Source organism: Enhydra lutris, unplaced genomic scaffold, assembly GCF_002288905.1.
Source record: "Enhydra lutris kenyoni isolate GAN:26980312 unplaced genomic scaffold, ASM228890v2 scaffoldscaffold60, whole genome shotgun sequence".
Taxonomy (NCBI): Eukaryota; Metazoa; Chordata; class Mammalia; order Carnivora; family Mustelidae; genus Enhydra; species Enhydra lutris.
In genome coordinates this window covers 3,265,289-3,468,718 of record NW_019154144.1, presented here as the reverse complement: position 1 = coordinate 3,468,718, position 203,430 = coordinate 3,265,289, and the positions used below count along the sequence as shown (strand labels likewise).

General features: G+C 41.1%; 3 protein-coding genes across 8 annotated transcripts in view; 1 reads left to right on the top strand and 2 right to left on the bottom strand.

The window, feature by feature from the left end:
* Positions 1 to 14,545: 14,545 nt before the first annotated feature.
* Positions 14,546 to 130,715, bottom strand: LOC111158531 (beta 3-glucosyltransferase). The gene is made up of 15 exons (XM_022520626.1): positions 130,316 to 130,715; positions 116,267 to 116,316; positions 106,306 to 106,345; positions 100,782 to 100,891; positions 86,001 to 86,077; positions 85,420 to 85,531; positions 77,928 to 78,064; positions 70,727 to 70,790; positions 63,991 to 64,110; positions 62,250 to 62,319; positions 55,336 to 55,449; positions 46,960 to 47,059; positions 35,773 to 35,892; positions 27,357 to 27,501; positions 14,546 to 15,037 (listed from the first exon to the last, which is right to left on the bottom strand). Exons 1-15 carry the CDS (start codon positions 130,713 to 130,715, stop codon positions 14,870 to 14,872), a joined length of 1,827 nt encoding a protein of 608 aa, XP_022376334.1. The 3' UTR covers positions 14,546 to 14,869.
* A 31,632-nt stretch (positions 130,716 to 162,347) lies between these two features.
* LOC111158540 (heat shock protein family H (Hsp110) member 1) lies at positions 162,348 to 187,437 on the top strand. Of its 6 annotated transcripts, none has more exons than XM_022520636.1 (18): positions 162,348 to 162,689; positions 165,712 to 165,769; positions 167,668 to 167,808; positions 168,524 to 168,646; positions 170,588 to 170,687; positions 171,890 to 172,023; positions 172,456 to 172,700; positions 173,451 to 173,679; positions 175,120 to 175,226; positions 175,477 to 175,610; positions 177,500 to 177,708; positions 179,408 to 179,539; positions 182,214 to 182,351; positions 183,212 to 183,337; positions 184,558 to 184,665; positions 184,763 to 184,882; positions 185,279 to 185,440; positions 186,535 to 187,437. In XM_022520636.1, exons 3-18 carry the CDS (start codon positions 167,782 to 167,784, stop codon positions 186,739 to 186,741), a joined length of 2,301 nt encoding a protein of 766 aa, XP_022376344.1. In that variant the 5' UTR covers positions 162,348 to 162,689; positions 165,712 to 165,769; positions 167,668 to 167,781; the 3' UTR covers positions 186,742 to 187,437. The 6 variants fall into 6 exon arrangements, with proteins under 6 accessions (XP_022376344.1, XP_022376338.1, XP_022376341.1 ...); XM_022520630.1 differs by lacking the exon at positions 162,348 to 162,689 and adding an exon at positions 162,739 to 163,191; XM_022520633.1 differs by lacking the exon at positions 162,348 to 162,689 and adding an exon at positions 163,047 to 163,191 and having other exon boundaries at positions 182,214 to 182,267; positions 183,275 to 183,337.
* Positions 187,438 to 202,174: 14,737 nt separating this feature from the next.
* LOC111158530 (WD repeat-containing protein on Y chromosome-like) overlaps positions 202,175 to 203,430 on the bottom strand; it is a 48,769-nt gene continuing 47,513 nt past the window's right edge. The window contains 1 exon segment of the mRNA XM_022520625.1: positions 202,175 to 202,382. Coding sequence (XP_022376333.1) covers positions 202,175 to 202,382 — 208 coding nt within the window.

Sequence of the window (203,430 nt, the reverse complement as noted above, 5' to 3'; positions counted from 1 at the left end):
TTCAAATCCTAATCCATTCCTGTTCAAATGCTAATCCTGTTCAAATCCTAATCCTAATCCAAATCCAGAACATTCCTGTTCAAATCCTAATCCATTCCTGTTCAAATGCTAATCCTGTTCAAATCCTAATCCTAATCCAAATCCAGAACATTCCTGTTCAAATCCTAATCCATCTAGGGGAAATGCAGTTGGATTCAACTCTTGGAATACAGTCCTCTCAAAAGCAGCAACGAACTCAGTTTTCCACAGGCTCCTAAAACTGTTTGTCAGAACGTCATTTAAATTTTGCTGTGACTTCATTAGGTTGGTTTTCCTTGCCTTTGGTTCTAAAGGAGCCACTGTGGAAATTCTCAAAATTTGGCAGATGCTGAGCATTTTAAGTGTCAACGCAGAGATCTTATCATTTGAAAGTGGTAAGAAGCACTGGCATGATGAGAGAGGCTGGCTTCCAGCTTTGTCATCAAACAGTTCCTACTTCAAATTGTTGCCCAACATTTCTTCGAGTTGCTCATTTTCCCAAGTTGCTCTGCTTTCCGTGACGGAGTGTGAGAACCCCCAGAAGTGATGATCATGTGTAAACAGCCCTGGTAGGGAGGTGTTGCAGATCGGTCAATGGGCCTCTAGTCTGTTGATTTCAAATCTTCTGTGTGATGACAGGGAGAAATGTATACAGCTGTCACTAAAAACATTTCAGAACAGTGCCAGTTACATTCTAGGTGTCCATAAATGCCTGTGGAATTGATTTGGCAGAGAAAGCACTGGTCACATGTTTAGTGAAATACGTGTGGCCCAAAGTAGTACTCAAGAGAAGCACACCCAGACGAATTTGGTAAAACAGAGCCTAGGGCGGTGTGGTAGGCACAGTAATGCCACCCCCACCCCCAGAGATGTCTATGTCCTAATCCTTAGTACCTGTGAATATGTTATCTTATATGGGAAAAGGGATGCAGATATGATCAAATTTAAGATTTTGAGATTGGGAATAGCTTCCCAATATCCTGGGTTGTTCAGGTTATTCCAATGAAATTACAAAAGTCCTTATAAGAGGGAGGCAGGAAGGTCAGAGTTAGAGTGAGATTTAAAGATCATGTGCTGCAGTCTTTAAAGATGGAAGAAGGGGGGCTCCTGGGTGGCTCAGTGGGTTAAAGCCTCTGCCTTCAGCTCAGGTCATGATCTCAGGGTCCTGGGATCAAGCCCCACATCGGACTCTCTCCTCGTCAGGGAGCCTGCTTCCCTTCCGCTCTCTCTGCCTGCCTCTCTGCCTACTTGTGATCTCTGTCTGTCAAATAAATAAATAAAATCTAAAGATGGAAGAAGGAGCCAGGACCCAAGGAATGCAGGTAGCCTCCAGAAGCTTACAAGGAAATAGATTCTCTCCTAGAAACTCCAGAAGAAAAGCAGCCTTATTGACACCTTGGCAATTAACCTGCTGAGGTCTAATGCAGATTTCTGACTTACAGGACTACAAGATAATAAATTTAGGTTGTGTAACCACTAGATTGTGGTAATTTGTAATAGCAACGAAAGGAAACTACTACAGAAGGCATATAGAAATCCCTGCCTAGATGGATGGTTTCCATGTTCTGTCTCATGTTCTTCCCTATAGGAAATTGAAACTTTGGGTATATACCTTAGAGATACCAAGTGCCCAAAAAAGTCTAAGCACGCATCTTTAAATGTTATGCTTTCAGAGAGTTTCATGATTCTGTTGCCTAATATGGAAAGAAATCTAAATTTTTAATTAATCCTTTGGGTTCTTAGAAAATCATCAGTTAAATAATGCCCAGTGTACCTCTCGATACTAACGGAGCATGCAACTGTGTAAGCAAATAATTTATACCTTTGCTAGATCCAGCAGCCCAAGCTGCTTTTTGCCCAGAATATCCCCCACTCTCTTTTTTCTTTTTTTTTTTTTTTCAGGACTTCTTATTTAGTAGCAATGTTACTAAATCCCCTTTGCCTAGGAATTTTAGAATGATCTACACCCTTTGTTTCTGCTTAATTTTTTTTCAATAATAAGAGCTATTTACTAATAGCAGACAAGGATTATCAGTTAGATACATGGCTCTATCAGTACTTTTTTGACTAGGAAATTTTGTCAGAATTAGGAAAATTGGGAGCAAAATGGCATGAATAATTTTAAAACATAAGACACAAATTTAATGTATGTATGTTTATATATACTGTGCTAGGTATTTGAATGCATTATATTATCGAACTCCTTTATTCCTCACAACAACCATAAAAGGTTGGAAATGTTAATACACCCATTTTACAGAAGAGAAAAATGAGACATAATGAAGTTAGCTTGTCCAGCATCACATTGTGAATTATAGAGCCAGCATTAAAATCCAGGTATCCTGTCTCCAGCACTCTCAGATTTTCACTTCAAAACCCTGTTCATTAAATTTGAAAAACATAAAGCCCTTTCCCAGGTAACATTGCTCTTGGACTCTGGCCATCAGTTTAAATTATTTTCACTGTAATGTTACTTAAGCATATACAAATATAAAACAGATTGCACATTTCTCTATTACTCTGGGTGGGTTACCACAATAAAATACCACAGACTTGATGGCTAAGACAACAATTTTTTTTCCTCACAGTTCTGGAGGCCAGATGTCCATGATCTAGGTGCCAACAAGTTTAATACTAGAAAAGTGGAACCTGAGGTCTGGCTCTATTTTGACTCTATCTGCATTTTGACTTCAATAAGCCTATTGCCTAAAATTCTTGCTCACATAAGTATATTGCACAAAATGTTATTAATGACCTCAAGACTTTGATCAAAAGAATTCAGGTAGACACCAAGGACTGCCCCATGGTGCTGGCTGGAAATCACAGGCAGATCCATACATCTCTCCCTGTTCTCCTCCCACATGGGACATTGGCTTGGATGGGACACAAGTGGATGCTTCAGCATCATGGGGCTGTGCTCCAAGAGAGGGAGACTGCCCTCCCCTGAAACCTCTCTTCCTGAGGGGTGGGAGCACCTGGTCCCAGATAACTCACTGCCAACTCTGCCAGGGGTGTCAGAGCTCTGACAGGCCTTGGATCCCACACTCAAACTGGGTCATTGAGAAGAGTTTAAAAAACAAAGGAGTGGGTAGGTTTTAGGGAAACCAAAAGAAATCTTGCTGGAGTACATCAATACTAGCAATTGTGAGGTGCTATTACCAGCCCTGTGCCTTAAAGGATAAGGTGAGGGAACTGTTCCTGGGACCACACACAGAGGAGCTGCATGGGAAAGGCTCTCCAGCAGAGGCATCCCCAGCCATGGTGGCCCAGCAGGAAGGCAGGCAGAAGTAAAAGAGTTCAGACTCCTCCACTTCTATCTCCTACAGGTGTCTCCCATTGGCTAACCCAGACTAGAAGCCAGTGAGCCTCCCATATCACAAAGAAGGGTGGAGAGTAGATCTGAGGGGTAAACAGAAAATATCCAGCGTACATGGCCAGAGCCTCTGAGGTCATTTTGCTGACAATCCCATTTGTATATCCACAAACACTTTGCTGGTTTACAATAATTAGGTGAATTAGGTAACTGAAACAATGTTAATAGTAGAATATGGTAATACTGTTACGTCTATGTGGTCTTTTGAAAACAAGGTTAGTATTAGGGCACTATTGAAATCTACTTTTTAAATGGATATCTAATCCAATTTTTGCTGGAATTAGAACCTGAAAATATCTGAAATTCATTTGCAGTCTTGCAGATAATGAAAAAAATTCAGACTCTGGAAGGAAAACAGTAAATAAATGGCTTATTCACTCCATTTCAAATAGTAAATCAAAGTTTGTTGTTATTGCTTCCACTTTGCCTTTAATTCAGGTTATATAAACACATGCAAAGTGTCTTTCCCTAGAGTGCCGTGACATCATTTGGCCTTGGCTATGCACAAAAGCACCATCTGTGAACCAGGTTTGTCTCCTCTCTTTTCTGACTTAATGATGAAGTAGCACATTATTTGCCCCAAATTGCTGTTTTCACATCAAATAAAACCCTTAATATAGTAAACAGATTCTTGTAAAAATGAATCTGTTACTTTTCTGAAAAGGTTACTTTTCTGAAAAGGGAAAGTTTTACTGATAGGGTTGTAAGAGACTATGATGATGGTTGTCATTTTGACATTGGTGACTGCTTGGTGCCAACACAATCAAAGACACAAAGATGAGAGTTGGTTATCAAAATTCTGAGATTACTTCCATCACATATCTAAAAGAAAACTCAGAATTATCATAGGGAACTCTCAGACTCCCAAAACTGTGTCTAGGGATCTGTACACCAGGACGTGGAAACTTGCAGAAGATTCCTGGCATCTACAGGCATTAAAGATACTCAAAAACATGAAAGTCCATGAAGAAAAATCAGCTTAGCAAGGAGCTCCCTATAGGCATGTTTTGGGTGTTGATGGATATGTTCTCTCGTGGGGCAAACCTGCAGCCCACAGGAGGCTTCTTTGCCCCTTCCACCTGGCTTGTGACTCTTGGTCTGTGGGGAGTCGAAAGCGGATTTGAATTTGACAGAACAGAACTCAGGGCTCTCTTTGTCTGTCTTTTTGCTGAGCTGAAATGTGAAGTAAGAGCCCCAGAGACTCAGTCCCTCATTTTATACCCTCTTTAAACGTATTTACTGAGCCCAGATTGTGGATCAGGCTGTGTTCTCTGAGCTGGAATATCACAATACATGGTAATAATGAAAGGTCCAGATTTTATCTAATCCAAGCAAATAATATGGCCAAGAGATTACAGGCAGAATTCCTTCTAGATTAAAACAGATACTTCATCCCCTGGTAATCCAACCATCCACAGTGGGTAAAGACCAAAGGGAAAAAGCTGTATGTAAATTCTCCAGCAACCCTGAAGAGTCACAAAAAGGGAAAGGACAGGGCCGACCGACAAAAGGAGACCAAAGCTGTCACAGTGGGCAGCAGCCTTGAAGGTGATTGGTGGACAACAAGCCATGTCCTCTGCCCTATTTGCTTATCTCACCACACCACAGGTTATTAAAAACCTGAAAGGAACTCAACAGTTGATGAAAGACAGGGAGCAGCTGGCCTGCCTGAAGTAGGTAGTGACAGCCAAGATGAAGAGAACAGGATCCTCACATGCCCACCTTCCAGCTGGGCCCTGGCCTGTGAATCATGCCTACTGGGTGCTGGGACAAGGTCCTTTGGTTACGAAGGACAATGAAAAAATTCTTCTTTACTTACTTTTAGAAAGTACTCTTATAAATTGCCTTTTTACATTCTCGTGGATTCAAAATGCCTTTGGGATCTGAGAATCAGGAAGTCTTTAGATCATATATTGCAGAAATCTGTAAAACAAAACAAAACACCTTACATCAATTAAATAGTTAAAGCACAGAGTGAGAAGAGCACCCTCTGAGCAGAAGAATCAAGATAGTCAATTCTCTGTTAATCAATCTTGACCACAGTTTTTTGTTGCTGTTTTTTTTTGTTAAGATTTATTTTGTTTATTTATTTGACAGAGAGAGATCACAGTAGACAGAGAGGCAGATAGAGAGAGAGAGAGGGAAGCAGGCTCCCCGCTGAGCAGGGAGCCCGATGCGGGACTCGATCCCAGGACCCTGAGATCATGACCTGAGCCGAAGGCAGAGGCTTAACCCACTGAGCCACCCAGGCACCCCTTGACCACAGTTTAATGCTATTCAACAAGTATTTATTGAACTCCATGCTGGGTTCTGTAAAGGACCAGGGATGAGTAAGCTGGAGTCCATTCATCAGAGAATCCTTCAGTGTAATAGACTAATAAGTATATTTGAATCAAGATGAAAAGGAAACATTCAAAAAAATACAAGGCTCCCATAAACAATAAAAATATTATATGAAAAGTTCTGGGGGACTGGTGGAAGTATGGCTTGGTACATTGTTAGAGTGTTCTTTGATAATACTTAGAAAATGCATTCAAATGTTTATCTCATTGTATCAAAGGTGTCACAAGTAGGAATTTAGCCTGAAGAAGTAGTCTTGAGCCCTTGAATGTGTACCAGAGTTTAGCTATTAGTTCATCCCAGTATTGTTTATAAAATGGGGGATACAGGGGCGCCTGGGTGGCTCAGTGGGTTAAAGCCTCTGCCTTCGACTCGGGTCATGATCTCAGGGTCCTGGGACCGAGTCCCGCATCGGGCTCTCCGCTCAGTGGGGAGCCTGCTTCCTCCTCTCTCTCTGCCTGCCTCTCTGCCTACTCTCTCTCTGTCAAATAAATAAAATCTTTAAAAAAAGGGGGGGGGTACACAGATGTATATACAACTAAAGAAACAGAAAGGAGAATGTAGGAACGAAGGAGGGAAGGATGAATGGAGAGGAAGAGTTAGGAATTGCTCTGGAGATGGTTATTATTTTTCTTTTGCTTTCTTCAAAATAACACTTTTCATTTAAAAAGTTAAAGTCTGGGGCGCCTGGGTGGCTCAGTAGGTTAAGCCTCTGCCTTCGGCTTAGGTCATGATCTCAGGGTCCTGGGATCGAGCCCCACATCAGGCTCTCTGCTCAGCAGGGATCCTGCCCTCCCCTCTCTCTCTGCCTGCCTCTCTGTCTACTTGTGATCTCTGTCAAATAAATAAATATAATCTTAAAAAAAAAGTTAAAGTCCCACACCCCACCTACCCACTTTGACCAACATATCTCAGAATTATTGCCTTAATGTCTAATCTTAGCCAAGTCATCTTACTTCTCTTACTTCATTTAATCTCTTCTAAAACTTAACCAAAAGTGTGAAAACAGCAGGGGCACCTGGGTGGCTCAGTCATTTGAGCATCCACTGTTGGTTTCAGCTCAGGTCACGATCTCAGGGTCGTGGGATGGAGCCCCCACCTCAGCAGGGAGCCTATTTGAGATTCTCTCTCACCCTCTACTCCTACCCCCTCACCCCCACCCCCGCCCACTCACATGCTCACGCTTTCTGTCTTTCAAATAAATAAATCTTTAAAAAAGTGTGAAAACAGCAGGTAACCAAAATAACCAATGGAGAGTTTTTAAGATAAATTATAGTGTAAATATGCAGTGAAATATTATGTGGGGATTTTGTTACAGAACATTTAACAGTATGTAAATGTCCATGATATATTACATGAAGAAAGCAAGTTACAAAGGGTTCTCCATTGTGATCCTAGAGCATTCCAGCTTTTTCCAGTTTTTTAAAGAAGCCATAATGCCTCTACCACAGGGTCCCTGCATATGCATATGCAGTTTCTTCTTCCTAAAATGTTCTCCTTTTGACCCCTTCACCTGGTAAACTGTTTTTTTTTTATTTTTATATCTCAAATCAAAGACCAACTCCCTCTCAGCATTTACTAAAGCTTATGAATATTGTTTTAGTAGTAGTCGTCGTAATCTGTGGCCTGATCATAAAGTCTACAAGGACAGAAAGTTTGTTTGCCTTGGCTTACCATTGCATGTCCAGTATCTGTAACATAATAGAAACATAATACATATTTTTTGAGTGAGCCAAAGTTAATTTTCATATCCAGAAAAAAGATGTTACCTTAAAAGGATCTTATTACAGTTATCCTGTAATTCCATATTCTGAATCCATGAATGAAAGCCAAGCATATTTCAAACTGATTAGATTCGATATGACACAATTTTCCAGATTGCTAGAGCAGATAATTCATTTTAATTAGAAAGCCTTGAGGTCTTAAAATTAAGTTCTTTTCATAATGGAATATAAAAATGTGGAAATAGCACCCACTGGGAATATGTAGTAATGGAATATTTAGTAATACAGGCCCTATATTTAGACAGTAGTATCATAACACTTTCAAATTCAAACCTCTTCGTTTCATTACAGAGCTGAAGCCCAGAGACACCCAGGGAAGCACCCAAGATTGCATCGTGAATAGAGGTAGGAACTTTCAATCCTCTGCTTATTCTACCTAAACATAAAGGAGCATAACCCAGCTCCAGATGTGGAATCAGAAGAAAGCCAAAGGAAGAATAAAACAGGAAGGTAAAAATGGTGAAAAGAAATTCTAGGTATAGGAGTGTCTGAAAAGGTCCAGTAGACTGGTATGAGTGTGTGTATGTTTCCTGATGTGGGATGATCTAAGGCCATTGAGAACCCTGTGCCTTCTGATAAGTAGCAAGAATGCCTGGCACAATATAGTTGCTCAGTGTATTTGTGGAATGAATGAATGAGTGGGCATGTCATCCTTAGACTCCCCCAGTTCACCCACTTGCTTGCTTATGTCTGAAAAGAGCTTATCAGTGAATGGCAGTACACTACTTCAGGCTCAATGCTGCTCTCCCTCAAAAAGATATCCATGTCCTAATTCCTAGAACCTGTGCGTGTTACCTGACATGGCAAGAAAGGGATTTTGCAGGTCTGATTAGAGATGGGAAGATTATCCTGGATTATCTAGTTGGGCCGTAAATGCAATCACATGTATCCTTATACAAGGGAGGTAGAGACATGGATATTTGACATACAGACAGACGAGAAGTCAGTGAGACCACAGAGGCAGAAACTGGAGCGACGTGCCACAAACTGAGAAATACAGTGGCCACCAAAAGCTGGAAGAGGCAGGGAATGGATTTCTCCCCTCTGAAGGAAGGGTTGCCCTGCCAGCACCCTGATTTTCACCCAGTGATATTGATTTCAGCTCTCTGGACTCCAGAACTGTAAGTGTCTAAATTTCAGTTGTTGTAAGCCTCTAAGTCCGTGGTAATTTATTATAGCAACCGCAAGTACAAATTTCGGCCCCGGGATGTGAGATGCTGGTCTAATACATAGCTAAGAAATGTGGAAGTGGCTTTGCCATGGGTACTTGCAAGAAACTCTAGGAATTTTGATGTGCAGAATGAAAAAGCCTACATTGTTCTAAATAGACTGTTGGTAGAAATGGATGTTAAAGGTGCTGCCAGAGAATAGTCACAGGAAGTAAGGAGCATGGGGAAGAAAACCTATGTTGTGTTAGAGAACATATATATTATTTATAAATAGAATGTTGGGAGAAATTTGAGCTTTAGAAGCCCTGTTGGTGAGGACTCAGAAGGAAATGAGGAAAATATTTTTGGGAAGTGGAAGAACATGAACCCTTGGTCTGGTAATAGCAGAAAGTCTAGCTGAATTATGTCCTACAGTTAGTTACACTGGAACGTAGAACTAACTACTTAACATTGCTAAGCAATGAACTTGGGTATTTTGCTGAGATTTCCAAGCAAAGTATTGAATGTGCCCTGGTTTCTTCTTGCAGCCTGTAATCACATTTGAAAGGAAAGAAGGAAATCGAGAAACTGCTAAGCAGAAAGGAAACTAAACTTGACGGTTTAGGAGATTTTTAGCCAATCCAGACTATAAAGGATGCCTAAATTAGGAGATTGAGGCTGAGGAAAGAATGCTATGAAGAGAAAATCAGGGGCATAGCAGGAACAGTCTTTGGCTAGTGCCATGGGGAGGGAGATGGGAAGGTCAGGTATTCCCTGGCACAAAGGGTCCCGTGAAGATGGTAAGTGTATGACTTGTGGATCCTCTCAGTCATCGGAGCAGAAACCAGGGGTAGAGATGAGATCGTCAGGAAGGATCTGTAGAGGATCACCATGTCCAACAGTATGAATCCCTTTGACATACATAGGAGACCCACGGGGTTTATGGGATTTTAACACATGCAGAAATGATGCCCATTTGATCCAAAGGGACAGAACCAGGACGAAATGAAAAAAGGCTGCTAGACTCCCAAAATTCCACAGGCAGGACAGAAGATAGTAATTTTTGCTTTTGTTAAGCCACCTAGTGTGTGATAAATTGTTGCAGCTGCCACAGGAAATTAATACTCACACATTAAGTGCTCAACAAGACACTCTTGGGTTTTTTAATTAAATCAAGTTAAATATTAATTACATCAAAATTAAATGTTGAACAGGGTATTTATAACATATGTATCAGGCATAAAGACTACTTATGAAATAAACACCTATGTACCCACAAACCTGTTTAAGAAATAGAAATTCAAGGGGTGCCTGGGTGGCCCAGTGGGTTAAAGCCTCTGTCTTCAGCTCAGGTCATGATCCCAGGGTCCTAGGATCGAGCCCTGAGCAGAGAGCCTGCTTCCTCTTCTCTCTCTCTCTCTCTCTCTCTGCCTGAACTCTCTGCCTACTTGTGATCTCTGTCAAATAAATAAATAAATAAATAAATCAATAAATCAATCAATCTTTGGAAAAAATATAGTTTAAAAAAAAAAAAAAAAGAAATAGAAATGCAAGTTACCTTTGAGTCCTCCAAATGTCTGAAAGCGTATCTTCCTTGCTTTCCCCCAGAGGTAATTACTCTCTTGAATTCTGTGTTTATCATTCTCTCATTCTTCGTCTTCTTTCTTTTTTTCTTTTTTTTTTTTTTTTGGTATATGTGTATCTCTGTATTTACTTTTTCATTTTGCATGGTTTTTAATGATTCACAGGAAATCCTAAGTTTTGTTTTGTTCTGTGTTTTGTTCTGTGACTTTTTTGTTTGCTTAACATGGATTTGTCTCATGTGGTAGGAGTACATTCATATTAACTGCTGCATAACATGATAGTAAAAAGACATACAACAACTTATCAATTCTTCCAGCAATGGACACGTAGATTAGTTCCAGCTTTTGGCTCTCCTGAGCTGTGTATGCTGCTATGAACATTGTTGTGCATGCTTCTTGGTGCATTGGTGTAAGACTTTTACTAGGGTCTGTGCCTCGGAGTAGAACTGCTGAGTCCCAGTGCCTGAGTACTTTCACCCTTACTATGTGTATTGTTGTTCCAAGTACTTGTACGGAAATTTAAAGTTCAATCTCAAGTAGCCAGTTTCTTCATTTTTTTAACCTCCCAACATATGTTGCTTCTATAATTTATCTGATATTTAATCATATTTGTCTTTAATCTCTCTGATGTAGGGTTATTTATGATTCACTCCTGGATTCTTGGTCATCTTTATCCATGCTGTGTTACTTGCTCCGCTTGGCAAAGGCAAACGAGCACAGGTATTCAGTGAATAGACTCTGAAGCCAAAAGGTCTAGGCTGGAAACCCAGTTGTGCCACTTACCAGCTGTGTGACTTTGAGCTGGTTACTTAATCTCTCTGTGCCTCAGTTGTCCCTAGCATAAGTTGGGGAAAACATAACAAAACATAACATTTAAAGAGTTATTGTGAAGATTAAATAAGCCATGCCTGGGTGGCTCAGCCAGTTAAGTGTCTCCCTCTGGCTCAGGTCATGATCCCAGAGTCCTGGGATCGAGCTCCTCCTCAGGCTCCCTGATTAGGGGGAGTCTGCTTCTCCCTCTGCCACTCCCCCTGTTTGTATTCCCCTTCTCACTGTCTCTCTCTGTCTGTCAAATAAATAAATAAATAAGAACTTTAAAAAGGAAAAAAAAGAACAAACGTATGTAAAATGTCAAATACTCTCAGCAGGTTACTATCTCACAATAGAAGTGATCAAACACTCCCATTTTCACGTCAGCAAATCTAAAACTCTCTGTGTCTACACTTTATTCCCATTTGACAGTGGAGCCTCCTATCAAAGTGGATCCCTCCACTGAGTTCTGGTTTCCATCCTGTTTCACCAGGATTGCCCATGTAGTCATTGTACCAACTTTGCTTTCTATGTGATTGTTCTCGTCACATGTGGACATTCCCTACAATCTTCCATCTTAAAATTTATGATAAGATTTATCATTATTAGAAATCATCTTGTTCCTTCATTTGTTCACTGCTTTACATTCCTTCTCCTTGCACCTACCCCTGCTCCCACAAGGAATGTAAGTGCCTCTTAAGGGAAAACATGCACTAGAAGACAACATGAGATAAAAAAGTTTCACTTCCTACAGATGGGAGGAAAACCCATTTTCAGGACATGTTTATAGAATCCTTGGGAACATAGAACAGTAGCACCTACTATGTGCCGGGCATTCAAAAATGCCAGGGGTAGAGTGATGACAAGGACAGATAAGGGACATCCTGGAACGTCTGGCACATAGTAGTCGTTTAATAAACAGCTGCTGAATGATCTATTAGTTGATTCATTTTAGTTCACAGAAATTACATCTCTGATTTTTTTAAAAGATTTCTCTGAGAGAGAGAAAGAGCATGAGCAAGGGCAATGGGAAAGGCAGAGGGAGGAGCAGGCTCCCCACTGAGCAGAGAGCCCGACCTGGGGCTTGATCCCAAGACCCTGGGATCATGATTTGAGCTGAAGGCAGACGTTTAACTGACTGAGTGACCCAGGCGCCCTGAAATTACATCTCTGGTTATGAACGAAAAACAAGAGAAACATTCTTAAAATTCTTCTAGCATTCTTCTATTATCAACTTTTGAAGAAAAACACAAACAATTTTTAATGAATATGGATGTGGAAGCACTAAAGGTATTCAATAATCTGGAAATTCAGAGAACACTGACACTTTCATACTTGAGCTCATCATCACTTTGTGCTATTGTTTTATGTTCCCGAACATTCCATAAGGCTGTGTTTGTGTCTGAAATTCTGATTTAGCTGTAAGATGTAAAAATCCTACACAGTCAGACAACTTGGCTTCAGTTATATCAGAAGTGACTTAAAAGCAAAAATAGCATTCCAGTTATTCCTTGGTGTTGACATCTCTAGGATAAAAATAAAACAAAAAAATAAGTAAACAAGTAAGTTCCTTATTAAAAAGGCAAAAGAAATGTGAATAGGACACTATCTGTCCTGGGAAGTTCAGATTCAAAACGTGTTTCTTAAGATAGGAACTGCATGGGAATCCATTCCAAAATAACATCTCCACTTGTTATATAATTAGATAATGGTTTCACAGACTTTGTATAAATATATCTTCAGTGTCTGATGGTTTTCTCTCGAAAGGATATATTACTAATTTTTCTCTCTGAAAACTGTGTTCACAGAGCCACCAACTTTCCCCCCTGACTTTATTCATTCTTTTTCTCCTTGCCCTTCCCACTCTAGGTTGGACTCAATGAACACATTGGAGAAATGAGTAACTTAGGCAAAGACCTTTTATTGGTGGTTAGGCTCACATAGTTCCAAAAAGTAAATGTAATTAACAAAACACCCACAAGTACCAGAGAAAGTGCTCCGGTCTCAGTAGAAGGCACTGATCCTAAGAAAGCTTGATGTGGGTCACCACGTAGAGATGCCGTTTCACTCCTGTTGAATGAATGTGCTGTATTCTGAGTGTGACAGTTGGGAGGCAGGAGTAGGAAGAGCCCAAGCCTCTTCTCCACTGGGTTAGGCAGCCAGGCCCTTCAGGGGTGCTCTCCCTGATGATGTGAAGGTGTCCGCAGTGGTAGCTATGACAACTATCCCAGCTACGGCAATGATGCTGATGTCATCACCAACAGTTTGACAGGATCTAGAAATCTTTAGGGTGCTTCTCATCCAGTTGATCTTCTCAGATCCATTCCTTGGACAGGTCACAGAATCCACTTTCACAAAAATGAATCCAGAGCATTCAGTGACCACTGAAAACACACCAGTCCTGGTATTTGCTAATCTGGCACCACAGTTAAAATACGATTGCATCATTTTGGAAATAAGTCCAACCTAAGGTACAAGAAAATGTACTGTTAAAAAACACACATGGGTACTTTTGGTGGTATGGCTTTAAAACCCAGCACTTGTCTATAAAAGCCTTACAAGCAAAGTTAGTGAACAGCAATTTTTATTTTAAAAAAAATGGAAAGTATTTTACTAGACCAAATTAGTTTAAGACATATGAAAATCAAATCTTATGCAAACACCCTTAGAAAAACTGAATTATATAATTAACATTCCTTTCCACAAATTAATAACAAATGTGTTAAATTACTGTGTATTAAAGATATGATTTCAAAGTTAGAGCTGTTTCAAAATACTATGTTCAAATCTCATTCTGTAAGAACCCAGGGAAGTTGCCAAACCACCCCGCTGTCCTTCCAGTAGGGTTTCATGGTACACCGGAGGGTCTATTATGAGCCAGGAGAGAGTCACTAAGTAATATTCAAAGAAAAATAAAAGTAAAACATCAGGTACAAATTAATTTAATTCACTCCTGAGACTTACACAGAGCTCACTGACTTAAATAAAGCATGACAACACTGTTTTTAAATATCAAGAACACTGTTTTCTGGCAGCATCCAGTATACTTTTGTGTTACAAGTAGGTCATAAAGATAGGGCTTCAGGGAGAAATAGAAACACAGATGAACCTCTAAAGAAAGAGAAACCTCGAGCAGAAGACTTCTTATTCTCTTTTTATGAGGCACAAACAGAAAAATAGATAAAACATAACAACCCTGATGATAGATTGCGGGGGACTTCATATCTCGACTTTTATGTTTTATGAATGATATTTAATACAGCATTATTCCTGCTGAATAACCAGAAAATTTGCATCATCAATAATACGGTTAAAAAGTTCACTCCATGGTAATATCCATGTCAACCAATGTTACCTCTTCTACATAAAACGTGTGTGTGTATATAGTACACAGAGAATATATATGTCTAGAGCATACATATAAACACAGTCATGTCTTCCAAGTCTCAAGCCCATCTGACACTTTACAATGAAGAGAGAAAACAGGAATGAGACTTCTGGTACCATTTATTTTTCTGTGACAGTAATAAAGCTGCTGTATCACAGCTTGGAAAATACACAGTAATCATTGTATATTACAGTAACTGTATAATGCAAAAGCAAATGATTTTTTTCCCAGAAAAAAAAAAAATCTGTCTTCCCTATGACTCTGCTTCCTCCCCCCTCAAAAATACCGTATACGTAATTTCCACCTAACGTCAGAAGGCTTCCCGTGCCCATGGCCCGTGGAAGCAGCATGGTCACAGCTCAGCAGGAGGACGCCTGTCTCCACGTCTGTCTCCGACGCAAACTGCGCTCCCAGGCCGGCTCGTCTTACAACTCTTCCTTCAAGCCTTTCTGTGTCTCTTGCCTGGCTTTGTCTTCCTCCCTGGGCGCCAACCATGTGAAATACACCTTTACTGGATCAATGTTCCAGTGTTTGTGAAAGGATATGGGAACTTGGTGAGAAAGGTAGTCCCTGGGGTAATCCACGGGCCGAGCCTGCGGGAAGAAGAAAAGAGAATCACGTTCCTCTATTTGCTGAAAACAATTTTGCTTCAGCACAGCATTATCTGAATTTATGAAGTGACTGCTTTTCGCCAATATTTGATATTGCTTATGAGAATGTAAAAGCAAAAAAGAAGATCTTTTCTACTACCCTCTCTCTGATGCAAGGCTCTTTGCTTTTGTATCTCCGATTACTTTAATATCCCAAATATACCACTTTTGGCTTCTGTGTTCCGTAGTCATGCCTCTGGGAGAGTTCTTAACCATGGTAATAGATATAAAAAGCCTTCCTTGGTCAGTCATTCAAGGGACTATTATAACTTCTGCAAAAGGCAGAAAAATTGCTATTTCTCAGGCCTCTCTAAAGAAAGTGGCCATACCTGGAATGTGTGTGTGTGTGTGTGTGTGTGTGTGTGTGTGTGTGTCTGGGAGGGGGGGCGGGGGTGAAGAGTTCCCAGGGGCTCCCCCTTGCCTGTCCACTGCCCTGACATGTAATTAGGTGTATCTCTCAGAGCAGGAAAATGCAGAGCTCATCAGGAATCCAGGAGAAGCATGAAGTAACTCAGCACTCACTTCCCACCCAGATACCTAGTCTGATTCCAGAAATGGCAAGGGAAACATTGAGTAACCAGATGCAGTTTGCAAGAGGGCCTAAAAAGTTTTTGCATCCTCATCACTTCAGGATTCTCTAGAACTTACAAAATGAAGTTTAAGCAGAATTAGACCTAGCCTAGGATGGCTGAGATTGAAGTAACCTTCAGAGTATAGAAGGAAAGAGAAACTAGACACTATTTTTTTTTCTCTAAACAAAGCATCCACCTTTCTCTCAATGCTTATCTTGTTTATAGATTTATATAGCCCATCTGTGTTCTCTAGTAACTCACTGACTTATCAATACTAAAACAGTCTTGGCTTTATTAAATCTAGATAGGAAACATTTTGAAAACAAGTCTTCTCTAGGCTAGTATTTTATTATATTCTACTTAAATGCTTGCAGTGAATACTTATGTAAATCCTCTTAAGTGGTTTATAAAATACCTTCATTAAATTTTATCTCATTCAGCCCTTGAAACAACCTTGCAAGGTGATCAGAGTATCCTGATTGATCTTCAGTTTATAGATGAGGAAACTGGAGCTCACAGAATTTATAAGTTTCTTAGGGCAACAGGTCTAACACCTATTGCACTGGGGACAAGAGCAGGTGACCAGCCCAGCTCCTAGTTCAAGCAGGATGCCTGCAACTGGTCCTCATTCCGTGGCCACAAGCCTGGTCCACCAATGGTGCCTCAGCTGCCCTGACCTCCTTGGGGGACTTTATCCTGAGATGGCACAAATATCCTGCTCCAATGAGTGTTAATACCTCTGCATGGAAGTTCAAAATGACGGCGTGGGTTGGGTGGAGAACTTCCATACTAACCATGCATTGTCCTTTAAAGATTCTAAGTGCTCGTGGAGTTAAAAATCTAAGAAGGCAATTTTAAAGGGAGAAAGTGAACCAAAGACCAACAATACACGCTAGAATAATGTCTAACAGACTTGAGCAACTTCTGAGTGTCAGCTAAGGAGATTCAAATGTGATATCCTGCTTGCAAGGCCCTCTGGGAGTTTACTGGCCTGGAAGAAACCCCAGGGAAAACAAACGCTCAATTTTGTTCTCAGACAATTCCACAAGGCTCCCAGAAGAAAGAAAGAAAAATCGTGGAAACAAATCTTGAATCGTTTTTCACATTTAAAAATGAACTCTCAGAGACACAAATGCATCTCACAGGAAAAAAAGAAATCCATGCTATCTTTCCCTCTATTAATGCGGATTCCAGAAGGGACTGCGGTTGCACGTTAGCACAGGAGTGAAGAGCTGGTTTACAAAGTATTAGAATGTGCTAATCACTTCTGGCAAATGCGGTTTTGGAAAAGAACAAGATGAGCCTAGCGAAGTGGAATGTGTCCACAGAGGCATCTGTAACACCAGGAAGTCTAGACGGACTCTGATAATCACATTTCTGTGCCCAAAATGCCAAAAGGAAGTGGCGAACAGGCAGGGTTGGGTGGAGGGGGAAGGCCTTAGGAACAGACATGAAGCATGATGGGAAGCTGTACGCAGGAGAGAGACGGCATAAGATGCATGGAAGGACGTACATTGGATGAAATCAAAACTTAATCTGTAAATATTACACACACTGAACAGTGCAAAAAACAGATTAAATTTGTATTTGCTTAGACAAATACAACTTTTATAGCTGTATTGACATAATTTACATACAATTCACATACAGGCATGGTAGTTTGAAAACTTTTAGATTTCCATATCGATCCAGTTTTAGAAGACTACCTACGGTCATTCCCCCAGAACTCCCTGCCATGCATTTTCAGCCAATCCCTACCCCAGTGGCAGCCCCCGGAGACCACTGATTTGCTTTTTCTCTATAGTGTTGCCTTTTCTAGAAATTTCTTATCAGTGGAATCATACATTATGAATGTTTTGAGCCTGGCTTCCTTCACTTAGCATTGCTGCATGTACCAGTAGCTCATTACTTTTATTGCTGAGCAATATATCACACTAAGTGGAAACACCATACAAACAACACACAGTTATCATCACACAGCTTCCATGGGCCAGGAGATTTGGCAACACATAGCTGGGACCTCTGCTTCATGGTCTCTCACCAGATCGTAATCAGGACGTCAGCCCAGGCTCTATAATCTCATCTGAAGGCTCAAGTAGGAAAAGATGCACTTCCAAGCCCAGTCAGTAGGTACTGGTAACACTCAGTTCCTTGCGGGCTACTGAGCTGAGGGGCTTCACTTTCATACCCTGTCCCCTTGCAGCTTGCTTCAGCAAAACCTGCAAGCCCGGAAGGAAGTAGGAGCGTCTACAAGGAAGATGGAAGTCACAATCCCTTGCAGCATAATGACAGAAGAGACATCCCATCACCTTTGCCATATGCTTTTGGCTCATACTCCAAAGAGGGGAAAACGCAGGGTATGAATTATCAACAGGAGGGGACCAATGAGATCTATGTCATAAATTGCCTGCCACATAGATGTTTAATTTTTTTTAAAACTGCCAAAACGTTTCCAAAGTAACTATATTTTATATTCCCACTAGAGGCCCAGGTCTGTTTGCTTATAGGCATTCTATACATGTGAATTTAGCTTGCCTCTCCCTAATGACTAATCATGTTGAGCATCTTTCCATGTGCTTAGTAGCTGTTTATGCATCTTCTTTAGAGAAATGTCTGTTCAGTCTTTTACCCAGCTTAAACTCAGCAGCTGATTTTCTTACTGAGTTGTAAAAGATTGTTATATATCCTGAATTCAAGTCCTTTACCACAGACATGATTTACAGATACTTCTCCCAATTTATGGGTTTTTTTTTTTTTCATTCTCTTAAGGATATCTTTTGAAGAGCAAAGTCTTAAGTTTCATGATTTCAATTTATAAATTTTTCCTTCTATGGATCTTGCTTTTGATGCCATAAAACTTTGCCTTCACTAAGGTCAAAAAGAACTATCCCTATGTGGTTTTTTTTGGCGGTTTATAATTTTATCTCCTATGTTTTGTACGATGATTCATTTTGAATTAATATTTGTGTGTGATGTGAGGTTAAGTTCCAAGTTCACTTTTTGTATGTGGAAATACATAATTGCTCTAGCACCAGCTGACCTGGGCCACTTCTCCCCTGGATTGCTTTGGCATCTTTGACAAAAAAGAGTTTATGACAGGGTTTATTTCTAGACTCTCTATCCTGTTGCATTTACATTGATGTGTGTGTGTGTGGATGTGTGTGTGTTTATCCTTCTACTACTTGCATCGTCTTGATTATCATAGCTTTAGAGTAAGTTTTGAAATCATAGAACTGTAAATCCTCCAATTTCAACCTCCTTTTTAAGAATTACTGTGTATTTCCATATAAATTTTAGAGTCAGCTTGTTGATTTTGACAGAGAAGCCTGCTATGACTTTGGATATGGATTGCACTGAATCTATTAATGAATTCATCTACTGATAAATTTGGGGAATGTGGGGAAATATAATTTCCTGTAAAAAAGCCCTATAGCCCACAAGAAACACTTCACATTCCATTTGTCTAGTTAACTGCTCAGATCCCAAAGGAGAGTAAAACTTCCCTTATCTCTTGGAGAGGCCAAGGGTTATATCCCTGAACTAGGTCCAGAGGGTAAGCCCCAAGGTGCCAGAAAAACCTGAACACTTTCCACCCTGGGATACATTTACATTTCAAGGAAGAATAAGGGGTGTATTTGCATACCAAAATGCTGAAGTAAGAAAGCATTTCCCTTTAGAAACAGAGGAAACAGTTTTTCTTTGTCCCTTGCTGATGGGGTATCACACCACTCGCAAGCCAGTTGAATTGGCCCTCATCCTACTGCCCTGGAGGTAAAAACTAGGTCAAAGGGGCAGTGGGAGTGGGAGTGGGGGCAAGATTTGCTTATTATTTATTGTGAGGTACTTAATGTAAAAATCTATCTCTGATCCAGAACACTTCCTTTAGGAATTCAGAATAAGTTAATTTTAAGTGAATAAGATGAAATAATAAAATTCTTGTTTTAAAAAAGATTTTATTTATTTATTTGAGTGAGAGAGAAAGAGAGCACAAGCAGTGGGAGCAGCGGGCAGAGGGAGAAGCAGGCTTCTGCCAAGCAGGGAGCCCAGTATGGGACTCTATCCCAGGACCTGAGATCATGACTTGAGCTGAAAGCAGAAGCTTAACCAACTGCGTGCACCCAGGCATCCCAGTATTTTAAATGGTATTACAAAATCAATGGAGAAAATTGCAATAGCAATAGTGAGTCTTCCAATCCATAAATATGGTACAGATCTCTTCATTTAATTAGATCTTAATTTCTCTCAGCAGAATTTTATTATACAGTATACAGTGTAACTCCATTTTAATTTATTCCTGATGTATTTTATTCATTTGCCTGCTATTTTGAATGACACTGTTTTCTTCATCTTCAGTTTTTGTTTTTTTATTTTTTTGTCAAAACAACACAATTGCTTTTGTGTATTGATCTTGTAGCCTATAACCTTGTTAAACTCATCTATTAGTTCTGGTAGTTTTTTTTTTTTTTTTAAGATTTTATTTATTTATTTGACAGAGAGAGATCACAAGTAGATGGAAAGGCACGCAGAGAGAGAGAGAGAGAGAGGGAAGCAGGCTCCCTGCTGAGCAGAGAGCCCGATGCGGGACTTGATCCCAGGACCCTGAGATCATGACCTGAGCTGAAGTCAGCGACTTAACCCACTGAGCCACCCAGGCGCCCCAGTTCTGGTAGGTTTTTTTTGTTTTTTGTTTTTTGTTTTGCTCCTTTGGTAGATCCGTAGGATTTTCTACATACAAGATAATGTGGTCTGTGGATAAAGACAGTTTTACTTCCTCTCTTCCAACTTGTATCCTTACTATATATATATGTATACATATATGTATGTGTATATGTGTGTGTGTGTGTGTGTGTGTGTGTGTGTGTGTGTAAATATATATATTTTTTCATCTTATTGCACTGGTTAGAACCAGTGAATAAAAGTGGTAAGACAGACATCTCTACCTTGTTCCCAATTTTGTTATTTTGTATATTCATTTCATCAGATTGAGGAACTATTTTGTTGAGAGGTATTTCTTCTTTTTTTTCTTTTTTTTTAAATCATGAAGTGATGTTAGACTTTGTCAAACATTTTTTTCTGTGTCTATTGAGAGACTCATGTGGCTTTTATTCATTATTCTACTCATATGGTATATAACAATAATTGATTTTGGATATTAAACCAAGTTTGCATTCCTGTGATAAATGCCAGCTTGTCATGGCATATAACCGCTTTTATATATCACTGAATTCAGTTTGCTAGTATTTTGTTAAGGTAAGGATTTTTCCATCTGTGTTCAAGAGTAATACTGGCTTGTAGTTTACTTTTGTCATATACAATTTTAATTCCTGTTACTTTTTTAGCAATATTTTTGGAGTGATTTTCTAAATTCTTGTTCTAGGGATAACAATATGCACCTTTTAAATCTTTATTTATTTATTCGAGAGAGAGAGCATGTCGGAGGAGGTGTGGGAGGAGCAAGGGGAGATAGAGAGAATCCAAGCAGACACCCTGCTGAGTGTGGAACCTGATGTGGGGCTCCATCTTAGGAGTCTGAGATCATGACCTGAGCCTAAACTAAGAGTCAGATGCTTAACTGACTGCACTACCCAGACACCTCAACAATATGCATCTTTGGCATATTAAGCTAATATTGGCCTCATAAAATGAATTGGGAAGTAGTCTCACTCCTTTAATTCCATTCCATCAGTGTATGTAGGTTCAAATACTTTTTCTATTTCTTTTTTTTTTTAAGATTTTATTTATTTATTTGATAGAGATCATAAGTAGGCAGAAAGACAGACAGAAAGGGAGAGAGGAGGAAGCAGGCTCGCCGCTGAGCAGAGAGCCCAATGCGGGGCTCGATCCCAGGACCCTGAGATCATGACCTGAGCTGAAGGCAAAGGCTTTAACCCACTGAGCCACCCAGGTGCCCCTCTATTTCTTTTTAAGACAGTTTTGCTAATGAGTGTGATTTAAGAAATTTCTCCCATTTCTTTAAAATTGTCTAACTGGTTAGCACAACTTTGGTAGGATTTGCAATGATGTCCCCTCTTTCATTCCTAACTTTGGTAATCTGTGTCTTTCTTCTTTTTCTCTTGGGCAGTCTAGCCAAATTTACCAAATTAGCTGCTCTTTCCAAAATAAATCATTTTTGGCTTAACTTGATTTTCTATGCTGTTTTTCTATTTTCTATATTGACTTGTGCTCTAAACTTTAATATTTCTTTTATTCCACTTAAAGGTTCAGATTTGAATATTATTTTGCTTTCAATGCAGATGTTTAGAGATTTAATATCCTTATCCATTTCTAGTATGTTTAAAACTATACATTTCCCTCCAATCCCTACATATCTATGCTAAAAATTTTGTTATATTTTGTTTTCATTTTTATTCAAGATATATTCTAATCTTCCTTATGTTTTCCTCTTTGACCCAGGGATATTTTAAAATGTGTTGTATAATTTCCAAATATTTGGAAATTCTCTCATTTTTCTTCCATTGATATCTAATTTCATTCCATTGCTGGGAGGACATATTTTGTATGTTTTCAAACCTTTAAAATTTATTTAGACTTGTTTTTCTGACCCAGCATGTGATCTATCCTTTAGAACACTGCATGCACACTTGAAAAGAATGTGCATTTTGCTGTGGTCAGATGAAACATTCCATGTCAGTTAAGTAGTTAGTATTCGTCCATTTCTCATTCCAATTCTGTCCATTTATGTTTCATGTATTTTGACAATCTGTTAGGTGTACATATACATTTATAATTATTGTATCTTCTTAATATATTGACTTTTGGTTATGAAATGTTCCTCTTTCTCTCCAGTAATATTCCTCTCCTTAAAGTGTATTGCGTTTAACATAGCCACTCAAACTCTCTATGATTAACTGTTTGCAGGGTACATCTTTTCCTATCCTTCTACATTCAACCTATTTGTGTCTATGAATCTAAAGTGTACTTGACTCTTACAGACAACGTAGTCAAATCTTGATTTTTATGCAATCTGACAATATCTGCCTTTTTTTAAAGATTTTATTTATTTATTTGAGAGAGAGAGAGTGAAAGAGAGCATGAGAGAGGAGAAGGTCAGAGGGAGAAGCAGACTCCCCATGGAGCTGAGAGCCTGACGCAGGACTCAATCCTGGTACTCTGGGATCATGACCTGAGCCGAAGGCAGTTGCTTAACCAACTGAGCCACCCTGGTGCCCGTAATATCTGTCTTTTGACTCAGGAGTTTAGTCTATTCATATTTAATGTAATAATTGATATACCTGTATTTTTATCATTTTGCCATTTATTTTCTGCATGTATGGTTTTTGTCCCTCTGTTTCTCCTTTATTGACTTCTTTGGTTAAACAATCTTTTTGTGTATATTTAATCCCTCTATTGATATTTTAAACTATATATTTTAAATCATTTTCTCAGAGATTTTTCCAAGGATCGCAGTATGAATCTTTAACTTAGGTTAATACTGACTTAATTCCAATAAAATCAATTGCTACAATATAGCTTCATTTCCTTCTCCTTGTCTTTGCACTATTATCATCATATATATTGCATTTACCTATGTTATAAATCCAATAATAGGATTATAAATATTGCTTTAAACAATCTTATATTTAGGGGCACCTGGGTGGCTCAGTCATTAAGCGTTAGCCTTTGGCTCATGTCATGATCCCATGGTCCTGGGATCAAGCCGTGCATCAGGCTCCCTGCTTGGGGGGAAGTCTTTTTCTCCTTCTCCCATTCCCCCTGCTTGTGTTCCCTCTCTCACTGTCTCACTCTGTCAAATAAATTTAAAAACTCTTTTTAAAAAATCTTATATTTGTTAAAGAAATTGAGAGAAAATATGTTTATATAAATGCTTTTCTTCTTTTAATTATATATATGCATATACATATATGTATACACAAACACATACACAGTCTTTTATATTTTCCTCCATATTAACCCTATCCAGTATTCTTCCATTCCTTCCTATATTTTCTAATTACCATATGCCATTTTCACTCATCCCAAAGGATTTCCTTTAGTTTTCCTGTAGGGGAGGTCTACTAGCAAAGATCTCTCTCACTTTTTGTTTACCTATGGATATCTTTATTCCACTTTTGTTTTGGAAGGATAGCTTTATTAGATATAGAATCATTAGTTGATTGGTTTTTTTTGTTGTTTTGTTTTGCTTTTTGCTTCTGCCTTCAGGCTTCTATTATTTTTAATGAGAAATCAGCTAGTAACTATATTTTTTGTTTCTCTTTTCATTAGGTTGCTTTTAAGACTTTCACTTTTTCATTGTCTTTCAGCAGTTTGACTATAACATGTCTCTGTGTGATTCTTTTCATGATTACCCTACTTGAGCTGTCGAACCTTTTAGAGCTATACATTAATGTTTTTCATCACATTTGGGAGGTTTCAACCCTATTTCTTTGAAAAAAATTTTCTATCCAGTTCTCTCTCCACTCACTTTTTAGGACTCCCATTAAATGTATATTGGTATACTTTATGGCTTAAAGTATTTTAAAGTTCTGTTCATTATTCTTTAGTCATTTTTCTCTCTCTTCTTTGGACTGGGTAATTTCTATTGATCTGCCTTCAAATTCACTGTTTCTTCTGCCATTTCAAATCTACTATTAAGCCCACCCAGATAATTGCTCATTTGAATTATTTGGTTTTACAACTATAGAATTTTCATTTGTTTTTTTATGGTAGTTTCTATTTTTTATTAAGATTTGCTATTTGTTGAATCATTGTAATCATATTTTCTTCTGGTTCTATGAACATGGTAGCCTTTAATTCTGTGGCTATGATTTTATTAGCTTCTTGAAGTCTTTGTCTATCAACTCCAATATGTGGTCCCACTCAGAGTTGGTTTCTGTTCCTACATTTTTCCCTCAGTACATCTCTTTGCCTTGTGTCATGATAATTTGTTGAAAGTTGATTATTTTGAAGATGTATTGTAACAACAAATCTGTTTAATTTTACTACTTTTTAAAATATTTTATTTATTTATTTGACAGAGAGCTAGAGACAGAGCACAAGTAAGCAGAGTGGCAGGGAGAGGCGGAGAGAGGGAAGCAGGCTCTCTACTGAGCAGGGAGCCCGATGTGGGGCTCGATCCCAGGACCCTGGAATCACAACCCAAGCCAAAGGCAGAGGCCTAATGACTGAGCCACCCAGGCGCCCCAATTTTACTACTTTTTTAAGAAGTAATTTGCCTGGATTTACATTGTGGAATCTTTCTCACTGCAGTGTATGGCTATTGGTATCTCCACTTAATTTTTAGTTCTAACTTTTATCTTATAGCTTGGATTGCTAGGGGTCATCCCTGTGCTTGAATAGCTTAGTGGTTAATTTATCATATGGGCAGAGGTTATGCTCAAACCTTAAGCCCCTAAGGCTTCTATCTATGTATAGGCTGGAAAGCACATTCAAAGACTCAGTAGGTTCTCAAATATGCCTTGGATTTTACTTTCTTCTAGGCTCATCCAGTGTCCCATGTGCATGGTTTCCCAGTAGGCCAGAGAATTGTGGAGAGCTTTTCTAGCCCTGTTATTTCTCTCTTATTTCCAGGGTACAAAGTATTAAATTTCTGGCTAAGATACCCTTTACCATATCTGAGACTGCCACCTCTGGCCCAAAAATGTGCAGGTTTTTCTTGTTTCTTACCAAGTTTGACTATTTTAGGATTTTTATCTCTCCATACTCAAAACAAGTGCCCCCCCTCTGACAGCAAAGCTGCCATTTTCCCCAGGCAGGCCCATACAGATTAAACTGTTGTTGCTCTTTCCAACCAAGCTGGGGTGGTTGGAGAGGTGGAGCTTGGGTGGGGTGGGTGGGGGGAGACTTCAGGCAGAAAGGCCTCAGAAGACCTCATACTCTTCTCAATTAGCAGTTTTTCAGGAATAAATGCTTCTCAGTGCTTTTGGTTTATTTCCAGAGTCCTGAAATGAGTATTTTAACAATTTTATGCAGAGGATTCATTAGCCATTGCATGCTGCCATACCCACTGGTAGCATATAATTTTGAAAGAACAGGAAACCATATGCTCCAGATCCTTTGTTTTTAATAAAAATATATACTAGACATTCCTTGAAGCCCCCTTCTAAGCCTATGATTTCACAATTACCTCCCCTGACTAAAAAGAAGAAAAATGGCCCAGGCAATTTTGTATCTGAGACCGTTTCCAAAAGCCTACTCTTTCTCTAACTCTTCAGGGATCTTGGATTTGTATCTTTGCCTTATATGTGTTTCTCAGTATGAACAAATACACTGTTTGGAGCACTGTTCAAGCATGATAAATGGGAAATAATTTGTAAATCATCATAAACTCTCTAAAAGAGGCTTAAGAATTAGAAGATATATAGTGATATCTATAAGGGAGGATATGCTTTAAGCATATTTTACAATTTTGGAAAGATTTAAAATTTATTATGTGAATTAGGGAAATCAAGAGCTTTAAAGTCTGTGAAATTACGGTAATTTTTTTCATTTTTAAATTCTCTTCAAAGGATTTTTGCTTAAAGTATATTTTCCCTCTTTCTTTTTTTATCATTTTCTTTACTAGCATATTCTTGCCTTAGTGAAAAAGGCTGCTATAAAAATCTAATGCTGCTTTATTAACAATAATAAATCATTCCTCTTATACACCAACAGTTTTAATTACCCCTCCTTTCCTAGAAGCGAAACTCTATGAGATAGAGCAAGAAAGAGCAAGAGAAAATAACTTGCTTCTCTAAGTCATCCTGTAACACAACACATAGGCTTAAGATGAATGAGACCTCCCAAGGTTTTAAAAGATGGTTAAGTACTCATGACTGGTACCAAGAAAGAGGTTTCTCATACATTTCTTATTATGAAAATCTGTTTTTATTCTCCCTTATGGTCCTCAAGATGCAGAAATGGATTCTGCCTTTCTTGATAATGCAAACACTTTCTTTGCCTTGTTCAAGTTATTTCCTACAGTGCTATTTCTGTCATGTTCAATTTTCTATATTGCTATGATAGCATTTGCTACTGGTTACTAAATTTGACAACATATTTATTCTTACAACATCAGAACATTAACTGACCTAATTCTTAAAAACTACCAAAAAGAGTGCGGAGGATTCCCTTCTCCAAACCACAGTATGATGGTTTGGAGCACCAACCATCCCTGGCAAACATCATCTGAGACAACAACCCCCAGATTATATGCTTATTGAGATACTAAACTGAAGCTTAATAGTGTTTAGCCACCTAAGTTTAATAGCAACCAAAGAGGAGTAAGCCCAATAAAAAGGTAACCAGTGGACAGTGTAAAAAACCTAGGACAGTACAGAATTACATACACTTAGCATATATACAGCAGGAAATATTAGGTCATTCCTATAACTTCTAGATAGCATTTAATAATTTTAAAATGCCATCTATCTTTTAACTCAAAAATAGGGAGGGGGGACGGAGAGCAGATTTTCCCTGGTCCTATATTCAAGGACAATGATCAAACACCATTTTGTTTTCCAGAGGTTTCTGCCTTCTGTCTTCCTGCTGGGTATGGTACAGATCAACCCTCTGGACAAAGAGGTCTATTAAGGATGCCCCTCTGGGGCCTGTCCACATAGTTCTTAATGTGGTTTCCAGAAGAATATGTGAAGGGAATGAAGTAGGATCTTTAAGTGAGAAGAAAATCCCCCTCTCTCCCTCTGAGGTAAGTATAGAAACATTGTTCTCACCTGATGGAAGAGAGGGCTGTGTGTCACAGGGATTCCCAACCCACTAAAGCACATCCCTAGGACCATATCGTCGGGGGCATCATGGCTGTAGCAGCGACATTTACTGGCGAGAAGTCTCCTGATTGCTTCTCTGCTGAAGACCATTCTAGTGGGAAGCCAGAGCAGACAGAGAAAAGGGTTAGAGCAGCAGGTCCTCCAGACCTTTAATCTCAATAAAGAAATAGAGTTCAGAGGCCACATTCTTGATAAAGATGTTGACATCAGCAGTGTTTTATGTTTAATAGTTATTCTGGGGAAGATGTTTTGTGCTTTTGATGAAAGGAAAATTTGCTTTGAAGACGCCTATACATATCTAACAGGCAATTTTATTTCCTTATATAGTTTTCACAAATGAATATTCTACAATGTTCTTTTCCTAATCTGTCAATGGAAAATTAGAATAGTTCTTCAGTTTTAGCACTCTTAATGAGGTCAATAGCAAAATCCACCAACATTCCCAGCAAGTAGATGGGCCCATTAATACAGGTGATGACTGACAGTGAGATCAAATCTAACTGAAACAACCAGGCATTGTCCAAGTGACTCCAGGCTATGAAAGTTCCCTTAAGGTGACTTTGAGAAAGAGAAACAAGAGAGAGACAGTGAGAGAGGGAGACTGAGTTGCCTCAAATAGAGCTATGATGCTACTTGACCTGGTATGCTGGGTACTTTCTGGTGGGACTAATGCCCAATCCTGCCATTCTGTGCCCTCCTTGGATCTTCAGGAGGCTGGAAACTGTAAAATAATATTTTCCAGACTCCCTTGCCAGCTAAGACCCAGCTTCATTCTGACAATGAGGGGCATAATACTGGGGGAGGCCGTCCACTTCTGGCTCCGGCAGTCTCCGTGGTGAGGCAGGCGATGGGGGACAACTCTGGGGCAACAGAATGTTGGTAACAGAACCACAGCGGCCGTGGGGAGCCAGTGCGAGGACTGGCTCAGACACAGTGTTGAGACCCAAAAGCAGAAGCGGCTAGAGCAATCCACACGAACAGGCTCCAGAACACAGCCTTTGCTCTGCTCTTCCAGCCTACAGGGCTGTAGCAGCTTTCTATAGTTACTGAGTTCTCAGTAGAACCCCTGGCACCGTTTTATTCCTCTGGCCCTTCCCAACACTTCGGCACCAAGTTCTTTTTGAAATACAGATTGGTCCTAAAATACAGGACTATTCCGGCCCTATGGTAGTAATGGCTTTTCTCATAGTATGAATAATCCAATAGCTGACAGGGCTGAAGGGACTAATATGGTTCACAAATTCATTCCCAGTAAGCGACAATTTCCTTTAAGGCAAAACTGTCTATAATTTATCCACGTATTTCCAGAGCCAAATGCAGGGAATTGCGCACAATAAGTACTCAGCAGAATTTGATGCATCAAAGAAGTAAGAATAAAGCTGCCTTTACCAAGATGTTCTTCCAGGGGGAGGGGAAGTAGTTCTATGAATCAGTCTAGTGGGAAGGAAAAAAGGACAAAGACCTTGAAGACAATCCCTCATGCGAAATGTTGATTGCATACTCAGCTGGGGGTTTAACTCGCTTTAACTCGGTTCAGTGACCACGCGCTGGTGATGCAACGCACACAAGGAGGGCCTCTCCCTGCCCTGGCCAACATGTCAGAGGACACGGTGAAACAAGACCAGACAAGAGGGAAAAGCAGCTGTTTAAGTTGATACAAGAAAATAGGACCGTACCTGAGGAAAAAACACAGTTCTTGTGAACTCTACGAAAAGGAAAACTCCATGTTTGAAAACACACCAGAAATTCTCTTTCTCTCTGAGTCTAGGGCCCATAAGGGACTGGGATAGCACCTTCGTATGGGTCAAACCCCCACTCATCTACCTGATCCCAGGAAGAGAGCCTACGTAAGGGAATATGCACCTGCCAGAGACAGACCCTTAAACATCTATCCAAGGCCACATTAAGGGGAATTTCCCAAGTAAGTATAATGCAGTTGACCTTGAACAATGCTGTGTTGAGGGGCCAGCCCCACGTGCAGTTTAAAATCTGATCCGACTTTTTTGACTCCCCTATAAGTTACCTACTGATAGTCTACTATTGGCCTTACTTAGGTAAGATAAATAGTCAATTAATACATTGTATGTTATATATATTATAAACTGTATTCTTACAATAAAGTAAGCTATGGAAAAGAAAATGTTATGAAGAAAATTATAAGGAAGAGCAAATACATTTACAGTACTATACTGTATTTATGAAAAAAAATCTGCATATAAGAGAAACTGCCCAGTTCAAACCCATATTGTTCAAGAGCCAACTGTACTTGTATTCCAATCAGAGCTCTCATCATCTTTATCTTAAGCCTGATTTAAATAAAAGACTTTATTTTTTTCTTTCGTCAGCATCTAACAGAATAAGAAAGAAAAGGAAGGCCCACTGTTTTATCGTGGCCCACTCTCTGAAAAGTTAACTTTACAGGAAGATAAAAGGTAAGCATAAAATCTTTATTAGTAATTTTTTTCCTATTTTTTCCCTACTCACACAGAACAGTCGTACATTAATTATTCACACAAACTAAGCACACACGAGCCTTTAATAAGACGTGCTTATTAGTATGCTGATGGGTCATTTAAAAATGAAGTTGTCCCCCAAAATGGAAAAGTACCAGACATATCACAGTATGTCTGCTCTGCCCAACTTTTAAATATTAAAAAGATGTTGAGAGGCTATAAGACCAATAATGTGATTTCTTTTAATATACACACTCTAATTTTAAGCAGAAGAAAAACTGAAATGGGAAGCAGGGGCTTGCCCAAGTCCGTGCGTGCAGAGGAAGAGCACATACAGAAGGTGAAGGGCATCAGAAACGTGCCTGCCTCTCCCAGTCTTCCAGCAGAGGAAGAGGTCAGGACTGTCTCCGGGTAACACTGTCCTCAGCCCCTTCGAGGAGGCTGCCAAAGAATATGAGGACATCCTGATCATAGCTTCCTACTCAGACATAGGTAAGTATTTCAAAAAGAAAGCAGTTATTGAATAAACTGCCTGCAAATACCTGAACATTCAAGGAGTAAGCAATGAAACGAACGCCAGGCACCTGCATTCAAATCCTGCAAAGGTCTCATTTTCCAAACAATACGGAATACCTACACATAAATCACTGTGGAGCCTACACTCCCGATTCAGCTCTGCTTCGTGGGGCAGAAGGGAGATGGTTGAAGGCAAGGCTTTACAAAAACTTAACTTGACTGTAAACCACAGCGAGAACACAAGAAACACATTTCATACTACAACCATTTTTATGTGTTGTGTGTATATAAAACTGAAACAATATTTCATGAAACAACATACACCCCTACTACATGTGATACACTATGATATTTCTATGTTATTCTATTCCATTTTATAGTTCATTATTTTTAAATGATGGTCATGATCCATTCATTGGTTTTATAAGCCATTGATTGATCCTGACTTGCTGTTTACAAAAAAATTCATGCTGGTTCTTAAGCTAGATCATCAGAAAAGTCTACTGAGAAATCATTTAACATGATGTCTGCAGCTTTCTTCAAAGGCTGATAGGAGACAATCTTGTGATAAATGTTTCTGCATCTTTGTAAAAGTGCTATTAAAAACAGAATATTACACCAGTCATTAGTTATACAAAGACCAATGCTCAGTGTTCATGCATTTGTTTATTCATTTACTCATTGTACCTGGTAAAAAAAAAAAAAAGAGTCCCTATGCTAGCAAGTGAGGATATAATGAGAAATGAGACACAGGTGTTGCCTTCAAATAATTCATAATTTAGGTAGAAAACAGAAAGGTAAATAGGCAATTAAATGATAATGGTTTGCATAATATGCTATGAAAGTACATTTGAAAGGCATCAAACCCAGATTTGAAAGGCCAGACTAGGCCAAAAGCTTCCAGGAATAAATAATAGCTTTATTGTGTCCAAAAAAATGAGAAGGATGAACTGGGTGACAAAGAAAATTGGGGAGGGGATACAGTGCTATACAGATACCGGCAGATGCCAATCTTGGGGAAGAGGAAAGAAGAAATGCCTCCGAGGAACTAAAATAAGATGAGGGTGCAGGTGAACGACGCTAGAAAAGTAAAAGAGCATCTGGCAAGGTCATCAGAGGCCCGGTAAGTCTTTTTTTTTTTTTTTTTTTAAACATATAATGTATTATTTGCCCCAGCCCCGTGAATCATCAGGCTTACACAATTCACAGCACTCACCATAGCACATACCCTCCCCAATGTCCACAACCCAGACACCTTTTCCCTCTCCCTCCACTCCCCAGCAACCCTCAGTTTGTTTCCTGAGATTAAGATTGTCTTATAGTTTGTCTCCCTCCCTGGTCCCATCTTGTTTCATTTTTTCCCTCCCTTCCCCCATGACCCTCTGACCTGCCTCTCAAATTCCTCATGTCAGAGAAATCATACAATAATTGTGTTTCTCTGATTGACTTATTTCGCTCAGGATGATACCTTCTAGTTCCATCCATGTTGTTGCAAATGGCAAGATTTCCTTTCTTTTGATGGCTGCATAGTATTCCATTGTATATATATATATACCACATCTTCTTTATCCATTCATCTGTTGATGGACATCTAGGTTCTTTCCATAGTTTGGCTATTGTGAACATTGCTGCTGTAAACGTTTGGGTACACATGCCCCTTTAGATCACTACTTTTGTATCTTTGGGGTAAATACCCAGTAGTGCAATTGCTGGGTTGTAGGGTAGCTCTATTTTCAACTTTTTGAGGAACCTCCATACTGTTTTCCAGAGTGGCTGCAGCAGCTTGCATTCCCACCAACAGTGTAAGGCCCGGTAAGTCTTGATGAGGAATTTGGACTTTATTCCAAAGGTAACAGGAGGTTATACAGGAATGCAAAAGATTTTTACTTCCCATGGCAATGCAAAAAAAAAAAAAAAAAAAAAAAAAGTTTAAGTCACATTAACCAACAGAATTGTTGAAGAGATCAATGATATGAAACCCAGACGAACTAATTTCTAGAGAGAGGAATCCTTCCCAGGTGGGTAGCAAGCTACGGCAGCTTTCAGGGACAAGCTGGGTCAGAGGGCAGGAGGGAGGAGAAAAGACCAACCAGCTAGAGGCATTAGCCCCAAGTCCGTGGACCCGGCAAACCAGCAGTGATTAAAATGAGGCCTAATCCCAGGCCAGCATGATTTCTATAGGAATCCAGAAGTCTATCTTAGATGCCAACAGTAAGCAAGAGTTCATAGTCTTGGGGAAGAACAAAAGCAATGGAAGTGAGGGAAGGTCTCTGTGCAGGAGGGCCACAGGATTAGACGTGATTGTGGAAAGACCTCTCTGGCTACAGTGTGGTCGACAGCAAGGAGCAGAGAAGATGAGCTGTGGCAGGAGCACACATGTAAGAGGTAGGGTGACCTCAACTAGCCCTGGGGAGGTGGAGACATAAGTGGTACTTAGGAGACAAAACTGACTGGGTTGACTGAAAGGTCCTGGGGAATGAGGGAGAAAGGATAAAACAGACTCACAAGTCTCTAGGGTAGAACTCGAGATTCCATGTGTTCCCTGAGGCAAGACTACTGGAAAAACACTAAAGCAGGGGCTAGAGTCAGAGGATGAGGTCAGGGTGTCAGTGATGGGTCTCAGGTCCTGTGAATCACCCCAGTGGACATGGCCTCTGGCAGGTAGAGGTAGGAATCCGAAGGTCAGAAGGGAGGTGTAGCAGGGGATAGAGGTTTGGGTGCCTTCAGCACAGTCATAGGGGTGGATAAGATCACCAAGGAGAATACAGAGTGAGAACAGAAGGAATACCAGAAAAGATGCCTGGAAAACATAGCCATTTAAAGGAGAGGAAAAAGGACCCAAGAAGGAATGATCAGAAAGGCAAGAACACACAAGGATAGGACACTGTTCTGGAAAGCAAGAGAAAGGAGCACTTTAAGGAGTAAGTAGTCACCTTTGTCAAAGGAACCAAGAGGTTAAACAAGAGAAAGGTTGGAATTAGCCACTGGACATGGCTATATAGACACAGCCACAGACCTCCTCAGCAAGGTGGTCTAGGTTGAAGGCCAAGCATGGGGGTCAGATGGAAGTGGGGGCTGGGGAAGAAGAGATCATGAATCATGGATTCTGAAGATGAATGGAAGGGGAGATGAGGGAGGGTGGCAGGAAGGAGTATTAATATGGGAAAACTGGAGGTGGTGGGAAGTCCACAGGAGCAAGGTAGAAGCTGAACACATAAGAGGTTAAAGGTGCTATCTCAGTGCTTACAGTGACCACCATGGGACTGGGAATGGGAGCAGTGACACTCATGCAATGCTTCTGCCAATCTGGCACTAGCCTGTGAGCTCCCATAAGGAAGGAACTGTGGCTTTTGTTTGCATCCCCCCCACTGCCCCGCCATGCCCACACCCACTAGGCTCATGGAGTGAATGAGCAACCCCCTGGAGTGATGAAAGGCAATGCTGGCTGGGTGAGGTCAAGTGCCATTTCAGGCTTCAGGGGCCAGTCTGTCTCAGAAACAACAGTGAAATCCAACAGGCAAGGAAGACAAGAAGATAGTTTTCTTGACAAGAAGTCACTTTTGTGTTAAAAGTATATTAACACCTATGTAGCTATAATAAAATATACAAACACATATTCAAATAACAGGACCCTTTCAAAGGTAGGAAGTTCTTACTCAACAGATACCATGCCCTGATCCTTGACTAGCCCCAGTACCTCACCCACTAAAAACTAAATGCATTACCATAAGGCTGCACATAGCTTGAGCTTTTTTTTTTTTCTTTTTTTTAAAGAAGAGATCAATACTCCTTGGCCTTCCCTTTAGTGTCTTCTCGAAGGCCTACCTGCACCCGCATCTCCTGATGCTAATGACCTCAGGTAGAGGCACGTCACTGCTCAACAAAGATCAGTACGCCTATCCAGGCTTGGGTATCTCTATGAAAGAGCCACGTCCATAGCCATGTTCTATTTTTTTATTATTATTTCACCATAGCACATATTCTCCCCAACATCCATCACCCAGCCACCCCATTCCTCCCACCCCTCCTCCTCTCCAGCAATCCTCAGTTTGTTTCCCAAGATTAAGAGTCTCTTACGGTTTGTCTCCCTCTCTGGTTTCATCTTGTTTCTTTTTTTCCCTCCCTTCCCCTATGATCCTCTGTCTTTTTCTCAAATTCCTCATATCAGTGAGATCATATGATAACTGTCTTTCTCTGATTGACTTATTTCACTTAGCATGATATCGTCTAGTTCCACCAATGTTGTTGCAAATGGCAAGATTTCTTTTGCCATTTTTTGATGGCTGCATAGTATTTTTTGATGGCTACACAGTATTCCATTGCATATATCTTCTTTATTCATTCATTTGTTGATGGACACATCTTCTTTATCCATTCATCTGTTGATGGACAGCTGGGCTCTGTCCATAGTTTGGCTATTGTGGACATTGCTGCTATAAACATTCGGGTGCATGTGCCCCTTCGGATCACTACATTTGTATCTTTAGGGTAAATACCCAGTAGTGTGATTGCTGGGTCGTAGGGTAGCTCTGTTTTCAACTTTTTTGAGGAAACTCCATATTGTTTTCCAGAGTCATAGCCATGTTCTATTAACCACTGAATCAGCTAGACCACACCAGAACCCCTGGAATGTGATTCTGGAGGTCCCACACTAGGAACCATTCTGATCTAAGGGATTGCAAAGTAAGAATATAAAGTCCTGACCCTTCAGAGGTTTAGAAACCAGTGCCAAGAATGTTGCTCAGCACATGGTGGATATTCAGCAAATACCTGTTGAATGACTTTAAATGACTTTAAATCACTATAGTTGATCCTCCCTACATACCCCAATAGCAAAGACTACAGAAATAATAGAAAGACTAATTGCTCAATTGATTTACCCATATAAATCAAATCAAAATCTTCCCCACAAGAGATTAGGCAAATGCTCATTTAAAAATATTGACTTTTCACTGGTATTTAAAACCTATCAATCCTACACAAATATCACTTAATAACTTAAGGTCAAACTCTTTTCTGAAATGTGATTTATTAGCACCAGGTAATTTAAAAATCTAAGGACTTATTTTTCTGACCATAAAATCTATATCCAAATTTCTTTTTTCATTTAAACAATCAAAACTAATTGGCTACCTAGGAATAATCATTCCTATAGGGACCAAGTACCTTGGTCTCTACCAAGAACCTTGACAACCATTTATATTTCTTCATGGAGTAAAATATTCTTTAGCATGGGTTCTTTTCATAGTTCACAAATTTAATGTTCACTGTCCTATGACAGAAACATATAGAGAGTATGCTGGTATCAAGACCACTGCCACAGACCGAGCCCTGTATCGTGGAAAGAGAAGTTCATGCTGAAAGTACGTGCAGAAAGCTATGCTCATAGTTACCCTCCTCCTCCCGTGATGTAGCTGTAGCCGCCAGTGCCCAGGCCATAACCATACCGCTCTCCCAGAAACACCGGTTCGCTTGAGTCGTAACAGCTAAGCAAGTGTCGGAGCCTGGAGATGCTGAAATTCCAAAGGGAACAATAATGACTTAACTCCGAAGTGTGTTCATGGTAAAGAGTTTATGATTCTTACACCCCACTGGTCATACTATAGAATTATATGTATATATCTACAATTATAATAACACTATGAAATCATTTAGAGATGAAATTCAGTGATTTACAGAAGAAACGCATTTTTTCAAAAAGAGAAAAAAAATCGATGGACTCTGTATATGCCTGGCAACAGGAGAGAACCTAAAAAACAAGGGGCTCCCCAGTTTTAATAAGCCACTGCCAGAACATGGCTGCCTAGTTTGGGTGAAGGGGGCAGCAGGTTAATGAAGTAAAGGTTGCCGATGGACCGCTTAGCTCACTTCTACCAGTCCTGTTTCTCAGTAAGTGTGAACCAACTGTAACATCTTTTCGGGTGTATTTGGTGTGGGAGTGCTGACAACACTGACTCCATCTCCCGCCCTCCATCTTGGTCTCACCTGTAGGGCGCAGGTGGCACCACTTTAGATAACTACCCTGTGATGGGACCACGCCTCTCACGCCATAAAAGCTGGGGATTACGGTCTGGATATTAGCAGAGAATTGCTGCATATTGCCATCCCGACCGAACCACCAACCAACCCACGGTAAGCTGTCCTGAGTAAAACCGTGTGAACAGGATGGAGTGGCTTCTTCCATTTTCAGTATTAAAGTGCCTTCTCAGTCTGGAGGATACATGACTGACCCTCCTCCACCTTCTAACACTTGGTGTTGTGGGAGGATACTGAAAATCAAACAAGCCATGGGTGAAGGGGCTATGCCGGGGGAAGCCCATTGTCCGTGAAGGAAACCCCAAGCGGTTTAGCTACCACCCTGTGGGCAGACTTGGCCTGGACTTCTGCGCGTTTCAGACCAGTGTGTGAGGACAGGGATGCCCTAAAAAAAACCCTATCTGAAACGGTGGGTGTTAGGACTGTGGGATACTGGAGAACATGGTATAGTGGTAAATAGATTTGAGACATCAGAAATGGCCTAAGCCGCTGCTCAGCCTGCCTTGTGACAAAGATTATACACTGCAGGCATAGTGAGAGCTGCAGGCACTTAACTAATCTGATTGGGTAAATGCTAGCATTAAGAAAACCTGGCCTAACAAGGAGGCCGTTCCCTCCGTTGCACCGGACCTCTATGGAAGAACTGGGGATGAAACATGCCATTTCCACCCAGCATTTTGGTGGCCCAAATGAAAAATTACTTTCCTCTTGTACGAATGTCCATATCTCACGGTCAGCCCCACAGGCTAGGTATGGGACTTCAGTATCCATTCTTGTCCCTGGGGTTAAACGTCCAACTGCTATAATAGCCCCTATAATGGCAGACTTACATGAAACCGAAAGAGAGATCAACTGAAAAACAGGGAAAAATAAAGGATCCTCCCAATGATAAAATGGTGGAAAGGGGGCCTATCAAGAGCTTGTAAACAACAGTAGCAAGATCTAGTATTTGGAAGGGGAGGTGAACAATGAGAGACTATGGACTCTGAAAAACAATCTGTAGGGTTTGAAGAGGTGGGGGGGCGGGGTGGGAGGTTGGGGGAACCAGGTGGTGGGTATTAGAGAGGGCACGGACTGCATGGAGCACTGGGTATGGTACAAAAACAATGAATACTGTTATGCTGAAAATAAATTTTAAAAAAGTGATTAGAGGTAAAATAAAAAAAAAATCTAGTATTATCTGGGACCCCGAGAGAAAATACAAACAACCCATTTCAGTCTTGCTAAGCCTCTAGAAGGCACTGCCTAAGAGAAAGCAGTTTACTTCCTTGAAGGAGGGCTCTAAAAAGCCAGGGGTGTTGCCAAGTGCCCCTCTGCTAATGGCAGAATTTCAGGGGTGGACACCACCCCTGAGACTAGGGAGGTAGGCCAGAGACTACCCCCAGAGACTAGGAGGTAGGCCAGTGTTGCCCTCTCATGCGTGCAATAGGGGGCAACCAGAGGCCCCAGATGGAGTTAACCATTTATTGGTCTTGTACCAACCAACAGACTGTGCAAGCTCTAATAGTCACTGGCTGAATGCACACTTACCTATGGAGACACTTCAAAATTTGGGGGAGAAATAAAGGCAAAAAGGGTAGTAAGATGAGTACAGGCTTTAGGGATATTAATGCCAAATGTGAGCTGTGAATTGAATGTAACTTCACATCCAGAAGGGTTTGGCTGGGGCTTGTGGCAACAACAAAATGGGAAATCAATTATAGTTATTTGTGTAAGTTCAATAAGAACGTGGTCTTGTAGCAGGACACCACTGGAAGAAAAAGTTCTTTTAACAGGACATTGGAAACAGTGGTTATATTACCAAGGCTGCGACTGGAAGGTGAGACCAAGGTTGATGTTGAGAAGGGCTAGCTTTTCCATGCCTGAAGAAGTTACCCCACTTACAGATACCTTATAAAGTCTTTCCACTGTGTTCTAAACTAGAGCTGACCAGGTCCCACTCCACCAAATCCCCAGTTCTCCCATGACATTAATCAGTGTTTCCTGAAAAGAGTTGTTCCGTGGTCAATTTTGGATTAATTTTTTTTAAATTGGCTAAATAAATTTCAGTGTTCCTCAAGCCTGGTGAGCATCATGCATGTCCAAGACGTGGATATATCCAGTATTTCTCTAACTTATTAATCACAAATTCTTACAGAGAAGTATTAACACCGAGAAGACTGGTGCTCTAGAATTTCATTTTTCCTCCTTTGGGGGATAGGTAGGATATTAAGAAGTCAAAGTGGAGATGCGGGAGGTGAAGAGAAGGACCCCTTTCCAGTCCACTGCTGCATCTTAAACAAATAGCCCAGCTAATAAGCCTAAAGCTGAAAATGAATAAATGGATGAAAAAATCACTTAAAAATATGGTGCGAAGAGTTTATAGGTTTGCTAATCATGTTTCTACCTGCCTGGAGGTCAAGGCCTCTGGCAAAGTTGACAGTTTCTCAGTGGCCAGAAAACGTTATCTTTGAAACTGTCCTGTTTGGGGCTCACAAGGTAAACATTCTAGGCACCTAGTTTGGAATCGTCTTCAGGTCAGCTGATAACTCTGCGGGGGCAGGTGAGGAGGTGTGCAGATACCAGTAAGACACCATTTGGTTATGGAGAATATACTCAAAGATCTCTAAGGCAACTGTGGCCTTCAGCCGGTAAAAGTCTGTGTGTGTTTAAGAAAAACAAAAACAAACAAACAAAAAAAACCTCGAAGACCTCTGGGGCCAATTTAAATCTACTCCTTGATCTGAGAAGAAATGAAAAGTATTTATCTTCCTCCTGCATATTATAAAAATGTCAATTCAACCCTCAACTTCTAAGTTCTGAGGTTAAAATAACTGGGATTTAACATCTCATCTGGCTTTCTTTTCCTTTTAAGATCAACCATTTCCCTACCCAGTATCATTTTAAAGCTGAAGAATCAAACTGAGTCTGACAACCATCATATGTTTCATTTTGCTAAAAACTAGAAATGTGGATAAAGCAGATGAATCTCCCAAGCGGATTGACCATTCATCCAGGAAAGGAACTTTTATTTAACAATATGCTACCATTTAGGGCAATTTTAAGGCACAGAAAAAAAAAAACAAAAAACAAAAACCGGTATAGCAACAAATAAAACTACATGCTATCAAAATCATAATAACACAGCTTAGTGTTGCATATAGATTTTCTAACAGCATAATACTGATTTGTATATGTGTAATGGACACATGTTACCTAAGTTTCAGCTGTACAGCATAGTGATTTGACAAGTTTATATGTAATGTTACGCTCACCACAAGTATTGCTACTATCTGTCCCATTACATTGCTATTACAGTATCATGGATGGTCTGCCTTCTGCTTTTTACTCCCATGGTTCACTCGCTCCATAACTGGAGCTCTGCATCTCCTCTACCCTTCACATATTTTGCCCAACTTCCCATTCCCCTTCTGTCTGGCAATCATTAGTTCTCTGTATTTATAGGTCTGATTCTTTTATTTATTTTACATTCTGTTTATTAGTGGAATCCTAAGTCAGACTAAGAAAGACAAATACCTTATTTCATTTAATACCTTCCAGGTCCATCCATGTTGTCACAAATGGCAAGATCTTTCTTTTATAGCCAAATAATATTCCACCGTGTGTGTGTGTGTGTGTGTGTATAAAGATGTGATAAATATCTATCACATCTTTATCCATTTATCAGTGCACACTTGGGCTCCTTCCATGTCTTGGCTATTGCAGACAATGCTGCAGTAAACACAGGGTGCATATATCTTTTCAAATTGGTGTTTTCCTTTTCCCTGTGTAATCACCCAACAACGGAATCATATTATTGGATCATATGGTATCTCTATTTTTGACTTTTTGAGGCACCTTCATACTGTTTTCCACAGTGGTTGCACCAGTTTGTGTTAGCACTAGCTAACAAAAGGGTTCCTTTTTCTCTATATCCTTGCCAACACTTGTTGTTTCTTGAATTTGACTTTTGCCATTCGGACAGGTATGAGGTGATACCTCCCATGGTTTTGATTTTTGCACTTCCCCCAAGATTACTGATAGTGAGCATTTTTAATGTGTCCGTTGGCCATCTGTTTGTCTTCTTTGGAGAAATGTCTATCCAGGTGCTCGATTTTTTAATCGGATTGTTTTTTGCTGTAGTAGGACTTCTTTACATATTTTGGATATTAACCCCTTATTGGATAGATCATTTGCAAATATCTTCTCCCATTCAGTGGGTTGTCTTTTTGCTTTGTTGATGGTTTCCTTTGCTGTGCATGTTTCCTTTCATTTTGATGCAGTCTCAATAGTTAATTTCTGCTTTTGCTTTCATCTTAGGAGACATACCTAGAAAAATATTGCTATGGCTAATGTCAGAGAAATTATTGCTCAAGCTCTCTGCTCAGATTTTTATGGTTTCAGGTTTCATATTTGGGTCTTTAATACATTTTGAATTTGTGTGTATGGTGTTAGAAAATAGTCCACTTTCCTTGTTTTACATGTTGCTATCTAGTTTTCCCAGCACCATTTATTGAAAACAGTGACTTTTGCCCACTGTATATTCTCTCCTCCTTTTTCATAGACTGACTGTATTAATGTGGGCTTATTTCTGGGGTCTCTACCCTGTTCCACTGATCTATGCATCCGTCTTTATTGCCAATACCATATGGTTTTGATTACTACAGTTTTTAGTGTATCTTGAAATCTGGGATTGTAATACCTCCAGGTTTATTCTTTTTTATCAGCAATGTCTTGGCTATTTGGGGTCTTCTGTTGTTCCCTACAACTGTTAGGATTATTCTAATTTTAAGAAAAACGCTGTTGATATTTTGATATGGACTGTACTGAATCTGTAGACTTCTTTGGGTAATAGGACATTTTGACAATATTCTTCCAACCCAAGAGGATGGAATATCTTTCCATTTGTTTGTGTCACCTTCAATTTCTTTCAACAGTGTTTTATAGTTTTCAGAGTACAAGTCTTCCACCTCTTTGGTAAAATTGTAAATGGGGTGTTTTTAATTTCTCTTTCTGTGACTTTTTTTGTGAGTGTACAGAAACACTACTGATTTGGGGGTATTAATTTTGAATCTTGCAACTTTAGTGAATTCATTTATTACTTCTACTAGTTTTTTGGTGGAATCTTTAAGGTTTTCTATCTCTATCATGTCATCTAAAAGATGACAGTTGAACTTCTTTACCAATGTGGATGTCTCTTATTTCTTGTCTGACTGCTATGGCTAGGACTTCTAGTACTATGTTGAATAAAAATAGTGAGAGTGGACATCTTTGTCTTATTTCTGATCTTAGGGGAAAAGCTCTCAATTTTTCCCATTGAGGATGATAGTAGTTGTGGGTTTTTAACATATGGCCTTTATTATGTTTGGGTTTAGAAGAAACATACCTCTTTTGTTGAGAGTTTTTATCATGAATGGAAGCTTGTCAAATGCTTTTTATACATCTATTGAGATGGTTATATGATTTTTTTACCCTTCATTTTGTCAGAATACTGATTTTTTAAAATCCAGATGAAATTCTACTCCAACCTATGGCTTTTATTTTTTTTAAATTTTATTTGGAAATAGTTAAGATTATAGAAAAATTCCAAGAGTAGTACAATGGGAGGTACTCTCCTATATCCTTTACCCATATTTACCAGTTGTTAACTTTATCCTATTTGCTTTAACATTCTCTCTCAATCTTTTTCTCTAGATATTCATATTCATATATTCATGTATCTGTATATATATGTGTGTGTGTAAATGTGCACATGTGTGTGTGAGTTATATACATATATTTTCTCTTTTCTAAAATATTTGGGAATAAGCCTCATACATTATGCCCATTTCTCCTAAATACATCAATGTGTATCTCCTAAGAACAGGAAAAGTAAAGAATTTCAAAAACTTTAACATTAATATAGTAATTTTCTTAAAAAGTCAAATTATACCTACATGTTTCAGCCATTCTACTCATTGGTATTTAGCCAAGACAAATACATATACAAAGATATATACACAAAAGTTTATAACAGCCTTAATTAGGATTCCAAAACTGAAAACAAATGCTTCTATCTAATCTACTACCCTTATTCCAATTTTATCAATTGACCCAATGTCTGTTATAGCACATCTCCCCTTCAGTATAGGATGCAGCTCAGGATCTCTTATTGCATTTATTTATCATATCACCTTATTCTCTCTTAATCTGCAAATTATTCAGCTTTTCTTTGTCTTTCGTGACACTGGTATTTTTAATAATAAAAGCACCTCCCCTATTTTTAATGGAATGATCCTCCTGTTGGGTTAGTCTGGTGCTTCCTCATGACAAAGTCCAGCATATGCATTCCCAGTCACAGTATTGGATATGTGATGCTGTATCCGACACACGATGTCCTTCTGATCTTCACAATGATACCTATTCTATTCACCCAGTCAAGTTGTCTGGTATCTCCACTGGACAGTTACTATTTTCCATTGCTATTTTTTAAATTCCAGTGTAATTAATGTACAATGTTATATTAGTTTCAGGTAACCTAGAAGAAACAGATAAACTCCTAGAAACCTACAGCCTCCCAGAACTGAATCAGGAAAAAACAGAAAATCTGAGCAGACTGATTACCAGCAAGGAAACTGAATCCCAACAAACAAAAGTCTAGAACCAGATGACTTCACAGGTGAATTCTATCAAATATTTAAAGAAGAGTTAATACCTCTTCTTTCAAACTATTTCATAAAAGTAGAAGAGGAAGAAAAGCTTTTCTTCCAACTTCATTCTAGGAGGTCAGCATTCCCCTGATACCAAAACCAAAGAAAGACACTACATAAAATGAGACCTACAGGTCACTATTCCTGATGAACATACCTATTTTCTACTTCTTATAAGCCTGAACTCCTTGATCCCTAATTTTAATGGTCATAATTCATTGTTGTCCTCAATTACATGATGTTTGTCCAAGATGTGACCAACAGGAAACCATTTTTCCTTCACTGTGATGTTTTCATTTGAAACACAGTTGAGTTCATCTTTTTTTCTTTATTAACCTTTCTCCTGTCATTATTGATTTTTCAAATATGTAAAATATGAGCTTGCTTCCACAACTCAACTGAATTAAAAGATAAATTCAGAAGTATCATACCCTCTCCTTCTCTATCCTCTTCCCCCACCCAACCCTTTTAGAAACCAACTTCATGATCTATTGGTTCAACTGTCCCTCACTTGATTTTATAAAGATAAGGAGATATAGGTATGCTTTATTTCCTTTTCATTCTTACACAGAGACTAGCATACTGAATACATTGTGAACTTTGATTTCCAGGAGATACCATTAAATGAGAAAAGCATTCAGTACCAATTTTTCAAGGAAACAAAATTCTGATTAATTTGAACTTTTTCTCTACCTCATCATTTCTGCATGTATCTTTATTATTTCCTTCCTTGTGTTTTTTGGGGGTTGGCTTTGTGATTTTTTTTTTTTTCCAGCTTTTAGAACTGGGAATTGAACTTTTTTATTCTCATTGATTTGCCAGGTCTTTATCCATCCCTTTATTTTTAGGCCTTTTGAAGAACTATGTTTATGTAGGTCTCTTATATGAAAGTACAGAGTTGGGGTTTGCTTTATGATCCAATTTGAAAAGTTCTTTGGTAAGTTAAACCCATTCAAATTTAGTGAAAAACTGGTAATATTTGGTTTCAACATGAAATTATTTTGGGTTTTAATTATACATATACTATTTACTGTGTTTCTTTTAAGAAAAAAATTTGTGTTGGAAAAGTTTTTCCCATGATCTTATATTTAACTTTTTATGCCTTATTATGCTTTTTTAATTTAACATTTTATTATTAGATCTGTCAGTTTTATGATACCCTCTGAATCTCATCTCCTAGCTATACAGTAAGCCATGATCTTATTCTACTTTCCCTTTTCTTTCCATTTTTTTAAAGTTTCAAGATTCTGCTTTGTCAAATGTATTACATTTATATACTATTCCCCTACCCACATCCCTAACCCTGTTTTACAGTTAAATATACGAAATGTCCACCATCAGTCCTCTTGCCCAAATTTCCTCTCTCATTTGCATGAAGTTCTCTAATATATTCCCCAGGAAGGATGCATGTGCATACTGCTCCCTTAGTTCATGGACATTACTTTCCTATAGACTTGATACTTAAGAGAATCTTAGCGGCACATAAAATTTGTGACTCACAATTTTTTTAGTTTAACATGTTCCTCTACCATTTGTTTCCATACTTAAGTCATTCTGAGAAGTCTGATGCTGGTCCTACTTTCTTGATCTACAGGTTATTTCATCATTTTGCCTCAAGACTCAGAGGAAGTTATCGAAGCTTAGTAGTTTTACCCAGCGATGTGAGGAAGCTGAAGATCAGAAGCGTAAGTCAATTTTCCAAGGCACCTACCAGGTAGGCCTTTTCAATATATACCTTAATGTCCTCTTTTATTTCTGGTAATTTAAATGTTATTTCTGTTCTTTTGATTTTTCCTTCAGTCAGGAATTCCAATTATACATTTATTGGACTTCATTGCCTCTTCAATTTGAACCACTTTTTTCTAACCTTTTTAAGTACTTGACCCCATTTTCTGTATTTCTTTCCTAATTTTCATTCATGTCCCTTATTAAATTTTCATTTGAGTTTATTTACTTTGGGGTATTTTAGTATAACTCCAGATATAAATTTGCCTTCTTTCTTTCTTGAATCTAAAATTCTACCTTCACTTTTTTCCCTTTTTTGACCACTTCCTTTTCTTAGTTTTTGAATTTTTTTTTTTTTTTCTTAACTAGACTATACGACTGCACGGAGCCCAAAATGGGGCTTAAACTCATGACCCTGAGATCAATACCTGAGCTGAGATCAAGAATTGGATGCTTAACCAACTGAACCTTGTAGGTGCCCCTCAGTTTTTGAATTTCTGACCTGACTCTAAATCTTGCAATTATTCAGGCTCTTGTCTTAGGAGAAGTCAAAGTTCATGCAATCAAGAATGATGTCAGAGTCTTGCAAGGTGAAAGTGCCAAGCTCAAAATAAAAAACACATTTAAGACCTCACTGGGCAATTAGACATTATTGCTGGCAAATAAGAAAATGTGGCAAAACTTTTAATGTAGATTATACTGAAGATTGATGACATAAGGGAAGTGGTTACAGATATAATAAATGCTATACAAAATGTCCTTGAAAAAAGACCCCATTCTTGGAGAGATTGTGCTCTGCTTGGATGCTCACAGTTTAGTCTAGGGTTCACTGATCTAGAATCAGTATCTTGATCAGCTGGTTTATAGTTTTCATCAAATTTGGAAAATATTTTTTTAAATATTTGTTATATGCCCTTTCTGGGGACTCCAAATTGCATATATACAAAGCCACCTGAGATTGTCCCACAACTCAGATATGTTCTGTTCACTGATTTTAAATTACTTATCTTTGTGTTTCCTTTGGATAGTTACTATTGCCGTGTCCCCAAGTTCACTTGTATTTTCTTCTGAAATATCTAATTTTCTGTTAATCTCATCCAGTGGATTTTTCACCTCAGAAAATATAGTTTTCATCTCTAGAAGCTCGGTTTTGTTATACCTTTCATGTTCCTTTTTGAATAAGTGGAAGAGTTATTAAGCTATAACAGAACTGGTAGTTACAACAACTGGTTAACACTGTCCTTTCTAGGGTACTTTCAATCAACTGATTTTTCTCATTATGTGTGTCTTTTCCTGCTGCTTTGCATGTCTGGTAACTTTTGACTGAATGCCAAACATTATGAATCTCTATTGGGTTATGGATATTCTGGTGTTTCTAGAAATCTTCTTGAGCTTTGTTCTTGGATCCAGATAGTGATTTGAAAATAGTTTGCTATTTGGGGGCCTTACAAGATCTCTTAGGCAGGACTGGATGGAGCAGTACTTAATCCAACCTTAACTGTTTGTTTCCTGCTATTAAAGCAAGACATTTCTATATACTTTACAATACCCTATGGATCCAGAATTTCCCAGTCTGGCTGGTGAGAATAGGTACTCTACTGAGCCCTGTGTGTCGGCCACCATCCCCTCTCATCATTTTGGTTGGTTCTCTCCCCAGCCTCCAGTAGTTTCCTCACACACATTTGTACTGAACTCTGGTTCAGTACAGATCTCTGGTGTTCTTCAGTGCATCTCTGCCTCTCCAGTGCTATGTCCTCCAAACTAATGGCCTCAGTCACCCCAGGCTCTCAGCATCATCTCTTCAACTCAAGAGTTGGCCAGATTCTACGTAGGTTCCCAACACCTCCTCATCCCGCAGAGGAATGCTCAGCAGCTATTTACACTTCCTTAAGGCATTTAGCTGGGGCTGCCATAGAACTCACCTCCTATGTTTCACATGTCTCAGGGGTCACTGCCCTTTGTTGCCTAATGTCCAGTGTCCTAAAAACCCCATTTCTTATATTTTGTCCTCTTGGGGGAGTTGTTTCAGATGTAAGGGTAAATCTAATCCCTGTTACTCCATCTTGGCCAGAAGAAAAGTACCCATCATAGCTTCTGCATATGAATATATGTAGGATTTAAAGCCATCCTAGGATGAGAAACACTCCTTACCTTATTAATGTATCATCATCCACAATGACCAACCATGCAATTTTGTCATGGCTGTGATTCAGAAATTTTTCCAAAATAGCAAATGTCTTTCCACAATGACCTAGGAAAGGCAAGAAGAAAACTTACAGTGTAATATTTTCTTTAAAATGCACATATAATTCATTTTAGGGGGAGCCTGGGTGGTGTAGTTGGTTAACCATCCAACTCTTGGTTTCAGCTCAGGTCATGATCTCAGGATCATGAGAGATGGAGCCCCACACTGGGCTCTGCACTCAGCAGGGAGTCTGAATTTTTCTCTTTCCCTCTGCCCCTCCCCCCCCCCCCCCCCACTCTCCTTTTCTCTAAATCTTTAAAAAAATTTTTTAAATAAAATACATATATAATTCATTTTACATTATTTAAAGTTTTAAAAGCTTAAATCCTGACACATATACAAATAGAAATTTTAAAAATTAGCTTTTTCTCATTTTCATAGACATAGTGAACCAGTGGGAACTTCAGAGATCATGAAGTCTGAGCCGTTTATTTCACACATGGGGAAATGGGAGACCCAGAGAGGAGGTCTCTTAGCTAATCTGAGGCAGAGCTAGGATAGTATCCTTGCTCCAAAGTTGTAAGCCTCATAGAAACTACAGAAGCTTGGCACCTTTCTTTAGGTATATTCTGAAGGAGCTGTTAGAACCCTAAGCATTAAAACTTGGGAAACGATGGTACAAAAGTAGGATATTAGATCTCCATTCATTTACTTTGTAAATATTTGCTATTAAGTTTCCAGTATGCCAGATACTGTGGCAGGTTCTTCTCTAAAAGCATAGTATGGACTAAGAGTTATAGCTCTTCAGATGCCAACAGATAAGTCAGTCCTTTAAGGGAAAATGCTGGGTCCCAAGATAGGAATAAAATGCTTGGAAAGAGAACTCAAATCAATAAATAACAATATAACCCTGATTTCAACAAAATATTTGGTGACACAATAGAGAACAAGCGAATATTAACAATATTAAACCACTCAATGTGACCTTTATTTTCATTTTCTTGATCTCTTTACGTATTTTTAACCATTATTTGGTTAGCCATCTCAAACTCCTATAGGAACAAGGTAGAGTATAAATAGCAATAATGTCAGACTAAACAAATTAAGAACTCAAGGAATATGTGAATAAATGATTATGAAAAAGCAACTTAAATTGAAATCTAAAAAGCCAGCTTAACCAAAAACACCTCAATCTAAAATTATTTTTCCAGAGCCCAGGGAAGATGGCAGAGGAGTGGGGGACCCTAGTTTCATCTGGTCCCAGGAATTCAGCTAGATAGCTATCAAATCATTCTGAACACCTGTGAACTCAACCAGAGAGCTAAGAAAAGAATCACTGCAATTCTACAAATAGAAAAGCGATCACTTTTTGAATGGTAGGAGGTGCGGAGAAGTGAACCCAGGGGATATATCAGAGGATAAACCCTGGGGGGGGAAGGAGCCGCCATAAGCCAGATATCGGAAAGTGCTATAGCAGTGGGGTGCAAAATCAGAACTTACAAAAATCTGTTCCCATGTGTCTAAAAGGTGCTCAGGTGGTGAAGCAGACAGAATACCAGGTGGGACAGCATGGTCTCAGGATCCCCAAAAGAATGGGGGTGCCTGAGTGCGGCAGAGTTCCCAAGCATTGGAGTAGGGAAGTCAGCTGCAATCAGGGAGCTCAGGAGTGGGCTCTCAATTCTGTGTTGCTATAAACCGTAGACCACAGCATGGTCGGTGGACTGCTGTCTGAGCAGCGGTGAGAGTCCCCTCCTTGCTCCCGGGCAGTGGCGCATATGTGCGCTGTAGGAGTCTAAAGTTTGGAGACTCCACAGGGTCCTGTGCCTAAGATTAAAATGCTCAGTTACAGGCTGGGTGAACAAAGAGTGCAGAGGGAAACCAGGGAGACGAGAGTGACTGACTGCTTTTCTGTGAGGGCTTACTGAAGAATGTGGGTTGCGAATTGTCAGCTCCGGGGCTGAAGACTGGGACACAACCGTTCTCATCCTCTAAAACAGCGTGTAAAGCCTTCAGGGAACAAAAGCCACATACAGCAATCTGAAGCAGCTTACGCTCAGTCTGGCCCCCTAGCAAGGGGTGGGGCAACTCCGCCCAGGCAAAGATCAGTGCAGCAGGCCCCTCCCCCAGAAGACCTGCTGGAACATCAGGCCAATACCAAGTTTACACAGCACACAGAACAACAAAACTCCAGCACTAGGGGAAAAGAGAATATAGAATTTGAGGTTTTTCTCTCATTCATTAGGCTTGCAGTTTAATATTTTTTCCTTTTCAACTAGTTTCTTATTTTATCAAACCTTTTAAGTCTTTAATTTTCATTTTTACATTTTATATATATATTCTTCATTTTTGGCCTCATTTCATCATATTCAATTTTATTTTTGTATATATGTTAAGTTTTTCTTTCTTTACAATTTTAGGATTTATTTTCTAACTAATAGACCAAAATACTCCCAGGACCTAGTGTATTACTCTGTTCAGTCCACCTTTTTTATTATATTCTTTTTTCCTTTTTTGGTTTCTGATCTCCTCTGATTTGTTTAGTACATATTTTCCTGGGATCACGGTTGATATTTTTGTATTTTGTTCCCTTGTTCATCTGTTCTTCTCTGGACAAAATGACAAGATGGAAAAATTCACTGCAGAAAAGAGAACAAGAGGCAGTACTAACTGCCAGGCACTTAATCAATATGGATACAAGAGAGATATCAGAGCCAGAATTCAGAATAACGATTATAAAAATACATCCAGATTGAAAGTAAGGGGGTTGAAAACCATTTATCATGCTAATGGACATCAAAAGAAAGCTGGGATCCAGAGGGAGACAAACCATAAGAGACTCTAAATCTCAGAAAACAAACTGAGGGTTGCCGGGGGAGTGGGATACAGAGAGGGTGGTGGGGTTATGGACATTGGGGAGGGTATGTGCTATGGTGAGTGCTGTGAAGTGTGTAAACCTGGCGATTCACAGACTTGTACCCCTGGGGCTAATAATACATTATATGTTTATAAAAAAATTTTTAAAATATTTTTTAAAAAACCATATAAATCATAAAAGAAAAATTGAGATATTTAACTACTTTGAATAAAATAATTTTGTTCATTAAAAGAAAAAACAAAACAAAAGAAAGCTGGGGTGGCAATCCTTTTAGCAGACAAAACATCTTTTAAACCAAAGACAATTAACAGATGAAGAAGTTCACTATATCACAAAGGGTCTATCCAACAAGAAGATCTAACAATTGTAAATATTTATGCCCCTAACTTGGGAGCAGCCAATTATATAAACCAATTAATAACAAAATTAAAGAAACACATTGATAATACAATAAGAGTAAGGGACTTTAACACCCCACACATGGCAATGGACAGATCATCGATGCAGAAGATCAACAAGGAAACAAGGCACGTTGGACCAGATGAACTTCACAGGTATATACTGAGCATCCCATCCTAAAGCAACGGAATACACATTCTTCTCAAGTGCATATGGAACATTCTCCAGAATCGATCACATACTGAGTGACAAATCAGATCTCAACCAGTACCAAACGAGTGGAATTATTCCCTATTTTCAGACCATAATGCTTTAAAACTTGAAGTCAATCACTAGAGGAAATTAAGAAGGAGAACAAGCACATAGAGGTTAAAGAGCATCCTATTAAAGAATGAATGGGTCAACCAGGAAATTAAAGAAGAATTTAAAAAATTCATGGAAACAAATGAAAATGAAAACAACTGTTCAAAATCTTTGGGATGCAGCAAAGGCGGTCCTAAGAGGGGATTATATAGCAATACAAGCCTTTCTCAAAAAACAAAAGTTTCAAATACAGAGCCTAACCTTACATCTAAAGGAGCTGGAGAAAGAAAAGCAAATAAAGCCTAAACCAAGCAAGAGAAGAAAATGAAAAAGATTAGAGCAGAAACCCATGAAACAGAAACCTAAAGAAGAGTGGAATATATCAACAAAACTATGAGCTGGTTCTTTGAAAGAATTAATAAAATTGATAAATCCCTGGCCAGACTTATCAAAAAGAAAAGAGAAAGGACCCAATTAATAATATCATGAATGAAAGAGGAAAGATTACAATCAAACACCAAATAAATACAATTATAAAAACATATTATGAGCAACTATATGCCAGCAAATTAAGCAATCTGGAAGAAATGGATGCATTCTGAGAGATGTATAAACTACCAAAACTCAAACAGGAAGAAATAGAAAACCTGAGCAGACCCATAACCAGCAAGGAAATTGAAGCAATAATCACAAATCTCCCAACAAAAGAGTCCAGGGGAATTCTACCAAACATTTAAAGAAGAATTAATACCTATTCTTCTGAAGCTGTTTCAAGAAAATAGAAAAGGAAGGAAAACTAATAAACTCATTCTATGAGGCCACCATTACCTTGATCCCAAAACCAGACAAAGACTCCAGTCAAAAGGAGAATTACAGACCATTATCCCTGATAAACATGGATGCCAAAATTCTCACAAAAATACTATCCAGTAGGTTCCAACAGTACATTAAAAAGATTATTCACCACCACCAAGTGGGATCTATTCCTGGGCTGCAAGTGTGGTTCAACATCCACAAATCAATGTGACACACTACATTAATAAAAGAAAGGACAAGAACCATATGATCCTCTCAATAGATGCAGAAAAAGCATTTGACAAAATACAGCATCCTTTCTTGATTAAAACTCTCCACATGTAGGGATAGAGGGAACATAGCTCAATATCATAAAAGCCATCTACAAAAAGCCCACAGCAAATATCATTCTTAATGGGCAAAAAGTGAGAGTTTTTCCCCAATGGCCAAGAACAGGACAGGGATGCCCATTCTCACCACTGTTGTTCAACAGAGTACTAGAAGTCCTAGCCTGAGCAATTGGACAACAACAACAAAAAAATAAAAGGCATCTGAATGGGCAAAGAAAAAGTCAAACTCTCACTCTTCACGGATGACATGATACTCTCTGTGTGGAAAACCCAAGACTCCACCCGAAAATTGCTAGAACTTATAGTGCACAGAATTCAGATGCATTTCTATACACTAACAATGAGACAGAATAAAGGGAAATTAAGGAATCGATCCCACTTACAATTGCATCAAGATACCTAGGAATAAACCTAACCAAAGATGCAAAGGATCCATACTCCATAAACTGTAGAACACTCATAGAAGAAACAAAGAAATGGAAATAGGAGACAAAGAAATGGAAAAATGTTCCATGGTCATGGATTGGAAGAACAAATATTGTTAAAATGTCTATGCTACCCAAAGCAATCTATACATTCAATGCAATTCCTATCAAAGTACCATCAACATTTTTCACAGAGCTGGAAGAAATAATCCTAAAATCTGTATGAAACCAGAAATATCCTGAAGCCAAAGGAAAGTTGAAAAAGAAAACCAAAGCTGGTAACATCACCATTCCAGACTTAAAGCTCTATTATTAAGCTGTAATCATTAAGGCAGTATGGTATTGGCATAAAAACAGACACATAGATCAATGGAACAGAATAGAGAGGCCAGAAATAGACTGTCAACTCTACGGTCAACTAATCTTCGACAAAGCAGGAAAGAATGTTCAGTGGAAAAAAGATAGTCTCTTCAACAAATGGTGTTGGGAAAATTGGACAGCCACATCCAGAAGAATGAAACTGGACCATTTTCCTACACCACACACAAAAATAAACTCAAAATGGATGAAAGACCTAAATTTGAGATAGAAATCCCTCAAAAGCCTAGAAGGGAACATGGGCATCAACCTCTTTGACCTCAGCCACAGCAACTTCTGGCTTGACAGATCTTCAAAGGCAAGAGAAACAAAGGCAAAATGAGCTATTGGGACTTCAACAAGACAAAAAGCTTTTGCACAGCAAAGGAAACAGCCAACAAAACCAAAGACAACAGAATAGGAGAGAATATTTGCAAATGACATATCTGATAAAGGGTAACATACATAATCGATAAAGAACTTATCAAACTCAAAACCCAAAGAACATATAATCCAGTTAAGGTATGGGCAGAAGACATGAACAGACATTTCTCCAAAGAAGACATACAAATGGCCAACAGACTCATGAAAAAATGCTCAACATCACTCAGCATCAGGGAAATGTAAATCAAAACCGTAATGTGATACCACTTCACACCAGACAGAATGGCTAAAATCAACAAGTCAGGAAACAACAAATATTGGTGAGAATGCAGAGAAAGGGGAACCCTCTTACACTGCTAGTGGGAATGCAAGGTGGTACAGCCACTCTGGAAAAAGTAGGGAGATTCCTCAAAAAGTTAAAAATTAGAGCTACTTTACAACCCAGCACTACAGGGTATTTACCCCAAAGATGCATATGTAGTGATCTGAAGGGGCACTTACACCCCAATGTTCATAGCAGCAATGTCCACAATAGCCAAACTATGGAAAAAGCCCAGATGTCCATCGACAGATGAATAGACAAAGAAGATGTGGTATGCAATAGAAACTATGGAAAGAACCTAGATGTCCATCAACAGATGAATGGATAAAGAAGATGTGGTATATATATATACAATGGAATACTATGCAGCCATCAAAAGAAAGGAAATCTTGCCATTTGTGATGACATGGATGGAACTAGAAGGTATTATGCTTAGCGAAATAAGTCAATCGGAGAAAGACAACTATCATATGATCTCCCTGATATGAAGAAGTGGAGATGCAACATGGGGGGATTTGGGGGGTAGGAGAAGAATAAATGAAACAAGATGGGATCGGGAGGGAGACAAACCATAAGAGACTCTTAATGTCACAAAACAAACGGAGGGGGGCTGGAGGGAGGGGGGTAGGGAGAGGGTGGTGGGGTTATGGACATTGGGGAGGGTATGTGCTATGGTAAGTGCTGTGAAGTGTGTAAACCTGGCGATTCACAGACCTGTACTGGGCTAATAATACATTATATGTTTATAAAAAAAAATTAAAAAAAAAAAAAAGATGTGGTATGTATACAATGGAATAGTACTCAGTCATCAAAAAGAATGAAATCATGCCATTTGCAATGACATGGATGGAACTAGAGGGTATTATGCTAAGGAAAATAAATCAATCAGAGAAAAATGATTATATAATTTTAGTCATAAGTGGGAAAGAAAACAGAGAGAACATAGAGAAAGGGAGGGAAAAATAAAACAAGACAGAGTCAGGGAGGGAGACAAACCATAAAAGACTCTTAACTATAGGAAACTAACAGTTGCTAGAGGGGAGGTAGGTGGGGGGATGGGGTAACTGGGTGATGGGCATTAAGGAGGGCACTGGATGTAATGGGCATTGGGTATTATGCAACTAATGAATCCCTGAATTCTATGTCTGAAACTAATACTATACGATTATTAATTGAATAAAATATAATTAAAAATAAAATCATGTCTCCAGAACAAAGCAATAGATAGACTCAGTAATATATTTAACCTTGTCAGAAGAATGGTATATCTGATTCTACATTGTACACTATCAATCAAGACATTATAAAAGAGATGACTATGAAATAATCCAGGTAAATTACTCAATAAAACAAGACAATGAACTTATTTCTTTTTCTATTCATAAAAGGGTATGGGAAAGTAGAAAACTAAAGAAAAACGTGTGGCAGGAACACTAGATAAAAATTAAGATAAACAAAGAGCATCTGAAGGTAAAGTAGCCAAATGCCTACCTCTATTTTTCTGAAATAAAAAAATTTTTAATTAGAAAGTCGGCAAGCTGAAGAGAAAAACAGGTGTACTATCAATAATTACTCACTAAAATATTAACAAAATACATGACTCTTGTGGAGCTTATGCCCCACATAACCAGGGTAGGATGTGGTTAAGCACTACTGGAGAGGGATATACAAAGTGTGAGACCCTAAGGTCCATGAGGAGAGAAACCATAGGCTTCGTTCCTGCTTTCTCTTCTTCTGGGGCTTTGGCAGCTGGCAAATAGTAGCCACAGAACAATCCTGGCCAGGTTAAACCACTGAGGAGAAACTTTGTGTGGCAAGATGATAAATTAACTTTGGACACTCCATTATGGCCACAGTGAATTATGAAGGTATAAAAAAAATCTGTTAAATAATCCTAATTGTCATGTGTTCAGTCATATCATTATGGTCTAACAACTTACGACCTTTCTTAGTATTTATAAAGCAGCTCTTAATCCAAGAGAATTGGTCCCTATCCATGGGTAAAGATGCTGGGAGGGGAGAAAGTGAAATTACATAAGGCAAATATAGTATTTATAAGATATTTCATTTTTATCCTAATTTAGGATAATGATGGACATTCTGAATAAGAGTAGTACAAATTAAGGACTCACCTCTATCTGTATTGGGAATTCCCAGATCTACTGTAGGAATGGAACTTTCTGTGTGATCACTGTAGTATTCAATGACACTTGCCTGGCCCGCCCACGTCTGCTTTACAATGGGGACTGAAAAAATGAGAGAAGTGACAGTCACCGGTACAGTTCTGAAGGAAAGCTTAGCACCATGAAGGGCAGCATAATCACTTATTAAGGAAGAGAACCATTATTTGTTCTTCTTCAGGTATCCCAACCTGCTTGCTTTTCCTACTCCAAGAAATATCCGGTTGTCGGTTGATGATAGCACCTGCATGGAACCCTCTTTTTGAGATGTTTTCAGTGTATGTTAGAGCCCAACACTTCCCATTTCTGATGATTCCTCATTCCTTGAGACCATGTAGTGATCCATTTCCTAGTCTGATTACACTGAAGGATTTTAATTTTCCTCTTTCCCCATAGGCTATTTCATTTAAAATTCAGAACTGGATTTTTCAAATGCTTCTTAGAGGGGTGGGAAATATTCTGTGTTTCTGGCTGAGATGCAAATATGTCTCCCTTAGAATGGGGATGGGGGCTTCTGAAATGACACACGTCCCCACCCAACGATTCCAAAAGAACCACGCAATCCTACCCAGGGCATGACCCTACCACTGAGAACCACTGCCTGGGAGAGCTGATATTCTTTATGCTACACTTCTGGAAAAACGTGGAAGAAGAAAGGTTGAGAACCACTGCAGATTTCTGACCTCAACCACTAACAGATAAATTGTTTTAATTAAAGAAACACAAACAACAGAAAACTTTCCTAGTTTTCTCTAATTTAGAGCTACTTTTAAGCTTCACCTATTTCCACACTTGACAGAATTCTTCCTGATCACTGATATTAATTCACCTGACCAAACAGCTGCATAATTATTTTCTTATATACTTTTTTTTAGCTACTGTCTGTGCATCTCTAAATTTTGAGAAGAGGTTTCTGTTGTTTCAATAGAAAAAAAAATCGTCATATCTCGATTATAAACCCTGGCAATTTAAGAACCTCCACTCCAGTGAACTAAATCTTCAGGTCAGAGATTTTATCAGGTCATTTATCTTTCCCTTTTTCCCAGCACAAATAAAAATATATGTAAACACTCCCAATGCAATGCCAACCTTAAATGTTTAGCTATGCAAGTCAACACACTCCAAGTCAGACAGCCCTTTGTATATAAAACACAAAAGGCACCATTTTATCCATTATTCACCAGCTTTTAAGAAAGACAGAACTATGAATTCTGGACATTTGTTACAATCTCTAAGTTACCTATTTTAACCCACTAAATAACTTTTAGGGCTTACAATACAATTTTTCTGCAATCCTGAAAAGGCAGAGATTTCTTCATGTCAAAATGGACAAAGATGCATAAATAACAGATAAGGCTGCCTGAGCGGGTAGGGAGGGGGAAGAAAAACAAATCCTCTTCTACTTTCACATCCCAACACAATGAAAGTCTTCACCTTGTCACCACAGTGGCAGTCTGCCATGGGTATCACACGCAGGAGGACTTACCCAGAAAGTGCCTGCTGCCGCTAATTCACTCCTGGGTAAAATGTCCTCCCTTGCGTGATGCTGGAAGAAGCTGTGAGGAAAGGTCAAGAATTTTCCTCAGTCCACAGCCCTCAGCTGTGCAAAGTCTGCTTTTGCTGTCCTCAGCCGTTAGCCTCCAGTTCCCTTTTGCTCTAATGACTTTATTAAACAGCAGAAATGTTTCTTCTCGGTTGATTTAAGTAACATTAAAATCAAGTGTGAGTGAGTTCTTTGCTGTACCTAACTACTTGCTTTCAGTTGTTTGAAACAGCTGAAACAGAAATTTCACTTAAGGTAAGAATTCCTATACGAATCGTTCCCCATAGCAGGCAAGTGCCCAGGATGTAGTAGATGCTCAATAAATAGTTGAATTTTGTAGAAGTTCCCACAAAAGGCTTAGGGCTATCTCTGGAACTAGTTTAAAGGAAGGTTTTATTCATAAAGGCAATTCATCATTTGGTACAAGACTATTGCCACTATTACCAATTGTATACAAATACACCAGCCATTTTAATATAGTAAGTTGCTATGATTCTATAATCCCAAAAGCATTCAACAATTTTTATCATCTGTCGCCTCATCACTGTAGCTCCTGAAGCGTTTGTCATATCTGCCAGCTATAAAGAATTCAAAGCTAAGGCTAAGTCTTCTATAACAGCAGGTAAAACCTTTACCTTTAACTAGGGTTGATTCTAAATTACCTAAAACTTTTAGAGTATTGGTCAATTTCATTAGCAATGTTTGAATTCTAAATTGAATTCATTCTAGTTATAAAATATTTTATACTGAGGCACTGGGTTCCCAAGTATATTAAACTGTGAGAAAATATTTCAATATAGTTACATGATCTATTATCTCATTTTCAATACAGAGAAGCATACTTTCTACCCCCTAATAAAACACTAGTGAACGCCTCTTTCAAGAAGGCTTACCACAGGATAACTTGCAATTGGAGCGAAGTAAAACTTGTGCTATTAAAGAAAAAACAATCCCCGCTGCACAGATGGCGTAAATCTTCCACATGGCTTTACAGACTCGAAGCAGGAAATGTGTCTCGCTAGGAGGCACAGAACACACATTTTTACCCCTGGTGAATTTACTTGCAAAACTGATTACAAATGAAAATGCACTAGACCCTTAGGCACTGTACAAAGACTACCACACAATCAAATGTGAATGACTTTCAATGTTAAGAAATCTGCTATTTTCACTGGACAAATAGACTTCCTGCCTCCATCTACACATCAGTGACAAAACCCTGCTTGCTCCTCTCTCCTCCAAAAAGGGTTGGAGACACACACCCTGATTTTAGAGATGAGGTATACCTAAGCCTGAAAGGCACCCCTCGGGGCTGGTCTAAAACAACATGTTCGGGCAACCTTGGAACCTCTCTATCTGTTCAACAGCCAGGGGGCGATCTGAGCGGGGCAGCCCCCCACTCCCTCCCTCTCTTCAATAACCTAATGACATCATTTGAGCTGCACTGTAATCCACACCTCATGTCTGAAATAAGCAGACTGCAGCCCAGGACCTGTCAGCCTCTCTAACCACACACGTCTTTCCATAAGTCTGCTCAGGTGGCCTCGTTCAGACAAGATGACTGCGGTAAAGGTAACAGGGTGTTTTTTGTTTTTTCAATCTGAAAGGAATAAAGTGCTTATTTTTAGGTGCTCAGGAAGCTGTGAAAAGGAACGAAAGGCTGAGCAAATAACAATTTTACCTCATTAATCAGGGGGACTGCAGCGGGAGAGCCTCTCACGACCCAGCACTTGAAGAACAAAGCGGTGACTGCCACCAGATACTTAAGACACGCACAGGAACGGCGTGGCAAACTGGTGCAGAGAGAATTCTTAACATTTTCTGACAGCTCACGTCACACGGTAGAAAAACACATAACCCAAGAGGAAGTGAACAAGCTGAATATTAAAACTTGAGACCTTCTCCTTGCTTAAATATAATTTTACATGCTATGCCTAATTTGCTTTTTATAAGACGTTTAAAGTTTCTTTAAAACCCTAGTAACTGCTTGCATCTCAAGAGCGTGTTGCTATTTCGATGGTATCAATATGTATTTCTTTCTTAAGCCAAAAGATAGAATATATTTTTGCTGTGTCCTAAGAATGCTTTATTACATTTGAATCAGAATCCGGACGCAAAGCAGTTATATAAATGCTTGTTTCACCATTAAGCAAAAAAGGTACAAGATGTTAAGTAATTTTTTTTTTAATTTCGGAACTTGGGGCGCCTGGGTGGCTCAGTGGGTTAAGCCTCTGCCTTTGGCTCAGGTCGTGATCCCAGACTCCTGGGATCGAGTCCCGAATCGGGCTATCTGCTCAGCAGGGAGCCTGCTTCCTCCTCCTCTCTCTCTCTCTCTCTCTCTGCCTACTTGTGATCTCTCTCTGTCAAATAAGTAAAATCTTAAAAAATAAATAAATAAATAAATAAATTTTGGAACTTGCCTTATTACCATTCTTCATTAAGAATATAAAAAATGAGTTCAGTGTGTATTTTATTTTCCCTTACCAAACTGACGGGAGCCTTTACCAGAACGTGCCATCCCTCACCCTTACCCTGGACATGGCCAGCATTGTAAGGAGCCAGGAATGGGGGACATCGCAAGGGGTCTTCTGCTGTCCCCAGGGGCAGTGCACCCACAAGTGAGAACCTGCTACCAGATACATCACCAACAGTATAGCCAACTCTCAGTTTTTCAAGATAAATATACAGTCTTATCTATGGGTGTTTTTTTTTTTTTCCTTGTCATTTGGCCTTTGTAACTTCAAGGGTTTCTATCACAAAGTTCATGGGGAAAGAATGAAGAAAAAACCCACCCCACTCCATGTACTGGGCTTGACTAGAGCAGTCAAATGCTTGGACAGGAGTGGCAGCCTGAATGCCCAGCTTGCTTTATATTTTAGATCCTCTGTGGATTTCAACTTCTGGCTCTCCCCCCTTGCTACTGAAAATAAAAAGCCTACTTTCCCACCTTCTGGCCAAGTCAAAAAGGACCTTGAGCCTAGCAGAACGTCAACATGAATATCCAATATCATTTATCAAGTGTTAAGATTGTAATACATCCAAGGAGATGACAGTACAGCTGTGCTGTGGCAGAGAGAATTGGGGATTTAGAGCCAGAAACCCCGAATCCCAGCTCTCCTACTCAACAGTCTATAAGAACAGGGGCCAGCTGTGTCTTGTCCCACACTCAGCTTTCTCTACATGATCAAAGGAATAACATTAATTATCACATCATCAGGAATTGTCACCATGAAGGCAGATGATACAATGTATGTAAAAAAAAAAAAAACAAAAAAAACCCCAGAAAATGTAAAGAAGATGAGCAGATGCAGTTAATACAGTGTTGTCCTTGTAACTAATAGGATTACTGGGTAATTCTCTGGGCCAATTGGTGGTTAGACTAGCCTTCCAAAAGAAGGAGAGGAGCCCAGTGGCCTCACAGGCTCGCTTCCATCCAGCGATATGGACATCAAAGTCGCTAAAATCCTGCTGCCTCAACATCTTTTCAAACATTCAAGTTTAAGGATGGCTTGCCACAGAAACCCAACCGTGAAAGCCTCATAATATCTTTTAATTAAGTCTCAGGCTTCAATGACTCCAGATTCAGATTCATAGCAACGAATCAATGCATCCAGCTTTGGAAGGTTTGGTTTTAATGCTCCTAACAGGCTTTTTAGATTTGTAATTTTTAAAGACTTTTGACTTGAAATTCAAATATAAAAGCATTTGATAGATACCTGAAAAGATTATCTGACCCTGAGGCAAATAAGAAAGCAATAAACTAGATTATTCAAAATTACTAAACTAAAATCAGCAAACTTCTTTTTCATTTCTGTAAAATATGAAAAATACAACCAGGAATGGTCCCTATTTTACTGCTTTACAGTCACTTGAAAAATATTTCAAAAGAGAAAATATCACTACCACCACTGTTCTTAACATCAATATTATGAAAACAGTCACTACTCCCAAGTGCAGCTTCAGGATCAAATAAATCAATTTGAACACTTCTGTTGGCTGTTTTTAAAAAAAAAAAAAAAAAAGGCAGTCCCTTCATTCATTTCCTTTGATACTTTATAAGACATATCAAAAATTATCCCCAAATGCCCTTCCAGATTTAAAAAAAAAAAAGAGCAAAAGGATATTAACTCTATGTTAATTTTTGTGAATGATGAAAATTTTAACTTCTATATTGATTTTTAATAGTCTTTAGGACTCCCTTATATACTCAGTGCCTATATTAGACTGACTGAATAGGACTTGGCACCTTATGTGACTATTTTAGGTAAATATGAAGGTTTATAGTTACATACTTATATGATTCTGTACATCATCACCAGATTCTAATTGATGTTAGTATCTTAATATTTCAATCCCAAATTATACTATTTTTTATTTGGAAAACGTTCCCCTTTAAAGTATACTTTATAAGTACCATATTATCAAATAAATTATATAAATGAAATTCCCCCATAGCTCCAATCCCCTGAAAACGACAGCTGGCTTAGAAATCTCTTCTACATAAATATCACACTCTTGATGAAATCGACAGTCTTTTCATGGAAAAAAAAATTAAAATATATGCTAAAATTAGAAAATGCAAAAGACTGTCTAATTTTCAATTTCAGGAAAGTGCAGCTTGAAATAAGGCAAAAAAAAAGAAAGAAATTATGTCTACTTATATTTAGGACATGCTTTTTCTTTTACATTATCACCATAACTTAGTAGAATTCTGTAATAACACCAAAAAGTTGAATAAAAACAACATTCATTTGCATGCCAAGATCTTCTTAAGAAGGGACCGCTATGTATAAGCCACCTATTGCCTTTTCTGCAATATAATCCGCTCATAAGCAAATACGTATCTTTAAAAGTTCCAGTGTGTGCATCCACCATAATGTAAAAAGAAGGATTAGTCTTGGAGAAAACATCCTTTTTTTGGCATTCTCCCACCTTGAAATCCCCTCTAACATTCCTCATACAGTTCAGAGCCGGTGCATGGACATAAATAGGACATTGTTCTGCAAAATGCTTTGTTATTCATGCATCGTGTCCAAGATTGCCACAGCTGTGCTTTCCCATTTCCAATTTAAAACACTGTTCTGAACGGTATTCAGAAGGGCTAGGGCCACTCATATTTTGATACAAAACGGTCCCTTCTAATTGATCTTAGTTATTGAAGTGGTACGATGAGGAATACAAGCTAAATAACTGTTTTCATTCCAACAATGTATGTGTCGTTATCTCTTTCTTGAGTTTCTAGCTGGCTTGTACTTTTTTTTTTTTTTTTTAAAGGCAGTTGGGATTTTATAAGTTCAGGAAAAATGAGTAACACAAAACATACTTCTATCGCTGTGAAATTTCTTGCATGTTTTTACTGCGAAAAATATATCCTCTTTCTTCACTGGATTTCCCTAGAAAACAAGAAAACATATGTGTATATATGAGTCCGTGTCATATCAACACCCACATTCACACCCCTATTAGATCTCGCATGCCACAGAGGTGACCTTCACCAACGTCAAGGACATTAATCCTGTTTCCAGGATTAAGTTTCTGGGGAAACAGGAACTATAATTCAGCTGACAAGACCTCTGACGTCAGCCAGACCTGGGCCTGAATCCCAGCCCTGCCCTGTACTCACTGTGTCACCCAGACAATATTCTTCAGCTCTCAACTTCAGTCTGCTCATTTAGAAGATGGTCAGAATAGCCACCAGTGAAGCCACTTTCATTGCTACATTTATTCAGCACATTCTAACTGCCCAGTAAATGTTAGTCACCTTCCCTTTCTTTTTTCCAGCTGGTGAAGATTTTGACGGAGGGAGAGAACCAGTGGGCTATGTTCCTGTACAATAGGAGCTGACTCCCTCTTGGGGGGCTGGTCTCACTTTGATGTTGAAAGTATTTTTATGGCCCCTTTATTGTCTACCCAAGTCTAAGCTACAGCAACATTCTGTCTTCTGCCAAAGGGACAATTACTTCAAACACTTGGGTGCAAGGAAGGAGGGGCAATTATGGAGCCCTGAGCCAGCCCAGCCCCAGCTGGCCACTCAGATGAAAGGGACACATGGGGAGACTGTGGACAGCCTATATTCAAGGCCACGGATGGCTTCATGGGGTGTTCTGACCCCTTTATCAAATGTCTTAGGCCTTTAATAATATTTAATCATGACTCAAACATCATCTGGGGCCAGTTTATAGTGACATTTAAACACAGCTTTGTCATATTACTCAAGACACTAGGAGGCTGACCCCACCAGACCGCCGAAAAGAGCATTAAAGAACAAGCAAGCATCATGTCTAGAAAGACAGGATTTTCCCCTCAGGAACTGAGCAAACATTACAGATTCTCTTCCATTACTGCAATGTGTGGGTGTGTGTGTGCACACGCACACGTGTGTGTGTATACATATATTCATTTTTGAATATGCCACACATAGACTTCTGTGTGACTGCCTTCAGAAGAACAGACAACATTTGAGGGTGATGAATATGTTTTCTCTTCTGAGGAAGAACTGTTAACCTAGTGAGTTTCAGGGGTCTTCAGGCTCATCCTGGGAACTAGACCTAGGGTACACTGAAACCAGATCATTCTGAAAGTTCTGCTGGACAGTGGCAGATGAGATCAAATTAAGGTCTCCAGCTGAGAGGAGATGGGCTTGGGGAGAAGGCTTAAGTGTAGCAGAAAATGTCTGAAATCACCCTTCTAGGAAATGGAATAGATATTCCAGGAGACACATGCTGAATCATCAACAAGGGAAATGACTCCAGGCACACTGACTCGGAAGAGCTGTGGCAGGCAGTTCTGCACGGAGCCTCGGGAGTGAGTCGGTGCCCTCAGGGTCCTCACTGCCCCCCCCCCACTCACTGTGTGACCCTGAACAAGTACTTCTCAGTCCTTTCTCTTCTCATGTGTCAACTAGGATAACAACAGTACTCACCTGATAGGGCAGTTACTAGTAAGAAGTATGGTATCTACTTCTTACCTGACACATAAGTAGAAACTTAAAGTCCTAGGACAATATTATGCACAGCATGCAGATTTTCCTTTGATATGTAAGGAAGCCTTTCTTCTATACTTACGCAAAGAGGTAGAAAAGAATGGAAGGTGGTAGCACAGTAGGAGTCCACAGCCTCTGTACAAAACTCAGGCACTGGAGTAAGGGGAGGCCCATTGCCTTTGTCCCAGATATAGAGGGCAATCTGTCAGGACAGGAGCCGGCAACAAATGAAAGAACTTGGCCAACACCGCAAGTGTTAGAAGGTACAAAATATGTCAAGGAAAAGCAGACCATGTCTTCTACAGAGCACTAAGACTGAACCGAATCAATCTGACAATATTCAACAGATTTTTTTTTTTACATATAAAAATAGTAATTTCATGTGGATCAATATAATCTTTTATTAACAAGAATCCATATTCTTGTTCATATTCTGAACACCAAATAATTCCAAAGCTGTCATAAGCAATTTCAGGGAAGTGATTTTAGGGTTTCTAAAACATCGCAGTAGAAGATGAAAGAAATTATTACCATGAGGCTGGTTTTCTGCAGGATGGTAATTACACACCTTGACTAACAGCCTTGCTGGAAACATCTAAAACTGTTGGATAAAATATCTTTAAAATAATTTTAAATGGATTGCTAAATTTCCATAATAGTGTGGAACTTGTGAGGACAAAACTGCAAAAAGAAGAGCCTGGGGAAAATGGCATCAAGGGTAGTATCCCTCAGTAGGTAGATGGTAAACTGTGGTGATGCTGAGTTTCTGACAGGAGTTAAGAAAATAAAGCCCAAGACTCACCCAAGGCGGAGAGTGTTTAAGAGCAAACCCCACATAAATCTGGGACGTTGGAACTAGATGGAGGGGGAAAATATCATCTCCAAATCTCCTCTGAGATTTTGTAATCAAAACCCAGGCCTCCCTAATGTGTGCCACTAATGTGGTCCAAAACACTTCAAACAGTTATTTAAAATGGTCCCAAGTTAGTATAATCCTGTAGCAGTAGGAAAAACAAATGCAAATCCTTCCACCTTAATGTAGGACTCAGAAGATTAGCACAGATACAGTTTGAAGCAAGACTACTCAGAGAAAAATCACAAAAAGCACAGGGACGTGAGCTGATCACCAAGAACCAGCAGACACTACATCATCAGACCCAAAAGTCTGCAGGTCTTGGAATTATCAAACACAGGTTATAAAATTACTATGTTTAATACATTTTCATAAAGAGAAAACATTCAAACATAAGCAAATTTTTAAAAATTATATAAAATAAACAAATTTGAAAAGAAGGAGTTAAACTTCTAAAAATAAAAAACATTAAAGAAAAATTTAATGATTAGGATAAGCAGAGTATTAGACACCGGTGAATAAAAAATCAGGGAATTAAAAGATGAAAGTCCCCCAATTATCTGAAATGTAGCACAGCAGAAACAGAGATGGGAAAAGTAAAAGAAAAATTCAGAGTGCTGGCACACATCTACACATCCAGGAGGAGATAACAGAAAGAATGAGGGTGAGAACATGCTTGAAAAAAAAATGGCTGAGAATTTCCAAAAATTACATAACAATCCTATTATAGAAAGGGTCAATGAATCCCATGTAGGATGTAAAAAAAAAAAAAAAAAATGTCAGCACCTAGACATCTCATAGTGAAACTGCAGAATATCAAAGACAAATAGTCTTTTTCTTTTTTTTTTAAAGATTTTATTTATTTATTTGACAGAGAGAGATCACAAGCAGGCAGAGAGGCAGGTAGAGAGAGAGGAGGAAGCAGGCTCCCTGCTGAGCAGAGAGCCCAATGCGGGGCTCAATCCCAGGACCCTGAGATCATGACCTGAGCCCAAGGCAGCAGCTTAACCCACTGAGCCACCCAGGCGCCCCCAAAGACAAATAGTCTTAAAGGCAAGCAGAAAGAAAGATTACCTACAAAGAAGCCACATGAGACTGATGCTGATTTCCCAACACCACAGCAGTAACAGAAACCAGAACAGTGTAGTAAAGCCAGAGTGATGACAGAAAATGATGGACAACCCAGAATTTTAAACACAAGGTAACTATGTTTAAAGAACAAAGTCAACACAAATTTTTTTTTTTTAAAGATTTTATTTATTTATTTGACAGAGAGATCACAAGCAGGCAGAGAGGCAGGCAGAGAGAGGGGAGGAAGCAGGCTCCCCTAGAGAGCAGAGAGCCCGATGCGGGGCTCGATCCCAGGACTCTGAGATCATGACCTGAGCCGAAGGCAGCGGCTTAACCCACTGAGCCACCCAGGCGCCCCCAATACAAATTTTTTAAAGGGAAAAAATTGAGAATGTACCACCCCACTGAAGGAAACACTAAAGGGATGTGCCTCAGAAGAATAAAAATGATCCCACCAGGGTGCAGCTGCCCTGGAAAACAGTATGGAGGCCCCTCAAAAAGTTAAAAACAGAGCTACCCTACAACCCAGCAATAGCAATACTCGGTATTTATCCAAAAGATACAAATATAGTGATTTAAAGGGGCACCTGCACCCCAAGGTTTATAGCAGCAATGTCCACAATAGCCAAACTCTGGAAAGAGCCCAGATGTCCATCGAAAGATGAATGGATAAAGATGATGGTATATCGGGGCGCCTGGGTGGCTCAGTGGGTTAAAGCCTCTGCCTTCGGCTCAGGTCATGATCCCAGAGTCCTGGGATCGAGCCCCACATCAGGCTCTCTGCTCAGCAGGGAGCCTGCTTCCCTCTCTCTCTCTGCCTGCTTCTCTGCCTACTTGTGATCTCTCTCTCTGTCAAATAAATAAATAAAATCTTTAAAACAAAAAAAAAAGATGATGGTATATATACACAATGGAATACTACTCAGCCATCAAAAGGAATGAACTCTTACAATTTGCAGTGACATCGATTGAACTAGAGAGCATTATGCTAAGGAAATAGGTCAATCAGAGAAAGACAATTATCATATGATTTCACTCAAATGTGGAATTTAAGAAATAAAACATGAACACAGGGGAAGGGAAGAAAAAATAAAATAAGACTAAATCAGAGAGGGAGACAAACCATAAGACACTCTGAACTCTAGGAAACAAACTGAGGGTTGCTGGAGGGGAGGTGGGTAGGAGATGGGTAACTGGGTGACAGATATTAAGGAGGGCACTTGATGGAATGAGCACTGGGTATGATATGCAATTGATGAATCACTGAACATTACCCCTGAAACTAATAATACACTATATGTTAATTAATTGAATTTAAATTTTTAAAATGTAAAAAAAAAAAAAAAAAAAAAAAAGATCCCGCCTGGCAGGTCTTTGAAGTAAGATGGGATACTGAGCAAAGGCACTGGCAAATACATGGTGAAGCTATTACAAATACGAATTGCATAAAATAAAGATAATATTTAAGTTGCAGGGTTTAGGAAAAGAACAAAAGTACTAAATAACAAGGAGCATTTAAATTGGTAAGGGGAGGGGCGCCTGGGTGGCTCAGCAATTGAGCATCTATCTTCAGCTCAGGTCATGATCCCAGAGTCCCTGACTGGAGTCCCAGGATCAAGTCCCACATGGGGAATCCCCACTCAGTGGGGAGTTCTTCTCCCTCTGACCCTCCCACTTCTTGTGGTTTCTCTCTCTCACTCGCTCTTTCAAATAAATAAATAAAATCTTTTAAAAAAAATTGGGGAGGGAATAATCAGAGTTCAATTATTCTAAGTCCCTTGAATTTAGGCCATGAACTACTTAGCCTTTGTTAGGTTAAGAATGCATGTTAAAATATTTAAAAATAGGGACGCCTGGGTGGCTCAGTTGGTTGGACGACTGCCTTCGGCTCAGGTCATGATCCTGGAGTTCCGGGATCGAGTCCCTCATCAGGCTCCCAGCTCCAAGGGAAGTCTGCTTCTCCTTCTGACCTTCTCCTTGCTCATGCTCTCTCTCACTGTCTCTCTCTCAAATAAATAAATAAAATCTTAAAAAATATATTTAAAAATAACCAGTAAGGTACAGAAATGAAGACCGAATTTCCAAAACAGCAGAGGAGGAAAAAATGGAAAAAGAAAGAACAAAAAACAATCTATATAGAAAGTAAGGAAGTGTTTAAAGGAGCCAGAGAGAAAATAAGGAGAAGGATAAAATGAAGTATTAGAAATCAATTCAAATATAAAGGTAATCATGTTCAATGTAAGTGTAAATTTGCTACCTGGTTTAAAGACAAAGACTGGCAGACTGGGAGGAAAAGAGCAGCACATCTAAAAGAGGACACAAAGGGGCTATAAGAAAAAGATGAGAGACAATTAAAAAGCAAACCTGAAAAGAAAGCCGGTATAAAAACAGTCACAGCAACAAAATACATGTTAGGGCAAAGAGCATGACAAGAAATAAAGATGAATTCATAAGAAGACTTAAGGATTCTAAACTTGTATGCAATTAATTAACATAGTCTCAGAGGGAAAAAAGCAAGAGTTGGCAGTTACAAGAGGAGATATTATCAAATGCACCATTATTATGGAAGATTTTCCCATTCCTCTCTTAATAAATGATAGATCAAGCAGACAAAAGAAGAAGGATGGGAGGGAGGAGGGAAGGAAAGAAAGAAGGGAGGAAGATAGATTAATTTATTATATTCAATCTATTTCTTCCTTAATCTCATAAAGAGAATACTATACCCCCCAAATTATAGCATATACATCTTTTCCTCCATTTATGAAGAGTAAACATGAACCAGGCCACAAAATAAGCCTAAAAACATTTCTAACAATTGTTATATAGACCATACTAATGCTAAACTAGAAATCAGTAATACAATAACACACACAAATATACTGGCTCGCAATGAAAAATGTATTTTTTAAAGTGGGTCACAGTAAAAAAAAAAAAAAAAAAATAGTTTAAAAGCCTCTGCCCTAGAGAAATCCCTGCCCAGGATCATCATGACACACGTCCACAAAACGCAGAGAAGTAATGAGTGTAATAGCAGAAAACGCAGAGCGGTGCAGAAGCAGCCCACCACCAGAGAACAGGTAAGCTAACTGCTCTGGTCTCTGGAGAGACTCCTGCTCGGAGTGGAAAAAAGTTCATCAGAACTGCCGCACATATCCACATGGATGAGTTTCAAGTCAGAACAATACCCATGATACACTTTTGTTTATCCGAAGTCCCAAAAGGGTGAAAAACTGCATACTGTCTTATTCGGAGGCACAGTCATATGCTGTGGAAGAGGAAGAAAGGAAGAGAGAATTCAAGAAAGTGTTTACTAGAAAGAATGAAAGGAATACAGAAGTGTCACAGTCAGGGAGCTTCAAAGTGACTGGTGATGTTCTAGCTTTTTAAACCAGGTGGTGATTACATAGATATTTTGACCTATCCTCATACTTTCCACATACATTAGAAACAGTTTTTGTAGGTATTTAGTGTTTAATAGATTCCTGAGCCCAAGTATCTATACCAAAGTTAACTCTTCATTAAAACTATCTAAGTAGACCTGAGCTTTCAATTAGTCGTTCTTTCCTTTCTATGGAACAGAAGAACAGTTTTTTACATGTGTATTTCTCCCCCAATAAGCTTTTTCATCACATGCCATCAGCCAAGAAGGTAAAGCCTTGTGCGTGCCCTTTTCGCTACTGGTATGCTGCCAGCACTCCTGGCCTGAGTGACATGTCAAGACTGACCCCACTGCCCTAAGATTCAGGTTCCCGAAGAGTGAAAGGTGACAATGTTCCAGTCCGATGTGCCTGTGAATGAAACCCACGAAGAAACCTTCTTAACAATGATCCACCTAAAGATACAAATGTAGTGATCCAAAGGGGCACATGCACCCGAATGTTTATAGCAGCAATGTCCACAATAGCCACACTATGGAATGAACCTAGATGTCCATCAACAGATGAATGGATAAAGAAGATGTGGTATACATATACAATGGAATATTATGTAGCCATCAAAAGAAATGAGAGCTTGCCATTTGCAACAACGTGGATGGAACTAGAGAGTATTAGGCTGAGGGACATAAGTCAATCAGAGAAAGACAATTATCATAAGATCTCCCTGATATGAGGAATTTGTGAGGCAAAGTGGGGGGTTTAGGGGGTAGGGAAGGAAAAAATGAAACAAGATGGGATCTGGAAGGAGACAAACGTAAGAGTCTCTTAAGCTCACAAAACAAACTGAGGGTTGCCGGGGGTCGGGGGGCAGTATGGAGAGGGTGGTTGGGTTATGGACATTGGAGAGGGTATGTGCTATGGTGAGTGCTGTGAAGTGTGTAAGCCTGAAGATTCACAGACCTGTACACCTGGGGCAAATAATACATTATATGTTAATTTAAAAAAAATAACAATGATCCAGGAATGATTAAAGCCTCCAGGATGATTGGTCACTAAATGCCCAGGGATGCTGGGGTTCCAACTAGCATGCCACGCACAGCTGCCTGCTTGGGACCAACTGGCTCAGTTCTGCCCCAGAGGGCCAAGGACAGAGACATGACCACGGCATTGTACAGCCAAAGTACCAAATAAGAGCAAAGGTGCTTTGATGGCAGTTTTGCATGTGTTTAGAAATCCACCTTTGCACCCATCCACCTAGCTTTAAAAAAAAAAAAAAATCAAGAATCACAGAGGAGAATCGAGAATCTTTTTCACTGCTCCTTCTCCACCTACATGATAAAAATGAGCTTTACAGAGAAAGACCTAATTTACTGGAGAAGAATTACCTTGGTGGGGAGAAAAGACACAGAAGCATTGGGTGGGGAGGGGTATGCTGTCAGGGAATAAAAAACACCTTTTACATTAAAACACATGAAGTCTTGATTACTGAGACTTTTAGCAAAGAAACAATGACGTACCTCATGTTTTAAATCTATCGTAAAGTCGGACTTCAGGGATTCACTCTTTAACCTCTTGGTAAGCCTAGAAAATAGATAAAATTTGAGGGTTTCTTTTTTATTAATCAGAGGAAGCATCGAACAAGAATAACACATTGAGACTTTCTAATGTTTGAAAACCGATTACGAGCACACATTTTAAGATAAAATTAAGAGTTTCACATTTCCTTGAGGCAAAGCACTGTGAAAATGGAATTATTTGTTGAGTAGGAAATGAATGCAAGCCTTTTTGCAAATGCAGCATTCATTGTTTAAACATCTGGCAAATACGATAAAATACAATAGAAAAAATTAAATGTCTTGTGTAAAACAAAGCCACAAAGCTTGTTGACTCCCAGTAAGTGTATTGACTCCTGATACAGAAAGAAGACAGAAAAGAAAAAAAAAGCTTGCATGATAGAGAAACAAAAGTTGCTACTTTTCAGTCTCCTGCTTTTAATAATCCAAATGAACTCCAGCTTGTGGAGTTTTTAGGGGAAGAGAGCATATGGTTTCCGGAAAGAAAAAAAAAAAATTTCAAGTCCTTCTCTTAAGGAAATCTTCAGCGGCTCCTTTCAGTGCAGAGGAGAGCCCCATCGTTCCCTTCTATTGCCCCCTAGCTTCTCCACACTTGCCCATGACACCCACAGCATACACCTGCCAGCTGTTTTCTCTAGCTCTACCTCTGCCTAGCACACCCACACCCAACCTTCACCTGGCAAACCTTTCTTCAAGGTCCAACTCAAGGGCACCTTTTCTGTGGAACTTTCCCAGACTTGCCCACCAGCACAGATGGAAATCCTTTGCTCCCGGAATAGGAAGCAAGCTCTCTTAACCTTATCACACATGTCCCATCCTATTGTACATCCGTCCCTCTCTGTGCTACAGCTTTTTTGTATCACCAGCATGGCCCACTGTGCCTGGCCACAAGGAGCACTCAGGGAGCTGCCTGAATGAATGAGAGCAAGATATTCTTTGGTTCCAAGATTACATATGTAATATATAGAATTACATATTTACCCAGACTGCTGAAATACCACATGGTTCTCTGTCACAGGGCTAGAGAGTAGAACATCGGTTTCAATTACAAACCCCCAATGTGTATTTTAACTACAAAGATACAATAGTGATTACAAAAGGAAAAGTAAAAAGTTTCAAAACTCTGAGTTTTTGGCCCAGTTGAACCACAAAGTTTTTTTTTTTTTTTTTAAAGATTTTATTTATTTACTTGACAGACAGAGATTACAAGTAGGCAGAGAGGTAAGCAGAGAGAGAGGAAGAAGCAGGCTCCCCGCGGAGCAGAGAGCCCAATGTGGGGCTCGATCCCAGGACCCTGGGACCATGACCTGAGCCGAAGGCAGAGGCTTTAACCCACTGAGCCACCCAGGCGCCCCAGGTTTCTTTTTTTAAATTATATTTATTTATTTTAGGGAAAGACGGCACGAGCAGGAGGGGCAGAAAGAGAGAGAGAGAATCTCAGGCAGACTCCACTCTGAGCACGGAGCCCAAAGTGGGGCTCGATCCCAAGACCCTGAGATCATGACCTGAGCCGAAACCAAGATTCAGATGCTTAACTAACTACACCACCCAGGTGCCCCAAGATTTCCTTAAAAATTTACCTTTAATTATAGGAAAGAAAAAAGGACACAGGTTATAATTTATGTTTAGTATTAAAGCATTTGTCTTGGGGTAGATATTAGTATGGCTTGGTGGCAGGTAACTCCAAACAGGCCACATAATCTAATGTAATCTCGGTCACATTCCTGCTCAATACCTGCCCTCAGCTTTGTCGGGAGGAGTGGGTGAGGATGCACAGAGATACATACATGTTCCCGGACACTCTGCCAATATGTACTAACAGAAAAAAGCCTGCCCTGGCATGAATTCTCGTCCAGGTTGCAGTCTGCTCAGTTAGAGCTGGTTTTTGTAAATAAACAATTATCAAGGTAACTTTGGAATCTGGACTCAAGCCAAGGGCCTTCAAAATCCAGTCAGACCACATTCAGATTCTGAAGACAGAAAAAGTCAGACCTGGGTTTCCTGCCATAGGCAAGGGACACACAGTTGGGCTGGTAACCTAATAGCAAGTGACGCCCATTGTTAGATGGCTATGTATCACAGGTCCCTTCTTCCTAGACAATAAAATATCTCTGACCTGTTGCCCTAAACATGCTCTCTGCTTTTTTGACTTTTTAAGTTTCTTTCTCATTCAACTCTTGAAAATTTATATTTGGGGGAAACCTCAGATGGACAAAACAGAAGAACACTGAATTTCTTTAAGGTGGACAATGACTAATTTGAGGACATACAGATACACACTGGAATTTTTAAGTGGCTATTTCTAGCAGCGCATGCTGTCTACCATAACCTTAAGTGATGGTTACCTAGGCATCACGGAGATCATAAATCAACCTCACTGACACCCAGAGCCTAACCCAGTCACCTTGCAAATGTGTATCTAGTTCTAAAAGTGTGCAAGGCATTCACCTAATTCAAAAGGTAAGTCCTAAAAGTGGAAACTAGGTTTCACTTTTCTATACAACAAGACAGCACAAGAGTTTTCCAAATGTGAATTTCAGTAACCAACAATGCAAAAAACAAACAAACCACAAAAAGCAATTAAGTTCAGAAATTCCAATTACTTAGATAAAATATTTCCTCATTAAATATTCAGTTCCTGGCAAATATGACGTTTGATATTCAGCTTACCTATTTTTAGAATGCCAAGTCATGTCCCAATAACACAACTCTAAAGACACAACCAGTGAGACTGGAAACTTGCAACAGAAGGGGGCCCCATCACCTCTATATTAGGAGAAGTTCCTAGCTGACTTTAACAGTCCCATTTGTGAGCTAGTCAGAGGAGCAAAATATTGGAGGAAATCTAGGTAAGTTTTACTGGTGGAAAAACAAAAGAATAAACTGGTAACATCAACCTATTTGAAGAGATCATGTTATTGGAAATTTCTCCAAAAATGCAAGTATGTTCTTTTATTGACACTATTGTTAGATCACAAAGATGGATCACCAGGAAATGTTAGGTGATGTTAATTCAAAACTCACTTATGTGGGATTGCTAGGGTAAATAATGTTTTTGGTAGGACATGGTCTTAAAAAGTGTGTGTTGTGAAATGTTTTTAAGTAACCAGTTTTTCTGATGACCTGAGCAGGAGAAATACTTAAGTAACTGTAAACAGTTGCCCTACCGAGTGGGCCATAAAATCAAGGAAGGGAGGCAAAGGGAATCATCACTTCTGTAGTGGGCGCTGTAGACCTCCTACTCAATACAGAGCTTCCCCTTCCTTCTTCCTCAGAGACTTCTAATTACTGAGCCCAATAAATGGGCTGCAGGGTCAGAATTAGTTTAATCCCAACCAAAGCACTGAAATTCCCTGCATCGTTAATGGTCTGAAGTTGACCCAATCTACTTCAATCAGATGATATCCATCCAACTGCAGACTGAAGATAACCACTTATATTCCAATGGTTGGAGAGGTTCTCCACTGCTGAACATAAACAAACATAAACAAGTAGCGCTTTTGGCCTTGAATCACAAGAGGAACCAGATTTAAGATGAGCTGCTGCTGTATGTGGTTTCAGGAGGCTGTGTACTGCGCATGAGAGAGAAGGAGAATCAGCATCCTCAGTAACAGGGCTGAACTCCTACATTAACCAACACAGGCCTCACCTTCCAATTACAGTTATAATATTTCCTTAATCTGATATGCGAACTCATATAGTCTCTAATAGCAGGAGGAAATAGCACATTAGCTTTGGAACTGGGAAAAACCAACTGGGAAGATCAAATTTTGCAGCCAGTAGGGCTAATTGATACTTTATGCTGGTGATAATACCAGTTTCTTGAAGAATATATAGAATCTCCTATGAGAAAACCATTTTTAAGTAGCTCTTGGCCATAACAGAATTGCTATGCTAAATGGGTTACATTATTTTGATTACTTGTGTTCATCACAAGGAAAAGGATCCGCACTGGAATTTTTAAGTGGCTTACGGTATCAGGTCACCAGAATTTTGATTTTGGTACTCTGGTAGAGCCTCCATTTTCATTGTTTTGTTTTTGCTGGCAGGGGAAAGGTAGGAGAGGCACAGAGAAGACCACAGATATTAATCAACTACAAACATCATGCAGCTTGTAGGCAATCATTCAGTGTTATGGAAGCAAAGGACACTGAATGCAGAAGGTCACCTGGTGCCTTATCCCTCTATTTATGGGGCAACTGTTGGAAATTTTTGGAACGTGTACAAAAGATTAGTCTTTTGGCCCCAATTCCCTTATGTAGTTCCTTACATACCCTACTGCAGGGACATGAGGCCCTCGGTCATCTCCCACGTCTGGGCAGAAAACATTGCTCGACCAGAGAGGAAGTAAACGGCACTTGTCAATAGGTGTTTCCAATGACTTCGTAAAGACAACAGAAGAGAAGCAGGCACCAGTATGATGGCCATTACAGAAGGCCAAGTTATCCCTCACACAGCACCCCCTTAAGATGAGTATCTTGGCTAGTGCAGAGCCTGCAGCCCCAGTTCACAAAGCCCCCAGCAGTTACTTGCACGGTGAGCATGCGATAGTTAGAAGACGAGCACAAACCAGAGCCATCAGAACCTGCCAGGGGGGTAGGAAAAGAATAAATGAAACAAGATGGGATTGGGAGGGAGACAAACCATAAGTGACTCTTAATCTCACAAAACAAACTGAGGGATTGGAAAACAAACTGGGGGGAGGAGGGTTGGGAGAGGGTGGTTGGGTTATGGACATTGGGGACATTGGGGACGGTATGTGCTATGGTGAGTGCTGTGAAATGTGAAATGTGTAAATCTGGCGATTCACAGACCTATACCCCTGGGGATATAAATACATTATATGTTTATAAAAAATTTTAAAAAATTAATTAAAAAAAAGTAAGTCGAAAGGAAAACAATAATTAAGTTCTTATTACACCAAACTCAGTAAAAAGTGAATTGCCTCCAGCATCCAGGGGCCTCCAAGGTCCTTGCTAGATGGGGGATGGAAAGAAGTGAAACTCTCTAAACTACAGGACTCGTCTCCTGGATGAGTGGCCTCCTGGATTGGGAGGGAAGGATGGAAAAGGGAGTTCTACTGGCTTCAGAGAGATGGTTATATTCCAGGCTTGCTGTACAGGGTCTTTGCAGGGTAGTGGGTTTCTCTTTAGCCTTGGGGGAAGAAGGTGGCGTCTGTGCTCAAGAGTACTGCCCAGGACAAGTTACAGCTGTGCTTGTCCCTCTGTCCAGGGACCTGGGTCTCCAGGAAACAGAAGACAAACAGACTTAGGAAAAGCTTCTAACTCCCAAGTCAGAGAAGCCATAGCCACCGGAACTTGTGTAGAGGAGTCAGTCCACATAATTCCAGGCTATCAAGCTAAGTACAGAGAGTGAGGACAGAGGAGAGGAAGGCTACCGCCAGGTGAAGAATCTGAAAGACGCAGGGAAGAGCTCTGGGGCTGGGATGTGCCGTCCACAGCTCTGGAGAGTCCAGACTGAACACAGGTAGCCAAACAGGACCCAAACACCAGGCTGCTGGACACAGCGGGAAAAGAGTGTCCTGGGGGCTCACAGTCACCAAGCTACAGCAAACCCAAACGTAATTCGTTTGAGAGTAAAGATGACCCAGGACAGCTGAAACAGAATTCTCTTCCCCGTATCCTGCTGAGAGCAGAGCCAGACAGTGCAGGGTAAGAAGGGAATGACAACTTTCTCTTCTTGTTCCCCTTTCTCTCCTGCCCATCCCTTTCTGAGAACAGAGCAGGGAACATGTGTGGGACCTGCTAGGCATGTCTGGCACAGGCTGGGGGCAGAGTATCTTTGCCCGGTATTCTCAGGACGGGTCCATCGGTCACACATTTTAGTTGGAGATAACAGAATCCACTCTGGCCAGTTTAAGCACAAAGGACACTTATTAGTGAATACAGATGGCTCACAGAATTACTGGAAAGTCTGAATAAAGAGACTGCAGGCTGAGATTCCAAGAACCTCCAACTGACACTACAGAGATGGGTAGCTGAGGAGCTATGGCCTCCATCACCATCAGGAAGCTGCCATGTCAGGATGCTACTGTCTCAGCTGCCAGCCTTCAAATGACCCCTCCTCTATCATGACCTCCCAAGCCAAATGGACCATGGTCTCACTGTCTCCTCTCCACAGAACTCCATTCCCAAAAGATTTTACACAGCACATCAACCTAATGGAGCCCACCTCACGGAGCTGCTGTCTAGTAGGAAGGAAGGCAATACAACATGGAGGTGGTGTTGTTGAGCCTTTCTGGATTCTCCATCGGAAAGGAGGGTCTTACGCTGTAAAAATTTTCAAATGTCAAAAAGTGTTGGCCAGCCACAAAAAAACAAGGTACTACTATCTGTCTAAAAAGCTTTCCAAGACTCAAAACCCCAAGACTCAAAACCCTAGAAACAGCACACCTAATGTGAGAAAAAACAGACACCCTTCCATCTTTGAAGATACAAAGGCCACAATTGCTTTATCAACTTTCCATTCCCTAAAGAACAAAAACTCATCATAATTAATCTGAGAAACTTGAATCAAGAGCCTGTCAACAATCCTATTTCTCCTGAGTTACAACTTAATTACCTTTACTTTTCACGTTGAAAAAAGCACTACTGCAATTGCACACATAAATAGCTAGGCACAGACGTGTACAGCTCTAGTAACTGTCCCTGCTGCCTGGCCCGTGTGAACGTGTGGACCCATGTACATAATTTGTCATCAACTCCCACCCCACTCCCACTCCCTGGGCACGTCACAGACCTGATTTCTTACTGACGATCAAAGTCATACCTATAGTTAACCAGATCCATGAAAACAGTAATAACTCTTGTGGATGCAGAATTCTCAGAGCACTTATGTGCCCTCCCTTAGGCTCACAATTTGTTATTCACCTTATTTTGCAGGTGAGGAAGAGGAAATAGAGAACAGATGAGTAATCAGTCTGAGGGGACAAGTACGTGACAGAGCAGAAGCAAGCCTCTCAGGTACTGGCTCTGTTCCAGATCTTCCCATCCCATCACACACTGCCTCCAGTGCAAAACTCACCTGAGATCAGTTACTACCGTTCACTCAGTGAACTAAACGGTGATCCGAGCACACACACACACACACATGCATACACACACAAAGTCTAATAAATTCTTACTTGTTTACAAGTGGAATACTAAGGGCCCAGCCAGCAGCAAAGTCTGGATATTTAAAAATCGTAGGATTTTCAGAAAAGGCATAATGGTGAATTATTGTAGATTCTTCGTCATGTAATGCTTTTCCTAAAAACCATTCCTGTTAAATAAAGATATAAAACATCATTCTGTTATAAAGAAGATGTAGTGTATATATACATATATGTGTATATATATATACATACATACATACATACAATGAAGTATTACACAGCCATCAAAAAAGAATGAAATCTTACCATTTTCTACAACATAGATGGAACTAGAGGATATTATACTAAACAAAATAAGTCAAAGAAAGACAATTATCATATGATCTCACTCATATGTGGAATTTGGATCAAAGGGGAAGGAAGAGAAAAATAAAATACAACAAAATCAGAGAGGGAGACAAACCATAAGTGACTCCTAATTATAGGAAACAAACTGAGGGTTGCTGGAGGGGAGGAGTTGGGGGAAAGAGTAACTGAGTGATGGGCATTAAGGAGGGAACGTGATGTGATGAGCACTGGGTGTTATAGAATACTAATGAATCACTGAACACTACCTCTGAAATTAATAATACACTATATTAATTAATTGATTTAAATAAAGTAAAATGTATTTCAAATGTACATCCAAAAAATTAAAAATTAAAAATAAATAAAATGTCCTTTTCTTAAAAAGCCATTTCATATAAGGCCAAAAACAAAGCCATAATCACTAATTCTAGTTAATTAAGTATTCTGGGTGATACAGAATTAGCATAGATTATTACTTTCTAAAGAATTTTAACAAAAACATAATTAATGCTCTGTGATAATGAACATGGCATAATCCTCACAAAGACAGTAATTTAGTATATCAGCAGGATAAACAAAATGTTAGTCATTATGCCATAAACATATAAAAGTGGTATTTTACAGAAAATTCTTTATCAAAATACTATTAAGGTAAAGAAAACAGTGTTCCGGGGCACCTGGGTGGCTCAGTGGGTTAAGCCTCTGCCTTCAGCTCAGGTCATGGTTATCAGGGTCCTAGGATGGAGCCCCACATTGGGCTCTCTGCTCAGCCAGGAGCCTACTTCCCCTCTGCTTGCCTCTCTGCCTACTTGTCAAATAAATAAATAAATAAATAAATAAATAAATAAAAATAAAGACGAGAAAACAGTGTTCCTTTATGCCCTACTGAGGTTTTCAAAGAAGAATCTGAAAAATTCCTTCCAGAATTAGTGCCTATTTTATTCATTTATTCATTCACTCAAATTAACATTTATTATTATCAATTAACATTTGTCATTTATTCCATAGCAGGCGGGAACACAGCTTACATAATAGTGGGGAAACAGAAAATAAGTAAAGTAGGGTCAGATGGTGACTGCATTGTAGTAGGATGAAAATAAAACAGAGCGCCTGGGGACTTCCCTGGAAAGAGAGAAAAACCTCTCATGAGCTAACAACTGAATTAAGAATAAGTAATACCAAGGGGCCAGCTATGCACAAATCTGGGGAAGAACAATCAAGGCAGTTACTACCACGTCCCATGGTGAGAACAAGCTTGATGCATTTGATGAAAAAGGAAGTCCAGTGTGCTAGAATATACTGGATAGGGGGAGACAACAAAAGAGACAGGCAGGAGATAGCCCAGGGTGGATTTCAGATGACAGCGGGAAGCAATGCAGACTTACTCCAAGTGTAGTCTAAGGCTTCCACTTCCAGCCACAACATATCTCCCACTGAGAACAAATGTGAATGCTGGAGAAAATACTTAAACCAAATAATTGAGGACCTCAGAAAACAAAGACAGATAGTAGATGAGGGTGAACATCCAAGAGAGAAGGGAAGCATATTCACAGGAACCCTGTAGTCACCTCCTTTTATCCCTCAAGCCTTTTGCCCATAACAGAGAATGGCACACAACAGAAAGCAGCAGCTGGGACCCTGCAGCCTTGCTGGACTAAGAAAGGGGTTGGAGCTGGAGGCTGCCAAGAAGGTAGAGATTTAAGCAGATACAGAAAAGTGAACCCCAAATTCCGCATGTGATTTCCCTTCAACTCCTATGTTGAAAAAAAAAAAAAAAAAAAAGAAAAAAGAAAGAAAGAAAAAGAAAACAAGAAAAGAACCAAGAGCCAAGTGTGTAAAGCAGCAGTAAAGAGGCTAATTGCCGACCAAAGGCTCCAGCAGTGGTGCTGGAGAGTCCAAGGCCCAGATGCAGGGTCTGCTGGAAGACAGGGGTCTAGAAGGGCGGGCAGTCTGTAAATAGACCTACCCCAACCAGGTGTACAACCCAGAAGAATATTAAATCCTCCTGTACATAGGGATATCATCCACATCTTTGGTTTTTCACACAAAATATCTGGAATTTAGTGAAAAATTACCAGGCACGCCAAGAAACAGCACCAGAACAAAAACAAAGAGAAAAATGCGAAATAAAGATGCACAGATAAGTCAAATACCAGTTATCAAAAAAAATAAGTATTGTTCATATATTTAAGGAAATGGATGAAAAGATGAAGAATTTTACCAAAAAGCTAGAATAATAAACAGAAGTCAGATGGAAATTCTAAAACTGACCAAGGCAATAACTGAAGTCAGGAATCCAAGAGGATATTAGACACAAGAGAAGGAAGGATCAGTAACGTGGAAGGTAGTAAGTCAATAAAAAATAGTTAGTTTGATGCACAAAAAAGAAAACAAAGGGAAGAAAATACAGAAAAGAGAATAAAAGCAATATGAGAAACAGTGAGAAAGTCTAAAACACATGAAATTGGAAGGCCAGAATAGGAGGAGAAAGAGAATGGAACTGAACCAATATTTGAAGAAACAGTCTTAGAATCTTCTGAAACTAACAAAAGTCATCAAGCCATAGATTCAAGAAGCCCTATAAACACCGGTAAAGTACTAAGGAAACCACATAGAGGCATATGTTGATTGAAAAGACCAAAGTTAGAGAAAACCTTAAGAGTAGCTTGAGAGGAGATGGGTTAGGATTAGGAACTAAAACATACAGTTGAATTTTCAATGGAAACAACAGGATGTAAAAGACAATGGAACAACATCTTTACCGTGATAGAAGAAAATTACTGCCCACCTAAAATGCTGAATCTAGTGAAACTATCTGAGCTGCAGTCGGAAATCAGTGGGAATTTCTGAACAGGTAAGTGATAGGATCTGAATTACCAAGAGGATAGATTATTAGGATGGCAAGAGTAGAAAACAGGAGACCAGCAAGGAGACTCTAATAATTGTCAAGGCAAGATATGATGGTAGTCTGGACCAGAGTAGCAGTTTTAAACATGGAGACAGGATGGAAGATGATGTATTTTGGAAGTAGTCTCAGTGGGATATGCCAACACATGGTTGAGGGAAAAGGAGGAATCCGTCATGAGTCCTAGGTTTTCTTATATGAGTCATTGGATAGGCCATAATGCCATTTCTGGATGAGGAAGATTGAAGATGGGAGAGGTTTAAAAGGGGCATTAAGAGGGGCACCTGGGTGGCTCAGTGGATGAAGTCCTCTGCCTTCAGCTCAGGTCATGATCCCAGGGTCCTGGGATTGAGCCCTGCATCGGGCTCTCTGCTCAGTGGGGAGGCTTCTTTGCCCCCTCTCTCTCTGCCTGCCTCTCTGTCTACTTGTGATCTCTGTCAAATAAATAAATAAAATCTTTTTTTTTAAAAAGGGCATTAAGAGTTCAGTTTTGCATATGTTGAATTTGAGGTTCCAATTAGACAAGAAGAGGTATGCAGTAGGGAGTTACAGGAGCAGGGAGCACATGGCTCATTCCCTTGGTTCCTTCATACTCTGCTCAAAAGTGACCTGATACCCTATATACAAGAGTAAACCCACCCCCAATCTATCCCTTATCCCTCTCATTCTGCTTTCTTGTTCTCCATAGCTCTTACTACCACCAGCCACATTGTTTGCATTTTTGCTCCTTGCCTGTCTCTCCTGCCACAAGAACACCCCGCCCCTCGGCAGGGAAACGGTCCATTTCGCTCACTGCTCTATCCCCACCAGAAGACTTAACACGGAGTAAGTGCTTACTACTTTTGTTAAATGAATGGAGCAAGCCCAAGAGAGCTTCAAATGGAAACCACTCCTGTTAGAGAAACTAAATCAAGCACCCTAAATTCTAAATGTTTTGCATATTTTCTTGTTATCCAGCCATCCCCACCTCACTCCCTGCTCCAGAAAACAAAACCGGGAGGGACACCATATTATCTCTTCTGCTTGTGGCTGTGTCCCAAATACCTCCCAAACCCTTCATTTTGGTCAATTCAGCAACAGATCTTAACTGAACACGTGTGGAACCTATTAACATAACTGTGTGCTTGGCCTTTGAAGCTGCGTCACGATTTTCTTGACATTTTATGGATATTTTAAATCATCACTGGGCAAGAGGGATAACTGTAAGGTATATGGTTTTGGCTTAAGACAGAAATTCAAGATCTTATTAAAAAAATCAATGACATAGGACTTTCTCAAACTATTACACATTACTCGATATGAAAATCATCACATGTAACATACCACATCAATACAGCTTGTTTAAAGAAAATAAAATACTTCAGGAGATTTTCAGTACCTTTCTCACTAATCTTTCACTGTTAGAATTTCCTGCTGCAAACACAATTTTATGCAAAACATGTTTCTGTGTTTTAACTTGTAATGGCAGTGTCTGGCTATGATCAAGTGTATAAGATTATTACCATATAAACTAAGGGAGAAATTTACACAGAATCTGTGGAAAGAGGCACTCCCCCCCTTAACAATTTTCTTAATAGGTTCACAGTAAAGACAATTATAATCAAGATAAGCTGTAAAATAACAATTCAGACAATGTTCCATTAGTATTTTAGAATTACTCTTTACCAGGACCAGTGCTTCACATCTATTAAAAAAAAAATCAAGACATTTCAGCAAATGCACACTCATATTAAAAGCATACAGTAGGGAAAAAAGACTCCAGTAAGATATGGAAACTTCTAGAACTCACCTAGAAAGGCAATTTTAAAAAGATTAATTATTTTAATAAAATTTAAGTTTTCCATTTAAAATATTGTATAACAGTGTAAATTTACATAAGAATGACAGAAAGATACTGAAGGATAAAACATCAGAATAAAAAAAACTACTGATGGGGCGCCTGGGTGGCTCAGTGGGTTAAGCCTGTGCCTTCAGCTCAGGTCATGATCCCAGGGTCCTGGGATCGAGTCCCACATCGGGTTCTCTGCTAAGCAGAGAGCCTGCTTCCCCTCTCTCTCTGTCCGCCTCTCTGCCTACTTGTGATCTCTGTCTGTCAAATAAATAAATAAAATCTTAAAAAAAAAAAAAACTACTGATGCTCTAACATACTACATAATTATTATTTTAATATAGTTTATTTGTAACACTATCAAAGCCAGTTTTGCTTTTTTCTAAAATTTCAAATGGTAGGGATAAAAAGCACACTGGTTTGAGCTAACTTGAACATTACATAATCTTTATTTCCTAATGCTAGTTTCAAAAGAAATAAAGCATCCTAGATTTTTTTAAAAGGCTGAGTTCAGGAAAGAGGGGGAAAACCTCTCATTTTACCTCTATTCTGTACTTGCTTTTCATGAACTTGCTTTGAACTTTTAAATTTATCATTCCAATTTTCATTAAAAAGCACAGTGAGTCACCATCTTCTGCAAAGAATTAGAGCCACGGATAATGGAAAAATAATCTCCAGGTGAAATGAACACTAGGAGGAGATTAAAACTCCTACATTCTAAAAAGGATTTGGGAGTTTTTCTCAACTCAAAAGGAAACTTAACAGCCTAACAGATGTTTTACACAAAACATGGCCAAAGTACATAGATGCTGGTTAGCATCATCTGAAAAGACGGGATAAGACACATTTATAATTCTTCTCTCCTTTAAAGGACTTTTCTTTTTAACCTAACAACCTTCTCATTCAATTATATCTGTATCTTTCCAGAAAGTAAAGGCATAAAGAGAAATCATAATGGACCCTTGCAGTTTTTAAAGAACATTGAAACCCGTGGCTTTGTTAAGGTAACAGACCTTCCACTAAGTGTTTGAGAATGATCACTGTTGCCCAACATTATTCCTACATCAGTAAGTGAAGCAGGCACCCAGGAGCCACTTTTCCTTCTCCACGTTCTCATTAAATATGATTTAGTTCTGGAATGGGACCAGAATAGGGGTGGGACAGGTGTGTAGTGGTACCTGAAAGGCCCCAATTTTCCTTATTCTAAGTTTAAAGGATTCCATATGGTGATCTGGGTATAACCTGGGCTTCTGCAAGAGACATGAATAGGCTGATTACTCTCGACTTATCTCCAAGGCATTCTCCTGAGACAGAACAGTAGTAGCCCAGCAGGAAAGCTGACATTGCAGAGTTAACCCGTCCATCACAGATACTCACTGACCACGTATTAAGTGTTCAACACTCTGCTCAGTGCTAGGGACTTAGAAATAAACAAGATCCAATTGCTACATCATATCTGCCCAAAATAAAATCTAAAAATATGAAAGATAAGGATACAGAAAGTAGCAGTGGATTTTTTTGTTGTTGTTTTTTTTTTTAGCATTAGACTTCTAACACGAGAAGCACCCCTTCTTATCTCCAGACCTCAGATTTTGTTCCTTCTGCTTAAAATACTCTCTCCTATTAACTCTTACTCATCCTACAGGACTCAGATTAAAGGTCACCTCCTGTTCTGACTCTTGGAGATTAGGTTTGATGCCCTGCTCTAGGCTTCTGACAGTACCCTATATTTCCCTTCCTGTAAGACCTCTCACTTTTCATTGCTTCCCAAATGGTCTGTTTTCTCCTGCCATTCTTTATCATCCATGTCTTCAAGATCCTCATCTGTCTGTCCTAGCCCCTGCTATCACAGTCCTTGATGCACAGATGGCAACCAAGAAATACTACTCATCTAAAATAATATGTGGTCATTGTTGACAAAGAGAAATAAGCAATTTAAACTTATTTCTTAACTCTGGGTTATAGCTTTTTAACTCTCTGAAACTGCTAACACATATAAATAGATTTTGTCATTTAAAAATGGTTCACTGTTGGGGCGCCTGGGTGGCTCAGTGGGTTAAAGCCTCTGCCTTCGGCTCAGGTCGTGATCCCAGGGTCCTGGGATCGAGCCCCGCATCGGGCTCTCTGCTCAGCGGGGAGCCTGCTTCCTCCTCTCTCTCTCAGCCTGCTTCTCTGCTTACTTGTGATCTCTGTCTGTCAAATAAATAAATAAAATCTTTAAAAAAAAAAATGGTTCACTGTAAGTTCTATCCCTCCAAAAGCTATAAAAACTTCAAAAAGAATTATTTGAACGTTACTTCTAACTATTTAACTATTATTTCATTCTTTTTAACTTTAAATTAAGTGTTCTTACTAGTTTGGAAAACCTCTCAATTAAAATTAAATCTTCTTTTAAGCATTTCCCCCAGTTAGATAAATTCTGGTATTAAAATTGTATTCACCTTTGATGGGTCGTATCTTCTGAGTGTTTCTAAGAGTTCTGGAATTTGTATTCTTGTCTCCTCTTCACAGAAGAAAATCCATGATGAATTTCTGCTATATGTTACAGAAAAGCTGACAAAGAGAAATAGGTTATAGTAAACACTTCTATAAAATGAGTTTATAATAAGGTTTAAAACTAATAAGCAAGAAATGGATGAAAGACATATAAAATGGCTAGAAATCTAGATTTTCCCCTACATTCTTCAATGTATAATTTTAGCTTATGGGAAAGCCACATACTAATGGTTTATAAGACAGCTAGAGTTCTTAAAGTTACTTCTCCATAACTCCACCAGTCCAGAAGGTAGATAATTTCCAAAGAAAAGTATCAAATATATTGACATTTTAGCTTTTAAGAAAGCAACATATTTAAAAACAGAAGCCATTCATGATTAAAAGAATCAAGAAATTTGGGTAATATAGTAGTCATAAGAAATAGAGTTAAATTTACTTTTCTTATTGACTCTTAGTAAGAAAAGTAGGGAGCATAGGAGTGGTTGGGTAGAAATGTCAAAATTTACACATTTCAAATTAAACATACTGTGGTAACAGTGGAAGTATGGTCCATGCACCTTCATGCTTAGACAGCTGATGAAGAAGAAGGACTCTGGGGAGATCCTACAGAAACATTATCAAAGAGGAGAAATAAATAAAAACACAATATGATCCGATTAAAAAAAAAAGACTCAATTTTTAAATGCAGGTATTTTCAGAAACCTGACATTTTAATCTCCTACGTACTCTCCTTTTTCTTCTCCTTTTCTTCACCTCAGGAGTTACTAGAAATGAGATATATTGGCTGAATCTCTTTATCACCTATGCATAGAAGAGTGCTGAGGACTCCAAGAAGGGTCCTCAGTGATCCAAGGAGCTGACCTGAAATTTGCAGATTTGCAAAAGTGACCAGAAGGGAAGAGCACAGAAGCAGTCAGGGATAACACAAAGGCATAGAAATAGCTTTCACTATACATCCACGGGTAGCAGATGGAAAATAAAACATGTCAGCTAAACAAGAGGATGTATATAATATCCAATTTATCTCATGTAAAAAAAAAAAATTCGAGTGCCCTTAAAAAACTAAAACACCATAATAATGAAGAGTTTGGGTTCTAAATACTAGAACTGTTACCCTTAGGTACTCAGACAAGGAGTGTAATAACAGACTCTGAAAATTTACAAGCATAGGAGGAACTAAGATTCAGAAACAAGACACACCTATGGTTAAATAAATATCCACACATATACACAGAGAAAGAGAGAGATTAATACATTTAAGGCTATGAATGTTAGCTTTGAAATAAAGCACTATTCCATATATTTCACGTTATTACAAGCCCTAAGTCAGATATATAATAATATGCTTGAATACCACCCTCTCAACAAACTTTAGTATATTCTGTTTTTTATTTGCTTCCTTGGTAACTGTTGCAGACAAAACACATTAAGAATAAGTGTGTCGGGGCGCCTGGGTGGCTCAGTGGGTTAAGCCGCTGCCTTCGGCTCAGGTCATGATCTCAGGGTCCTGGGATCGAGCCCCGCATCAGGCTCTCTGCTCAGCAGGGAGCCTGCTTCCTCCTCTCTCTCTACCTGCCTCTCTGCCTGCTTGTGATCTCTCTCTGTCAAATAAATAAATAAAATCTTTAAAAAAAAAAAAAAAAGAATAAGTGTGTCAATATTCAAACTATTACTAAACTAATGTAGATTCCACACCTGCCTTTAAGTTCATATAAGTTCACTATTTCAGGAGAATGGTTTTCAATGTAAATCTTTGGAACTCACTATCAAATAATGTCTCATTTCTTTATTTTATGTAGTATTTATTTTAACTTTCATGTACAAATATGAAAGGCAAGGACAGTAATCAAAGATTAAATCAGATGAGCAATATGACATGTCAGAGAAAAAAACAGATGGAAGGCTGAATTAACAGTTAGTTACTCAGTATACTTAATATAATTCTGGGCTTTCCCACTGTTGATTATGAATTATGCAGTAATGTCCATTGACTTTTAAGAAATGGCTATATAGATATGCTATATGTATACATAGATACATGTATATTCATGAGGAATTACATAAGAATAAAAATCATGTGTGAAGAAAACTAGTAATATTAATAGTTGAATAAAACTTTCAGATAATTATGGTATGCTAATATGGCTAGCTAGAAAAGAAAGAGCAAATACTTTAAAAGGTTTTATAAGAAAATAGGTAGGGGCTTCTGGGTGGCTCAGTCTGTTGAGCGTCTGACTCTTGGATCTCACCTCAGGTCTTGATCTCAGGGTTGTGAGTTCAAGCCCTATAATGGGGGCCATGCTGGGTGCTAGGCATGGAGACTACTCAAAAAAAAAAAAGAAAGAAAAAAAGACCTATTGTGTAGCAATCGAATCAAAAGTATAATAATGAAGACTCTGAAACCATGGAACTGTCTTTATGTTAAATGGAAAAACAGACAGCATTCCAAATATGTAAAACAAATTCATATATGAATAGAGACTGGAAAGGAACCAGGAAAATGAAAATATTTGTGTCAAGATGACCAAAGTATTACAACGATGTTTTTAAAATCCTTTAATGTAGTTAAAACATAGTTTAGTCTTAAAAGTTTCTTGAGTAAAAATGAATACACTTCAGAATTCTTCTTACGTACTAGTCCTATCCTTCCTGGTTGCGGGAAGTATATAAGGGATATCAACAGTTATCACAGAGAGGCTGTGAGGGCACCTTCCAGGCAAGGATACAGAGACAGGCCTACAAATAATCTGTCACAACAATAAAAGAAAAAAGGCAAAGTCTTAGCACAAAGGAGTGAAATTCTAGTCTAAAATAAACTCTATGGATTACTAGTAAATTATAATCATCCCTATCCCCATTCCTTTTTGTTTACTAAATCATATGCCTGGGTTTCATATCTGCTTCAGTCAGTGAACATAAAACTGGCAATTAAGTTTTCTGTACCTACTTATCTCCCAATAAAAACATTTCAAAAACTAGTGGTCTGTGTTGATAACTGCCTCCAGAGGTGTGTGAATACCTTGGTCTCAAAAATATGCCCACCTTGACTTTCAGAAACCTGATCTTAACTCTTGATTAACCCAAGGTCCTTTCAATTATAAATAAATTTTCATCCATTAATCCTCAAAAAGGCCCAAGAGCTTTTATTCTTGTTTTTATGTATATGCTATATACGTGTGTACTGATACACATGTGTACACATGTATACTGTGTGAACACACATGCACACATGCTCCTATGTATCAGCACCTCTAAGATACGATAACTTAAAAGGTCACAATAAAATTGTCTATCAAATGATCTTATCTCAGTTTTTACTACTCAGAATTGTAATAATTAATGCTCTTTCTACTTGTATGTTATAAATAACACCACCACGAGATGTATTCCTCCTTTCAGCTGCCATAACCAGCTTACAGCACTTTTACATGCAATGCAATTTTTTTAATATGTAATTGGATGAATGACTGAGAGAGTTTTCAAATGAAATAGGAAAGGGAAAGAAAATAAGAAAATGTTACATCAACAGTGCCATTTGGAATAAAAGCTATAGTAAAGGCACCCATGCGTATGGAATTGTCTATTGTCAATCTAAATGACGCCTATTCGTGCAACAATACCACCATCTCAAACCTAAAAAGTCAGGCTTTCTCAATAATGAGATAATGCCGTAACAGAGGCAAGCATAAACGGGCTAAAAATTTTAAAAGGGCCTACTGTAGGCAAATGACAGAAAAAGGAAAGAAAATGAACAATTTGAACAGTAACAGTTGACTTTTATGTCAACTATTTATTTCATTGAACCAGTCCATCTTCACTTCCATCATCAGCATCTACTGGTCCCCTAACAAGCACTTTGAGGTCAAAAAGCCTACTGGACATGCAGTCAGTACTTCCTTTGAACATATATCAAGCATACGTTCACACTTAAAGCCACTAACAATTCTGAACAATCACCTTCAAAATTAACACTCTAATTGGTTCCCTGGTTCTGACACAAATCCATCACCCGTATTTGGCCAAGGGGTTTGATTCCACAGCTGAGCATTCTAACGATGCTCTCTGTATGCGAATGGAGAGAGCCTATCATTAAAAATATCATTTAAAAATATTAAATTTTATTTATTTATTTGACAGACAGAGATCACAAGTAGGCAGAGAAGGAGGCAGAGAGGGAGGGGGAAACAGGCTCCCTGCTGAGCAGAGAGCCTGCTGCAGGGCTGGATCCCAGGGCGCTGAGGTCATGACCTGAGCTGAAGGCAGAGGCTTAACCCACTGAGCCACCCAGGAGCCCCAAGAGCCCATCATTATTGATATGGAAGTAAAATCACGAAAGTTTTATATCTAGAAATATTAATAGTACAAATGAAAGAGTCAACAGTTGAACATGGATGGAAACAGATTAATATTTTAATACCAAAAATAACTTTAATTATTAGGCAAATTTGGTTTTGGATCACTTGACTCTTTGTACCTCTGTCTGGAAAGAATTCAACTAATTTAACTTCATGCTGCTGGCCTTTTCCCTTCTTGACAGACTGTTTCCCAATATTTGTAACTTGCCCATAACCTTACTTCAAAGCATAGTGGTACAGGAGTTAATGGTCTAATTCAGTCTCATCATTCAGACCAAGTACTAAATTTGAAAGCAAAAGCCAAGACATTTGTTCAGGATGAGGCAGTGGCTCTGAAAGACTGAATCCTGTTTTAAGAAAGTTTCCAGTTCAACTGCATTTCCAAATTCCAACTGTTATATATGTCTTAGCCACTGAACTGAGCTTTTAGACCAACACATGAATTATGATGAAAATTATCATCTGTTTATTGTTATAACTTCTCCCATAAGAAGGAGGTATATCTTATAAGGATGATGATAAAGATGTCTGATATGCTGTTTGGAACACATATCAGACAGATTTACTGGTCTTTAAAAATTCAGTATTCATTTATGAACCAGATTTCATGTGATGCTGTAATAACATATATTCCAGGAACCTGAGCCTCTATTTAAAATATATATAGATATATTTGTATTTTCCAAATACCTGTCTTACCCCTATCTTCTCCTAATAAGAGAAAGCTATTACCTCATTATTTATAAAATTTATTTTTGTTAACTATTTACTTTGAAATGCATTACTAAGTACATTTTTATAGCTCATATAAATCTGTTATAACTAATTATTCATTTATTCATGAAAGGCAGCACAGCTCATTGTTTAAGAATCTGACTTCTGGAGCCAAAGTTTGTGCATCAGAATCCTCACTCTGGGGGCACCTGGGCGGCTCAGTCAGTTAAGTATCCAGCTCTTGGTTTCGCCTCAGGTCATGATCTCAGGTCCTGAGATCAAGCCCTATGTCAGGCTTGGTACTCAGCATGGAGTCTGCTTGTCCCTCTCCCTCTGCGCCTCCCCCTGATCCTCCCCCAACCTACAATAAATAAAATCCTAAAAAAAAAAAAAAAAAAAAAAAGGGCAGCTGTGATTACTGCCCTAGTTTCCAGCTCTCTGTCTCTGCTCCAGACCCTGGCCCCATAGATCAGATGTCTCACTAGTTTCTGCAACCACACCTTTCTCAACATAAGCTCACCAGCTGGCTTGCAAAGCGGCTCACTTTCCTTGTATTCACCCCTTTCCCTAATAACCAGCAAGACTCACGATAACTGCCTCCATCAAGCGTCCCCACAGTTGCCTCAGGCAGGAGTCTGGCAAAGTCTACTATTTTTTTTTTAAATATTTATCTATTTGAGAGAGAGAGAGAGAGAGATCACAAGTAGGCAGGAGGCAGGCAGAGAGAGAGGGGGAAGCAGGCTCCCTGCTGAGCAGAGAGCCCGATGCGGGGCTCAATCCCGGGACCCTGAGATCATGACCTGAGCCAAAGGCAGAGGCTTAACCCACTGAGCCACCCAGGCACCCTAGCAAAGTCTACTATTTATTCAAGGCTCAGTTCAAATACCATCACAAAGCCTTCACTGACCTTTCCAGGCAGGGCTGGGTGCTTCCTTGCCTGTGTCCTTAGAGAGTGATGTTGCTGTGGCTTCACGCAGCAACGTGCAGCGTGCTGCCTACCAGAATGAGCTTGCTGGAGGGCGGGCACCACCACTCAGCTGGAAGGGGCCAGCCTGCTGGGCATCCCCCACGACTGGCACCTCGTCCCCAAGGAGCACTTTATGTCCTCTGCACACCTGCATGTGCCGGTCCCCAAGGTCATCTCTAGCCACTGTGTACAGGTGTAACCACCAAACGAAGGAGCTCTAAAGTGATGGCTTCCGCGGGCCTCCAGCTCCAGGCACAGTCCTGTGTGGCAACGTCTTGAGTGTCCACACTGCAACACAAGCTGCACCCCCGAACCTGGAGAGATCCAATGTCTGACCTCTGATGTTCTTACTGGGCCAAGCCCCAGCTTCTTCCAGACTCACCCGGGATAGAGTTCTCCAGGATAGGGAAGGGGTTCAAATGCTAGGCAGCTAAAAAGGACAAATGCTCACAGCATGGCCTTCTCCACAGTAGGATGAACTCGTCATCACGGAGCTACCACCTCTGAAACAACGTGGGTCTCAATGTCCTATTCTCTCCTGGGGCATCTTGCCCAGGTTCTTGCTTAACGTAAATACTCAATAAAGACTTGTTAAATGAATGGATGGATGAATAAATTCTTACTCAACAGCAATAAATGTAATATAATGTAAATATGTAGTATGTATACATACACATACATATGTAATATGTAAAATGTAAAGGTAATGTAGTAAGTCCCCAGTTTAATAAACAACTAATGTGATAATGTGATAATGTGATGGTTAATGTAGTAACCATCAGTTACTACAAAAAAATGAATCGAATCTTCAGTAAGCATCCAACTGCTCTCACCTAAAAAGAGAACTGTAGTGATATCCAGACACACACAGTCAAAGCTAACCTTTCAGTGAAGTGCCTCATGCTGTCTCCTTGACAATAAAAAAAATTTTCTAAAAACAGGAAACAAAAAACCATCCTTTTTTTTTCTTTCTCCAGCTTCTTCATACTGAAAGGTTTTGTTCTGGCTTATCTTATGGAAATAAAGTCTTTTTTTTTTAAACTAATAAATCAAAGTCTGTAGACTAACTCTCCTCAAGCAAATAGTGATTTACAAAACTTTCTGTGAACAGGGAAAAAATTATCATTTATTTGTTAAGGTTGAGATTCTTCCAGGTTTTAAATAAAGTTCATATCACAAAAGAAGACAATAAAATTCTAAGTGTCTGTTCTTTTCAAAAGCTATTTAGTTCGGGGGGGGGGGGGGGTTCTGAGCAGGTAGTTTGGCTCCATTTGGCCCAAAGCAGAAAATGCAATCCAACAACTGCCAACTGCAATGCACACAGCTACAACGTTCCCCTACCTGTCCCCACAAACTCTTCTAAGAATACCCCACCTCTGAACTTGCTTTTCTGTATTTGCAGATTGCCTTAAAAACAGAACCATAGGGTATAGTGCAGAAACAATGAATTTTGGAACACTGAAAATAAATAAATAAAAAATAAAAAAAAAAAAAAAACAGAACCATAATTTCTCTGTGCTTCTGCCCACATTTGTCTCGGGTCCTGCCTCCACTGCGAACTCGGGCCTCCCCTCCCTGCTACACTCACTACTACAGGGGCTGATTTCCTCACTCAAAGTGGTTCCCAAATCAAGGGTGACCCTTGCCCTGTACTCTCATTGAAGCTCACACCTTAGAGTCTTCAACAATTTTTGTTTTACTAGAACCAACTAAAAAAACCACCAGGATGCTTTTATATTCTTTCCTTTATTGTTTCCAACTTAATCTTATCTGAAATTCAGATTAATCTTATCTGAAATTCCTTTGGAGAACAATACTGGTTTCCATAACTTTAGGCAAGTATTAAGACCTAAGACTTCTGAAGCTATAGTACAGATGATCACAGTCTCAGTTCCCCTTGGTTACTGGATCCCAGGTCCCATGAGGGAGAAGACGACATTCAGAGGATCACCTCTCCATCAACAATACAAGGACAAGATACTCCGACAGTGTCTTTACCAGAATCCAAGCTCTTTGCTCCCACTCCAGGTAACAAAAAATACATATATATGCAAGTATTTTCACACAAATGTCCATTCAAGAAGGAATTTTCTTAGGTTCGAGAAACAGAAGTCAAATCATAACTGATGCACATATAGTATGCACATAGTAGGTGTCTCAAAGAACACACACTCAAGTGCCTGATTAATTAAGAGATTGTGGCACAAACTCGCCTTGTGGGTTTCTGCCAGCCTCACCTGCACGTGGCCTTTTGTTTGTGCACCTCTTTAAATAGCTAATCTTTGTAACTTCACACTACCCCTCCATCTGTAATGTGGGGAGAAAAAAACCTGAGGGGGAAAAAATAGCACTTCCTCAAAATCTGAATTCTCGTATCCACAGATACGCATTTAGGAACTCTGTGCTCACCAACCACATCCCCCATCTCACTGACTTTACTTTCCATCCATTCCAGTCTAAAAAGACCAGTACATAGTGCACTGTGAACACATCCTTACCCATCATCCAAACCGTTGCCCAAATCCCAGTTTCCACCTGGCATCCTAACAGTAAGCCTTCTTGACAATTTGCCTTTGTCTTCCAGTTCCAGTTTCTAAGTTCTCGGCTGACGGCCCTCCAGCTCATTTTTCTTGTCTTTCTTACCTGATTTGACGTGTCTTGTTTCCTTACCCTCTCAGGCTTCACATGCACAATGGACACGACATTAATAAATGTATGCTTCTTACATACTGTCCTACTTCCTCACTGGTTTCAAATAGGCACCACTGTTCTAACGGGCCCTCTGTATTGCCTGGAGATGTCCTTTCACATTCGTAAGTACCTAATACAACCACAGATGACCAATTAATATTTGTTGGATAAATTTTTGAAGATGCTTATCTCGACGTCTAGCATCGACCTAATGATATAGTCATTTCTATTATGAAGCAGTTACCGCCTACGTCATAAGGAAGTCAAAGAGCTTGAGGATCTTTCTAACCTGTCACTCCCCAGCAATCAAGAATGGTACTCTGCACATAGAAGAGCACTTGGTAAAGTCTGCTAGCTGACTGATTGGAAGAAACATCCAACTGTAAACCACAGAGCCATTATAAGCTGCCTTATAAGCTTCAAAACTGGAGATGAACAGAACAACTCAAAATGACCCAAAGTATTTTAGAAATAAGGGAAAGAGTTTTACCATTCTAGCAACAACTCCCAGTACAGTACTAAGTTTCAGACGGAAAGTTAGTTTAGGCTCCTGTTTTTATATTCGCATTTAGAACGATGAAAAATGTTTGTGTTCTTAATAAGACCACATTTTAGCACTTTGAGGCAAAACAGGCCTAGGTAACAACTTGCCAAAGCAAAGAGAACAGCTAGAAGCAGATGCATAATCACAGAAGCCATTAAATTTCTGCACCTTAATTTTTGGCAGATTTTGTAGTCAAGTGCAACCTGACAAGGGTAATGAATAAACAAACAGCAGTTCTAGACATCTGGTAGTGTGGGAGGAATAGATATTTTGGGCTATCAGATAAATATTCAAAGATAAAACTTACTGTTGATTCCACCCTTAGCAAGAAAATTTTGTGAATGCTCATGGTGGGCAAATCTATGGGGAAAATCCAGATTGCAACCTGAACACTTCCTGATTCAGGTCCCTAGTGACATGAGAGCCCCAGGCATCCTGCTCAATTAGAGGTACAGCACGCATCTGCCAAACCATGGGGTTGACCCATCCTCGAAGGGGCGAGCATGCTCCCCAACACAGAGCTGGGATGCCCTGACAACTTCTGCCTTAGATTCTCCTTTCTCCACTTCTGTGGCTGATGAATGAGCTGTCAATTCTTTCCCAAAAATATGTCAATTTCTTAAAACGAGTCCCAGTTAAATTTTAAGTAGGGAGTCATACCTGCCTCTTAAAGGGACTTTGGCCCACCTGCATGTTTTGTGGATCTCAGCATTTAATTCTCTGAAGTTAACCTTATTGCTCTATCTTCATGTAGTTTTAGGTCAGGGTATCCCAATACTGCCACCAGGATTGTCCACAAACCCTGTATTAGCTGTCAACTATCTTTGGATCTTTAAAATTCGACTTTAAATTCTTTAAAATTCAATCTTTAAAATTCAATAAATCACATGTATACCATTAAAAAACAAAACAAAACAAAAAAAAAACACCCCTATAAAGAGAAAAAAATGAACCAGTATCCAGTATAGTTGCAGACTCTAAAATGTTCCTGGCCATTTCAACTACCAAAAGGCAGGATCTTGTGAGCAAATTAAATCCAAGCATTAAAGTTTTGTCATAACTACCTCGGTATTCACAGTTGGCTTCCATCCTAGGAAAGAATTTCAGAATAAGAAAAGTAGACTATCTTATAATTAAAGGGAAGTTTCCTTATTGCTTTAGTCTAGACTCCATTTATTATCACAGAAATTAAATGCTGGAAAAGAAGGGTTTGCTTAATGATGTAGCTTAATTACGTGTCTTTAAACGTAAAACCAATATTGCCACCTAGTGGCAATCTGAGACAGCTACTCAACACGTGGAACGTGCAAAGTGTACACGGAAAGGACAATAAAAATTAGGGATAAGCAAACTGAAAACAGAAGCATAAAATAAAGTGCTAGAAAAGGTAAATACAGACGTGAAATGGAACTGCTTTCTAAGCTTTAAAAGCTGAGAAAAATCTATCAGTGAAAAATGCAGTTTCTAATATTGTCCACGTGCAGCATTACATGAGGAGCTGTGGGGGATACAAAGAGAAGTACAGAGCAGGGCTCACCTCCCTTTGGAGTCTGAGGGCAGGACAGATGCCCTGGAGGAGAAAGGGCACTGCAGGGGAGCCTGTGGGAGACACCAGAGGAGCATCCCAGAAAGTGGTGTTCATCCTGCTGTCCGTTGTGGCGGACCAAGGCTATCAAAGTAACAATAACAAACATTCAGCCCTTTAAAGGAAGGGAACCCCATCACAGGCTACAACACGGATGAACCTTGAGGACAGTACATTAAGTAAAATAAGCCTGTTCGGAAAAAGACAAATACTCTATGATCCCACTTACGAGGGGTACATAGAGCCGTCGGATTCATAGAGACAACGTCCAAGGGTTACCAAGTGCGGAGGGAAGGGAAATGTAGAGTTGTCGTGTCATGGGTATGCATCCAGTTTCTGTGGGGAAGACAAAAAGCTCCGGAAACTGGTTACGCATTGTGAATGTGCTTTATAGTATTTATACCTAAAAATGGTTGAGGGCAGATTTTACATGCTTTGCTTTTTTCTTTTTTTCTTCTTTTTTAACCATCATTAAGAAAAGTCACAATAACAAGAGCACCAGTAACAGCAAAGTGCTCTGAGTGGGGACACCTCCCGAAGTAAGTGCAAGGGCAGGAGTCCCCACAGCAAGATGGCCCAGTGGCATGGCCATTTTTGAGACCCTGTCTTACGAGTTCGGTTGTGGGAACAGGACAGCAGCGACCACTGTTCAAGAGGCTATTCCTTCAGCGTCCCTGACATCAGACCGTGCCCCTTCTCTGTGTCTCACGCACTCCTCCTACATCCCCAGAGGGCTGCTCATGCTCTGCCCAGTCCCCAAACCCTGGTTTTCCCCCACAGTCCCACTGCCCCCCAGAAGAAGCACCTTCAAGCTTTCCGCCACTGCCTACATATGTTCCTAATTCCAAATCCACCACCTTCTGGCCAAACTGTGCTCCTGAGTTTCAAGCAAACAAACATCCAGCCTCCAGTATGCGACACCTCCACCTCAGATGTCATGGGCAGAAACCTGCAGTCCTCTTGCACCCTGCAAACCCACGAATCCCAGCCTCTCCCTCAGATGGCGGCCCCGCTCCACCCCACCTCAGCCTGACCTGGGCACTGGTCCTGACTTCTCCACCCCTCACCCCAACTGCCCCCATTCTGGCCTCACATCCCCTACCACCACCACCCCGCCAGCTCCACCCCTCGCTCCTGGCCCCGTGCCTCTCACACTGCCTGTGGTGAAGCACCAGCAGAGGTCTGCACCCCCACTTTGAGCAGCATTACCCTGGACAGTTCCAGTGACTTGAGATGAGGCTCCTTACCCCAGGCTCATGTCTGTTCAGCTGCCCTCCTCACAGCCACCGGAGTGATGGTTTTAAAATACAGAGCTGACACAAGGAGGCCCTAATGACTCTCCCCTAGCCAGTCATTTTCAACAGGCAGTGCTTGTAGTAACAGGGACTGTGGGTTCCTCCTGCATGTACTGCCAGGGGCCAGAGATGCTAAATGTCTTGGATCTCAAAGAAATAGTTCTCAAATGCCCAGAGCATCCCCTGAGAGGCCCTGAGAAAGGCCTGGACCCTTAAGAAGACCTACAGCTCATCTGCAGTCAGTCCCTACCTACCCTTCTGGGCTGTGGCACCCACACCGCTCCACATCCTGGGCAACACGCTTGTGCTGCTCCCCTGGCTGCCTTCCTCCGGTTGTCTACAGAGAAGCCCTCCCTGCTCCCACCCCCCTCTTTAACCTCACTAGTGCCTGATTTTTTATTTATTTTTATTGTACTGTGGCAAGAACAACTTAACATGAGCTCTGTCCTTGCAACAAGGCAAAAACTTTTTAGTGTACAACAGAGTACAATGCTGGAGTGCCAACCCCAGAGCTCAGTCATCTTACTTAATTGAAACTTTCGGCCTGTTGCTAACTCCTCACTTCCCCCTCTCCTGGTTACTACCGCCCTGGCCTTTGATTCTATGAATCTGACTATTTTTAGATATCTCATGCACATGAAATCATGTAGTATTTGTCTTTCTACACTTCAGCCTTGCTTTAAAATTGCCCATGTATGGGCCTATCTCCTCTCCTGGACTGTGGGCTCTTCAAGCACAAGGACTACATTTTGCTGATGTCTGCATGGCCAGTGCTTTGCTCTGTAAATACTGAATGAATGAGTGAATGAATGGGAGGTTCATAGATAAATTCTTCTATTGACTAGGGGAGTCCTTGGTGTGTAAACAATGTCCTGACTTTAGCAGTGATGTCAATTTGTCTCTTCTTCCTTTTAGTGATTATAATCACCTTCCTCCTTTCAGCGATTAGAACTCTTTGCATTTTGACTGGATCCAAAGGCCACCCAGCTAGAGATTACATTTCCCAGCCTACATGTGCCCACATGACGGTGGGATGTAAGGAGAAATGACAGAAAAGACATATACCACTTCAGGGACATAACCTTAAAAGGAAACTGGTTGTCCTGCATACACCAGAATGTCAATGTTGTGATAGTTAACCGGTTCCAACCACGCCAATGAGGACAAGACACTTTAGCCGATGGTAAAGTAACAAAACAGAAGGATTCTGGCACAGAGCTGCCAATCCCCAGCCCACACACCCATGGGACTATTTGTGAGTGGAAGGAAACCCCCACCTTCCTTAACTCATTGCTATGTTGTCTGCGTTAATGTAGTCAAGTGAATTTTCTTCTTCTTCTCCATATTCTCTCGAAGATTCACTTACTCAAGAGATCCTATTTTCCTCGCACCAACTCATACTCAATCTTTTTATACAACTCTTTTCTCCACATTCTGTTGTTTCACTGGGAGAAGTAAAATAGCTATTCTAGTTAATATGAGAGGGATCCACCATTATCAATTTAAGAATTAACCAAAAAATTTCAAATAGGGAAAATAATTTACTTAAACCAAGTTTTCATTTTAATTTGTTCAATTTCCTCTTGATTCAATTCCACTGCCATAGGTTGAATACCCATTCTGTTTAAGGTGCTCAGGAGGAAGAAAAAGCAGAACAAGCTGGATTAAATGGGGAAGATACATAATTTAAAAGACACGATTCCCTCTGTGAGAAGGAAGGTATTTTTGAGAACAAGGACACATGCTTACATAAAGATACACAAGCTCTTAACTCATAAGAGTAAGTGATACGTAAGTCTGTCCTGGTGTCATTACTGATTATGCAATCCGAGGTAACTGCCAAGGCCTAATTGAACTAAATTCCATTAATGCCTGCCTGAACCCAACCGAGGGATTATTCAGGCTACAGATTCCCCATCCTCTCTGCCTTGGCCTTTATTTGGCCACTCCACTAGTGCTTTACCAGAGCATATGGAACAAAGCCATCCAGTCAAGGTTGCTGCATGTCTGTCTCTCTGACGAAATCAGACAAGGTTTAGTAGAAGGAAATCTCCAAAGTTGGGTTCCCAAACAAAGAAGTATTTTAAACTCATCACCAGCATCTATCTCCAATTACCAAAAAACAATCTGTCTCTAGCATGCTAGTCTTTGCTTTCCCTTGAGAAGGTGTGACGCTCTAAGGAGGGGAGGCAAGGACCTGTCCTTATAAGGATGCTGGGAGGTCGGATGAATTTTATAGGTAAAGCCTTTAAAGGTTAAGCACAACTAAACCTTATGCTCAGCACTATCTCAGCCTTGAATACCATTAAGGCTAACTTGTCCATGGCTATTTACAATCCTTTATTTCCCAGCACCCACCAACAGAAAGAAAGCAATCCATCAGAGACACACATCTCCTGTCAAAGAGTTCTTGCCAACAGAGCTGAGGGATGGCCTTCATCTATAGACAAGCACGTGTCTTGAAGGCCACAGCAAGGCAGTGTAGTGAGCAGGGTTGGCGGAATGTTTTTTGCTCCGCTAAAGAAAGCATCTCTACGGCAAGACAAGAAGGTAGATCTTCCTTTACCCAAACCTCCAGCATTATTCATAGCAGCTTTAGATTCAGTTCATGCCTATTTTAAACATTATTAAAATATGTACCTGCCATGTGTCGATCTTTCTCTCTATAATCCTTCCTGGATATTGCATTATAAATCAACCCAAAAGTTCAATTAATGATATCCAATTAAAAAACAGATTAAGAGACTCATGGAGGAAACACTAAGGTTAATGAAAATGTTATTTCAATATGAAAATTGCCAAAGAACCTGGTACTAAAATTCTGAATATTAATTATCCCTGCTATTTTAAGCCCTGCTTTTATAATGTTATCCCTTCCACTTCTTTTTATCATACTTTATGACAAAACCACAATAGTCCTACACAATTATGCAAGTCTCTTAAATTTAAAAAAATAAGAAGAATTTAGAAAATGAGGCTTTGAGCATCTGGAATTAACAAGAACATTTTAAACAAGACGATATTAAATAAACAAAACAAGTCGGAAAAGTTACTCTTATCTAAATAAAATGGATTCTCTACAGATGGAGTACTTTGGAAAAAATGAAAACAACAACAAACAAGTAACAGGCAGACATCCCAGCCATCACTACATACCTGTGTAAGATGTGCCGCTTGTTTTAAGATGCTTTTTTTTAACTGTTCTGCTCTCTTTGCATGAAAAGAATTACTTTGACTCTGGATGACAAATACAATTCCTTTTAAATCTAGAACCAAAAAAAAAAAAAAAAAAGATTTCAGGTATTTATTTTTCAACAAATGAAATATACTTAAAAGCAAGTTTAAAAAAGAAAAGCTGCAAGGCAAGCCTTCAGGCCATAAACTCTTAGGGAAAAAAAAATCCATTTAAATGTAATCATAGCGACAAAAATCTCTTTTTGAACTGATCTCTGAAACATCCTTCCTAGAAGTTAGCAAATAAGCTCACTGTATTCCATCAAATCTGCAGTAACAAATGTGCACCTGCTCCTGCGTCTGTCGAAAGCACGACTGGTAAATGTGAGAAAGTAGGAAAACATCTACAACACTAGCCTCCCTAGTAGCTGAAAATCTTGTTTGCCACTAGCCTTCTAATGAGTCACACATAACCCTACCTTGCACCGTGACTTGTTATGGGTTGAAGGGCATCCCTCAAACACCACAGGTTCAAGTCCAACCCCCCAGGACCTCCGAATGTGACCTTACTTGGAACCGAGTCTTTACAAAGAGGCACTCAAGTTAAAGTGAGGTTGTTGGTGGGGGACCTAAGCCAGTATATTTGGTGTCCTTACACAAAGAGGAAATCTGGATGCAGATACACAGAGGGAAGATGATGTGAAGCCCCTGGGAGAAGACAGCCTTCTACAAGTCACAGAGAAAGGCCTCAGAAGAAACCCTCCCTGCCCACACCTTGGGCTCAGACTTTCACCCTTCAGAACTGTGAGATGCATTTCCATTGTTTAAGCCACACAATTTGTGGCATTTTGTTTCAGCAAACCTAGCAAACTAATAACACCACCTCAAGAATGTTTTGGATGGCTCTTTAAGGTGACACTCAACAGTGACGACTTCCGTCCCATCAGGTCACGAGAGCTTGCAAATAAATAACTCCATAATCTCTACTCTGCTTCACAGGGCACCTGGCCAGAATTACGTGTTATCTCCAGGAAAACAGCCACGATTCCACAAGAGCAGGGCTTCACAAGAAGTGTGGCATACAAGCCCATCTACAACAACACTGGAAGTGTTTGCCAGCCCCCTAGACTCTCGCTTCAGGGTGGCCAGCTTTCTTGCAATGACGAGCACAGAGCAAACCCTTGAATGTTAGGCCCACCTGACCGGGGAAGACAATCGGAGGTCTTGCCAGCAAAGATGGTTGCTTAGTCCCCACAATGGAGAAGCACATTAGGTTCTGAGTTTGCAATAAAGCAATGGACAGAAACAGCCCTAGGGTCACCAACCTGCCCCCAGACAGGGGTACTGGCAAAAGGCAGACCTCACATAAACTGTAGCCTCCAGTCCACCTTACAACAATAAATGTAGGGACCAACCCCCCCACCATGTGCCTCTCCTTTTAACACCTCGACTCAGAGACATAATCTGATTTTAATTTTATCCCATATATTTTATTGTTTTCATGTTCAGTTCTATAGTTCCATTCATTTATTCAATCACTCAAATATTCATACAGCAAATAGCTCCACAGTGAGCCATCTAGATCCTAAAAATAACCCAAAATGCTCTTTGGTTAAAACTCAATAAAAAATTTAAAGGGAAAAGTTCAACAAGCTATTGAATATGACCTAATTCTTTTCCTTTGGGGGTTTATATAAATATGAACATCCCACATACCTACCCTTCTTTCAAATCAGCTTCTTGGCTTTATAAATAGGACATACAGATAAGACTTAAACAAGTATCTCATGTTTCAACTGAAATGTAGTATTTGTTCTACTGTATCTGAAACATTAATGTAAGTGACATATCAAAAGAGGAGTTATAAAGACTTACTTTTGTTAAAAATGAAATAAACTTCAGAGAAAAATTTTTGCAAAATTTAATAAAGCTGAAGATGCACATTCCCAACAACCCAGGAACTCCACTCCTACTAATCATCCTTGAGAAATTTGCATATGTATAAACAAGGATATATAACAAGAGTGCTCACAGCAGGATTGTGTAAAAGGAAAAAATCTGAAGCAACTCCAATACCTACTAAGAAAATAAACCAATTGGAATACTATGCAGCAATGAAAATTAACAAGTACTTGAGGCATCACCCCAGATGGACATTATAGGTGAATCCTACAGACTGAAAAACAAAAGCAAGCTACAAAGGAATAACCATATAAATCAAAGGTTTGTGAAAAGATATGCACAAATATATATAAGGTGGATATTATCACATGTGATCAGAAAATATAAAAGATTACATGAGAACACCAAATCAAGACCACAGTTATAAGGCTCCTGCTATGTCAGGAATGTTTTATTTCTTAAACTACTTGGTAGATACATGGATGTTCATTGTATCACTCTTTGTGGCTTCCCCTATGTTCAAAATAATTCATAAGAGGATTTTTAGAAGGGCAAATCCATCTGTAAAAAGGTTAATACTGCAGTAATCAACTCCTGCCTTTTCTTCTACCAGATCAGCAAAATTCCCACTGCTCCCACAAAGACAACAGTCCTTCCACATGGGAAAGAGGGTTTGCAGGAAGAAAAAAGTGAATCCTTCTCCTTTGCTTGCACCTGAGTCACATGCTCTGGGTTTTATTTGTTTTTTCTGCTACTAGGAAACCACCACCTTCCTTCTCCTCCTTGATCACACGTGCTCTGGGCACTCATCCAGCAAATGTGCCTAAGTCTGTACTGAGGGCAAGATTCTGGCGTGCTGAGAGAGGGAAGCACAGTCCCAGCAATAGCGAGCCTGAGCCAAGGTCAGAAGGCAGCCATTACAGTACAGAGCTAAGTGGGGAACTACGGGAGCAGGGGCGGGTGGTGGAGGGAGAGCAAGTGCAAGCAGACCTTCTGGAAAGGGGCATTTCCTGCTTTTCCTTTAAAATGCAGCAATTTTCTTCAGACCCAGGCAGAGAGGGTGGCAGATCAGAGGTGGAGAAGGAAGCAGGGTTATCACAGAGCCCACAGCCTGCCTTCTCTCTGCAGCATCAGGAGTCAGTGACCGGGGAGTCTGTCAGGTACTTGAGAGAAAAAGATGAAGGGAACAGTCAGCGATAAAGTTAGAGGGGGAGGCTGGCTCAGCCAGATCAGACCATGAAGGATTTAAGTGCACACTAAGAGTGCATCTTTAGATTAATAGCTTTCAAACAGGGGAAGGGCCACGGAGCCATCTGGGACCCCACAGAGTGGGGCCTTCCCAGAAAAGCGATGAGGACCTTGTGTCCTGGGGATGCCCACAGAAGAGGTGGGAGAAGCTTCTCAACAGAGAGGACAGTGAAGGTCTGGGAGAGCATGTGGAATTAGGGCCCTGAAAATAGTAACAGCTGGGAATGGCTGAGAAATAGGGTGCAAATCGGGCAGTTACGGGTGATGAGTTGAAAGAGGAATAAAGGGGTCGTACACTGAGTGCCTGAAGACAATGAAGGGCGTGATGGGCCAGAAGAGGAAGATAAAGAAATCAGTCAAGACTGGGAAAGAACCCGTGTGGGTCTGAGGCCAATGGTAAGCTACAGAGCATTAAGGAAAGGTGATGGAACCAAGAAGGTCCTTAGAAAAGACCCCTGAAGGAGAAATAGTAATTCTTTGAAGGAAAAAGAAATCAAAGGTTCTCTATTTCTCAGAGAAATAGACTAATTTCTCTGATAAGAAATTAGTCTACTAAGTACTAATCCCTCGGGGACAGAGGTAATGCAGAAACACAGACTCCATCCTGCTGCTGTCTCTCTGATGAGCAATCAGCGTGCAGCTCTTCTGATAAAAGCCGAACAGCAAGCGGACTCAGGAGTTTAGGCTGAGGGATAAATACCCGCGCACACACGTGCATGAAGAGCCACTCCAGTTGTATTCTACTTGGTGAGAGTAACTGTCACCCATGCATCTCCTGACCAGGCAGTAAGCCAAAACAGGAAAAAGGCCACCTCGCCCTGAGTGTGGAGAGACTCTGATTCTCCTGGGAGGCTGCTTTTGCAGTCCACCTCCCAACGCCCCCAAGCCTGCAGACACAGGTTGATACTATGGCAAATAAGGCCCCGAGGTCTTTTTGGATATGCCGATACCAAAGCACGTATCACTAGATTTGCCATTTGTAATTGCAGGAGTGCTGATTTACTTATCCAGGTAACTTCCCCTTGGTACTTTCAAGCCCATGTCCTAGACTACTGACATTAGTTCATTTAACAACCATCTTCAGATTTTCAGGGCACCTGGGTGGCTCAGTCAGTTAAGCGTCCCACTCTTGATTTTCACTCAGGTCATGATCTCTGAGGGTCATGAGATCGAGCCCCACATCAGACTCCGTGCTGACATGGAGCCCGCTTAAGATTCTCTCTCTCCCTTCCCCCTGCCCCCCCAGCCCTAAAAATAAAAAATAATAATTTTCTATAAGGAGCCCCAGGAGCCTCATCAAATCTCATAAAATAAACACAAAAACAAATGCCCAAACCCACAAGTGTTGGCAGCAGGGAGAACATCTCCACAAAGGGAGAAGTGGCTAGTCATCCAGGGTATCATAACATAAAGAAGAGAAAGCACTGAGCTAACGAGGCTCCTTCAATATGCCAGTCTCAGAGCTGAAGGCATGCATGCCCGGGACCCCAGCACAGGCCACCCAGGGGTTCTCTCCTGCCTTCCAGACTCTGCAGAACCCAGGCCTGTGAAAGAAAGGCCTAGAAAGGAAAGTGTGCCCTTTCTCTCCTGTCCAGGATCTACCTCAGTCCCCATGGCCTACCCTGGGACCACCAACATCAACAAAGTTCACATAGATGTCGGTTTTTGTCTGTCCTCTTGTCACCATACTGGAACCTATTTCTCACAATGCCAGAAAGCAGCAACGACAACTGTGACGTCATGGTCACATTTTTGAAGAGGCTCACAATACACTGAAGGGGAGGACAAGGATACATAGGGGCCGTGACGGGGGTAGGGGTGTCTATAACAATGCGAGTAGCTGCTTCTGCACCAGCTTTCTCAGGACGGGTTTGGCAGGTGTGGCGGGTAAGCTGACCCATGGGGGAAGGCAGTGTCTGCAAGTCAGCAAGTAGGAAATCAGGCCCCAGGCAGAGGTGAGTCCTTTTCTTCCACTAAGTGTGGGCCTCTGATGACAGAGACTGTGTCTTACTGTCCCCATTGCCCCCTCAGTGTTCACCTGGCCCAGTCCTCCACCCTTATTGGAAACTCAGTAAACAAGGGTCAAGGGAATTCAATCTAACATAATGGCTGTTGTTCCCAATACAAATCACATGTCACTCTATTGATGCAAAAAGTGTTCTCCTCGGGTCTACATGAGGGGAGATGTGGGCCCAGGCCCAAGACAGAACATTTGCACGGCAGTACTGACCTTATAAAGAAAATCAGGAAGAGAATTCATTTCACTGAAATATATATATATATATATAATACATAACCCAGAAATATACCTGGGTACATACTCATAAGTTAAAAAAAAAAAAAAATCATTACTTACCTATGTCACTTTTCCTTGAGACACCACTTTTCTCCAAATTCTGTAATTTGAATAAAAGAGAAAAAGATAAATCTCCCCACATCACAAGGCTAGCAAAACACCAAAAAAATAAGCACAGTACACAGTAACATTTGGGGGAAGACGGTGAAGAGGAGAGCTAAGGCTTAACTGGTTCATAATGTTCATTTAAAAACCAGCACGGCCCACAAAACAGAGGCAGGCTCAATGCTGCCAGCGCGTGGCTCATGACGGTGAGCCCCACTAACGACGGGATTTATCACCTTGTGGGCTCAGACATACCAGCATCCAGAACATCACCACCACATTCTCTTCCACCTGAGGAGCGGCACGGGGGGCCTCAGCGGGGCTCGAGGAGGCAATCAGCCTGCAGTTCGTGAGCACGGAAGGGGCCTTTCAGAACTTTAGAGCTCTGGACGCAGAAATCCGGACGTGCGCACAGAAACACCTGGTCCTAATCCTGATCCTGATCCTGGGTGGATCGGGGAAGGGGCTCGTAAACAATTTCTCTGACAAAGTGCAAAGTGTCAGCAGCTACCTCTGCCATGTTCACAGTCTTCTCCGGCAGACAAGGAAGGAATTTTCTCTCTAATTGCCCTTTTCTGCTTTCAACTGCCATTCACTATAATTATAACAATTGGATAGTGGAAAATATCCTTCAATTTTCTTCACAGACTGCAAGGAGAAAGGCACTTGTGAGCCTTTACCAACAAAACCGGGAACAGCTTAAAAGCCAAGATACAGCCACAAAGAGACGTAGCCTCGGAATGCCAAAGGGACCGTGACAAAAGAGAGGGAGGGCGGAGAGGGAAACACAGGACAGTGTCTATCTTCAGCAGCATTTCCTGCAATTATCTTTGTCTCAAGAATAGAAATACCACTGAGTGGAGGAGAACCCCATGGTTGGGTACCAATTTGTTATGTCTCGGGACCAAGTGACAGTTGACTTAGTCCTGATAAAACACGGACTTTTCGGAAAAACCCACTAAAAAATACTGGAACACTTGAGCTGCTTCTCTAACTGTGTTGAACCAAAGCCGGGTCATCATTGTAAGTTAGCACATACGGAATCACTGCAATCTCCCATGCTCTAAACGCCACCACCGGTCGGAAGCACAGCCTGCCCTCAGGGAAGCAGCGCTGGCCTCAGAACCAGAAATGCCGATCAGCATTCACCCCTAACCTGCTGCCCATCCCTTGATCAAGCTGCCCGCTCCTTTCAAGGCCACAGCTTTGGCCAGTAGATGAGGATGGTGGAAAATTTGCAAGTTTAGATTTACAAATAGCATTGGCGTGGGTAAAGAAAATACTGTGTATACACACAGTGGAATACTATTCAGCTTTAAAAAGGAAGGACATTCTGGCACATGCTACACCAAGGTACCTTGAGGACATGATGCTAAATGAAATCAGCCAGACACGAAAAGACAAATACCGTACAATTCCACTGACAGTGTTGTCTGATTCATAGAAATGGAAAGTAGAAGGGTGGTTGCCAGGGGCCAGGGACGGGGAACAGAGAGCTGTTTAATGGGGACATTTTTAGTTTTGTGAGATGGAAAGAGTCCTGGAGATTGTCTGCATGAGAGTAGGAATATCCTTACTACTGCTGATCTGTACACTTGGAAATGTTTACGATGGTAAATTTTATGTTATGTGTATTTTATTATAATTTTTAAAAAGAGAGAGAGATGACCCAACCCTCCACTTTACAAATGAGAAAATGGAGGTTCAGAACAGGTAAAAGATTTGCCGGAAGTCCAACAGTCATTCTAGCCACAGAACCAGGATGAAAATCCAGGTCTTCTGAGTTCTTCCCCATGTTCCTTTTTTCCACCCGTGGGATAATGCATGCCCTGTCTTCCAGAGGGATATTCTCCAGAAAACATGTACCAGAAGAAAGCATACTTGAGAGTGAGCTCCAAGTGACACCCACAACAAAAATCACCTGTAGCCATAAGCTGAAATATTTAAAACAAAACAAACAAAACAAAAACAAAAACAAAAAACCCTGAACTCAGTGTTTCCTGACTAACTTCAGCTGGAAATCAACTGGATATCCTACCACATCTCTTTGTGAAACCAAAGAAAATCAACCAAAATTACACATCTTTCCATTTGTTATTAAGCTTTGCAACTCCAACTGGCTGAAAACAATAGCTCGGAAATGATTAGCCATTTCGAATGGCTCAATTTGTAAACTGTAAAAAATAAAACATCCAAGAACAACTGCATTAAGTGAACTGAATGGAACCAAAACGGTCTTGAGCAATTTCCCCTTTGAGAAAGAAAATTAGACTAAATGAACGAATTGACAGGACATTTAAAATTCTGTCTCCAGCTTTCCTCGTGAAAAGGCTTAGCTCTTCCTAAGAAGAAACACGTGGTTTTATTATCTCTGCTGCCACATGTTTCTTACACTATCAGTTTCAGTCAAAATGTGCTCACTGTTAAAGTTTTATAAGTCAACTGAATTGCTATTCAGATAGGAAAGCAGTTTCTTACTAATGTATCTACCCCACAGGCAGCTCCTACCCTGGCTGGGAAGAGACAAATCCAAGTCACCCTTTGGTGTAGGTTTTATTTGTGAAGACACGATAGATATGAACATTTGCAATCCACATATGACTGCCTCATTTACAAAGCCTTCATGAAAAGATAAAACATCCTCCAAAGAATCTGATAGGAAATCTTTTAAGAAGAGAAGTAAAATGGCATCTTGTACCCAGTTGCAAACAACTGCCATCCCCTAGATGTTGAATGAAGTGAATTGGTCAGAATGTGTTCATCAGTGGACTCAGCTAAAAGCTGGTCCTTTGTTTTAATTTTGCCCCTACCACTTACTAGTTCAGGCCTCAGTTTCTCATCTGTAAACAGGAAGAATAATTACAAGACCTACTTTACAGGGTCATTGTGGGAACTTCATTAGGTAATTCAACGTTGAGCATATCATTTGCCCAAAGAAAATGCTCAATAGTTGTTAACTACTAGTCTTTATCATCGTGAACATCTACTTCATATGAAGTCAACTAACACCATAAAAGAAGTTTAACTGACAAAAGTGGTAAGGTTGATGGTTCCTGTTTTTATTTTGACTTAAGGTTCCATCTGAAAGGCTGTATAAGGTATTTCTTGCTGTCATATCAGGTACACATTTAAATAGGGTCTGGACAGCAAAGGAAACAGTCAACAAAATAGAAAGGCAACCCACGGAATGGGAGAAGATACTTGCAAATGACACTACAGAAAAAGGGCTGATGCCCAAGATCCATAAAGAACTTCTCAAACTCAACACCCAAAAAACAAAGAATCAAGTCAAAAAATGGGCAGAGGACATGAACAGACACTTCTCCAAAGAAGACATACAAATGGCTAACAGACACATGAAAAAATGTTTATCGTCATTAGCCATCAGGGAAATTCAAATCAAAACCACATTGAAATACCACCTTACACCAGTTAGAATGGCCAAAATTAACAAGACAAGAGACAACATGTGTTGGAGAGGATGTGGAGAAAGGGGAACACTCCTACACTGTTGGTGGGAATGCAAGTTGGTGCAGCTACTTTGGAAAACAGCATGGAGGTTCCTCAAAAAATTAAAAATAGAGCTACCATATGACCCTGCAACTGCACTATGGGGTACTTACCCCAAAGATACAGATGTAGTGAAAAGAAGGGCCATATGCACCCCAATGTTCATAGCAGTAATGTCCACAATAGCCAAACTGTAGAAAGAGCCGAGATGCCCTTCAACAGATGAATGGATAAAGAAGATGTGGTCCAGGGCGCCTGGGTGGTTCAGTGGGTTAAAGCCTCGGTCTTCGGGATGCCTGGGTGGCTCAGTCAGTTGGATGACTGCCTTTGGCTCAGGTCATGATCCCGGAGTCCCGGGATCGAGTCCCACATTGGGTTCCCAGCTCCACGGGGAGTCTGCTTCTCTCTCTGACCTCCTCACTCATGCTCTCTCTCACTGTCTCTCTCTCAAATAAATAAATAAAATCTTTAAAAAAAAAAAAAAAAGCCTCTGTCTTCGGCTCAGGTCATGATCCCAGGGTCCTGGGATCGATCCCAGGGTCCTGGGATCGAGCCCAGAATCGGGCTCTCTGCTCAGCAGGGAGCCTGCTTCCCTTCCTCTCTCTCTGCCTGCCTCTCTGCCTACTTGTGATTTCTGTCAAATAAATAAAATCTTATAAAAAAAAAAAAAAAGATGTGGTCTGTATATACAATGGAATATTACTGAGCCAGTGGAAAAGATAAACACCCAACTTTGGCATCAACATCGATGGGACTGGAGGAGATTATGCTGAGTGAAATAAGTCAAGCAGATAAAGTCAATTATCACATGGTTTCACTTATTTGTGGAACATAAGGAATAGCATGGAAGACATTAGAAGAAGGAAAGGAAAAATGAAGGGGGGAAACCAGAGGGGGAGACTATTTGTGAGAGACAATGGACCCTGAGAAACACGGTTTTAGAGGGGAGGGGGTTGGGGGAAATGGTTGAGCCCAATGATGGGTATTAAGGAGGGCATGTATTACAAAAGCACTGGGTGTTATATGCAAACAATGAATCATGGAATACTACACCAAAAACTAATGATGTACCGTACGGTGACTAACATAATAAATATATAAATAGGGTCTGGCACTCTTTTAAGTGGTGGACACACACACACACAATCTTCAAAACAGCTTTTTGATATAGGTCCTATTACCCCATCTCCTACATGAGGAAGCTGAAGCAGAAAGGGTAAATCCCATAGCCTATCAGTGCTGGAGGAGGGACATGAACCACAGTGTCCCACTCTACCCCTACATCACACAGGATACAATATCATAAGTTACCAGAGAGTGTAAATCTGGGCAAGACTACAGGTTGAGGCAGGTATGTGGCCACGGCTGAGGGGGGTACCAGGGCTGAGGGGGTGCTGTGGCCTGGAGCACGAGGCTGGGTGGGCAGGCTCCCCTGAAAGCTACGCTAGGTCAGAAACCTGGTTCCAGTCCAGGAACCTAGAAGAGGAGCCTGGGCCCAGAGGTCAGGCCCCAGGAGATACAATAGGGCCCAGGCAGCACCCAGAATTGAGACGTGAAGCCACCAGATGCCCTGATGTGTGGGGCGGGCCCCCAGCCCGAAGCAGCACTGCCTGCATTCCAGAAAGCGTGCTGCATGGACCCTCCAGCACCCCTGAATAAAGCAAGCAGTGAGCGGAGGGGGTGGGAGGGCAGCTGCTTCTGAGCAAGCTGGTGGGGCAGGTCCTGATCAGTTCTGCCGAGGGTGATCAACAAATGATAATCCCACGTTAACGTGGTTGTTGGTAAGAGCCTTAACTCCCACATCCAGATTCATCTACAGACTTTGGGTGACCTTGCAAATGAATTCTTCTCCAGCTCCCAGTCTCGGGTATGGTCCACAGTAGACACTTTATTACTGCCTCTCCTCAAGGGATTAACTGCTTTTTTGGCTCCATGGCCTAAGCACAGATGGGGTAAATGACATTTCTCCCATCCAAGTACTAACCAGGCCCGACCCTGCTTAGGGTAAATGACATTTCTCAAGGACTTCAATACCTTTGCATGAAAAATGACATGAAGATGTAAGACTCACCTTGTTTCTATTTATATTTATATATATACACTTCAGAAGACAGATACATATATATTACCCTATTCGAGAATGTGAGTTAGAACCTATGCTTGAAAGTATAGGCTGTAATTTTCAATTCATTATACAAAATTTTAATTCCCTATTACTATCCCTTAGGTAGCACTTCAAATTCATTACAAATGAGCTTTATTATTGTCAAACACACATACACATACACACACATATTACAATGCACACAGCTATATAAAATTACAGTATGAAAAATTCAAGGATTCAGGAAATTGAGATTCTGACTTCACCTTTTGTTTTGTTTTTTTTTTAAGATGTTATTTATTTATTTGAGAGAGAGAGAGCACAGAATGAGAGAGAGCACAGGAGCAGGGGAAATGGGCGAGGGAGAGGGAGAAGCAGATTCCCTGCCGAGCAGGCAGGCCCCCAACCCCATACCTGACTCCATTCCAGGACTCCCAGATCATGACCCGAGCCAAAGGCAGTTGCTTAACCAAGTGAGCCACCCAGGTGCCTTTTAATTGCCAGTAACCTGTCAAATCACATAACTTCTTAGAGGCTAAGTTTTCTCTGCTGTACAGGCATGCCTCGTTTTATTGTGCTTTGCTTTATCATGCTTTGCAGATACTGTGTTTTTTACTAATCGAAGGTCTGTGACAACCCTGCATTCAGCAAGTCTATCAGTGCCTTTTTCTCCAACAGCATTTGCTCACTTTGTGTCTCTGTGTCACATTTTGGTGATTCTCACAATATTTCATATTTTTTCATTATGATTATATTTGTTATGATGATCTGTAATCAGTGATCTTTGATGTCACTATTATAATTGCTCTGGGGTGCCACGAGCTGCACCCATAAAAGATGGTAAACTTCAATGACAAAGGTGTCTGTGTTCTGACTGTTCCACTAACTGGCTGTTCCCCCATCTCTCTCCCTCTTCTCTGGGCTCCCTCTTCCAAGACACAACAATACTGAAATTAGGCCAATTAGTAACCCTACAGTGGCCTCTAAGTGTTCAAGTAAAAGGAAGAGTTGCACATCTCTCACTTTAAATCAAAAACTAAAAACGGTTAAGCTTAGTGAGGAAGGCATGTTGAAAGCTTAGATAGGCTGAAAGTTAGGTCTCTTGCACCAAACATTAGCCAAGTTGTGAATGTGAAGAAAAAGTTTTTAGAGGAAATTAAAAGTGCTGCTTCAGTGAACACACAAATAAGAAAGCGAAACAGCCTTTTGCTGATATGGAGAAAGTTCGAGTGGTCTGGGGAGATCAAACCAGCCCCAGTATTCCCTTAAGCCAAAGCCTGACCCAGAGCAAGGCCCTAAGTCTCTGTGATTCTGGGAGGGCTGAGAGAGGTGAAGAAGCTGCAGAGGAAAGTCTGAAGCTGCAGAGGCTGGTCCATGAGGTTGAAGGAAAGAACCAGCTCCGTAACAGAAAGTACAACATGAAGCAGCAAGGGCTGGGGGAGAAGCTGAGGCCAGTTCTTCAGAAGGTCCAGCTACGATAGTGATGAAAGTGGCTACACACCACAGCAGGTTTCCAGTGTAGACAAGACAGCCTTCTACTGGAAGAAGATGCCATCGAGGACTTTCAGAGCTAGAGAGGAGAAGTCAATGCCTGGCTCCACAGCTTCAAAGGACAGGCTGACTCTCATGTTGGGGGGATAACACAGCTGGTGACTTAAAACTGATACCAATGCTTACTGACCATTCCAAAAATCCTAGGGCCCTTAAGAATTATGCTAAACTGGGTGCCTGGGTGGCTCAGTCAGTTAAGTGTCAGCCTTCAGCTCAGGTCATAACCCCGGGGACCTGGGATCGAGTCCTGCATCAGGCTCCCTGCTCAGTAGGGAGTCTGCTTCTTCCTCTGCTCCTCCCTGGCTCGTGCTCTCTCTCCTTCTCAAATAAAATACTTTAAAAAAAAGAAAAAAGTACACTGAGCACTGAGTAATATACGGAACTGCTGAATTGCTACATTGTATACCTGAAACAATGTAACACTATATATTAACTATACTGGAATTAAAATTCTTGAAAACTCAAGATAAATAAAGAAAAAGAAACATGTTTCATGAGACGAATGATCTCGTGGTGATTCTCTGATGGAACCAGGCAAAGAAAGTTGAAAACCTTCTGGAAAGGATTCACTATTCTACATGCCAGGAAGAACAGTCATGACTCATGGGAAGAGGTCAAAATATCCACGTTCACAGGAGTTTGAAAGAAGTTGATTCCAACCCTCAGGACGACTTTGAGAGATTTAAGACTTCAGCAGTGGCAGTGACTAACTGCATTTGTGGTGGAAACAGCAAGAGGACTAGAAATAGAACTGGGGGTAGGTTGATGGTGGTATGGGCAAAACAGATGAAGGGGGGAGAGAGGTATAGGCTTCCAGCTGTGGAATGAATAAGTCATGGGGATGAAAGGTCCCACACAGGGAGTACAGTCAATGGTGTTGTAACAGTGCTGTATGGTGACAGATGGGAGCTACATTTGTGGGGAGCACAGCAGAATTATAGTCTTGCCTAATCACAATGTTGTACGCTTAAAACTAATGTATCATTGTATGTCAACTCTACTTCAATTATGGACATTGGGGAGGGTATGTGCTATGGTGAGTGCTGTGAAGTGTGTAAACCTGGCGATTCACAGACCTGTACCCCTGGGGATAAAAAGATATTATATGTTTATGAAAAATAAAATTTAAAAAAAAAGAAGAAGAAGAAATGGAGCCTGAAGATGGGTCCACCTCATGCTCAAACTTGAACAGATAAGGAGCTGCTCCTCATAGATGAGTAAAGAAAGTAGTTTCTTGAGATGGAAACTATTCCTGGTGGAGATACTGTGAAGATTGTTGAAATGACAACAATGGACTTAGAATATTACATCAACTTAGATAAAGCAACAGCAGGGTTTGAGAGGACTGACTCCAGTTTTGAAAGAAGTTCTACTCTGGGTAAAATGCTATCAAACAGCATCAGCCACTACAGAGAAATCATTCATGAAAGGAAGAATCAATGGGGCAAACTTTATTGTTGTCTTATTTTAAGAAATTGCCACAGCCACCCCAGCATTCAGCAACCACCACCCTGATCAGTCAGTGAGGCAAGACCCTCTACCAGCAAAAAGACTACAACTTGCTAAAAGCACAAGTGATGGGCAGCATTTTTTTTTTAGCAGTAAAGTACTTTTAAATTCAGGTATATGTTTTAAACATAATGCTATTACACACTTAACAGACAACAATACAGTTTAAAAGCAACTTTGGTTATGCACTAAAAACCAAAAAAAATTTCATTTGACTCTCTTTAATGCAGTATTCACCTTCTTATGGTTTTCACTTAATTGCAGCAGTCTGGAACCAAAACCACACTATCCCCAAGGTATGCTTGTACATGGGAATATCTGCTTTGCTTAGCAATAACAGGATCATTGAGAAGATCAAGTTAATTAAATGTCTGAAAATATTTTATTAACCATAGCCATAAAGGATCTTAAAACCAAAGGAAATCATTATTATTGCTCCTGTATAGGAAACGCACAGCACAGTTAGAACAGATAATACTCTGTTGACAAAAGAAACATCCTTTTTAAAAATGCTTTTATACTAATTGTGGGATTAAAAAATCAAGTCAATTGAGCCTTAACTAATATGATAAAGACAATTTATATTTTTAAAATATGGTTTCTCTTTAAAAAAAAAAAATACTGTTTCTTTCTCATCTGCTAAATTCATCTAGTGCAAAGCCTATATGGTAAACTTTAAGCAAAGTTCCTGAAAGCAATTGATGATGAAAAAAAAAAGCAGCAGCTCTGAGATTTGGATAAGAGTTGTCCTGTCTTCATTGGTCCCCCAGGTACTCGGTTCCTGGGTCCGACCATGCAAGGAGCCTGGCAGTCACCCTTGGGGATTCTCACGCAGTGCCACCTTCAGGGAGAGGGACAGTCAGGCTCTTGTGACCCCAGGGACATAGCATAAGACTCCTTTCTCAGGCTGGGAAAATGAAGCCCAAGTTCAGATGTGGTCAGACTAGACAAAACTACGGCCTCCAAGCAAGACTTCTAAAATGTCTAACTCCATTTCAAAATACTTTTTCTTAAAATGAAATTTGAAACCTACTTGGTCTGCTTAAACCATTATTAAAGGACTTTAAGCTTATGTGTAGCTTGCCACTAGGGATTAAAAATCTATGTTGACCAACATTTCATTAATCCATTTAAAAAAAAAAACTGATTAACTGTTGAAAGACAAAATCATTACAGCTCCCATTAAAGAAAATACAAATGAATCTCAGACAGGAAGAATAGATTTGATCACGAGAATAGTACCTTAGACTGCTTGACCTTGTTCTTTAGATCTTCAGAAACCAAAGCAAAAGCTGGAAAAAAGAAAACATTTTTCCATTAAATTATCAATTAAGATTTATTCTCACATTCAACAGTTGTGCTTAAAATGAGAAAAATAGGGTTCTTTAATAAGGCATATTTTGCTCATTTTTAAAAGCAGCTGCACTGCTACAAGCCCGCCCGGCGGGCCACCTTCATCTCCGGACCTGAAATTATTCATCGGTGGGAAGCTAATGTGCTTAGCCTACCAAGCGAAAGAAATATTACATCAAAGAAATTAGAATCTGTATACCATTTGTGTCTCTGGATATAAACTACAAAAAAGAGATGCGTACAAAATACACCTTCTCAGCAAGCTTGATTCTGGTGCCTTCTAAATTGCGAAGGGGAATTTCTGAGAATCTAGAGGGAAGCGGTACAAATTCCTACTCACACAATCACTGCAGAGCCTGGCAGGCACCCGAGCTGAATCTGGGGCAAGCTTTCATTCTCAGGGGCTGCCAGGTTAGAAGTGTGGTGCGGACAATGGGTGACTGCACAGAGCCCACTCACGCAATGGGGCCAGGAGGGGGAAGGGAATTCAAATCACTCCCTATTTAGAAGGATTTCAGGTTTTGAGTTGGAGCCCGGAAATGGATAAAGATATCCCTCCAGACACACCTAGTCTTTACATTTAAAATAATAATAATAACACTAACAAGAACATGACAGGAAGACTTTGAAAATACAAAGCAAAATAATAAACACCACAGTCAGGAAGGTTAACCAGACAAAAAAATAATGTACTTTAACTTGGTGCACTTCTCCTGAGGAGCGAAAAGAAAAGCACCTCATAGAGTTAGCTTTCTCCAGTTAGAAAATGGGCAACAGCATAGAGCAGTCATGTATGAAGTGTTGGGACAGCTGATTCGGCGGAGTAATAATGTAGTACAAGGGGTTTCGGTGGTAGGTCTCCCGGGAAAACGGAGGAGACCCTCCTGAGAAGCAGCAGACAGCTTCCTTCATTCGGACCCCTCCACCCTCACCCCCACCCCAGACCCAACCCCACCCCCAGACATCCACTGCCTCCAGTTCTCTCTCCATTAACATGTGCTCAAAGGAAATAATGGAAAACATTCACACGAAGATGCAAATGACTGACATCCTTTAATCATTTCCATTTCCAGGATGACATTTCAAAAGACAGGGGGAAATCGAAAATGTAACCTAAATGAACCTCTACATGTGGAATGTAGACAACAGCAGATGTTACAGGAGGCCTCCCTGAGACCACCTCCTAGAAATAATAATCCCCAACTCCACGCCTCCTTACCTTCTTCACTCTTTTTCTCCAGAGCACTCACCACCATAATACATATTTATATTTATTTATTTATTTCTTGTCTTATACAAGCTCCCAGAAGGCAGGAATGGGTTTTTTTTTTTTTTAAGATTTTGTTTATTTGACAGAGACAGAGATCACAAGTAGGCAGAGAGACAGGCAGAGAGAGAGGGGAAAACAGGCTCCCTGCTGAACAGAGAGCCTCATGTGGGGCTCGATCCCAGGACCCTGAGATCATGACTTGAGCCGAAGGCAGAGGCTTTAACCCACTGAGCCACCCAGGTGCCCAGGAATATGGTTTTGACTGCCTGCCACACAGCCAGCACACAGAGGAAGGTCAATAAATACTCATAAATCAATCAATTATTCAATCAATACAAGTCTTTACAATGGCACTGGGATCCCATCATTTACAGGCTGTCTACTCCTTCCACAAGGTACAATCCACCAAGCAAATTGAAGAAATTTAGTTTGTCCTCCCAACAACAATTTATTCTAAGTAGGATCTGCTCTACTTTCTCATTTTACACACACACACACACACACACACACACAAGAAGGCAACCACAAAGCCCAAATCATTCATTAAATTCTAAGAAGAGAGGAAAGATTTAACCCCAAACAGCATTTTAAATTCTGCTTCTGGGTATTTGATTCTTTGGTTTTGTCATACTTGATTTACCTCCAAACTAACAGGCACATTTTTTAAAACCCTCAAGAAGATACCAAAAATAGAATTACTAATGAGCATTAGTAGGGAAGTCACAACATGTTAATATCACTCAGCACCACAGAATTCCAAGAAACAGAACATCCAAACAACTTGCAGGATATAACAACTGTGGTCAATCTAAGACACGACTCTGAGTCCAAAATCCATCTCTGCTAACTCCATCAATTCTTAATTCCAAACACAGACAGTTAAAGCTTTCTGGGCTAAAATTCCCTCTTTTGTCAAGATTTAAAAAACAAAAAACAAAAAACAAACAAAAAAAAAAACCCTTCTCAGTTTAACATGTTCAGTGACTCATCATCTAATAACCAGGATTTAGTCTTCCCTCACTTTTTTTGCAGGCCAGATGGCTATGTAAAAGGAAGAGTATGTCAAATACAAAAGCCCTTTAGAAGGCAGACTCAATACTAAAGAAAACAGGTCTTTATTTGGCATGGGTTCTGCAAGTTACTAACACGTCACCTTTCATAAGTAAGCAGCTAATGTCATTTCATAATGTTTCATGTAGGAATCACATGGAGGGAAGACATTCCTAATAAATCAAGTGAATTCCACAAATCCTCCTTGTCATAATCAAGACAGCATACCTCTATTCAGGCAAAGCTTAACTGAAGCAAGAGTAAACTAGATTTTAGTTCCCTCCAAAACCACAAAGGCCTAGATTTAAAATACCCTTTACTCTTTACCCTACACACACACACACACACACACACACACACACAGAGAAAACTGTTATTTGTCCCTATCACACTCTGCTGTGAAATTAAGAACTCCTTTCCCCCATGATAGAAATAAAGTGTATGATGTTTAAAGCAGTAACAAAGAGGTGCCTGGTTGGCTCAGTCAGTAGAGCGTGTGACTCTTGATCTTGGGAGTCATGAGTTCAAGTCCCACGTTAGGCATAAACCTTACTAAATAAATAAATAAAGCAATAAGGTAAGAAATGCATCAGTTACTTTCAGGTATAAGAGCAAATCACATGGCAAGATAATCCTCATTAAACATAAAAAAATACTAGTTGGTTTTTCCTTTGTGTTTCTGTAATCTAAATAAAACAAATCACCAAGGAACCAAATGCATTTTGAAAGCACAGAATATGCTATACCACTAATAAACCCAATCTTAAAATAATGAATCCTTAACAAAATTCCTACCCCTAAGATCCTGGCTTTCACAGTTGGTGCAAATGAAGGAGAAACGGTAAAATTAGAGGAGAAAGTAGGAAAAATTAGCAAATGAGGTTAAGAAATTACCTGTTACACAGTGGGACTTTACGACTGCGTGGCCCAGGGTTGGGGGAAGAAGGAAGGAGGAAAGGGTCCCCCAACTCTGCCAAAGGGAGTGGCGACCTGGGGCTGGATATTTATTGTTTGGCTTCATATTAATTTCCAAATTCAGTGGGGAAAAAAATATTCTTGAAAGCTTGGCCTTAATGTGCAGTTGGAGAACTATTCCAAGGTAAATCATGCTCTTATATGCCAAACTGCTATTTAAAAGTAATTTTCCCTTTTCTATTTTCAACATGAATTCCTGTGAATTGCTACAGGGAACTATATTTAAAGTGCAAATCAGGACGGGCAATAGAAATAAGACCTTTCCGAGATAACTTTAAATAATTCAAGCCAACTAATGTGTTAGCACACCTATTCTAAGAGATAAATCAAGATTTTACAACTAACCTGGGACTAAGATTTATAGGCCAGCCTAAGCCCTAGAGTGCCAGAAAACTGGAGAGGAATTAATTGCAACGCATTTAAGAAACCATAATCAACCATCTTTTCTTGTTCCTGGGAGTGAGCAAGGGACCCCGGGGGCCCCCATAGGAAAGATGATTGTCCCTCCTAGTTCCTTGTGCTGTTTTGCTCCTCTTTCCTGGTTTGTCCTCCCAGACTCTCCCAGGAACATCTATCATAGAAACCAGATAAAACACACACACACACACACACACACACACACACACACACACACACAAACAGAAACCACTGAGACACTCAATAACTCCACTCAGAGGGGTGCTGCCATGATTAAGTGAGATAAGACACAGCATTTAGCGTGGAGCTCAGCGTGTTCATAGCTCAACTGATGCTGCCATAAGCCACTGGTGGGGCAATGGTTTGCTGTGGGTCTAGGCGGTGTCTAGGTGGTCGTGGGCCCTACCCTGGAGCTTAGAGGAAGGCAAGGAATGGAACCGTGTGTCCCTAGCTCTGGATCCAGGACAAAGCTTGCAGCTGGGCCCCCGGCACCTCTCAGGGTCTCACACAGGCTCTGCCCCACTTTCTCTTCTGACACACTGTGGGAGGAAGCCTGTGGGGCTTCCCTTTCTTTCCTGTGACCTACTTACAAGAAACGTTTCACCCAGCACAGCTCTCCCCAAGTGGCTCCAGCTCCCTGGAGCTTTCCAGGTTGAATTCCAAGTCCTCCAGTGGAGGCCTTCAACTCCAGGATGTGCAGCCCACAGCTGACTGACTTAGTTCCAATTACCTGCTTTGAAGATCATCCACGCAGGCAGAGCGACCAGAAATGCATGCACCGCGACGCAGCGACAAAGGGCAGAGCCTGCCTTTCCTTCCGCCTCCTCAAATCTACTGTCCCTGGGGCTGTGCACACACAGGGGTAGCTGCTCCAGCCACCCACCCTGAGGCATCCCCGTCCAAAGTGGGGATGGAGGGCCCCCAGCACTCCACATGGGCAGAGGACAGAACAGCCCTGGCATGTGGCCAAAGATCAAATGGTTTCTCAGGTGTTATGTTTCTGGAACAGGGCCTGACACATGCTATGCGCTTTAGGCCTTATCAGTTACTGTCATTAGTATTAGTTTACATTTTCATTTGTGCAGGAGAAAACCAGAGTGGCTGTGCGCACCAGCGTCACCCGTTCTGCTAGGGGCTGGGAACATGAGTAAGCAGCTGCCCGAGGAGCTGTGAGACACAAGTCCCTCAGTCAACAACCAAGTGCACAAGCACCCGCTCCGCTGGCTGTCACTCTAATGGGAGTCCCTGAGAGAGCACCTGGGGTGGAGACAGAGGCCGTCTCACCCAAGGCAGGGCAGCAGAGGGAAGGGAGGCTCCCAGAGAGCAAAGCACTGCTTGGGCCAAACTCAACATGGTGCTTAAGCAACCCAATTCCAAGCAGCAGAGACTTCAAGTTACAAGAGCAAGGACGCCTGGAAACAGGTTTCTGCGTCAAAGTTTGAATAGTTTAGTGTACCCAGAGCGCGGACACCCAAGGGGAGGAACTAGAGCTGCATGCCTGTGGGGAGGGAAGAGAATGTGACGTGGACACCTGTGGGGACAGAATGTCTGGGACATGGACACCTGTCGGGGAGGAGAGAGACTGAGGCTAGAGATGGAACTGGAGACAGCAGGGCCATGTCATGAAAGGGCTCAGTGTTAGGGGGTCTGCTTTTATTGTAAGGGCCATGAAAAGCTTCTATCAAAGCAAGTACCATGATGAAATGTGTCTTTGACAGGTTTCCAGAGTAGTGTTGGGTGGGGCTGTGGGGGGACAAAACAAAAGGCACAAACATGCCAGCTAGGAAGCTAATGGAGCCAGGTAATGGGAGAGAAGGGACAGAATTCGGATGAGGCAGTGCCTGGGCGTGGTGAGTGGTGAGCAAAAGCGGGGTGTTGGAGATATTTAAGCAGCAGAATCTACAGTCCAGGAGTCCAATGCTACCAGGAGACGGGGCAGGGAAGGGAGAGTCCATAGGGGTTGGTTAGAGGAAAGGAGCGTAGGTGAGTCCAGGTTGCAGAGGAAGCAGCTGAGCACACTGAGGTGCCATTCACAAGCCCGAGAATAAAGCCATGGGGAGCAAATGCATGGAAAAACTCGGTCTGCTTCCCAACATCCTGAGGTGCTGAGGCCATTCCAGGGGATATATCCAGCAGCAGGGAAGGGCACTCCAGGCAGAGAGAAGCTAGAGAGAAGGCAATTGTTTAAGGAGTTTATAAGGTGTTCTTCCAAGGCATTCTCTCTGCAAAGCTTCAAAGTGCGACGGAAAGAGGCGTGGCCCAGGAGAGCTGACCTCCAGGGCCTGGCCCACAAGGAGGACCAGCACAGCACGCTGGTCAGATGCACAGAATCTAGACTCCCGCCTCGTGGCTTCAAATCCAGGCTCTGCCACTTAGTAGCTCAGCAACACCGGGCCAGTGACTTTGGCTCTCAGAGCCTCTGCCTCCATCCCTGTAAAAGGGGGGAAACTAAACAAGAATGAGCTACATTGGTGCATGTACAGGAGCAGGACAGTACCTGGCCTGTGAGAAGAATGATTGGAGCCTTTTGCTCAGGGGCCAAAGAGAGATGCTGCCCTGGGGAGGAAGCCAGCGCAATTCCACAAGGAGACAGCTGGACAACATTAAGGTCAGGGAACCGCTGTGCCCCACTCCGTGGGTTCCACACCACTTACAAGGTGACCAGCCGGTTGAGAAAAGGAATGGAGATTGGGGAGGGGGGAGCTGGCCTCCCCTCAAGTGTGGCAGTGAGCACACCGACATGACGGTCCTCTTTTGAGCCGCTCACTACCTACCCATTTGGTTTTACTCCATCTCAAACACTTTTTTGGTTTTATCAAAGAAGTCAATGGGCAAGGGAGTTTGGAATATAGATTTTTCTTCCCTTGGCAACAGAGTTGGCCAGGACCAATACAGTCTCTGTGCCAGAGGGTAAACCTACTTATAGAAAGGACAGTAAATAGAAAGAAAATAGAAGGAAATAGGAAATAACTGTATATTTTAGAAAGACAAAGATCATTTGTTTCTTTGATTCCTATATCATTTAAACAAATAATAGGAAAGCCCATATGCCAAGGGAAACAGAGTTTCGGGGGAGAGATTCAAAATACCACCCTCACGAGCAGGTTTCCTAAGTTGAGTCATAGGTAAGGGGCAGAAGAAACCCCCGTCGCACAGCCCACTCCAGAATGAACTCACCACCAAAAAAATCAGCCCTTCTTTTAATCCCTTTGCATTATACGAGCAGCACTGAACAGTTAACTGTCAAGCTAACTTATACAGTCTCTGCTTAAATTGGGGGTATCTTATTTCTACAATATAAAAAGTGGTTTTAGAAGCCCCTCCCCACCCTAACAGCACCACTGAATCCACAGTAGCCACAGACTGAGATGTTCTAATGCTGTTAGGAACTTGTCAACTGTCCAAACACCTTTGCTCAAACAACCCACTCTTCAGTTTCTGAGACTCATGGTCCTCCTCCTACAGCCCCTCCAGCAGCATTTGAAAACCTGCCTGTTTCCAAAGGATGCTGGAACCAGAGAAAGACTGCTTTGTTTGAATTCTGGGGTTTCTGGTTCCTTTCCCGAGGTGATGAAATATCTGAGCAAGACATATCAAGCCTCAAGTCCACGCTTTGCTGTCTCAGAAACAGCTCCTTATTTCATTTTAAAAACAAAGCAGCCAGCAATCATCTTTACATTCTACAGATATGCAAGAAAATTGGCTGGCAAGAGTCCCCGTTTCTACCTGGGCCCAGGCAGGGTTCCTGCACCTGCTAGCACATAGGACCCACCTGGGGCCTTCTAAAAATGCAAATCTAGAGGTCTCATCTCAGATTTTTTTTGTCAGAAAAATCTGGAGGTGGGAACCCATAATCTGCCTTTTAACAAGGGGCCCCATAACAAAGGAAACTCTTCAAGACACTGAGGGGATTCTCCTGTGTGCTGAAGTCTGACACACTGGGGTGCACAGCTAAACAGACTCTCAAGGGAAAGGAATGGCATGATTTTTCCAACAGGGCTTGGCCATTTACCTTCCTTTACTTCATTCACCTCATAAACGAAGAACAAGCTCTAGTATATCCACCCTCAAGGATCTGGAAAAGATAAATTCAGCACGATGTGGAAAGAGCCTTCGGCTTCTTACAGCTTCTTACAGCAAGCAATGATGTAAACTAAAGCATATCACCTTTTCAGACCATAAAATATTCTTTCAGTAGTGAAAATAAGTCATATCCCTAGGTGAAGATGGCATTGTTACAACTGAGATACATTCTAATCTTATTTGAGGATACCTTTTCTCATTTTTTGGTATAAGCCTACAGCTTTACATCACACAGATAAAGATGATTTTCTGTCCCAGCTTCTACCAAATCTTGGGCACCCATACATTTGGAATCAAAGTTTAAATGGATTTATTTTGCCAATTAAGATTCTCTCCTCTTTAAAAAAAAAAAAAAAAAAAAAAAAAAACTACTAAAATTGCCCCTCCAAATCTCTCTGCAGTCAATCTCTCCTCTGAGCTCCAGACCCACAAATCCAACTGCCTACATGACACCCACCTGAACATCTCACCTTCCCCAAACTCACTTTGTCCAAAGTGAACTCCTCATCTTCACCTCCCTCTAAAATTAAAGTAAATTATAGAAAAATGTCTGGGTACTTAATGCCACAGAATGGTTAAAAGAAACTTTATATTATTTAACTACAATTTAAAAAAAAGTTAAAATCTGGTCCTTTTCCATTAGTGTATCAGTAAACAGCTCTGGTACCCACCCACAGCTCATGACAGAAACCTGACTCATCTTTGACCCCCTCCTTCCTCTCAGCCCACTGCTCCCATCAGCTGCCTTCATCATCTCTCACGTAGTTGATTCCGGCAGCCTCCTCGCTGGTCCCACAAGTCCTCACCAGTCACCTCTAATCTCTGTTCCACGGAACAACCACAGCGAGTTCCTTACAACAAGAGGTTAAACCATGTCACTCTCCTATTGCAGCCCCTCAGCTACTTCCCACTGCTCTAAGAACAAAGCCCAAAATCCTTACCTTCCTCCGTAAGACCTGCATTGCCTGACCCCCACTGAACTTTTCCCAGCCCCTCTCTGAGTCTCTCCAGTCCGGTCCTTTCTCGGTTATGTTCCTCCAGCACCAAGCTCTTTCCCCTCCTGGGCATGTCCCCTTCTTCCACTTAACTGCTCTCAGCTTCCCCTTCAGGTCTGAGTTCTGATGTCTCCTCCTCCAAGAAGTCTTCCTTGACTCCCTACTCCAAGGTTTCTTAACCTGGCACCCAGCACTATCAACAATAGACCAGATCACAGATTCTTTGGAGGGTGAGATTGTCCTGCACATGGTAGGATATCCCTCAGAGCCCCAGCTCTGGATGCCAGTAGCACTCCCTGCCACAACCAAAAAGTCTCTAGCCATTGACAAATTCTCCATGAGGGGCAAGAACGCCCCCTATTGAGAACCACTACTCCAGATTCCAGGCTAAAGCCCTCCACTTCCCTGCCTGGCATTCTCCCAGCACCAGGAGTCCCCTGCCAGGGCACTGAGCACAGTGTGATTTGTTTTGTGTAGTGTTTAATGTCACCTACCCCTTGGAGACTGCCTGCTCCACCAGGGGAAAGCCAGATTCGATCTGTCTTCTTCCTGCAATATCCCCAGTTTCTGATACATGTAGATACTCAACAGTTGGAATAAATGAAAAAAATTCCAAATACAGTTCTTTCTTTTAATACTATTTTTGAACTGTTAACATTTTCTAGGAGTGCAAATCAGCGCCTACACTGAATTGGGTTCCTCTAGGGAGTGGCTTAGTGAATAGAGCTTTGAAACATGGAATTAAGGGAGACTCTCAATCAATAATAGATCTGATGAACCCCCAACACTCGCTAAACTTTCCTTTGTGTTGGGAAAGATGGAATTAACACTCCTATATACTATTCTTTACCAAGAATCTGGCAACGCCAAAGATGGATTGTCCCTAATGCTACAGAGAGGCAAAACATAATAACATTTGCGAATCCCCCATAATCCCTTTGTGCCTAGAAACACCCTGATTTATGTTTCTAATGAAAAGCAAAAAACAAAACAAAACAAAAAAACCTGCCTCTTAGTGGTCCAAATGAAGTCAGTATTAGGACTTACTCAAGTACTAGGCCCACAATGCTTGCCTCAGAACAAGTTAACAAAAGGGTCAGGATAGTTCCTCCCTCCCCCACCCCCACCACCTCACCATCCCACCTGAAACAGATGTTCTTTTCCCCCTCTCCTTATCTGCCCCCCTGATAAACAGCTTGACTGTTGGCTAGAGACAAACTCCTTTGAGTCAAATCCATAACCAAGAGAACCACGTCTACTTGGAAACCCCAGACTAGCTGGACAAGAACTCATCCAGACGGGTAAACTCTCTATCAGTCATAGCTGCTTAAGAAATAAAAGGAGGGTTTAAAAATCAAAAATTAAAACACACACACACACACACACACACACACACACAATAACCTGGGATCAGGTCTGACTCTTGGTGTCCTAAAATGTCTAACTCACTGCAGTAAAAAGAATCTGAGCGAGAACTGGACCAGAATGAAAAAAAAAAAAACCTAATTTTGGTGGATGCTAACAAATTCAATCCTGACACATACAGAGTAGAAACAGGGATAAGAAAGATAAAAGTTAGCATCTTATTATTTTACCATTGGTTCAAATGAGCTTCTTCACAGATGTATCAGTTAGGATTAGGTTGGCTGCTGCACGTAACAGAAAACTCAACAGAGGCTTAAACAAGACTGGGGTTTATTTTTAATCTCCTGCAATACAAGTCTGGAAAAAGGGACCCAGGGCTGGTGTGGTGCTCCACATCCTTCAGGCACCCAGGCAGGCACTGCTGTCCTTTCTGCCCCACAATCCTTACAACTGGCTTCTGTCTTCAAGGTCACCTCATGGTCACAAGATGACCACCATGGCTCCAACCATCAGATTTACAGACAATGGTAAGGAAGATGAAACAAAGACAAGCAAACAACCAAAGAACAACAAAAAGCATGCATCCCAACTGGGTCAGCTACCTTTAACAAGCTTCACAAAGAGACCCACCCAAAAATCACTACAGGTAATTCAGTGGCTGCCCCTGCTTGCAAGGGCCACTGAGAAACTTCTTTTCCCTGGACACACCACTGCCGCCACCACCACCATGAGATTCCTCCATCCTTCCCCTCGCTCCTTGTATTATTAGTCAGCTAGGGCCACCTTAACAACAACCATAGACAAACGGAAATTTATTCCTCACAGCTCTGAAAACTAGAAGTCCAAGATTAAGGTGCCAACAGGGTTGGTTTCTGCTAAGACCTCTCTCCTTAGCTTGTGGGTAGAAAAGTCTTCTCACTGTGTCCTCCAATGGCCTTTTCTCTGTTTGAGTACATCCCTGGTGTCTCTTCCCCTTCAGAGAAGAATAAGGACACAGTCCCGTTGGACTAGGGCCCCACCCTTATGACCTCACTTACCCTGCAATATCTCCTTGGAGGTCCTATCTCCAAATATAGTCACCCAACATTTCTGATTATCTTTTTTTTTTTTTTTAAGATTTTATTTATTTATTTGACAGAGAGAGACACAGTGAGAGAGGGAACATAAGCAAGGGGAGTGAGAGAAGGAGAAGCAGGCTTCCCACCAAGCAGGGGCCCAATGCGGGGCCTGATCCCAGGACCCCGGGATCATGACCTGAGCAGAAGGCAGATGCTTAAGGACTGAGCCACCCAGGTGCCCTCATTCCTGATTATCTAAGAGGTTTTTTAGTCAGGAAAGGAAGGAACTACGGGTAACTGAGTAGCAGATAGCAGTCTCTGCCACAAGAGACTCAGTACATTAAAACTATAAGAAATGGCAAAGTTCTGGTATTTTATCTAGTCTAGGTCTCCTGTTTCTCTCCTGAGAAAACTGAGCTCAGACCCACTAGGAGCTGACGTAGAGGTGTGAATAAATCTGATTCTAGAACTGGCACTGGACTCTAGAACTGAAGTTGCAGTGAATTTGGTCTGTATAATCATATGAGTTTAAAATAAATTTTCTATATTGACTTTTCTCTAACAACTCAAGAGAATATGCTATAGTTTGTGGGAAAACTAAACTATATATATACCCAGGCCAAACTAACGAGGGAATATTTAGAGTATTTTTAAGCAATCAGGATTGTTCACATGCCTCAAAATTCCTAACATAATCTCTGTTTTAGCAAGATCCAAGAGCTCTGGTTTAGAGATCTATAGATTGGGTACCACATCTTTTTGCATCTGGGAGCTCCCCCAACACCCCCAAAGCAGAGCTCAATAAACCAAGCTCATAATTTACTTCAGACCTCGAAGAATACAGCTTCTTGTCTGTACCAACGCATGAAAGCCAGTTCACAAAGCCAAATGTCTCACAGGGACCTTTTAATAGGTTTTATGTCTTATTTATTGTGCTTATCTGACAACTTCACAATGTTAATAGACATCTCTAAAAATGTGTTGACATTTTGCTTCATTCTGACTGTCCTTTAATGTGTTATCAAGTTTGGACAGTACAGATATTCCCTTAAGTGCAGTAAAAAATAGACACAGCAATACAAATGTATTTCAGCCCCTACATTGAATATATTATGTACAAATATTATATCCCCAGTACACCATTATAAAGTGCAGTGCTATAAATAGAATGCCAATTTCAGCTACCACCCACCCTATTTGGTTAGGTGCAAAACTTCCAGGCAGCAAGCCAACTGATGTAGCCAAGAGTCACCTAGTCAATTTCCCACCCCTCCAACCTCCCCTTCTCCCTGGGCTGCCCCCCTCCCAGCCATGCATTCTTTCTTCCACTAAAGCAGATCTCCTCCACGTTCAGTTGCTCCCCACCGTCAATTACAGTTCTCTGTGCCCAAGGTGTCCCAACATTTTTAATTACATTGTTGCTTACTTAATCATGCATGTGAACAATTAATTAACAATTAATCTCCCTCGATTTTCCCACACTTACTGAGCACCTATAGAAAAGCAAAGGGTACGCAAATAACGTCCTCATTCGGAGAGTTTAAATCCAAATAAAAACGAGCTGTACAGGTTCCAGTGGGCTACCAAAAAGCAATGTGCAATAACGCTACGTCTCTTCCTAAATTGCACTATTCTGCCATTTCTAAAAATCTGAAATTACTGCCTTTTAACAGACTGCAAACACAAAATACGGGTTAGAGGACAATAACCCCGAGAACACTGAAAAGGGAGTCATTTTCCCCCAACCTTTCAAATTTGAACAAATCTCACCATATAGGTCAATCAGGACGATTTTTTTTTTTTAACTTTGCCACATCATTTTACGATAAAGGGGAGAAAATGCTCCTGTGAGGAGAACGGAAGAAAAAAGGAAAGGGGCATTACGGCAGCAGCAAACCCGACAAGCACTGTTGCCAGAAGTGTTCTCTAATTTTCCCCCTTAAAGACCCAAGACTGGGGAATGTCCCCACCGCCTCTGCCACGCCACCACCGCACCCACTGAAGGCCCAGCCGGGCACCCCGACCCTCCCTTCCTAACCTAGGAATGATTAGAAGGGCTGGTGCCAAGTTGGCATGTCAGCCCTGGAGACCCGGGCACGGCAGGAAGACCCCCGCAGAGAGCCCCTGCAGGGCGCGCGGATCTGGGTCGGCGGGTGCGGTCCCTAGCCCCCGGTTGCCCCACGCGGAGGTGCAGGGCGAGAGGGCCGCCCCGGCTCGGCGAGAGGGCCGCCAGGCCCGCCCGCCTCCAGTCGGTGGCGCCCGCGCGGGGCGTGTGAGGCTTGCGGGGCAGGCGGGACTCGGGCGGAAGGCAGGGGGGCGGGACCGCGACCGCCGCTTCCCCGCTCTCAAAGTTTCTTGCAGTTGCACATTTACTCAGCGCTTCCTGTGGGGGTGAGCGCCTCGCCCTCCCGGCTCGGCCGGCCGCCAGCTCCTGGCGGAAGGAGGCGGGCAGACGCGAGCGGGGCCGGGGCGGCGGCGGGACCCGGCGAGCCGAAAGGGGCCGGGCGCGCCGCGCCCCGGGGTCCGGGAGAGCCGGGTCCCCACCCGGACGCCGCGAGAGGGCGCTGCCGCCGGCGCGGCAGGGACGGGACGGCGGGACACGGGCGCCCGCGGGGCAGGGCTGGGCCGCCCGGCACTCCCTTCGGCGCGCGGACGCGGGACGCGGGCGGTAGCGCCCGAGAAGCCCACGCCTCTCCCGTGCGCGCCCGGGCCGCCCGCTACTTACCCAGTGAGCAGGTGAGGAGCGAGAGCAGCGCTGGGAGCGCGAGGCGGCGGCCACGGCGAGCGGGCGGCAGCATCCCGGCGGCGGGAGCTGCGCGCCCTGGTGGGGCGTGGGGACGGGAGACGCGCGGGGAGCCGAGCTGCGCGGCTGCCGCTGTCGCCCGTGCCGCCGCGGCTGACCCTTCTCCGCCGGCTCCCCTCCTCCCTCCTCGGGCTCCGCCGCGCCGACTCCGGCCGCGCCCTCTGGCGGCCGACTTCGGGAGCGTCCTCGTGCCAGTTCCAGCGCCCGCCTGGCTCGCAGCCGTGCCTGGGGTCCTGCCGCCGGGCGAGGGTAGAGATGACTGCACCTTCACTAGGACAGCGACCCTCTTCCAGGCTTGTGGCCCCCCGCTCCCTGCGGTCATTATTCTCCACTCCTTTTTTTCCTTCTCCCTTACCTAGGCCCCATCTTCTACCTTCCTGTCCTCCCACCTTACTTCTTCACCTCCCTTTCCCGGCTCTCCTGGAGTCGATCAGTGGGTCCCCTCCTTACTCCCAAAGAAAGGGACTGGGGGGGGGGGGGGGGCGAGGAAGGGAGGAGACAGGAAGCCGAGTTGCTTTTCCTCCCTCCTAATGTACCATCTGCTATTTAAAAAGAAATCAATAATTCAACTCTTAATATTGTTGGCACCCCTGTCCTACGTTGATGAAGGTGTTTTTAATCAGCTCAACTAATTTACTTAATATCCTCTTTTTTTAATGGGATTTGGCCAATAGCTTAAGCCTGGAATTTGGCTTTCAATAGAAGTTAGCGTAAATGTAATTTCGTATAAATGTAATTTTAAGTGTTCACCATAATGGAAGAGGGGGGTTGTGTTTTATTCAAAACGTCCCATAAAAATTAATTAAATTGGAATACAGAGAAGTCTAGTGACCTCATGTGGAGAGTCCCTTTTGTCCCCGTGGGACTGTCCAGGGGCTCCCTCCCCAGCCAGGAGATGTGGTAGCCCTGGCAGAGGGCTGGCTCCACTGTGTTATGTGGTGGGCAGAAGGGAAAAGCAGTACCCTCTAATGGTTCTTCAGTGCTTCCTGCCTCCACCAAAGCCTTGACTCATGTCTCTCTTAGAAGGTAAATGGGACCAAGTGCCCATCACTTACCTGAGATTAGACCATGACCTCATGAAGGCTGTGTTCTTGTTCTCATTCATACTTAATGTTTTCTGGGTGCCTACTCTATGCCTGGGATTGTGCTAAGCACGTACCAACACCAGTGTCTTCCACATGGATGTGCAACGTTCACTGACTTGCTAAATGTGAAATGAAGACCAGTGTCAGGTGGTAGGAATACAAGTAAGATGTTGGGCTAATAGCAAAGCAGGTGCGGAATAAATGTTTATTGTCTTGAGCCTTATAAATGAGAAGACCAGGGACACCTGGGTGGCTCAGTCATTAAGCATCTGCCTTTGGCTCAGGTAATGATCTCCACGTCCTGGGACTGAGCAAGGAGCCTGCTTCTCCCTCTCCCTTCGCCCCTCCCCCTGTTTGTGCTCTCTCTCTCTCTCTCTCTCTCTCTCTCTCTGCGAAATAAAAAATCTTAAAAATAAGTAAATGTGAAGACCATTCAGGGGTTTAACCTTGAATATGTTAGGATATTGTCACTTCTCAGTTCAGCATCTGCGCAAGGGTTTTAAAAGGAAGCTCGGAGGCTATGGGTTTTCTCTCTCTGGTTTACACAGACTTCTTAAAACTGGGAACTAAATAACTTGTGTGTTACCCATTTTGTGTGAATGCAAATAGTGCCATCTTGTTCCATTCAGCCAGGGTTTGTGGCTACATGTCACACTATTTTTATACAAAGGGAAGAGAAATCTAAGAATTCTTTCATTTTTTTTTAGTGACGCTCTTCCAATTTATGGTTGACCACATTGATCCCTTTCATCTTCTAATATGTACTTGCCTGGTCAAGAGTTCTAGAAGTTTTCCAGTTTCCAAAGCTGTTTAGCTTTCTTCCCAAAAAATATTCCTCAAATATATTTGATATCGAATATTAAACAAAAGCGTGTTTACGTAGACGCGGAAGCCTAATAATTAAGCAGCTTGCTTACCATGCATGTGTTCAAAGACATACTTAATGTTTGGTAACAAGGAACTCCAGGTGCATCAGTGTTTTCCGCAGAATTCACCACAGGAGAGTATTTTGTGCGCTGGAACAGGGTGTGGGATACGGAGCCCTAAAGACAATGGAGAGCACACTCTGTTTAAGGAATAAACCTGCCCTGATGTTCCCCCGTTCCACAGCAGACATAGATAAATGGTACATTTCGAAGCTCCATAACTCACATTTTAAAAAGGATTACCTTTCACTTACTCTAGTCATATGATAAATGGACTTCCTGGGAGTTCCTCTCCCAAAAACAAGTTGAGAGCTTCCTGGAACAAAATGTGCCCGTGAGGACACTAACAGATTCGTGGTGAGGCACCGCGTGCCATCTGAAACACCAACTGTAAGGGGACAGCTTTCAACGGGGAAAAATAAATCTCTTAAACTCTAAGATTAGGATCTGAAAAAAAGACCAGGCCTTCGCTCTCTCTTCCTGGGGTTCTCTCATCTTGATTTAAGATGCCGCCCCTGTACTGGCCCCTGGAGGCAGGTCCCTCCCCTGTGCAGGGGTGGAAGGAGGAGTCCCCTTTTTTGAGGAAGGAGGGCCTGTTATGTCTTGGTTTCAGCTCAGGTCATGGTCTCATGGGTTGTGGGATCAAGCCCCGTGTTAGGCTCTTTTGGGCTGGGCTGGGTTCCACGCTCAGCAGGGAGTCGGCTTGAAGATTCTCTCCCTCTGCCCCTCCCCCTGCAAGCATGTGCACTCCCTCTCTCTAAAATAAATAAATAAATCTTAAAAAAAAAAAAATGTTCCTGGGGCTCCTGGGTGGCTCAGTCAGTTAAGCATCTGCCTTGAGTTCTGGTCATGATCTCAGGGTCCTGGGATGGAGCCCTGCTTCGGGCTCCCTGCTCAGCATGGAGCCTGCTTCTCCCTCTCCCTCTGTGTGCAAACATTCTCCCTCTATGCATGCATGCATGCACTCTCTCTCTCTCTCAAATAAATATTTTTTTTAAAATGTTCATAAGTAATTTTACTGCTCTGTGATAAATGCTACAGGACAAGTGGAAGGAAACACTTTGGAACATACAGAGGGAAAAACAAAATGGTGGCCATAGAATCCATCAGTAAGACAGAAGTGAATTGTGCAGGGTCTTAAAGGAGAAATAGGTTCCTGGGCTGAGAAAAAGAGGAAAGGCATCCCAGATAGAGGCGCAATACACACAAAGCAGATCAGCCCGAAGAAGTGTGGTATTCTGGGAAGTGGCCATTGGGTGGCACAGGCTTCTTACCCAGCCCCCTCCCAGCCTGCTCTCTCTCTCTCCCATGACCTGGAAGTTCCTGTACCAGCAAAGACCAAGGGACAGATTCCAACTCTCCACTCTAGACGGGCCCCTCACAAGGCTCAGGAGAGCAGTTCTCTTTGCACACACAGAAGTGACCTTCGGGATTATTTTCAAAAACCTGAAATCAGGCCTAGGGTCTGACAGCGAACTGGAATGTCTAAAACTGGGTCTCCAGGACATAAGATCATTATAATCATCAGACCTATGATTAACCGTCTGCCAGCCATGTTCCACGTCCCCAGAATCAGTGCTCATCTGGTAACAGGAGAGCCCCCGATCACTTCACCTGAAGCTTTAAACTTTAGAGAAGCATGAGAATCTTCATTCCCTATGGGAGAAGAGTGAGACAGGAAGAAAAGACATATAGCGAGGCACCTGGGCGGCTTGGTTGGTTGAGTGACTGCCTTTGGCTTGGGTCATGATCTCGGGGTCCTGGGAAGGAGCCCCGTGTCAGGCTCCCTGCTCAGCGGAGCATCTGCTTCTCCTTCCTCTGCCCTTCCCCCCTGCTCATGCATGCTTTCTCTCTCTCAAATAAATAAAATCTTGAGAAAGAAAGAAAGAGAAATGAAGGAAGGAAGGAAGGAAGAAAGGGAGGGAGGGAAAGAAAGGACAAGACACACAGCAGGAACCTTCATGGCTCAAGGTAAATCCAGGGGTCACAGCTTGGCTCTGCAGCCGGTGCTAAGGAGGTCCCAGGAGGAAGGCTCTGCTAACACAAATAAGGTGGTCTCTCCAACATCCTAGAGGAGCTGCTCTCACTTTTCTTCCAAAGCTATTCAAAAGCCATAGGTAAAACCCATTAAGCCAGACTTTCCAACAAGACATTTACCCAAAGAGGCTTAACCACAGGATTCTCACAAACTAACAGCTCTGAACCAAGATCCAGGAAATAAAACGTACCATCTTGGCAGGCCCCAGGACAAGCCCAGAAATCCAAAGCTAAGGGTTTTTTTGGTTTTCTGTTCTTTTGAAGATACTGTATGGTATAAAAACTTCTCTGGAAGGAAAAAAAAAAAAAAAGCTATCTCCTAGATACTTCTGATCAGAAATAGATCATCCACTTGACTGTTTTGTTCTCCTTTCCAGAATCACATATCCTCCTGTTCTCAGTAAAATTCAGGAATTGCTCCTAATAGGTGAATCAAGAGGAGCAATAGGAAGTATCTGTATTTCACTTTTTTTAATGCAGTTTAAGTATATTTGATCTCCCCTCCATAAGCCATTCCCTTTTATTATTACTCAATATATTTAAATCAAAAGCAAACACATAATTCCCCCATTTCTCCTATCCTCTATCTCCCTGCCTCTGGGAACCAATCTATTTTCTGCGTCTGAGTTTGCTTATATATATATATATATTTTAGTTTCTGCATATAAGAAAGATCATTTAGTATTTGTCTTTCTCTGACTTATTTACTTAGCATAATGCCTTCAAGGTTCATACATGTTGTTGCCAATGGTAAGATTATTCTTTTTCATGGCTGAATAATATTCTTTATTATTTTTTTTCCTTTATCTATTCATTCATCGACGGACCCTTGGGTTTTTTCTGTATCTTGGCTATTGTAAATGATGCTGCAGTGAACATTAGGGTGCAGATATCTTTTCAAACTGGTTTTCATTTCCTTCAAATAAATATCCAGAAGTAGAGTTGCTGGATCATATTGTAGTTCTATTTTTACTTTTTTTTTTTAATTTTAGTTCAAGTTAGTTAACATATAGTGTACTATTAGTTTCTGGGGTAGAATTTAGTGATTCATCAGGTGCCTATAACACCCTGTACTCATTACATCAAGTGCCCTTCTTAATGCCCATCACCCAGTTACCCCATCCCCACACACACTTCCCTTCCACCAATCTTCAGTTTGTTCCCTATAAAGAGACTTATGGTTTGCTTCCCTCTCTGGTTTTATCTTATTCTTCCTTCCCTTCCCGTATGTTCATCTGTTTTGTTTCTTAAATTCCCCATATGAGTGAAACCATATGGTGATTGTCTTTCTCTGACTGACTTATTTCACTTAGGATAATACTCTCCAGTTCATCCATGTCATTGCAAATGGCAAGATTTCATTCTTTTTGATGGCTGAGTAATATTCCATTGTATGTATATACCACATTTTCTTTATCCATTGATCTGTTGATGGATATCTGGGCTCTTTCCATAGTTTGGCTATTGTGGACATTGCTGCTATGAACACTGGGGTGCAGGTGCCCCTTTGAATCACTACTTTTGTGTCCTTTGGATAAATACCTAGTATTGCTATTGGTGGGTTGTAGGGTAGTTGTATTTTTTTTTTTAAGATTTTATTTATTTATTTGACAGAGAGAGATCACAAGTAGATGGAGAGGCAGGCAGAGAGAGAGAGAGGGAAGCAGGATCTCTGCCGAGCAGAGAACCCAATGCGGGACTCGATCCCAGGACCCTGAGATCATGACCTGAGCTGATGGCAGCGGCTTAACCCACTGAGCCACCCAGGCGCCCGGTAGTTGTATTTTTTTTACTTTTTGAGGAAACCCCATCCTGTTTTAGACAGTCACTACACCAGTTTGCATTCCCACCAACAGAGCAAGAGGGTTCCCCTTTCTCTAAATCCTCACCAATATCTGTTGTTTTCTGAATGGTTAATTCTAGCCATTCTGACCAGTGTGAGGTGGTATCCCATTGTGGTTTTGATTTGTATTTCCCTGATGGTGAGCGATGTTGGGCATTTTTTCATGTGTCTGTTGGCCATTTGTGTGTCTTCTTTGGAGAAATGTCTGTTCATGTCTTTGGCCCATATCTTGATTGGAGTTTTTGTTTTGGGGTTATTAAGTTTAATGAGTTCTTTATAGATTTTGGATACTAGCCCTTTATCTGATATGTAATTTGCCAATATCTTCTCCCATTCTGTAGGTTGCCTTTTAGTTTTATTGTTTCCTTTGCTGTGCAAAAGCTTTTTATTCTGATGAAGCCCCAATAGTTCATTTTTACTTTTGTTTCCCTTGACTCTGGAGATGTGCCTAGCAAGACGTTGCTGCGGCCAAGGTCAAAGAGACTGCTGCCTGTGTCCGCTAAGATTTTGGTGGATTCCTGTCTCACATTTGGGTCTTTCACCCATTTTCAATTTTTTTGAGAAATCTCCATACTGTTTCCCATAGTGGCTGCATCAGTTTACATTCCCACCAACAGTGGGATCTGCACTATTTCCATATGACATGATATTAAAAGTAGAAAACCCTAAAAACTCCATCAGACAACTTAGAACTAATAAAACAAATTCAGTAAAGTTGCAGGATACAAATTAAGTACACAAAAATCTGTTGTTTCTGTACACTAATAATCAACTATCAGAAAGATAAAGGAACAATCCCATCTACAATTGCATTAAAAACAATAAAATACCTAGGGATAAATTTAACCAAGGAGATGAAAGACCTGTATGTTGGAAACTACCAGAAAGTAATGAAAGAAAATGAAGAAGACATACATATATACATGCATACATACATGAATAGAAAGTTATACTGTGCTTTTACAAAGACTATTCTTAAAGAGCAGACGATCTGGGCCATGACTGCCTAGCAGCTTACACGAAATGTATTGGCGTTTTTGGTGCTGTTGGTAGTAAGCAGTTCTTTATTTTACCATAGCTGCTTTCAGGTGTAGGATCCTGGTTAATAAACTTGACAAAATGAATAAAAATTGGTTTTCATTTCTCCATCAATAAACATGTCCAGAGTAACTGCAAGTATGAGGCCCTCACATGACTTACTGAAGTTGGGAAGAGAAATACATTTCCTGGGGAGATCACAGTCCCACTGAGAGGACCAAGATATGCATTAATGCCATGAGCTCACGTAGAATACGACAAATACTCTAACTAAGAAGCATTTGAACAAAGTACGACAGAAGTGCGGGGAGAAGGACAGCTCATCACCCTGGGGGACCAGAAAAGGTCTCACACACGGTGGGGAGTGACCTGGGGGTTAGGGAACAGATGGGCTATCCACAGCTAGAAAAGGTGAGAAGGGCATTCCAACAGAGTTAACAGGGGGCACGGTCACGTGGAACCTGGGAGCTTCAAAGACTGTTGAGTTCAGTTTGACGAGCACATAAGAAATATGAAGGAGAACCCGGTTTGGGCTGCCTTGAGAAGGACTTTAAATGCCACGTGAGTCTCTCAGGGAGGGCAGTGGAGAGATGAGAAAGATGCTTCAGCAGTGATGACAAAACCCTCCACTGTGAGACTGAAGCTCTCAAGGCGTATCTTTTGTCCTAAGTCTGCAACCACTATCAGAAAACCCAGAACATAATATATCCCCAGTTCATGTGTGCTGGGTACTGATTTCCCGAAAGAGCTCTGCTGGGAAAAAAGTAATTCGATGGTAGCATTTTGGATTAATTGGAGAGGGGAAGGAAAAGAGGCAAGAATTGTTACAAAACAGTACGCCTGAAACTAATATTAATGCTGTATGTTAATTAACTGGAAGTAAAATAAAAACTTAAAAAGAAAAAAACAGAAAACAAAACAAAGTCATTAGAGTGTGATGAAGAAAGGGAAACTAAGATGTGTGGACCACACACCATAGCTGAGCACTCGGCCAGTTTCAAATATGTTAAGTTTCAAATATGTTACTTCATTTAACCCTCCAAAAAAATATAAAAGGACTATTCTCATTCCCACTTTACAGAGTAGTAAACTGAGTCTTAAGCAGGTCAAAGACAGAATTGCCTTTAGTGGCAGTTTCTTTCCATGAAGTCATGCTCTTTAACCAAGATGGTAGCAGCGGGAAGAGAAGGGATCACTGTGAATGCACAACAGAGGTCAGATCAATAGTACAGTTCTTGTGGGTGAACAGGTATCAGCTGGAACAAAGAGACCACAGAAGGAGCAATGAACTAAAATGGAGATCTGCCAAGGAGGGAGTTGGCAAGGAAAAACAGATTATCAGTACTACCATTATTAATGACAGCTATACCCTTATAAAATCAATAGATGAATAATAATTGCTAATGTGTAATAAACGTGTGTATATGAGGCACTCTACTAAGGGCTTTACATGCATTACTTCTTGTTAAAATTTTATTCAATTCTCAAGGCAATATTTCATTCAATTCTCAAAACGTTTGGAACGATACTGAAATATTATTTGCTTTTTTCTCTTTGTTTCCACCACTGGTGCAGAAAGCAGGGTGGGTAAAATGGTTATCGCCTAAGCACTCATCAAGGCAGCGGCAACAACAACATAAAAGCCAAGTTACTGCTTAATGAAGCAAATTACTCATTTTCTGAAATTATACCGAGTACCTATCTTTTTGATATTTTGTGTGGCGAAACTGAGGTGTGGCCTGAAAGTACTTCTCCTGTATATCAAACTATAACATCCTCTCAAGAAAAAGCATGTGTGTGATTGCTTGAGTTGCAAGCTGAACTAGCTGCTCTTCTTACAGAACACCATTTTTCGTTGATAGACTGACAAACTATAGCTATTCAACCTTAGGGACTGGGCCAATGTTTCTCAAAAATAAACCAAGTGAGCCTGGCACTTCAAGAAGAACAATTGATGGTATTTTTTTTTAAATAAATTTTATTTATTTATTTGACAGAGATCACAAGTAGGCAGAGAGGCAGGCAGAGAGGGGGGCTGGGAAGCAGGCTCCCTGCTGAGCAGAGAGCCAGCTGCGGGGGCTGGATCCTAGGACCCTGAGGTCATGACCTGAGCCCAAGGCAGAGGCTTTAACCCACTGAGCCACCCAGGCCCCCAATTGATGGTATTTGTTGCCATCAGTAAAACTCAAGCTTTGACATGAAACTTGAGTTTTGGAAAACTTGTATCTGCAGCCATGAGCTTAATAGCTTCCCAATCCTTAAAAACTTTTCCATGAAATCAAAAGTGGTGATAAGAAATATAATTTTTTTTTATATCACACACTGACATGTGTCAACATTTGGAAGATCTGCATATTTCCATGAAACAATATTCTCCAAATGACCTGTGTGTGATGTTACAAAATCATGAATGGGTTTTAGAAAGTTCTATTCAAAGTGAAAGATAAGCCATCTATCAATGGGGTTTAATGTAACACAATATAAAAGTTCACTGATAATGGCTTCAGATTCCATGTTACAATGAATGTCTTTTTTTTTTTTAAGATTTTTTTTTTCTTTGACAGAGATCACAAGTAGGCAGAGAGGCAGGCAGAGAGGAGGAAGCAGGCTCCCTGCTGAGCAGAGAGCCCAATGTGGGGCTCAATCCCAGGACCCTGAGATCATGACCTGAGCTGAAGGCAGAGGCTTTAACCCACTGAGCCACCCAGGCACCCCTTACAATGAATGTTTAAGAAACTCCCAAACATCTCAAGTTTTGGTGTAGTACCAAAGAGCGTCTGCAAGTAAATGAAAAGATTATTTAAGATCCCTCCATTTTTCAACTGTGTCTCTGTGAAGCTGGATTTTCTTTGCTTAACTCATCCAAAACAATATATCCCACCAGACAAAATTAAAAAACAAGTATGAAAAAAATCCACTCATTTTCTATTAAAATAAACATTAAAGAATCTACAAAAATGTGAAATAACAACACTCTTCTCCCTCGTTTTTTCTTTTGGAAAATATAGTTATTTATCTAAGGATATATCAACAGATGATGGGTTAATTATTGTTGCTTTTTGTCTATTAATATGTTTACATTTCTTGGGTCTCATATCTATTACAGCAAATATTCATAGATATGACCCACATAAACAAAAGTTCTTCAGGGTCCTCAATAATTTTTAAGAGTATACAGGGGTCTGCGACCAAAAGGTTTGAAAACCACCCATTCAGGACATGTAACTTCTAAAGCATGGGTGCCAGGACTCAAACCCTGGTCTGATTCCAAAACCCTTTCTCTTGCCCTGTTTAGTTTTAGATTTGTTGCATTGGAAGCCCCAGATTTCCAAGGATTCCACTTCGGTTTCCAGTTACCTAATTAAACCCTTAATCATCAGGAATTTAAAGTAAGTATGTTAGATGGGCCAAGTTATATTGTGGTAACAGACAACTCAAAAATTTCAGTGGCTTACAATTACCAAGGCCTTCTTGCTCCTACCAAGTCTGCTGCTGGCCCAGGCGACCCTCCAGGTCAGCTGTGCTTCATTGTCCATGATCTCAGGCTGCCTGCTTCAAGTTCTCCTTCACAGTCATTGTTGTAGTAGAGGTGTCTGCTGGAGAGCCATGCACCAGCAGTCAAAGGCCTCCAGCAACAGGGAACAGTCATCTCCGCTCGGGTTTCCCAGGAGGGTACGGGGTGCAGTCCTCAGTTAGAGGAGAGCTGCATACTGCTGGGCACTGTCCAGCATCCACTCCCTCTGAGCCCCCATCTTCCACCACCCCAGTGTCTGCTCTGAAGAGATGCTATGCTAGATGCTAGGGGGTATGGGCAAGGTTCAGTTTTCAGAACTCAGCCTCTGCCCTTCAGAAACTTACCATTTATCTAGAAAGAAAAGATAGCAAAGTCTCTGTAGCTGACCTTTGTACAGCTCTTTACTATTTATCAAGTAACCATGAAAATAATTGCTGAACAAGGCGGCTAGAGGAGAAGTCCAGATGAATCGAACAGTTTTGAGTGTCCTTGGGAAAAACGTCTGGGTTGGATAATCAAGGATGTTTTCAGGAAGAAGGTAGGATTTGAATAGAGATTTTGGTTTTCCCTCTGAAATGAGGGAAGGATCCAAACTGGAAGAAATGGAAAAGGGGTGGGGGAGAAAAAGACATAAAGTCAGTGAAGTGAGAGAAATATTTGCAAGAGGCCTAATAGACTAATGTGGCTACAGGTGATCATGTCAGAAACTATACTGGTAGCACACAAAGATGGCATCAGGGGAACAGATAGGAAGCTGTCTGGAGAGGAGAGTAGCAAGCCCTGGAGAAGAGCCCTGCCCTGGTGAGGCCTCAAGTCTCTGGGAAGAGAGGGTACAGCTGACCAGACCCCCACAAAAGGAGGCCACAGGGCCCTGAGGACTTCTCATTAGTCAGCAAGAGAAATATTTGGTTTAGAGATACAGACATCATTTGTTTTAATAGAAAAAGATAGAGCCAAAATAGAAGCAAATTTTTGTCTCTTTATTTCTAAAAACATACTTCCTTTGTAATTCCCCAATTTTGATAACAATAAAATAGCTTCGCACGATAATGTCTTACACAAATGAAAATACGATTTTCAGAAATAGCATTTCTGTAACTTTAAGTCAAGTGGATGTTCGAATATTTGGCTTAAATTGTCAATGGCTTCCAAGAGTAGGCAAGTCCTCTGTTTTTTGTGTTTTCCTGCCTTGTGACATCTACTTTTGGAGGGATATAAAATGAAAGAGAAGAAAGAAGGAAACTTCAAATCTTGAGTTGTGGGCTATGTCTCTGCTCAGGGAGGCCGCGGGACTCACTAAAGCACTCGGGTTGGCTGAGAGTGGGGGCAAATTCAAATGGGAGCAGTAGTCATGGAAGAGAAGAGATTGCAAGGAGACACATTGCAGGCATTGAATTTAAATGACCTCTGAAAGACTGAAATTAACATCTTCTTTCTGTGAAATCAACATCTTCTATTGTGCAGAAATGCATGATAACATTTCTTAGTTTGTTTAAATGTTTGAGGTTGAATTGAGACTATATGATGCTAGAACAGAGTAAAGGAGTTGAAACAAGATGGTGAGGCCTTGAATAGCAGGCTTGCAAAGGTGTTCTTTCTCTGACAGTCAGGAGGAAACCATTGCATCGTTGAGAGGCTGACACTCAGGGAGGCAGCCCATTAAGAAGACTCTGGTGGCAGAGTCCAGGATGCACTGGAGAGAGTACAGACAGATGGCAGTGAGGCGGGTTGAAGACTGTTGCAACAGTCCAGACATAACCCAAAAAGGAGCTGAACTCGAGCCTGGGCTGCAGAATTAGAAAGGAACGCGAATGCAAGAGTTGTCGTGAAGGATAAATCAGAAAGATTTAGGATTAGCTGGAAGGAATTAACCATGATTCTGAAGTTTGGAATCCTAGTCACTAAGTACCACAGTGACGTAAGCAAGGAAAAGAACACAAGGATTTAAAAGATTTTGGTTTTCTGACAAAGTGTATTTGAGGTGAGAGTGGGCCATCTAAATAGAAACTTTCCATAAGCAGATAGATGGGAGGACTGGAACTTAGAGAAGGGTCGGTGGCTGAAATACAGATTTGGAAGGAACCACAGAATACTTGGAAAAAAATTCACAGGAGTCAATAAAGAGAGTGGCAAATAGCAGGACACCAAGTCAGGGACATCATGCTGGCAGCTGTTAGGTTTTTTCCATCTTGGTACCAAATATTTGGTGTCTTTTGCAACACGATATCTCAAGCCTCTGACAATAGTTGAGTGGCATCCTCCTCCTGCAGTAGGTGTCAGATCCTGTAGGGGAAAAGGTTCCCACAGACTGCCCCCACTTCAGATACCAATTGCAAGTTCAGGGTCACCTATATTTCCGACTGATAGGTTATAAATCTGGGGTTCCAAAATCTCCTCTTCAGTTTCAATAATTTGCTACAACAACTCACACAACCCAGAAAGACACTTCGCTTAGGTTGACCAGTTTATTAGAAAGGATACAAATGAAAAACCAGATGAAGAGGTACATAGGTGAGTCCAGAAGGATCCCAAACACAGGAGCGTCTGTCCTCATGGAGCTGGGGAGAACCACCCTCCCAGCACACAGATGTATTCACTGCCTGGGAAGCTCTCCAAATACCATCATTTAGGGGTTTTTATGGAGGTCTCATTCCATAACCATGATGGATTATATAACTGGCCTTTGGTGATATACTCAATCTCTAGCCTCTAGTCTCAATCTCTTTTCTCCCAGGAGGTGGGTGTGGGGGTGCAGCAGTGTTGTTTGAGACTGAAAGTTCCAACTTCTAATCAAGGCTTGATCTTTCTGGCAACCAGTCTGCATCCTGAAGCTATCTAGGGGATCCCTAAGAAACACTTCGACAAAAGAAACTCCTGTCACCCTTATCATTTAGGAAATTCCAAGGGTTTAGGAGCTCTGTGCCAGGAAGCAAGGAAAACCATAAGGGCTGATTTATATAATACCACAGGGGCTGTCCTCATTGAAGGGTCAAGGGCAGGAAGAGAAGCTAGTGACAAAGCAATCTGACATGCAAGACAGGAGCCAGACTTGGCAGTGCCATGAACATAAGCTGGGACACTTCCAAAAGAGTTGGAAAGTGGACATTTAGCTTTCCTTTTGACTTTCCAGCATCTGAGTCCCTTTGCTACATTCGCGAAATTCCGCATCTTACTATAGGCAGAGCCTGATCACCTTCCCACCCTGCATTGCAGCTAGGAAGCAGGGGCAAAAACTAGACTCTGCCAACCAGACACTTGTGCCCCAAGCTCAGAATGAGAAGCTAGGAGTGCTTCCAGGTGTACTCTGCAGCGCACGGTGGCAGCAGCAACAGGCTCCTCCAGCGTGGGGAGGAGCAGCAACATCTGGGGCCAGCAGCAGAATCAATGGATCAATTTCCAGCACGACTCGGGAGACTCATTCTTGGCTTCCTGGCCTCCGAGCCTGGCTCCAAGCATTCACCCCATGTCCATCCCCAACCCCCCAGATTATTTGAGCTAGCCAATACCTTTGTGTCCCTTTTCTTCTTAAATCAGTCAGAGTGACTTCTGTTGCTTGCAACTAGGACCTGTGGTGAACACAAGAAGTTGCCAACAACGTCAAGTACTGTGCATTATTGCTTTCAATTTCATGATTTGGTTATTTATGATTTTTAGACAGATATCTAGCAATAGGAATAAAATACTATTAACAGTGGAAAAAGGAATGAGTCCAAAGATAATCCTTGTCCAGCCACATGTCTAAGATTGAAATTGTGCTAACCGACAATATCAATTTGGTTATAGAGTTCTGGAGGACTCATCACAGTCCAATAGTTAAAAGTCTGAGACCTTCTTTTGGTTAGAGCTACATTCTGTGTGTTAGGTGAGGCTAGAGAGTGTCTGAGTCTCATTGCTTCTTCCTCCAACAGAGAGAGACCCACTCCTAGCTTCATAGCATCCTAGGATCATAGCCAAGAGAATCCCACAGATTGGTCCAATGGGGCAGTAGAAAGGTCTGATTATCCTTTTCTTTCCTCCCCTCCTTTCCCTCCAAGTTCATGAACTTGGCATCCTCAGTTCTTCACACTCTAATCTCAGCCTTTCCACCATGGGCTCTACCTCTCCCTTCCCTCGCATGTCCCACCATGGATGCAGGACTCTCTCAGAGCACATCCCATTCACAAAAGTGACATGTTCTTTCACACATAGGAGAAAACACTGCTATATTTTCCTTCTGACTAAGATGGTTCCCCCACTTTTCTGCCTGGCAAACTCACAGGCTTCCTGTATGACTCAGATCGAATATTGCTTGTATGGAGAAGTCGTCCCGAGTTCCACACTTCAGATCAAGTGATTCCTGTTTCTGTTCTCCTTTAGCACTGCTCTCTGAACAATTGGTTATGCAACATATCTACCTATATCTACTTATGAATTACATGGGTGTCACTATACCAATTATATATATCTAAAAACACACAAAACCGGAAAAATTTAAAATAGGAGATAAAAAATACAAAATGAATTCTAGTATTTTTCCTTGTCCTTAACCCCCCACCCCAGCCCAGTCACATCCTTTGTACATAATTCTTTTATTCCTTTGTACATAATTATATCACATTCATAGCATCTATTGAATCCTATTATAATTCTGTTTCAATACCCTATTGAATTTGCCTTTGTATCTGCACATAAACTAGATGCTTATATATATATCTGTTCAATTACCCTAGTAACATCATAAGAAATCATTTTTTATAAATTTCAAGTTCCCATAATTTCTCAGTGATGACAGATTGAAGAAATTGGTATATTGACTGAGTTATTGGAACCACTGCAGTTTAAATTCAAGTGAATCGCTTTCCTTCATTCAAACTACCCCGATCTTGTACTCAGTTAGGTTTTCTTTCTGTCAGTCCTGGATTTATGCTTTATTTTTTTAAAGATTTTATTTATTCACTTGACACAGAGAGACACAATGAGCACAAATAAATGACAATCCAATCCTGGATCGGAGCTATTAAAAAATTCCAGAATCTGGGTTTGTTTTCAAAATCAAGTATTTGGACATTACCATCCCAGCTAGGACTGGGTCATTAATTTGCAAATGTGAAAGTCATCCCAAACAAGCCAAAACCCCAGTTATTCATGCAAGACTTGAATCAAAGAAAAAAAACCAATAGGAATATACTTTAAATAGTCACAATTCCCACTTCTGAACATTCTTTTCATTTTGGGCATTCAGAGCTCAGTGCTTTTTCTTATGAGAATTATCTGACTGTGAAATACTTGTTTAAAAATAGAATCTTTAAAAAATACTATTATGCTGTGGTCCTCTCCAATGTTCATCCTACTTGTTTAAATTATGTGTCAGTGGCCGAGCTATGTAGGCAACATATTAATGGGTTAATACTAAAGTGAGTTTTATAAGGAAAACCAGCGTGCACCTGCCTGGTGGGAAGGTAGCTCAGTAAGAACGCATTGACTCCACCTAAAGTTCTATAGCTTCATTTTCCAAAATCCTTCCAATAACCCCTCCCCCTCTAAATACTTCCATTAAAAAAAAAATAAAAGCTCATTGGAAATAGGCCCATACAGAGTCTCGACTGAGCACTTATTCTTTATTTTGTTTCTGTATACTTCTCCCTCAAGACCACGTTAAATTTCTGCTGAAGGCTATCTGGAAACAATAATATAGGGTGAGCTACTGGCGATACTGCTTTTATTTGGGAAATCCTACAGATAAATGGATAGTAAGTTTAAAGGAGTTGTTTAGCATTTGAAATGGTGTTTGGGGTAATAGATCACTCATTCCTCCTTTCCTGTGGGGGTTTATTCCTGACTGTCCCACACCTGAGGAACAGTAGCCAAAGTACTGCTTGAACAATAATCCCATTGCTGGGCTATCATTAAATTGGATGCGTATGGCTGAGGTTGTATCCATGGTGAATATGGCTGAATATGGCTAAATAAACAAACATGGCTGAATAAAGTTGAGGCCAGGAGGCTTCCCTTCCAAATATTACATGGCTGGGTCTGTAGAGCAGAGCAAGTCAACCTGCCCAAGCAATTAAATAGGCAGAACTGATACACTCTCCCAGGAGCATAGTTCTGTGGAAGCAGAATGTAAAAAAGGAAGTGCCTCTTGTCCATCTTGACCTTCAAGACCAGTTCAGTAGCAAAGCACAAGCCAGGAAATGCCTTGAACTCTACCAGATCAGCAAGTCCTCTTTCTGGAGAAGAACTAATAGAGTTGAGTATAAGGATAAATAAGGGTTATTTCCCCATCCACTCTGGGGAAGGAGGCCTAATAGGATGAGAAGATCTGAAAATTCCTCTTCTCCCAAAATGGTAATATTCAGTTCCCAAATTTGCTGGTGTTTTCTAAATGTCATGGGTTTGAGGTTAAGCCATGTTGTGCTGCAGTTAAGAAATGACCCCCAAGGGCGCCTGGGTGGCTCAGTGGGTTAAGCCGCTGCCTTCGGCTCAGGTCATGATCCCAGGTCCTGGGTTCAAGCCCCACATCGGGCTTTCTGCTCGGCGGGGAGCCTGCTTCCTCCTCTCTCTCTCTGCCTGCTTCTCTGCCTACTTGTGATTTCTCTCTGTCAAAAAAAAAAAAAAAATCTTTAAAAAAAAAAAAAAAAAAAAAAAAAGAAATGACCCCCAAACTCTCTGAGGCTTACATGATACAGATTTATTTCTCTCTCACATTATTCTATCAAGGGTCAAATGTACTTCTACTCTATTTCATTTTGACTGTAGGACCCAAGGTGACAGGCAGTTTCTTCTTGGCACATTAGCGGTTGCTGTAGCAAGAGGGGGAAAATGCAGCAAACTATATATCACTTTTGCTCACATTTCACTGGGCAAAGGAAGTTGCACAGACACATGTGAGGGACAGGATGTGTTACCCTTTCTAGGAGAGATCACCATAAACTGGTCACTGAATATGATCAAACTATATTACAATCTAACGCATGCTGTTACATTCTTATGTTTTATGTTGACCCCAGAGAACTTTAGAAAAGACTCAAAGGAGGTCTGGAAATGGAGAAATACAACTATGGATGTATTCTAGCCCCAGGGATGCTTCATTGTCAAATACTCTTTTAAAAAAAGAAAAAAGGCTTATTTTTACTCACAATACATGTCCTTCTCAAGAAGCTCTGATCTATGATGTCCTCACTCAGAGACAGGGGCCTCCACCCCTTCAACTGCAATGTGGTGGACCCATGCCAGGGAAAGAGAGGACAAGAATTTGCACATTCTGTCTTAAAGACTTTCACCAAGAGACAACACCTGACACTTGTACTCCCATTCTATTGACCAAAGTAGATCACATGGCCATGCCCAAATTTAAAGGGAAAACACTATCCCACAATGTGCTTGGAAGGAGGAGAACAAAACCACAGTTGAACCACCCAATGACTATCAAGGAAGGTGCTGAAGGTGGCCGAGGCTGAGCAATGGAAGAAGAATCCGGAATCTACTGACCACCTGTGACTGCATAGGGGACAATGAAACAAAAAGTACATCTCTTGTATGTCTCCTCAACTTTAACTTTTCTTTGGGAAAAAAATAAAAGGGTTAAAATTTCATATGTTGATGCCAATTTTGAGTTATTTTATATACCAGCCCTGTATGATCTGGGCTGGGTTCCTATCTGAACTCATCGTATAAACCGGCCAGACAAACTTAGTTAGCCAAACTGTGGATGACTTCTCAGGATGACCCTGGATATAACAACAGCTCATCTTGATCCAGTTTAGAGATGGCTGCAGCCACCTCATAAAGGCCTGAGGGGGCTTAAATACTCACTTTACAGACTTTGGGGGATGTGCAGGGAAGATAGGATAATTCTGAGAAGGGGCCAGGGTACAGTTCTCCATCAGGCAGAGCAGGCATAGTGTCTGGGGCCCCCACTTCTTTCAGAAAGTTCTCTGAAAATCAGAAGAAAAAGACCTTTAATGCTGAAGAATGCTTTAATGCTGAAGAAAATGTCTTTACATATAATATTAATATCCTTCTTTTTACCAATGCTTTAGTAAAATGATTTTTATTTTATCATGAGGGAAGAGATTCATGAAGACAAAGGTGGCTAAGACCCATGAAAGTCATAATGTGATGCTGGAAAGAGCACCCAGAATGTTCCCCCTAACCTCTCCGGAGAACAATAGAAATATGGTTAACTGAACTCAACCATTGAATACATTGGGATTAATAAGCCAAGAACACAAATGAGGAAATTCTGGCCTCGAGGGGAAAATAGGGCCTTCCCTTGATCCCCACCCCAGGCCATACCATATAGAAGAGTGCTAAAGAGGATGTTCAAAGTCTACATAATAATTTGGGAATCAAGAGATGATGGAGCTTTGAAGGGTGATAGGAGTGTGATGAGGAAGGGATTACAAAACTAAGCCAGAGTAGACAGCTGGATTCTTCTCTTCCATCACATCATGGAGTTGTTCCCAGTATGGTTCTTCCTTTTCCTACAAGGGGTAGGGGTGCAAGATTCTGCAAGTTCTAGCCTATGCCTTAAGAAGAAGCAACTGTTTCTCAGGATTACTCATCCTTGGTGCATTTTCGTCCTTACTGTCATCTTTCCTCACCATTATCGCCCACCTGCACTGTTGTAAGAATGTCCCAACTGATGACCTTGTTTTTGCCCTTGTCAACTACAGTTTAGACCCATGTTATACATTATGGTAACCCCAAGCCACCTAGGGCTATTAAGCCTTTGAAATGTGACTCTGCTGAATTCAGAGTGAAATATATACCAGATTTCAAAGATTTAATATTTTTAAAAAGATGTATATATATATTATCTTAATAATAATTTTATATTGATATGTCATATTATTAATAATTTGGACATTAGATTGTTAAATATACTAAAATTATTTTCATCTCTTTTTGCTTTTTAAAGCAAAAAAGCTGTTTCTATTTGCTGCTTGAAAATTTTTTAAAATTATGTATGACTCATTTTTGTGGCCCACATTATACTTCTATCAAACAACGCTGCTCTACACTTCATGTAACACCTAGAGTCATCCTTTGGGAATCATGAATTTCATGTTTCCCCGCTATTCAAAACTCTCTAAAAGCTTTTCATTTCACTCAGAGGCAAGTAACAGATCTTATTGTTGTGTGTAAGGTCTTAGGTGATCATAGATGATCCCAGCTACCTCCCTGATCCCCTCTCTTATTACTTTTGCCTTTGTCACTCCATTCAGGGCACAATGGCTTCCTTGGTAAACATGCCAACCATGCTTTTACCCCAGGGCATTTGCAAGTGTTTTTCCCTCTGCTCAGAATCCCTTTCCCCAGATGTTGGGTTGCGACTCCCTCACTTCCTTCAGTTCTCTACTCTTTTGTTACCACCCTATTTAAAGTAAAAGTGTCTGTATTTTACGCACACGCATGCACAATCCCTAGTCACCTGTTCCCTCCTTATTCCGTTTTACTTTTCCTTAGTATTTACCCTAGCCATCTGTTTCTTTTTTTTCTTTTTTTTTTTTTTTTCTGTTAAAAAGTAAGCTCCCTGAGGGCAAGGCTGTTTGTATGTTGTTTACTGCTGAAGACCAAATGCCTAGAACAGTGCCTGGCATGTCGTAGACACTTACTGAATGTTTGTTGAATGAATGAATGAGTATCACAGCAGTAAATGTATGTGGATCCAGAGGGGAAAAGCCTGGGATGACCCCCAGGTTTGCCACTAGCCTAAGTAAAAGGATCTCCTTCACTTCCAAGAGATTTTTACACTGGGGTTTGCAGTAAAAGCCTCTCAGTATTGGGGTCCCCTTTGCCTGACTTTGTTCTCTGTAGAAACTCAAGGACAGGACAGGACCTGGGAATGCCAGATGCCATCCAAATATTATCAACCCTAACATAGCTCACAAAAATCTCTTTTGCCTGTGTGTCCTTTTTCTTTTTTTTCTTTCCTTTTCCTTTAAACACAACTAAAACAGAATACAGTGCTTTAAAATTCTTAGGTAAAATGAAAGGAAAGCTAAGAAATCCAATAGTATAAAACCAATTACTTAGGGCTTGGGCTATGATCCTACAATAACTAGAGTCAAGTCACAGATTGATTAAATTTTCAAGGGCAAGGCCTGGCTTCCTCCAGCTTCAGCTTTCATCTGTCTCCAGCTCATATGTGCTCTGGGCGTTACCTCATCTCCAATTACCTAGTATGCTCCTGAACATTGCCCTTAGTTCAAGGAGAAACTGGAATGCCAGTTTTTCTAGCCACAAACCGTTGCTTGCTGGAGACCTCAGTTCATAGTTTATGGTTTCTCCAAACGCCGTTAATTCCCACCCAGTTCTTTCAGTCAGCCTCCTCCCCTGACCCGCTGACCCGCTGACCCGCTCGGAGATTCACTTCTCTGGGCCCTTCTCACACCTACCGGACTCAAGGGAGCCTTTCTGACAAGATTTAGCAGCTTGGTCTCAATTAACAAGGAAATGGAGTACCTGGAGGTCAAAGGCCCCAGATGGTGGAAGAGCCCCTTGGAACTCAGCCTCACCATCTGAGAGCTGCTCCAGACGCTCTGTGCCCCTTTCCCAGGGGAGGGTTAAGATATGGGAGTATAATCCCCGCCTACGCTCCAGAAGCCTCACCCCATTCCACCCCCACACATTGCCCAGCACCAGATATAGTAAACCTGTGCCTTTAATGGGATGCATATTGTTCTATTCTCTGAAGCTCACCTGGGAGGGATTTTGTGGTTTAGGCTGTGCTTGAAGCAAAGGGAAGGGATTACTTAGAAGCACTTTGCTCTGTTTCCTCTCCTTGCCTGCACCCACACCCACTGCTTCTATCATCCAACCCTGCCAGCCAGTGCCCTCCCCCACCTTCCCCTGCACTTTCCTGCCCCTTTCCATCAAGCAAGGACTTCTGTAAGTAACACCTGGTTCCACCACTTAACAGCCGTCCTATGGGAAATCACTTGATCCAGCAGGGCTGTACTCTTCATTTGTAAAATGAGGATGAAATAGAAGGTACCCATCTCTGAGGGGCCGTGGGAGCTTTCTGGAAATCACATGTGACACTGCATGCTCTCCTCTTCTGAGCCATTTAGTACCCTGTCCACCTGGAGCTGCAGGGCCTGACTTCATCCTCATGACAGAAGGGAAAGGAGCTCAGAGCAGAGCTTAGCTGAGAGTGATAAAGACAGAACAGGTCATGATAAGCAGTGGAGCCCCTGGATATGGGGATGTACCCCAAAACTTTCAAGTTGGGTGAATCAACAATTTCCCATTTCTAGTTTTATTTTGTTGTTTGGCTGATTGGTTGTTTTGTGGCCTGTAACTGCAAAAGCTCCAATTAAAATACTGTTCTTCTACGGCTTTTCGAGGCCCTGGCTCTTAACTTCGGCAGCTTCGCATAAGATTTTCATGAGTCTCTGGCTCCCCTGGGTGGCAAAGAGAATAAATTCACTTTTCTAGGATTCCTACTCTCTACATAAGCATTTTCATTTCTGCAATTTATTCACACTTTGGTGCCTCTCGGCTCAGACGTATTTGGGTTTACTATTAGCCCACAGGTGCTTTGACAGAGATCTCTTTTTCATGAGCCACCCCCCCCACCCCTCCACCCCCCACTGTGGTGGTGCTGTGTCTGCAGTGAGCCAGTCTAATCCTCTCACTGGTCCTATTTGGGTTGGCTACTGGGTTTGGGGCAGTTGCATAGTGAATGGCCCAAGTCAGGGGAGCAGAAGGTCACCTACCTCCAGAAGCAGTCAGGACACAAAGTGCCGTTTTGGTATTATTACAGGTTTCCCCAACCAACTATGTGAACCAGCCAAGATTCTAGCATGCTTTTTTAAAAGCCCTACCCAGGGGTGCCTGGGTGGCTCAGTGGGTTAAGACCCGCATCGGGCTCTCTGCTCAAAGGGGAACCTGCTTCCCCTTCTCTCTCTGCCTGCCTCTCTGCCTACTTGTGATCTCTTTCTCTCTGTCAAATTAATAAATAAAATCTTTAAAAATAAATAAATAAATAAAAACCCTACCCATGTGAGTTGACCTCGTGCAAATTTCTCTGAACGAGGAGAGTGCAGAATTGAAGAAAAACGTGCAAGCTGACAGTCATTTTCATCATGCAATTTGTAAAGACATGTTTAAAAACACAAAGTTTTGGTCATATTGGTTTTATTTTGCCATGATCAGTTTTCTGGAGGGCCATTGCTATTGCAATGTCAACAAGGTTCTTGGAACCCTTACAAACCTTTTAGTACTCTGAGACCATCTGGAAACAGGTCTTTAAGTATGTGCCACTCTGTTGTGCTTAAGTTTTTTACATAATTGTTGCTCATTCCTTACTTGACACTAATGTTTCTGAAGTCAGAAACATTAACCTGCTTGTCCTTACAGGCCATCATTCACCTCCTGTGTATCTGCATACTCCCCCAGAGAAATGTAGTACCCTTCCCCTGCCCTCCTCACCTCAGCTCAGCTGTATCTACCTTAACCCCCCATTCTGCACCCTTGACCCAAGTTGGACTAGGTGTCCCACTTCTATTTCCAGTAATGTTCTATGCACAGTACTGTCATTACAGCGATTACACTGGATAATTAACTGCTAATGAATTGTGTCCTCAACTAGATTGTGAAGCTTGAGATGTGGTCTTTTATCTCTTTTTTTCATTAAAAGGTGCTTCCTGGCACAGGGCTTGGCCCAAAGTTTATTAAATGAATATATGAATTAGGAGGACAGGAGAAGATAAATTAACATTTGTTGAGGACTATAGCACTGTGGTAAGAATTTCACAAGACAGCATAAGTAAATGACCTGGAGGCATACCTAGCACTGCTTGGTCCTGCATGTTGAGTGAATGATGGTAGATCCACATTCTGAAGAGGAAAGTTGAGGCTCAGAGCGCTTAAGCTACTTCCCAAAGTCACCCAGTTATAGTGAGAAAGCTAAGATTTGAACATAGCTCTCTCTGGCCCCTAGGCCCGGACCTCACCTACACCTCCCTGTAGCCTTCTACCTCCTCCTCACCATATCCCTCACCCCAGTAGGTAGGCAAATTTTTTTCTGTTGATCATAATCTTTGAATCAACTGTAACACTTTTACATAATGACTTCCCATGGGAAGAATTCCACAAATATTTGTTGGATGAATAGGTGAATGCCTAGACTGGGGGAAACTTCCAGAGCCGAACAAACACAGGTGGCTGTCTAGTCCATTAAGTGCATGGTATTAGATTAGTCCTTTAGAAAATGTACAATATCTCTGTAGCAATCCATTAAACAGAAGCATAATGCATGATAAAATAACAGTGAGTAAAGGGCTTTAAGAACAATATAACAGAAGTAAAGGTAAAGAAAATAAAGTTAGGGGTGCCTGGGTGGCTCAGTGGGTTAAAGCCTCTGCCTTCGGCTCAGGTCCTGATCCCAGGGTCCTGGGATGGAGCCCTGCATCAGGCTCTCTGCTCAGCAGGGAGCCTGCTTCCCTCTCTCTCTCTGCCTGCCTCTCTGACCACTTGTGATCTCTCTCTCTGTAAAATAAATAAATAAAATCTTTAAAAAAAAAAAAAGTTAATCTTTCCAGGACAAGGACAAAGTTAAGATCTGTGGTATTCAGAATATTTTTAAGAATCTCTCACAACAGAGAGGATGCACTTTAACCTCCCTGCTACAGTCTGATTCTCTGATTTTGAATTATCTGCAGGGATATTATCACAGATTAATCTAATGTTTTGAAATCTGGATGGTTGATTGCCTAAGCAGTATGAGTAGTGCACTGTGAAAGGTGAGGATAAGGAAAGAGTTTCAGGTTCTCTTACTGGGAGAGGATTAGGCAGGGAACGAAGCTAATTGGAGGCGTGGTGGGTGATTAAGTGATCAAAGCAGTAATAGTCATAACCTCTGTCCATCATGCTCCCTTTCTGTGGCAGGCCCTTTGCTTATGCATGATTGAATTACCTGGTCCCCACAATACCAGGATGCAGGAGGATTTCTTATCCACATTTCACAGCTGATTTCAGAGAGCTCAGGTGTGTAGTTTGCCCAAGGGATGTTACATATGCAAAGATTTACACCTAGATCCATCTGATTCCAGACATGGAGGCTGGTGGATTGACTCTCACTGTAAAGGTAAATTCACAACCTTGCTGTCCACGCCGTGAACCTTACCACGCTGGGTTCTAAGAGCTGCATCCCCTTCAGTTTGCTCAAGACGTGGGGGTGATCGCCAGCATGTCTTCAGTACAAAGCGAAGGTCTTGCCTGCTGAAGGTGCTCATCCCCTGTAGGTGATGACAAGTGCCACTCTGTACTAAGCAAGGTGCAAAGTTGACTCATTAGAAAAAAAGCATACCAGGCTGAAGGCTAATAGGCATTTTAATTATGTAAACTGTAGGACATATTTAAAGCACCAAGTTTGGGCCATATTGGTTTTATTTTATTGCAGTTAATTTCCTAGACATCCACTGCTATTGAAAAAAGTCAACAAGGTCCTTGGACTCCTTCTTGGAAAGGATTCCAGTGCTCCTCAATATTACAATCTTCCTCCTACCATCCCTGCCCAAGCATCCCTACATTCTCTTATGTATAAATTCTGTCCCAGGTGGGCGCCTGGGTGGCTCAGTGGGTTAAGCCGCTGCCTTCGGCTCAGGTCATGATCTCAGGGTCCTGGGATCGAGTCCCGCATCGGGCTCTCTGCTCAGCAGGGAGCCTGCTTCCCTTCCTCTCTCTCTGCCTGCCTCTCTGCCTACTTGTGATCTCTGTCTGTCAAATAAATAAATAAAATCTTTAAAAAAAAAAAAAAATTCTGTCCCAGGGAAGAGTTCTGTTCTAGGACAAATGTGATCCTCAAGGACAGGTCATAGGTCACAGTCAAAGGGTGGGGCTTCCTGTACTCCCAAGGAGCAAAAATGCCCTCTTCTTTCATCTCTGTCCCCCAAGGGTAACAAGCATAGTTGGTACTTCCTCTTCCATAGGAGGAGATCCAATGATCTTACCACTGGAGATCAAGCAAGGCCAGTGCAGGACGAGAGGAAAAAAAGTTCTGTAGTGGTTTGGTCTAGGAGAAAGAGGCCCGTTTTTCACTGCTTTGCACTCGATGATGTAAAACAGGACCTGGGTTGTTTTTTGCAGATAGGCTTCTCAGGCCTTGGAAGGTCAAAGAGAAAACAGATAAGAACAAAATACACATATGTATAGAACCTTAGCAGAGGCAGGTCAGGGATTTGCATTTTGGGCCACAGAAGACACACAACCAGTAGAAAATGGGGAGGCAGGTATAAAAAGGCAGGGGTTAGGAACTATAGACATTCCTGACTTTTTGTTTTGGGGTGACCCTGTTCCTTCCAGTGGAGACAAAGGAGAAGAAATTTACATTGTCAAAAAGTTAAAAACAGTTGACAAATGGCGAACTTCTCAGAAGGGAGACTTTGCAAATATAGAATAAAGTACAATAACATATTTGTGGAGTGTACTTTTTAAAATGAAAAATAACAACACACAAACTTCCTCAGGAAACAAGGTTAGTCTACCACAATTCAAATACCTGGTTTCAGGGTTGTTAGTCAGCAATATCAGGTTCCTAACAGTAATTTTGTTTTTTTTCCCTCTTGGGGAGGTGGAGGGATACAGCCTTTTCAATGCTTTACTCATAACATACCTTAAGCCTTTGTTGGTACAGAAAGCAGTTGGAAGGTATGTGCTATTATTGTGGAGCACCTCATTACTCAGAATTGGCAAGAATTTTTGCTTCCTTTTTGCTATTTCTCCTTTTTTATTGGGGCATTAAAGCAACTTTAATTTACAAGACTGTTAGTTCTCATGTCCCTCTCTTATCCAATTATTCTAGCTATCCACCGTTAGACAACTGACCTTTTGTGATTATATCCATTTTTTCTGAGATCAGAGCCAACTCTCCTGAAGGATCTAGAAAGAGGGATTTCATTTCACGCTGCACAGATGAAATAACAGTTCCACTTGCCCCATGAAAACAAATCCTGAATATGTTATTTATCCCAGCACTCCCACCCTCCTGACTGGGTTATTAATTCACTTGGGAAATTGAATATACATACATTGGTTCCATGAACCTAAGGTGTCATCTAGCAATAGCGTCCATTAAAAACACTGACATCCCTGGAATTCAGACACATGCTGGTCTCAGAATCTACCTGATTCTTTAAAAAAAAACAAAAAACATTAACACTTTGGTGGTTGTTTCCCACTGAAATGGAGGTGCTTCCTTTCAACAGGGCAAATCCAAATACTGTGTAGTGAAATGACTCATCTTTGTGTACGAGGACTTTGGATTTACCCCATTATAGCTCAGAAAAGAGAAGACACAGGATACTAATTCTTCTTCCTTTCCTTTTTTCTCAAACATGCTGAAGAAACAAAGAAAAGAGAAAAAAAAGAAGAACCTATTCCTGGCCTACAAATTTAGTTTTCAGGATGAAAATCAGAATATTATGTAGGGCAACAATGACCACTATAATCCAAATATGAAATCTCTTATTTCTACTATCACAGAATGGTTAAGGTAACCATAGATATAAGAATTGCCTAATAATTTTCAGTAACAGAGAGGGAATTCTATTAGTTTGTAGGTGGGAAAAATAAGGCAAAGAAGAGTGTGGTGAGTTACATATATTCATCTGAATTAATTTATAGTCACAAAAGTACTTCTCAGTCACAGTCAAAATCAACTCCTTGGAATGGGCAGGGCAAGTGTTCACAACAGCAAGCATGTCTGTAGCTAACTGGGAGACACACCATCCCTCCTCACCTACTACATGAACACAGGATGGAGCTGGCTGTCTTATTCCTAGTGGTTATTGTTCTCCTATCTCTTAGCCTCTGGTTTCACAATCAAACATCACTCTATTTTCTCTCAAAAACGTCTATGCTCTATTTGTGCCAGTTAAGCTTAAATAAAATCTTACAGATAGCATAGCAGTGGTTCTCGGTTTTTCTGCTACTGGTAAAGGCTTGGGGTGCTGCTAAACACTCTAGGACAGCCCATACACAACAAAGAATGATCTGGCCTAATATATCAATGGTGCCAAGCCTGAGAAACCCTGTATTAGAGGAAAGCTGACAAATGTCCCTTTTCCCCAGTAAGTTTGTGATATATTTCTATCATCCAACTCATTCACCAAAAATTTATTGAGCATCTATTATGGCACAGTGAAGAAGAAAAACAAGATCACTGCCTTCCTGAGCCATACAATTTAAAGAGAGGAAATAGGTGAATAAACAAATAACTAAATAGACAACATAATTTCAGAGTTTGGTACATGTGGCCAAAGGAAATAAATGGATAACAATAGGGAATAACTAGAAGATGCTTTTGATAATATAGTCAAGAACTACCTTGCTGAAGAAATGAGGATGTTTTTAGTTTCAAATAATAGAAACTCCCAATTCAAGCTGACTTGGGAATAACATGGTTTCACTTAAATCCAGAGGTAGAATGAGTCCCAGAATTGGGTTAATGCCTAGGCTCCAATTTCTATCCAAGTCTCTATATCCAGCTTCCTTTTTTGGATGGCAGTAAGGTTGGCTCTAATCATGAGGTCTCATAACCTCACACAGTGGAACTTCAAGGAAGGCAAGGGAGATGGAATGGGGCACACAGGTAAAAAGACAGTCACATCCCAGTGCTCTAAGCAATAGCACTGAGAATCACCTGATTGGACTGTGTAGGTCATGTGCCCACCCCTGAACCAATGACTGTGGCCAAGGGGAATGGAATGTGCCGACTGGCTTAAGCCAACCAGTGCCCACCCTTGGCACAGGGTCTGGCATCAGCTTCTCCTTAACAACTAAACAAACAGTGGGAAGATTGAGGTACTTACTGGGTGACTTTCGGAAACTCTCTGTAGAAGATGAGATTCAAATTGTGCCTTGGAGGATGAAAAGGAGCTGGCCTAGTGAGGGGCCCAAGGAAGAGTATGGCAATTGGGGGTGGGGGAAGGAAGGGGCACAAAAGCTTTGAGATGGGGAAAGGAGGCCATGGTGCTCAAGGGGAAAGTGGTCCACAGTAAGCTTGGAGGGGCAGATAGGAACATTATCTTCTAATTCGAGCTTTTGCTAACCACATTTGTTATAAAATAAGGTGATCCTATTTAGGTTGGAGAAAAAAAACAGTATTTCCTTAAGGATTTTTCCATGCATTCCTACTTTCAGGTAATCATTCTTTCTAATGTCACTTAAAATTACGACAAAATAGGTTTTATCAAAACTAATTAGCTTTTTTTTTTTTTTACTAATTAGCTTTCAAAGAATAATTTTCAAGTTAATATATGGAAAAAATCCTTTAGAAAGCAAATATTGAAAAAAACTCAAATGGATGAGATTTCAGATATTTGAGCATTTGGATGCATGGGTACGCTGGAGAAGCTATATAAAACTCATCTTGATTTAGAATAAGTTTTATCTACTTCTGTAACCCCCAGCACCTGACACCATGCTGAAAACAGAGGCTGCCACAATAATACTGATTCACACAAAAGCTGAAGATCCTGAGCACTTCCAAGTTCATTACTCTACCTACATATCCACTGTTTTTTTTTTTTTTTAAAGATTTTATTTATTTCTTTGACAGAGAGAGATCACAAGTAGACAGAGAGGCAGGCAGAGAGAGAGAGGAAAGCAGGCTCACTTGCTGAGCAGAAAGCCCGATGCGGGACTCGATCCCAGGACTCTAGGATCATGACCTGAGCAGAAGGCAGCGGCTTAACCCACTGAGCCACCCAGGTGCCGTACATAGCCACTGTTTTTGACCATCTCTTCCTTCCTCATAAGGAAGCCCATCACAACTTTTTTTATATTGACTGCACATTATCTCTTTTAATGGCATTTTGGTTTGGGCTTTTCTTTGTGTTTTTGTTTTATTCTACTTTGGGAGCTGTTTCTGCTTCTGATTTTGATGACTCTCTCGTTCTCTAAGACAAATATGGGGGGAAAACCCCCAGTAACTGCAATGATAGCAGCTAGCACATTCAAGATAAAGTTACCTTAATTTTTTGTTTACCTTCGGCTCCGTAATTACATACCAATGATGTGATGGGATTATGTTTGTCTATTCTTAGTTTCATCCTAAAATTTCTGACACTATGACAAATAGTGTGAGAAATTATGTGTATTAAAAACATAACGGGGCGCCTGGGTGGCTCAGTGGGTTAAGCCTCTGCCTTCAGCTCAGGTCATGATCTCAGGGTCCTGGGATCGAGCCCCACATCAGGCTCTCTGCTCAGCGGGGAGCCTGCTTCCTCCCCTCTCTGCCTGCTGCTCTGCCTGCTTGTAGCCTCTCTCTCTCTCTCTCTCTCTCTGTGTTAAATAAATAAATTAAGTCTTTAAAAAAAAAAAAATGTAACAAGGGGCGCCTGGGTAGGTCAGTGGGCTAAGGCCTCTGCCTTTGGCTTGGGTCATGATCCCAGGGTTCTGGGATCGAGTCCCGCGTCAGGCTCTCTGCTCGGCGGGGAGCCAGCTTCCTCCTCTCTGCCTACTTGTGATCTGCCTACTGTCTATCTAATAAATAAATTAATTAATTTAAAAAAAAAGTAACAAAATATGATAAAATAATAAAAATAAGGATTCTAGGGGCACCTGGGTGGCTCAGTGGGTTAAAGCCTCTGCCTTCAGCTCAGGTCATGATCCCAGGGGCCTGGGATAGAGCTGGCAGGGAGCCTGCTTCCTCCTCTCTCTCTGCCTGCCTCTCTGCCTACTTGTGATCTCTGTCTGTCCAATAAATAAATAAAATCTTTAAAAAAAAAATAAGGATTCTAATTAGATAACAAATTCAGCATTATCTAATTAGGTAATAAATGTGGTAGTTCATATGGCCCCTACTCACCTGTCCCAATAATTAGTTAAGGTTATATAAAATGTTAGATAAGGTTAAATAAAAGGGGGCTACAAAAATGTAGAACTCAGCATTCATAGCAGTGTGAGCTGAGATATAAATTCTGATACTGACTTTTCTTGAATATTATTGTCGCTACAATTTATTGAGTGCCTGCTACCATATTAGATGTTTTATTTATATGTGATCCTTCCAAACTTCCAACGTGATAGTATGATCTCCATTTTTGCATATGAGGAAACCAAGGCCCAAGTAAGAATTGGAAGATTACACAGCTATCACATTAATTATGAAGTACATTTGGTGGCTTATATACAGTTTCAGTCATTATATACAACCTACAAGGAGGAACTCAAGAAAGCTTAGTAATTATCTCAAGGCCTCACAGCTGGCAAAATAGTAAGTCTAAAGCCAGAATTAAAGCCCATGAAGTCTTAGAAGCCCTGCTATAAATTATCTTTGTATTTGCCCAGGATTTGAAACTGACTCAAATCTGTCTAGTTTTAAAAACCAAGAACTGTTCCTTTCTCCTTTCTGCAGAAGTTTCCTCATATACAAAAATGTGAGAAGACCAAAAAAATCTCAAAGTTCTATTTCTGTTAAAAAATGCTACGATTCCATGGATGGTAATATATAAAATTTTGTTATGCCAACAACGTGGAGGCAAGAGAAGTTGTAAGGCAAAACAAAAATCCTCATGGCTACCAATATTTTCCAAAGATAAGGATACAATCACCTTTAGTTAGCTAATGAAGCATTTAAAGGTTTATTAGCTTGTCTAAGCGCCAGGCCAGCCATCATAAAACACATATAATTTACTTCACGTGTAACAAAAGCTGGCCTCCTAGACTTGTCTCTCATACAACCTTCTAAGAGTTGTCATACTCTTTAGAAGACAGATTTTTGTACCTTTGGGTCACACTCCTCTAACTTATCCAGTTACACACCTTTGAACTGTGCTCCTATTTCTCTGTGCCTTAGGGTGAGTGAGCAGAGAGCTATCACGAAAACTTGAAAGATACATAAGTGTATAAAAGACTAGATAATAGCAGCAGCGTGCGAATTTTTTTCATAGTTGTCTCTTTACCGAAAATAAGTTGATAGCAACATCCCTGTTCCAGAAAAGAAACAAAAGTTTTTTTTTCTGATCAAACCGAGAAGCAAAACTTAATTTATGGCTAGGAGTGACAGAGTAGAACAAGGTCCGCTGAAGACAGACATCAAAAATAAGCACCAAGTGTTATTACAGACAGCTTTCCATATTACGCCACATCTAAAAATGCTTCCCTTAAAAAAACAAATCAGTAACACCACCAAAAAACCTTTTACGTTTTGTTCCACCGAAGACTACCCTGCGGACTGACGAATATAAGAACATTTAACACACACACTGCGCCTATTAGCGCCTTAAGCGGAAGTTCCCTCTTGTAATTCATAATTCTCCAGTTGTGGCGTAACCTATACAACAATAGAAGCGAACGGAAAACAAACAGCAAACAAAACGCCGCTGCTAAAAAACGCGCGCAAAAGCACTAGAAGGTACCCAGCCTCTCCCACGAGTCTCCCAAGACAAAGCCGGTCCCGACACGCACTGCGGCCGGGACTACACATCCCAGCACGCAAGGCGCACTCCATCTCCCAAGCTGGACTACGATTCCCGACATGCTCTGTGGACCGCGGGTTGGCCTCCTCAGGGTCTAGGGGGTCTAGGGTCTCCGCAGAATGGGGTTTGTCTCCGTCCGATCAGCCTCCCAGGGTCGGACGCCATCATCCACTAGTAAATTGTGGATTACGATTTTCCATTTTTCCGTTCTTCATTTTTCTGTTTTATTAGGACAGCAAAGAGTCCGTGGCTAGGGCGGGCGGGGACGTAGGTGGGTCAGCCTGGCAGGCTTGAGCCAATAGCGCCGGAGCGGCTTTTCTGCCACTATGGCAACCGTGGCCGTCCCCAGAGGGACCAGCCACCCATTGGGTAGAATCTTTCGAGAAGGCTCGAGAAGAAGGAAGCGGAAGTGGCACGTGGAGGGGCCGGTGGAGGCGCCGGTGAGTAAATGCCGCAGATTCTGGAAAGTTCTGATCAGTACGATACATAAGGCTGAGGAACTGAGACCTCCCCTTCTGGGCCGGTAATTCAGCGCCGCGCCGGTGAGCTGTGGGTGCAGAACGAGGCCGCCATCCCGAGCTTGCGGAGCGACCTGCGGAGACCGTTGGCCGCCTTCCCCCGTGCTTAGTCCTCTGAGAGCTGCCACTGTCCCCGGGAAGGCGGAGGCGCCAGCCAGGCCGACTGTCCGTGTGTCCGTCCGAGTGACAGAGGAGCGGTCTGACTCCGCGGGAGCCGGGCGCGGCCAGGGCAGGAAGCGGCTGTGGAAGGAGCGGGCGGGCGGGCGGCCGGAGGACGCAGACCCAGAGCCCGGGCGGAGGCGGACCGCGAGCCGGCCATGTCGGTGGTGGGGCTGGATGTGGGCTCGCAGAGCTGCTACATTGCCGTGGCCCGGGCGGGTGGCATCGAGACCATCGCCAACGAGTTCAGCGACCGGTGCACCCCGTAAGTGGGAGCCTGCGGGGGCGCTAGGAGGGGTTCTAGAGTGGGGAGGGAAAGCCGGCGGGGGCTGGGGAGCGTGGGGACCCGGGGCTTGCGGGCTGGCTGCGGAGCGCGGGGCCGATCGGAGGCGACGTGCGGAGTGCTGCGCTCCTCCGTAGGGTCTGGGTACCCGCGGCCGCGTCGGGCAGGGCGCTTGCCCAGGAGTAGGGGTGGGGGCTTGCCAGGATCGGGGAGGGTGGGGGTGTTGGCGATTCACCGGGCCAAGTCAAGTCCTAGAGTGGAGTGGCCCAGGGTCGTCGCTTCAGGGGCGGGCTTCCTACTGCCAGGCCCGCGACTTTATTCGTTTTCTTGGCAAGCCTCTGTTCTCCCTTTCCGCAGCCGCCCCCGTTTCCCCATGCGGCTTCTCTGAGCTGCCTCTGCCGCCCCCAGCTTGTCCCCCTCCCTCCGAGCATATCTTTGCGCACCGCAGATGCGGGGCTTCTGAGCTTTTTTCTTCCTTATCGTGAATCTCGAAATGAACTGGAAGCTTCCAGAGCCTGTACGCTGCTGCTTGTCCAGTGAGCGGGCGGACTGTTGTTAGCGACCAGAGAATCACTCCTTTCATAGATACCTCTTCTTGCGCACTTTTGGTTGCTAACGCTGTCAGCCTTAGTGCCTGGGATCATTTGTGAAGATGTAAATGTCCTTTTGCTCGTTTTATGAGAGCCATTCAAGGGGAATCCTAAATCGTGTTTTAGTTTATTAATTTTGCCCCGTTTAAATAAAGGAGATAAAAGGAGAATTGCACAGTTTTGTGCTAGAACTCGGGGATAAATGTTGTCGCTGAATTAAATATTATATTCTATAGCGGCACGAGGTGGACAAAGGTAACGTTTTATTAAAGCAACTTTTTCGAGGGGCTTATTTTCTGAAGATAATACATGCAAACATGCCTGCATGTATGTTAATGAAAACAATTGCTTACTTCTCAGGGAAATTAATGTAGATATTTTTTAAGTGCCTTAAATCCAAGGTAAAAAGCATAGAATGAGACATGAAGACCCAATGACTGACTGTAGAATGTACAACGAATGACTGTAGAATGACTGTATATGTCACAATTTGAGTACAGATGGCTATTTTTGAAAGGGAATGGAAAATCAGAAAATAGGCAAATATTTGACAGTGAATAGCCTTGGGAATACTTACTCCGTGATTTCACATATTTGCAAATTTACAGTATGTTCTTCAGCTGTGTAAAAGGCTCTGTAATTGGAGTATAGTAGGAAAGTGTATCAGGCTTTCATGCTTAGGTACAGTTTACATCTTTGTTCTCTTTGATCCAATAAAAGGAAGAAAAGCTGTTCAAATGAGAGTAGGAACAAAATGTGTATTTGGCTGTAGTGACCATTGTGAAACTAGAGACAACAGATACGTCTTTAAAAAGGGTAAGCAGAGGGCAGCATTGGAATGCCCTTTAATCTTTTGATGGAATAGATGTTTGACTCATTTGGGTTGGCAGTATTAATTTCAGTGTGGAGAATGAGTTCAGTCGTTCTGCAAGTGAATAGTTACTCTGAGCCTGGAATGATACACTGTTTTTTGGAAGATTCTAGCCTTTGCTTGAACACTTCTCTGGCTTTTAAAATGCTGTTTAGTACTTACTCAGATAATTTAGGTTTAGGCTGTCTCCTTAATAGCCGATTTAAAGTTGATTTAGCCTGGTGTTTAATGCTCTCAGCATATTCCCATTTTGTTCATCTATTACTCCTACCTGCTCTCTGATTGAAAACCTAATTTGCTTACCTCCTCCTGACAAGACTTTGAGTTTCTCTCTCTCTGTGCTACCATTCCATTTCTATTGCCGAGAAGGCTGTCTCACAGAAGTCGTTTTTCATCTCTTCAAGGCTGACTTAATGTAACTAATTATTACCTCCTTTTGTGGTAGTTGCTGTATGTGATTCTTACTTGGTTTCATCAAGTAGAGTCTTCCCTATAAGACCCTCTCTTGAGCTTTTAAACTCCAGAAACCTAACTTAGGCCCTCTTGTTTGGGTTTATATAAACCTTTGGATCCTAAAGAGGCCGATGGTGTATCAGAACAGCAGTGGGTATGACAGTGATAACTTAGGTTTGTACAGAGTTGCTAACCGAGAAGTGGAATTAACACCATATATTTTGTTAATCATGCATCTAAGGCCAAGTTAATGTTACCTTTTATTCAAAGTATTTTCAGAGTTCATGTTCACTTCCTAATAATTGGGGACCTGGACAGTTATATTGGTATTTGAGCTATTGGAAAATGCCCCCTGAACCGTGAGCAGACTTTTTGGGTAAGATGGCTACCTAGATTGGATTCTCAGAGTAGCAATTAAGCAGACTTCCACTGAGTATCTGACCAAAACTTGTGCTATAGTTATGCTATCCTCAAACCACCCCCCCACCCCCCACTGTGGGTAAGAAATTTATATTTTCTTGTCAGTTAAAGATGTCTGCCCCTATGCCTTTTAACAGTTTTGAGACATGTGGTTTGTATATCTTCTAGATCAGTCATATCATTTGGATCAAAAAACAGAACAATTGGAGTTGCAGCTAAAAATCAGGTATGTTCTTTAGAGAATTCTGGTCATTTTTTTAAAGGGAGAGACTTTCAAGGTAAAATCTCAAGGGCATACAAGAATATGAAATATCTAAGCCTACATATTTTTGAGTTAGAAATGTAATGCAGGTATTCTTTATGAGCCTTTAGGTGGAGATTTTTCCTTCTGTTGCCTTCCTCTTCTCCTAAGAACCACTTTAACTGTCTAATCTGCCAACCTTAATTTTTAGTAATTTTGCCACCTTGTAATTTATCTAATTTTTAAAAATAACAAATAAGACACTTGAAGTTCTTTCATGTGAGATTTCTTATCTTGCATATTTAAGAGTTAAAGATTCTTTCCAGAAGTTCTGTATTTAGAAGCACTTTCAGGTTATTTAATAATTAAGATAAGACTGGGAGCATGTTCTGTATAGACCTGTGCTGTCTTATAGGGTAGCCATTAGATACACTTGAAATGTATAATGTGGAGTAAGTATGAAATACACATGAGATTTTGAAGTCTTAAAAGGAAATAAAGTATCTCCTCAATATTTTATATTGAGTACATGTTGAAATGATAGTATTTTGGATCTATTAGGCTTTAAAATAAGTTACTGAAATTAATTTTGCCTGTTACTTAATGTGATAGAAAATTTATGTATGCCCCTCCCATGTAGGTCTCACGTTAAAACTGGTGAGCCCGTAGGGTTGGGGAGGAAAAATTAAAGCAAAAGAACATGAAATATGAAATCTCTTCTGAGAGGCTTTTAAAGAGAAACTGAAAAAGTTCTTTTAAATACAGAAAATAGCATTGCTGAAAGAGAAACAAAATTCTAATCCCTGAAATGCTACAGTAAAGCAAGTTGGAAGAGATACAAGATAAAAAAGAAAACAAGGGAGAGAAAAATAGCTGTGTATGTTTAAAATAATATACTCGAAAGAAACACGTTAGTGAAGTAACTATCTTCCTGAATATGGCCATTTAGAATATTAATAATTTCAGACCTAAAACTATTGCAGTCTTTTGTAGTTATGTGAGGAGAATCAGTTGAGGCTCAGATCTAGTCTATAAGTTACTGGATATACTTTAAGTCAGATATTTTAGTATATAAAAGTATTTTAGTATGTAAACATGCTTCAGTTCTGTATTGTTTGAAAAACTAGTGCTGTCAACTTGTATTCCTCCCTGTAAAAGAAGCGGACCAGAGGAAACAGTAAACTGTTTTGGGATTTTTGTTACTTCAGAAGCCTCAGTTTTTAGTCTTTGAATTATTTCTGTATTTTAAATAAAGTTCCCACTGCTGACTTCTGTGAGTGAAATACATTGAAGTGTGGGACTTTTCAATCCAGAGCCTAATCATCAAAAATACGCAGTTGAAAGCATTAAGTCACTTAGAAACTTCTTGAATTATCCTTGTCTCTTGCTTTTTGGTATAGATAATTAACGTTCCATTATTGTCCCAATCCATGTATTTTGTAACACAAAATGTTTGTCCTGACCACTTAGCAATTTATTAGACTGTAACAACTTTTAACTTTTTTCTTTTTTTTTAAGTAATTTGACTTGCAGTGCTTCTAGATCTCATTTATTCATTGTGTATAAAACTTGCAAGTTTAGTGGAGAAAAAGAAATGAAATAAAGGGGTGCAGTTCTTGGTTTGTTCAGGGCTTTAGTGATAGTTTCACCATCTTTTATTTTATCGTGCAGATTTTTTAAATCTTTTTAAAATTAAAGTCTGTGGTGACAGTATTGCCTCCTCTTCCCTCTCACTGCCTACCTTCTGTCATTTTCCTGGGGTTGCTGAGAAGGTTATTTATGTTCTTAATGGTTTGGGTTGTACACTTGACTTTCTATAAAATTGTAATAGCTGATAGGTGTTCAAATTAGAAAAAAAATTAAATTTATAATTTCTTTTGCAGCAAATCACTCATGCAAACAATACAGTGTCTAACTTCAAAAGGTTTCATGGCCGAGCATTCAGTGACCCCTTCATTCAGAGGGAGAAGGAAAACTTAAGTTATGATTTGGTGCCAATGAAAAATGGTGGAGTTGGAATAAAGGTAATATAACTGATCAACCTTAGAGTCCTTAGTTGGGAATAGAAAAAAAAAAAAAAAAAAAAACGTAATTCTTAGTAAATATTTAAAGTTCTTAATTAGATGAGATTTTTTTTTTGTCAAGTTCTTGTAAACTGTAGTTATGTCTTAATGCCTGAAAATTATTCAAATTATATTGCTATAACTTAATTTGTGTCTCATAAGTTCTTTATAATTGTTAAAATTTAGGTTTCCTTAGTGTTAAAAAAAATTCAGTTGTGTTTTATCATAGAAAAGTCTATTCCATGACAGCCCAGTTGTAGTTGTTTGGAGAGCAGTAGTATAACAAAACCAGAAATCTGTTTTTAAATTAGCAGAAGCATTTTTATCTTAGGGTCTGCATAAAATAATAATTGCTATACTGATTGATCTCTTCAGTTAAAGTGGAAATTTACTACTTTCTGTAATGTTTTGACTAGTACTTTGGGTAGAGGGAAAAAAAAAAATCTGTCCTAGCTTTTTTCCTTCCCTTCACTTCTAGAGAAAAGTTCTTCTTTTCTTTTTTTAATTCTTTTTCTTTTTCTTTCTTTTTTTTTTTTTCTTGTCTGTTTTCTTCTTTTCTAACAGCTGTAACAATAAAGGTTTTCTGGAAGAGAATGTGTAATAACATTTGAAAGTTAGTATGAGCATGTAGTTTTAAGTACTACAATGTTTAAAATATTTTCCTTCCTCAATGTAGGTAATGTACATGGATGAAGAACATCTCTTTAGCGTGGAGCAAATAACAGCTATGCTGTTGACTAAGTTAAAGGAAACTGCTGAAAACAACCTCAAGAAACCAGTAACAGATTGTGTTATTTCAGTAAGTAGAATTCTGCAAGGCAGTGTGTTTTAATTTGCCTTTTTTGCTACTCTTAAGTATTAAATGTGTGAAAACTGTTCTATTACTAGAGATCAAAATCCTACTGGACTGTATTAGCATAGTGCTCAGGAGCATTTCAGAGTATGTTTGAGTGATATTTCTGGCCCGAAGTTGCAGAGGTTCTTGATTGGAGGTGCAAATCAGAGTCTCCTGTGGGGCTCCTTGGAAGAGACTGGTTGGCTGAATGGGGAATGTTCTAATACAGTCAGTGAACGAATTTTCTATTTGTATACTTAATGGGACATTTTCAGAATTCTGCCATCAGTTGACAACCAGTTCATTAGAAGTTTTACAATGTCACCTCCTAGTAGTGATAAAACCTAAGATTTTTTAAGATTTTGTTTATTTACCTGAGGGACAGAGATAGCACAAGTGGGGAGAGAGGCAGAGGGAGAAGCAAACTCACTGCTGAGCAGGGAACCCAACGTGGGGCTTCATTCCAGGATCCTGGGATCATGAGCTGAGCCGAAGGCAGACGCTTAACTGACTGAGACACCTAGGTATCCCAAAACTTAAAAGGTTTTTTAACACTGACAAGCCCACTACCTTCAGTGGGCAGTTGGTAGGTTATCAAGGTGTATTTGAAATGGACAAAAGTCATCTTTTATTTGGACACCAAAAAGGCAGCTGGAAATCTCTCCCAAATGTCTAGGGTCACTTTTTGATCTTCTGTGGTTATGCCCTGGACCAAGACAGTCTGTGACGGAGTTACCTGCATCTTGCATGGTCTTTGCATTATAACAGGGGCAGCATGGCCTGCCCAGACCGTTCAGAAGCTCTTATGGCAGTATATCCTGGGAAATGGAAGAGTCAGAGGCTTAAAATTTCTCCTACTGCCCTTGCAAGACAGAAAAGACAAGGTGTTCTATAAGACTGTCTGGCTGTCGCTTGGAAAAATAGTATCTAATCTCTGGGAAAATTAAAGAATTAAGTTATAAGTCAGTGGTTCTTCCTTTTTTTTTTTTTTTAAAATAAGCAATATGGAAAACTGATGAAAGCAGTGTTCCGATTTGAAAGGTGAGCAGAGACCCACTTTTGCTCTTCCCTCTCTTTCTGAAGCAGCTACAAATACTTTGGGGGAAAAATGAAAGCCACTGTACTAAGTTTTCTCTTTGGTACTTTCTGTTAGTTAAGTGATTCTATGGCTGTATTGTTAGACACACCTCCTGAAGAGTGTCCTAGTTAGAGTGCTGTCCTAGAAAGCGATCAGAAGAATTAACCTAGCTGGAAGCACAAGTCAGCACCGTAAGAAACTTCATCCCATCCCTTGAGCTGTTTTTTGCTCTTCCTTCTTTGAAGAATATCAACAGGTTTTGCCTAAAAATGTTTTTGTAATCTTAACGGTTCTATAGAACTAGAAGGTACCCCATCATCTACTAATGCTTAAATGCAATGAATAGCAAAACTAGAGAGCAGTCGCATATGCTAGAATTAGTTCCGTATTATCTTTAAGTTCCTTCAGTATTTACCTGTAGTTCAATTATATTTAACATTAAATGTTGACTTAGTGCTGTGATTTCCAACTGTCAGAAATTAAAGACTGGTTCAGAAATGGTATTTCCTATACCTGAAGTTTTTTATTACATAGAAGTAATTGTCGGTATGTCTTAGTGAATACTCCTGATTTTTATTTTGGGTTAAAATTTCGTTATAATAAAAATTACTTTGATAATACAATTTTGGGACACTTTTTTAAAAAGTAATTATTCTTCTGAAAGTTAAGGAACTTGCTGGAAATGAAGTCTGGGAGTTCTGTTTATGTTCTGTAACTTTGCTAGGCACTTATTTAGCTATACTGTTTTATTTCATTATAAGTGGTTGTGAGGAATTCGGATGTGTGTGTTCTAGACAAGTTAAAATTCTTTCCTTTCTTGTTGGTAGGTTCCCTCTTTCTTCACAGATGCTGAAAGGCGATCTGTATTAGATGCTGCACAAATAGTTGGCCTGAACTGCCTGAGACTTATGAATGACATGACAGCTGGTAAGGGAAAAGAACTATTGCTGTGTAGTAGTGAATATACTATCAAAACTAGAGTTAAGACATATCAGGTATATAATTCATGTACTTGTAGAAACGTAGCCTAGTAAAAAAATAAGGGTTAGATTTGAAATTAAAGAATTCCAACTTTTCAGATGCTTCTATCTAATGAGAAATTGACACTTTGTCAGATTTATGGTTCTGTTTTCATTAAATTCTATGTATATATTTTAATCTTTTGAATTATGGGTGTTGAATTTAGTTTTTTATTTCCTTATGTGGTTTTTATAATTAAGTTTTCCCAAAACCTTAAGATTTGGGGCTTTACAACTGCCTTGACTATAAGTATTGATTGAGTTAAAAAAAAAAAAAAAGTTTTCCCTTCTATATTTCCTGAATATATGCAGTTAGTCATTGATCATTCATCTTATATCAAATATTGATTTAAACTGTATCATTTGCCAGGCATTGTATTTACAGATATAGTGGTAAGCAAAGCAATGACTGTTCTTCCTAGAGCCTTTACTAGTTTTTTAAGATTACAGGTGAACAAAAGGTCAATTACAATGTAGTGTATTCAGACAAAGCAAGTAAGACTTTTTCCAGTGTATATCTAATATACACGTGTTTTATATCTAATACATACATGTCTTTTACATCTAATATGTGTTTTAAAACTCCTAAAAGTATCAATAAAGATGTGTTCTTAGGTTATATGTATTTAGAAATACAGTGGTTTAGAAGTTCAGAAAAAGCTGACAGTCTCTTTAAGGTAGATCAGCTTTTTGCATTGAATCTAAAAAGAAATTGGTAGGAACTGCAGTTGCTGTAGTTGTATATTAAATTCTTAATTTTTTTGGATAAGCAGTCTCAAAGGTTGTGGTTCAAATGTAAGTATTATGTGACGGGACTGCTATTGTTTGTAGTTACATTTCATTGTGTTTGCACCTGTACATTTTCTCTGTGGTATCTCTTTATACATTGCAAAGTGAATAAAGCATTGTTCTAAAATCAGAAAGGGAACAAGTTATTGATGCCATGAAAATGAGTTCAAAGTCAGGTATAAAAGGAATGTGTTCACTTTAAGCGTTTGAGGTATAGTCAGGTTTCCTGCATGTGTAATTATTTTGGAAATGATGAAATTCCTAAGAAAATGTGAACCAAAGAATTGTGTTTTTTTGTTTTGTTTTGTTTTGTTTTTGTAGTTGCTTTGAATTATGGGATCTATAAGCAGGATCTTCCAGGCCTGGATGAGAAACCTCGGATAGTAGTTTTTGTTGATATGGGACACTCAGCTTTTCAAGTGTCTGCCTGTGCCTTTAACAAGGGAAAATTGAAGGTAAAGTCATAAATTAGAACTCAGTGACCAAAACATATTTAAAATGTGTTGTATTTGTCATTACTTCAAACAACTGAGCTTCTTGACTTTGCTTCTTGGTAATGAAGAGTTTGGGGTAACAATATTAACAAAGAATTATTCCTAAAGCTCTCTATAAAGATGATGTAATTATCTTAGCATACTTCTAAGTATTCTGGCTTAAGAAAGAGCAGCTTTTTTAAGATTATCCTATGTAATCATTAAAAGTAAATCGGAGATTTAGCATTTCATTTGGCTTTGGTAGTAACATTTCTCTTGACTTGGATTTCATGTTGTAATTAAAGTAGCAGTCTTGATCCTGTAGTCTTCAGTTGTTTGAGTAGCAGTATTTAAGATTCTAGTTAAAAATACGATTGAAAATAACCAGATTATATGTTGTTTTAACTAAATTAGGTACTGGGAACAGCCTTCGATCCTTTCTTAGGCGGAAAAAACTTCGATGAAAAGTTAGTGGAACATTTTTGTGCAGAATTTAAAACTAAGTACAAGTTGGATGCAAAATCCAAAATACGAGCACTCCTTCGTCTGTATCAAGAGTGCGAAAAATTGAAAAAGTTAATGAGTTCTAACAGCACAGACCTACCACTGAATATCGAGTGCTTTATGAATGACAGAGATGTTTCGGGAAAGATGAACAGGTGCGTCTTGAGTTCTCTTGATTAAATAGAAGAAACTTCCTGCTGAAACTATTGCTCAGGTGTCTGTCTAGCTATGGTGTTGAGAGTCTTGGCCTACATTTCAAGACGATGTGCTACTCGCTAGGACTATTCACATCATTAGAAACTAGAGTCACTTCGGCAGAGAGGTGATTTTTTATTTATCTTAAAGTGGGGGTAGCAGCAGAGGGAGAGAGAGAATCTTAGGCGGGTTCCACACCCTGCAGGGATCCCGATGTAGGGCTCAGTCCACGATCCTGGGATCATGACCTGAGCCAAAATCAAGATTTGGATGCTTAACCAACGGAGCCACCCAGGCACCCCATGCAAAGATTTTTTTTTAAAAAGAGGCACTTTGCCAGGTGCCCTTATGGTGGAGTCTTTTTGGTATTTATCATCTCTTAGTATTTCTAGGCCAGTAATTGAATAATGGTTACACACAAAAAAAATTTCAAGGAATAAAATGGCAGTCTTAATATAAAAGTGATTTTTTTCCAAGAATACCAGTAGAACTAATTTTCTCCCCCATCTCTTTTCTGTACCTGTATTGTATATTTTTATATATATTTAAAAAATTACAAATTACAGTACAGTTCAACTTGACCCATGTGGAATTGAGGTTGTCAAAGGAAAAAGAAATTCATTGGGTTAATATTGTTTAAAATATTGGTCAGGATATTGGCTTTAAGATAATGTTTCCAAAGATTAGTAGCATTCCTCTTCTTTACTAAGGGCACAATTTGAAGAACTCTGTGCCGACCTCCTGCAAAAGATAGAAGTTCCCCTTTACTCACTGATGGAACAGACTCAGCTCCGAGTTGAAGATGTGAGTGCTGTGGAGATAGTTGGAGGCACTACCCGAATTCCAGCTGTGAAAGAAAAAATTGCCCGATTCTTTGGAAAGGACATTAGCACAACACTCAATGCAGATGAAGCTGTGGCTAGAGGGTGTGCACTACAGGTACTGCTGTCTCGGCCCTTTTTTCTCTAGGTGTTCATGCCTCTAACCATTTCTGCTTTGTTTCACTGTGATGAGGCTGTATAATAGGCAGAGCCCTGTGTCTAATTAGCTATCCCGAGGGAGTGCACTTCCAAACAATGGCCATAAGGCTGTGGGGAAACCGGGATCTTCAGATCTGGAACATCTAGGAAATTTTTGATGGAAGGAAATTTGCAGCTGATGTTTCTTAAGCTGTGGGTCAGGAACAGGCATGACTCTGAGGGGACCCAGGAAACACAAGAATCACGCATGAATTAGCTGTGTGGTGGTAGCAGTCCTTCCCAGGCACAGAGAGGGCAGTTGGAACAGCAGTGTGGTGTAAGGAGGAAGTGATGGGGTGGGGGGGGATTTGCTGAGAGTGTTAGTTAGCAAGTGGTCTTAGGAAATAGCTCTTCCTCCTCCATCAAGCTGATTGTAACTTACATATCAAGTAAGAAGGCCACTCAGAGGCTTAAGTTCATTTGGCAAAGCGAAAACACCAAAACTAGAAGTTGCTGATAAGGAAATTAGTATTTATATTTAGGATAATATTATAGTCACCAAGTAGTTTTAACTAAAGTTTCAAGATAACCATGCTTAAATTTTAATCTAGCTAGCACAGTTATTTTTACAAAACAGCAAGCGGTTCTGTACACAAAGGTTTTTAGAAGGACTATACCTAATACTTTAAAAGGGAAGAATATGTACTCATTACTGCTGGTAGTCCATTGTATCCACATGATGCATCTGGGGTTTTTGTTTTTTCCTTGATAATGGAGTGTACTTCCTTAACTAAGGCTCTAATTCCCCGAAAAATTGGAAGTTTATCGGTTCTTTAGAAGTAGAGCTTATTTTGACCTTTCTTTTGAAGGATCCTGTGCTAATCAGAGATTGACTTTCAGTTTCCTTGTGTATTTGGTCAGTTTTATGTGACGTCTCTAAATCCACCTGTCAGTTGGGTGTTTTCTACCTCAACTTTGAATTTACCATTGCTTCCTTCATAAAATTACCTGAAAATATGAACATTTTGGGTTTTATCCTTTTTCAAAAGTTTTTAGACATTTGAAAGGTGATAGGGACTGAGTTGTTTGTGGAAACACACACAGACTCGAGTGGTACAGCTTGTAATTGAGATTGCTATCAGGACATTCCTGGCAAGGCCAGTGGTTTTTTCCCTAAGCTCCTATGAAACTTGTTATTGGTCAACAGTTGTCATCCTGAGATCCATTGTATTACTGGTCTATATTTAGTGACTGCCATAGTATTTAGATGTTCTATTCTTTGTACTTAAGATGACATATATACTGTAAGCAATTTTGAATTTGAATTTAAACTTACCATCCAATTTGAATTGAGCTTTATATTAAAAGATGAGTGCAGTTATTCATGATCTTAAGATAATCCTTTCTTTTTCTTTTCAAGTGTGCAATTCTTTCCCCAGCGTTTAAAGTTAGAGAATTTTCCATCACAGATGCTGTTCCTTTTGCAATATCTCTGGTGTGGAACCATGATTCAGAAGATACTGAAGGGTATGTAGCAAGTTTATTCAGATAACTATTTTAACATAAAGGAGAAAAAATTAACAAATGACTTTTACAGTTGAGGGTCTGATAAGTCCAGTTGGAGTCTTTGAACAACCAAACCTATCAAAATATTTCTCTCATTTTGGTGTTAATAAATGGTGAGATAGAATTGGTAATTTCAGAGCATTTATTCCATTTTGTGTAGCATTGTAATCTTAAGCGCTTGGAATACTGAATGCCTTTTCCTTTCCTCTAGGGTCCACGAAGTATTTAGTCGAAACCATGCTGCTCCTTTCTCCAAAGTTCTCACTTTCTTGAGAAGGGGACCTTTTGAGCTAGAAGCTTTCTATTCTGATCCTCAAGGAGTTCCATATCCAGAAGCAAAAATAGGTAAGCAATTAATTTGAAAGACATAGTGTACCAATGTAAAAAATTTTCTTCTCGGTGAAGTTGGGTGAAACATAATTCCATGTAAAGATATCATCAATTTAGAATAATGGTGATGAAGAAATCTCTTCCTTTTATTGATGAATGAATTGGCCTGTAGAGATGAAATGACTTGCTTAGTGCTGCTGTCACATCCATGTGTTTGTATCTAGAAACATGACAGTCTTTTTTCTCCTGATACAGTCTCTGCTTAAAGGATCACCACCTGTTTTTAATATTAACCTTTCTTCTAGATGGAATGTTACTTCCAGTTTAAAACTGGCTCAGAAACCATTGCAGCATCTTCTCAAATGGACCTTTCTATTGTAGTCTCTTTTAAAAGTACATCTTTTTTGGTACATTTTTCCTTGAGAGGTTTGGCGCTGTCCATCTGTTTTGACTCTTAGTAACTGGAAATTTATGGGAGAGCTACGGATCCCTTCCTGAGTGGCCACGTGTCTTTCCCGGGCTGAGGGTAAAAATTTGCCAGTATTGCAAGATCTGTTCAGGACTCACTGTTACCCACACCTTTTCATAACAAAATTGTTTATAGAGGTTTAACCTGACCAGTGTGTTTTATTTCTTGGCACTTAACACCAAAAATATTCAACACAGATTTGTTGTTGTTGTTGTGTGTGTGGTTTTTTGTTTTGTTTTGTTTTGTTTTTTGTTGTTTTTTTTTGGTTTGTTCTTAAACTGTTTTTACAAATTTATTACTAGGAAATAAGCTTGAGAAATTGTTGAATAGAGACTAAAAATTTAATAGGTTGGATTTTATGCATTAGTACCCCATCGTGCAAAGGATAAAATCCAAGCCTTTTTAGTACGACATCAAATCAATGTTATTGCAAAAATTTAAAAGCTTGCACATGCTTAGAGAACAGTCTTACATCTCTTTCTCCTCTGACTCATCTCGGATACCCCATAGTGAATGCTGTTTCTTTAAATGAGTCTTACAGTAATTATTTCCTGAGCCACAGTGATTTGGTAATTACTGAATGTCTATTCTAATATCTTTCACTGACATGGTAATTTGTAACTTCTTGTGTTTGTATAAACAGCACCTTAAATATAAAGGTGTCAAATCCCATATAGTGCTTTGCACATACTAGGTTCAAAATACTTAATTTTGGTTTAGTGGCCTCTGGAATAACAAGGCTATTAATGGATATGATAGCTAACGTATACCACTTGGTTCTGTGGTTTTATGTGCTCACTGTAAACACTTCTCACCTCAATCCATAGAAGCACAGGTAGGTTAAATAACTTGCAGTGGGTTACACGGCCAGGGTTCAAGCCCAGAGACTGGGTCAGAGTCCATACTCTTATCTCCTACTCAGAAATGCACTACAACTACTGTATTTTGCATTATAATTTCAGGCTTTGACATCAGGTTTTATTAAACTCTCTCCTTACTTAACACATAGAAAAACGTTTTGATTATTCCCTCAGGAAAACAGTTTTTCCTGAAGACTCTGTAGGATTTAAATGCTTAGTATCGCTTGAGATCTCTGCCTTACACTTGCTAATAGATTTTCATGTCTAGTTTGCGCTTATGTTTATTGAAATAGGATCGGAGGAGGCAGGGACTTCCTGTCATCTATCTTACAGAATCTGTATTAAATAAAAATCACAGGAGTGCCATGCCTTTGAAGGTTTTATAGGATATTAAAACTAATTCCAAGTATTAGAGTAGTACCATACACCTAAGTTTATTTTATGTTAGTCGGATAGGTCTTATTTTAGTTGGTAGAGAAAATGGGAAGATTTGGGAATAGCAGTACTTTGAAGCTTTGTCGTCTTTACAGACATTTAGATTGACTTCAACAGTTGTCCATTTCTTTTTGTTCTAGGCCGTTTCATAGTTCAGAATGTTTCTGCCCAGAAAGACGGAGAAAAATCGAGAGTGAAAGTCAAAGTGCGAGTCAATACACATGGCATTTTCACCATCTCTACAGCGTCCATGGTGGAGAAGATCCCAACTGAGGAGAATGAAGGGTCTTCTGTTGAAGCAGACATGGAGTGTCCCAATCAGAAACCAGCAGAAAACTCAGACACTGATGTAAGTTTGTGGATGAGCCTTTGAGTTGGGATATATAGTTAACTCTATAGAAAAAGAGTAGGGAAGGGTTCAGATACATTTTTCTTAATTTTATTTAGAATTTTGGAGAATGACGTGCTCGTTTCGGCAGCACATATACTAGAATTTGGGGGAATGATGATGATAGCATTGCTAGGTGATGATATATATGGCCAGAATTTGGTGAATTATGGTTAAATTCTATATAGCTAATTTGAACTGGCACATTATAAAATAAGAGTGTAATTATTACAAAATAATAATTTTGTTAATTTTAATTAACAAAATTTAACAAATTTAATTAAAATGTTAATTTTGTTTGTTAAAGGCATTGACCACATATTGAGAAGGCAGTTTTGACTGATTAAGAAAAAAAGAAAAAGACTTAAAAAAATTTTGGAATATATACCAAATATATACCAAATATTAAAACTGATTTTTAAAAGATTATTGCAAAATTGCCTTTGGTATTTCAGGACTTGTTTACTTTTATTTATGTGATTTGTTATACTGTGGGAGGGAAGGAAGAGAAATATCTGCATGGAATATAGAAAGAAAGTTGTTACTGTTCACGTTCTTCCAGTTAGCATGAGTGCAGAAAAAATTTAAGAAACTTCAAAATGGATTAGCTGTTAGAGTTTACTTCTGGATAATGATCAGAAATAGCTTAAATGGGAGGCAAGTGAACAGTGTTTTAGTTAAGATGTGAGAAAGTGTGGTATCCTGTGGTCAGACAGCTCTTACAGCTATTATTCCTAGAACATTTAAGGAACATTAGTATCTGAGCCTTAGTTTTGTTCTCAGTTTTAAAAATTGCAAAATGATGTGTTAAATGATCAGTGCTGTATACTTTTCCATTTGGCTATGGACACCATTGTTCTAATGCCTGTTGCATCAATCTCTTTGTACTTTTTGGATATTTACATCACGAGTGCCTTGTTTCTGAATATTTCAGTGTCTGCCTTAGACTCTTGAAGCTCTGAAAGAAAAATGTGAGAGCCTTCAGGGTGGACAGAAAGTAGTTAAATGAGAATGTTTCAGGCTTCTCCCAAAGATGGTAAAGGACTAGAGCAAGCACTGATTTATTGGGGATTGAGGTCTACTAACACGTAGTATATATCTTTATCCTGAGATCTTCTGAAGTGGAAATAGCTAAATCACAAAAAGAAGGTGGGGACAGGAGGAGCCTTGGGTATCTGTAAGCTGAAATGAGGAATCCCTGAATGACTGATCGTTGGCTTTTTTATGCAACTGTTCAGTTCATTGAAATGGCGATATGTTGCTGATGGCTGCTGGTGAATTTAAGTTTTGGAATCTTGTTTCTGGGAGAGAGGCCTGGAGTAAACCTATTTCTTGTGCTTTTGCGAGTTAATAGCTCTACAAAGCTAGATCAGAGTTTCCTAAAGGAGAGTTCTTGGTTGTCATCACATCAATCAAAATGCCTACTGCTTGGTTATTTAACAATATTAACTGCTCTCATTCAAAGAATTTCTTACAGGTTTAAGAGTTGTAAGGAGTTTTCAAGTATTTTGTATTTATTTTGCTTTTATCCAGTATCTTTTCTCCCCCACCTATTAAGATTTCAGAAATTGAGTGTACTGTCTTTGGTGGCCTGTAACCTTTTAAATTTATATAAGTACACCTGCTTTCTACATCCTTTGTGCCTGGGCTTTCATTTCAGAAAAATATCCAGCAAGACAACAGTGAAGCTGGAACACAGCCCCAGGTACAAACTGATGGTCAACAAACCTCACAGTCTCCCCCTTCACCTGAACTTACCTCTGAAGAAAACAAAATCCCAGATGCTGACAAAGTGAGTGACTCTTCTAGTTCATTCCTTTAGACAATGTTGCAACATGTGATCATTAATGATATTAAATCTGCAGTTTCAAGAGCAAGCACCAACTTAACATTATTCTGTATAGGGTTTTGGTTTTTTAGTTTTTTGTGTTTTTCAATTAAAACGAGTTAGAGGTACTCAAGCCCAACTAAGGAAATTGAATATTCTGTTTTAGACACGGTAGCTTCTCTTGATTAACTGCCACTCCAAGCAACAAGAGATGAATGCATGACATGTCTTATCTTCTCTAATGTCAGAGGTATCTGCTAATGTGAGGAGTTTTCACTTGAATTAGTCTGAATGATAAATACACGGGCTATAGGAGTCTAGTAAACTTTTTTCTCCTCTCAAATCACCTGTCAAAACTAAATTAATTATGATAGTGTGCTAATAACCAGATTGTACTTCAAAGTCATTTTTCTTTGCCATGCTTCCACAGTATGTATTAGAAGCTAAATTAAATATTTGTGCTTGTCCCTTGAAAAATGACAGCTTCTAATCAAACCTTTTAAAATTCATGATTGTGTAGATACTGGGAAGTTGACATTGTTTCTCCAGATCATTCTGTGCTTTGCAGAACTTCACTCTTTGTACACGTTGCATGTAAATTATTAACCTTTCATTAGTGGTTTGGTTTTCTCTTACCTTTAGATGAATCACAGAATTGTTTTATACTTGGTAAACATTTCGTGGTTTTTTTTTTTAAGATTTTATTTATTTATTTGACAGAGATCACAAGTAGGCAGAGAGGCAGGCAGAGAGAGAGGGAGGAGGAAGCAGGCTCCCTGCCGAGCAGAGAGCCTGATGCGGGGCTCCATCCCAGGACCCTGGGATCATGACCTGAGCCGAAGGCAGACACTTTAAACCGCTGAGCCACCCAGGCGCCCCAAACATTTCGTTTTTAATCTCATGCCCTGATTGGTCCTGTGGGAATCCTAATATGAACTTCAGTTCCTGACTCTGAAAGCTGCTTTTTTTCTCCTTGTAAATAGTTCTGTGATGATGATGGTGGAGCAGCATTGCTTTCTTTGCCACAACAGCTCCTGAATGTCCCGTCCCTCCCCTCACTGAGTGTTGAGTAGTAACTGACTTGTGCTGATAGTCTCAGTGCCTGTCTGGAACATGACATGGAGTACCATTTCATGTTCATAGTTGTAGGTGGGAACGCCAGCGTCAAGCCCTTTGGAACATTCTCACACATCCCTTTGGAGGGTTCTTCATCCATTCCTTGTTGAGTGCCATTTTGTGATCTATCGGTTTAGTCAGTAGTTGGTTTAATGTTGTACCGTCAGAGTCTTACACTGACTTTAACTGCTACGTGTGTACTGTTATCCATTTGTTTCCCAAATATCTGTTGTACTTCTGTGTTTTATGAGGTATGGGTGTCCTCTAGTTCATTGTCCTTGTGGTGTGTGCCCCCTGAGCATGCACAGTATATTGGGGGGTTCTCATGTGTGCTAGAGATTGGGACTGCAGGCTAATTGACTAGATCCTTGCTGGTGAGACAGCTGGCTACACTTCTGAGACATGTGACTTTTGGGAGTACTGAACCAGCAGTCTGGGAAACATGAGTTCTAGTCCCATCTCTGTCTTCATCATTTTAGGTAAGCCACTGAACCTTTTTCAAGTCCCAATTTCCTCTGTGAAGTGCCTAGAGTTCTAAACTTTTTAAATTCTCAGAATTATCCTGTGGCGGTGTTTATTGTACTGATAGGCTAGTCCTTCCTATCTGACTGTCCCAGCCAGTCAGGGTGTGTGTTTTATTCCGTTTGTTATTTTCTAATCTGTTCCACAGCTGAGTTTCCTAAGTTGTGTTCTTTGTTATCTCAGCTAGTAGGAACGTGTAGAAAGGGGAATACATAGAAAAGTCTTAGAAAATTAAAGGCCATAGGAGATACTTACTTCTTTAGCCCTGTATTTACATATTTTGAAAAACCTACAGCAAACTGTTAGCATTTGCTGCATCATTTCATTTTCTATTTTAAGGTTCTTTTGTCTCTTTTTTTACCTTATGTTTGCTTGAGAAAAGGAGTATGACTCCAGGGCAGATAGTAGGAATAAAGATATTTATATATGTATACATACATTTATGTATGTATGTGTTTAGAATCCCCAAATTCATTAGGAAACTTTAAAAGGCACTCATAGGTATAGTGCTAGTTGTAATCGAACCAGGTATAATACTGGGATGGAGGGACTCGAGTATAAAGGAGGAATAGAAGTGATCCTAATGTGTTTACCTTTGGTCACAGTCTGTTTTAGTTAGTTAGATTCTAGATTGTATTTAAAGATGTGGTAATTTAATAATAGTTTAGACTTTTTTTTGGAGTCCTAGGCATTGCTTACAAGCTTAAAAATTAAAGACCTATGAAGAAAAGTTTTAGCAGGAAAGATTAAATTTAAGTTCAATATGCAAAGAGAAAAATATTCTGGTGAATTCTTGAGAGAAAGTATGACATGTTTAAGTTGTAGCTGCAGCCTGGTTTAAAGTGGGTGGGTGGGAATTAGATGATGTGCGCTCCTCCAGTTCAGGATTTTAGGGAGTTTATTTTTAGTAAGTATGATAGGGAGGTTTTTTTTTGTTGTTCTGAAGATTTAGGAATTTTTCCTTTTTTTTTTTTTTTCTTTTTTTTCCCCCCTTCCTAAGGCAAATGAAAAGAAAGTTGACCAGCCTCCAGAAGCCAAAAAGCCCAAAATAAAGGTAGTGAATGTTGAGCTGCCTATTGAAGCCAACTTGGTCTGGCAATTAGGGAAAGACCTTCTTAACATGTATATTGAGACAGAGGTAAGTACTTCAGGTAATTATTTTCCATTCTGGAATTATTTAGTTGGTTGGCCCAGTTACCCATATTCCTAATAGAGGAATAGCTGTGCTTCTTTCCCATACCCCACGTTGTATACAGTTTTAAGAATAGGAGGAATCCAAAACTAACGGTTCTCAGTTTAATTTTTTTTAAGAAGTGTGTTTATATTTTTGCCTCCTTATGAAAAAGATCTATACTCTAGATCATTCTGCTTAGTATATAATTGATTGCCCAAGGTCTTGACAGAAATTGGATGCCACTCTGTTCTAGGACAGGGCGCAATACAGTTGGTACCTCAGGCCACACTAAATATTTTTTTTTTCATACTAAATATTTCTGTTAAAATACATTGTGCTTCTTTGTAGTCTAGAATATGTGAAATAATTGAGATACAGTTTTGTTTTATTGAGATGGCAGCATTTCATTAATAAGTGGATAAATAAATTTACAATCCTTGATTTCAAATACAGTTGCAGCATCCTGTGACCATTATATATTGGCCAATATTAATCCCAATAGGAGACAACCATATAACTACCTAAAAGGAAAGAAAATTGTAGTGAATTGAGTTTTTTTTTCTTCTTGGTATTAAACCTGAGATGCAAAAGCTAGTAATTTATCATGTAATTTAAAAAAAAAGTCACAACCCACTGTGTGTATTTTAGTAAATGAAGAACTTCGTAAGATTTGTTACAAACTTATGAGGTATCAATTAGAACTGTGAACACTTTTTTTTTTTTTTTTATATAATTGTTGATTTTAACAAGCAGAGTCTAGTTAACATTTAGTTACAGATAGCAGAAGACTAAAGCTGGAATTAATCTTCCCTGTTTTCTGGCAGGGTAAGATGATCATGCAGGATAAACTGGAGAAGGAAAGAAATGATGCTAAAAATGCTGTGGAGGAGTATGTGTATGAGTTCAGGGACAAGCTGTGTGGACCATATGAAAAATTTATATGTGAACAGGTATGTGTAGAGCTCTGTTTTATTCAGATAATAAAAGTGTTTCATGTAAAATTTGACATTTAAATCTCTATTAGATTATGTAATGAGCTTTTTGAAAACAGAAAACTTGAAATTGTTTAAACAGTCCTGGAAAGAGGCTCATTAGTAATATGTAGTTTTATTCTAACTTGTCCCAATGACTTTTTAGTTTTCCAAAAGAAAGAACCTATCAAACATTTATTTAGGGTCCATGACATTAAAGGTTTGGGGGCTAGAAAGGTAAATAGGAGAAAATCCTTGGTTTTAAAGACCTCCATCCTTATATTTTTGTTTTTGTTTTTTGTTGTTGTTACTGTGACTCTGGTTCCCTTGGTTACTCATGGTCATTGTTTTATCCCGTAAGACTGGTTCATCCAGTCATTCCAAAATTTATCGGGCAGACTATTCCCTTTAGCCCTTTTCTAAGCTCCCAAAGTCAGTGTGGCTCTGAGTAAATCCCAGAAGCACAACTGTGAAAATGAGGCTTAGAAAACAATTGGCTAGATACAAATCTGGGATGGTTTCGGGATTAATTCTGAAGTTAAAAGAATTTCAACTTAGGGGTCTATTTTAGTTCTAAGTTCCTTGGGCTACCTTGTAATAAGCATTAGTTTTTGGCTCTGCCCTGACATTTCCTGGATTTCTTGAGGTTGGGATTCTGAAGGAGAGATGACCTAAGATGCGTAGACCTCCCAAGACTAGAGTAGAAATACATTATGGGAATTGGTTAGGAATGATTTTTTTTTTTTTTTTTTTCAGGTTCAGTGATTGAATTGTCAACTTGTCTATTTCCCTTTGATAATTGTGGGAGTGAATAGAAAGTTACTTCATCAAAACCTAATTGCTTTGGAGAGCAGGAAGATAATTGCTCTTCCATAACCCCATTTCAGTGTATAGATTGTCCAAAAGTAGACTCTGAGATACGGTATTGTTAAGTCTGTAAGCGGTTTACTGGACTTAACAATGTCTCCGTGTAAAAGAGAAGCCAAGAAATTACTGTTAATCTCTCATGTAAAATCTACTAGTAGTGTTCATTGTTCCTTGATACTTTTCAGTAAAGAGAGTCCAGCTAATCAGAGTGCCTTTCTTAGAAATAAGATTGGTGACTTAGTGTTTAGCACTTCTGAGGATGACTCTGTCTTGTTGTGAAAACTTTTAAAGTAAAATTGCCACTGGTACGGATTCTCACGTTCCATATACAGGATCACCAGAATTTTTTGAGATTGCTCACGGAGACCGAAAACTGGCTCTATGAAGAAGGAGAGGACCAAGCTAAACAAGCATATGTTGACAAGTTGGAAGAATTAATGGTAGGCCCTTCTCTCCCCCTAGGACGTACCTCTGTTTTAGACTACAAACTTTCAAAATGCAGTTAGACAAGTGTTAATTTATTACATCTTGTTTTAGAAAATTGGCACTCCAGTTAAAGTTCGGTTTCAAGAAGCTGAGGAACGACCAAAAATGTTTGAAGAACTGGGACAGAGGCTGCAACACTATGCCAAGGTAGCCGCAGACTTCAGAAATAACGTAAGTCTTTTTGTGCGTTGCAAGGAAGTTACCCTAGATTTTAGCAAACTGATACTAAGTTGAGGAACCTTCACTGTGAACACATGAGAAATATGTTTTTGGTATTTGAGACCAGAGATAGATTTGAACTTCATGGAAAATTGGGTCAGGTTAGAGGTTACTGTTAGAGGTTACTGTTAAATACTCTTTTTTTTAAAAGATTTTATTTATTTATTTGAGCGAGAACATGAGCCCCAGGGTAGAGCAGAGGGAGAGGGAGAGGCAGGCTCCCCACTGAGCAGGGAGCCTGATGTGGGGCTTGATCCCAATATCCTGGGATCATGAGCTGAGCCACCCAGGTGCCCCATTGTCAAATACTTAAGTCTACAGAATGACCATGCCTCTTTTTCCATTCAGGATGAGAAATACAATCATATTGATGAATCTGAGATGAAAAAGGTTGAGAAGTCTGTTAATGAAGTGATGGAGTGGATGAATAATATCATGAATGCTCAGGCTAAAAAGAGTCTTGATCAGGATCCAGTTGTACGTGCTCAGGAAATTAAAGCAAAAATAAAGGTAAGTATTATTGTCTAATGTTTGGTGCTGTGTTTCCTCAGGGACTCAAGCTGCAATCCTGTGAATCTTAAATATAACTCTTTCTTTGACCATTCTTTAACCTCATCCTGATTGAGACCAGATTTATTAGTTCATTATTGATACTATAAAATATAGAAAATGGTATATATTTCTCTTAAGTTTCCATTTTTTCATTATTCATTCAGTTCAACAAATATATTTGTTGAGTCCCTGCCATTGTGGCAGTTACCTGCTGGTTTGAGGAAGGCTTGACAGCAAACGAGGAGAGGAAGTGTATCAGATGCGGTCAGGTGCTGAGGGCAAAAATTAAGTAGTCAAAGGGTTAGGAGATACTGGGCACCGGAGAAGGACCCAGGTATTTTATCAAGGAAGGCCTTGCTGAGTGTGTGAGGCTTTGAAGAAAGTTGAGAAGAAAACCAAGGGATGCTTTTCCTCTGGAAGAATGTTGAAACACAAAGAATTGTGAGCCTTTTTTTTTTTTTTTTTTTCTTAAAGATTTTATTTATTTTGGAGAGAAAGCATGTGAGCAGGGGGAGGGGCAGAAGGACTGGGGGAGAGAACATCCCAAGCAGACTCCAAGGTGCGGAGTCTGATGAGGGGCCAAGTCCCAGGACCCTGAGATCATGACCTGAGGCAAAGAAGTCAAGAACTGGAAGCCCAACCAACTGAGTCACCCAGGAGCGCCAAGAATTGTGAGCCTTTGAAGTCAGGGGGCTATAATCTTAAATCCCAGTTCTTTGCTTACTAAGTTTCCTGATCTTGAGGTTAAGTTAACCATCCTCTCTGAACCATCTTTCATAGGTGGGGATCATAATTCCTACCTTTTAATATTATTGTGAGGATTAAATGAGGTAATAAGATGTGAGGACTTTACCAGGTTCCTGATCATCATAGAAGATTATTCACTGCTGTTTTCACCAGACTTCAGCCATAGTTTTGGGCAAGTGTAATGAGGAAATTGAATTCCTTGAGATAGAAAAATAAATAGCTCAGGTGGTGTCTTAGGAAAGTAATTGAAAATGACTGGATGGATCAGAGTTAACCTGATTACCAATTTTGTTTTCCTTGCTTAGGAGTTGAATAACACTTGTGAACCCGTCGTAACACAACCCAAGCCAAAAATTGAATCACCCAAGCTGGAAAGAACTCCAAATGGCCCAAATACTGATAAAAAGGAAGAAGATTTAGAAGGCAAAGAAAATTTTGGTGCTGAGCCTCCACATCAGAATGGGGAATGTTACCCTAATGAGAAGAGTTCCATTAATATGGACTTGGACTAGATAACGTTATGTTGGCTTAGTCCTTCAATGAATAAAATATTTTTGCCATAGTATGTGATTCTACATAACATACTGAGACTATTTATATTTTCTTTTTTAAGGATGTTTAGAAATTTTGTGTATTATATGGAAAGAGAAAAAAAAAGCTTAAGTCTGTAGTCTTTATGATCCTAAAAGGGAAAATTGCCTTGGTAACTCTCAGATTCCTGTGGAATTGTGAATTCATACTAAGCTTCTGTGCAGTATTACCATTTGCATCACTGAGGATGAAATTGACTTTTGTCTTTTGGAGAAAATAAAACAAACTGTACTGCTTGTTCAAGAGGGCTGTGATTAAAAATCTTGAAGCATTGTTCCTGCCAAGGTAGTTTTCTTGCATTTTGCTCTCCATTTCAGCATGTGTGTGGGTGTGGATGTTTATAAACAAGACTAAGTCTGATTTCATAAGGGCTTTCTAATATTAATTCTGTCCAATAGAGTATGACTTTTTGCTTTGATATTAAAAACCAATGAGTAAAGCAAAAGCTAGTGAAATGTGTTAGCAGCATGCAGAACAAAATCTTTCAACTATATCTCTTGTTACACAGTACATTGTCATGTGAAGGTGTAAATTGGAAGAAATGTTGATTCTGTTTGTAACTGATATTGTGAAGCCTTTTATGAGCTTTAAAATAAAGTTCATCTTATGGTGTCATTTCTAAACGGTTTTGTCATTAACTAAAAAATGCAGCAGGGAGGGGGAAGGTATATAAATTGTAGCAAAAATGAAGTTACTTACTATGAAAATCCAATTTTCCTTTTTTGCTGCTCCTTACATATGCTTTTTCCTGATAGAGAAATGGCATATATTTATTACATTAAACAATATTTTTTTAAAAAGTTGAATGTAACTCCCACACTGGAGAAAAAAGCATTATTAGCTTGTTGCATATCCTTCAAGCCTTGACCTAATGACGGAGCTCTGTTGGGACAGGTATGCATGTTATACTGTTGTGTAGTCTGTTTTTTAAAACTGTGTAACCCAGGGAAGAGGTACACAGTCAGGTGTTGGAACTGCACTGCTCTCCTGAGTTCCAACATAAAGCCATGCAAAAAAAAAAAAAAAAATTTTAACCAGTCCCAGTGTTGGTGGAAAGCAGTTTCTCTGGTTTTTGCTCTCTAATGTTGCAGTGAATCCTGTCTATCTGCTATTTCCTAAGGACAAGAAGTGTTGGGGGCATGCTGGGCAAGACCTGCAGGGTAACAATAAATAGCAAATAACCACACTACCCTCTAAGAGGCCACAGTTTCATGGTCCTTCAACGAGGGCCAGCTTTCCCTCACCAAGCAGCGGAATCCATGTTTATCTGTTGCAAGTCTCTTATAATAGCTACTGTTCAGCTACTGTGCCAAGTATTTCAGAGGCTAGTCCTCAAAACCTGGGCACCCCAGTCACTGAAGTTTTAAAGTCCACACTCCAAATAGCAATTAAGCACTAAATAACTTGTCTGTGTGTGTGTGTGTGTGTGTGTGTGTGTGTGTGTGTGTGTGGTGTGTACTTCAGCATTGTAAGCTTGTTTGCCTGTTCCTCTTTCCTAAATAACTCTTATTTGTGGTGTTTGTTGATTTTTTTTATAAAATGTTCTTATTAAGGATCTTAACCATTTGCCAACATTCAAATATTTTCCCAGTTTGTAATTACTTTTCCTTTTTTTAAACCATTTAGACTCTCTCTTGTGGCTTTTCTTATGTTCTCTTAATGCATGATAATATATGCTCATCTAGGATATGGTCCCCCATTGAGAAGTAAAGATACGTTAGTGTTCTGTGTACAAATGGGAATCTCATAAAAAATGAATGGTTTTTAAAAATAAAAAGAAAACTTTTATTCTTCCACCCCAAAATAGTACCTAGTGATAATGATAGAGCAGACTGTTAGTTCCTCTAAGTCCATTTTATAATTAAAGGTTGGAAATTTTCTGTAGTATCACTTTTCTGCAAAGATGAAATATTTTTTAAAATGGCTCAACTGGCTATAGTTTGCAGGCCTCGAGGTTGCATTTTTGGATGTGGGGAAAAGCATAAAATATTGTCAACACTGACTACTTGATGATATAGCTAATCATAGGTGCACACAGTTGATATATATATCTAGTAATCACCTAGAATCCTCAGGACGGACTAGTTTGGCTTCTCTATTTAACAAAGTGTTGCTTTTTATATTTAATTTTCATGACCATTATTTTCAAAAATGATAACTCACTGGAGAATATAACCAGTAACCTCTGACACTGGCTGTAGCAACTTACAAGATGGGTCTTCTGAGGCAAGAAAAACAAAAGCAGAAATAAACTCTTGGGACCTCATCAAGATAAAAAGCTGCACAGCGAAGGAAAAAAACGAACAGGCACTCTGGGAAATGGAAGGCAGTGTTTGCAAAGGACATCTGATGAGGGGTTTGTATGCAAAGTATGTAAATAACTTAAAAGACTGAACGCTCCAAAAACAATGGACAGATATTTTCCCAAAGAAGACTTACAGATGGCCAATAGACACATGAAAAGATGCTCAACATCACTCCTCTTGAGGGAAATATAAAACTCACACCTGTCAGAATAGCTAAAAATAGCAATACAAAAAACAACAGGTGTTGGTAAAGATGTGGAGAAAGGGGAACCCTCTTACACTGTTGTAAGGATGTGGAGAAAGGGGAATCCTTTTGCACTGTTGGTGGGAATGCAAACTAGTGTAGCCACTCTGGAAAATAGTATGGAGTTTCCTCAAAGTTAAAAGAAGAACTACCGGGGCGCCTGGGTGGCTCAGTGGGTTAAAGCCTCTGCCTTCAGCTCAGGTCATGATCCCAGGGTCCTGGGATCGAGCCCTGCATCGGGCTCTCTGCTCGGCAGGGAGCCTGCTTCCCTTCATCTCTCTGCCTTGCCTCTCTGCCTACCTGTGATCTCTGTCTGTCAAATAAAAAAAAAAAAAAAAAATCTTTAAAAAAAAAAAAAGAAGAACTACCCCGCAAACCAGCAATCACACTCCTAGGTATTTGCCCAAAGAATACAAAAGTACTGATTGGAAGAGATACATGCACTCCATATTAGCAGCAGCAGCATCAACAATAGCCAAACTATGTATGGAAAGACCCCGAGTGTTCATTGATGAGTGGGTAAAGAAGATGTGGTATATATAATGAAAAAACCATCAAAAAAATGAAATCTTGCTGTTACCAACAATGTGTATGGAGCTAGAGCATATTGTCCTAAATGAAATATGTCAGAGAAAGACAAGTAACATATGATTTCACTTGTAGGTGGAATTTAAGGAACAAAACAGATGAACACAAGAGAAACAGACACAAACCAGGAAATAGTTAACTGTAGGAAACAAACTGAGGGTTGCTGGAGGGAAGGTGGGTAGGGGACCGACTAGATGGGGGATGGGCATTAGGGAGGGCACTTATTCTGATGAGCACTGGGTGTTGTATGTAAGTGATGAATCACTAAATTCTCCTGAAACCAATATAACACTGTATGTTAACCAACTGGAATTTAAATAAAAACTTGAAAAAATAAAAATAAAAATATCTACTGACTTTAGCAATCAATAATGGACCTCTGGAGTCTAGTTCTTCATGAACATTGGTTAAGTCTGAGCAATGATTAACTTCCATATGATATTTGGAGACAGAGATTCACTTCCCCCAAAGAACTGAGGATCTTGGACATGGGGAAGCTCTTGTAGGGGCTAGGGTGATGGGGACATGTCCCCTTTGCCATTGTGGCTAGCTCTGGCAAATGTGCAATGGTTTTCTCTCAGGGGTCTAGCCTTGGCTACTTCCTAAAAGACAACATGTCAAAATTAGTTATTTTTGAGTCTGTATTTGCATGTGTTTTGTAAATAATATGAGCATGTGTGACATATTTGAAAGCTTTAGAATAATTAGCTGTTCCAGTCTCTAGTGGTTTTATTTTCTCAGATTTGTCACATGGTGTGGGTCCCTTAACAATTCTTATTCTACTTCAGGACAGGTGGCACTATGATATAGTAGAAAGAGCATCTTTTGGGGTAAAAAGGATTTGGTTTCCCGTCCAAGGGTCCAATCTGTGCCTCCCTCAGCCCCCTCCCCAAGTACACTATGGTTTTTAGACAGATCACCCGACTTTCCTGAATCTCCCATTTCCTCAACCAAAGTGACATCACATACCCTCGGCAGAATCTCTGAAGTTGTGCATCCTCAGTGGTAGGGTTTCTCAACCTCAGCCTCACTGACACTTGGGGCAGGATAATACTGTGTCATGGGGGTCTGACCTGTGCCTTGTGTAATATTCAACAGCATCCCTCAGCCACTAGATGCCACTAGATGCCCCTTTGTGACATCCAAAACTGACCCCTGCCCCTTGAGATCCACTCTATCAAAAGTGACAACTTCAAAATCATACATAAAGGGAAGGTCGGAAATTGACACTTACCTGCCTCAGAGTGTCCCAGAACTCTGAGAGGTGCTCCTACTCCGGCTTCACCGTCCTCCGAGGGGGTGTGTATCGCCCAGTTTACAGGTGAAGAAATGGAGCAGGAAGACAGTCCGACCAGGTTGCAATGTTAATCAGAGCTTAGATCTGACTGACTCTAAAGCCTATGTTCTATGTCAGTAGAGCGAATAACCTGAGCATTTACTCAGGTGTAAAAGTTGGTCAGCACTGTCAAAATACACTTTTATCATCATTGCAAATGCTTCATGAGAGGACTCAGAATCCTGTTTTTTGAAACTGTCTGTTGAATTTAACCATATTACAATTTGCTGTTGTTTTCACCAGGCTGTACATCACTTTGTAAACTCATGCTTATATGAAACACCAAAGCTTTTCTTTACCAAATACAGACTCTTAATCCAGTATTTTCTATCATTTCTTTTTTTTTTTTAAGATTTTTATTTATTTATTTGACAGAGAGCACAAGTAGGCAGAGCAGCGGGCAGAGGGAGAGGGAGAAGCAGACTCTCTGCTGAGCAGGGAGCCTGATGCAGGGCTTGATCCCAGGACTCTGGGATCATGACCTGAGCCAGAGGCATCCGCTTAACCAACTGAGCCACAGGCACCCCAATCCAGTATTTTCAACCCTGGTCAAGAAAGAGAAAGGGAGGGCGCCTGGGTGGCTCAGTCTGTTAAGTGTCTGCCTTCAGCTCAGGTCATGATCCCAGGGTCCTGGGATCGAGTCCCACATCGGCCTCTCAGCTCAGCCGGAAGCCTGCTTCTCCCTCTGCCCCTCCTCCCATTCCTTCTCCCAATCTCTCTCTCAAATAAATAAATAAAAATCTTAAAAAAAAAGAGAGAGAGAGAGAAAGGGAGAGGGTGCCAGGGATTAAGCAAAATATCAACGTATCAAAAAGAGTCAAGATGAGTATTGGTTCTGTTAGACAATCGTAGTTGTTTTTCATGCTTTTGTTAGGCTATTGCAATTATTCATTAAAAAACATAACAAAACAAAAAACAGAAACCAAGTTTGCCCTTCCATTAAACTCCAGCCTGGAAACTGTGATTTGCAACACTGGCCCAACTTACATTGTCTCAGAGGCTTAAAAAACAAACAAACAAAAAACCACTCACCCTCAGAAGTTCTGATTTAATTGGTCTGGGATGGCACCTGGGCATCAGGATTTTTAAGCCTTCCCAGATGAGGCTAAGGTGCAGGCTCAAGAGCCACGGAGCTAATGTTGACTGGATATGTGGCATCTTTCCGCCCTAAGAGTTTGTAAGTTTCATTTTCCGAGAATTGATACTCTGTTCTGCAAGCTGACAAAGACGCTCATCCGTCTCCCTTTTTCTGCATGCAGCCTTTTCTCATGGGCTACAGATGTTCAGTTCTCATAGTTCCCCAACTTCCTTACACCTGTCCCGTCGCTTCGCATGAGAGGAATTTGGGGATGGATGTGAGATGGTGGCTGCACCTTTCCATAGGTCTGTGTATGTCATTTTCATGGCTTCTGTTTTCATCACTTAAGGCTTGAGTCATACTGAGAATGAGCCCCTGTGCAGCCAACCGAATGAATGGTCATGGTTATTTGCGCCAGTGCCTCTTGGGGGGCCCTTCCTTGCATCACCACCACCCCTCACCCCAGCATTGTCTTCCTGTTCTACTCCTACTCCACCCAGCCCAGAGATTTCCTACAAATGTGCTCCTTTTACATGCTTTTGTCTTTTATTACTAAAAATCAAATAAGCCAAGCAGAGGGAATCAGGACACAATCCCCTATGTATCCAGTCCTGGCTGCAGCTCAGCTGCGAATTGTGCTGGATAATAAATTAAGTGCTCGGATAGCTTTTAAGTCAAACATACTGGAGGTTCCATTCTGGCTCCGATTTTTACAATCAGCATGGCTTTGGCATTGACTTGCCCTAACCAATTTCCTCTGTAAGCTCAGCTTCTCCCTCCACAAAGTGGCTGTGAGGATTGAAGGAATTTATATGCAGGAAGTGCTTGGCAATTGGGGGACAGAGCCAGCACCGAGCACCCGGAAGGCTTGCCACACGGAGAGGAGGGAGTCGTTTCCTCTTTTCGCTAGTTTTCTTCTCCAATATCAGCATATACTGTTTACTCCTCAGCTGTTATCACTGCACACACACAAACACATCAATATTTTAAAATTTCCTCTCTTTCATGTCTTTTGTAAAAAACGTGGCTTTTTAAATAGACATAGGCAGTCAAAGCATGCCTGTCTTCCTGCTCAGGGAACAAACCAGCTGCTGTGCGCTTTGTGGAAATTCAACCTATTTATTAGTGCTGGGTGCCCAGGACTACCTCTTTGCTAACCACTTCCAGATTTGGGAATGTTCTAAAAGCCAGATGGTGCCCAAAAATGGCTCTTGGGAACCATGACTTTATAGTTCATAAGCAGAGGACAGTACTTTTCCAGCTGCAAAGAAGTGATGATTGTCGGGATTTGTGAATTGTCCTGTTTACTAGCATTAAAAAACATCTAAAAGAGGAGGGTGCCTGGGTGGCTCAGTCGGTTAAATGTCTGACTCTTGATCTCAGTTCAAATCTGGATCTTGTGTTCATGAGTTCAGGCCTCACACTGGGGTCCTTGCCAGGAATGGAACCTACTTAAAAACAAAACAAAACAAAAGAAAAACCTCTGAAAGAGTTGCCTTAATAATATCCTTTTCCCTTAAAACAACAAATACCAGAGTAGCATTCTTTTTTTTTTTTTTTAAGTGCCCCTACCTTTTTACTTAGAAACGTTAACAAAGCCTCTGCCTTCAGCTCAGGTCCTGATCTCAGGGTCCTGGGATCGAGTCCCACATTAGGCTCTCCGCTCAGCAGGGAGCCTGCTTCCCTTTCTCTCTCTGCCTGCCTCTCTGCCTGCTTATGTTCTCTGTCTGTCAAATAAATAAATAAAATATTAAAAAAAAAAAAGAAACGTTAACAAAATATTACAGCAAACACTTGGCCAATCATGGCAACTCTCACCTGTCTCTTCTCCACATACCTTCCCAGAACAGGGACCTCCTCCTCCCAAACCACAAGTCCATTGCCACATCCAGGGTACCTCTCACTGGCATAGCAGCATTATCAGGTCCACTTGTGCCTTCGATGTCCTTTACAGCTGTTTTTTGGAATCTGGGATACGATCAAGAATTATACACTTCCTTTGGTTGCCATAATCCGTCCAACTCTTTTTAAATGATGTAAATTAAGTTTTGTTTGAGAATGTTGGACATTTTACAGCAATACTGTTCATAAGTGTTTGGCCTAAGGAGAGCTTTATTGAGGAATTAGAAGAATTAGAAATAATTAGACAGTACTTGTATTCACTTAGATCAACTGCATCTTTTTAAAAGCTATGGGGTTAGGTTCCCAAAAGCTCATGGTTAGGGACAAAACACTCTTCCGTTAGTAGATAAGACACATCCAAGAGCGAACAGCCCTACTGCTTAACATCCACAAAAATCAAATCTAGACTAGCAGAGCTCCACTTTACAATTGTTGTGTTTCAGTGGGACAGAGGTGTGTGTCCTGCGGGTAGGGACACTGCGGGTCCCTACATGTCCCACACACAGCTGATGTGTTGAGGTCATGAGCGCTGCACCCTCAGGAGGAGGCGCTGCCTTTGCAGTACTGATCAGGCTTTTCAGCTGTCAAGTGTAAGACACCCAACTTCAAGTGCGCTGGTTCAAAGGGAATTTATAGGAAGAATGATGGCATGTGATTAAAGAGCACTGAATAACCAGCGTGTGGATAACCTGGCATGATTCATCTTCCAGAGCGCTGGGACTGGCATGATCACGGCACGCGTCTCTTCTGTCCTTGCTCGTGTCTGCTCTGTCTCCTGCACACATGCTTGCTCCCTGGGCAGGGTGGGAAGTGCCCCAGCAGCCAGTGCTGACACACACCTCCCTGTATCCTGGAGTCGGGGGGGAAGGGGACTTGTGATGGGCGCCCTCCTGGGGACCAAACTGCCCACAGCTGAGCTCTGTAAGAACATGACCACTTGCATTCAAGCCCTGGGTGACGTGGCAGGAGGAGCACTTCTCAGGACAGGAGCTGCTCTGGGAAGAACCAGGGACGCTTGACACACCCAGTCGTGGGGTCTGCCAGCTCCCGGGGGCTGCCTGGGCTCTCCCCAGCAGCTCAGCGCATCTCTACAGTACCTTTGTGGGGCATGGAGGAAAGTGGCCAGGAAGTGATTCTTCAATGCATGGTGGCATTGAGGATGTCCACCTGTCCCCAACTGTCTCAAAGTTGTGCACAGGAAGGATGGGCGGGCATGCTGAGAGGGAAGCAGGCAGTTCTTCCTTCTTTCCTGTCACTGGAAGTCACCACAAATAACCTAAGCTATTCATGAATCCCTGTCTCTGAACTCAGCCCTGATGGTTTGCCCAAGAAGGCTCGCCTCCCCTGAGACCTCGGCGCTCTCATTGGTCACTTCCGCTCCTCTCCACCCTGCTGTACTGTGGGCTCCCAATGAACAGCGGGGACAGGGACAGGCTGACTGCCAGGTCTCTGACTTTGGTGTCATTCCTCAAAATGGAGCCCACAGGAGGAGACCAGGGTGGAGGAGGAGGTGAGGGGGGCTGACTTCACCTTTGTGCATGTTGAGTTTGAAATACTTGCCAAGGACCAGACCAGGGCCGAGAGCCAGTGAGGGGTGGGGGGTGGCTCCCAGCTGCGGGATTCAGGAGGGAGGGCTGAGCAGAAACAGACCGCCAATCTTCACGGAGGCCATGTCTCAGGCTTTGTGTGTAGAAGAAAAAGTGGGCCATGCACGGAGCCAGGGGGAAGGGTGGGTGGTCGGAGGGTGGGGTGAGCAGGGCTACTATGTCCCGTGAAAGAGTGTAGGCGGGGGGCGCAGGGCCCCTGGGAAGCAAGGGGGAAGCCACAGATGGACAGGGGAAGCCACAGTCCTGCTCCAACATCCCCATGTCCTCCCCTTCTCCAATGGGAGGCTGATCGTGGTCTTAAGGACCTTCTTCGACAAGCCCCAACTTCCCCAGGCAGCGACTGGAGACTAGCCTCAGATTGCTCCTGCTGGTCGCCCAAACTGGCTAGGACACCCTGACCTCTCCCCTACAAAGAGACGAGGATTTATTAGCTAATGTAAGAAATGATGCCCCCTGTCAAGAACACGGTCTGTGAAGGCTTCAGCCCGGAGTTGGTCCCAATGGCCTGTGAGACCCCTCTGCAGATTTGTTTCCGGGGACGATGGCAGCCCCCTGCCCCCTGCATGCCCTCTCCCTGCCCCCATGAGACAAAGCTAAAGCAGGACTGGCCACATGTGGATTTCTGTGTCCAGCTCTGGTACTCCAAAGAGATCTTTGAGTCATGGGACTTTATAGTGTCTGTGAGGGGTAGAGTTTGAAACCCACTCTTGGCTAAAACTCTGGATAGCATGCGAAAGTCAATTCTCAACTGCAGCTGAGATTCATTTCAGGAGGGTCCCAGGGGGGAAGCAGGTGGAGGCAATGGGGTGAGAACCGGATGACACGAGATGGACAGAAGGGAGGACCAGGATGCCCGGGGGTTCTTTCTGGGTTTGACGCCAGTGGCTGAAACAAGTGCTTCTGGTTTCCAGGGCCTGTTTGCTCAGTGGGACAAAGGACATACAGGTCCTGGAAGTAACTTAGGGTTCCGGTTTACTCCTCACTCTCCTAAGTCTACATGTGGGGGAGTGCTCTGCAAACACCGTGTCCCCTGTTTCCTTAGAGCCATTCACTCCAACTGCTCTGCTCTCAGAAATCACCAGGGAACCTTCTGGGGGCTAAGTCTGGAGACCTTTTGGGCCTCATCTCCTCTGGTGGCTCCGTAGCGCTCACTGCTCTCCATGTCTCTCCCTCTCTCATGGGTCTGGAGGCCAGAGGTCTGAAATCCAGTTGGTGGCAGGTTCCCCTCTCTCCGAGGGCTCTGCGGGGAGGATCTTTCCTTTCCTCTCCCAGTTTCTGGTGGCTCCAAGTGTCCATTGGTGTGTGGCCTCATGTCTCTTTTCCATGTCACCTCCCCCCTCACCTTGTTCCCCTTTCTCCTGTTCTCTCCTTTGCCTCTCTCACAAGGACACTTGGAATGACATTTAGGAGCCATCCAAATAATCCAGGGTCATCTCCTCCTCTCCTGATACTGAGGTTAATCAGAACTGCAAAAGTGCAGAACTTCCCAATAAGGTCACATTCATAGGTTTTGGGGATGGGAACTTGCTGGGTCTGGGCAGCCATTCCTCAGCCCGCTACCTGGCCCCACAGTGGACAAGAAGAAATAGTGCCTATGTCTTCCTCACCATGTCCTCCTGTCTGTATTTCACCAGAGAGAAATCTCCCACATAAATGTGCTTGCTTTGTCATTGTGTAGGAATATTAAGCCAGTAATTAAAATTTGTAAGCCTTTAGTAATACCTCTGACAGTCATAAAGAAGCACACAAATGACATCTTTCTTCATGAGAGTCACCACAACAGGAGGCAGAAGTGAAAGGGGAGGCTGGAAAGTGTGTCTTGGGGTGGGGGTGGCAGGCGTGATATATCAAACTGGCCAAATTATTGCAGACCAACATCTAAACTATAGAATATTCTCTTTGGGACCTTAGAACTGAGGGTGATGGGAGGACAGACCCAGGTTTAACCTGATCAGATAGGACATGGGGTGGTATGAGGGATGGAGGGTAGAGGCTGGCCTCAGAGAGGGGCCTGGGAACAGTCAGGATTCAGGTAGGACAGAGTGGCTTTCAGGGTCTAGAAGAGTGATCCTGCCTCGGTCTCGAATCTCTGAGGCAGCCGACCAAGCATCTAGGAGCCGTAGCTAGCCTCCCTCCAGCTCGTGGAGTGGAGAAGAGACTGTGGTTCCTCTTTGTTGGACCCCTACCTTCCACAGAGCAACCTTGAAAGGCAAACAAATTGTGCTCCAAGGCTTAGCCAAGTGGTATAGTCTGGGTTGTCCCCAACAGAGGAGAGAAGACAGTGCCATCACTCTAATGCCACTGGTGAGAGACAGGGAGCCTGACTGGGCTTCACCACTCATGGTGGGTCACTCACACCAGAGTCTTCAGCTCACCAAAGTCCAGTTGTAAGATTTGGATAGGAGAAGGAAAGAGCTGGTCAAGCTCTGAGCCTATCCTAGCCCCAGCTCAGCTTCCTAGAGCAGTCCATCCAAGGGACTACCGGGTATCTCAGTTAGAAATAAAATAAATAAATAAAATAAAAGCACTTGCTTCCATCTTCCGTTGTTCCTTGTTGTCTCCATCTGGGATCTCACCAGAAGAAGGGGTTATTTGGCGGGGCAGATTTGGATTCCCCAGGGCCACTGTTCAGATGCCAGGCATCATCAGCCTCTCAAATTCTATCTAGTCTCATCTTTCCCACCAGCTGCCCAGCATAGCACATATGCCCCATAGTCCATGATGCCTCACACTGTCCTTTATGTACAAGGGAAACAGGACAGATGGAGGAATCTGGAGACTTCGTCCCAGATGTGGCTCTTGCCACCTTCTTGCTTATGATCCTGAACAAATTACTCTCTGTTATAGACTGATTGTTGGTAACACCCCCAAATCCATATGTTGAAGCTCTAATTGCCATGCCGTGGTGGTAGGAGGCGATGCCTTTGGGAGGTGATTAGCTTGAGATGGGGTCAGAGGTAAACAAACTCGCTCAACTGTCTTTAATCCAGCATTTCCCAAACTCATTTCTGCAAGGCCTTGGGGGTAATGCTGGGGTTGTCTCTGCTCCTGCTGTGGTGGGCAGCAGGGAGTTGAGAAAGCAGGCTTCTGGTTACAGAGGTAGGAGTGGGAAGGGGCAGAGGGAAGACCTGGGTCAGACAAAGGTCTGATGTTCTTCACTGCTTTGCCCCATCTTCTTCCAACAAGGCCAGACCAACTGGAAGTTGCACCTGGAGGTATCTGGAACCCTGCTTGGCATGATTTATAAGATGGGTTTTGTTTTGAATGTCGCTGACTTCATATAATGGCATTATTTCCTCAAGGGATTAGTTAATGGAAGGAACACTGCCCTCAGCAAAACAGCATTAATGCAGAGCTCTCAATTTAAAATAGTACCAAGTAGGCAGGCTAGAACCCCAAGGATTAAACTCTAAATGTTATGGTCCAAAAATAAAGGATTAAAAATGAGTACTTCATTAAAATAAGGAGAGATCCAGTATTTTAAAGGTTTACATAAAGCAGGGTGGGAACAGTGGTCTGGCCAAGGTAGGTTGGTTGCTTAGGAGGCTCAAAGATTCAGAAACAGAAGGGCAAAGCCTGTGTGGGGAGCAAACTGTTCCCCTTTCCCTTTTCAGCAGTTAAGGATATTAAGGCTTAAGGGATAAAGTAATAATATGCTCTGGCCCAGCAGCAAACTGGTAACATAGCAGCGAGCAGGTCCTCTCTGTGCCTCTGGAGCCTGGAGAAAACCCAGGATTTAAACCCATGTCAGGAAGAAGGCAAGGAAGGAGGAAGGGAGGGAGGGAAGGGGAAGGAAAAGGCAGGCAGATAAGCATAGTTTGACAGTCTGAGGCAGTGGGAATCAATTGTCTAGCCTTCAGAGGCATACAGAGGATGTCTGTGTACCCAGCCCCCTTCTCTTCTCCAGGAGAAGCAGGGCCTTTGCATCACCATGGATCTAAGGGACCAGCCATTTTTAAAGGAACCAGTCCCCAGCCTTCACTTGGTTTGAGCCAAGGTAAGTGCTGACCCAAGATATGGCAGCAAATCTCTTTGCTAGGGATTTGAGGCTTGGAATGCAAGAGAACTTGAAGTCAGTCTCTGTGGAATTAGAACTACAAATTAAACCCAGGGACTGCTGTGGCCATGTTTCCTGCAAGGGGGACAGAGCTGGTCTGCAGAGAAAAAGAGGACAGTACCACAGGGACAAAGATAGAAGGACAGTCCTGATGGGGTTGTTAAGTTCTTGGTCACCATTTTCCCCATGGTTCTATGAATCAATACATTTCTCATTTTGCCTGAGCTTGGATTATTTAACGGGGAACCAGGAGTCTTCCCTGATGTGAGCGTTTTCCACCGGCGTCAGCTGGAGTTACTGAGGTCTGGGCTCCTGCGTGGCTAGTCAGAAAAATGTCAGGGAACAAGCAGACAACTTAGCCAGGAAGCAGAGCAACATCTCCCCGGGAGCAACTGAAAATACAGAAACCTGTGGAATGCCCTTCAAGATGGGGGTTGGGGGAGAGGGGGCTCCTAAAAAGCACTCAGTGAGGATCCAACATTCTTGGCAAGGGTGAAATAAGGTATAAGGTCACAGGAGCCTTGGGGTGGGGGACAAGAGGAGTCTAGAAGCGAAAGAGAAGTAGGGGCAGGCTCACCCCTGATGTTTGGGGGCAGGGCAAGAGTACAAATGGGGGCTCAGTCTTTAAAAGTTAAATATCAAGTTAACAAAGTGTTCATTAAAATCTTAACAGATGGTGAGTGTTCTCTCCTCCTACCTTGGCCACTCAGAAGGCTCCAGAAGGCCAGGATGGTTGTAGAATTTTTGGAATCCTCATAGTTCCATGGGGATGTGACAATGCAGGGAGGGCAGCCTCTGGCTCCCAGCGCCCAGCTCACCCTCTTCCTCCCTCCATCCTTGGCTTCTTCCTGCACCATGACGGACATGTATGGGCACCCTTCCCCAACGCATGTCCACTGTGTGCATGCACCCCAGCACATACCCGCCCCCTTTGCTGCCCTGCTGAGCTGGGACTGTGTGGGTCTCTCCACGAATGGACAAATCCCCGAGGACATGGCATGACTCTGGACACAGATTCAAGGTCATCTGGGCTGACATTTCCAGCTCCCAGGACCTGTAGCATGGTCCAGAAGTGGGACACTTCTCAGTCCTGCAGACTCTTTGCCCTATGTGGGGGTGGGGAGGGGGGCATGGCCAAGACAGTACCTCTCCTGCCCTTCTGAGAAGCCTACTGCTCACGGACTGACCAAAGAGCAGGTGAGCCGGTACTGGAAAGTACTGGACTGCAGGGTCGAGACCTCCTGTGTTTGTGGTACCCTGTACCTTGCTGCAAAGTGATGGCTTTGAATTAGGGGTGGAGATTTATAGCCTGGTGACTGGGGCCACCCTAAGGTTTGAAGTTTGAAAATTTTGGCTTGTGTGACTTTGTGCAAAAAACCCGGAATCTCTCCGAGGACCATTTTCTCATCTCTAAAGCAGGGATGCACCTTCCCTAGGCTGCTTCAGGGTTGAAAGACGCCCACGGAGAGATTGGCATAGCAAGTCGCTGTGACTGGCAGCTGCTTTGTTATTCTTTTTCTACCCTTGTCAGGGTCTCTGAGAGGGCTGAGAGCTTCAGAATGGCTGTTCTAGGACCATGCTTGGAAAGGAGAGGGCAATCGGCCTCCTGATTCTATTCCCAGAGCCTGCTTTTCTCAGCTCTGACGGTCCACATTGTTGGTAGTTAAGATCGTGGGCTCTGGATTTTCTTTTGCCATTTACTTAACTGATAGCCATCAGCCAGCCGTCTAACCTCCCAGAGCCTCAGGTTCCTTGTTGGTGAAATGGGACACTAATATCTACTCATAGAGGTATTATTAGGAATAAAGGAGATAATACATTCCAGCGATTAACCGTGGCTTGCCTGGCATAAGACAAACTTTAGAAATTGTTGGTTTTTTCCCAGCAGCCTCCCTTTCCTGTCCGCTGCCCCATCCCACTGGCGGATGGTGGTGGTTGGTGATATCTGCGGTGTGTTGGAGCTGCAGCCCGTCAGCTCTGCGCTGGCTTCCCTCAATGAAATCTTGGCTTCCAAGGAAGGAAAACCTCGAATCCGACTCGTTTGCTTCAATTCAAGCTCTAATCACTTTGGGAGGAAGCCCACACTGGCCGAAATCACTCCTTGGTCTTTCTTCCTGGCCCCTTATGGGCAACGCGGGCTCTCGCTCAGACATCTAGGTTAACTGGGAAAGAAGAACTTGCCAAGAAAATAGCAACCTGGTCCCTTCAGAGCGCAGACAGGGAAACTGCTGTGTGATCAGTGCTCCTTCTGGGCAGCTTCACCTCCTTCTTGTTCCTTCACGAGGAAATTTACTTTAAACAAATCTGAGCTGATAATAGACAAGTCTGGCTTCTCCCTGACAGCGGACGTGCAGGCGACCTCGTGGCACCGGAGGGTCTGGTAGATGCTTGACCACCCCAGCCCACATGTTCTCCTGGAAGGCGGGTTCCAGTCCAGCGGCAGCCTGGAGGGAAAGAACCAGGTGAGCGTGCGGATTCCTCAGCCCCCTGCTGCCTCCTGCTGAAACGTAAGACCCCTGCTCAGCACGGTGGTCCTTGCCATCATCCTACAGCTTCCATTAGCAATACCAGGGGTATGTTGGTCTCTTCTACTCACCCCTCTATCCACCCTCTGTCAGCAGCTCATCTCCCTCCTGTTTATTTCTCAACACCTTGGAAAGCCACCTACTCCCACCTCTCAGAATCCTCTCATAGTCAAGTCCTTGCCACGGTCGCCCCCTCCCCCACCCCAGACTCTGAGCCATTCGCACAACACACGCTGTGCCATCTTAGCCATTGTGAACGACAGTGTAGTTGTGTAGCATTAAGCCCATTCACACTGTTGTGCAGACATCGCCTCCGTTCATGTCTGGAACTCTTTGCATCTTGTAAAATGGAAACTCTATCCCCCATTACACTACAACTCCCTATTCCCCTCTCCCCCCGGCCCCCTGGCAATGGTCTCTCTGTCTCTCTGAGGCTGACTCCTCCTAGTTTCTCCTGTAAGGGGAGTCTCACGGGATTCATCCTTTTGCCTCTGGCTTATTTCACCTAGCTTAATGTCCTTATAGTCGATCCAGGCTGTAGCCGCTCTTCCTTCTCTAAAGGTTCCCTTGCAAATGGCTATGTCCTACTCAACTTACAGGTCTGGGTACGAATCATTCTTCCAGGAAGCCCGCACTACTGTTTCCACGATGCTTTGCACCCCTGCTGTCAGAGGACAGCCAAGCGGTGAAGGGCTAGAGCCTGGAGACAACCCCCCTGCTTCCCCGAGTGTGAACTCCTTCGGGTCACATACTCTTCTATTCTCACCACGCCCAGCCGAGGGCAGTGTAAATGCCCTGAAAGTATCCATGTACAATTTCCAGCAAAAATCTTGAGACCAAGCCTGAATGTTCTGCATCTATCAGGGATAGGAGGTATACTTGCCTACCCTTCCCTAGAGCACCGTTTGTCTCTGTGGTACCCTTCTCTGTCTGTTTCCTGGCTTCCATGGCCTCTGTCAGTAGCCCC

What these genes read in the sequence shown, in the direction of transcription:
- LOC111158531 (XM_022520626.1), bottom strand. Translation starts at nt 130,715, where the DNA reads ATGACCGCAGGGAGCGGGGGGCCACAAGCCTGGAAGAGGGTCGCTGTC. An exon ending in AAGCGGCACATCTTACACAG is followed by an intron (nt 86,078 to 100,781) that starts GTATGTAGTGAT and finishes ATGTTTCTGTAG; the next exon opens with GATCTCCCCAGAGTCCTTCT. An exon ending in GAAATTTCACAGCGATAGAA is followed by an intron (nt 55,450 to 62,249) that starts GTATGTTTTGTG and finishes TCATTTTTTCAG; the next exon opens with TCCCCATTGTAAAGCAGACG.
- LOC111158540 (XM_022520630.1), top strand. Translation starts at nt 163,085, where the DNA reads ATGTCGGTGGTGGGGCTGGATGTGGGCTCGCAGAGCTGCTACATTGCC. An exon ending in ATATCCAGAAGCAAAAATAG is followed by an intron (nt 175,611 to 177,499) that starts GTAAGCAATTAA and finishes TTTTTGTTCTAG; the next exon opens with GCCGTTTCATAGTTCAGAAT. An exon ending in CAGAAAACTCAGACACTGAT is followed by an intron (nt 177,709 to 179,407) that starts GTAAGTTTGTGG and finishes CTTTCATTTCAG; the next exon opens with AAAAATATCCAGCAAGACAA.